The following is a 288,358-nucleotide window of genomic DNA, read 5'->3' as shown; positions in this document are numbered from 1 at the left end:
GTTGAGAGAATGCCAAGAGTGTGCAAAGCTGTCATCAAGGCAAAGGGTGGCTACTTTGTAGAATCTCAAATATAAAATAACACTTTTTTTGGTTACTACATGATTCCATATGTGTTATTTCATAGTTTTGATGTCTTCACTATTATTCTACAATGTAGAAAATAGATTTTATTTTTAAATACAAAAAAAACTTGAATGAGTAGGTGTGTCCAAACATTTGACTGGTACTGTGTATTTACCAATATAATTATATAAATACATATCAAACAGGAATATATATTCAATTAAATTAATAAAGCATTGTAATCGATGCCTTTATAAAGCATTATCGATGCCTTTATAAAGCATTATTGATGCCTTTATAAAGCATTATCGATGCCTTTATAAAGCATTATCGATGCCTTTATAAAGCATTATCGATGCCTTTATAAAGCATTATCGATGCCTTTATAAAGCATTATCGATGCCTTTATCTATCCTTGCAGGGGATTAGACATATGAACAGTAGTCACCAGATGGCCAAGCCTCAAAACCAAAAACATTATTAGACATCAACACGTGTCATTTTTTATACATTTAAAACATGTATTGGTTTTCCTGTATCTGTACATGAGTCCTTAAAACACAGTCCATTATACAAAATAAGTCATTCCCAAGTGAGGTATACCAAGGAGATTAACCCCAACATTCATAAGCTTGGTCACCACGAGGGCACATTTTGTCACGATATCCACAGATTTTTTTTATTTATAGACAGGACAGGGGTTTACAGGTTTTTGTTCCAGCTCTTCACTAACACCTAATTCAACTAATTGTGGTGTAAATTGAAGACGGACACACAGTGTCATCTCCAGGGTCAGAAATCACGTCTGTATTATAGAATGAGCTTTATAAGTTACAATGTCCTGACAAATATCCATGACAATAAAACGGTGTGTGTGTGTCTATTTCTATCTAACATTGATGTTGCACACTCCTGAATAACCTTTTTTTTAACATATACACTACATGACCAAAAGTATAAGGACACCTGCTCGTCGAACATCTCATTGCAAAATCATGGGCATTTATAAGCTATATAAATGTCGATGTGTAATGCTGCATTTCAGATACATTTTTGCATATTTCAATATTGCAGTAATAGGACCTAGGCCTAGCATTTTGCAAGCGAGACAGAAAATTATTTTGATAGCAAGCTTTGATCCAAATGACTCGACTGCCCCCGCATGGAGAGAATGAGAACTGCTCATTTACAGCCACACAAAGCTCATTTGAATTTCCTGATGCATCAAGAATTATCAAGTTCTAACATGTTGGTTGAATACTGGTTGAATACTTATCTAATCAAGATATTCGTGTTTTATTTTTCCTATATATTATTTTCAAATGTTATAATATTTCTTCCTCCTTGACATCACAGAGTATTTTGTGTAAATAATTTTAAAATGTACATTTTAATCCCACTTTATAACACAACAAAATGTGGAAAAAGTCAAGGGGTGTGAATAATTTCTGGAGGCATTATATGTGGGAGAGCAAAGCAAGAGCAAAGACTTAATATATTACGCATTCATACACTTCAACAAAAATGGTGTTAAGTGACTCTAGGCAACTGCTTGGGGATTCCATCCAAAGTCAGAACCTGTCAGTCTTCCACTAATGTTGTTTTTCTATTGACTTGTGTATATATGATGGTCCTGCAGAAACACTGTGGGGAGTGTTTTCCCCATTTTCCCCAATCATGTCATCGATGGCAGCACGTTTCGTACTGTTGAGACTTTCCTAGACAGCCTTGTGTGCCAGAAACCTGACAAAAAAATAGATATGTGGTTAATTAAAATGCATAGAGTATGATCTCTGTAATCCTGGGGCAGGATTGGGGCCCCTTGTTGAATTATGAGACAAAATATTTCATAAAAATGCCATCCATTAGAACAAATAGAAGAGTGGCTCTAAATGAATATAGCAAACTAATTGGCTTTGTGTGAGGTAAAAACAGAAAACGTATATGGTAGTATGTTACAAATAGACAAACATTGACCAATTATAAAATTATGTTTTTGATTATTGTATGGTGTTCTGAGGACTAAAGAGATTAATTCCAGCAAATCCTAAACAAAATCATAAATACACGCAACTTTAGCCCTGAAAAGAGGATATGCGGGGGATATATTGTTAGATTTAGTCATTGGATACACTATATAACAGAAAAGAGGATCTGTGTGGTATGTATTATTAGATTTAGTCATTGGGGACACTTTATAACACAATGTACAACTTGAGATTTTGACTGCTATTCTGGTGTCCTATTGTTACCATAAACATGTGGTCCAAGTTTAGCTATTAGCAACTCATCTAAAAGAAACAACAGCGGAGTCAACATTTCACTTCTCCCTCAGCACTATTTTTCTCTGACTATTTCAATGGGATCATTGTCACATTGTAACCATGCCCAACTGCCAAAGAATTGTGTACTGCTGCACTTTTCTCCTTTCAGATACAAAGAGTGGATAAACAGACGGTGCCCAGGGAGACATTTTTTGGCTCCGGTCTTTAGGTAGGTATCCATAAATCAGCCAAAACATAGACACACACAGTGGTCTAACAGTGAGCACAGAGAGTGAATGGGCACAGGGGTCCTTAACAGTGTAGGGTTGCTGCAGCAGACCAAGTTCTTTCCTTTAATCCATTTTTATGAGAGACTTTTTGCATTCCAGAGACCCAAACAGTCCAAACTGTGTCTCTAGAAGACTGGCCTGCCACTTTGTCTCCAAAGTAATGCTTACACCAGTAAATTAGGTACTTAAAGGGAGATTAGGCATGTTTATTTAATGAATAGACACACTTGATTTATTACTATTTTCATAGATATGGGTGCACACAGGAATCATTGTGCTATTAAGGATCCATGGACAATTTCATCCAAATCTATTAACATGATGGATATGATTGCTTTTGCATGGTATGAGTGGTTTCTGTCAACTTGGGAGGAACATTTTAATGAATAAAAGCACACGGTGAAGTTCATATAGCCCAGGTGTGTGCAAGAGCGGAGAATAATCCGTTTGGATCTTGTAAACATATTTCCTTCTGGATTTTACCTTCATTTTTTACACAATGTTCCAGGGTAATAGGTTGGACAATTAATTTGTGATACCTATCCTGCTTTAGTGTACATTATACTGTCATTAGAAGTTTGTCACATTGCTCTAGTTGTGTTCTTATGTGCAAACCTTCTATTAAGATCATTAGGCTGAGGAAATTAGAATAGTTATTTATGTTGGTCTGGATTCCTAGACTCTGGAGTGTGGACAAGGTTGCCAAGTATCAACTTTGCTATGCCAGAATAATTCCAGAGAAGTGACTATAAAAAACAGTGTAAAGGCCCTAATCTGAAACTGAAATGCTCCAAAAGTCCAATACCTGTTATCATTTAGTCTTGAGGCTAGATAGTTTATACTACCATTGTAAGCAATGGTGCAACCCATATAGCAACAACAGATATTTCACTCCTTAAAAAGCCACTAAGCACCTAATTTGTGTCACTCTTAGTGTCTTCTAGTTGGCCCCACTCATGTCACCTCATTGATTCCCAATTAGTGGTTAGTGGTTTGTCCAGTCTCCCCCTCCTACCTAAGAATCAACCAATGCACCAGATAGATTCAGTCTAGTGTGCAGAAGCAGCAGCAAATGTACTCCTCTCATGTACACCAATGGTCCGTTTTATCGGTCAAGAATGTGTATAATAGGGGTCTGACATCTGTGAAGACATTCATTGTAAGTATTCTAACCTGTGCATGACGTGTAAGTACTCTACCACATCTGGCCCTGAGATAAAGGGATTTTGAGAGTTTGTTATGGAATTTTGAGGGATACATGGGAAAGGTTGAACCTTAATTTGAGCTAGATGGAAGTTAAATAAACTAACTGACGGGCATATATGAACAATATATGAACAATACATTTACAGTTGAAGTCGGAAGTTTACATTCACTTAGGTTGGAGACATTAAAACTCGTTTTTCAACCACTCCACAAATTTCTTGTTATCAAACTATAGATTTGGCAAGTTGGTTAGGACATCTACTTTGTGAATGAGTAATTTTTCCCAACAATTGTTTACAGACAGATTATTTCACTTATAATTCACTGTATCACAATTCCAGTGGGTCAGAAGTTTACATACACTAAGTTGACTGTGCCTTAAAACAGCTTGAAAACTTCCAGAAAAAAACTTCCAGCTTTTGAAGGTTCTGACAGGCTATTTGAGTCAATTGGAGGTGTACCTGTGGATGTATTTCAAGGCCTACCTTCAAACTCAGTGCCTCTTTGCTTGACATCATGGGGAAATCAACAGAAATCAGCCAAGACCTCAGAAAAAGAATTGTAGACCTCCACAAGTCTGGTTCATCCTCGAGAGCAATTTCCAAATGCCTGAAGGTACCAAGTTCATCTGTACAAACAATAGTACGCAAGGATAAACACCATGGGACCACGCAGCCTTCATACCGCTCAGGAAGGAGACGTCTTCTGTCTCCTAGAGATGAACATACTTTGGCGCGAAAAGTGCAAATCAATCCTAGAACAACAGCAAAGGACCTTGTGAAGATGCTGGAGGAAACAGATACAAAAGTATCTATATCCACAGTAAAACGAGTCCTATATCGACATAACCTGAAGGGTCGCTCAGCAAGGAAGAAGCCACTGCTCCAAAACCACCATAGAAAAACCAGACTACGGTTTTCAACTGCACATGGGGATAAAGATCGTACTTTTGGAGAAATGTCCTCTGTTCTGATGAAACAAAAATAGAACTGTTTGGCCATAATGACCATCGTTATGTTTGGAGAATAAAGGGGGTGGCTTGCAAGCGGAATAACACCATCCTAACCGTGAAGCACGGGGGTGACAGCATCATGTTGTGGGGGTGCTTTGCTGCAGGAGGGACTGGTGCACTTCACAAAGTAGATGGCATCATGAGGTAAGAAAATGATGTGGATATATTGAAGCAACATCTCAAGACATCAGTTAAAGCTTGGTCACAAATGGGTCTTCCAAATGGACAATGACCACAATCATACTTCCAAAGTTGTGGCAAAATGGCTTAAGGATAACAAGGTCAAGGTATTGGAGTGGCCATCACAATGCCCTGACTTCAATCCTATAGGCAATTTGTGGGCAGAACAGAAAAAGTGTGTGCGAGCAAGGAGGCCTACAAACCTGACTCAATTACACAAGATCCCACACAACCAGTGGGGAAATGGCTTCCTAAATATGATCCCCAATCAGAGTCAATGCTAAACAGCTGCCTCTGATTGGGAACCATACCAGGCCAACATAGATTACCCACCCTAGTCACACCCCGACCTAATCAAAATAGAGAATAAAAAGGCTCTCTATGGTCAGGGAAGCTCTGCCCCCCCCCCCCCCCCCCCCCCATAGGTGCGGACTCTGGTCTATATGAGAGGGTCCGGGTGGGCATCTAGCATCGGTGGCGGCTCTGGTGTGGGACGAAGAGCCCACTCATCCGACGGATCCAGCATCGGTGGTGGCTCTGGTGCGGGACTTTGCCTCCGCCCAGACCACGGGTCCGGCCATGAAGCCGGGTAGAATGCGTGCCTGGACTGGGCCTCGGCACAGAGGAGGACCCCGGCCATGGAGCTGGGTTGAACGCCACACCGGGACTGGGCACCGGCACCGAGGAAGGCTCCAGCCTTGGAGTGGGACTGGACGCCGTGCCTGGACTGGACATCGGCGCAGAGGAAGGCTCCTGCCATGGAGCGGGACTGGACGCCATGCCTGGACCAGGCACCGGTGCAGAGGAAGGCTCCGGTCTTGGAGTGGGACTGGACGCCGTGCCTGGACTGGACATTGGCGCAGAGGAAGGCTCCTTCCATGGAGCAGGACTGGACGCCGTTTCTGGACTGGGCACCGGCGCAGAGGAAGGCTCCAGCCTTGGAGCGGGACTGGACGCTGTGCCGGGACTGGACATTGGCGCAGAGGAAGGTTCCTGCCAAGGAGCGGGACTGGACGCTGTGCATGGACTGGGCACCGGCGCAGAGGAAGGCTCCTGCCATGGAGCGGGACACCGTGCCTTGACTGGACATCGGCGCATAGGAAGGCTCCTGCCATGGAGCGGGACTGGAAACCGGACCTGACCTGGACTTCGGTGCAGAGGAAGGCTCTGGCCTTGGAGCTGGACTGGACGCTGGAGCAGAGGAAGGCTCTGGCAATGGAGCTGGACTGGACACCGTACCCAGACTGGGTACCGGCGCAGAGGGAGGCTCCTGCCATGGCGCAGGAGGTTCCGGACCGTGGACCGTCGCAGGAGGTTCCGGGCTGTGAACCGTCGTCGGAAGCTCTGGACTGTGAACTGTCGCCGGAAGCTCTGGCATGGGAACCCTCGCTGGAAGCTCTGGCCTGGGGACCATTGCTGGAAGCTCTGGACTGGTGACACGCACCTCGGGGCGAGTGCGAGGAGCAGGCACAGGACGTACCGAACTGGGAAAGTGCATTGGAGGTCTAGAGCGTGGAGCCGGCACAGGTGGCACCGGACTGGTGACACGCACTTCAGGGCGAGTACGAGGAGCAGGCACAGGACGCACAGGACTGGGGAGGCGCACTGGAGGTGTAGTGGTTGGAGCCGTTACAGGTGGTACCGGACTGGTGACACACACTTCAGGGCAAGTGTGAGGAGCAGGCACAGGACGTACCGGACTGGGAACACGCACTTCAGGGAGAGTGCGAGGAGGAGACACAGGGCACACTGGAGGCCAGATACGTGGAGCCGGCCCAGGTTTCGCCAGACTGATGACACCTTCCTCCAAACGCCTGTGTTGCCGCACACTCCTAGCCAGCTCCATTCTCCGGTATCCCTCCTCACACTGTTCCAACAAATCCCAGGCGGGCTCTGGTACTCTCCTTGGGTCGACCAACCACCTCTCTATCTCCTCCGAGGTGGTCTCTGGCTCTTCCCTCTGCTCAGCCACCAGCTCCATGCCCCCCCCCCCAACATAATCTTGGGGTTTCTGTGGCCATGGTCTGACGACACGCTCCTCCAGAGTTTGCCATTCGGGCACTGGCACTCTCCACGGCTCAACCGGCCACCCCTTGTGCTCACCCCCAAAAACATTTTGGGTCTGTTCTTCTTCAGCGTCGTCGCTGTCCTCCCTTCTCTCCTTGCGTCTGCCGCCAAGGAAGGCGATCCTGTCCTGCCAGGATTTCCTCCCAAGTCAAGGATCCCTTCCCATCCAAGATCTCCTCCCAAGTCCAAGATACCTTCTCCTCCTGGGTGTGACAGATGTGAAATGGCTAGCTAGTTAGCGGTGTTCGCGCTAAATAGCGTTTCAATCGGTGACGTCACTTGCTCTGAGACCTTGAAGTAGTGGTTCCCCTTGCCCTGCAAGGGCCGTGGCTTTTGTGGAGCGATGGGTAACGATGCTTCGAGGGTGACTGTTGTTGATGTGTGCAGAGGGTCCCTGGTTCGCGCCCGGGTATGGGCGAAGGGACAGTCTAAAGTTATATTGTTACATGGGCATGCTGCTTGGTCCTGGTGTGGTGGGATCTTCTGTCACCATCGTAGAAATAACATTCGGACCAAGAGGGAGGTGCAGGAATCAGGAGCAGGAGAGCAAAGAAATCCCAGTGACAAAAGTTTCATGAGCAGTCCCAACACAACTACAACAGGGACTAAAACACGCCCAAAACGAGATTGCCACACACACAGGGAATAAAGCGTAACACATATGGAGGAGAAACCTCTAAAACTCAATAACAAAACAGCACAACTGCAGAGAGAATAGAAACCCCGTGGTGCAGACACGGACCCCTAAATAATGGATCGGCGTGATATGGGATCCACATCTTTTTATACGTGAAACGTACAAAAAACGATAAAAGTGCAAATTACATGTGAAGCTATGGAGTGCTCACAGGCAACTACACATAAACAAGATCCCACAAAAACCAGTGGGGATGTCACAACTTCCACCGAAGGTGGCTCCTCTCCCTGTTCAGGCGGTGCTCTGCGGTCGTCATTGCCGGCCTACTGGCTGCCACCGATCCATTATTTAGGGGTCCGTGTCTGCACCACGGGGTTTCTATTCTCTCTGCAGTTGTGCTGTTTTGTTATTGAGTTTTAGAGGTTTCTCCTCCATATGTGTTACGCTTTATTCCCTGTGTGTGTGGCAATCTCGTTTTGGGCGTGTTTTAGTCCCTGTTGTAGTTGTGTTGGGACTGCTCATGAAACTTTTGTCACTGGGATTTCTTTGCTCTCCTGCTCCTGATTCCTGCACCTCCCTCTGTTAGGAGGCACCATAACAGGGGAAATGGCTGCCTAAATATGATCCCCAATCAGAGACAACGCTAAACAGCTGCCTCTGATTGGGAACCATACCAGGCCAACATATAAATAAAACAACCTAGATTACCCACCCTAGTCACACCCCAACCTAACCAAAATAGAGAATAAAAAGGCTCTCTATGGTCAGGGGGTGACAGCAATGCTACCAAATACTAATTGAGTGTATGTAAACTTCTGATCTACTGGGAATGTGATGAAAGAAATTAAAGCTGAAATAAATCATTCTCTCTACAAATATTCTGACATTTCTTAAATAAAGTGGTGATCCTAACTGACCTAAGACAGGAATTCTTACTAGGATTAAATGTCAGGAATTGTGAAAAACCTGAGTTTAAATGTATTTGGCTGAGGTGTATTTAAACTTCCGACTTCAACTGTATAAGTAGCCCTAACAAATATACATTAAGTTTAATCTGATAAAGCCTAGCCTAGTACACTTTCCTGCACAATACTCAAACTGACACATATATTTTACAACACAACCAGTTATAAAAAAGGAATAAACAGCTTAAAAGCTAAATGTAGCTGTCAGAAGTCCAACAACCAATGTGACCTGAGATACGGGGTTTATTACACTGTGTCTTAATTGTATGTAACTGACCTCGCCAGTCCAATCGAGTGCCAGGACTTTCTCATTAATCCAGACCTGGAATTCTTCAGTGACTCACTTTCTGGCTCTGTTACCACAACAGTGGGGATAGAGAATGCCCTAGCTGGTTCAAAATCAGTCAGGATTTAATATAAGAGGCTACACTTCCTACACTCTCAGTCTAACCTGGTGTAATGGCTGTTCATAACCCGATCTTAATTGGACCAACAGTCTTTGGAGTCAGCAGCTGTGGTAAGAGCGAGAAGGCTAACCCACTTGTGTTATCAATATGTGATGCGCTTTTATTACAGATCACACACCACATACCACTTCCTGCTCCAACTCAGGGCTCGATAGGCTTTTCTCATTAATAAAAGTAATGTCTCTTTGTTTCTCTATCTCTTATTTTTACATCATGAGAAAAATGAAACAAACTGTGTCGTAAGCCAGGTAAATGAACAGGAAAAGTAACAGTGAAAATAAAGATTGACAAGATAGCTCTGGAATTCATTGATAAACATGCTATTTTGTTCCATTAGCGAACTTTCATTCATTTCAACCCCATACAGTGTAAGTTTAGAGGAGATTGTCTCAGATGTTGGCGGGGGGTGACTTTGTAAATCCAAACTCCAGTCATGTCATGTTTATCTTTTGCCTGAAATCCCCAAACTCTGCGTGCACCGTTTCCGTTGCATCCCCTTTTCATCTTTGGTGTAGAGATGGGAAAGGGGTTGAGGGAGGGGGGGTTGAGAGAGAGAGAGAGAGAGAGAGAGAGAGAGAGAGTGGGAGAGACAGCTGTTCCTTGTTTGGTTCAGGAAGCAGGATTTGAAGTATGGCTTTAGGGTTATTTTGGGATGGATGGGACACAGCATTGAAGACAGGAAATACAGCTGAAGCAAAGGGAGCTGGGGGGGGGGGGGGGCACAGTCCTTGTGGGGGAGGGGGTCAGTGTAAGAAACAGGGGGGGTAGGATATTGTCGTTTATTGACAGACTTTTTAAAAGTTAACTTCCTGAATGTCCCTCACTCCTCATCAGTCCACTCCCACTCCCCCTACTCTCCTGGGGGCTTGGCATTGACAAGATGTGACAAGGGGAATCTAGGGCCTATCGAGCAGTGGGAGTCCCAGACAGACAATAGGGCTGTCACTTACCTTTTCCCCTCTTCCGCTGAAAGGGAGGCCCCGAACAATGGCTCCCCCTCAGCTGGAGGTCGCAGTGTCTCCGGCTTTTTGGGAACTCTCCCAGCCAACAAGAGGCATTCATCGCTATAGAAACCCTACCTTGACCCCTCATCACTCTCCTTTCTCTTTCACTGCATTCTAGAGAGGTATATGCATGTTCCCCCTTTCTCTCTATCTCCCTCTCTTTCTTTGATGACAATAAAAAGCTGTTATATTCTTGCCATGTTTAGGCTTTCATTCCTTTAAAGTTCAACTCCTACCACAAACAGTGAAGCAAACCAACTTGTGGTGGACCGAACTTGTATTCTCTGTAAGTGGCTAAGGGTACACTTTGTGTCAATCAAATGGTTTTAAGGACATTTCTACATGGAGGCCTGTAACAACATCCCAGCTTTACATGGGCCCTGCTGGGGAGAGGGGGATGGGAGGACTGGCATTGAATATTGGATGAAGTATGGAGGGAAGGAAACGAGTGAGGACAGAATGATAGTGTGTGGGCTGTATTGAAGGAGGGAAGGGTAGTATTTGCAGACAATCCATATCAATGAATCAATCTCTGTATATGTTCAATGTAGTTGAACAAGAAAAGTATCATCTGAAGGTTGGTCCTGCAGAAACAAGTAGTGTCCTGTTCATCTGTAATTCCACCAGGGGGCACTACTTTTCACATAATCACAAATTGAGGTGGATAATATAAAATGCAGCCTAAAGTGAATGTCCATTGTAAATTTAATACACCCAAAAATGGAGGTAAACAAGGTCTAAACACAGTCATAGAGATGCAATCAACACAAACTTTGTGTACAGTACAATTTTCTTAATTCCAGTAAAGCATTAACATAACAAACTAGAATGTAGGGAAACAGGTACTGCATCATGAGTAGGAATGATCATCCCATTCCCAGAGATACTCTGACTGCCACTTTCAATGCTTTTCCCTCTCTGACGTGGATTTGCCTTACTATTCTTCATCTGAAATTGCTGTCCAATGACAACTTCTACAAATGGCCTAAGTGAAAACCGGGGTATTTCTTACAACCTATATGGTCTTCTCCTCTGACAATAACACAGTAATAAGCATATTAAATAGATTGATAATAGCCTACCATACACCTTCTCTATTATCAATAATTTCAATTGCTATAACAAATGGAAACAAAAACATATAGTATATTGTTTTGCAAGAAAGTCTACTTTAAGAACTCGATTCAGTGCTGCAACACACGTTCTGAACAAATGCCGCCTATCAAGCTGCAGACCTTACATGCCTTCAATTTACGTAGTCTAGGCTATATTAGAACGTTTTGCAATGCCTGAAGTTTTGTCACTGGGATTGTGGCCCGTCCCTTTGCAGTTGGGAACAGTTTGATAGCACAGAGTGTGAATGCAAGCCATGTAGCTACAGCCAATGAGCTGGGACCGGATACGAGATATCCTCTGAAACAGCAACTGCTTTGTCCCCCCTCACTTCCATATGACGCCATTTACAGCATAAACCCGACCTCTTCTCCGGAAAGAGGGGAAAAAAACAAGACGAGAAAACTTGAAAGCACCTCAGTGTGCAAGGCAGCCAAACGTTCAACAATTACAGCGAGTATTTTTTAGAACTGTCCAGCCTACCTCGGAGTGCAACAAACTCGAAAGCCGTTGGCTATTTGTGTACACTCAACGGATTCAAAAGTATCGCGTGCGCATTTTGTTCACTTTTCTAATTCACAAAAAAAGTGGAGAGCCAGCAAGCCCCTAGTGATTGATTCGTTTTTGGCACTATTTCGCCTCGGGTTCTCTCGCAGTGGAATGTATGGCTATGTTTTTGATCTCTTAAAATTGGAATCTGGAAATATTGTTTGTGGCTACTTTATCATTGCATTGGGTTGTGTGGATGGGATTCCAGATTAATCTAAACAGGAATAAACTTTTCGAATTTGGAATTTAATACAACAAACGGGGCTGAAGTGGTGCGAACACGGTGAGTTCGTGAAAATAAGTATGTGCTATTTCAACAACAATGGTCGTTACAATGTTTAAAAGTTATAACATAAGAGTAGCCTTACCAATTCAGTTTTATGCATGCTCTCGGACTCGGGAGTTCCAACTGCCGACTCGCATTGACTTTCCCCATCCTTTCTCCAACCTTCCCCGTGCAATCCCAGCATTTTCTCATCTGAATAGGCCAACATACAGCTTCTTGCTCTAAAATGTAGGGTTTAAGTTGTTCCCCTTCTGAATAACGGTCTAGACATCACCCTCTTATTAAAACAATTGATAGCCTGTCTGTAGATCATGCATTTTGACTAGATAATATTAGTATATACAAATCTGTGAACGGTAGCCTACACATAAACACATATTTAGCGCAGTTGAAAAGTGTTTTTTAAATTTTTATATTCCGAACAAAAATAGAGGGCTATTTTACATTATAGAAGAAAGGTGGAATGATAAAAGTCAATATTTGAATGTTTGGTGGGGCTATTGGCGTTTATGTTAGGCTATTTCATAATAGGACATTTGGGTTTTTACTTTTCCGTCTCGCCTGTCCATTTGTCTATGTAAAAGCCCATCTCAAATGTCATGGTCTTTGGGCTCATCCGCTGCCCTACACACGCACACTCAAAAAAGAGTGTCATGCACACCATGATATATTAGGCTAATAATTGCCTCCAGAGTGAATTAACAAATATTTAGAAATGTTCAATTATGAGTTCTTCGAAACTAGCAATCAGTTGTTTTTCACTCATTTGGAAATGGTGGCAACAAGTCTAAAGTCTCTACCTTCTAGTTATGGGACATATAAGGATGCAAGTTTTGATACACAGTATGCGCATGAAGACATGTTTGAGTGCCTCAACTTTTGTTGAAGTTGTAGACTAGCCCTTTCTCAGCATTGCCTCGTGTTCTCTTCCTTGCATTGCTCTTTATTTTCCCTGTACATATCTCATGTAATAGGAAATAGTTGGTATGTACCTAAGTCCTCCAATCAGAAGGGCCCAGCATGCCTACTGTCCATTTCCCAACGTACAGAAACATGATCAATCCACTGACTGTTTCATTATGTCAAATCTTTGTTTTAAATTCTCCTATCAGATGAAATGGTAAACAAATAGTGAAATGCTGCCTTAGAGGTACTGTTAGGTATATATTATGTTGTTGTTACTTCTCACATCCTTTTAACACCAAACAGAAAGTGCCTACGGTTAGGGGATATGATTGGAATTGGGCATAGGCCTACACTTTTACATTGGAACAGTAACTCCTAATGTGAGGTGTTGATTTATATGTCAAGCAAAACAACTCCAGTTGGTAGCTAGCCAACCCATGTTGCCAAACCCTTATCAGTTATGATTTACATAGGGTTGTTTCTACTCAAATGTCACCTGGTCGTCTCATGTATATATTTGCCTGTCTTTCTCTCCAGGACTTCAGATGTGTTCAATGCCAGCCGGAGGGGTCCTTCTTCAGAGCCAAGATGGAGACCAGTACTCAAAATGGCAGTGGTGGCGGAGGGTCGGCCGGCTTGCTGCGTGCTCTGCGTGACAGCGGGAGGCTACACCGGCCTCACCATGCCCAGGAAGGTCAGCCCGATCCTGGGGTAAACCCCAGCCAGCAGGCCCCTGTACTCTCGCTGGACCAGATCAGGATCACCGGGAGCAGTAATGAGTACACAGAGGGACCAACGGTGGGACCCATTGTGGTCCCTAGGCCCCCTGGCTCCTTGCCCACCCAGCAGAAGAATGACCTGGTGGTGCCACTGGACCTGGGGACCAATGAGCAACTGGAGCCCCAGTACTCCAGGCCCAACCAGAGGAACTTACTTCCCCAGCATCCCCAGCCCACACACTCCACAGTCCCCCCTAGGGATGCCCTATCTCTTTCTTCTAGCACAGAGGGCTCCAGAAACAGCCCGAGAACCAGTACAGGCAGCACGTCTTCCGTGCAGAGGCTCCTGGGTAGCCCGGCGGTTAGCGAACGGATAATCAGGACCCAGCCCAAACGGGTGGAGCTTAAACAGGAGGAATTGAAGCCCCTGGCGAGTACGGTTGGAGGGGCGGTGGTGGTCACGGTGCCCGGTGGTGGTACCCCTGCCGCTAGGGAGGGGCTGCTGGGTAAACATGTCTACCGCTGTGAGGACTGTGGCCGGTGCAAGTGCCAGGAGTGCATGTGCCCGCGCGCCCTGCCCTCCTGCTGGATGTGCGGCCGACGGTGCGTATGCTCGGTGCAGAACGCGGTGGACTATGGGACTTGCGTGTGCTGCGTCAAGGGCCTGTTCTATCACTGCTCCAGTGACGACGAGGATACATGCGCCGACAAGCCCTTCTCCTGCAGCCAGTCGCACTGCTGCGTGCGCTGGTCGGCCATGGGCCTCCTTTCCCTGTTCCTACCCTGTCTCCTGTGCTACCTCCCAGCTAAAGGGTGTCTTGCCGCGTGCCAGAGCTGCTACGACCGCGTCAAGCGACCGGGGTGCCGGTGTAAGAACACTAACGTTGTCCACTGTAAGAGCGTTGACTGTAAGCCAACGTAAAGGGAAAGTACCTTGGGTGTTGTGGAGAATCGATGGGGGTTGACAACTTTGGGCAACTGAAACGATCACCTCATCATGTTTTGGCCCAGTAGTCAGAAGTTGATTGGGAGATTGGCTAAGCTGAGCTGTTTGACGTGGTTTGTGTCGTTTGTTTTCAGCTATGGTTGTTAATACAGGCTGCTTGATCACCAAGTGCCCTGATTTTGTATTGTTTTAATCGAAGTCCAGAATGTTAGCTCTTTTGACATGTATTAATACAACTGATATGCTATGGACAGACTCTCCTGACTAACTTGTTTGTGAATAGTAATCGCAAAAGTATGTAAATTAGCAAATGACCTCCTCAGAGATGTTTTATTTTTGTATATATAATATTTCAACTGTGCAAAGCATTCTGCCAAACCAGAGGCACCTTGATGATAGATCCATATATATTATATAATACAATGTTTAATGGTGTATATTCATGGGAATGTATATCAATCATTTTTGATGTTTGCCTTACAAGAGAAGGACATTTACACATCTTATCCCTTCAACTCCACATGTAAATTGTACAGTGACCCTATAAGAAAATCTTTATTTTCTCATTTCAACATTGTTTTAAGTGGAAAGAATATTTATTTGAAGTTTTATTGTTTTATAAAGAAAATATTTATTTTGAGAAGCATCTTAAAAAAAACATCAGCCTGTTCAAGTACTCTGATGTTGTTGCAAGTGAGGGTGACTAGGGTGTCAAATTGGATGCATATGTTCGCTATGAAATAGAAAAATATATTAACGTTTGAAATTAAACCCTGCTGTTTTTGTCAGTTTTTGTGTGTGCATGCCCAAAATCTTCAAGTTCTCCTCGGGGTAATGTTTTACGATATCAGATTGGGACACTATCTTTTGTTGTCTTGGAATTGTCTCGGCGGGGACTGGTATTCCAATGGACACTTTGCCAGCTTGACCTTATGGCTTCACTGCCCAGAACCAATCCTTTGGGAACTACGTAATAACCCAAAATGCTACACTGTCGGAGTCAGAGAAACTGACACTTTACATTTCAACTTTTCCGATCTAGATCGATTAAAAAGCAGAATAATAAGGCAATATGGATTTGAATCAGAACTTATTTATGTATCTTCATGTAGGAGAGGAGAATGTTGACTAAACACAAGATCCCCCACTGCAGCCCTTGTTAAGTTCAGTAGAATGTTTGAGAGAAGTCTGATAGCACATGCTTCTTCTGAGATACAGTGCCTTGCGAAAGTATTCGCCCCCCTTGAACTTTGCGACCTTTTGCCACATTTCAGGCTTCAAACATAAAGATATAAAACTGTATTTTTTTGTGAAGAATCAACAACAAGTGGGACACAATCATGAAGTGGAACGACATTTATTGGATATTTCAAACTTTTTTAACAAATCAAAAACTGAAAAATTGGGCGTGCTAAATTATTCAGCCCCCTTAAGTTAATACTTTGTAGCGCCACCTTTTGCTGCGATTACAGCTGTAAGTCGCTTGGGGTATGTCTCTATCAGTTTTGCACATCGAGAGACTGAAATGTTTTCCCATTCCTCCTTGCAAAACAGCTTGAGCTCAGTGAGGTTGGATGGAGAGCATTTGTGAACAGCAGTTTTCAGTTCTTTCCACAGATTCTCGATTGGATTCAGGTCTGGACTTTGACTTGGCCATTCTAACACCTGGATATGTTTATTTTTGAACCATTCCATTGTAGATTTTGCTTTATGTTTTGGATCATTGTCTTGTTGGAAGACAAATCTCCGTCCCAGTCTCAGGTCTTTTGCAGACTCCATCAGGTTTTCTTCCAGAATGGTCCTGTATTTGGCTCCATCCATCTTCCCATCAATTTTAACCATCTTCCCTGTCCCTGCTGAAGAAAAGCAGGCCCAAACCATGATGCTGCCACCACCATGTTTGACAGTGGGGATGGTGTGTTCAGGGTGATGAGCTGTGTTGCTTTTACGCCAAACATAACGTTTTGCATTGTTGCCAAAAAGTTCAATTTTGGTTTCATCTGACCAGAGCACCTTCTTCCACATGTTTGGTGTGTCTCCCAGGTGGCTTGTGGCAAACTTTAAACAACACTTTTTATGGATATCTTTAAGAAATGGCTTTCTTCTTGCCACTCTTCCATAAAGGCCAGATTTGTGCAATATACGACTGATTGTTGTCATATGGACAGAGTCTCCCACCTCAGCTGTAGATCTCTGCAGTTCATCCAGAGTGATCATGGGCCTCTTGGCTGCATCTCTGATCAGTCTTCTCCTTGTATGAGCTGAAAGTTTAGAGGGACGGCCAGGTCTTGGTAGATTTGCAGTGGTCTGATACTCCTTCCATTTCAATATTATCGCTTGCACAGTGCTCCTTGGGATGTTTAAAGCTTGGGAAATCTTTTTGTATCCAAATCTGGCTTTAAACTTCTTCACAACAGTATCTCGGACCTGCCTGGTGTGTTCCTTGTTCTTCATGATGCTCTCTGCGCTTTTAACGGACCTCTGAGACTATCACAGTGCAGGTGCATTTATACGGAGACTTGATTACACACAGGTGGATTGTATTTATCATCATTAGTCATTTAGGTCAACATTGGATCATTCAGAGATCCTCACTGAACTTATGGAGAGAGTTTGCTGCACTGAAAGTAAAGGGGCTGAATAATTATGCACGCCCAATTTTTCAGTTTTTGATTTGTTAAAAAAGTTTGAAATATCCAATAAATGTCGATCCACTTCATGATTGTGTCCCACTTGTTGTTGATTCTTCACAAAAAAATACAGTTTTATATCTTTATGTTTGAAGCCTGAAATGTGGCAAAAGGTCGCAAAATTCAAGGGGGCCGAATACTTTCGCAAGGCACTGTATATTGCTGGGGGGGGGTAGAGCAGAGCAGTAACTCACTAACCCATCCGTGTTTCCTGTGTGCCAGATGGTAGGGAGGAACATACAACCACATGGTCTTATCCCCTTAGCCCCACATGTTCCACAGCTTCAAACTCAAAACTTCAAGCCAGTGACCAAGAATGAGGATTTCTCACTTAGTCTTACTCTTTACCAAGTTACGTCCCTAGCTATGTTTCCATGAACATTTCCAGTGATTTTTTTGTTGTTATTGTTGTTGTCGATATTTACAGTTTGCAAAGAAAATACATGTGACAATTGCATGCTGTGGTGCGTTTCCATTGAGCTATCTTGAACTAGCTGGGCTTAATGACACCTAAAACACACTTTTTCGCCAAAAACCTACAGTGTCAAATAAAGTGGTTGAACTGTTTCCATTTTCCATTTAGGTAAATTGCGCATTAGTCCTAATAAATTGGCAACAGTCTGTATCCTATGCCCTGCCACCTATTGGTTTCATATCTCAGGTAGCCTGCGAAAGCCTTGATGGAATGAAATAATTGACTAATATTTGCCATATAATTGGATGGTGAAACTTGCATCCAGCCAACCGGCAAAGCAATGAATGCGTTCTTGAAAGTCAGAACAATCCTTGTCCTGCAAAGAAACATGATTTTTTTTTATCGTTGAAAACATTTATTTAGCAAAAGCAGTAAGCATTTAGAATTAAATGTGGAGTGGAGCATTATAGTTACATGATAACATCACGTGCCCCGCATACCTTCAAAATGATTATGTATTCTAAAAACACAGTTTCCATCATTTGTCTCAATAAAGAATACTTATGTAAATGTTATATTTCATTTTTTCTTGTGTTTTTTTTTGCAAACATTTCTAAAAACTTTTTGCGCTGTCATTGTAGGGTATTGTGTGTAGCTTGATGAGGGACAAACAAAATGTGGGAAAAGTCTGAATAATTTCCGAATGCACTGTAACTTTAGTAACTGCAATAGCTTTAACCAAGAGAGATCTAGCTTAACATAACATTTTCAGTTCTTAGTCAAACTACAAACAGCTACACTGCTCATGATTCCAATTTCCTATTTTGAACAGCCAGACTAGACTGGACCATTTCCCCAAACTGATGAGCGCTATGAAATAAGGAAAGAGCCATACTGTACGAGTTCACTTCCAAGGGAAACATCTGGCTTTCGTTGGATCATTTAGCTGGGGCTGTGAACTGTTGCTCTGCATTGGGAGGACCATCGATTGTAGCTGTGGGAACACATGATTTGGTTGTCCTCTCCTTCACACACTTCATGGTAACATCGTATCAGAAGTGCTCCCTCGGTCTAAAGCTGACGGGTATAACACTTCATTACTTGTTATAACCAGGTACAAGCCTTTGTCTGGGTTCATTCATGCTTATGATAAGTCTTACAATGTGAGTACCTTAAATGTACCACTAATATGTGATTGACGTGTTCCTCGTGAACAAGCAGCAGATGGCCTTACCCATACAGGAAAAAAAGGAACAAAGATAATATTTTCTCTGTTGTATTACCAATGGTTTTGCCAGGAATTCCTCTGGTATGGAGTGTTCCTCTGGTATGGAGTGTTCCTCTGGTTCGGAGTGTTCCTCTAGGCTAGCTGTTTAAAACATAAGCCCTGCCACCGGTTGAAGACAGCGCAGACATGTTTGGAACACGGTATGCATGACGAACGTTGATTGACAAGCCCAGTCTGACCTGCACGCACTTGTTTGTTATTCGTCTCGGAGCTTGAATGACAGTTCGTCTCACCTCCCGCATTCATATAATTATCCCCTTTCCCCCGTTTAATCAACAGCGGGGGAAAAAACTCCCACTGGAGTACATGGGGTTTTTAATGTCACCGTTTTGCAAGGCTTCCCCTTGCCGTTATTGTCTTAATGGTGAATAGAGGGAAAAGGCGGTTGGGGGTGGTTGGGAGGAAGGCCCGCAAAGGGTTAAAGACATCACTTTAAATGACAAAGGGCTAACAGTTTACCCCGCATTCAGCCTCATGTATTCATCCTATTTTCTATGGCCTCTACTATTTTGGCTCTCTAAGCCCCTTTCAACTACCTGCCCCTACTTGGTATTCTCGGAGCAACATTTTTGGGGGTTTCACTCAGTGTGTGTGTGTGTGTGTGTGTGTGTGTGTGTGTGTGTGTGTGTGTGTGTGTGTGTGTGTGTGTGTGTGTGTGTGTGTGTGTGTGTGTGTGTGTGTGTGTGTGTGTGTGTGTGTGTGTGTGTGTGTGTGTGTGTGTGTGTGTGTGTGCGTGCGTGCGTGTGTGTCCGAACGCGCACAAGCGTTTCTGGTTGCAGACAAGGGACACCAGTCGTCAACATGTTATGGGTTCACCAGCAACAAAAGCAGGGACGGGAGGGGAGCTGAAAACTGACACCCTTTTGAAAAGGCGCCATTCTGGGTGCATGAGGAGTTCGTGATGGCGTGGAATGTGGAACTTGCATATTGGAGGTGATGAGAAGTGGGTCAGATGAAGAAGAGTTGGGTTAACCTGAATACAGGATCAAACATCCTGGATGTTTCCCTTTCACTGTTACATGACTCTATTAAATATAGCAGACCACATTTTGTCAGCGAAGGACAATGATTAGAAGATGGGAACTGATATCCCCCAATTTCACAGGGTCCCCTTAGACTCTCAGGAACTTTCATTTACCGTGTGTGTTGTGTCATCACCAGTGGTCTCAACCGAATAGCCATGATGTCACGTTCTAATGATAAAAACCTGACAAACTACATTTTATCCCCAGGAAACCTAAATTTACCACACTACCGCTCCACTCCTACCACTTCCTCCTAAACATGCACCGAAAAACACAGATTGGTTTATCACTCATCCAAAAAAAGAAAGAGAGAGAGAGATATATAGAGAGAGAGGGTTCATGTGCGTGTCCCTCATTGCAGCCAGGGACTTGGCAGAGGCAGCGATTGGAGTGGGCCCCAGAATGGCTCTTTGTTGGTTGTAGCCAGGCCCCCGCGCTCCGGCGTTGCTGTGAAGCGGAGTGCTATTGAATCTGCTCACCAAGGCAGAACACTCAACAGGAAGGAAGGAAGGATGCAGACATTCTTTATACCCCCATTGTCTGACCACTGGGCTTAAGCAATCAAACAGCTATGTGGGGAAAGAGCACAGAGAGAGAGAGGGTAAGGAGAGAGACAGAGAGAGTAGGGAGACACACACTCACGCACACACACAAAGGAGAGAGAGAGAATTCACCATTTAGGCAGGCTACTGTGGGAGTTAGGGAAGGGGTAGGTATCTGAGCCCTGTCTGTGTTCATATATACTTTCTACCAGTCCTCACTTCAACTGTCCACTTCACATAAACATCCTGTATTTTGAAGAGAGGATTATATTCCAGAATTTAAATATGAACCATGTTAAGTGGTAGAGAGGGAATGAGACATTTTCAGAGTCGTCACGGAGGAGCTGTGGTTGAATGCGGCAAATTTAGCGAAACACTTCACTAGCCCCATCTGTAAGTCTTTACCGTGGCACCAGCAAGCTCTTTTCAATCGTATCTCAAGCTATTACCATGCTCCGTTCCTGTCTGAACAATCTTTCAGGTCTACCCAAAGGCCCTACAGACAGGGTTTCAGAGTGAGGATGGGATAAAATCCCATAATTGCAGAGACTCTCTCTCTTCCTCTCACACAAGCAAGTAGAACATGTCAAAAGCTCTCTATAATGTTGGCGAATTGGCACAGATTGCAGTATCACACTAATGTAACTGATATGAATACATTTTCCTCCAAGAACTACACTACAAGATAATAACCTGATTGTGAAATGATTTACTTTAGAAGATGTTGCAGTGCAGGAAATGCATTTACAGTATATTCAGCAGTGCAGGCCAACTACTATTCAAATCATCCAAACATCAAAATCAAAAAGTGCTTTTACTCTGTGTCTCTGACTTGCAGTTGTTCGCATGCCCTTCCTGGAATAGATGAAAGCATGTCAATATGTGACAATGAGCGCACACAATCTCTCAGAGACCTAGACAGGATACAGCCCTCAGACCTCAAACTGGTGTATAAACCTGAGTATCAGAACGCCAACACCACGACTCGTGGATTTCACAGAAGCAGAGTTCTTGTTTCCAGAAGTGCAGGCAAATGTTTGTGGGTGACAGAGGCTCAGTGTTTCGGTTTCTAGTACCTACCTGACTTCTGTTTCCATTTCTATTAAGTATATGTGTCTGCTTGTGGAACATCTAAAATGAACTTTCAAGTGTTTGTATGTAAATGTCTAATCACTGCAGGCTGCAGGCAATATAATAAAAATATACACTGTATAAGTTTTCACATTTATATAATTCACTGTCAGTCTGAAATGTAAAGGATTTCCCTTCAAAAACATAATTTTACACACTACTGTTGTTAATTGATATCATAGCGCGTAACCAATACAATTATAGCACAGTTATATAGCTATAGGATATCAGTTATCCCCATTAGAATGAACTGCGGCCAGCTCAAGGGGAATTTAGGGGCAGGCGTGCTGTGAAATCAAAGAAGGGGGCTCTTTAAACTTACGTAACTGGCGTCACCACGCATTATGTCTTGGTTACACCTCCAAATGAACAATCTGCCTTGAGGCGAATGATTCTGGTAGAGAGGAGGGCAGAGGGAGAAAAAAGGGAGGGGGAGCAGAGCCCTGCCTGCCTGGGTTAATAGATTAGTAGAGAGCTGAAGGGAAGTGCTCGTTAGCCGGAGCGAGTACTAATGAGTATGGAACAGGAGCAGACAGACAGACGGAGACTGTGTGAATCTGTGATGTGTGTGTGCGTGTTTGTGTGTGTGTATGGGGGGGGGGTGTACAGTTGAAGTCGGAAGTTTACATTCACTTAGGTTGGAGTCATTAAAACTAGTTTTTCAACCACTTCACAAATTTCTTGTTAACAACCTATAGTTTTGGCAAGTTGGTTAGGACATCTACTTTGTGCATGACACAAGTAATTTTTCCAACAATTGTTTACAGACAGATTATTTCACTTATAATTCACTGTATCACAATTCCAATGGGTCAGAAGTTTACATACACTAAGTTGACTGTGCCTTTAATCAGCTTGGAAAATTCCAGAAAATGATGTCATGGCCATAGAAGCTTCTGATATGTTAATTGACATCATTTGAGTCAATTGGAGGTGTGCCTGTGGATGTATTTCAAGACCTACTTTCAAACTCAGTGCCTCTTTGATTGACATCATTGGAAAATCAAAAGAAATAAGCCAAGACCTCAGAAAAAGAATTGTAGACCTCCACAAGTCTGGCTCATCCTTGGCAGCAATTTCCAAATGCTTGAAGGTACCACATTCATCTGTACAAACAATAGTACGCAAGTATAAACACCATGGGACAACACAGACGTCATACCGTTCAGGAAGGAGACACGTACTTTGGTGCGAAAAGTGCAAATCAATCCCAGAACAACAGCAAAGGACCTTGTGAAGATTCTGGAGGAAACAGGCACAAAAGTATCAATATCCATAGTAAAACGAGTCCTATATCGACATAACCTGAAAGGCCGCTCAGCAAGGAAGAAGCCACTGCTCCAAAACCGCCACAAAAAAAGCCAGACGACGGTTTGCAACTGCACATGGGGACAAAGACTGTACTTTTAGGAGAAATGTCCTCTGGTCTCATGAAACAAAAATAGAACTGTTTGGCCATAATGACAATTGTTATGTTTGGAGGAAAAAGGGGGTGGCTTGCAAGCTGAAGAACACCATCCCAACCATGAAGCAGGGGGTGGCAGCATCATGTTGTGGGAGTGCTTTGCTGCAGGAGGGACTGATGCACTTCACAAAATAGATGGCATCATGAGGTATGAAAATTATGTGGATATATTGAAGCAACATCTCAAGACATTAGTCAGGAAGATAAAGCTTGGTCGCAAATGGGTTCCAAATGAACAATGGCCCCAAGCATACTTCAAAAGTTGTGGCAAAATGGCTTCAGGACAACAAAGTCAAGGTATTGGAGTGGCCATCACAAAGCTCTGACCTCAATCCCATAGAAAATATGTGGGCAGAACTGAAAAAGTGTGTGCGAGCAAGGAGGCCTACAAACCTGACTCAGTTACACCAGCTCTGTCAGGAGGGGGCCAAAATTCACCCAACTTATTGTGGGAAGCTTGTGGAAGGCTACCAGAAACGTTTGACCCAAGTTAAACAATTTATTGGCAATGCTACCAAATTCTAATTGAGTGTATGTAAACTTCTGATCCCCTGGGAATGTGATGAAAGAAATAAAAGCTGAAATAAATCATTCTCTCTACTATTATTCTGACATTTCACATTCTTAAAATAAAATTGTGATCCTAACTGACCTAAAACAGGGAATATTTACGCAGATTAAATGTCAGGAATTGTGAAAAACTGAGTTTAAATGTATTTGTTTAAGATGTATGTAAACTTACGACCTCAACTGTATGCCTTGGGACTGACTGGGATTCTAATGGTATAGGAATGGGAACCCCTTGATCAATATATCCAAGGCATCCTAAAACTAAGTAACTAGCTAACCAAGAAGCTAACTAAGAAAGTGGTTAGGTGGATGTTGAAAAACCTATCAAGTTAATGGTTTGCAGCAGGATTTCAGAGGGCAAATTAATGTGTCTGTATGTTAATGTCTCTGTATGTGATTTAAAGAACTAGACACACAGTAGATCTATGCTGAACAAAAATATAAGCGCAGCAGGCAATCATTTCAAAAATGTTACTGAGTTACAGTTCATATAACGAAATCAGTCAATTGATATTCATTCTTTAGTCCCTAATCGATGGATTTCACATGGTTGGGAATACAGATATGCATCTGTTGGTCACAGATACCTTCCAAAATTGGCCATGGATCAGAGAACCAGTCAGCATTTGGTATGACCACATTTTGTCTCATGCAGCGCGACATATCTCCTTTTGCATAGAGTTGATCAGGCTGTTGATTGTCGCCTGTGGAATGTTGTCTCACTCCTCTTCAATGGCTGTGTGTAGTTGCTAGATATGGGTGGGAACCCAAACACACTTTCTTAAACTTTGATCCAGAGCATCTCAAACATGCTCAATGGGTGACATGTCTGGTGATTATGCAGGCCATGTAAGAACTTGGACATTTTCAGCTTGCGACAAGGGGCCATGCATTATCATGCTGAAACATGAGGTGATGACGGCGGGTGAATGGCACGCAATGGGCTACAGGTTCTCGTCACGGAAGGTCTGTGCATTCAAATTGCCATTGAGGAATTGCAATTGTGTTCATTGTCCGTAGTTTTGCCTACCCATACCATAACCCCACCGCCACCATGGGGCACTCTGTTGACATCAGCAAACCGCTCGCCCACATGACGCCATTCACGCTATCTGCCCGGTGAGCATTTGAAGGTAAGGATTTGCCCACTGAAGATGGTTATGATGCGGAACTGCAGTCTGGTCAAGACCCTGGTGGGAACGATGAGCTTGCAGATGAGCTTCCCTGAAATTCTTTGGTTGTGCAAACCCAGTTTGCAAACCCAAAGTCAGTTAAAGTCAGTTAAAATCCTTTCATCTCCAAGGTGGCATAGCAGTTCAGACGTCTTTTGTCCTCGTCTTGTCGTGTCCTGTATATATATATATTTACAACTTTTTCACATACATTTTATTTTTATTTTCCATCAACTCATCTTCAAAACACTCTCCTGCAACCCGCCTCACCAATGTATATTTATAAAAAAGTATTATTTACCTCAGATCTGTAATCCTCCAAGAAGCTAGCCAGAAACTCCAGGAGGCTGGCCTGAAACTAGCCAGTAGCTAATCCAGAAGCTAGTTCAGAAGCTAGTTGGCTCCTTTACTGGCAAGTCGTTGGTGTTCAGCTAACCACAGGTTTGTGGTCATCGGCTATCCTTTGGCTCGAAAGTCTATCGCCAGTTCTGTACGGCGCAGCGCGGCTCGGAGCGGAGCATACCGGACCAATTTTTCTCTCCATGTCCCTGGATTTCGACTGCTCTCTGGACATTCATGCCCGGATCTCACAGCTAGCTAGCTGCTATCCGTGTGACTATCGGCCTTCGTCGATTCCGGAGAAAACATCAATTGTTCCGGAGCTAGCAAGCTCCGTCAATCACTCCTGAGTTCCATCAATCGCACCTGGGCTGCAGTCGCCTATCCGGACCCGTTTTGCTGCCTTCGCGGAGCCCCACCGGGCCTTCACAACTGGACTGCCGACGTTATCTACCCGAAGGAGTTATTCGGCTGGCTCCTCCGTCGCGACGTTACCTGAACGCCCATCTGCGGCCTGCTAACCGTTAGCTGTCTTACCGGCTGCTATCTGAATAGACAATCGGACAATTTTTTTTATTATTTTTTTATTATTTTTTATTATTATTATTATGTTTTCTTCTTGGGCCTCTATAACTATATCTATTGTTTTTATTTTTGTTGTTGTGTGATTTGGATTGATCCCCTCTACCACACGGAACCCCACTAATCTACTGACGGAGCGCAGGAGGTGGCTAACAACAGACCTCCATCCTATGCTAGCTTGCTACCGATGCCCTGGCTAGCTGTCTAAATCACCAACCAACCTCTCCACTCACCGGACCCTTTTGATCACTCGACTAAGCATGCCTCTCCTTAATGTCAATATGTCTTGTCCATTTCTGTTCTGGTTAGTGTTTATTGGCTTATTTCACTGTAGAGCCTCTAGTCCTGCTCACTATACCTTATCCAACCTATTAGTTCCACCACCCACACATGCAATGACATCTCCTGGTTTCAACGATGTTTCTAGAGACAATATCTCTCTCTTCATCACTCAATACCTAGGTTTACCTCCACTGTATTCACATCCTACCATACATTTGTCTGTACATTATACCTTGATGCTATTTTATCGCCCCCAGAAACCTCCTTTTACTCTATGTTCCAGACGTTCTAGACGACCAATTCTCATAGCTTTTAGCCGTACCCTTATTCTACTCCTCCTATGTTCCTCTGGCGATGTAGAGGTGAATCCAGGCCCTGCAGTGCCTAGCTCCACTCCTATTCCCCAGGCGCTCTCTTTTGACGACTTCTGTAACCGTAATAGCCTTGGTTTCATGCATGTTAACATTAGAAGCCTCCTCCCTAAGTTTGTTCTATTCACTGCTTTAGCACACTCTGCCAACCCGGATGTTCTAGCTGTGTCTGAATCCTGGCTTAGGAAGACCACCAAAAACTCAGACATTTTAATTCCAAACTACAACATTTTCAGACAAGATAGAACTGCCAAAGGGGGCGGTGTTGCAATCTACTGCAAAGATAGCCTGCAGAGTTCTGTCCTACTATCCAGGTCTGTACCCAAACAATTTGAACTTCTACTTTTAAAAATCCACCTCTCTAAAAACAAGTCTCTCACCGTTGCCGCCTGCTATAGACCACCCTCTGCCCCCAGCTGTGCTCCGGACACCATATGTGAACTGATTGCCCCCCATCTATCTTCATAGTTCGTGCTGCTAGGCGACCTAAACTGGAACATGCTTAACACCCCAGCCATCCTACAATCTAAACTTGATGCCCTCAATCTCACACAAATAATCAATGAACCTACCAGGTACCTCCCCAAAACCTTAAACACGGGCACCCTCATAGATATCATCCTAACCAACTTCCCCTCTAAATACACCTCTGCTGTCTTCAACCAAGATCTCAGCGATCACTGCCTCATTGCCTGCATCCGTAATGGGTCAGCGGTCAAACGACCTCCACTCATCACTGTAAAACGCTCCCTGAAACACTTCTGCGAGCAGGCCTTTCTAATCGACCTGGCCGGGGTATCCTGGAAGGACATTGATCTCATCCCGTCAGTAGAGGATGCCTGGATATTTTTAAAAAATGCCTTCCTAAACATCTTAAATAAACATGCCCCATTTAAGAAATTTAGAACCAGGAACAGATATAGCCCTTGGTTCTCCCCAGACCTGACTGCCCTTAACCAACACAAAAACATCCTATGGCGTTCTGCATTAGCATCGAACAGCCCCCGTGATATGCAGCTGTTCAGGGAAGCTAGAAATCATTATACACAGGCAGTTAGAAAAGCCAAGGCTAGCTTTTTCAAGCAGAAATTTGCTTCCTGCAACACTAACTCAAAAAAGTTCTGGGACACTGTAAAGTCCATGGAGAATAAGAACACCTCCTCCCAGCTGCCCACTGCACTGAAGATAGGAAACACTGTCACCACTGATAAATCCACCATAATTGAGAATTTCAATAAGCATTTTTCTACGGCTGGCCATGCTTTCCACCTGGCTACTCCTACCCCGGACAACAGCACTGCACCCCCAACAGCAACTCGCCCAAGCCTTCCCCATTTCTCCTTCTCCCAAATCCATTCAGCTGATGTTCTGAAAGAGCTGCAAAATCTGGACCCCTACAAATCAGCCGGGCTAGACAATCTGGACCCTTTCTTTCTAAAATTATCTGCCGAAATTGTTGCCACCCCTATTACTAGCCTGTTCAACCTCTCTTTCGTGTCGTCTGAGATTCCCAAAGATTGGAAAGCAGCTGCGGTCATCCCCCTCTTCAAAGGGGGGGACACTCTTGACCCAAACTGCTACAGACCTATATCTATCCTACCGTGCCTTTCTAAGGTCTTCGAAAGCCAAGTCAACAAACAGATTACCGACCATTTCGAATCTCACCATACCTTCTCTGCTATGCAATCCGGTTTCAGAGCTGGTCATGGGTGCACCTCAGCCACGCTCAAGGTCCTAAACGATATCTTAACCGCCATCGATAAGAAACATTACTGTGCAGCCGTATTCATTGATCTGGCCAAGGCTTTCGACTCTGTCAATCACCATATCCTCATCGGCAGACTCGACAGCCTTGGTTTCTCAAATGATTGCCTCGCCTGGTTCACCAACTACTTCTCTGATAGAGTTCAGTGTGTCAAATCGGAGGGTCTGCTGTCCGGACCTCTGGCAGTCTCTATGGGGGTGCCACAGGGTTCAATTCTTGGACCGACTCTCTTCTCTGTATACATCAATGAGGTCGCTCTTGCTGCTGGTGAGTCCCTGATCCACCTCTACGCAGACGACACCATTCTGTATACTTCCGGCCCTTCTTTGGACACTGTGTTAACAACCCTCCAGGCAAGCTTCAATGCCATACAACTCTCCTTCCGTGGCCTCCAATTGCTCTTAAATACAAGTAAAACTAAATGCATGCTCTTCAACCGATCGCTACCTGCACCTACCCGCCTGTCCAACATCACTACTCTGGACGGCTCTGACTTAGAATACGTGGACAACTACAAATACTTAGGTGTCTGGTTAGACTGTAAACTCTCCTTCCAGACCCATATCAAACATCTCCAATCCAAAGTTAAATCTAGAATTGGCTTCCTATTTCGCAACAAAGCATCCTTCACTCATGCTGCCAAACATACCCTTGTAAAACTGACCATCCTACCAATCCTCGACTTTGGCGATGTCATTTACAAAATAGCCTCCAATACCCTACTCAACAAATTGGATGCAGTCTATCACAGTGCAATCCGTTTTATCACCAAAGCCCCATATACTACCCACCATTGCGACCTGTATGCTCTCGTTGGCTGGCCCTCGCTTCATACTCGTCGCCAAACCCACTGGCTCCATGTCATCTACAAGACCCTGCTAAATAAATGGCCTACCCCGGCCAAACCCTAAACTGGACGACACTGGCCCAATTGTACGCCGCACTATGGGACTCGCAATCACGGCTGGTTGTGATACAGCCTGGGATCAAACCAGGATCTGTAGTGACGCCTCTAGCACTGAGATGAAGTGCCTTAGACTGCTGCACCACTCGGGAGCCCACCCATTCCCTTTACCAACCATGCATTTCAAGAAATAGAGTTAAGAAAATGTTTACTAAATAAACTAAAGTACAATTTTTTTTTTAAAGTAACACAGTAAAATGACATCAATAACTACGGTTATATATAGGGAGTACCGGTAAGTCAATGTGAGGGGGTACAGGTTAGTCGCGGTAATTTGTACAAGTAGGTAGTGGTAAAGTGACTGTGCATAGATAATAAACAGTGAGTAGCAGCAGTGTAAAAACTATGTAAATAGTCCAGGTGGCCATTTGATTAATTGTTCAGCAGTCTTATAACTTGGGGTAGAAGCTGTTAAGGAGCCTTTTGCACCTAGACTTGGTGCTCCAGTACCGCTTGCCGTGCGATAGCGGAGAGAACAATCTATGACTTGGGTGACAGGAGTCGTTGACAATGTTTTGGGCCTTCCTCCAACTGTTTAATCAGCTTCTTGATATGCTACACCTTTCAGGTGGATGGATTATCTTGATAAAGGAGAAATGCTCACTAACAGGGATATAAACAAATTGGTGCACAAACTTTGAGAGAATAGGATTTTTGTGCATATGGAACATTTCTGGGATCTTTTATTTCAGCTCATGATGCATTTGGATTTTTGTTCAGTATACAGTATATCCCCTTTAATGGATTGTCATAATGTTGTCAAATGTGCACTAATTATTTTATTTTTTAAACTCTAAATATACCTTCAATGACACTGACAAACTAAGACAAACAGCATGTCAGAAGTCACAAGTCATCCCCTTCACCTTCATCCTTCATACTTCATCCTTCATTCTTCATCCTTCCAACTCTCCAAATACACACAGCACATGAAGCACGCACTCTGATGAAACAGATGGACGATCAGACACAACACAATCACTTTAGCGTCTCAATCAGAAAGAACACAGCTAACGTGTGGTGTATTTCGTTCATGTTCCGTGTGGCTGAGTCTATGTTAAGCAAAATCTGTGAGAGCCCTAGGTGAAAACGGGAGGGGTGAGTCAATCATTTACAGTTGTGTGTGCGTGTGTGTGTGTGTGTGTTCAAAAACACAGGCTCAGGGGGAGAGATTACATAAAGCAGTGTGGGGCTTGCTGGCCCGCCGTCCTGATTGACACGTTGTGTAATAAAAGGCTGACTGTAGCCTTTCAACCCCTCTCTGTCCCAGTTCACAGACAATGGGCGGCTGGAGAGGCAAGACTAATAACAGTCATTTAACATAAATACGCGGCAGGAAGCGAGGCGCTGTGCCGGCAAATCATTAGCCAGTGCACATTTGATGGCGACATCGAGGCGCTGGATGTGCTTTACAGCTTTAGGGGCAATTGTTATCGTGAAAGCAACAATGATCCTCCCGGCCTTGTTAGGGGAGAATATGAATTCTAAATCAATATATAAAGGACCTACTGCGGTAGGGGCTTAAATGCCAGACTGGGATTGGTGTGGGTTGGTTTGGTGTGTGTTGTGTACATGTGGTGGAATGAGGATAAACTGAACGTTGTTTTGAAGTAATGAAGTCTCTACTGCTACAAGTACTCATTAAATTTGATCTCTGTACCCAGACAAGACTTCTACGAACATGAATTAAAATGATGTAAATGACAAGGCCTTTTAGTAAGGGTGAAGTGTCGTGCCCAATCAAACTATTTTGATTTGAGGCTGTTAAAAAAATGAACAGCTGCATATCAAACACTTGGTGAATTTGACTGCCTTCCGCCTATGAGGCTAGGCGCCAACTTTGTTCTCAAAAGTTAACCAAACCACTTCATCTCAAGGGAGGGATATTGAATTGAACCCTGCTGCTACTTCCCTTTAAAACACACATAAAAGCCCACTCTAATTACAAAGCATAGATCTTCCCTACTACAATACTTGTGCTCATAAACAATGGTTGGACTTGGGAAGATCCAGCCAACATTCAGAAAGTATTCAGACCCCTTGACATTTTCCGCATTTTGTTACATTACAGCCTAATTCTAAAATGGATTAAATTAAATCTACACACAATACCCCATAATGATACAGCAAAAACAGGTTTTCAGATGTTTTTGCTGATTTATTACAAATAAAACAAAAAAATATCACATTAACGTAAGTATTCAGATCCTTTACTTTGTAGAAGCATCTTTGGCAGTGATTACAGCCTTGAGTCTTCTTGGGTATGACGCTACAAGCTTAGCAGACCTGTATTTAGGGAGTTTATCCAATTCTTCTCTGCAGATCCTCTCAAGCTCTGTCAGGTTGCATGGGGAGCATCGCTGCACAGCTATTTTCAGGTGTCTCCAGAGATGTTCGATCGGGTTCAAGTCCGGGCTCTGGCTGGGCCACTCAAAGACTTGTCCCGAAGCCACTCCTGTGTTGTCTTGGCTGTATGCTTAGGGTCGTTGTCCTGTTGGAAAGTGAACCTTCGCCCCAGTCTGAGGTCCTGAGCGCTCTGAAGCAAGCTTTCATCAAGGATGTCTCTGTACTTTGCTCAGTTCATCTGAGCAGTTCATCCCTCGATCCTGACTTGTCTCCTGGTCCGTGCCGCTGAAAAACATCCCCACAGATTGATGCTACCACCACCATGCTTCACCGTAGGGATGGTCCCAGGTTTCCTCCAGATGTGATGCTTGGCATTCAGGCCAAAGAGTTCAATCTTGGTTTCATCAGAACAGAGAATCTTGTTTTTCATGGTCTGAGAGTCCTTTAAGTGCCTTTTGGGCCTTTTACTGAGGAGTGGCTTCCATCTGGCCACTCTACCATAAAGGCCTGATTGGTGGTGCTGCAGAGATGGTTGTCCTTCTGGAAGGTTCTCCTGTCGTGGTGGTTCCAATCTTCTTCCATTCAAGAATGATGGAGGCCACTGTGTTCTTGGGGACCTTCAAAACTGCAGACATTTTTTAATACCCTTCCCCAGATCTGTGCCTTCGACAACCATATTTTCTCGGGGCTCTACGGACAGTTCATTTGACCTAATGGCTTGGTTTTTGCTCTGACATGCACTGTCAACTGTGGGACTTTATATAGACAGGTGTGTGCCTTTCCAAATAATGTCCAATCAATTGAATTTACCACAGATGGACTCCAATCAAGTTGTAGAAATAGCTCAATGATGATCAATGGAAACAGGACACACCTGAGCTCATTTTTGAGTATCATAGCAAAGGGTCTGAATAGTTGTCTGAATGCTTATGTAAATAAATTATTTATGTTTTTTATTTGTAATAATGTGCCAAAATCTTGACAAACCTGTTTTGACTTTGTCATTATGGGGTATTGTGTTTAGAATGATGAGGAAAACCTTTATTTATTCCATTTTAGACTAAGGCTGTGACGTAACAAAATGCTGAAAAAGTACTTGAATACTTTCCAAATGCACTGTATAAATTTGACATTTGCTAATGGTCTTGATGCAGATTTTTGTGCACAGTGATATTTGCATGGGGTCAAAACATGAAAACAATTGGAATTCAGAAAGGTGCAGTACTATCATTGTATTAGCTCTCTATCAGTGTATCTTGTCCCAGGAACTAAAGTTGTGGGATTCTTTTTTAATCCATGTGTTTTTGTTCTTGTTTCCAAGGGGAACAAACAGACAGAGGCATGACAGCTAATTAAAAGCTATGCAGATAGTGTTACAGTTCTGAAAACTAATTTGGGGTGTTTGTGATCATGCTAATGATTTGGGCTTTGGGTGTTTGTGATCATGCTAATGATTTGGGCTTGTGTTTCCTCGTCGAAAGAAAAGGGGGGGGGGGATCATTCACCTCAATGGTGTCATAAACCTCACGCTTCAATGGATCCATTCAGACCCGGCTTACATATTCAAAATCCAGCAGTGAGATACGTGAGGGAATTTGCAAGCCAAACACCCAGTGATGTAACTGGCACAAGCCCTTTCCATGATGTAGCCTAAGCAGCAACCACCCAGAAAGGTGGCAACAGATATTTAGTGGAGATAGTGGAGAGATATCAATTGCTAGTAATGCTTAATTTGCTGTTTTATGATTTTGTTATACTCTTGTGAATTCTATGGTTTTTACTAGATTACTTGTAGCATTTCATGTCATATGTCTGTAATTTTGTAATGACTTGGTGCTGCCTATCTTGGCCAGGAGATTTCAAATCTCAATGAGCCCTTCCTGGTTAAATAAAGGTTAAATAAATACATAAAATAAGTAAGCCTAAGAAAGAGCTGAAGTTACACAGGAGGAAACTGAAAGGTGCGTCTGCTGACCATTCAAACAGATATCTCATTGATTCTCGCACTGCTGTTAGAAACCCCGACTAACCCCTTCTGCGAAGTCTTCTGAAAATCCATAATGTACTTGCGACTGACGGGATTCAAACTTGGGTCTTCTACATGCCAGAGGAGCACATCCTATGTGTGTCTGACCCTGTAGCCCTTGGCTCAGGTAGGTAATGCAACTCTTCCCTGAACTACCTCCAGTACGTTATGCTATAAAATGTACAACCAAAACCACACGATGTCCAAGATACAGTCCCCCGTGCTGTGTCTGTTTACCAGCCGGGCCCATGATGCAAATGGACAAGAACCCACACGAGCACACCAAAAGACGGTGACATCTTGAGTGGTTTCCCGTTATGTTATTTTATCAAACCAGCAATTTCCGAAAGGATTTGTGGCTGACTCTTGTGATTCCCCCAGTCACAGCAGAGGTCTGCCCTCAAGCTGGCCCGTATGGGGTTGAATTCAAGCTGGTCCCAATATCTCTGGAGCACATGAAAATATCCATCTTTCGATGTATTTTTAGTGCTGCTGGTTAGCCAGGACAGAAAAGAAGTTCCACTTACATTATGTTGCTATGAGTGTTATTCTCTGTGGCAGATTGTGATATGTTTTAGCTTGACAAACTGGCCATGTATACGGCATCCATTTTAGGACATCAATGCGGCCTACTATAGTCGATGGGCAGATGAGTTTTAATAGTACCTATATTCAGTGTTAGCATAGCATGTGGCTAGGGTAAGTTCATGTAGAGTTTGTTGTTGTTGCAGGGGTTCATTTCCTTGAATAAATTGTATTCTTTCCCCTCATCCCCTCTCAGTAATATGGTGTTTTTTGTTGGTGTGATGTGCTTGGTGAGACATAAAACTGAAACAGCTGTGCCGCACATTCTCCTCAGATGGACGCATGGAGCTAACCAAGGGAGAAACCTGATGTGTGAACAGATGTGATGAAACCATGTGCAATTCTATCTCATTAGAAACAGCTTGCTCTTAGATAACAGGCTCTGCCTTATTCATGTTCGTCAGCAAAGATGTTCTGGCTGAAATTTGATCAAGCAATATTGATGTTTATAAGAATTGGCTGTTGTTACATTTAATATTGATACTGTATTGAAGAATTGGTAGAAAACTCCAATGAACTTAGACAGAATGCCTATTATTTCCTTGCGTATGTTGAAACAATGTGAGTATCTGAAGCATTAAGTTATGAATCCATAAATGATCATGGCGGTAAAAAAACATAAATGTCCTCTCACTGTTTTCCTTGATACCTTCCTGATAGCATGAAAGCCCCTTGAGTTTCAGCCATGTTAGAACAGCCACCCGGCCCAGGAGTCTCTCCTGACTGTGGAAATTGATCTCTTGAGCCTGTCACCCAACTATGAGGTGCTGCAAGGCATGGTGTCAGGTTTCTGTGGCGCAGGTGCAACGCTCCGACAACCCGCTGACAGCAGCCAAGGTGAGGTTTGCTCACACACGGCCCCGAAGAAAGAGATTTGTCAATGGCAAGGAGAGATTTTCAGCGTGCCTGAGATTCCTCCCAACTCAAAATAAGCCGTGACAAGAGAGCAGGGAGAAAGGAAGCCCTCTTTCTGCCAAAGGTAGCGTCTGTGGAACAAACACAGGTGCAATATTTCACTTGAACAAAGGGCTTATTGTGAGGAAAGACTATCGGAGAGGTGGATTGTTGCTGTTTATTTTTCCACAAAAAAAGACAGCCGTGAGGACAAACCCCCATCTAGAAATGTAACATCATCATTGTATTAATGGGGTGTGCACTGTACCGATCTTTGTCGAATAAGCCGCACACTGAAAATGTAATTCCAATGAGAGGGCCAAGGAATGAAACTGCTGGAGAGGAGCCAAGCCAAACAGAATTCCTTCAGCTTGGAATTTCTTCTTGATTAATACAGAACACACAGTCAGGCACTAGGGTTGATTATGTGTAAGTATTCCCATTTACAACCAAATTAAGATACCATTCAAAATGTGCAGGTAGGCCTGTCTCCTTGATTGCACATAGATTGCGCATAGATTCCAACAGAGTGGTGCAGCTATAGGTTGGAATAACATACTGGGGAGACACCTTGTATAGATTCTGTATACTTAAAGCATGTATAAAGCTGGACTAATGTTACAATAGTGGTTTGTATGTGAAAGGGACATTTCAAAACCTCAGGATAATAGAATATTTAATCATAGACGTATCTAATACTTCAGAACATGCATTGCAATCATACGCCATGGAATTCAATAGCTTCTCATAGCTTCACTGACTTACATATCCACTTACAGAACGTATTGTTTACCTTGAGTTTCTCTCCACCTAATCCATGCTGACACGTACTCTCTCACTAGAAGTTATACATAACATAGAGGAGGCCTGGAGCTACTGCTGCTGCTGAAATGGCACTGTAAGCCCAAGGAGGAAGTTCCTGTGGTGAGACGGCCCCGTGCGCCTAGGCTGGAAAACCTCTCAACAACTTCCTGTGGTCATCTGGGCTCTATGACCCAGAAGAAAGGGTTCCTTAGACACCTCCCCACCACCCCCACCAGAAGCCCTGATCCTCTCTGTCCACCCGCAAGCGAGCCCGCCGTCATGTGATTCGGTAGATGGGGAGGAAAAGGGAAAAAGGGCCTCATAAATAACGTCTCGCGCCCTCCGAGTGAATCAGTAGCCCGGGCCTTGGCTGTGACATCCAGGCAGAGCCACGATGAATAGGGGCTTAAGAGAAAATGACTGAGAGAGGCGGGAGGAAAGAGAGGGAGGGAAGGAGGGAGGAGAAAAAAATCTCACAGGTACTCTTGTGCTTAATTACTTCATATAGGATAAATATTTATTCAGCGACTTGGGTGGAGAGACAAAAAATGAGAACCTGTTCTAGGGGAAAGTGATTATGCCATTTCAGGTGTGTTTTAGGCCATATTGGGTAGTCTCATGTTTTGGGGAAATAGTTTCCAGTGAACACTTCTGTCTACCATTGCAGATTGTAGTTTATAACAGATTGATATGGTAGAATACAAACAACACCTAAGCTTACCTTGATGGCATTTGTAACAAAACATGAATCTAAAATGCACATTAGTGAAATCAACTTAAGTTAATTTACAAATGGTACCATCTTACTACAAGGTCTCATCGATTCTAGTCTGTTCCAGTTTTAGTCTGCTGTTTAGTGTGCAGGCATTTCAAATCAGGGAACCCTTGCAGTCATATGAAAACTGTAACCAATTACGTACCGACACCATTCACATTCGTGTGGAAACCTAGGTCCCACTCCCTGCGGTTTTAACACTTCCCTTTCCTGTTGAGGCCAGTGATGTTTTCACAGAAAGTCATTATAGGTGTCTGCTCTGTAAGAAACTTCAGGTGAACGTCTCATTGTAATGCAGAAAGGAGCCCCAGGAAGCCATGTTTTTTCCCATGTCACACATCCATGTACATGTTGATATAGATTACTAGCTGGTTGCACAACTATATTTATCCAAATACATTGGCTGGTGGAGCTGTAGTCCCCATAGAATTGCAGTGAATGTGGTACTTAAAGTCCTGAACCCCACTGTGTAGCCTAGACAAAAACCAACAGATTGTTGAGTAACCATTGGCCATATAGTCCCAAGCCGGAGAAACAAAAACATAGTGTACAGTAGGTCCAAAATGAAGACCTTGTGTTTTTCTTACCCACCATGCATTCTCTCATGTTCCAAAATGGCAGACTCAAAATAGGGACACACCAGATTCTAGAACAATCTAGACAGTGAGACTATACTAACAATGACATGGATTGTTAATGTGCTATGGAGAGAGAGAGAGAGAGAGAGAGAGAGAGAGAGAGAGAGAGAGAGAGAGAGAGAGAGAGAGAGAGAGAGAGAAGCCTGGGTGCTGCCAAGCTGTATGCCTGCCAAGTGTTGGTCCGATGGGCTGGTGTTGGGCGGCGCTAGTCACGGTGGGGGTTGGGGTGACAGTTACAACACAGAGACTGACATTAGAGGCCAGTGCATTGGCCCGCCATGTGCTCAATACAATCCCAGTTAGATCTTCACTTAAATTGGCTCAAGTGGGCATTGAAGACGTTCCATGGCATCTTTTGGCCCATGACAACTGCCAACTGATAATTACTTCTAAGCCAATTATGAGCAAGAGAAAACTACAATGGACCTTTTTCTTAGGGCTATAAGACCATAAATTATGTACGTACCTAGCTGAGCTATTATGGTAAAGGCTACACCAGGGGTAGGCAACTAGATTCAGCCACGGGACGATATTTGTCAGAGCGGATGGTAACAACGCAAATTGACCACAACTAATCCCAAAAAAGAGATTGTATTTTCCCAAAAATAACAATCGTTTCATACCGTCATCACATTGAGACACGATCACGTCTCTTTTTTTATTCGTGGGAATACTTGGGAACAGATTTCCTGAATGTTGAATTTTTTTGCTGTATTCCTTGTGATTTGACACAATTATTGTTTTATTGTATTCTTTACTAAACAAAAAACACTTGCCGGGACGATTTGGTACTCCTGTTGACGACCCCTGGTCTACGCTCTCAACAAACTACAGTACCTGAAGCTACGTGCAATACCCTCAAGCAACCTCTGTAACCATTTATGGATGGTGTTAGCAAAGCTTATTCTATAGTCCATCAGATAATGTTACACTGTGAAATACAGGACTATCAGATTGACCTTTACTTTGGCTAATCGAAGCCTCTGCTCCCAGAATAGGAAGTCACTTATTAAGAATCAACTCCACTGGTGCCAAGCTAAGCTTTTTGGTGCCACTTCTCCAATTCAAAAGGTCCTAGCCGTGTTTCTTGGAAAGGGTGCAAAGGAGAGGGGCGATACTCTTACATGCCTGGAATATTAGTTAGTTCTCTATTCACTTAAGGGGTGGGCATGGGCAAGATAAAAACTGCCGGCGAATAGGCTTGATGGTGATCACATTAATGCACTAGGGTTTGGGGTATGGAGGAGAGAGCAAATGATTGAAAGTGCTTCAAGAAAGTTTGCCGTTGCTATCGACAAAGCAGCCTCTGTTCTTCTTCTGCAACCCCCACCCCTTCTCTCCCCCCAAACCCCCAACCATGACCCCTTTCCCATTTCATGGTCCCCCCACCTTTTCTTGCTCTCTTTTTACTCTCTCTCTCTCTCTCTCTCTCTCTCTCTCTCTCTCTCTCTCTCTCTCTCTCACTCACACTACCACCCTCTCCTTCTCTCTCTCTTTCGGATGCAAGGAGCAGGAAGAGGGAACCCAGCCAAGCTCTGTCCGAGCAGAGGGGATCCTAACTGGGGCCCGGGGCCAGGGGCACTGTTTGGGATATGGAGGACGGGGGGGGGGGGGAATTAAGCATGGATGAGTCGGAAGAGGCACAGGGAGGGAGGAGAGGATGGAAGGCAGAAAAAAAGTGAGTTGAGTTGGACGGGGAAAAGGAAGGATATTAGAGGAGGATGAGAGATAAAGATATAGAAGAGTTGGATGTGGCAGAGAAGAGGATGGGGAGAAGAAGGAGAGGAGGGGAAGGGGGATTGCAGGTCAGGGTATGGAGTTGGAATACATTAAGTTCTGCCGAGGTACAGAATGGCACATTGTTAACACTGACAGACAGTCAGAACAATCCAGGCTTTGTGTCCCATGCTGGCATCTCTCTCCCTCTCTCTCTTTCTCTCTCTCTATCTGTGTGTGTGTGTGTATGAGTGTGTATGTGGGAGCAGGCATGTGTGTTTGCATATTCGATTTGGGGTTTTAGGTCTAAAAGGAAAGTAGCATAATAAATAATAACAGCTAATGTCTCAATACTTACCTTGTTCTAACGTTTTGCATGAACGTCGTCAACACCACAGTTACTGAACTAGAACATCTTTGTGTGCCTGGTGTTTGCATAATGCAAATTCAAATTTCCAGCGATTTTATCACCCTGTCCCCAATGATTCCCTTGTCATAGCAGATTTCATCTGAAACAATGTCTGTCAATGCCTAAGGCAAATGTATAGTCAGTTACTGAACTAGCCATTGTGTTAATGAGTCCAGGTAGCCAACGTAGCCCACTTCTGATCAATGGTACAATGGTGCAGAACTGGGTTCAAATACTATTTGAAATCTTTTGAGAGTTTGCTCTTGCCTGCCTGGAGGGAAAGATGGGCTTAGGTATCCAACTATGAGACTATTATATTGGTCCATTAAGCGAGGCAAGCACAATCAAGCACAGATAAAGTGTATGAAGTTATTTCAAATAGTTTTTGAGCACAGCTCTGGATTGGAGCCTATTCCCTGCAGCAAACGATACGCCCCTGATCTAGTTAAACTCACTCCACATGTCAGCATTGTGAAACTATATTTCTGGTAGTGTAAATCAAACCAGATACTCTCTGGTTGATCTGCCAATACACATTGGGGATGCTGTTTGGTTTGAGAGAGTACTATCAAAATAGCAGCAACAACTGGACTGAAACAAGTGTGTAATGTTATTATTTGGGGGAAAATGTAGGCTAAGTTTTCGAAGCAATCTTGAGAGAAACGTAGGGCTCCCATGTTGCATTTCTTGTTTGTGACATTGTGATTGTATCCTATATACAGTGTGTATATGGGTCAAAAGCAGATTGTTTGATGAAAGGAATGTTTGGAATGAAGCGAATATCGTACACAAACTTGTGCATTACGTCCTCTGTTTCTTATCAAACATGGCACTTTGTTTTGTTGGCAACACTATTGGCCAAAAGGTCATGATAACTGGCATAACTATTGTCGGAGGTGCCAAGTTGTATTTTCCAACACTTTTCATCCCTATGTTGCGTGAAGATGTTTTGAAGGGTCAACCCCTTTCAGTATTTGCCCTTTTGTTTCCTGGCACGATCGGCCTTTTTGCCATTTGGCTGCGATTCTCAGTGTAGATTTGACTTGTAAACCCAGATTACAGGCCTGTAATTCATACTCAATTCCCTGGGGAGTATTTCTCCTTGTTTGCATATCCCTTGGGCTGTATGAAATGGATTTATTATCATAAATAGGTGCCAAACTTCAGATGTTTGTGTGTCGTAATGTGTTTTGGTGTTGAAATGACAGATAGGAACCTGATGATGAACACCTTTCTTAATAGTATTCGGAAGGTATAATAAAATAAGTGCTTCTGTAGTTATGGTAAAATAGATTGTGCTTTTCTTTTACCTGCTCTTATCATGTACCCAGGTACACAAGAGGTCAACGTTTCAGTGAAGGGCCAACCAGGAGATCCTGTCCGTCTCCGCTTCCTGTTTAATGTCCTTACCCCCTTGGTCTTTTGTGAGCCTGACAACATGGCCCCACACCATTGTTGTTCTGTTTTCATTTTCATAAACACGTAAAAGATTAAATGGGTCTCTTTCACACTGGGTTGGATAAATATTACATTCAGAAAGTATTCATTCCCTTGACTTATTCCACATTTTGTTGTGTTACAGACAGAATTCAAAATGGATAAAACATATATACTTTCTTCTCACCCTTATACACACAATACCCCATAATTACAAAGTGAAAACATTTTTGCAAATGCATTGAAAATGAAATACCTAATGAATATCTAATGTACATATATATTCACACCCCTAAGTCAATACATGTTAGAATCACCTTTGTCAGCGATTACAGCTGTGATTCCGTCTGGATAAATCTCTAGGAGCTTTCCACAGCTGGATTGTACAATATTTGCACATTTCTTTTCAAAGTTATTCAAACTCTGTCAAATTGGTTGTTGATCATTGCTAGACAACCATTTTCAGGTCTAGCCATAGATTTTCAAGTAGATATAAGTCAAAACCGTAAGTCGACCACTCAGGAACATTTACAGTCTTCTTGGTAAGCAACTCCACAGTGTAGATGTGTTTTCGGTTAATGTCCTGCTGAAAGGTGAATTAATCTCCCAGTGTCTGGAGGAAAGTAGACTGAACCACTTTTTCCCTGTAGGATTTTGCCTGTGCTTAGCTCCATTCCATAGATTTTTTTTATCCTGAAAAACTCCCCAGTCCTTAACGATTACAAGCATACCCATAACATGATGCAGCCACCACTATGCTTGAAAATATGGAGAGTGGTACTCAGTAATAGGTTGTATTGGAATATGTGTACCACAATTTTTTTTTAAAGATACGTGATCGTGTCTCAATGTGATGAAGGTATGACGTTTTTGTTATTTTTGAAATACAATCTCTTTTTGGGATTAGTTGTGGTCAATTTGCATTGTTACCATCCATTCTGACAAATATCATCCTGTGGCTGAATCTAGTTGCCTACCCCTGGTGTAGCCTTTACCATAATAGCTCAGCTAGGTACGTACATATATTATGTTCTTAGCCCTAAGAAAAAGGGTATTACTTTAGTGCCTTGTTGCAAAAAAGGATGCTTGTTTTGGAATATTTTCATTCTGTACAGGATTCCTTCTTTTCACTCTGTCATTTAGGTTAGTATTGTGGAGTAACTACAATGTTGTTGATCCATCCTCAGTTTCCTACTATCACAGCCATTCAACTCTGTAACTGATTTAAAGTCACCGTTGGCCTCATGCTGAAATCCCTGAGCGGTTTCCTTCCTCTCCGCCGGCAAATGAGTTAGGAAGGACACCTGTATCTTTGTAGTGACTGAGTGTGTCGATACACCATCTGAAGTGTAATTAATAAGTTCACCATGGTCAAAGGGATATTCCATGTCTGTTTTTTTACCCATCTACCAATAGGTGCACTTCTTTACGGGGTATTGGAAAACCTCCCTGGTCTTTGTGGTTGAATTTGTATTTGACATTTACAGCTCGACTGAGGATTACAATGACAGATAATTGTATGTGTGGGATACAGAGTTGAGAGAGTCATTCAAAACTCATGCTGAACACTATTATTGCACACATAGTGAGTCCATGCAACTTACTGTATCATGTGACTTGTTAAGCACATTTCTTAACACACTTGTTAAGCAACTTATTTAGGCTTACCATAACAAAGGGGTTGAATATTTATTGACTGAAGACATTTCAGCTTTTCATTTGTAACAATTTATAAACCATTTGAAAAACAAATTGTAGGCCAGTGACACATCTGAATTGAATCCATTTCAAATTCAGGCTGTAACACAACAAAATGTGCAAAAAAGTCAAGGGGTGTGAATATTTCCTGAAGTCACTGTATCCCTTGGTGTGTGTGTGTGTTTGTGTGAGTGTGTGTGCGTGTGTGCGTACATGCATGCATGTGTGTTTGTGTCTTGACGAGCGCTTGCATGCACTTGCATCCGTGCGTACATATGTGTGTGCGAGGGTGATTTCCTGATGCAACCAGATCTCCGACTGGGCTGTTTTAAGTGTCAGCAAAGCTCTGACGTCTACCCTGCTGTTCACAGGCCCTCATATTGAGACACAGTAGATGAGGAGAAATAGAGTGATGGGGCAGGGATGGACCCATGGAGGATAAGGGAGGATGGGGTAAAGAGGGGTCAGTATTAAATAATGGAGTCGCAGTGGTGCTGAAAGCAAGAAGGCCTTTTGGTGCCAGGTGAGAATACTTTTCAGAATTCATGATGGATTGAACTGATACTGATTCAGCTGATTTCTGTCAAGTGTATAACTTTGGGGGTATTTGGTATTTAATTACGGTTCCCAGTAGCTGTTGCCATAGCAGGGGTCCAAATAAAACATAAACTAATACAGAACATTAATAGACAAGAACAGCTCAAGGACAAAACGACATACATTTATATACAGTACCAGTCAAAAGTTTGGACACACCTACTCATTCAAGGGTTTTGCTGAATTTTTTACTATTTTCTAGATGGTAAAATAATAGTGAAGGCATCAAAACTATGAAATAACACTTTTTATTTATATTTCTTTTTTACATGTAACCTTTATTTAAGTAGGCAAGTCAGTTAAAAACTATTTCTTATTTACTATGACGGCCTACCACGGCCAAACCCAGACGACGCTGGGCCAATTGTCTGCCACCCTATGGAACTCACAATCACGGTCGGATGTGATACAGTCTTGATTGGAACCAGGAGATGCATTGCCTTAGACCGCCTTGTGCCACGCGGGAGCCCATAAGGAATCATGTAGTAACCAAAAAAGTGTTAAACGAATCAAAATATATTTTATATTTGAGATTATTCAAAGTAGCCACCCTTTGCCTTGATGACAGTTTTGCACACTCTTGGCATTCTCTCAACCAGCTTCATGAGGTAGTCACCTGGAATGCATTTCAATAAACATGCATTGTGAAAAGTTAATTTGTGGAATTTCTTTCCTTCTTCATGCATTTGAGCCAATCAGTTGTGTTGTGACCAGGTAGGGGTGGAATACAGAAGATAGCCCTATTTGGTAAAAGACCAAGTCCATATTATGGCAAGAACAGATCAAATAAGCAAAGAGAAATGACAATCACTAATTTAAGACATGAAGGTCAGTCAATCCAGAAAGTGCAGTCACAAAATCCATCAAGCGCTATGATGGAACTGGCTATCATGAGGACCGCCACAGGAAAGGAAGATCCAGAGCTACACCTGCTGCAGAAGATAAGTTCACTAGAGTTTCCAGCCTCAGAAATTTCAGCCCTAATAAATGCTTCACAGAGTTCAAGTAACAGACACATCTCAACATCTACTGTTCAGAGGAGACTGCATGAATCAGGCCTTCATGGTCGAATTTCTGAAAAGAAACGTTAGAACGTGGAAATCTGTCTTTTGGTCTGATGAGTCCAAATGTGAGATTTTTGGTTTCAACCGCTGTGTCTTTGTGAGAAGCAGAGTAGGTGAACGGATGATCTCTGCATGTGTGGTTCCCACTGTGAAGAATGGAGGAGGAGGTGTGATGGTGTGGGGGTGCTTTGCTAGTGACACTGTCAGTCATTTATTTAAAATTCAAGTCACACTTAACTAGCATGGCTACCACAGCATCCCATCTGGTTTGCATTTAGTGGGACTATCATTTGTTTTTCAGGGGATAGTGACCCAACACACCTCCAGGCTGTGTAAGGGCTATTTGACCAAGAAGAAGAGTGATGGAGTGCTGCATCAGATGACTTGGCCTCCACAATTACCCAACCTCAACCCAATTGGATTGGAATGAGTTGGACCACAGAGTGAAGGAACAGCAGCCAAGAAGTGCTCAGCATATGCGGGAACTCCTTCAACACTGATGGAAAAGCATTCCAGGGGAAGCTGGTTGAGAGAATGTCAAGCGTGTGCAAAGCTGTTATCAAGGCAAAGGGTGGCTATTTGAAGAATCTCAAATATAAAATATATTTTATTTTGTTTAACACTTCTTTGGATACTATATGATTCCATATGTGTTATTCATAGTTTTGATGTCTTCACTATTATTCTACAATGTAGAAATGAGTAAAAAATAAAGAAAAACCCTGGAATGAGTAGGTGTGTCCAAACTTTTGACTGGTTCTGTATATCAGTGCATACACAGTGCATACACAATATCTGGGTCAAATACAGGAGAGGCGATGAGCGGTGAGGTGTTGCTTTATCTGTTTATTTAAACCAAGTTTGCTGTTCAATTGAGAAATCTTTGATATGAGTTCCATGCAATCATGGGTCTATATAACACTGTATGTTTTCTTGAATTTTGGTGACTGTGAAAAGACCCCTGGTGGAATAAGTGTGTGTGTCAGTGCTGTGTGTAAGTTGACTATGCAAATATTTGACATTTTGACAAAGACATTTTCAACACGTTGTTTCTTATAAAAAGAAAAAGTGATGCAGTCAGTCTCTCCTCTACATTTAGCCAAGAGAGGTTACCTTGCATAGTATATTAGCCCTCTAATTACAGTGCAAGACGTGCCGCTCTTTTCTGGGCCAGCTTCAGTTTTTCTAGGTCCTTCTTTGCAGCACCTGGCCATATGACTGGACAATAATCAAGATAAGATAAAACTAGAGCCCCTCAGGACTTCATGAAGTGTGATGTCGAAAAAGCTGAGCATCTTTTTATCACAGACAACAGACCTCTCCCCATCTTCACAACCACTGAATCAATATATTTTGACCGTTACTTTACCATTCAAGATAACACCAAGTAATTGAGTCTTCTTAAACTTGCTCAACAGCTACATTATTCATTAGATTCATTATCAGATTCAGAGGTCTAAACTTCAGGAATGATTTGTACCAAATGTAATGCTCTTAGTTTTAGAGATGTTCAGGACTGGTTTATTACTAGCAACACATTCTAAAACTGAGTGCAACTCTCTGTTAAGTGTTGTAGTGATTTCAATAGCTGTGGTTGCTGATGCATATAAGATTGAATCATCAGCATACATAAACACACAGGCTTTGTTTAATGCCAGTGGCATGTCATTGGCAAAAATAGAAAAGAGAGGCCCAAGAGAGCTGCCCTGTGGTACACCATAGTTAACATTAGAAAAGCTTAATTTAAAGTGTTGTAATATAACATGTTGAGTTCCCCTCTCTATAAGCATCCTGAAAGTCTTTTGTTAATTTGTTTACAGAGAAATAGCACTGTATCTGGTCAAACACATGTTTTACAAACATTTGCATAGAATCTGCAGCATGCGGAATGGTCGGCTGTTAGAACCAGTAAAAGGTGCTTGGGGTAGCGGAAGGACTTTGGCTTCTCTCCATTGTCTGAGGACAATTTCTTTGAAAGATATGACAAATAGGAGTGGCAATACAGTCCGCTACCATCCTCAGTAGCTTTCCATCTGTTAATACCAGGTAGTTTCTCATTACTGATGGACAACAATATTTTTTCCCACCTCACCCACTTAACAAAATTCTAAATTACAATGTTTTCTCTTCATTATTAGGTATTTTATGCAGGAATATGATGGCTTACAGTTTGTTGTTGGCATTTCATGCCTAAGTTTTCCTACTTTGCCAATGAAATAGTCATTAAAGTAATTGGCAACATCAAAACGTTTTGTGACAAATGAGCCATCTGATTCAATGAAAGAGTTTAATGAATCTTTCTGCATATAATTTCCATCCTGCGGGGGGATGGGTGAACATTTTATGTACCGTTTTTAGTGTAAAATGTGTCTGTGATTAAAAAAAGCTATGGCTTCAAAAACATCCTGTTACTTAACATTTGATGCGATTGAAATACTTTGAAACAAACAAAAAACGTGTCTTTCCTAAAGCTGCCTGTGGTCTGGACACCATCCTAGTGCGGCTGAACCTTAGTGGAGAGACTGGAGCGAGATAAGCAGGTGGTTCTTATCTCCAAGACCCTGTACCGTGGGGACACTCACTGCATTGTGCTCCTGCTGGCTTGCCAATTAACCAACATCTGCTGGGAGGACAGGAGACATACTCATCCACGGGGGTGTATATGGCTGGGGCCTCATAGCCAGGAGTTCAGGCCATCAATATATAGGGTTACTGAAAACATCCTGACATTCCTGAATGGTTACAATACGATTTCAGACGACTGCCATTCGGTTTATCTACGGCTCAGTCCCAATACCCTCCCTTAGCCCTACCACTTAGGCCTACCCCTCTCCTCCACCAATTCAACTTTGAGTGAGGCGTAGTGCCTTTACAGACCTCTAAGTTGGCCCTTCAAATGAAGTTAATCGAAATGCAGACTTCCTATCGAGTGGTTCCCAAAACTCCCATCTTCAGAACAGATGGCTGACAAAAATACTAGGATGGAAGCAAATCTAAGTAATTATAACTTCACAATTAGTCATTCAAAACAATTCAGTGAAGAAGAATATTTTTGTTTATGTATAGACAAAATATTATGCATATAAACTTGCTATTTAACAAGCTATCTGACTAGCTAACATTAGCCAGCTAACTATATATTTTGCCTGCTATATGGGCGTTTGACATTTGTATGAGTTGTAATTTGTGTTGTTTAATATTTGAGGGACTCCTGAGCAAACCAGGCTGTCATCTTGTGAAACCCAGTGGATATAAAGAATCTAGCAAAAGCATTTACTACAAATTTAATAAAAATGTATTAAGCTTGCCTTGCTGTTCATTAAAAAAAATTCAATCACTTGTTATTGTTGTTTTTGTAGTAATGTTAACGTAATGCAGCAGAAGCAACTTAGCTAACTATTTTCTTGATTATCATGCAGTGGAGGATAAAAAGAGCTGTATGCCTATACAGTGGCGTGCAAAAGTATTCACCTCCCTTGGCATTTTTCCTATTTTGTTGACTTAAAACCTGGAATTAAAATTGATTTTTGGGGGGTTTGAATCATTTGATTTAAACAACATGCCTACCACTTTGAAGATGCAAAAATGTTTTTCTTGTAGAACAGACAAGAAATAAGACAAAAACAGAAAACTTGAGTGTGCATAACTATTCATCCCCCAAAGTCAATACTTTGTAGATGCACCTTTTGCAGCAATTACAGCTGCAAGTATCTTGGGGCATGTCACTATAAGCTTGGCACATCTAGCCACTGGGATTTTTTCACATTCTTCAAGGCAAATCTGCTCCAGCTCCTTCAAGTTGGATGGGTTCCGCTGGTGTACATCAATCTTTAAGTCATACCACAGATTCTCAATTGGATTGAGGTCTGGGCTTTGACAAGGCCATTCCAAGACATTTAAATATTTCCCCTTAAACCACTTGAGTGTTGCATTAGGAGTATGCTTAGGGTCATTGTCCTGCTGGAAGGTGAACCTCCATCCCAGTCTCAAATCTCTGGAAGACTGAAACAGGTTTCCCTCGAGAATTTGATTCTGCCTCCACCATGCTTCTCTGTGGGGATGGTGTACTTGGGGTGAGGAAAGGTGTTGGGTTTGCACCAAACATACCGTTTTCCTTAATGGACAAAAAGCTCAATTTTTGTCTCATCTGACCAGAGTACCTTCTTCCATATGTTTGGGGAGTCTCCCACAAGTCTTTTGGCAAACAGCAAATGTGTTTGCTTATTTTTTTCCTTTAAGCAATGTATTTTTTTCAGGCCACTCTTCCGTAAAGCCCAGCTCTGTGGAGTGTACAGCTTAAAGTGGTCCTATGGACAGATACTTCAATAAGCAAAAAAATAATAATTTAAACAAGTAATTTTTTTCATTTCACTTGACCAATTTGGACTATTTTGTGTATGTCCATTACCTGAAATCCAAATAAAAATCCATTTAAATTATAGGTTGTAATGCAACAAAATAGGAAAAACGCCAAGAGGGGTGAATACTTTTACAAGGCACTGTAGCTATGAAGCATATCTGTGTACGGGCCCTAAAATATTTGGTTTAAATATTAGCTCAGCACAGTGCCTTTCATGGCTTGCACTGGTTAATCATCAATCCCTAGGAAATTGCAGAAAAACACTGTTACCTGTCAAGCTGCTATTATGGAATGAAGGTCCTGCTTCAGCACTATCCCACATTGAACCACAGCCAGGTGATGGGTGCATTCCGGGACATTGTTGTTTTGCTGTCCTTTCATTTGTTGCATTAGAAATATAAGGAAAGCTTTTTCTGTCGCCATTACAGGCATTGTGCTGGCGGCAGAATTGCGTGGTAAGCTATCCTTGGGTGGCTTCTACTGTGCGCGTGTGATGTAGTGATGTCTCATTCTCTAGGGTTATGCATTTCAACCCTACCACTAGTTGGGACGCTCTAAAACAAGGGGAAGGGGGAGAGCTAAGGGGAGGTATTGGGATTTAGCCTAAAAACAGACGGCACCTATGCATCACAGTGACGTGCCGTGCTTCCTTTCAACAGTTTGATAAGTGGAAAATGAGGGGTGGAAATGAACCTTAAGTTGGTTTATGGAGCTTTGGCCGCACATAATCGCTGGCCCCAATCATTACCGCAATTAATCTCTGAGAAAACTTGTCAAATTATTAATAGGGCCCTTAAGTGATGCAACTCAAAGCCTGCTGTTGTTCGGACACGGAGAGAACATGGGGGAGAATGTGTTTGCTGAGAAAACATGGAGGGGTTGCTCGCTAAACACGAAAGAGTTAAAGCAGGTTTCACTCTCACTCCCCTCTCCCACTTTCTCTCTCTCTGCTTCTCTCCTTCCTCCCTCCGTCTCACTCTTCCCCACTCCCTCTCTCTGGCCCCAGGCTGTGGGTGAAAGGCGGTGATTGAGGCCTTTCATGCCAGGCTAACACTGCAGTCCACTGTGTGGCCCAGATGGAACATTGAGGCCAAAGTGGCCGCACCATGGTAGATGATTGGCCAGTGCCATTTAAAACAGGCAGCATACTCCAAACATCACCTGACACCAGCTGGACTTGTGTCTTTTCCACCTATATTGACCACTTTAGTTTCAGCACGTTATAGTTTGTTGAATTTGAGCATGGTACTGTTTAATCCCAATGGAGGATTACAATAGCAATGCCCTGGTGCAAGGCCAACTTTGCTTTCATTAAGAGTTGTTGGTTAAGATTAGGTTGCAGGAGTTAGGAAGAACTGATCCTCAGTTACAAAAACAAAAACAACTGCAAAAACTGTGTTCCATTTCAACCTCGGTGAAAGGAACATTTATATCCCTCAGCCTGTAACCCACCTATCATCAATTTATAGACTTTTTTTTTTAACAAGATTCCTTTTAAAAGGCAGGTTTAGCACTCAGTCGTAAGTTGTGTTGAGGTGTGAGTCAACACAAGCGGTACCATAAATGGCTTCCCTGTGTATCTGTGAAATATGGGAGCCCATAAAATAGCGGAAGTCCTCCACTGTATTAGCTAAGTGCAAAATAGCATTTATTATGTAGAGGACAAATTGTCTTGCATGGTGTGCTTCAAGAGAAATGTGTCAAGATAGGCAGGCGAAGATGAAACATCACTATATTGCCAAATAGGAAATATTATCAAATGCAGAGAATGTGCCAGAGCTCTCAAATGGGTAAAACTTGCATAGCTCTATAACTATGCAATGTGCTCTTTGAAAGGGTAGTCTATAGGACTTAGAGAAAACAAAGGGGAAGATGGTTCAGTAATCTAAAATAGAACAGGTTATAGGGGCTTACTTATCCAATCAAGGCACTCTTTAATGAGATATCGAATGCACGGTAGATCAACATCAGTTTGTATAAATGTGTTTGAAAAGAAAGATATTCTCTCTATGTACCTACAATACATCAAACTCTACAGTAGGAAGCCTTGCCATTTGGGGTGTGGCTAAAAAGGGTTCTGGTCTGTAAGTGGGGCAATACTACTCAACAGGTTGGCCAGGTGGCACCCTCCAAAGAATGTCAATATTTGCAGATGCTGAGATGATATCTCGCTCTGCTGCTGGATGGATGACTCAGAAGACAGGAGGTAAATGACGTGGAAGACAAACAAGAGAAAAGGAACAGTTATATTGGGGTTCCGGAATTGGAAACATATCTTTGGTTGTTTCGCGAACTCATCCTCAAGATGACCCAATGCGACTTACTGAAACAAGCTCGCCGTCGAAAGTACAGGAAACTGGCACTGTTTTTCTTGTGCGCAACAGCTGTGCGTAACGCTGTGTACTCTAGGGCCGGCACGAGCAGAACTGTCTGTATCGTATGTCTCTCGCACATCCTAATACAAATATTGTGTGGCAGTTGCCACGGCGACAGCTCAGCAACAGCTGGTTTGATTCACTTCATGTAGAACCTGTTCCTGATGGAGCTCTGCCAGAACAACTCTTCTATGTGGGGCTAGAAGTGACACATAATATCTGTGTATTTGTATCTGTTTAACATGTGTTGTATGTTTTATTCTGCAAAAAACCTATTGTACGTTTTATTATTAGAGGTTTCAGTTCATAATACAGGAATAGGTGCATATTTTCACATTATACTGTAGGCTATTAACCTCTAAAAGTGATTGATTTGACTCCATTGACAAATCTTCAGAAACAAATGATTTGATGCAGATTAAAATGATTCCCATTTCAAGACAAATCTGTTGGGACTAAGTCTATGTCTGACCTCAATGTATTTATTTGTTCCACATTCCCTTGATGCAAACCTACACACACACCACCAAAACAGGATGCATCCCTTGATCACATCAAAAGGAGGTCATGTAAAACACACTACTTTCTACTCCAGGTTCCCTATCGCGCTGGAGGAGTTCATGTTACGGTTATGGGAAGGAATCTAGGAGGAGCAGAGCCAAGCACAACTGCTCATCGTCAGAGCAGATTAACCTTGTCAAAGTGGAGAGCGCTTGGGAAGTGAGCGCGAGCAACTCCCTGCCAGCTCCAACACCACTCCCCACAACAGATCTGAGGCCTGGCTTCTCCTCCATGAGTCTTTATATTGGCTGTGGTTATAATCTGCCATTAACGACTGGTCTAGGATCAGTCCTCCAATACCACAGTGAAACCCGTAAACATCATGAGGTTAGCAAATAAAACAACCCTAGATTAGCTGTTATGGGCAGTGTTTTGAATCAGCTTTAACTAACTCTTACCCGAACCTCAGCCATAATGTGCTTATCCTTTAATTCAGCATCCTACTTCTCCTCTCATCTGAAATTCTTCTCATCCAAATAGAAGTTGTTGAATATTTAGACCCGTTCTGTCTAACCCTGCACCTAAAACTGTACTATGACACCTCAGGGCTATTGATAGTTTGGCATGCAGTGTCAGAAAGGCTGGCTTTGAACTGGTTTCTGCAGCCAGGTGTAGAATTCCTCTTTAGGTATAGAGATGGCCATGTGGTCAGGCTGTGGTGGTTTTTTCCAAAGCCCACAGATGTGTGAAATGACCTCAAGAGTTCCTCTGTAGGTTTGGACCTGGCTGGATTGCTATACACACACACACACGTACGGAAGCACACAGACATCAGTAAGTCCTTTGGAATTGATTGCAATTGGAAACATGCTTGATAACGGCCACCAAAAGTGCAATTCTTTATGAGCATCACTTGATTTCAGTTCATTCAGTGAGAAGGAATATTTCCTGATCTCGTGCTGATTAGCTAAATGTGTACACAGTGAAATGCAACAACCCAATTTTAAGTAATCAGTATGCATGAGAATTCTAGCATGCCTGTATGACGATAACAAAGAACCATAGCCCACCTTGACTGAAGACAGGCATGCATGCATTTAGGAAATCCTTCCAAACCCTCCACACAGCGCAGAAAGAGCCCAAGGCTCTACTATTTGTGGTTACTTTACTCTGATGTAAAGAGACAAGAGTGTACCTGCCAAACCAACAGGTGAGCCAAGCCACTCTTCCCTCCACACGGCATGTTCCATGCCCACTTGAAAGCTGTAGCAGCCTTGTGCTGCTAAGATTACATATCCCGCCGTTTCTTGTGAACATGCTCGTTGTGTATGCTAATACGTGTACACTATCACAGAGACACACACACACAAATCCTCATGTATGCAGGCACAACCATAGAAATCAGCAACATCGCATACACTCACTAGTACACATTATGCATCCACGCACACCGATCATTTTCACCAAGACACACACCGACTTCCAAAGTCATCAGGAAGCACACACAGCAACCCTATTACCGTCTACTATTTAGTTTCAACTCCGTCCCCTCTCGTTCTCTCCTGTGCCCTGGAGGGAGGTGTCATCTTTGAGTCAACTGATTCTAAGAGCTCAGCTTGATCACCCCTTCAGAGTGAGGAGAGTCTGTTGACTTAAAGCCCCGGTAGCGTCCACATCCACAACGGGCCGGGAAGCGGGCAGCAGGGCAGGCACATGCTTAGGTTGGCCATAACTAGCTAGAGGCTAACGAGACCTCAGATATGCTGTCGACAGCGATTGTCAGCACTGTTCCCTCTGGGTCGGTGCGTGTGACTGAGTTTACTTTGTGCCCTGGTCTCCATTCCAAATCGCTCTAGTTAAAGGGTGGATGGAGGAGGTGGGCGAGTATTGAGGTTGTGAGAAGTAGAGCCTAAGCTATCCCGGCCTGATAAAGGGGAGAGACAAAAAAAGTACCCCATAAAAAATAAAAAAAAGAGAACATTTGCCAACCGGAAGGGAGTTCTGTAAATGGGTCACTCATTAACAGTTTATAAAGAGGCTGGATTGGGGACAGCCAAAAGAAAGAACAAATAAAACCCACATGCATTCAGTAGAAGCAGGCCTCTGTACGGCAAACAATGAGCTTTTCAGGAAGAAGTTTATACTTTGTCATTTCGATAAAACATATTTGGTTGCACAAATGCCAAAGAGTGAGGTAAATGTGCGCCATCTAACGAAACCAACAACCAAACTATAAACTGAGGGTTTAGAGAGAATCAGTGTCATGGGCTGTCTCTCAATTCCTCTCAAAAGACCCATGGAGGAAGAGGTTGGAGGGCGGGACCTTGTATCCGGTCATCCAATGCGCTTTGAGAACAATTGAGGAAACAGGAACGGAGGAAGCAAGGACTTAACAGCTAGTAGCGTTTTCAGACACAGCCCTAAATAAGAGAGGCTATTCAACATCCTCCAGTGCTCACAATAGCACGATTAGGCCTACTCGACATCAAATGAATTCTAACATGAGGCAGTCAAAGGGTGCATTTGGAACTTTATTGGCATTTTGAAAGACTTCAGGTTAAAGGGTTAACAAGCACGCATCATCATCTCTGGAGTACCAGAGCATGTTCCAATAATCATTTGTCAAAACTCGTTTGGCTGTTTCACAAACATACAAATATAATATTAATAACGTTGCTTTAGCTGAATACTGTTATAACCAACTCGGCCAGACTAATCATGCATTAAGTTTTTGTTGTTGTTGATATTGCTGATGAGGCTTCTGTGTAACAGAAACAAAATGAGAAAGGCATCATTCGAGCATTAAAGAAAACGCGACAAGTTTAAAAATGTCACAATCCAGGCTAATTGCAATAATCAACTCAAATGAAAATGTAATTCTTTAAAATAAAATAAAAAGTGCAAAAAGGCAGATATCCTTTTTTGGGATAAACACAAATTCCAGTTCAAAATGGATTGACAAAGAGATCAGGCTACGCACTACGACAAGTAAGCAATGCACAACTGAAGAGGTTCTTGAAAAGTGCAAATATAATAAATTGGCATAAGCTGTGATACAGTTCAATCCTTTCACGATAAAAGTCATGAGTTTCATTCAAATAACATGTTTATACCAAAGACAATTAAATATGGGGATTAATATCATGGAATAAAATACAAATTGATACTCCAATGGAACTCTAAAAGTTCTTTAAAAAAATAATAAGACTAACCGTTTCATCATCATCCTCATTAGCAGACATCCAGTTCAGGAAAGGACACAATTACATGAGACCTCTTGGCTGTATACAGTCCTCTTTCATGTTCAGGTGTGTACTTTTCAATAAACATCCACAACATGTAGACCCAGCTACTACACTGGACTATTCTACCCCATGTTGAGGTGTATTCAATGTACAAGACTTGGGATATTAAGCAGGATGGGACCATAACAGGAGTTAGATCAGGAAGGCAATTGAAATCTAGAGAGCCAAACAAAGCCAATGGAAATATAAAATAAAAACACAGGGTATATTTGCTGGGTTAATCTGTACTGTACGGACTTTCTGAAAGAGATGAGTCAGCTGTTTTTGCTTTTAATGAAAGACGGCGACTTTCGCAGCGATAATGACGCACTGGTTCTTTTCTTCCTCGCGTCTTTTCACGGTTATATATTTTTTTTGTCCTGGTCATTCGAGAAGAGGGTCGCAAATCCTCAGGGAATTTCACATTAAGGAGGAATGTTTGGTGCAACAACCTGGAGCAGAGGAAGTGGGGGGGGGGGGAAATATGAAAAAGTTACCGTTGTAGAATTCGCAGACTACGGGTAGCGGATGTTACAACGTCGCCATTTAGATAAAGACAAATTGGTAACAACAATATATAGTGTTATTTCATAAACAATAACTTAATTTTTCCTTTATATGAATGTCAAGGTCTCTAGGATACTATCTACTATACATGTTAGTATGCGGTGACTGTGTCCTAAGGTCTTCATATACCTCAGTACAGGAAGAAGAAGCGTGTTCTGTGCGAGGCAGCCATGCTTTCAGACATGTTGCGCACTTTCAGGTAGTTCACGAACCCTCTGAAGAAAAGCAGGAGACCTGAGGAAGGGATTCGAAATCATTAGTAAAAAAATAAAAACACTTCACCAATATTCATCCAAGGTCAAGGAATTAACTTTATTGTGGGCAGATTAGTAGTACATCATTTCAGCCACCAGATGGCATTGGTGTATAGCATCCTAAGTGGATACATTAGTACAGCTTAATTCCTCAGCAATTGGCCAGTTGAAGAATGCAGCATTTGCTATAGAGATCTGTAAACTTACCGAGGACCAGGAAAATCCACCAGAGCCAGTACTGCCCATTGAAGTATCCAGTAAAGTAGTCCGAGAACTGTGGGAAAGTGGAATGTACAGGAAACGGACATTCAACATTTCCTACCACAGGACAATACTTTTGAATGACAGTTCCTGTAAACACATACAGATGATCAGAATGACGATGGGAGAAATATTTCCTTGAGCTAGGATTAGACTTCCTCAAGCCTCAATTCCTCAAATGTTGGGTGTCCTAATTGAGACCATGGGCCGGTTTCAAGGACAAAAAAAAAAAAAAACTATTCCCGGATACCAGGCCTTTGATTTGGCACTGCTCGGATAAAGGCCTAAACTACTGTATAGCCTAGTATTGCACAACATCCAGTGGCAGGAGCTGTGTGCACCAGAGCAATGATGAAAGCCCGGGGTTAATAACTACATCCACCAGTGTGTTGCTTCTTCATGTGGAAATTCTACAGGGCTTTGATTGATGCCCGGAGCACAGAGAGCACACTGGGCTCCTGCTCTTAAGGGTGTCCTCCTCACATCTAGGGCTAACAAGCCTTAGCAAGCATCTGCTTCCTGCTGCACAAGCCATGACTGGGATATGCAGTGATGTACTGGACATAATTGAAATTCATTTTGTAACATTCAATTCATTATAACATGCTAGTCAAGTGAAGCATTTCACTTTTTTGTTAAAAAAAATACATACAAAAATAAACATTTGAGTAATTTAGCAGATTCCCCTAAACAGAGCGACTTACAAGAGCAATTAGGGTTAAGTGCCTTGCTCAAGGGCACATTGGCAGATTTTTTCCCTAGTCGGCTCGGGGATTCAAATCAGCAACCTTTTGGTTACTGGCCCAATGCTCTTAACTGCTAGGCTACCTATTAAGCAGGATAATGCTAGCCAGTTAATTTACAGTAAACCATTTCTAACATTGACGTTTGAAGTAGACGCTCTTTGTATGGGCTGCTTTTAAAGTAAAGACCTGTATATCCTGTCCCTTAATAGAAAATCAACTCTGTAAGTTATTTTAGATGCATTGATTAGGCCCCTTTACGCCAATACTGCACTTACCCTGACGATGAGAATCCACTTGATGAGAGAGAGGCCAAAGCCGCAGATGGCCCCGTATCGGCCAGCGATGGTGTTGGTCAGGCAGAATGACAGGCAGAACCCAATCCAATTGAACAGGAAGGCCACTGTTTGGAGACAGAAGAAAGCATGCAGTTACAAGCACAGACCGACAGACAAACAGACACCACTCTCAAGGTTGACTGACATTTGTTGAGGGAGTCACTGTTCAGTATATTACAAATTGGATGTCCTTCTATACATACTAAAATACATTCTGAGGCCATATGAATGCAGCCAGAGAATAGCTAAGCTGACTTACTTTGACCTTTCCCACCTCCATTCCTACTGGAGGAAGAGATCATGTTGTCTTCAATGAGTCTGACTGTTGCCACCTTGTGGTGAATCCATAGAAAACACCTTAAACTGCTTACTGACATTTTCATCCAAAGCAAACTTTTGTTATGTTCCCCTGCTCAGACTGAAATGGGCCAGTCCACTCAGTGAAAGAGGCTATTTGGCTTGTCAACTCACTGAAGAATGGGGGGGGTTACGTGCACAAACAGATCCACTCACTGAAAAAGGCCAGCATGAATATGCCGTCGTTCCCCACCCTCAGCTGGTCGACGTCGCTGAAGTCATCCCTTGGAGGGAAGTCATCCTCCTGTTTAAGCAAAAGAGGACAGGAAAACAACTCATCCACCTCTTCTGCAGGAACGTAGCAATAGCTCGGTCATCCCAATGAATAAGGAGATGAGCAGTATAGTACTGTTGCGTGTCGACATTTCCTTCTCTTTTGGCGTTGAGAAAGCAGAAACACAGTTCAATGGGTATTTGTACTAAACCTACATAAAATAGAGCTAACATACTGTAAATACCGTTGTAGCTATGTTGTGGTCCGGAAATATGTTGTTATGCTGTGTAGTTAACAACAGCAGCATTGAAGATCCTTACAGCATTCCAGCTGAATAATCCTGTTTTCATGGGTAAACATCCCATACTTAAACACGTACATGTGCGAGTGTGTGTGTGTGTGTGTGTCCTACCCCTGGTATCACCTCCACAGCAGAGAGTACCATTGCTGCCGCTTTGGCTTTCTCTGCCTCATCGTAGGTGGGAAGAGAGGTGGCCACGCTGTATGGGGGCGGCACGGGGAAATCACTTGGGTAACAACTGCTCTCTACTGGGGGACCACAGGGAAGAGACATGGCCAATTAACACAGTTCACAAGGTGAAGATGAAGTTCGGAAATCAATTCAATCAAATAAGGAAATCACATCGGCTTAATTCCAGGAGCCGTGTGAACTATCGGCCTATACTTAGGGCAACTGGCAGGTTCCAGCATGTTTGAAAGAGCTACAGACGCTGCGAGAGAATGAGATGGAGAAAAGGGCAGAAGCAAAGACATGAGCTAAACTGAAGAGTAGGGATGGGGGGGATAAATGGGGATGGGGATTAAAAAAATTCTAACAGACAGTATATGGAGTCTTTGGTTCTGTACCAGGCATGGAAGAGGTGTCTCCCAGGGCGATGCTGGCATACGGGGGAGGTGGGGCCTCTGCATCCCCCTCCAGGGCTACTGGGACTGGGCAGGCCTGGGAGGACGAGCTGGCCTGGGCCGAGGTGCACGGCTGCTGGGCGCTGGTGGAGGGCTCACAGGAGTCGTCTTCATCATTCTCAAACTGAGAGAGAAGGGGGGGCAGGGAGTATAGAGAAGGAGTTAAGTGTCACTTCAATAAAACCCATGTCACAAGTTCACAACACAGACTGTCAAAGGTGAGGAAGGAGAGGGAAGCCCTGTAAACTGAGACGCTTGGAGAGATGTGGTCATGGCCCAACACTGAAAGATCATCTGGTGTTTTGTAATAAACTAAGTAGGCAACATTTGATTCCAGTGCTAAGAGTGCTGAAGACATCCAAAACAACATGTGATCTAGGCAAATTTCCAGCATAGCATCCAGTTGGAAGAAGACAACATGGTCATGGGAAACAGAAGGGTGAAAGTAAGATTCTAGAGAAGACAACACAGCCTTATATTTGGCCAATGACAAATGATGTAGTCTGCATAGCCTAGGCCTTGAACAGTGTGGCAGCAGTGCCAAATGTGGCTTTAGTCTTGCAGCTCACTTGAGGCTGTGGCTTTTGCGCAGGTCAACAGACCAGAGTTTAACTTGTGGCTTAGCTGTAGATGAAGTTTGGCATCATGTCCAGCAGTGCTCTACACACTGCGGGGTCAATGTGCAAAGCCAGGAGAATGAGTGAGTGCGAAGCTATCCGGTGTCAAGGACACCAGTTATGCAAGAGCTGTAAGAACTGCATAATTGGCCGGGGGTGATTTAGTTATTTCACCATCAGCAAACCAAAGCCTAAACAAGAACTCCTGAGGTCATCTCAGTATAATACAACAATAAAAAACAAGTCCAAATAGATAGGTTAGGCCTACATGTTTAATAAAGACCTGTTCAGAATGAGTGTACACAAATAACAAGGATGGCTGGGGAGAGTACATCGTAAAAACAGCCTGTATGATGCATCTAAATACAGGTTGCCCTCAAAACTGAAAACCTGACAGAAAGATGACACATTGGAGGCAAAACCACAGTTGCCTAGCGACTGAGGAAAGTGCAGAGGCAGGATCAAAATAGCATGGCTGTGGCTGAAATAGTTCTGCACATCAAGAAGCAAAAAAGGAAAGGCATACCGTGGTATGTCTGATGTCAACAAGCATTCCAGCATAGTGCAGCAGTGGACATTTGGACTTTTAAGGCCAGTAGGCTACATTATTCAATGGCTTACAACTGCCTAATTAACTTATCCCATATCAAAATCAGTCAGTCTATGGAAGTAATTATTGCTAACCAAAATACACATGGCACGATAACGACTATGAAAGTTGAAGTTTCCTGCTTTAGAGAGTGAGGGGCCGATACAGGACTAAACCAGAAGTGACCCTAGTATTGTATACACAGCATTCACATTGACAACTAGACAGCCAAGCAATAGCCAACCTCCAGCAGCATAGCTAAAGCTGGTGCTAGAGGCCAAGTGCCGAACATGACAGCGCGTCACACAGCACGACCCAAACAAGTATTTACACACATGTAAGAGTCATTTCTCACGCGGCACAAAAAGTGGATTTCTGAATATTTCCTTGTTACCGCCAAATAAAATGGTAGGTTGAACAATGTTCCCCTATCCATTACCCATTCAACGCTAGAACACTCCAATGTTTTTTAAATTTTTTGAAATAATATATACACACTGAACAAAAAGATAAAACGCAACAATTTCACTAATTTGACTGAGTTACAGTTCATATGAGGAAATCAGTCATTTGAAAGAAATTCAATAGGCCCTAATCTATGGATTTAACATGACTAGGAGCTCAGATATGCTATCCTGTCACAGATACCTTTAATAAAACTTGACCTCGCAATGGGCCTCAGGATCCGGTCCCGGTATTTATGACCTTTTAAATGGCCACCGATAAAATAAAATAGTGTTTATTGTCTGTAGCTTCTGCCTGCCCATACCAGGACCCCACCGCTACCATGGGGCTCTCTGTTCACAACGTTGACATTAGCAAACCGCTCACCCACACAACACCATACATGATCTGCGGTTGTGAGGCCGGTTGGACGCACTGACAAATTCGCTAAAACGACATTGGTGGCGGCTTTTGGTAGAGAAATGAACATTCAATACTCTGGTGGACATTCCTGCAGTCAGCATGCCAATTGAACAAAACTTCAGACATTGTGGCATTATGTTGTGACACAAAACTGCATATTTTAGAGTGGCCTTTTATTGTCCCAAAGCACAAGGTTGCACCTGTGCAATGTCCATGCTGTGTAATCGGCTTCTTGATATCCCACACCTGTCAGGTGGATGGATAATCTTGGCAAAGGAGAAATGCTCACTAACAGGGATGTAAGAAATGTGTGCATATGGAACATTTCTGGGGTCTTTTATTTCAGCTCATGAAACCAACACTTTACATGTTGTGATATCTATATATATATATATATATATATATATATATATATATATATACACACACACACACTTTTTTTTGTAATTTCTATATCCTTTATATTTATTTTTAGTAATAAAAAATACAAATGGGGGGAGGTGCTGAAATTTTTTCTGTGTCAACTTACTTAAATGACTAAGACCAGAAATAATCTATGTAGATAACATAATGGAGCTATATATTTTTTAATAAGATAATCTTTGAAAACTAACAAATCACCTAAATAAAAACTAGAAAGGGGAAAGAAAAATAAAACAAATGACATGGCATGTTATGTTTGAGTCGCACAGACAGTACATGAACACAGAATAAGCTATGGCAAAAATTTGTAGAATTGTATAAAATTGGTAAAATGTATAGAAATGCAGGAAATAAGCTTTAAAACTATAAAATGTTATATCCACCCCGTGGTAAATTGTGTAGAATTGCTAGAGATTATATTTAAAAGAGCAACAGTATGGCGCAAGAAGAGGGTCTCTAAATGTTATGCCCCCCCACCCCAACAACTTTGTCAATGCTGCTGAAATAAATCCTAACGGAAACGCTGAATCCTGCATGGAAGATATACCATACAGGGATCTGTCTAGAGCTAATAACTACCTAGAAAACTGGATTGAACAATAACCTAACATTTGAGGACGGGATAGCTAACCGCCTTGTACTTGTGACCATTATTGTACAACTAGGAATAGCATCTTTGCGCGGGGAGGGTATATTTTTCTCATGGAAAGCCAATTACTTGAGCACTACAGATATTTTGTTTGTGGGTCCATGGGCCACATACTCTATATTTATTTGACCTTTATTTATGATGGGATCATGTATTAGGCACGTGTTACAGGCCTACGGTGTGGCTTTTTTGGGGGGGCTAAACATACTTGAGCAAGGTAGATTTGGTAGTTACCACAAATGGCTGTATATAATTGAACTCTAGCCTGTGTTAGCTTACCTGGCTCTGGCTGACATACAGCTAAATAACGTTCGCTAGCTAGCGGAGTTAGTTATCCGTTCAGAAAACCAATACAAGCAGAGTTAACTAAGAGCTAAAGTGCTGTCATTTGCTAACACTGAACTCAAATTGAATTGGAACTTGCTAGCTTAGCAACGTTTAAGTTAGCTTAGCTATTGTACTGTTGATCTGCTGCTGAATAATGCGGAAGTGGCAGGCACGAGGAACATCAGTTTGATTACAAGCCATCAACTTAAACATTTCTAAGTCTAGTTTGACACAAAGTAATGTTGTAAATAGTTTATATTAGTTGGAGTTCCCAAACAGATGACAATGTCGATTGTTTTGTCTCACCACTTGGTATCGGCTCGCTGCCTGGTCCATCTTGACTTTAGACTCCGCTGGCGGAGCTGGCCAGCAAGCGAAGTCGACAATCTTGTATTTAGCTATTTCGTCACTTAATGTAACTTTTTAATGGACCGCATTCAGGTGAAGTATATTAAATTTACACGTACAAAAAAAACGTAAATTTACGCTTCAACTGAAGCAAAACTCATTTTCATAGGAAACGTCGAGTGAGTGGAAACACATAGGGCTCTTTGACTTGTGACGCAATGCCTCCGAATTCCAAATCTACTCCTACCCACTATACTTCCCTCATCCCTGAAGAGCTGAAAGATATTGGATGAATATAAACAATAGTGAAATATAAGATATCGTCTTGTTCTTAAAACCTATCAAATCTCATTAATGTAACGTTTGACAAGACAGTGTATAGGCTAGGAAATAGGTGCTAGTGGTCGAATTGGAATTGGGTTTTCTACTCTACCGGGGACTATAACATATTTGACCACTAGGTGGTCCAATTGTTATTCAGAGAAAGGCGAAGAAGGACGATCAGAAGCCTGCAGTACACACACTGTTCGCTATAATCCCACCGTAGATGTCGGAAAGATAGTTCATTCCCCATTTTGGGTTGTGGGACTCTGCATTTGGACATGTAGGCCTACTTGGCAGTACTCTTGGTTTATAGTCTATCAGGACTCATTGGATGGGCTGCTGTAACTGGAAACCAGGGTTCCCCAAATGGCGGCCCGCAGACCAAATTTGGACTGCGGCTGGTTTTATTTGGCACCCCAAGTATTCTGAGCCACACTTTTAAAATTATTTTTATATTTACAATTTTCATTGCTAGACAAAATACTAAAAGCACCAGGAAATCATCTTCAATTAATTGTTCCAAGGTATTCCTACATGGCCCATTGACCATCCAGTTAAAAAATTGACCTGAGGCTGAATCTAGTTGATGATCCCTGCTGTAAGCACTGGTAAGGAGAGACCTTGTTAGAAAACATTGGGGGATATTAGGAATGTATGAGGCCCTGATTTCATAGAGAATACATTAGGCCCCTTTGGCTCCTACCACCATGGAGTGAGAGTTCCAAAACAAGCCCAGTGGACCCAATCAAATTCTAATTTCCTTCTATTTTTTTTTCCTGCAAGTGCTTGTTCGTGAAATGTGTGTTTGGCCATTAAATGAGAAAGGGAGAGAGAGAAGGAGGGAGAGCTTTCATTTGCACGGCTGTTTCTGTCTATAATTCGACTAAGACAGAATAAAAATGATATACAATGCAGGCTCTGCAAGACATGGTCTATCTAGGCTCATGGGTACTACAAACACAATGGGAGAAACTGAGCAGGAGATTATAGCTATTCAATCAGACAAATAGAGAAGAGAACATTTACAAACAACACAACAAATATAAGAGCAACATTTCCAGTTTCTGTTAAATTTAGATCTGTTGGATAGTTGTCACATATCAAAAGTAAATCAATTGCTTCATGACCGCAACAAGTGTGTACATTTGAGAGGAATTGATTCTTACTTTTACGTGCAGTATTCATGCATGACCACAGGGAGTCGCCATAATCATACCAATTAGTAAAGGTGTCCTTGTCTGAAAATGTATGTAAAACATTGACTACATGCAACAGGGGTGACCAACCCTGTCCTATACAACTATAGAGTGAGCAGGTTTTTATTCCAGGCCAATTTTGTCTCACCTGATTATAAGACAACTGTGTGCATATAAATCATCTAGGGAAAGAGGGGATAGGGGGTCAGAAGACCCATGGGATTTTATAGGCACCTGAGACCATCTGAGGAGGGCACTCACACAAACATGCTGAGGCACAGACGCAAACATGCAACAGCTGAATACCTTCACTGATGAACATCTCTAGGATGCATTCATAGCTGCCCTTTTATGTAAGAAGTACAACATGGTTGTACAACACGTTTCATAACCCGCCATTACAACAGAGTGCTCTGCCCAGAGGCCCTATGACCTGTGGGTCACAGGCAGGTTGTCAGCAGAGCTGGGTCTGCTTGTCTAGACGGCTCCAAGTTCCACCCACATGCGTTGCTTTTACAGTTTTATAGATATACCACTCTCACCCCTGAGGCTACTGAATTCTGACTGCCTTACAACAGAGACCAGTGATGTCTGACCAAGTTTAATGCCCATGGCAGCCATTTAGCCTTGGCTAACAAGCTGACTCAGCTGCTTACATCATGCTGATCAGTACAAATGGTGTTGTTAAACAGCTTTCCCCACTTAAAACAATTCAGGTGAGCCTTACTGAAACCAGACCAGAGTTCAAATACTATTTTAATTTCTTTTAATTTTTTTAATTTCACCTTTATTTAACCAGGTAGGCTAGTTGAGAACAAGTTCTCATTTGCAACTGCGACCTGGCCAAGATAAAGCATAGCATTGTGAACAGACAACACAGAGTTACACATGGAGTAAACCATTAACAAGTCAATAACACAGTAGAAAAAAAAGGGGGAGTCTATATACAATGTGTGCAAAAGGCATGAGGAGGTAGGCGAGTGATTACAATTTTGCAGATTAACACTGGAGTGATAAATGATCAGATGGTCATGTACAGGTAGAGATAATGGTGTGCAAAAGAGCAGAAAAGTAAATAAATAAAAACAGTATGGGGATGAGGTAGGTGAAAATGGGTGGGCTATTTACCAATAGACTATGTACAGCTGCAGCGATCGGTTAGCTGCTCAGATAGCTGATGTTTGAAGTTGGTGAGGGAGATAAAAGTCTCCAACTTCAGCGATTTTTGCAATTCGTTCCAGTCACAGGCAGCAGAGTACTGGAACGAAAGGCGGCCAAATGAGGTGTTGGCTTTAGGAATGATCAGTGAGATACACCTGCTGGAGCGCGTGCTACGGATGGGTGTTGCCATCGTGACCAGTGAACTGAGATAAGGCGGAGCTTTACCTAGCATGGACTTGTAGATGACCTGGAGCCAGTGGGTCTGGCGACGAATATGTAGCGTAAATCATTTCAAATATTTTATCTGGGCTTGATTGAGTTTCCTCCGTGTAATGGAACCAATAGAATGTAAGCAATCTGGCAATCTGGCAATCCAGATAGACTAAACAAGGATTTGAAAGACTCAAAATAGGATTTGAACCCAGGTCTGCTTTGAACACTGCAAGGACGTCATACTGCTGAGCAAAACCTTGATATACTTCATGTATTTGGTGTACTGGAACCAAAAGTGTAGAGTGTCATGATGCTATGTGAAATGATGTATGCAACTTTCAAGAAGATTTGTTTCATGTATCCTTGTAGGCATAGACAAGACACACAGAATACCAGGTATTCTTCTTCATCTCAGTGGGAGTCCTACTTGAACAAAATTATTTCACAAATATACAAAACGCTATTGTACCTATGATGTGGACATTTTACTGGGTATCCCATGACGTTCACATTTTTCACTTGTTTTAATGTGTTCAGCTGAGCCAGTGATCTAATTACTGTTTGTTTTCTCCAGGCTATTATTGTTTTCATGTGTATCCATTACAAACTGGGTTCTTCAATCAGGTTTTTTTTTTCTTTTTAGCTGAGAAGGTGGGACAGTGAGGGATGCACCCCCCCCCCCCCCAATGAATCATGATAACCCATGCAGATAGATACACTAAACTAGGCTGTATTGACTAATGCTTTACCTGCAGTTCTCTTCATAAAATGAACATTACACAGCCCATGGCAATAACTTCTTCAGATACCCTTCACGTTGAGAGCCCGCATTCTACATTTGTACTTGAAACGAGAGCCGCATCACACCCACAGAGCTAAACGCAAGAGTTGGATCCAAACCGTCGGAGCACTCCAGAGGCATCCAACGCTCTCAAGGTACTTACATAGCCTACCTCAAAATGGTTTTCCATCCGAGTTCGGCCGGTAATGCTTCAGGCAAAAGAGATGGCAAGCCCTCGCTAAGCAGCTCTCCTGTAAGGGCATGAAGAGTCTGTATATAAACAGAAAGCGGTGAAATGAAATGTGTCTGTATGGTACTTTACACGTTGCACTGAATACTAACAACTAGCTGTATCTTTTTCAATTAGGTGGTTTATCAAAGCTAGAATCCTCGTGAGCTAAGTTCAACTGTCGTACCCCATCCGAACACAAAATATAAGCTTGTTTTACTCCACTGTAAATGGAACCAAATACCATATAGCTTCAAAACATGGTTGAAACTATCATTGTGATATCATGGATGGTCAGTCCTTGCATCCATAGCTCTCTCTTTGAATTTGAGACTGGTTTGATTTCTTGGGCTCTGTCCCTCAGCTTTCTACCAAAAACACAGGCTGGGTGGCCACTTGATAATTGTTTCAATTAAGGATTTCAGCTTTAACACTGTTGGAAATTTGAGTAAAGAGACACAAATGGAATCCCAAGAAACATTGGCTTTTGGCAGGTGGGTGTCTGTGATTGGAATTTCACCAACCTCAACAGGGAAAGGAGTGGACAGAATCAAGATAACTTAAATATGGAGATTTTAGGTTCTGGACTCTCCCAGGTAGCTGTCGGGCAGACTCATGCCCGGTTGAAGGTTCACAGAGCTGGGATGGATATCTCTACTCACAGCTGTTCAAAACTGGACCTACCTCATAGTGAACCAAATGAAAGCCTGAATGTCCACCCAGGGAAATCTAGCCTTTTCTGTAAAGTGTGTATAATCTAATGACTGTCAGATCGCATTAAAGCACATTCCTGGATTCCCTTAAAGACACAGAACATATTGATAGTGCAGTACAGAAGTGAGAATTCTGACAAAAGTTGATTTGGAGAATGCATGTTATTGGCCTAAGCATGTTACAACTGTATCTGTTGTGCTGTTGCAGCGAGGATAAAGGGGATTAGCTTTGTTATTGACTTATGTCAAGTCTTCCTTTTTACTCACAATTGATTTCTTTTTTTGGCGAACACATCAAATAGAGTGAATCATGACTACATAGGGCATATTGAAATAAGCCTTACATCAATCCCTTTCGCTTTATAATAAAGAATTACATCCTGGAACTTGTATTAGCTAAGTAGCTCAGACATCTTTGCTAAGAGCCTTCCTTCAGTTCCTATTATCCAACATCAGCAGGTTTAAAGAATGGGGGGATGAGCTTTGCCATTTGAAGAGGAGAAGACATTATAGACATTATAGGGGTATTGGGGATGAAGGTGTAGTGATATGTTTCTGGGTTTTGTAGGGCTCTAGTATTTTTTTCTGTGTGTGTTTGTGCGCCAAGTGCATGCGTGCAGTCGCGTATGTGTGTGTGTATGGTGTGTGTACACGTGTGTGTGTTGCACCCTGTGCAGGTATCAAGAGAGGATGGCTTCAAGTCATTTCACAGGGCGTCTGTTAAGAACTCTGTTTCGGTGCCCAGGAATACCATTAGCCATGTATGTAACAAAAAAACCTCGCACATGGCTGCAGTTACCTGGCAACATGACAAGGTAACTGGACTTTAGAAAACCCAACAAAAGATGAGTTGATTTATTTTTTCTGTCCAGCGGCTTGTACCTTGAGTGCATCCCAATTGGCACCCTATTGCCCTAAATAGCGCACCTATCGGTCCTGTTCAAAAGTAGTGCACTAGACAGGGAATAAGGTGCCATTTGAGATGTAATCCATGACAACGACACCCTGTCTTGATTCTTGCAAGGTTGAAAGCGTTTTACTCTGAATAATAAAAGCCTCCAAATAAATATAATTACTGTGAGAGGAGAAGAGAGGAGATTGCTTAGAAAATGAATGGTGGGAACTCTGGCTGCATTACTGTACACACAAATATGTCAGCAGTTGTCTAGAGGCAGTGTACCAACCAATGAAACTCTTTTAAAAGCTTCCTAGGTCATCATGTCATGTTTTTCAACTGCAGGTTTCATCCATCTGTTATTGCTATGAATTAAATATGTAATTATCACACAGCTGAATCTACTGAAATGTCCAAACATACACATAATGTCGCCTAGTAGATTATTTGTAATACTGTATTTAGCTAGATATAGTTAGAGAACATTTCATAATTACTGAGTATGGTTCTCTTTTAATTAAGCTCCTGATGGAATTAATATGGTGGACAGTTAGAAAGGAGGTAGGCAGGCAGGCACACACTACACATGTACCTTGAGTGTACAGCAGAGGGAGTGAGACTCCAGTTTGTTTACTGTTTCAGAGAATTGCATACAGTGGACAGGATGTACCAGCCTGGTCTCATAGACAAGACGTAACATAGTAAAACTAAATCTGGGACTCTCAACAATGTATGTTACATGACATGTTACATTTCATATGGTTACGTAAGACAGATGGTTACGTAAGACAGAAATGAAATTGAGGTGGTTAGTCAGGGTGGATGGCTGGGCGTATAACTTGGACTTATAACAAACCAAAGGTTGTGAGTTTGAATCTCATCACAGACAACTTTAGCTAATTACCAACTTTTCAGCTACTTAGTACTTTTTAGCTACTTTGCAACTATTTAGCATGTTAGCTAACCCTAACCCTAACCCTTTAACCTAATTTCTAAACATAAACATAACCCTAACCTTAACCCTAACTTCTAACCCCCAGCCTAGCTAATGTTAGCCAGCTAGCTAACATTAGTCAACCGGCTAAAATTCGTAACATGTTTTGCAAATATGTAACACATTGTACATTTTGAAAATTCAAAACATATAACACAAATTGTAATACGTAACATATCATACTAAATGGTCATGGACATCCACAAATTAATAAATACCATATGAAACGTAACATATCATACTAAATGCCGCATTGCGGATTTACGTACAGAATAATACAAAATGCTCTGAGACCAGGTTGGATATACAGAATGTCTTGCAAGAGCATCAAAATAACTCCTCTTTATTTGTCCGGCCTTGGAAAGCTAGAATACCTTTCAGAATGAATTGGTTTACTTGACTGCCAGTACATTGTGTTCAAGCTTTTGGCTGTGTGTCTTGGTTACCATTACATACATTTGGTAGTCAATACACGTTGTGTCCATATTAAGACAGTGTCAGTGTCTCATTGGGCCTATTCACTTCAGCTGAAACAAAGCTCTCTCCTGGTGGGTACAGAGATCAACTCAAAGACCCGATGATACCAAGATAGAGCTATTCTCACTCCCCTACACTGTCTGTCACAGCGACTACAGCCTCAGAGACACCCATAAATAAACCCACAATGGCTGATAGATGAGGCCAAGGTGCTATCAGGAAAGGGCTAACATTAAATCATCTTAAGGCATGTGCTGCAAGAAATGTCTTCCCCCCAATCCCTCTCCTCCACCCCTCTTCTCCCCTGAGCCCAGCTGCTACTCACTCTGTTCCCTGTCTTCTAATGAGTCTACAGGATAGATATTGCTTCTGTCACGGGGAAAACAAATGGAAGCCCGCTACAGTGTTCACTCTGAGCGCTGCTCGGTTCAAACATGCTGATCCAGGCGAAGTCACCAATCAATCCGCCGTAAAGCTGTTTAAAGACTCACAGGAGAATGGAGAAACGGGATGAATGTACAGAATGAACGATTTTGGATGGAGCTGGTGGAGAAATATGTATGCTTTCATTGAGGAAAGGCCTGGTGATTCAAGGTTAATGTTGAGCGGAATCTCTAAGAAATCTGTACTGCAAACTGTACTGGATACTGAAAATGCATGTATCACTTGCCTAAGAAATGACAGAGTAAGCTGGCATGGATCACTGTTTTCTTGTCTACAACTTTAAAGAATTGTCAGTTTTCCGTTGTGTCAAGCTCCTCCGTTCACTCTTGATTGGCAGCAACTAAATTACAAACCTCTCCTTTGATTTCTGTCCGTGACCAAGCCAGATGTCTCTTTTAGCATGTATCCATTAAAAAAGCCACCAAAGACTTCAACAGTGTGACTTTTACAAGTATCATACAGTAGTCCCTGTCCTAAAATTCCCTCTCGCAAGTAACGCCTTACCCTGAGTGAAAAAGGTTTTAAAGAGATTTTCCCGGGTACTTTAGATGACTTTTTAGCCAGTAGTTCTGAAAGTAGCACCCAGGAGCCAAACGTGGTCCCAGAAAATTGCGTACTACACCACATATTTGCAGACATGTGCACCACGTCATTGCTCTCTCTCTCTCTCTCTCTCTCTCTCTCTCTCTCTCTTTCTCTCTCTCTCTCTCTCTCTCTCTCTCTCTCTCTCTCTCTCTCTCTCTCTCTCTCTCTCTCTCTCTCTCTCTCTTCCTCTCTCTCTCTCTCTCTGCTGTGTGTGCATGATATGCATCTTGCTAGCTGTCACTCACATGGCGAGGGGCTTAAGCTCAATTGTTGAACACATTACGAGGGGGCTGACCCACGTGGGGGAGAAATGTAGGGCAGCACAGCTTTCAGAAATACAGTGGCTTTCAAACTAGGGATTTGGTGGTAAGACAATAATTCTGCTCATAGATTATGCATGTATGAACTACACATTGACACATCCAGCCCAAAACGGGAGATAAAAAAAATACTTAGTAGTCTCTAAAGTTCAGGAGCATGTCTTTAATCCTATATCCTTACTGGACAGCACAATGGATTCATCATTAACATGAGTTGAGAGAAGGCAGTATATCAAGGATAGTGACAGTTATATGGCAATCTTGGTTGAGACAAATGCAGAGACAGGAGGTAAAGCAGAAACCACAGTAATTTAAAGTTGCAATATTGAACTTTTTGGGTAACCTGACCAAATTCACATAGAAATGTGAATCCGTCATAGATCTGTCATTCTCATTGAAAGAAAGTCTAAGAAGCACTATATGTGCGCTATTTCTATGCTCCCTGTTCTGTTTTTGTGTCTTTTACATTCAGTTTTGTACACCAGCTTCCATCAGCTGAAAATACAATATTTTTGGTTATGGAAAATAAAAACATGAAAACATATACTTACTTCTCAAACGGAAATTAGGGGAACTATTAGAATTTTTTCAACCAGGAAATGGTGGAGCAATTTCTGCATAGCGCAGCTTTAACTAATAAAACACTGAAGCATCCTCTTCCCATTGAAATTAAGACAGCCAAACCATACTGTATAATTCAGTAAAGGTCCACTCTTTGGCTGTTTTTTTAGTGTGGAATGGATTCTTGAATAAACCAGCATTGTATTGTTAAAGAGTAAGTCATTATTTTGATTATACAGTACATTTAGACCCAGGGACACATCCCTCTACCTTTAATCAGGCAAGTTGTGGCCATGCCTCCCACGTCACCCAGTATCCAAACACACAACCTCCACTATCTTGTCTTCTCCTCTCTTTGCCACAAAAATAAGTTATTGAGTGGGTATCACTTGAAAACATTGGGCAACACTCTCCTTCTCCAAATCCACAGAGCCCCCTCCCTCCCCCATGACAAAGACAATACTATAATGTTGGTACCAAACTTAAATAGTGTATCACTTCTACTAACAATGTTCACTGGTTTCCGTTGCTTTAATATCACATGGGACTACCCTTTTAAGTTAGATCAGTAAGCTATACTCCATTGGGTAGCTTCAGGCTTCGTTACGGCCCCTCTTCAAGATGATCTTATATAAAAGGATGTTATTTTGCAACAGAAGGCGCACCGTTAAGGTAGCATCTTTTGAAGTTTAAAGTCAACCTTATATGTTGTAGTTATATTCCAAGTATACTGATACGATGCATGAACTAGGACATAACTTCTGACATACTAGATAATATACATTATACAGTAAGAGGAAAAATCCAGCAGCTTGTCTGTAAGTCAAAGAGAACCAGACCTGGGTTCAAATGGTTTTGGAAATTATTTCTGATATGGTCTTGATTGAGTTTACCTGGTGTAATGGAACCAGTAGAATAGTTGCAAAAGTGCTGACGTTGCCCATCTGGCACTCCAAGAAGAGCACTGCAAATATTTGAAAAAAAACTGAACCCAGGTCTGAATAGAAGACAACACAGGAAAGATGAGTAAGTAGGCTAATACCCAGCTGAAGTGTGTCATTGAGTTCTTAAAACAGAAAGGCATCATCAAACACACACTGAAGAGAGGGATGTATTCCCCCAGTCACCGAGACAGTCCTTTGATGCAGAACCATCCCTCCTCCCTCTCACTCACTATGCTGTTGATGAATGAGCAGAAAGTGTGTCAGGAGGCCTGGAAAAAAAGATAAAGAGAAGAACATCAGATAGAATTTATTCAGAGGGGTTCTCTGTAGAACTAAATCTCAATTTCAGTGGCTGGAATTATACATTAGCATGAATGTTTTCCTGTGGATTTTGGGACTATGAGCAGGAATTGTGGGGTCAGTAATCTGGAACTATGGACCAAAGTTACCCCGACCATTTTAGATCGCATCCTTCTCCCAATTGTGACAATGATTCCGTCATTACGTAACAATGGGGATTCAGTCATTACCACAACACTGAAAGAGTGGCTTGGCCCATAATGGATTTAGTGCAGGGACCGACAAATTCAGAACGGCATGGTATAATATCTGCATTGGCATCCCACAAACAGAAACACCCCCAAATCAAATGAAATGGGGGAAACAAAGAAGACATACAGGAAGGATTATTTGAAGAAAAGCCTATCACAATAAAGCCAATGAGATGTATTAGGCTCTTCGGGGGACTCAAACACGTACCAAAACATACAACAGCCATATGAATGCACTCTTACCAATTTGGTTTAATTGGTGCAGCATGTTCAATGCCATCTCTTTGAAGTAGAAAAACACATGAGATGTGTCTCTGGTGTATTCTGTTTGTTTGACAATCAGGTGTTAGTGCAAGAGTCGTGCGGATGGTGTGAATGTTAAATGCCTTACACAATTCATTTCTGATCCATCGGGGTCTTGTCTACTATAAACATAAGAGTGTAGGTAGGATTTGGAATGGTGGTCTCTTTTTCAAGGAGAATATGGCGAAGGGCAAACTTTGGGGTAGATTCTGTAGATACAGAAGTAGATATTTTTTCTTCTGCAACGTGGGGTTTACTGACCTTCTAGAGTGCTTTTTGTGACTTTCCCGGACCAAACATTTCAGCCATCTATCACAATATGTCTGTCATCCCTCCTAAGACCCCCTTGTGCCTATAAAAATGTACAAACTGGAAGGTCCCTCGATGAACGGAAACTGTAATGTTGTTATTAGTTGTGACATGTCCTGACAAGAACTAGGACTGCTATTTCAGACACCACAACAAATATTGACCATATGGAGGTCGAAACCAGTGACATACACGAGCCGTCACATACGACATCGGAAAATATAGGAAACCCTAAACTGTAACACCTCACGATAGAACAATTCAGTTCAGAGGCAACCCTGCATCAAATAACTGCACATATGAAGTTTAGACATTCTAATTTGTATTCTAATTCATGGCAAATGTATGTCATCTCAAGTTCAAAGTGTTTTCTGACAACAAAGAATGGGTTTATGTGATAATGCAAGGACTTGCGAACACAGCTTCCTCTCATACTCTCAACGCAAATATGTTCTTACTCCCTTGGTGACAAGCCATGTACTGTCTTGCCAGATGAGGACTTCTCTCAGGCCAACAACATGTTTTTAGCTTTTCAAGCTTTATTGGATGGTGATCCCTGTGGTTCAAACCATCTTTGCTGTTATCTGGTGCCCTGCAAGCTACTGGCTTTTTGCTTTCACAAAGATCTGTGTTTGATGCACTTGGATATTGTCACATTGATTGATGTAGGGCCAGGTAAACTTTGGTGAGAGACTGTGAATTAGATAACAGAATGCAGCATAAGGCAGGTTTTTGTCAATCTAGCAGATCACTGGATTAGAACAGGGTGTTCTGGTCAAGAGGAAAGGCTTTGAATGGTCAGGAAAAGTAAGCTGACTGTACACAAACATAGGAGCATTCTAGGAGGTGTTTCAACGTCTTGCAAGGGATACTGTTACTGAGAACTGCACCATTTCCTCAAGCCCCAAAGACATGTTCGTAATTGAGTTCAGTTCATTTGGCAGGCTTTGGAAACAGCAACCCAGCTGGTAATGGAATTTGGGTTGGCTCTTCTCGCGTTGGTGGGGTTATTTGCAAGGTATTGAGGTGGTATCACAAGGTCAAAGAGAGGTGAAGTCCAAGAAAAATATCTGCAATTAAAACGTTGAAGGCAACTCAGATTGGCAGAAATGATTAGTGTTCTCATGAGTGGCAACACCATTTTATTTTAGCATGGAAGTTGGAGAGAAGAGAAGGGAGGAGAGGAGAGTGTACCGTATGGGGAGAATGTGGAAATTAAACAGAGTAGCCGTATCCCAGACTAAATGTGGGTGACTCAAAGAAAGTATACCTTATTTCAAAAATACCGGAATATCATCCAGGGTTAGATGTGTTGATAATTATTTCATGAAACAAGCTGGGTGGGGAAATTACCATACCACTGTCTGCTCAAAATGCTGAGTCCTGTTATTCTTAGATGAAACTAATAAAGGTATGTTACACAACGTAACTTTGGGATTGAGATCCATGGATCCCATTATGAAGTTTTAAGTAAGGAAGTATACAAATCTATCATCAGCAACCTTATTGAAGATGGGGTTGTCCTGGGGATTGAACTGCCTACCGCAGCAGTTTCCCCTACAATTATTCATATACACTATTGTTTTCTACCTGAGAGAACTGATAGGCTGCGAAGAAATTCATTTCCACCGTCTATATGTAGTCGCCAGATCCTCAAGGTACCTTAGGGTGGATAAATATTGCATACTGTATATGATTAACTCTTGAAACCACTGCATATGAGGTATTATATGCCGATACTATGTAAAGTTGGATCACAACGTAGAGTGCTTGTGATTGGCTGTATTTTGTCGTGGGATTATTGCATTCAAGAATCATAATAGTAATGGATCAAAGGAGATTGATCATTGGTGTAATAAAAGTGGGAAAAGTGGGAATTAGTTCCCAATGGTGCCTATTGGTTAGTCAATGCCTCCGTATCACCATTATTCCACAGCTGCCTCCGACACCTTTCTGACAGCTGTACACTCTAATGCTGGGTTGAGATCCCCTCCAGGAAATACAGAATCAAATCAAATCAAATCAAATCAAATTTATTTATATAGCCCTTCGTACATCAGCTGATATCTCAAAGTGCTGTACAGAAACCCAGCCTAAAACCCCAAACAGCAAGCAATGCAGGTGGAGAAGCAGAACATAGTCCCACTCTAATGCAACCCACACAATCACACCACTTGCCCCATAAGGGTACTGGTAATAATCAGAGTCATAACAGTTATGACTCCATCGTGTTATATTGCCTATATTGTATGAGTGATTTTTATTGGTTACATCTCAATGTCTCCTTAGATGTGCTGTTCTGTTGGCGGCAACCACAATGAGTAGGCTGCACTTTGGCATACAAAACCCTATTGGCTTTACTAGTAACAGTATGGTATGATAAATTCAGGAGGTGAAGTCAAATACTCAATGATTCATTGATGCCGTACTTACTATAACTTTCAAGGGAAAGGGTTGTTTTAAGCAATGGGTTGTAGATTTTGGGGCACTTTCTGACTAGTCTAATCCCCCGGGGCCATGCGGGTTAAGTGTGTTGTTGGTTCTGTGCCGCTGCATAAGGCTTCCCCCCAGGCAGGCTGACCTATAGTGTGGATGGTTCCTTACTCTGACAATTTTACAGTATGTCTGGCAGGTCCAACTTCAGAGTAATGGAATACTTATACTGTAGGTCATGGCCCAGGGCATTTGCTTTAATAAATCATCTTACAGCTACCCCCAACTTTTTTCAATATCCGCCTGAAGACATTCCCAAATCTAACTGCCTGTAGCTCAGGCCCAGGACCAAGGATATGCATATTCTTGGTTTAATTTGAAAGAAAACACTCTGAAGTTTGTGTAAATGTGAATTGAATGTAGGAGAATATAAAAAACCATACGTTTTTTTTCATTTTTATTGTTGTATCATCATCTTTAAAATGAACAAGACAAAACAAACATTCAGATAGGATGATGGGGACAATTTCAGCGAAAAACATAAGAGGGAAACTGTACTTGTGTAAAGTTTCAGAATGATAACTTCCAAAATTAGTGTGCTACATGACATTTATCATGAAGTCACCCAGGTGTCCAACACAAGTAGCCCAAATGTACCCAAGTGGCCAAATTGGTGAAGTTATACATTTTGAATGGAATAACTGTATACAAAATACCAAAATGGTATTCTAACACACCCCCCCAAAACATTGAGAAAAAACATGAAAAATATATACAGTGCCTTGCGAAAGTATTCGGCCCCCTTGAACTTTGCGACCTTTTGCCACATTTCAGGCTTCAAACATAAAGATATAAAACTGTATTTTTTTGTGAAGAATCAACAACAAGTGGGACACAATCATGAAGTGGAACGACATTTATTGGATATTTCAAACTTTTTTAACAAATCAAAAACTGAAAAATTGTGCGTGCAAAATTATTCAGCCCCTTTACTTTCAGTGCAGCAAACTCTCTCCAGAAGTTCAGTGAGGATCTCTGAATGATCCAATGTTGACCTAAATGACTAATGATGATAAATACAATCCACCTGTGTGTAATCAAGTCTCCGTATAAATGCACCTGCACTGTGATATTCTCAGAGGTCCGTTAAAAGCGCAGAGAGCATCATGAAGAACAAGGAACACACCAGGCAGGTCCGAGATACTGTTGTGAAGAAGTTTAAAGCCGGATTTGGATACAAAAAGATTTCCCAAGCTTTAAACATCCCAAGGAGCACTGTGCAAGCGATAATATTGAAATGGAAGGAGTATCAGACCACTGCAAATCTACCAAGACCTGGCCGTCCCTCTAAACTTTCAGCTCATACAAGGAGAAGACTGATCAGAGATGCAGCCAAGAGGCCCCTGATCACTCTGGATGAACTGCAGAGATCTACAGCTGAGGTGGGAGACTCTGTCCATAGGACAACAATCAGTCGTATATTGCACAAATCTGGCCTTTATGGAAGAGTGGCAAGAAGAAAGAAATTTCTTAAAGATATCCATAAAAAGTGTTGTTTAAAGTTTGCCACAAGCCACCTGGGAGACACACCAAACATCTGGAAGAAGGTGCTCTGGTCAGATGAAACCAAAATTTTACTTTTTGGCAACAATGCAAAATGTTATGTTTGGTGTAAAAGCAACACAGCTCATCACCCTGAACACACCATCCCCACTGTCAAACATGGTGGTGGCAGCATCATGGTTTGGGCCTGCTTTTCTTCAGCAGGGACAGGGAAGATGGTTAAAATTGATGGGAAGATGGATGGAGCCAAATACAGGACCATTCTGGAAGAAAACCTGATGGAGTCTGCAAAAGACCTGAGACTGGGACGGAGATTTGTCTTCCAACAAGACAATGATCCAAAACATAAAGCAAAATCTACAATGGAATGGTTCAAAAATAAACATATCCAGGTGTTAGAATGGCCAAGTCAAAGTCCAGACCTGAATCCAATCGAGAATCTGTGGAAAGAACTGAAAACTGCTGTTCACAAATGCTCTCCATCCAACCTCACTGAGCTCGAGCTGTTTTGCAAGGAGGAATGGGGAAAGAATTCAGTCTCTCGATGTGCAAAACTGATAGAGACATACCCCAAGCGACTTACAGCTGTAATCGCAGCAAAAGGTGGCGCTACAAAGTATTAACTTAAGGGGGCTGAATAATTTTGCACGCCCAATTTTTCAGTTTTTGATTTGTTAAAGAAGTTTGAAATATCCAATAAATGTCGTTCCACTTCATGATTGTGTCCCACTTTTTGTTGATTCTTCACAAAAAATACAGTTTTATATCTTTATGTTTGAAGCCTGAAATGTGGCAAAAGGTCGCAAAGTTCAAGGGGGCCGAATACTTTCGCAAGGCACTGTATATACATTTACAAAATAACACTTTCAATATTTGGAAGACCCTCAGTCCTCTACACAATATTGTGCTGCTGATGCCAGGTGCCATAGCAGTCTCTTTCTTCTGTAAAGCAGAGGGTCACCAAGCATGTGGTGCAGGTGATGGGGGACTTCATTTTGCAAAGAACACAGCGACGCCTCCATGCTGTGCCCTTTTGGCCCTGAAGCACATCCATGCCTGCAGAAATACATTTGGGCAGATTAACACCACTTGTGGCAGGAGCTGGATGAACCAGCTTCAGTGGGGGATGGACACCTTGGCACTGGGGGCTCCCATTCGGAGTCAGTGTCACTGTGACAGAAAATGTTCAGTTAGAATAGTTTCACATATGAGCCCTGTATCAACAGTTATAATAAAGATATATATATAGAGTACAGGGAACATAAGGTTGAATATATTATTATAGACCTGCTAGATCTACTGTCTCTATTATATTATGACAGACCAGCTAGATCTACTGTCTTTATTATATTACATCAGACCAGCTGTATCTACTGTCTCCATTTCACTTTGGCCATTGTTGTGGCCCTGCCCTCCCCTCAACAGCCTCAAATAGGCTATTTCATTTCACAAATAATATTTGATATTATTAATTTCAAGTCCGAAACGTCCGAAACAATGTCCTCTCCGTTCAAAAGATATTCCTCCATTTTGAATCGTCCTCCAACAATCTGTCTCACTTTCCCGATCAATTTCTTCTAAAATTGTGAGTACATCTGTATATCTAGACTTAGATTTAGCTTTCCCTGACTTTGTCGCCATACTGATTGATATATAAACAGCTGAAGATGCGCTTTACCAAAACAACGATGTGCGTAACATGCGTGGCTCCTTCCGGTATCAAATCAAATCAAATCAAATCTAATGTATTTATATAGCCCTTCGTACATCAGCTGATATCTGTGCTGTACAGAAACCCAGCCTAAAACCCCAAACAGCAAGCAATGCAGGTGTAGAAGCACGGTGGCTAGAAAAAACTCCCTAGAAAGGCCAAAACCTAGGAAGAAACCTGGAGAGGAACCAGGCTATGTGGGGTGGCCAGTCCTCTTCTGGCTGTGCCGGGTGGAGATTATAACAGAACATGGCCAAGATGTTCAAATGTTCATAAATGACCAGCATGGTCGTATAATAATAAGGCAGAACAGTTGAAACTGGAGCAGCAGCACGGCCAGGTGGACTGTGGACAGCAAGGAGTCATCATGTCAGGTAGTCCTGAGGCATGGTCCTAGGGCTCAGGTCCTCCGAGAGAGAGAAAGAAAGAGAGAAGGAGAGAATTAGAGAACGCACACTTAGATTCACACAGGACACCGAATAGGACAGGAGAAGTACTCCAGATATAACAAACTGACCCTAGCCCCCCGACACAAACTACTGCAGCATAAATACTGGAGGCTGAGACAGGAGGGGTCAGGAGACACTGTGGCCCCATCCGAGGACACCCCCGGACAGGGCCAAACAGGAAGGATATAACCCCACCCACTTTGCCAAAGCACAGCCCCCACACCACTAGAGGGATATCTTCAACCACCAACTTACCATCATGAGACAAGGCTGAGTATAGCCCACAAAGATCTCCGCCATGGCACAACCCAAGGGGGGACGCCAACCCAGACAGGATGACCACATCAGTGAATCAACCCACTCAGGTGACGCACCCCTTCCAGGGACGGCATGAGAGAGCCCCAGTAAGCCAGTGACTCAGCCCCTGTAATAGGGTTAGAGGCAGAGAATCCCAGTGGAAAGAGGGGAACCGGCCAGGCAGAGACAGCAAGGGTGGTTCATTGCTCCAGAGCCTTTCCATTCACCTTCCCACTCCTGGGCCAGACTACACTCAATCATATGACCCACTGAAGAGATAAGTCTTCAGTAAAGACTTAAAGGTTGAGACCGAGTTTGCGTCTCTGACATGGGTAGGCAGACCGTTCCATAAAAATGGAGCTCTATAGGAGAAAGCCCTGCCTCCAGCTGTTTGCTTAGAAATTCTAGGGACAATTAGGAGGTGCCTTGTGACCGTAGCGTACGTGTAGGTATGTACGGCAGGACCAAATCAGAGAGATAGGTAGGAGCAAGCCCATGTAATGCTTTGTAGGTTAGCAGTAAAACCTTGAAATCAGCCCTTGCTTTGACAGGAAGCCAGTGTAGAGAGGCTAGCACTGGAGTAATATGATCACAAGTTTATTTAGTGCTTTATCTGGGTAGCCGGAAAGTAGAGCATTGCAGTAGTCTAACCTAGAAGTGACAAAAGCATGGATTAATATTTCTGCATCATTTTTGGACAGAAAGTTTCTGATTTTTGCAATGTTACGTAGATGGAAAAAAGCTGTCCTTGAAATGGTCTTGATATGTTCTTCAAAAGAGAGATCAGGGTCCAGAGTAACGCCGAGGTCCTTCACAGTTTTATTTGAGACGACTGTACAACCATTAAGATTAATTGTCAGATTCAACAGAAGATCTCTTTGTTTCTTGGGACCTAGAACAAGCATCTCTGTTTTGTCCGAGTTTAAAAGTAGAAAGTTTGCAGCCATCCACTTCCTTATGTCTGAAACACATGCTTCTAGCAGGGCAATTTTGGGGCTTCACCATGTTTCATTGAAATGTACAGCTGTGTGTCATCCACATAGCAGTGAAAGTTAACATTATGTTTTCGAATAACATCCCCAAGAGGTCAAATATATAGTGAAAACAATAGTGGTCCTAAAACGGAACCTTGAGGAACACCGAAATTTACAGTTGATTTGTCAGAGGACAAAACATTCACAGAGACAAACTGATATCTTTCCGACAGATAAGATCTAAACCAGGCCAGAACTTGTCCGTGTAGACCAATTTGGGTTTCCAATCTCTCCAAAAGAATGTGGTGATCGATGGTATCAAAAGCAGCACTAAGGTCTAGGAGCACGAGGACAGATGCAGAGCCTCGGTCCGATGCCATTCTTCACAAGTGCCGTCTCAGTGCTATGATGGGGTCTAAAACCAGACTGAAGCATTTCGTATACATTGTTTGTCTTCAGGAAGGCAGTAAGTTGCTGTGCAACAGCCTTTTCAAAAAATTTTGAGAGGAATGGAAGATTCGATATAGGCAGATAGTTTTTTATATTTTCTGGGTCAAGGTTTTTTGCTTTTTCAAGAGAGGCTTTATTACTGCCACTTTTAGTGAGTTTGGTACACATCCGGTGGATAGAGAGCCGTTTATTATGTTCAACATAGGAGGGCCAAGCACAGGAAGCAGCTGAAGATGCGCTTTACCAAAAAAATGAATCTTCAATGGCGAATGAACCTCTTTACGACGGAGTTTACTACATGGGTTGGTCTTCCAACACATAAACATTACATATTGCCATTTACCTCAGCTCATTGGCTATCTACCCAGCTAGATTTCAAGACGATCAGTGGTCATTGGGTTAAAATACAGTCAATCAATGAAACAGCGGTCATATCATTGGTGTACAATGATGTCATTACTTGTTGTCTTCAAATCGGTTTCTTTCAGTCAATATGTCCCGCGAAATGACCCATCAGGTTTGTTTGTGTTACAAACCAATTGATTGCAATGAAACCAAACCAAACATGACTGGAAAAGTCACGTTTAGTGTGTCTATTTACATTGAATGTGTCGTCGAAAATGGAATGAGACGGAATTCACAACACAAGCGGTGCTTCGTGTTAGGCTATAAAAATGTATTTTATCAAACAAAAGACCATTCATTGTGTAACAATGAGCATTGGGATTGCAAACAGAGGAAGATCGTCAAAGGTAAACAATTTATTTTATTGCACCTTGTGATTTTGTTACACCTGTGCTGGTTGAAATAGTTGTTTTTTATGGGGCTCTATCCTCAGATAATCGCATCGTATTCTTTCGCAGGAAATCCTTTTTTAAATCTGACAACGCAGTTGGATTAGCAAGATTCTAGGCTTTCGAAACATGAGACACTTGTATTTTCATTAATGTTTAATATGACTATTTATGTAGCGATCAACGTATGTTGTCGAATGTCATCCCGCTAACGGGTTCGGTGCGCAAAGGTTAATCAAGCTAGATGGCTGGATGGTGGAGAGGCAGAGTGTGAAGCATTTTTTGGACATGTACTACAGTATGAATACCCAATTTGTAGGAGGCACAGACCTACAGTCCATGATTGCCGTCGAAGATCATAATTGTACATAGCAAATTAAACTGGGACAGTGTTAAATGTAACACTTTCAGTGTACACATGAATCCCACTAATCCAGTGTTAAATTAACCCTTTTGAGTATTCAAAAAGCAACACTTCCTTGAGAGTTAATATGTACACTGTGAGATTTAAAATGCAATTCTATTCAGTGTACATGGCTATGAACAAATATTCTGTGTATTTAAAGTCACCGAAGGCACATCAGAACATCCAACATCCAACACACACAAATTAATTGATAAATACGGTTTTAATCACAATCCAGGAATACTGGTAATCATTTGTTTATCTTCACCGGACATATAAATCATAAACTATTGGGCTTTTTCTAGATTCAATCATTCAACAGAAATGCATTAGGAACAAGAAATGTTGTCTCTGACGTCTGTCCATTGTTCATCCTGTTGCTATAGCGTATAACAGGTGTGCTACAGAAATCATTGATTTGAATGGATGCAAAACCAGATATTACTGTCATACAATTGATATTATTTCATGAATAGAGCAACATTATAACCTAAATAAATAAGGGAGAAAAACAAACACATATCTATACCTAAATACATTTATGGCAGAACAGAACATGTTGACATTCCATAATGGGCCAGACAACATTAGAAGCCAGCAACGATGAGTGCACTTAATGCATGAAACAGTGTCAGATTGAATGTGCCAATGTGACTGACCGGGATTCAAACCCAGGTCTCTTGCATGCCACAAGACTGTGTTAGCCCTCTGAGCTAAAGACTAGGCATTAGCTCTGAAGGGCAAACTCAAGTCTTTGCATCTCGGGAAAGATTACTCATCTTACACCAAGACCAAGATATTTTATTCATCTTACACCAAGACCAAGATATTTTATTAATCTTGCACCAAGACCAAGAGAAATGACTCATCTTACACCAAGACCAAGAGATATTATCTATCTTACGCCAAGAACAAGGGATATTAGTTATCTTACACCAAGACCCAGCCAACACTGCCTCATCTACACAGTAGAAAAGGGACGGGAAACCACAGGGTCTGTAACTGTTTAAAGGCCAGCGTGTGTAACCACACACTCTGCCATTATATCATTCAAACCCAAAACACACAACAAGCTTAATGATCAAGTAGCAAAGTGTATTTACATACCAGAGATACATGTCACTACTATAAGCAATTGGCTGCAAGTTGGTAATGGTAAAATACATGGGTGCACAATTTATTCTTTATGCGTATATAAATGTGTTATATATTTGAAGACTGTCGTTTTGAATCCCAGCCATTGAACCCAGGATATGATTGGTTGCTCTGTAACCAACCAGAGACTTTATCACAATCTCTTGAACTGTACTTGTAACCTGAGACACAGGTCTAAGATGATAGGGTTAAGGTTCTTTTTTTTTATTTTATCGCCACTACTCATGCGATATAACATGCATAGAGAAACAAGAGACAGTGCCATCTAGGCATGTTCTCTCGCCCAGAGCAGCATGATATGGACAATGGCAATGTTTCACCAAATGTTAGCTACTTCCATGCCGTTGGTTACATTTCCTCATGGGATGTGTTCGATGTTTGGTTACAATCTAATGACTATGGCTCGTTGTCCTTGCCCTGTAGAACAGAATTCATGCATCAGTTGTATACTGAGAGACTAATACATCATATGTGCTTCTTTGATAGCTGCGCAGAATAGATTATAGAAATATAGAAATGGATGACGATGATATGCCGCTATCAGTGGTGGCAATGACCTTGATTTACAATGCGTTTTGTTGTATTATTTATGTTGTCGGTGCATTTGATAGATAGTCTCTCATGGCATTCATTGCTTATTAAAAAAAAATATGATCAACCCCATATGTTAATTCAATAGATGTTCAAGCATTTAAAGAGGACGGAAATGTCATCGGTATTTCACATTGTCTTATAAAACAGACAACTAATTAGACAACTCCAAATAAAAATGTGCACACTTACATCACATCTGTTATATACATTATATTTACAGTTGGAGGTCATTTCAGCAGTAAAGATCAGTCAAATGGTCAAAACCAAACAAACCCTCAACCCTGCCACTTCCGTGGAATGTTGTGAACAGAGGGAATCTATGGTCTACAATGCTAGCGCGCAAGAGAGGGAGTTAACATACTGTAGTTATAGTCAACGTTACACCTTACAAAAATATCTGAATATTTCACAAAGACATGTTATACAGTGTATAGCGCAAGGCCATTGGCAGGAGAGTTCAACAGCTACAGTATCAAAGGTGGAGCTGATTTAAAGGAATGCAGTCAATTTACTGAGTGAAATCCTGTCATGCATTCACAATATCAGGTAGAAAAGATGTGAACCATGACAGATTCATTGAGTGCAGTTATGGGTATGTTTAGATTACCAATCAATATTCCAATTTCAAGACTGCTTGACAGGATTTTGAAAACTTAATGGACGCCAATCAGCAAAATCCAGAACCTGAGATATTATAACCCTCAACCTTAGACATTAATTTGCACCTGTGTTAAAATATTATAGTTCAGTATGTAATAATAATAATAATAATAGTAATAATAATAATAATAATGATGATAATAATAATAATAGCAATACTACTACTACTATTACTACTACTACTAATAATAATAATAATACACTGTACATAGACATACAGAAACAGGACCACTTCACTGTAAAATATGCAAATACTGTATGTGCACTTGAAAATGATATCTGACCAAGACAAAAAATATATACATGATAAAGATGGCAAGCATCACAAAACATGAGTATATATTTTTTGCATTGATCCGCATTCATAACAAATAATATGTAAATAATGATAAAGTATACACCACAATTCATTGTGTATATGCATAATACATTACATAACATTTGTATTTTATTTGGGTTTGTTAAAAAAAAAATGTTATGGTTACCTTTTCTTTCTTGCAGATTGCACAAATTGAAATGGGTATAAAGAACATTATCAAACTGCAGAGAGGGCAAAAAGACTGGGAAGTATACAGTCCCAGTCCTACAGTATGGGTATTTATCTACATAGTTCTGTACAAAATTTGAAGAATTATCAATCCCACCGCAATCCACAATTTGAGTACGACTGCAAATATAAAACCTTGAACAAAGGGGTCAAAGCAGTTTGTCTGTGTTACATAGAGGCAGTCCTTTGTTTTTCCATAGCAAAACATTTCCTATCACGTAAAAAAAAAGACAAAATGATGACGAAGGAGAACAAAAAAAAATGACAACACCATCTAACCCTAAAATCAGTCAATCAGTTGACATAATACATCCAGTAGATCAGATTAAAGAGGGAGAAAACGGAGGGGAAGATAATCCGCGACCACCTGTCGATGGCGTTTACGTCCGTCAGGTCAGGGATTTTGATTTTGAGCTGCGACGAGCGCCGCCGCAGTTTGTGCCTCTTGAGCTGGGCGTGCCTGTCGAGGCTGTGGCGAGGACCCGAGGCCCGGCTCGCCTTCCTGCACTGGACGCCGGTACCTGTGCTGGTGTTGTCAAATCCCATGACGGAGGAGTTCCTGCTGTCCGCCAGGCTGGTGGTGACCTCATTTCCTGCCACCTCGTTGTGTATCTCCAGGGTGGTCAGCAGGATATTACCGTGGGACTCCGCCTGGAGATAGAAGTAGATGATTGATGTATGATCTGGAGCTATAACAACATGATGGTCCTGCTCTGGACAGGTTCAAGGGTGAGATGAGAACCGGAACTATGTTCATTATAGACCCATTTAGACCTGTGGTTCTCAATCCTGGTCCTGGGGACCCAAAGGGGTACACATTTTTGTTTTTGCCCTAGCACTACACACCTGATTCAAATCATCAAAGCCTTTTGATGAGTTGATCATTTGAATCAGGTGTGTAATGCTAGGGCAAAACAAATCATGTGCACCCCTTTGGGTCCCCAGGACCAGGATTGAGAACCACTGATTTAGGCCAATGACATACATTGGAGAATCAAGATATGAGACTATGTAGGAATGAGGTCACTTTGAATGGACAACACAGCACAATATCTGTTTTCTAGCAACACTACGGAACATAGGGCTTGCAGGTTGCATTGGACATGCAAATGTCAAACCAGAAGTTGAAAAAAGGACAATGGCAACTTGGGTAACAAGTGACACGTACAGACTCATTAAATTCTCATGCGGACATGAAGAAAAAAAAAATGTAATGTCAGTCAATTGTGACAAACAAGTCAGACAGATAGTGAAAAAAATATGTGTCCGCTGGTCAAGACTCACCGACTGTGAGACACGGAGCGTTTTTGCTCTATTAGGCTGCTTAGTCAGCTTAAGAGATGACGTTTTACCTCCTTCCTGAGGAGACTAACCACAAGAAACACAACACCATATTTATAGAGTTTCTGATCTGCCATCGTAAGAGTGTGCGGACTGCAAAGATAACGCCCGACAACTTCTCAACCTGAAACCCAAGAAATTTGGAAGAACTTTGAAGAAGTTAGAGCGTCTCGACAGAGATCTTCATGACGACTTACCCGATTGGTGTCATATTTGGCCGCCCTCTCGTTGTTGGCCCTCTCGGCTTTCTCTGCCAGCTTCTTCTGCATCTGTGGCCCACGGCCGAAGAAGATGTAGTTGACGAAGGCGTACTCCAGCAGGGCCAGGAAGACCATGACGAAACAGCCCATCAGGTACATGTCAATGGCCTTGACGTAGGGGATCTTGGGGAGCGTCTCTCTCAGATGGGTGTTGATGGTGGTCATGGTGAGCACAGTGGTGATCCCTGGATTACAATTGACAGTTTAAGGCAGGGTTCCCCAACTGGCCCCCAGTTGGCCACAAGTTTTTTAAATTTTCATTGTTGGACATAAAGACTGTGACGGAGGATTGGGATTTCAAATCATGGGATTTGAAAAAAGTCAGGAAATCAGCTCCAAGTCATTTTAATTAAATAAATCTGTTCCCAAGTATCCCCATGCTTAATGGAGAGACACATGATCATATACAAATTTAAGCAAGGTTTGAAATAATTATGTTTTAGTCAAACATTATGTCTGTTTCAGATTCTTGTGGTCAATTTGCAGTCTACTAATTATTTGTAATTATGTTCCAACCAAACCACTTCCCAGAACAGAGGGGAATATTATTTGATAGAATTTTAGCCTCAGATTGCCTCATTGTAGCCTGGTGCTCCAGTCTGTTTGTGCTTTTGCCAATTAACTCCTCCAAAACATGCATGGCGTGACAATGGTAGAAGAGTTGGCTACAGTATATAACGGATGGGACTTGGTCGTCTTGTTGTGCTCTGAGCCAAAATCAGAGATAATAACCTCCCCGAATAGAAATTCAAAAGTTAGTCCTCTACTAGCCCCTCGGACACCACCAACCTCAAATAACTCGTTGAATAATTGTGTACATTCAGCCTCCAGCTGTGAGTGACATTTTAACCGTGGAAGGAGTTGAATTGAATGTCTCATGTTAAATATACTACACATTCTGTCCTAAAGAAAGGCCTCTAAATGGAAACAATGGATTCTTTGCACATGCTTTATCTGTTGTCCGTGCAGAAACACATATGTAGGAAAACTGACCTCAAATAAAATAGTAACATGTATTTTCTTTGACAAGAAATATAAACCATGTGTATCAGTAGCTAGTACTGTCATAAAGCCACACTGGAGGTAGTTAGAGTGTAGGATCAATCTGGCCCTTTCCTTGATTTATTGGAACATTAAAGGAGACAGTTAAGTATTACCGGTTTGCTGTGACAGTGTGTGTGTGTGTGTTTCTCTCTCCCTGAGGAACAGCAGCATTCTCCCCTTTTGCTTTTACTCATTGCAACGATCTCTGTGGTTTTGCTGAACGGCAGCCATGTTCTTTATCGGTGTTCCCTCTGTGGTTCTATTACTCTCTGTCCTTCACTGCACCCACCGACCTGACAATTTAATCACAGGGCCATGTGCCCGTGGGCCTCCCTTCTTTTTCATCAGGAGACCGGACTCTCTGGGGATAAATATATTTTTATGGAGCCTCTCTCTCTCTCTCTCTCTCTCTCTCTCTCTCTCCTTTCAAAGGAAAAATGTCAGGCATTGTGCATTTAAATAGTACTTCCCAAAAGGTGTGTAGGTATTATGCATTTAAATAGTACCTCCCAAAAGGTGTGTAGGTATTATGCATTTAAATAGTACCTCCCAAAAGGTGTGTAGGTATTATGCATTTAAATAGTACTTCCCAAAAGGTGTGTAGGTATTATGCATTTAAATAGTACCTCCCAAAAGGTGTGTAGGTATTATGCATTTAAATAGTCTGGCCCAGGAGTGCTGTCTCTGCCTGGCCGGTTCCCCTCTTTCCACTGGGATTCTCTGCCTCTAACCCTATTACAGGGGCTGAGTCACTGGCTTACTGGGGCTCTTTCATACCGTCCCTGGGAGGGGTGCGTCACTTGAGTGGGTTGAGTCAGTTTCAACTGTTCTGCCTTATTATTATTGGACCATTATGAACATTTGAACATCTTGGCCATGTTCTGTTATAATCTCTACCCGGCACAGCCAGAAGAGGACTGGCCACCCCACATAGCCTGGTTCCTCTCTAGATTTCTTCCTAGGTTTTGGCCTTTCTAGGGAGTTTTTCCTAGCCACCGTACTTCTACTTCTGCATTGCTTGCTGTTTGGGGTTTTAGGCTGGGTTTCTGTACAGCACTTTGAGATATCAGCTGATGTACGAAGGGCTATATAAATAAATTTGAATTGAAATAGTACCTCCCAAAAATGAGAAAGTGGTAAGTACTCCACATCTGCTAACATACTGGTCTGCTACTGAACAATGAACTATTTGGGTTAGTCTACTGGTAATTACTGTGGTATAGAGCCTATACTGTGCTATAGAGCCTACAGTATGTGATCCTGTGTGGCTCAGTTGGTAGAGCATAGCGCTTGCACCGTCAGCGTTGTGGGTTAAATTCCCAAGGCCACCCATATGTAAAATGTATGCACGCATGACTGTAAGTCAATTTGGTGCTAAGGACTGACCATACATGATACCAAAATGATAGTTGCAGCCATGTTGTTCGGCTATACAGTGTATGTTTACCATTCCATTGTTTACAAACTATGGCATAAAACAAGCTAATACATTGGTTTCTGATGGGATATGACAGTTAAAACTAAGCTCATGAGGCATTTATAAGAATCAATGGGTATATATACATGTATATATATATATATATATATATCACTCATTTAAAAGTTCAAAAATGGATCCACCAATCCTAGACTGCTCCTTTAATGTCTATCTAATTGTATGTTTCAGACAGCCTCCCTACTCTATTTCTGCTGCATAATCATCAGGAAGGAGCCACTAAAGTATCGTGCAAATGACTTCAGATCCTGTAGCACTCTGCTTGCTAACGGCATTATCGATACATTATCCCTATCGTCTGTTCTCTGAAATTGGGGGGTTACGAGGTTATCAAGAAATGAGATTTGGTCCTCACTTGAGTGTCTCTAAGGTGTCAGAAGATACTCTAGTCTAAAAGTGAAGAAGTATGATCGCAGAGCCTTAGCAACTCTAGAGGACATTTAACCAAAGGAATACAGTACTTTAAACAGCACCAGTACATGGAACAGCTCTGGTACTTTGAACAAACTTCCGGAGTGTTACATCGCTGAACACTGCATGTACAGGTCCAGGTTATTGTACCCTGCTTTCCCTGCACCTTGCATCCTGTACACCACTGAACGCATGCAGAAGGTGAGCTACACTGAACACACTGTAGGTCCTGTGTGGCTCAGCTGGTACAGCACGATGTTTGCAACGCTCAGGGTTGTGGGTTCAATTCAATGAAAATGTATGCACTCATTACTTTTAAATTGCTCAGGATAAGAGAGGCTGCTAAAATGTACATACTGAACGGGGAGTTTTATTTCTTTTGCTCAGAGTTATTGATTAAAGGTACTCCACGAGAGAGTGAAGAAAATGTGCTGGAACAAGATTAGGGCCAAGTGGGTCGTCTGGATTTGGAATTCACTGTAACACGGCTCCCTAATCAATTTGACCTTCAAACAATTCAATTGTTTTCCCACTGCATTGATATCTTGATTGCTGCTCTTACCGGCATGCAGCCGCCACAAAGCACCCTTCTGGGTGGCAAAGGAAATCCCATAATGATATATCACTGAGGGAGTTCATGTTTTTCTCTGGTGGACTCCTTATTAGCAAGCCACCGGATATTGCAGGTCTTTGCAAAGACCTCCCAATTCTCTGCTTTATGTTCATGAGAGAGTGCAGGGGAATCTGTCCATTCAGTAATACAGAGTAGACCATCAAAATAGAATTAAGAGTATAATTATCTCATGGACTAGACTGTATGTGTGGCCCTACAAAAGGGTTCCAAAAGCGTTCTTCGGTTGTCCCCTTTTTGGTTCCAGGTAGAACCATTTTGGGTTCCATGTAGAACCATCTGTGGAAAGGGTTCTACATGGAATGCAAAAGGGTTCTATCTGGAACCAAAAAGGGTTATTCAAAGGGTTAACCTGTGGGGACAGCCGAATAACCCTTTCTTAGTTCTAGGTAGCCCCTTTTTTTCTAAGACTGTATAACTAGTGGGATGTTGGGATCAGTCACAATAATAGGGAAACAGTATTCAGATACTTGTTAATATTGTACAATGTGTAACATATGGTGCTTGTACACCTACCTAATGCCACTCTTGCAGCCGAGGCATCGTAATTGATCCAGAAGGAGACCCAGGACAAGATGGTGATCAGGATGGAGGGCATGTAGGTCTGCAGGATAAAGTAGCCAATGTTCCTCTTTAGCTTGAAGCTCAAAGACAGTCGTGGGTAGGCACCTATGAAAACAGGATGTTGAGAGGTTGAACAGAATGAACGACTTCTTGGTTCGAGGAGCATTATGGAACACCTCGTGTTTTTGTTTTTGTTTCTATGGCAATGGCAGCATGGGTTGGATTTATCACCATGGAAACAAGCATCCTTGAACCATACTTCACAACAATTTGACACACGTTGGCGATGAATGCGAGGCAAATAATAAAATATTTCAATACTAACTGTGATGAAAGAAAATGTTGCACTTTCAAACGACATATATTATTTTATAATTTATGCATGTATAAAAGTCTTGGAGATTGATATGTTAGGCATTTGGTAATGTATGTATTTCTTCTCTGACCTGGCTCATGAAAAACACACTTTATGATTCATCACATATCTGTCGTCATAAATGACCATTTGAGTTGAATGTATAGTGCACATTCCTCTCTGTATAGCATTAAACCAGTGATGCATGACGCTGGTCCTCAAGGGTCGTAGCGTCTGCTGGTTTTCGTCCATGTCTTGCCTTGTTAATCAGAGATGAATTAACATCTGGGTATCCAGATGTGTGGACTCCTCAGCCAATCAATGACACTTATTGATCCATTAAGAGCCAAGGACAAACGAGTACCAGAAGCAATGCAGAACTCAAGGGTGTCAGTTGTACACCTCTAAGCGAAGGAAGTCCTTCCACTGCTACTACAACAAGTTGACCTAAAAAAATATCCTCCAGACCGCACATTACCGTGGCTATTTATGTAAGCATGGGATTTAAATCACGCTAACATAGACCATAAAACTCCCATTGATTTGCACACAAACCAATCAAAACTCTCGGATCAGAAACTATCTGGATCCATGGATTGCTGTCCATGTACTGTATACGTGAGACGAGGCACATTCGTGGGGGTGCCACAGGGTTAAATTTTTGGACCGACTCTCTTCTCTGTATACATCAATGATGTCACTCTTGCTGCTGGTGAGTCTCTGATCCACCTCTACGCAGACGAAACCATTCTGTATACTTCTGGCCCTTCTTTGGACATTGTGTTAACAACCCTCCAGGCAAGCTTCAATGCCATACAACTCTCCTTCCGTGGCCTCCAATTGCTCTTAAAATACAAGTAAAACTAAATGCATGCTCTTCAACCGATCGCTGCCTGCACCTGCCCGCCTGTCCAACATCACTACTCTGGACAGCTCTGACTTAGAATACGTGGACAACTACAAATACCTAGGTGTCTGGTTAGACTGTAAACTCTCCTTCCAGACCCACATCAAACATCTCCAATCCAAAGTTAAATCTAGAATTGGCTTCCTATTTCGCAACAAATCCTCGACCAATCCTCGACTTCGGCGATGTCATTTACAAAATAGCCTCCAATACCCTACTCAACAAATTGGATGCAGTCTATCACAGTGCCATCCGTTTTGTCACCAAAGCCCCATATACCACCCACCATTGCGACCTGTACGCTCTCGTTGGCTGGCCCTCGCTTCATACTCGTCGCCAAACCCACTGGCTCCATGTCATCTACAAGACCCTGCTAGGTAAAGTCCCCCCTTATCTCAGCTCGCTGGTCACCATAGCATCACCCACCTGTAGCACGCGCTCCAGCAGGTATATCTCTCTGGTCACCCCCAAAACCAATTCTTTCTTTGGCCGCCTCTCCTTCCAGTTCTCTGCTGCCAATGACTGGAACGAACTACAAAAATCTCTGAAACTGGAAACACTTATCTCCCTCACTAGCTTTAAGCACCAGCTGTCAGAGCAGCTCACAGATTACTGCACCTGTACATAGCCCACCTATAATTTAGCCCAAACAACTACCTCTTTCCCTACTGTATTTATTTTATTTTATTTATTTTGCTCCTTTGCACCCCATTATTTTTATTTCTACTTTGCACATTCTTCCACTGCAAATCTACCATTCCAGTGTTTTACTTGCTATATTGTATTTACTTTGCCACCATGGCCTTTTTTCCCCTTTACCTCCCTTATCTCACCTCATTTGCTCACATCGTATATAGACTTGTTTCTACTGTATTATTGACTGTATGTTTGTTTTACTCCATGTGTAACTCTGTGTCGTTGGATGTGTTGAACTGCTTTGCTTTATCTTGGCCAGGTCGCAATTGTAAATGAGAACTTGTTCTCAACTTGCGTACCTGGTTAAATAAAGGTGAAATAAAATAAATAAATAAAATATTGTCATGGAAGGGAATTGTCCCTTTAAGAATGGTAACATTATGCGAGAGATAGTGGGAGGCGAAAGTAGGTGTTGAAAGAAGATTGGTGATACAGAGGATGTAGGTGTGCAACTAAGCGCTCCCACTCGCTGTGTCTGGACGTTTGTCAGCGAGTGGGAGAGTACACCATATGTTATGAGGAGGAGGAAGAGGGGGATGAGGAGGAGGAGGAGAGGAGAGGACGGAATAGAGGAGGATGTTGATGGTGAAATGGCCACGACGTGAAAACTCTCATAATGTAAGGGTGCGATGTCCAACAACGTTCTGACAACGTTCACCAGTTCAACAGAGATCCCCTTTATCCACTGCTAAAGAGAGAGGGGGAAAAAGCCTGTGGAAACAACTCATCTGAAACAACCAATCTGAGTTGACCTTTGCATTTCATTTATTTACATTTTCGCACTTTCTCTATTCACACTCACGCACCCTGACACTCCAACACACAAACACTCAATTCATAATTTGCTCACACATTTACAATGACTCTACACACCCACACACCCACTCACATACACGCTGAAACTACTCCTGTTTATAATATATGCCTTACCCCTATACATATCTACCTCTACTACTCCAGTATCACTGCACATTGTAAATATGGTACAGGAACTGACTGACCCTGTATAAAATATGCTTACTTACTTTCTTGTGTTTTTCTTATTTTTTATTTCCTGTGTTGGGTTCAAGATAGGCATTTCACAAATAGGAATGATGATGGTGTCTAGGAATCGTTGACAGACATGTTCTCCACTTGGTTCTGGAGCTGTACATGACATTACACCTTGAAACTTTAAATCATTATGGCGGTGTTTCCTTGTGAGCTTGGAGGGGAATAATTGATGCTCTGGGCCTTATTTTCCACATGAATTTCTGATGCCCTGTTTCCCAGGCTGCTTCTCCATGGCTTCTCTCTTTTAAAGAGCTGAAGAAAACAGCTGGATAATTGCCATCCTACCATCCTTCACTGCTCCTGTGTGAGTCTGTGTGAGTGAAGCAAGCAACAGCAGCACATGGAGGAAAGTTGGTCTTTAGCCAGGCTCGGGGAGGGAGACAGGCCTTTGAAGTATGATGCAGGGGTCCTCAGAGGAGCCAGGGAGAGGGGAGACAGAGGACCAGACTGAGGAGCCAGGGAGAGGGGAGACAGGGGGCCACACTGAGGAGCCAGGGAGAAGGGAGACAGGGGGCCACACTGAGGAGCCAGGGAGAAGGGAGACAGGGGGCCACACTGTGGAGCCAGGGAGAGGGGAAAGAGTATAGAGGGGGCCAGACTGGACACTAAACTTTAATGGCTGTCAGGGACTCAAATAAAAGGTAGGGATGGTGAGGAGTTCTCGCATACAAGCAAGTGCATATACATACAAACTCTCACAACCTGACATGCATGTGCCCGCATACACGAACATGCACGCACCCACGCACCAAATGATGTCAAGGATACCGATAACATTGAATCCGAACTGGAAGATAGAGCCACTAGAGAACTGAAGTAGCAGTGAAGTTTCATAGTGGAGCACTGGTTGGGTAAAAAGCCAATGGAAAATAACAGGGTAAGGATGTGTATTTTCTGAGCATGTGATTAAATGTTTTTTTTAAAAGGGCTTTACCTGTGGAAAAGACAACGTTTCTGGACACCAGCTTGTAGTCCACTATGGAGAACTGTGGCAGCTCAATGCGTGTCACCCCCGTCACTGCATTGTCTCCTCCCTTCCAGTAGAACTCAATGTCATCTGTCGTGTATCCATCTGAACCACAGAAAGAAATACAGGGTTAAAATGAATCTACTTGAGTTGGATACCATGTGAAGAAACTAAGTCACAGATCATTAAATCTCCACTCACTCAATTGAACTGCTAAAAAGGCCCAGTGCCATCAAAGACATGATTTTCCTGTGTTTTATATACACTGAGTATACAAAATAATAAGAACACCTGCTCTTTCCATGACATAGACTGACCTGGCGAATCCAGGAGAAAGCTATGATCCATTGTTGAAGTTACTTGTTAAATCCACTTCAATCAGTGTAGACAAAAGGGGAGGAGACAGGTTAAAGAAGGATTTTTAAACCTTGAGACAAATGAGTCATGGATTGTGTATATGTGCCATTCAGAGGTTGAATGGGCAAGACAAAAAATGTAAGTGCCTTTGAACGGGGTATGCAAGTAGGTGCCAGGCTCACCTTTTTGTGTCAAGAACTGTAACGCTGCTGGGTTTTTCACGCTCGACAGTTTCCAATGTGTATCAAGAATGGTCCACCACCCTAAGGACATCCAGCCAACTTGACACAACTGTAAATATGGGCCAGTGTGGATGCACCTTGTAGAGTCCTTGCCCCGACGATTGAGGCTGTTATGATGGGGGGGGGGGTGCAACTCAATATTGGGAACATATTGCTTGTATACTCAGTGTTTATTTCCACACTCAAAGGTTGCAGAAATACTGTGAAATTGTGAAAATTATGATAATAGCCTTTTAGTGTAGGAGCTATTTGAAAAGACCGCCTGAAATTTCAGCCTGTTTTGGTGGGATGGAGTTTTGTCCTGCCTGGTGACAATCACCACGTGGAAAATTAGTATCATAGACAAATAAGAAAGAGAGTTCCAAACATCTCTGCCAATAACAGTTATCCCTCTATTTCTGAAACTATCTGCCACCATTGTCGCAACCCCTATTACCAGCCTGTTCAACCTCTCTTTCATATCGTCTGAGATCCCCAAGGATTGGAAAGCTGCCGCAGTCATCCCCCTCTTCAAAGGGGGAGACACCCTGGACCCAAACTGTTACAGACCTATATCCATCCTGCCCTGCCTATCTAAGGTCTTCGAAAGCCAAGTCAACAAACAGGTCACTGACCATCTCGAATCCCACCGCACCTTCTCCGCTGTGCAATCTGGTTTCCGAGCCGGTCATGGGTGCACGTCAGCCACACTCAAGGTACTCAACGATATCATAACCGCCATCGATAAAAGACACTACTGTGCAGCCGTCTTCATCGACCTTGCCAAGGCTTTCGACTCTGTCAATCACCATATTCTTATCGGCAGACTCAGGAGCCTCGGTTTTTCGGATGACTGCCTTGCCTGGTTCACCAATTACTTTGCAGACAGAGTTCAGTGCGTCAAATCGGAGGGCATGCTGTCTGGTCCTCTGGCAGTCTCTATGGGGGTGCCACAGGGTTCAATTCTCGGGCCGACTCTTTTCTTTGTGTATATCAATGATGTTGCTCTTGCTGCGGGCGATTCCCTGATCCACCTCTACGCAGACGACACCATTCTATATACCTTCGGCCCGTCTTTGGACACTGTGCTATCTAACCTCCAAACAAGCTTCAATGCCATACAACACTCCTTCCGTGGCCTCCAACTGCTCTTAAACGCTAGTAAAACCAAATGCATGCTTTTCAACCGGTCGCTGCCTGCACCCGCATGCCCGACTAGCATCACCACCCTGGATGGTTCCGACCTAGAATATGTGGACGTCTATAAGTACCTAGGTGTCTGGCTAGACTGCAATCTCTCCTTCCAGACTCATATCAAACATCTCCAATCGAAAATCAAATCAAGAGTCGGCTTTCTATTCCGCAACAAAGCCTCCTTCACTCACGCCGCCAAGCTTACCCTAGTAAAACTGACTATCCTACCGATCCTCGACTTCGGCGATGTCATCTACAAAATGGCTTCCAACACTCTACTCAGCAAACTGGATGCAGTCTATCACAGTGCCATCCGTTTCGTCACTAAAGCACCTTATACCACCCACCACTGCGACTTGTATGCTCTAGTCGGCTGGCCCTCGCTACATATTCGTCGCCAGACCCACTGGCTCCAGGTCATCTACAAGTCCATACTAGGTAAAGCTCCGCCTTATCTCAGCTCACTGGTCACGATGGCAACACCCATCCGTAGCACGCGCTCCAGCAGGTGTATCTCACTGATCATCCCTAAAGCCAACACCTCATTTGGCCGCCTTTCGTTCCAGTACTCTGCTGCCTGTGACTGGAACGAATTGCAAAAATCGCTGAAGTTGGAGACTTTTATCTCCCTCACCAACTTCAAACATCAGCTATCTGAGCAGCTAACCGATCGCTGCAGCTGTACATAGTCTATTGGTAAATAGCCCACCCTTTCTCACCTACCTCATCCCCATACTGTTTTTATTTATTTACTTTTCTGCTCTTTTGCACACCAATATCTCTACCTGTACATGACCATCTGATCATTCATCACTCCAGTGTTAATCTGCAAAATTGTAATTATTTGCCTACCTCCTCATGCCTTTTGCACACATTGTATATAGACTCCCCCTTTGGTTTCTACTGTGTTATTGACTTGTTAATTGTTTACTCCATGTGTAACTCTTTGTTGTCTGCTCACACTGCTATGCTTTATCTTGGCCAGGTCGCAGTTGCAAATGAGAACTTGTTCTCAACTAGCCTACCTGGTTAAATAAAAGGTGAAAATAAAAAATTTAAAAAATCCGTTTTCCCCTCCCCACTCCGACCACGCCCAGGGAGTAAATTTTTGTTTCTTGTTTCAAATGTTTATTGAAAATAATCCAGTAAGGTGATTGTTACCCAGAAATTATTTGAAATTGAGATAAAAACGGCTGCATTGGACCTTTAACACATCACAGTAATCTCCATTGTGATTAGATATCTTATACTAAACTCAGCAAAACAAGAAACGTCCTCTCACTGTCAACTGCTTTTATTGTCAGCAAACTTAACATGTGTAAATATTTGTATGAACATAAGATTCAACAACTGAGACATAAACTGAACAAGTTCCACAGACATGTGACAAACAGAAATGGAATAATGTGTCTCTGGACAAAGGGGGGGGGGGGTCAAAATCAAAAGTAACAGTCTGTATCTGGTGTGGCCACCAGCTGCAGTAAGTACTGCAGTGCATCTCCTCCTCATGGACTGCACCAGATTTGCCAGTTCTTACTGTGAGATGTTACCTCACTCTTCCACCAAGGCACTTGAAAGTTCCCGGACATTTCTGGCCCTAGCTCTCACCCTCCAATCCAACAGGTCCCAGACATGCTCAATGGGATTGAGATCAGGGCTCTTCGCTGGCCATGGCAGAACACTGACATTCCTGTCTTACAGAAAATCAAGCACAGAATGAGCAGTATGACTGGTGGCATTGTCATGCTGGAGGGTTATGTCAGGATGAGCCTGCAGGAAAGGTACCACATGAGGGAGGAGGATGTCTTCCCTGTAACGCACAGCGTTGAGATTGCCTGCAATGACAACAAGCTCAGTCCGATGATGCTGTGACACATCTCCCCAGACACTGACGGACCCTCCACCTCCAAATCGATCCTGCTCCTGAGTACAGGCCACGGTGTAACGCTCATTCCTTCGACGATAAACGCGAATCCGACCATCGCCCCTGGTGAGACAAAACCCGCGACTCGTCAGTGAAGAGCACTTTTGCCAGTCCTGTCTGGTCCAGTGACGGTGGGTTTGTGCCCATAGGCGACGTTGTTGCCGATGATGTCTGGTGAGGACCTGCCTTACAACAGGACTACAAGCCCTCAGTCCAGCCTCTCTCAGCCTATTGCGAACAGTCTGAGCACTGATAGAGGGATTGTGCCTTCCTGGTGTAACTAGGGGCACTTGTTGTTGCCATCCTGTACCTGTCCCGCAGGTGTGATGTTCGGAATGATCCTGTGCAGGTGTTGTTACATGTGGTCTGCCACTGTGAGGACAATCAGCTGTCCATCCTGTCTCCCTGTAGTGCTGTCTTAGGCATCTCACAGAACAGACATTGCAATTTATTGCCCTGGCCCCATCTGCAGTCCTCATGCCTCCGTGCAACATGCCTAAGTCACGTTCACGCAGATGAGCAAGGACCCTGGGCATCTTTCTTTTGGTGTTTTTCAGAGTCAGTAGAAAGGCCTCTTCAGTGTCCTAAGTTTTCATAACTGTTTCCTATCGTCTGTAAGCTTTTAGTGTCTTAACGACCGTTCCACGGGTGCATGTTCATTAACTGTTTATGGTTCATTGAACAAGCATGGGAAACAGTGTTTAAACCCTTCACAATGAAGATCTGTGAAGTTATTTGAATTTTTACAAATTATCTTTGAAAGACAGGGTCCTGAAAAAGGGCTGATTCTTTTTTTGCTGAGTTTATAAATAGTATTTATACTGAAATAGTCAAATGTTATTGTCACGACTTCCGCCGAAGTTGGTCTCTCTCCTTGTTCGGGCGGCGTTCGGCGGTCGAAGTCACCGACCTTCTAGCCATCGCTGATCCTCTTTTCATTTTCCTTTGGTTTTGTCTTGTCTTCCATCACACCTGGTTCCAATCCCATCAATTACATGTTGTGTATTTAACCCTCTGTTCCCCCTCATGTCCTTGTGGGTGATTGTTTATTGTAAGTGTTTGTGCTCGTCTGTCCTGGTGTGCGTTGGGTTATGGACCAATTATTTGATTGTTCTGTTTTCCGGTGGGTTTTTTGTTATTAAACTGCGTGCGCCGTTTGGAAACACAGTTTTTTTTTTCTTCTCTGCCGCCAGTACACACCCCTTACAGTTATACTGAAATCTTACACTGGATTTATTTTTTATACTGAAATATTGAAATACTGAAATGTAATACTGAAATTGTCATTTCAGAGGTTGATGGTATTGGGGTCACTCACAGCTCTCGATCTCCAGAGTGCAGTTCTGCTCGTCCAGAGGGTACCTCCTCAGGTCCATCATACAGGCTGCCGTCGTTGTGATCCTGAGGTCAACACACACACACACACACACACACACACACACACACACACACACACACACACAAGGGCGAAGAGGATCACATTAACTTAAGCTTTACCGGAGCCCACACACACATTCTCCATCCATACTGTCTGCTGTGGATCCACCTTAACTTCTCATCTGTGCATAAAACCATATCATTTCGGTATAATGTTATTCACCATGACGTTATGATCTCCTGAACAACCACAGTCAAGTCCACAGAGAGAAAGGATATCTCTCTGTTCCCACTTGTAAGCAAGAAGAGCTGAAACTGAATACAGTATAGACTATAATTGTTGAAGAGAAACTACAACTGTGCCTCGATCTTTACTCATAGTGTTTCAGTTGGTATTAGGTTCAGCCCGGTAGACCAGATTACCTTAAGATATGATGACATTCAGACCCAGAACTCATCATTCCTGTACACTCACGTCTCGGTTACTTTAGTGGACAGGTAATGTAACATCGGAACATTCCACATAGTAATGTCTGGAGATCCTACTCTGGCATTCCATTCCATACATTATCACTTACAGTTGGACCGTGGGTTTCAGGGTGAGTGATTGATTGAGTTGGGATAATAACAAGTGGACTGGTCCCGTATGGCTCAGTTGGTAGAGCAGGGCGTTGCAGCGCCAGGATAATAGGTTCGTTCCCCGGGCCACCCATACGGAAAATGTACGCACGCATGACTGTAAGTCGCGTTGGATAAAGGCGTCTGCTAAATGGTATAGATATGAACACTAGGGACTTTGTCCTTTTGGTCAGGTCATGAGGTTGAATATTTTCGGTACAACAGCGATTGATCTTCCTCACGTGCCCTCGGCTTAAAGAAGTCAGAATCGAACCATGTTTGCACAAGTTGCTGAATTCCTGGACTCCGTTAGTGAAGCTGTGACCATTAAGACAGTTTAAGCTCCACAATCTAAAGCAATACGTCATATATGTCTTTATGGATAAGAATGCCAGGTCACATAGCTATACTGTCATCTCAGAAATGCATTACATCCAGACGAGTGTGTTCGTCAGAAGCTATTAGCTATTAGACAAGATGGATGATTCCACCTGCGCAGCTGCAACCGTGCACACGCACAAACACACACACACACACACACACACACGAAGTACAACCACGCACGTGCGCACACACACAAACACACACACTTATCCACACAAGCACACGCACCCACCCACACACCCACACACAGCTAATAACACAACTCTATATGAGCTGTACACAGGGTCAAGCTCATACACCCACATACACACGTGTTCTTTAGAGGGGGTACATGAAACAGATTTACAGTTAAAAGAACAGAATCAACGCATTGTATTAAATCCAATTGATATAAAACAACTACCTATAATTCAAAACTAGCCCACTGCGAGTGATTAAAATGCAAAAATCATTGAATTTCCATGCTGGATGGCTCAATTTGGAAGAAAACCATGCATTATACATATTCATTTTCCTGATGAACAAGTCAGGACTTGTCAAACAACAAAGACCAATGGTTATGGATATTGAAACAGGCAATCAGAACAAAGCAACAGCTGAGCTTGCGTCATCATCAATAAATGTTCTTTTTTTCTTCATGTTTTCTTCTCACCATATATTTGGAAAATACATATTTCAACAAAGTATGACAATGTACACGCTACTGCACCAATATGTCAAGGGAAAGGCTAAACTGAGCCTATGGGAAGGGATTATATTTACTCGCCAAAAACATAGCAGCTGGTGGCCTAGAGGTGGTCCAGTGGTCTAAGCCACTGCCTCCGGAACACAAAGATCACTACAGCATGGTAAAAAATCTGGTCCACTGCTATTTTTGGACTCTCTCCGCTATTATTCCTCTCTGACTATGCTATCCAATAAACAGACATAAAAGAGAGGAGTGGGAATGCCCCACTTCTTCAAAAACACATAAAAAAAACTAGCAGCTCATACATACCATACAGCATTTATTACTATAAAATAATCAAATAAAAGATTGTGATATCCCTTCAAATGAATCAGTCTTGGATGCATTCATCTAGAACCCATTGATTCCACTGCTTTGGAACCCACCTCAGGCCGTAGAGCACTGTTCCATCTGGGTGGAGGCGGATCATGCGGTTCTTGACCGTCACACCGTGGACGAAGGACTTCTTGTCATTCAGGAAGTAGGTGTCAGGGACCCAGAGTGAATCTGCCACCCGGTTATCCAGGGTGAGGTTCAGTGGGATCCCTAAGTACGCCAGCCTCTTGTCCCTCCAGTACTGCTGGAAGTACATGGTTAAAGTGTAGTCCTGGAAGGAGATGAACATATGGTGATGTTAGTATACTGTAGTATATTCACTTCTTTATTTTTGATTGACATACAGTGCCTGTGTGTGTGTGTGTGTGTGTGTGTGTGTGTGTGTGTGTGTGTGTGTGTGTGTGTGTGTGTGTGTGTGTGTGTGTGTGTGTGTGTGTGTGTGTGTGTGTGTGTGTGTGTGTGTGTGCGCGTTTCTTGAGGCTGCACCCCATAGTTCTGAGAATGATTGTGGATAGGCCTATTTTGGGAGGAGAGATGAGGAGTTTACAGTCACAAGCTGTCAGAATGGTGACGGGTTAGGTTGCAACGTGGTGGCACACAGTACTCTACTCTGACCCATCCCCATGCCAACCAAACTGGTGTTCCAAATGTTCTCTCCACCCACTCCACTCCGCCTCAATTACCGACCCTCTGTGTCAAAATGGCCGCCGCAGTAGAAGGCTTCCCACCAGGCAGCAGGAGGTGTGGCATGGCTGTGTGTGGCATGGCTGTGTGTGGCATGGCCGTGTGATTCAGCCACAGTTCTAATGGTGATTACACAACAGCCATACTGTAGGCAGGGCCAGGCTGTACCAGGAGTCTGTCCAAGTGGCTCCGCCACACACTCCAAAATACCCGACAGCAATGTGTTTCTCTCTCTACGCCAGCAGCACTGTTATGAGTGGAGCCAACCACATGGTCTCTGACTAAAGCCAATTACATTGTGTGGTATTGGGTCCAATATTTCAGTGCACAGCCTACTCAGTCCTTGCATCTCGCTATGGAGGGGAGCCAGGCAGGACGTCATGCCAATTGAAACTGAGGGGGCACGTACTCCCTCCATCTGATCAGTTTTTAGGATAAAGAGATACAAAATGTACACTAAGTGTATGACTCTCTACACCTCCAACAAGCTATTCAATGATGTCCCCGGAGATTATTTCAGGTATTTCAAGATGCGAGTGTTCCAGGGGTGAGAATTGTAAACCAGTCAGGGATGTAGTTTTAGATAAGTCTTTACATGAAAGAGCATGAATGATTTAAATAACCACAACCACTGTAGCCGGGTCCTGCATTCAAAGCCGCAGCTGCCTTGGAATTCTTATAAATCTTGCACGGGGACAATCACAGAGCATTTCAAATAAAGGAGTAGTTGCTCACCTTGAATCAGACAGTTTATTACACTGATGCTGTCATGCTACAGTGGCAATTGTGGTGATCTCCTTCAGTTCCGTTCAAAGTATCAACCTGGAAGGACTGAGGGGATGACACTGGATATGTCCCAAATGGCACCCTATTCCTCACATAGTGGGCCCTGGTCAAAAGTAGTGCACTGTATAGGGAATAGGGTGCCATGTGGGACACATGTCCTGGTGGGAGGTGAACCTGCTCTTGTTTGGTGGCGTCGTTTATTCAGCCTACAGTATGTGATGATCCCCTGCATACTGACCGACGCAGTAGCCTACTATTCTCATTTGTCATTGCATCTGCTCCCTGTCTCCTCATTATCAAACTAGCTTATCATGATCATGCTTTCACACTAAACCACTCTTTATGGAACCGGCACCATCCCACCAACAACGTCCGTAATTCTACGGTCACACGCCTTGACGTAAATCTGTGTACTTTTAGTGCATTTACAAATGGGCTCCTTTTGACATCGTGCATCCGTAGAAAGATGAATGTGTGCGTAGACCCCAAGGTCATTAGCCAATACAATACCAACTGATATTGTGAGAAGCTATGTGAGGCTTATTTGCATGCGGTCCCCACATGCCGTCATGTACTGTAGGCACAAACACAACCTCTGTACGGTCCTTAGCTATATATTATCATACAGATTGACGCAAATCAAAGGAGATATTTATAGTGCAGTGGAAATAGTCAGCTGGCAGTTTGTGATGGTCTGATCGCAAACATTCTCTATGTTAACTACAGTATGTCGCTCATAGCTCATCTGAGGTCTCTTAGCTAAAACACCTCTGGATAGTGTGAGAAATAATAGCCACCTTGATAACCATAGTAACCATCAATGACAGCATACTAAGGCAAACAGCGATAACCTACACGAACAGTGATCCTCATAATTGCAAGTGCAGTTATAAAAACAAATCAATGCAGCTAATTCGGGTTATACATGATCATCAATTATCAACCAAAACTCAGTAAAGAATAATTTGACGCAATCGGTCATTTTCAAAGCAAATTCCACAGCCCCCCCCCCCCCAAGATTTCTTCTTGGAAGCCCATTTTCCACTGCGGGAAATCACCCTCTCTCCCCACTTCTGTGGTGAACCTCAACAGCATGTTAAAAATAGCATGCATGGCCTCTGTTCTACTCTATGGGCCTTTAGTAGTAGGAGCTGATTACCCCAGAAATGATCTTACATACGCTATGAGAGGGGAGACCCAGAGCCGTATATGGAGATGTAATGGACACTAATGGCTTCTAAACACACAGAGCTTTGGCCGCGATAACAATGGATCTCTCTGTATGTGCATTAGTGGGGTTTGATAGATAAATCAGGATTAAAATGGTGATAAAAGGCTTGATACAGGATTTACAAGTGATTCACAAGGGGCAGAAGGCGACCTAGAAGTACACAGAAGACTGAAGGGATAAATAACTGCCTGTGTACACAGACACAAGCAACATGATATGATGCTGGGCCAAAGCATTGCACAGGAAATGTGGGCACTTATCTTCAGCTTTTGCCATGCCCAAAAGAAAGCACTCGCGCACACACACACACACACACACACACACGCTCTAGACTTTGTAGAGGGATCATGCTACTGCAGAGAGCTGGCTTCATGGATCGATAGAATCATGTCCGATAGCAATCATAAATGATAAAGTGGGGGTCAGCGTTGAAGCATAACCCCATTACTCCTCTTTTAACTCTCCTACAGCACTCTGGGAAATACGGCCTTAACTTCAGGAGACCAATTGCCTCACACCCCCAGCAGACCTGCCAATATTCATAGGGGTTATAATGGTGCACTTTGACATCTGGTTACACATAGTCCCTGATGGAACGTTAAAATGAACCTATATGTAAATTCCAGGGTCAGTATGGTCTATGGGCTGTAAATAGGGCAGGATTTCTTCAGATAGACACAGTGAAAAGTTATGACAGGAACAGTTGGAAAAAATCTCCACCTCATATGCCAGATTTTCTGCACCCACACACCCACACACACTCTACAGAGGGACTTGTACTGACGGCTGGTTACTCGGGCTATCTCAGAGTGAATTCAAATCGTTATCTATTTCTGCAGTCCCTTGTGGGTTCGTATCTCCTCCATACAACACAAAATAAGTGTGTCATACAACAACAACTTGACTGAAGCTACCCTACAACATTTCTTCTCTTTCTTCCCCAGTTGCCTATGATTCAACTAACCCGAAATGGACAGTAATTTAAGTAAAAGTCTATTGTTCAATAAACTGCGGATATATAACAAAGGAAGTGCACAGTGGCCATTCAGATCGTTCATCAATTTTCTTTGGTCAATACTGTTTTTCAAGTTATAACATCACCTGGGTGCAGTCATCACACAGTCATATAGTTAGTGCTAGTAATTACCCTAGTTCCCATGGTAACTGATGGCTACGGCTATGACAGTCTCTCCCCTGCCTCCTCCATGCAGTGTTAAGAGTAGAGAGAAAATATCCCTTCGGAAGACAAACTGCAAATGTAGCCATCACTGAGGTTCTCACAGAGAGAGAGAGAGAACAGCTTATTAACCCAAGATCACTGACTATACACAAAAGCAGTATTGACCTACACATGTAGGCCCAGCCAGTGTTTTAGAGCTAATTCTGCCATTTCAAAGATATAGAGTCCCCACGGGACTACATATTATCTTCAAAGAGATTCTTCTATCAAAGGGAAAAGAGTATCATCTCATTTACACATTTCCTACAGGCTACTTCCATTGTCGCGGCTCAAAAGTGCCTCCTGTTCCAAGGTAAACAACTGTCCCTGGTTTCAGGAAGTTCAAAGCACATTAATGGTTTACTTGGTCGGGTTACAGTGCTTACTAGAACGACCGGAATCACTACAAGACCAGGGCCCGTATGTGTCGAGTATCACAAAAGGAGGAGTGCTGATCTAGGTTTGGGTCCTCCGTGTCAACGTAACCTCATTTGTTATGATCTAAAGGGCAAAACAGATCCTCGATCAGCGTCCTGAGATGCATGAACATTCTCCAGGGTGACTATTACATCATCCAAAACTTGTTGTCTTAATTGAACATCATCCAGAACATTCATTATGTAATCAGTGAATTCATTAGTTCATATTTTTCTTCTATTTGTCTCTCTGTATTTTCCTTTTTGCGTCTTGTTCTTGAGAATGTCACGTGTATGAAAAACCCGAGGCATGGACTGTTCTCTGTGCTCCTGTGCTAAATTTAAATTGATTAGAGGTATTACTCCATTACACTGCAGTCCATTGATTATTTATTGCCATTACCATTTGTATGCATCTATTTATCCTGCTACCAGTCACTATTACACTATTACATTGTCAGAGGAAAAACCAAGCCATGAGGTTGAAGGAATTGTCCTTAAAGCTCAGAGACAGGATTGTGTTTAGGCACAGATCTGGGGAAGGGTACCCCAAAATTTCTGCAGCATTGAAGGTCCCCAAGAACATGGTGGCCTCAATCATTCTTAAATGGAAGAAGTTTGGAACCACCAAGACTCTTCCTAGAGCTGGCCACCCGGCCGAACTGAGCAATCGCGGGAGAAGGGCCTTTGTCAGGGAGATGACCAACACACCGATGGTCACTCTGACAGAGCTCTAGAGTTCCTCTGTGGAGATGCGAGAACCTTCCAGAAGGACAACCATCTCTGCATTCCATCAATCAAGCCTTTATGATAGAGTGGCCAGACTGAAGCCACTCCTCAGTAAAAGGGACATGACAGCAAGCTTGGATTTTTCCAAAAGGTACCTAAAGACTCTCAGAGCATGAGAAACACGATTCTCTGGTCTGATGAAACCAAGATGGAACTCTTTGGCCTGAATGCCAAGCGTCACGTCTGGAGGAAACCTGGAACCATCCCTACAGTGAAGCATGGTGGTGGCAGCATTATGCTGTGGGGATGTTTTTCAGCGGCAGGTAGTGGGAGACTAGTGAGGATCGAGGCAAAGATGAACGGAGCAAAGTACAGAGAGATCCTTGATGAAAACCTGCTCCAGAGCGCTCAGGACCTCAGACTGGAGCAAAGGTTCAACTTCCAACAGGACAATCCTAAGCACACAACCAAGACAATGCAGGAGTGACGTTGGGACAAGTCTCTGAATGTCCTTGAGTGGCTCAGCCAGAGCCTGGACTTGAACACGATCGAACATGTCTGGAGAGACCTGAAAACAGCTGTGCAGCAACGCTCCCCATTGAACCTTACAGAGCTTGAGATGATCTGCAGAGAAGAATGGAAGAAACTCCCCATTTTTCCCAAATACAGGTGTGCCAAGCTTGTAGCGTCATACCCAAAAAGATTTGATGCTGTAATCGCTGCCAAAGGTGCTTCAACAAAGTACTGAGTAAAGGGTCTGAATATTTATGTAAATGTGACTTTACATTTTTTTTTAAATCTCTATATATAAATGAGCAAAAAATCTAAAAACCTGTTTTTGCGTTGTCCTTCTGGGGTATTGTGTCTAGATTGATGAGGGGGGGGGGGGGAAACAATTTAATACATTGTAGAATAAGGCTGTAACATAGCAAAATTTGGAAAAAGTCAAGGGGTCTGAATACTTACATGTATATCCTAATACACTTTTTATGTATAAACCCACCTCAACCACTCCAGTACCTCTGCACATTGAATAAAGTACTGGATCTGACCTGTATATACAGTACTTGCATTCTATTATTTATTTCACTCACATCGTAGTTATTTTTTAAATATTTTTTTGTTATCTATATTATTATTATTATTAACACTGCATTCTCAAAATAACAATTTCACTATACTGTTTCACACTTGTTGTATCCTGTGCACATGGCGACATTAACGTTGAAACTTGAAATGTGTTGGCGCTGTCCTAAAGTGGCTTCTCACCTGAAGTGCCTGTCCCAGGTAGGGGAGCAGCCCAGAGATCATTATTTCTGCTAGAGACGCGAACAGCTGCTGTGCACATGCTGCGCCACTTTCCAGTATACACACTGCACAGGCACAGTTGTAAGAAGTTGAGCCCAGGCATGTGTATTCACAGACAAGCCACAGATGCATGGGGTGGTAAAGGTGTGTGCGGGGTGGGGGGTGTAAAGGTATGTGTGTGTGTGTGTGTGTGTGTGTGTGTGTGTGTGTGTGTGTGTGTGTGTGTGTGTGTGTGTGTGTGTGTGTGTGTGTGTGTGTGTGTGTGTGTGTGTGTGTGTGTGTGTGTGTGTGTGTGTGTGTGTGTGTGTGTGTGTGTGTGTGTTCATGAGAGAGAGAGAGAGAGAGAGAGAGAGAGAGAGAGAGAGAGAGAGAGATAGCGAGCGAGAGTAAGAGAGAGATAGCGAGCGAAAGAGAGAGAGAGAGATACAGAGAGAGAGAAAGAGAGCTTGAGAGAGTAAGAGAGAGAGATAGCGAGAGAAAGAGAAAGAGAGTGAGAACTTGAGAGACAAAGAGAGAGAGAGAGAGAGTGAGGGAGAGGTTTCAAAGACCTCTCTGATGAGAACAAACTACCGGTCCTGTAGGGGGAGGACACAGAGAGCTGTGTGTTGGCAGCTCACTACATTGCTGCCTGCCATAAGATGAGGTACATTGTCTGTCAGACCAACCATCCCTGCTCATGTCCTCTATGCCATTGTTATTGTTATTGGTTATTTTGACCCTTGATTATCGTTGTTACTGTTGTCCCGTTGACAATAGATTATTACTTTTTTAATTATGTTAATATTGTAAATCTCCAAAGTAAGCTTTGGCAATATGTACATTGTTACGTCAGGTCAATAAAGCAAATTTAATTGAATTGAGAGAGAGAGAGCGAGATAGAGAGGGAGAGAATGCCCATGTCTAAGCTTCTAATACTCCTCTTTGAAGTGCTGGAGTTGCTGAACATACTGTACCTTTCACTTTACTTTTCACTTTTCAATAACTCTAATTGTAGGACATTATTGCATGATGTTGAATGAAAGTTTACGCATTACGTGAATCCCAGGAGAAACATATTCAAGTACTATATGAAAGTGAGCAAAGCAAAAAGCACAATTGTGTGAGTCCCAATGTTTACAGTAATCGGGAGGTGAGTTCACTCACCATGTTGACTTCGGATACCATGTCTATGCTCGCCACATCTATACTCATGCCAACTGCAACAGGGGCCCCTGTAATGCAAATGCAATGGTATCATTTACAATGACAGTGAATTCAAAAAAATGGCTGCAATATGAGCCCAAGATGTGCGAATCTGCATAGTAAACATGGTCACGCTGCAACATGGTTGCCCCACTTTTGAAAACGTACCTCCAAAGTCTGGTCGAAGACGAATATCATATCCCTTTAGTAGTTTGTCCACCGTCTCTTTCACAAACGACATGTTCCCTGGTTCATTCACGCTGAAACAACAACAAAAGGATAGCGTTTACTACAAAATTGCACGTTCGTTTTTTCCGTCACACTTTTACTAGAGAAATCACTCACCTTTGTGCGCAGCACACGACAGCTACAATCACTGGTGCTGAAAGAACACTAAATAATTTTCCACTCAGAAAAGCCCACATTCCTTACTGTTTTGGTGAAAAATGTGCAACGCAAAAACGGTACAACGTGTTTACAAATCAGAATATTCCATTGGCAAGTTCTCGTGGAGGAAGTCGTTGGCTTTTCAGACCGTTCAGATCTGTTCGGTTTGACATCACTCGTATTTTGGATTTCTCTCCTCTCTCTCTATGCAACGGGGAGACATGAAGGAACTATACTCCTAACTGAAATGTATATTGGCAACTGGCAAAGACTCCACCGGTGGAGGCGGTAAAGGTACTTTCTTGGATTGGAGCCAACCCCTCTCACTCCAGATATTCATCTAATTGACCGTAAACCTGAATATGTTCTAATCCCAACAAGATTTCACATAATGGGCCAAATAGATGTAGGCCTAGACTGAATTTCTATAGCTGATGCAACGTGTCATAAGAGGTCTATCTCCCTTCCTCCAAGTACTATTCAATAATCAAAATCGACCACTCGAGCCCGTGGGGACTGTCAGTCTACATGACTGACGTACTTACCTGGTATCATAGATTGCAAACAACTTCTTGTTTCCATCGACTGCATTCCTGAGAGGGAAAAACAAGAGGAAATATGACTCAGTAGAACACTTTCATTTTCACCTGCACAGTAACACATGGTGACTATGATTTATATATACGCTGATAACTCACACCTAGCAACATACAACGCAGTGTAAAGTCTGTGATTTAGTCAATTTAGTTTTAGGCGTCGCTATAGCAGCTTTGCAGTGGGTAATTTGTTTTTGGACCATGATATGTTCTTATAATAGCCCACACTTGGCATACTCTCTTTCCCAAACACTGGAAGTGCTTTATATGATAAGCATTGCACTTTAGAAATAAGTATTTTAACAGGCTCAAGTTTGTTTCAGCACCGTGGACAGCACCCGATGGAATTAATGTAGGGTCAGAACGCGCTATGGGAAACGGAGCTGTACGTGGGGCTGAAACACCTTAGCACCACTTTATATAACTCACATATACCTGGCAATTTACAAGACAGTGCGACATGTGTCTACTTGGTGCAAATAATTCACGTATTATAGATCTGTCAAACTGAACTGTCAACTATTGATTGTAGTGTAAAAAGGTGTAGAAATTGAATACCGTGCTACAGGAGAGTGAAATATGATTAGTCAGTATAATGTTCTGTCAAAAAATATGGAGTTAGAGTACCCTCTTATGGCAATTGGTATAACGACTTTGTTTGATGTTGGCTAACTGTAAAAAAAAACGTGTTTTTTTCAGTAAGATTGTGTAATCACACCTTTTGATAGACATTGATTTATTTACATATTTGAGTGCGGTCATTCTCGATTTCCTCTGATCATTACCGTAATAATTCTCATTGATGGATCTTAGGCTGGTGAGTCATCATGGCATAATAGGTCGGGGTCGAAATCAAAGGCTGTACTCTGGAGGCAGCGGTACCATGTGCATTAGAACTATAATAAGCGGTACTTCTCTTTTCAACAAAGCTGACGCATTTCCCACTGAATGAGAGAAAAAGCTCGGTAAATAGAGGGGACCAAAATATGGACATGTAGGTGAATAGGTATACTATTTTATTGGGTCCTTGGGATATAGGCTTATTTTTTTTCTCTTCTGGATGGATCAACCCACTGCCCCTCATTGATTAAATTGATTTCGACTAGACAGCTAATTAGCTTGCGGGAGAGAATGGCGTTTTATTAACTAGCCACAGCAATATCCATAGGCTAGAGTAGCCTACAGTGGCAAGTAAGATAACAGGGGAAAGTTAAGTGACGCTTGGAGTTCCTGGAGGATCGTTTTCACTGTCGCACCTATGATAACGCACCGGTTAGCAAATCGTTGCAGTGTGTGCATGTGAGCAGCAACTGGAGGTGAGTGTGTTTTCTGACTAAGATGAGGCGCCGGGCCGCTAGTCCGCTCTGAGTGGACAAATACCTTGAGACTAAGGGTATGTAACACGAAAAACGTTGTTGTTACAACCGAAGATGAGGGCTCGGCATTAAAACCTCTCATCTCCAAAAGGCGCGAAGGAGGTGGCGGAACAAGACGCAAACATCTGCTTGATATGAGTAGGAAGTCAGTCAAGCAAATCAGGAGAGAACAATACACGATCGAGACTGCCTGCGGTGGCAACTATAAACGGAGTATATCTATATCCCTCTGAAGGAGCAGCAGCATACCCTTGACTTTCATTGCTGCGGGTTTTGTATCGCTTTTCTAACCTGGATTTAAATCAAGATGCTGGCTCTCTCTACAGGTAATTGATTTTCAACCCTCTTTTATGCATGAGGATGGCATCAGAAGCACCCCCACTCTCCTTCCCTCTTTTGTTAGGGGGGTATGAGTGGGGGGTCTGGGGAAAGGGAACAGTGAGGGTACATCATTAGCCTACATTGAAAACCTATTTCACTGCCTGCGAATTCATACGCAGTGAGGATCACCAATACAATGCAACTGCGAACACGAACAGTTGCCGCAAAGTGGGGAGATGTTATAATACTGCTGCAACAAGGTGTTTAGCATTGGGCAAAATGAATGCACACAAGGACGTGGGCCAGGAATGTAGAAAGACATGATTGGTATATTCACAGTTTCAAACAGTTATTGTATCAAGGTTAGCCTACTGATTACTCTTGTAGGTCCATTATAGGGCTGCTAGTTGAAAGTGTGCGTGGTCAGGTGTGCGTATTGGGGGAGGGTGGGGTACAGTACAACACCAAAGTACTTATCATTATGGTACTATAGTAATACTAGTACTGTAGTAATAATACTCTGGTAGGAGTATAGTGTAGAAGATGAAGGAGAAGTAGGAGTGGGAGTATGATGACAATACATATTACTGAAAGTACTGATTGTGGATTATATGTTGTTATTCCAGACAAAGAGGACAAAATGCCCAGCTTTTCTACAATGAAACACGTGTGGATCTCTGTCTTGCTGGTGTGTATTACATGTCACGTGGGGTAAGTGAAGCATTTACCATCCAATCTGACTATACACTGCATTACATCCTCATTTGAACAGTAGATATACTGTACATGTCCAACGATGATGTGCTTTATTGACATCGACACTAGCCTTGTCAAGCAGTCTCCATGTTACAGTATGTGGAACTAACCAGCCTGATTGATGTTCTGTCTTTCCCAGTCGTGGTCAGACCACAGCAGAGGCATTGAAAGAGGCAGAGGCTAATGACAACATCACCATCTTCACGCGGATACTGGACGGACTGCTGGACGGCTACGACAACAGACTCAGACCAGGACTTGGAGGTAACGTATACCGACTTACAGACCACTCTGATCCAAACTCGCATCACTAGAGGTTACAGTACAAAGCAATACAACACAATACAGTATTATATCCGTATTCATTTTCTTGGGGCAAATGTCATTCACTAATACTCTTATTTGACGTTGTATTTCCTCAGAGTACACTCAAGCCAGGTGCAGCAGAACCATTGTAGCATGTTGATGCAGGAGATTTATAGAACCGAAATACAGTGTGAAATGTGGATGTTTCTGTTTCAACTTACAGTTTGTCTTTGTTTGAATTTATACTGAATGTATTTAGGTTCTTTTGCAACTTGAAGGGATTGGATGGGGGAAAGAGAAATACTAAGAGAGTGTGCCTGCGTGTGCACTGATTTAATGCAATTATATTACTGTAGCCTAAATGCTATGCAGGTTATGCCGCAGCAAATTAACCTGTCACAAGAAAAAAACTTACCAGCTGATGAGACGATAAATGCATAGTGCGCTCCATACTGACTGCGCTGTGTGACCCCAAGTGGGACCAACTATATGTTTTGGAAACACCCCCTTACTTGCAGGGAGAGGGCTCTGGGGCGTTTTCGTTTTGGTTGGGGGCACCCTGGAGGCCACCACCCTCTTCCCCAGAAAGCATATGAACACATCATAAGCCATGGCAAAATGATTAGCAAATTAGCTTTAAAACTGCAACGTTTTCTCTGTCTCATGGCAAAATGTTTAGAATAGCATGAGATAAGCTATTAAACTTGATCAGACCTTGCGGGGGGGAAGGGGGGGGGGGGGGGGGCTCACAAATCTGCAGTATGCCAATGCTTAGCCTCATACATAATTTGTGATCCAGAATAGCATTTTCCCCCTCTATAAAATCACACTCGATAGACTTCTTGGATTCAGTGAGAAAAATAAAGAGACTGTTCTAATATACAGAATTGCATTGACTGGAATACATTCCAACAGCAAAGCAATCACAGTAATAGATCAATCCTAAGTGAGAAGGAACTGCACTGCCAACACGCCATATATCACACAGCCCCCCTCATGACCACCACCTCCATCTGAAAAAAGTAACCTTGAGATCCAGACCTCTATTCAGACGAGAGAGAGAGGGAGTCAAAGAGTGTTCACCGGAAGATAGAAATATCCTGCACCTCCGATTTGGTCTTACAGTGATTTTTAAAATCCTTTTTCCCCCCTTTCTAAATCTTTTTTTTATAATGTCGCTAATGTAACATGGATACATCCAACATGGATTTGCCAACTGGGGTTGGAGAACAGAGCTACACTCACTTCCTCAGAATGATTTCTGTCATTGAAGGCTGTAAAGATTTCAAATGGAAATCTCGATGATGATTACTCATAAATTGAATTTGTCCCTGTCCCTTGTCTCTTCATGTTCACGGTCATATTCCAAATCCCATTCTATCCACAGAAAAGGTCACGGAGATCAAAACCAATATATTTGTCACAAGCTTTGGCCCAGTTTCAGATACTGAAATGGTGAGTCAATTTACAGCCCATTTCATTATGCACCATTTCAATGACGTCCATTAACGTAATTCTTTGCGATCGGAGTAACACCACACCCTCTTGTAAATGTTAAAATACACAGCAATTATCCTAGGCGCATATAGTGACATGTATTCATATTTTTTTTGTTAAGAAATAAATCAATATATTATAAAGATATACATCATGGGCCAGATTCCAGGATGCAGATTAAGCACAGTCCTGGACTGAAACGTTATTTCAATGGAGAATCTCCTTTTAGTATTTATTTTTGTTGTCCAGGACTAGTTTTACAGTTTAATATTTTAATTTGACCAGTTTATCACAGCAGGAAAATAATCCTGCAGCAACAGGAAATGTGAATTATTACATGGATTACAATTAATGGACATTTTTGTGGGCGTTGATACACTTTTTGTTAGGGAAAATCAAGTCTGACATTTTTAAGGTGAAAATTGCTAACTTTAAACCTTTTTATCCTCATAGTTTATACAGATTGTCATTTCAAGATTTGTTTTGCAAAAAGTATTATTATATTATTGATCGATTGACTATGACTTTGTGTAACACACTTCAGTTGTGTACAATCAGTCATCGACACGGAACTCCAACGTGTAGCACCAGTCATGGAGATTTATTCTGATAGGAACAGCACAAAATTGCACGTCATGCAATGCACGGCTCACCATCCAACTCTGCACTCACGCACGCTGGTTTGGTGCTTGTTCACTGGGACGATTCTAACTGGAACATCCCCCCTCGTAAGCAAGCTACGCAAACCAGCCAATAAGATGCCATGTTGAGTAGGTGAAGGCAAGACAAAACTCAAACCAAAAACCCATTGGCTTAACAATAAAGTGGCAAGGGGAATCACCAATATAACCCTGTTACACTTGCAAATCACCCATTCTGTAGAACCTATGAGAATAGAAAGGTTCAGAACTTTTGTGAAAAAGCACAGTTAAAAATATATGGCAAATAGAAATCAAACTGGATGGTCTTCAGAAATAGACAGGAGGGGTTGAGGGTAGTGGAAGGATAGGAGTAAAAACAAAACAAAAAATTGTAAAATATATTGTGTCTGTAAAATATACAGTGCCTTCAGAAAGTATTCAGACCCCTTGACTTTTTCCACATTTTGTTACGTTACAGCCTTATTCTAAAATGTATTAAATTATTTTCCCCCCTCATCAATCTACACACAACAACACAATACAACGACAAAGCAAAAACAGGTTTTCCACATTTTTTTACGAATTTATAATAATAAAAAACTACTGAAATGTCACTTTTACATCGGGTTCAAGTCCGGACTCTGGCTGGGCCACTCAAGGACATTCAGAGACTTGTCCCGAAGCCATTCCTGCATTGTCCTGGCTGTGTGCTTAGGGTCGTTGTCCTGTTGAAAGGTGAACCTTCAACCCAGTTTGAAGTCCTAAGCACTCTGGAGCAGTTTTTCATCAAGGATCTCTCTGTACTTTGCTCTGTTCATCTTTGCCTCGATCCTGACTAATCTCCCAGTCCCTGCTGCTGAAAAACATCCCCACAGCATGATGCTGCCATGGTTCAAGGTTTCCTCCAGATGTGATACTTGGCATTCAGGCCAAAGAGTTCAATCTTGGTTTCATCAGACCAGAGAATCTCGTTTCTCATGGTCTGAGAGTCTTTAGGTACCTTTTGGCAAACTCCAAGTGTGCCGTCATGTGTCCTCTTCCACAAAGGTGGAGTGCTTTAAAGATGGTTGTCCTTCTGGAAGGTTCTCCTTTCTCCACAGAGGAACTCTAGACCTTTGTCAGAGTGACCATCGTGTTCTTGGTCACCTCCCTCGACCTATTGCTCAGTTTGGCCGGGCGGCCAACTCTAGAAAGAGTCTTGGTGGTTCCAAACTTCTTCCATTTAAGAATGATGGAGAGCACTGTGTTCTTGGGGACATTTAATGCTGCATCATTTTTTTGGAACCCTTCCCCAGATCTGTGCCTCGACACAATCCTGTCTCGGATCTCTACGGACAATTCCTTCAACCTCATGGCTTGGTTTTTGCTCTGACATGCATTGTCAACTGTGGGACTTTATATAGGCAGTTGTGTGCCTTTCCAAATCATGTCCAATCAATTGAATTTACCACAGGTGGACCCCAATCAAGTTGTAGAAACATCTCAAGGGTGATCAATGGAAACAGGATGCACCTGAGCTCAATTTTGAGTCTCATAGCAAAGGGTCTGAATACTTATGTAAATACGTTTTTTAAATTTATATTTGTTTTTGCAAAAATGTCAAAAAAACTGTTTTTGCTTTGTCATTATGGGGTATTGTGATTAGATTGGGAAGGATAATTATTTTTTAATCCATTTTAGAAAAAGTTTTTAACGTAAAAAGCCAATACTTTCCGAAGGCAGCATGTATAAGCTGGAAGTAGAAGCTTAATTAAGTGTTGTTGTTCATTAGTTTACTCCAATTAGGGGAGGGGTGGTAGGGTTCATCAAAAATACTAGATCTAATCATATAAAATAATACAAAATTAAATACTTTAAAACCTTTTCAAACCTCAGGTACCCTACACATTGCATTTCCTCCTGCACAGGAACATTCTCTGAGTCAGAGGGATCAAATTAAAATAGCAGATCTGCATGTGTCCACGGGCTTTGACTCGGAGTGTTATCACCATGTATCAACACCATGCCTCTCTCCACTTTAGGAGTACACCATCGATGTGTTTTTCCGACAAAGCTGGAAAGACGAGCGCCTGTGTTTCAAAGGACCCATGGAGATGCTGCCTCTGAACAACCTCCTGGCCAGTAACATCTGGACCCCAGACACATTCTTCCTCAATGGGAAAAAGTCTATCGCCCACAACATGACCACGCCTAACAAGCTACTGAGACTGAAGGATGACGGAACGCTGCTCTACACTATGAGGTACCAACCACGGGCCTGTTCAGTACTATTTCAGATAGAAATGTATCACATATGAACAGATAGGAAGTGCCTGTAATGTAGTGTGGGGAATTGTGTCAGGTCTATTCAAATCAAATCACATTTTATTGGTGACATACACATGGTTAGCAGATGTTGATGCGAGTGTAACGAAATGCTTGTGCTTCTAGTTACCGACAATGCAGTAATATCTAACAAGTAATCGAACAAATTCACAACGACTACCTTATACACACACATGTAAAGGGATGAATAAGACAATGTACATATAAATACATGGATGAGCGATGGCCGTGCGGCATAGGGAAGATGCAGTAGATGGTATAGAATGCAGTATATACATATGAGATGAGTAATGTAGGATATGTATGCATTATTAAAGTGGCGTTATTTAAAGTGATTAGTGATACCTTTATTAAATCCATTTATTAAAGTGGACAGAGATTTGAGTCTGTATGTTAGCAGCAGCCACTCGATGTTAGGGATGGCTGTTTAACAGTCTGATGGCCTTGAGATGTTTTTCAGTCTCTCGGTCCCAGCTTTGTTGCACTTGTACTGACCTCGCCTTCTGAATGATAGTAGGGTGAACAGGCAGTGGCTCGGATGGTGGTTGTCCTTGATGATCTTTTTGGCCTTCCTGTGACATCGGGTACTGTAGGTGTCCAGGAGGGCAGGTAGTTTGCCCCGGGTGATGCGTTGTGCAGACCACACTACCCTCTGGAGAGCCTTACGTTTGTGGGCGGAGCAGTTGCCGTACCTCGTGGTGATACAGCCTGACAGGATGCTCTCGATTGTGCATCTGTAAAAGTTTGTGAGTGTTTTAGGTGACAAGCCACATTTCTTCAGCCTCCTGAGGTTGAAGAGACACTGTTGCACCTTCTTCACCACGCTGTCTGTGTGGGTGGACCATTTCAGTTTGTCCGTGATGTGTACGCAGAGGAACTTAAAACTTTCCACCTCCTCCACTATTGTCCCGTCAAAGTGGAGATGCTGTTTCCTGAAGTCCACAATCATCTCCTTTGTTTTGTTGACGTTGAGTGAGAAGTTATTTTCCTGACACCACACTCCGAGGGCCCTCACCTCCTCCCTGTAGGCCGTCTCATCATTGCTTACCACTGTAGTTAAGTCTGCAAACTTGATGATTGAGTTGGAGGCGTGCATGGCCACGCAGTCATGGGTGAACAGGGAGTACACGAGAGGGCTGAGAACGCACCCTTGTGGGGCCCCAGTGTTGAGTATCAGCCCACACCACCTGGGGGTGGCCCGTCAGAAAGTATAGAAACCAGTTGCACAGGGCGGGGTCGAGACCCAGGGTCTCAAGCTTAATGACAAGTTTGGAGGGTACTATGGTGTTAAATGCTGAGCTGTAGTCAATGAACAGCATTCTTACATAGGTATTTCTCTTGTGCAGATGGGATAGGGCAGTGTGCAGTGTGATGGCGATTGTGTCATCTGTGGACATATTGGGGCGGTAAGCAAATTGGAGTGGGTCTAGGGTATCAGGTAGGGTAGAGGTGATATGATCTTTGACTAGTCTCTCAAAGCCGTTCATGATGACAGAATTGAGTGCTACGGGGCTATAGTCATTTAGTTCAGTTACCTTAGCTTTTTTGTGAACAGGAACAACGGTGGCCATCTTGAAGTATGTGGGCACAGGAGACTGGGATAGGGATTGATTGAATATGTCCGTAAACACACCAGCCAGCTGGCCTGCACATGCTCTGAGGATGCGGCTAGGGATGCCGTCTAGGCCGGCAGCCTTGCGAAGGTTAACACGTTTAAATGTTTTACTCACATTGGCCACAGGAGCCCACAGGCTTTGGTAGCGGGCCGTGTCAGTGGCACTGTATTGTCCTCAAAGCGAGCAAAGAAGTTGTTTAGTTTGTCTGGGAGCAAGACATCGATGTCTGCGACGGCGCTGGTTTTCTTTTTGTAATCCGTGATTGACTGTAGACCCTGCCACATACGTCTCGTGTTTGAGCCGTTGAATTGTGACTGTACTTTATCTCTGTACTGATGCTTTGCTTGTTTGATTGCCTTGCGGAGGGAATAGCTACACTCTTTGTATTCGGTCATGTTTCTAGTCGCCTTGCCATGATTAAAAGCGGTGGTTCGCGCTTTCAGTTTTGCGCGAATGCTGCCATCAATCTACGGTTTCTGGTTAGGGAGGTTTTAATAGTCACAGTGGGTACAACATCACCGATGCACTTCCTAATAAACTTGCTCAGCGAGTCAGAGTATAGGTCAATGCTGTTGTCTGAGGCTACCCGGAACATATCCCAGTCCACGTGATCGAAGCAGTCTTGAAGCACTCGTGCGTCAAACTAAGTAACATAATAATACAAATATCCCCTTTAAGCTAGGTATATGTTTCTTTGAATGGGCTGCGTTTTTCAGACCATGTGACATCCCGAAAAATCGTTCTTCTCACGGAAAACCTCTGTAGCGTCTGAACGATTTGGGCTACAAACTAATATGACCCCGCTATGGAAAGGAGATATTCTCACAAATACGATGGTGTTCTCCGTTTTGGATTTACGATCTCCGCCAAGTGTTACTCGTCTGAAGGTAACTGGTAAAAAAATAAATGAATGGAATAATGGAGTTAGTTTTGTGCCAACAAAAAAAGGCGGTTAAACGTGTGTTCAAAAAACAAAAGTATTTCCTTACTGTTTCTTATATCTCTTAGATAAAGTGTGTCAAAATCTTATTCCCCCTTTTATTTTTGACTGTCTGTTTGGCCATTTATGATTGTGTTATTCAATGTGTTTCTATAGGCTATAGTAGTAAAGACCAAATTCAAATTTTGGGGGGGAATACCTACAGGGGTCCTAAAATTCCAAATCAAATAGCTAAATGATCCATGGTATGACCATCTTAAAACAATTCCATATGTTAGCTGAACCTCCCCCACCCCACCCAAAGGCATAGACTTATAGAGGATCATTTCTGAGCTTTGTGTCTGAAAAGCTAATGTTACGCTCACTGAAATACACCCAGCCACGATTCACAAATGGCCCTGAACTGGTTTGGTTATTGTTGTTGTCTGTGTGTAGGAGGTAACAAAAGCCTCTGCACAGCTGTTCTACTCAGCCCAGCTCTTGGTAACGTAGGCTCAGACAACTTTCTGTTCTTTTGTTCTTTGTGATGCTGTATTTTGTATGTTATCGGACACTGACCAATATGTGGCAGGTTAGATTAAATATTCACCATTGAATTCATAATAGACAGGAACAGAAAGTGATGACAACCAATAGCAATCATACGAATAGATCAGGACTTCCTGGTATCATTTTAGGAGGTATCAGTTAGTCCAGATCAATACCACCCACTAAAATCATCTTAATGCCAGATATATAGATGCAAGAGGAATAGATTAACCATATTAACCCCTTATGGCCATGTGACCGGGCACTATTTGGCACGATCAGGCATCGCCGTCGCTGGAATCAAAGTCTGATGAGTGAAAGAAGAAGAAGAAGAAGCAGATACCAGGCCCATCATTTTAAAAAAGGTAATAGATTTCCCAACGACTCAGGACATGAAACATCAGGACGTTTCTGCTTTTAATCGCTCCGGTTTTTACTACTGTCTCCTAATGTATTTCCATTACCAGGAAAGAGATTAACGCGCTACCTAGATTTATTGCATGGTCCAGCCTTTCAGAATCCACCGACATCAGGGGAGGGCTCCTTCTCTCCAGTGGAGATAATGACTAAATGTGATTGCATTCTCACCCCCCCGATTCCTGAAACATTAGCCCGAGAGCAACATACTTTTCAGAAACCTTCAGAAGAGGTTGAAGCAAGTGAGCATCATGCAGTATTCTTATATCCAGAGCAAACTGTGTCCTCTGATGCAGGAAATATGCATATTAAGAAACTAGTGCAGTCTTTTTGCCATGTTCATTCCTTTGAGGTGCACTGGTGACATCAACACGTAACAAGTAAATGTTATAATGTTAATCACACAAGAAATGCAGGTGCATAATTGTAAATGCAAAAAAAATGAGTAATGGGGATGATTTAGAATAGATGGCACCGGTTACATGTCATTTGAGGGGGCATTTGTAGCCCTAATTTTGAAAGGGAAAAAGGCAGCTCTCTATGCATGGACCTACATTAGGATATAGCTAATCAAACCTGTATACCAATATGCTTTCCTTGTGAGACAGAAAATCCGGTTCTTCAATTTCCAGTCCTGCAGTTTCTCTTGTAACCACATGATGGCAGCCTTCCCTGTTCACAATACAGACCAATGAGAATTAGAGTTATTCTTCCTATGATCCAATAAGATCTTAAAACATGTCAGCTGTCTTTGACGCAACATAAGCAAAGTAATAACATTGAATAAGGATGCAGTGAAGTGAACACAACCGGAGTCCATATGGTCCTCAAGGACGAGAGGTGTCCTCATTTCATTGTTATATCAACGTGTTTACATGTGTCACTATATGTGGTTACTTTGTGGACATGTTCTCTGTGAATACACTCTTGACGGACAGTACATGGGGGATTTGAAGTGAATGACAGCTGGGAATTCACAAATAATACAACCACCACAAGATGGCAGTATATTCAAATGTAATGCCATGTGATTGGCTCAGGGTGAATTCTTGGTGATTCTGTCTAGAAATACTACAAGGGAAAAAAACAGCCTGTGATGTAATCGTACAGGCATTGTGCTATCTATGCAACTAACATTAGCACTGGAGATGAAGATGTTGATGATGACTGCAGATTTGAAATTTGAAATAACAGGATTATTATATAGCTGTAGGGGATTTGGGTTTATTGTCTTGATCTTTTGTGTCTCTCTCTAGGTTAACCATATCGGCAGAGTGTCCCATGCAGTTGGAGGACTTCCCAATGGATGCTCATGCTTGCCCTTTGAAGTTTGGAAGCTGTGAGTAAAATTCCATGTGTTGATATTTAGTGTATTACTCTTTGCCACACGAATAATACAACGGCACAGATCCCATACGTATAAACATTACTAGGCCCAGACTTCTTATGATCTGAGTATGAGTCAAAGACAGCACTATTTATCAAACCTCCAACTCAGTAAACTACCAAATCAATTCCTCTAAAGAGACAATTGAGCTTGCACAGTATTCTGTAGGATGGTACCTATGGAACAAGGAAAGAACACAGAATCCAGCCACAACGACGGCGCTGCAATAAGGAATGACCTGAATCCTGAAACCGGAGGAGCTAAACCTGGTTCAGTTAAACTAGGTGGAGGGCCAAAAGGTCTATATCCTTTAATCAAATTGCTTGTCCTTAATTACCTTTCGTAACCTGGTCCTTAATTACCTTTGCTAACTTGGCACGTGGTCTGTGGCCTCAGCACCTGGGCTATCCTACTGTACCACCTCGCCAGGGCTCCCAGGGTTGTATTATCATTTACCAATTAGACCTAAAAGCAGACTATGGTCAGGCAGGGCCATCCCATAGACTTTTTGGGGGCCCTCTGCGAGATTTGGTTGGGGGGCCCCCATGCCTCGCTGGCAAGACATTTTGGTGGCCCCCCTCTTGACGGCAGAGAGAAAAAGTTAGAGTTAAAGTACAATTCCACACATTTTGCCATGGGGCATCGAATTTCTTTTGCAATTTTAAAGCACATTTTCTGCAATTCTACACATTTTGCTGTGGGGCAGAGAGAACATTTAGCAATTGTATAACTAATTATATGCAGTTCTACACATTTTGCTATGGGGCGGAGAGAAAATTTAGCAATTGTATAACTAATTATATGCAATTCTACACATTTTGCCATGGGGCAGAGAGAAAAAGTTGCCGTTTTAAAGATAATTTACAGAAATTTGACACATTTTGCAATGACTTATGCCATGGTAATTTAATATTTGAGTGAGAGTGACTAACAAAATCAATGGCCCTTCGTGCCTGGTTGGTAATTCATCCATGATTACTACATTTACATTTTAGTCATTTAGCAGACGCTCTTATCCAGAGTGACTTTTAGCCGCAATTATGGTTCCTTGCTCAAGGGCACATTGACAGATTTTTCTCCACGTCGGCTCAGGGATTCAAACCACAACTGTCCGGTCACTGGTCCAACACTCTTAACCACTAGACCACCTGCCGCCACTACAACAAGTTTAAATAGCTGGCTAGACTTATATACCTTTTCTTTAAATGCTGACATGGGCTAATTGAGAGACTGGCAGTGACTGGCATAACAAGAAGGGAAAAAATGCTTACGTACAACCAAGTTTCGAAATGTCGCCCCATGTATTCTGCTATTCTAACGGGTGTTGCCTACCTGCCGGGTTTAAGTGCTGGCCTGAAATAGCTCAGCTGTACTTTGACCTTTTAGAAGCGGACAGCGCAGATAGATAGTCCCGGGGAAGCTAATAGGAATGCCCTGAGCAGGGTCACGCCATGCCACACTATAGTAAACCCTGGGCTTTGTCACACCATAGGACGTATATAGCCAGATTAACTAGCTGATTGAACTGCCCCTACAGGTGTAGGATCTTAAGTTGATCACTCTTTTGTTGCTGAGATATTTTTCTGCTCAGCAGGAAATGGAAACTTGTAGTGTATTTGAGTTTTAAAAAGCCTTCTAAAGTTTAGAATTTCACTTTGAAATTACAGACTAGGTTTGTCCTAACAAAAAAAGGCCAGACACTCGGAAAACATTTGCATTTGAGTCATTTACATACAGAGCATACCGATACAGCTACTACAGTATAGCCAGTTGTCTGAGCACTGTGACCACAGGCTCTATTTCTCATTCCATCACCCACACATCCCACTTCACCACCAGATAAAACTGCTTTCCTGTGCAGCCGGGCTCACAGGGGATATGAAGGATGATGGAAAGTGCATCTTGCCTTTACTCTCTTGGCCTACAGTTGACCTTTTTTTTCAAGCAGCACAGAAAAACTAAGTCTTATCAAATGATGTCCATGATAAGTAGGATGGATGTGGTAGGGTGTGGGGAGGAGGGAGTGTGTGTATGTTTGTACAGATGTAGGATGGTAATTTGATCACCCTGTTGCAGGAGAACTGTTGCAGGACATTTAAAAGATGTAGTCTATTTGAGAGTTAAAAATGCTTATGAAGTTTGTCAATTCCAATTTGACATTTTTTGACTTTGTTTGCCCTAATGAACAATGTATCAACCTCCACAAAAAATAATCCACTTAATAATTTATATTTCCTGTTACTGCAGGATTATTTTCCTGCTATAGCAAACTGGAACAAATTAAGATCCTACATTTGTATAGGTCTGTGGAGTAGCATGGAAAATGTCTGACCTGACCATGCTGCTGCTGCTAAGACGAAATCCGGGGTCAATGCAACGTCATATTTGAGACGTGGGATCTCCTTCTTATGCTTTTTTGACTTACTACTGTATATTGTATTGATAGCAGACACTCTTTTTAAGATGAACTCATAACTAGTGTACTGTACTACAAGGAACAATAAAATATTGAAATCACCAGCAAATAAACATCACAGGTCAAAAATGTGCCCTTTTGACACTATTCCACATCTAAATTCATAAAATGGTTAATTTGATGTTAAAACTATATCGTGATGCAGAAATAATCTACAAGAGTGCTGTAATAAACAGTCATTGAAGTCTGTGGAATGATGACACTCACGACTCTCTCAGTCTTCAACCGATTAGAGCTGTGGTGAACTGAAGTGCTTTTAGGAGCTGGTTTCTCTATTGTCGTCCATGCATTACTAACACAAGGTTATCTGTATGGAGTGGAGAGATGGAGATTACAGAGGGCCGGATGCGTCCCAAATGGCACCCTATTCCCTATTTTCTGGAATAGGGAATAGGGTGCCATTTGGGACCTGGTTTAAAATGGGTTGTATACTACAGGCAAGGCTCAATCAGTGCATTGCTGTATACCCGGTGTAGCTCTTTTCTATTCCCATGGTCAAGTAGGGGTTTTAGACGCTGTAAAACCATCCTATTGCTATTATGTACTAGCACACTCTCCTCACAGGTACAGTAGATGGCTCAGGTTTTCAGATTAAGATGTATTGGTGCGTGGACAGTATGTAAACAAAGATGATATCAAATCTGTCCATCGTTTCATTTGTTCATTTGTTTATTCATTTGTTTATTCATTTGTTTACTCATTCATTCATCCTTTCATTCATTCATTCATTCATTCACTCATTCATCTATCACAACTCCTAATGTTCATGTTATGTAATAGATGGGTGTGTACCGTGCAATCTTAAAGTCAGGAAGAGGTTGCCGTAAAGTTGGCATATGTGACAGGCCCCGTCTGCCAAATCCTTTAGCTCTACTACTAAATCATGGTATTCCCCGCATCATTATCCTTAAGGCTTCTAAACCCACCCAACTTTACATTTTGGCCCTGGCTTTCGGCTAAAGCCATCCAAGAAGTCTGACTGTAAATAGCAATCCACTAGGCATGGCCAGTAGTACCAGTACTACAGCAAAGTGCTATGACATGCTATTGAGCTCGGTTGCTTAGTTACTGCACTTTACATTGATCCATCACTTTCTTTTTCTTTGTTCTTCCCACCCAACACACACGCACACACACACACACACACACACACACACACACACACACACACACACACACACACACACACACACACACACACACACACACACACACACACACACACACACACACACACACACACACACACACACAGTCCTTACATGACAAATGCCTTTAATTTTCCTCCTACAGCTATGGAGAAACGGTTGTTTAGTCCCTAGAAACATTCACAGTGGACCTCATTTTGATTATTTTCTTTAATCCAGAAAGACACTTTGTCATCCGGGGGATTAAAGTACAGTTATTCTTTTCATCCATAATTAGAAAAATAAAATAAACTATATATATATATTTTTTTACATGGAACATGGAAATGAAGTAGAAATGAAGTAGACTGGTACAGTGTATAGCCTTGAAGTACATGACTCGCCCTCACATTTTCTTTCTCTCCCTCCATGTTCTCTCTCTCTCTGTTTCCTTTTCTTTCTTCCAGGCTCCTGGGGCTCATCCCTTTCTTAACCTGGTTCTCTAGGCCTTTGTGTTTTTCTATTTTATATACAGACCATCTACAAAAGCTGAGGAATCTATAGAGATATTAATTTGATCAACCTGTTGCAGGAGGTTGACGTTTGTAATTTCCTACTTTGAAATTAATCTTAGATGGGATTTTAACTTACGAAAAATGTCAGTCAATTACAATCCAATTAACAATTCAAATGTCCTGTTGCTGTAGGATTATTTTCCTGCTATAGTAAATGAAGATCCTATATGTGTACCTCCACTCATTCCCCATGGTCCTGACTGGCCCATTAGTCCACACGATCCACCTTCCTCTGCATCTCCCTGCATGCTTAAAAAGACCTTGATAGCAGACAGGAAAGGTGCTGTTTCTGAGGTTTCTCGCCGAATGTTGGCCCTCTATTCTTAGGACAGGTGTGGTTTCACGTCAATATCCAACACTGTTTCTACAGTGACAGTGTTCAAGAGAGGAACAGCTTGCTAGTTGTTTCAGTTTAAATGAGGTTAACACCTCTGATAAAGCGTAAATCCTTCATCTGCACTTGATTGAATTCTTTTGTTGGACTGCAGGTACTGTCCTAGCCAGCGCTTTCCTGAATCCCGACAGTAGGTTACTGACTACCCTAAAGGTTGCAATTATACTTTACGTACAATATAAACGCAACAATTTCAAAGATTTTACTGAGTTACAGTTCAAATCATGAAATCAGTCAATTGCAATAACTTCATTAGGCCCTAATCTGTGCATTACCATGCAGAAACATGAGCTGATGGCAGCGGATGAATGGCATGACAATTGGCCTCAGGATCTCTTCACTCGATCTCTGTGCATTCAAATTGCCATCAATATAATGCAATTGTGTTCATTGTCCTTAGCTTATGCCTGCCCATACCATAACCCTATTCCCACCTTGAGGCACTTTGTTCCCAGCAAATTGCTCACTCACATGACACCATACACAGAGTCTGCGTTTGTGAGGCCGATTGAACGTACTTCCAAATTCCCAAAACGACGTTGGAGGCGGCTTATGGTAGAGAAATTAACATTCAATTATATGCCATCAGCTCTGGTGGACATTCCTGCAGTCAGCATGCCAAATGCACACTCCCTCAAAACATGAGACATATGCGGCTGTCACACTGATCTGTTTCACCTGTCTTGTGCTTGTCTCCACCCCCCCACCAGGTGTCTCCAATTTGTTCCCATTATCCCCTGTGTATTTATACCGGTGGTTCTGTTTGTCTGTTGCCAGTTCGTCTTGTCAAGCCTACCAGCGGGTTTTTCTAGTCCCTGTTTTCTAGTCCTCCCGGTACCAACCTTTTCTGCCTGCCCTGACCCTGAGTCCACCTGCCATACCATTCTGCCTGCCCTAATCTCGAGCCTGCCTGCCATCCTGTACCCATCTGACTCTGACCTAGTTTACGAACTTCTGGCTGTCCTCGTCCTGCCTCTTGCCTGCCCCTTGTCAATTAATAAATATCAGAGACTTGAATCATCTGCCTCCTGCGTCTGCATTTGGGTCTCGTCCTGTGTCGTTATAGAATGAACTGTTCATGACTGACTCAGCAGACTCGGACTAGCTCCTCAACACTGTCTCCCTGCATGGAGCCACCATTGGGAGAAATTAGGAGGAACTCCAGAACCTTATGGAAGTACATACTTTGGCAGAATGCCATAACCAGGGTTTCAAATCATTACTGGAGCAATTCCGTGGACTATCTATCAGGCATCATGCCGCAACGGAGACCTCCCAGACGCTCAGTAATCCCCCTACCAGTGGTGATTTTCTCCAGCCTACCCCGGCGATGGGCGCCTACAGGATCACAGGAGGGAGAGGAGGTCTGTTCTCGGCCACACTCGCTCGTCCATGACTGCTTTCTCGCCTTCCGAAGAACCCCGGAAGTCCCCGACGCCTGCATTCCCGAGAGGATCCGAAGTCACCTGAGCCCCCTCGGGAAACATCGGGGACGGGCGACTCGTTTACTCCAGAGCCTATGCAACTGGGCAGTGCTAGATTGTCGCCTAAGGAACAATTCAGTAGGCTGAGCTCCAACTGTTGCCCTTATTGTGGTTCTACAGGGCATTACATATCCACCTGTCCAGTAAAAGACCAGGCTCATCCGTAGGTACGCTGGTGAGTATGCTGGTGGGCCATACTGTGAGTCTTCTAACTCCTATTACTTGTACACCTTTCCATGTTATCCTGCTGTGGAGTGATTGGTCTAAATCTCTCCGGGTGATCATTAACTCTGGGACTGACGAGAACTTCATGGACGCTACTCTAGTATCTGAGCTGGGTATATCCATACAAATCCTCTCCATTCCCATGGACGTCAGAGCACTGGACGGACGCTCCATTGGCAGGGTCACTCACAGTACGGTTCCCACTAACATGCGAGTGTCGGGCAATCACAGTGAGTCCATACAGCTTCTACATATTGAATCTCCCCATGTTCCTATCGTTTTGGGATTTTCACGGCTCCAAAGGCGCAACCCCCTGATTGACTGGACCACTGGTTCTATCCTGGGTTGGAGCCTGTTTTGCAACTCACATTGCCTTAAAGTGGTGCAGCCTGCCCCAGGACGTCCTCCTGCGGGCTCTGGAAAAGCATTGGATATCTCTGCCGTTCCTGCGGAGTACCAGGACCTCCTGGAGGTTTTCAGCAAGGCTCGCACCAACTCCTTTCCTTCGCATCGCCCCTATGATTGCGCCATTGACTTTCTCCCGGGCACCACACCGCCTCGTGGGTGGCTGTATTCCCTCTCTTGCCCTGAGACCAAGGCCATGGAGGAGTACACTAAGGACTCTCTGCCTGCTGGGAGCATTTGACCTTCTGCCTCCCCTGCTGGCACAGGTTTCTTCTTTGTGGAAAAGAAGGACAAGACCCTCCGCCCATGTATCAACTACCAGGGCCTCAATGATATCACTTTGAAGAATCGTTACCCTCTACAACTCATCTCCTCGGCTTTCAAACCTCTCCAGGGGGCAACCTTCTTTTCTAAGTTGGACCTTCGGAACGGCTACCACCTAGTTCGGAAAAGGGAAGGAGACGAGTGGAAGACCGCTTTCAACCCAGCTAACGGACACTATGAGTACCTGGTCATGCCGTTTGGACTCACCAACGCCCCTGCCGTTTTCCAGGCCCTGGTCAACTATGTGCTCTGTGACGTGCTGAATCGGTTTGTGTTTATCTACCTCAATGACATGCTTGTTTGTTCCCGTTCTGCTCAAAAGCATGTCCGACAAGTCCTCCAGCGCCTCTTGAGTTGTTTGTGAAAAATGAGAAGTGTGAATTCCATTCGCCCCACTATCTCTTTTCTGGGATACGTCATCGCTGAAGGGAACATTCAGATGGATCCTGACAAGGTGAGAGTGGTGGTGGATTGGCCCCAACACACATTTAGAGTGCAGCTGCAACGTTTTCTGGGATTCACTCATTTCTGGGATTTCCCATCTCTAAAATCCTTAATCCCACTGTTCTGTTGCTTCTCTTCGTATACATCCCACGGTTCATGTGTCTAAGATTTGTCTCACAGCCCTTTGTCTCCTGTTTCCAGGCCCCACTCTCCCTCCCCGTCTCCGTCTCATCGATGGCCATCCGGCATACATGGTGAGACGCCTGGTGAGTGTTCGACCTCGGGGCAGGAGTTTCCAGTACCTGGTTGACTGGGAGGGTTATGACCTGGAGGAGAGGTGCTGGGTCCCTACTAAGGACATCCTGGACCCGGCCCTCATCGCTGACTTTCACAGCCGGCATCCCGGTCAACCAGGTATGCGCCCAGGTAGGACGCCAGGTGGCGCCCCTAGAGGGGGTTACTGTCACATCCTGATCGGATTCACCTGTCTTGTGCTTGTCCCCACCCCCCATCAGGTGTCTCCAATTTGTTCCCATTATCCCCTGTGTATTTATACCGGTGGTTCTGTCTGTTGCCAGTTCGTCTTGTCTCGTTCCTGTTCCTGTTTTCTAGTCCTCCCGGTTCCGACCTTTTCTGCCTGCCCCGACCCTGAGCCTGCCTGCCTGCCATACCATTCTGCCTGCCCTGACCTCGAGCCTGCCTGCCATACCATTCTGCCTGCACTGACCTCGAGCCTGCCTGCCATCCAGTACCCACCTGACTCTGACCTGGTTTACGAACTTCTGCCTGTCCTCGAACCTGCCTCTTGCCTGCCCCTTGTCTATTAATAAATATCAGCAACTCGAACCAACTTCCTTCTTTGTCTGCATTTGGGTCTTGTCCTGTGTCGTTATAGTGGCATTTATTTTCCCCAGCTCAAAGTGCACTTGTGTAATGATCATGCTGTTTAATCGGCTTCTGAAATGCCACACCTGTCAGGTGGATGAATTATCTTGGCAAAGGAGAAATGCTCACTAACTGGGATCTAAACAAATTTGTGAGAAAAAAAATGAGAGAAATAAGCTTGTGTGTTTGGAAAATTTCTGGGATCTTTCATTTCAGCACATGAAATATGGGACCTAAACTTGACATGTTGCATTTATTTTTTTGTTTAGTGTAGAATGTACATGGTAAATGTCTGATGATTGGAAATTTGATAGTAACAATGCTTTTGTTAATTCATTTAAAAAAGAAAATTAGATACGTTTGTACTTAAAATGATAACTCTCTGTCATGAGTAGTGTAAAAAAAATGGGTTTCTGGCTGTAACAGATCGCCAAACTCTTCATCTTCATATTTTGGTTTATAGTTCATATTCGACATGCACCTACCTGATTACAATAAACTATAGCTGACCTGACATGAACTTTGTATTACTGATCGATCCAGACTGTTCTATAGATACAGCCTATTAAGAGATCCTCAATGTTGGCAGGCCGTTGTGTTCTCTCTTGAGTCAGTGTTTCAGGAGAGGAGCCAATGCAACTCCTTGTGGATGTCATGAGTCTTTAGGGCTTAGCCCCAGCTTTAGAGTGAGCTCCACACTGGACCCTCCTGTAATCCTCTAGGTAAGAGGGATGATGTCCTAAAGGTGGAAAATCAACACAGAGAGCTGACAAGAGAAATCATTCCCTTTTAGATTAATTGGGAAATAATTTGATTACAGATCACCAATTTGAGCGAAAAAACTAGTAGGCTACAATCTGAAGCTGGTGTTGGTGTGTTTGTGTGTGTCTGCCTGCCTGTCTGTCTGTCTGCCTACCCGTCTGCCCATTTGTCCATCTGTCTGCGTATGCATCCTTGTCTTTCTGTATGTCACGATGCCTGATGACCCTCTGCTGTGGCAGAGGCGTAATTTGGACCAGACCTTGGGGGTCAGCGTTAGCCGCCACCCTCAGCTCCAATCAGCCACTGTGGGTGGCTATGTGATTAACAAGCTGTGTTGCTTTGCAAACATGTGCTCAACCACAGCTCAATCTAAGCCTGAAGCCCCCAGAGGGGCAAAGCTGGCAGAGTCCCTTACTCTGGTCTATACTGTACAGCTCCTGGGGTATTGTCCTACTATGGTAAAGGAAAGGGATTGGGTATAGCCATGTTGTCTCTTAAGCTCTGTTCTTAGAGAGAAAACCATTCACCACATAATCCACAAACGCAATGGGTGCCAAGCTGTACTTAACACAGCAGGATTAGAAGCAACTTTTTGGCACTGAGACTTTGCATTTGTTCAATAAATCAACTAGGACACCAAACCACGATGTAGTTTCACTTAGAGTAGGATATGAGGAACCTTGTGTCCTGTTCATAAGTAACAAACTGTTCTGTTCCTTTTCCATCATGCATTTCATTCGTACACGACGTCGGCCTCCGATATGTGTTGCCAGAAGAACGTTTAGTCCTAGTAATAGCTTCATCCTAGTTTCGCTTGACTCAACATCTGAGCTTCAACTATGACTTTGGTCTGAGACTGGCTAGTTCCTGATATGTGCCCTGGCCTGTATAATATCTCATTAGCGCCCTCACGGTGTCCCGTTTCTCTCTTTCAGATGCCTATCCAGTCTCTGAGGTGGTGTACCTCTGGCAAACCGGTGCTGCCAAGTCTGTAGTGGTGGCAGAAGACGGATCCCGTCTCAACCAGTACCACCTGATCGGCCAGACCGCAGGCTCTGAGGACATCTACACCAGTCGAGGTGAGGTATATTCAACAAAAAAAAACTTTCCCAGCTCTTCCAATATCCACACTAGCATACCCTAGAATTAAGCAATGTATTACGGTATGCATTCTAATTGGTATGCACATATGGATGTTGGAATGGAATGTAGCCTGAGACATTTTGATTTTGAATTGTACCCTTTAGGTATCAAATAATACATATAGAAAATGTTTGATAAAATATTGTATTTTGGCCTTTACTACGATAGCCCATAGAAACGCATTGAATAGCGCATTCATAAATGACTAAAAAGACACTTCAAAACCTTCATTTTTGCACTGTCTGTCCTATATCTAGGAGACATAAGAAAGCTCAGGAAATACTTGTGTTTTTATGGACACATATTTAACCCCTCATTTTTGTTGGCACAAAACTACCTCCATACTTCCATTCATTGTATGGGTTACCTTCAGACGAGTCCTGTGACACTCGTTGGGGTAGTAGGGCAAAACAGAGAGTCTCATCTTTCCATAGAGGGGTCATCTTAGTTGGTAGGCCAAACCCTTCGGACGCTACAGACGTTTCCGCGAGAAGACCGGACAAAGAGAGGTTCTCTCATGGTCTGACAAACACCGATGTAGCACGGCCACCTTCCACCGCAGGTGCGGAACGCTGTCATAGGTGCGGAACGCTGTCATAGGCGGACGTGGATTAAGACACAGGCCATGCAAATATCTCCATCTTAAACTGACCGATTTTCATGGGGATTCTGTTATTATGTTACTTAGATTGAAGCACGGGTGGGTCAGTAGACTCTTGAATAATTACGTTGGGGAAATGAATATTTTGGGTGAAGGTATCCTATCCCTTTGAAATGTCATTTTTAGTCTGACTTCTCCAAACTCCACTGTACTTCGCTGTAGGCTAGCGGGGGGGAAGGAAATATTTTTGGAGAAGGAGAAAGAGGAGAAAGGGAAGGAGCCAGCTGTCACTTAGGCTACACATGGACTCACTTATTCCTGTCCTGAGCTCCCTGGGAGTCACGGGTTAATCCCGTGTTGACTGTCCCATCAGGCTTTTGCATAAGAGGACGACATCACAGCGCCCGCAGGGATTGGACATCCCAGGCTCCCGGGCAAAGACACGTGGGACTGAAAGGCTTTAATTCCCTTTATGTAAAGCAGAACTGTAGTACACTTCGGCTGCTGTCTGCAGAATGGCTGTTAAAAGTGTGGATTTCCCTGGTGTTGTGCGTAGAATGGCAGAAGCCATCCAGCACCGTGTGAGTCATCATCACAGCCGTTTAACTCCTTGGCCATGAAAGGAAAGGAGAGGCAGGACAGTCCCTCCATGGCAATCTCCCTTGATCATGGATAAGAACTAAAACCCTCCCTGCCTGTTAAGTAGGCGGCGGGATCCTATAAGCTTCTCTGCAGGGCCACTGATAAGTGTAAACTATAGTCCATTTGTGGACTGACCCCGAACTTCAGTAGGCCCGCGAGCTAAAAGTGTGTTTCTGTGGATCTCCTTTCCTCCACCTGCTCCTCTCTGCTTGCCAGCAAGTGACAAATGGGAGCTGCGGAGGTCAGGCGGTGGCTGTGGGCCGTCTGTCTGGCCCAAGGCCAAGTCAGTAGAGTTCACTGTCCCCGATGGGAATCCAGTGGGTCAGTTCTGTTGCGGTTCTTGAATTAGCATGTGCCTAAACTTAGCTACAATCCCTCTATGTCTAAATCAAGACGAGATTAGCAACAGCTCGGTTTAGGGACATGACATCCTATACCCCCTCACAGTACATTTACAGCAAACCACACTGAAAATAAATACCGTACACCCCTAAAATGATATAGAACACTGTTTGGTAAAAGAGGGAAATATAGTTTGTCCTGCAAAATGGAGTCCCTTAGTTGGGTTTAGAACAGTGTGCTTTTATGCAATGTCTTCTTTGGACATATCCCAAAACCCAGCCTATTCCAGTTCTCTTTGTTTCTATTTGCACATTTACATGTAAATGACATTTACTTTTGTATTTCAAGAACTTTCTGGGACCACCGTTGCCTTAGTACTCACCAGTTGACCAACATGGCTGCGTTATTGTCTGCAATGAATGGAAGTTCCCCATAAACACTCCAAAATCCTTGCAGTAAAATCCACCAAAGGTACATGTTCATTCCTCTATGAGTCTCATCGGGCTCCATGCATCAACAGCAAACAGTCCGGATGGAGGATCGGATCCCCGGTCGGTCGGTCGGTCGGTCGCTCGGGGCGGAGAGAGGCTGGGAGTCATGGGTGTCTCCCCGGTGGGCCGAGAAGACGCCGGCTAGCTGGGGCTTCTGGGGCTGGAGACATGATGGTCCCTGCGTTGGCCCTACGTCCGTTTGGCTCACAGAATCACAAACTTCCCATGGGGCACCAGGTCAGCCCCCCTCCATCACACCCCTGGGAGAATTGTTATTAACTCGGAGCTTAGGTCTGTAGATATCTGTCCGTCGGTCGCTGGAGATTTGGTAGCGTCGCGTCCTTGTCGAGTGCGCGAGGCCAGAGCACAGCAGAGCAGAGCCGAGCTGAGTGAGTGGGCAGGACTGAGCTAGCGTTTTCCCTGATGGCAGGATGCAGATTGTGACAGGGGATTAGTGAGATACAAAAATCCGATTTTGCCTGGAGAACGCAGCAGTCATCAGTGGATTTTCTATAGTTTATCAGGCGCCGGCTGTGGGAAGCTAGAAAGGATTTTTTTAAAGCTTCAAATGCAATCTTCAGTTGGTTAACAGGATATGTTTGTTTTTTCCCTCTCCACTTTTTTACCACAACACATTTACCTCACACAGCAACTGTCACATTAGTGAGTGTAACATACATATTTTAGCGAAGCCATTTTATATCATATTTTATTCATCTGATTAATTGTTTTCTTAGATAATTATATTTGTTGGCGATTGTTGCCATGGGCCATGTGTCATTGTCATGTGTTTTTTTTATATAACTTTTAAAAAAATATATATTTATATTTATTTTACAAAAATGCATATTATTATAAAGTTCGATAAAATTATGAAATATATAATACAATTAGACAAAAATGCAGGATGACTTTGCGATCCACTCTCTCTTTCCACTGTATATCTCTATCATTGTTGCCACTGCAATTATTAATTTATCTTTGTCCCACTGTCCTCTAAAACCAACAGGACAGTACACAGTCATGATGTGTCACTTCTACCTGAAGAGGAAGATTGGTTACTTTGTCATTCAGACCTACATGCCCTGCTTCATGACCGTGATCCTGTCCCAGGTGTCCTTCTGGCTCAACCGTGAATCTGTACCAGCCAGGACCGTCTTTGGTTAGTATAACCGCACCACAACCACTTGAATCAACTCTAACTAAAAGTGTACTTTCAACTCAAAAATGGACAGTATGTGTTGCCCCGTCACCCAACACATACAATTATCACAATTTTCATGAATGAATGTTAGATTTTTCTAATTTAAACCTTTAGTTAGCCAGATAAGTCATTGAGAACACAATGTCTTTCACAATAACGACCTGGTTAAACGACAATTATCTATATCATCCATGATCATGCCAATTTGAAATATATTTTCGGGCAATTATAGACATCACAGGTGATGACCACCTTTTCTCTTGTCCCTAAAAAAAAAAACTGAATGTCTACAGTAGGGTTCCCCAACTGGCAGGGTGATTTGGCCCCCCAAGTTCTGAGCAAAAATAAATAAATCCTTTTATTTATTCTTGTTTTATTTATTGTTGGACATAGAAGACTGTAAAAACACCAGCAAATCAGCTCTAAGTTAATTTAATTTTGAAAATCTATTCCAAAATATTCCCACCCATAATAGAGAGATACACTACATGACCAAAATTAGTATGTGGACACCTGTTCATTGAACATCTCATTCCAAAATCATGGGCATTAATATGGAGTTGGTCACAATTTTTCTGCTATAACAGCCTCCACTTTTCTGGGAACATTGCTATAGGGACTTGATTCCATTCAGCCACCTGAGCATTATTGAGGCCGGGCACTAATGTTGGCCGATTAGGCCTGGCTCGCAGTCGGCGTTCCAATCCATCTCAAAGGTGTTCGATGGGGATGAGGTCAGGGCACTGTGTAGGCCACTCAATTCCTTCCACACCAATCTCGACAAATAATTTCTGTATGGACCTCGCTTTATGCACAGGGGCATTGAAACAGGACTGTTGCCACAAAGTTGGAAGCACAGAAACGTCTATAATGTCATTGTATGCTGTAGCGTTAAGATTTCCCTTCACCGTAACTAAGGGGCTTAGCCCGAACCATGGAAAACAGCCCTAGACCATTATTCTTCCTCCACCAAACTTTACAGTTGGCACTATGCATTCGGGCAGATAGCGTTCTCCTGGCATCCGCCAAACCTAGATTTGTCTGTCGGATTGCCAGATGTTGAAGCGTGATTCATCACTCCAGAGAACGTGTTTCCACTGCTCCAGAGTTGGCGTTAAGCTTTACACCAGTCCAACTGACGCTTTGCATTGCGCATGGTGATCTGAGGCTTGTGTGCGGCTGCTCGGCCATGGAAACCCATGTCATGAAGCTCCCGATGAACAGTTCTTGTGCTGACGTTGTTTTGAGAAGCAGTTTGGAACTCGGTAGTGAGTGTTGCAACCTAGGACACGCTACGTGCTTTGGTGGTCCCATTCTGTGAGCTTGTGCGGCCTACTGTACCACTTCGCGGCTGAGCTGTTGTATGATGGTGCCACATTGAAAGTCACTGAGCTCTTCAGTAAGGCCATTCTATTGCCAATGTTTGTCTATGGAGATTGCATGGGTTTGCGCAAGATTTTATACTCCTGTCAGCAATGGGTGTGGCTGAAATAGCCAAATCTACTCATTTGAAGGGGTGTCCACATACTGTTGTATATAGTGTATACTGTATGTTATCGAATACAAATGTAAGCAAGGTTTGAAATGATTGTTTTAATGAAGTATTATACTTGTTTGGTCTTCTTGCGATCAATTTGCAGTCTACAAATGATTTGTAATTATGTTCCGGCCCCCTGACCTTCCGCTCAATAACAAATCGGGCCACGGCTGAATCTAGTTGATGATCCCAAAATGTCTACAGCTACCACACGTCACTACAGATTATGTTAACGACTCTATTCCCATATACTAAAAAATATATTACAACCTGTTGCTCACTCATCATACAGGGGTAGTGTTCATTAGGCAGAGAATGGAATAAAATGGACTAAAACAGGGAGGGAATACCTGGCCTTGTCCAAGTAGAAACTCTTATTTTATTTTTTCTGTTGCAAAACGTTTGAAACCCTTTTCCACCGTGTGCCCTAATGAACACCACGTATCTGTTTTTCAAACAGGTGTCACTACAGTGCTGACTATGACTACTCTCAGTATCAGCGCTCGCAACTCGCTGCCTAAGGTGGCCTACGCCACAGCCATGGATTGGTTCATCGCTGTGTGCTATGCGTTCGTCTTCTCCGCACTTATTGAGTTTGCCACCGTCAACTATTTCACTAAGAGGAGCTGGGCGTGGGATGGCAAAAAGGCCATGGAGGCTCAGCACCCAAAGGTGAGTCCAGGTATCCCACTCTCCATTGAGAAAACTGTCTATGAAACACTATTGAAAAGTGATAGAGAGCTATGGTCGTGTTTTTGGGATGACGTAATGGAAACATTGATGCTGTACATGCATAATAATTACTGACAGAAATCGTAAAGTTAAAATAAAATCCGTTTAGCCCCGGTTTGTGTGGGTCGACATGTAACACAGACTATTTGTATCCATCCAACACAAATAGTACCGTATTAAATATTAAATGATACATTTGAAATGTTTTATCTCAACAGAAAAGGGACCCTATGGTGCTTTCTAAGAAGCCCAACAACGTCTGTACAGCAGGAGTGAACTACACCCCCAACATCACTAAGGATATCTCTATCTCCACCATCTCCAACAGCACCTCCATACAACTAAGATCGTCTGAAACAGAAGTCCTGGACCCCAAGAAAACCTACAACAGCGTGAGCAAAATCGACAAAATGTCCCGGATAGTTTTCCCTGTCCTATTTGGAACCTTTAACCTAGTGTACTGGGCTACCTACCTCAACAGAGAACCGGTCATCAAAGGAGTCAACATATTGGCTCCAACATAGTGTCTTTGTCAAACACACCACCCTACCTTCAACCGTATTGGCCTACAAGCTGCTAAAGAAAATGCTACTGTCTCACAAAGGATGGGAGATGTCATGGGTTCTGTCTTTCTCATTACTGTCATTTGCATGAAGCTTTTTGGAGAGATACTCTACCCATGTTTGCCTTGATATTCCCTCTTTATACCTACTGTACATTGCTTTAATTCAACAATGACATTTTGAAAGTGAAACCCGACAAGGACATTTTGAAATGCTGCAGTGTGGACATTTGCCCTGGCCTCAAATGAATTGAAAACTGTCATGGCATTTATGTTGTTGTTTATAACCCGGTCATCTTGAAGAATGAGAGACTGAGAAACACATGCTGTGTTAGTAATATGAAGTAAGATATTGGAGGCTAGGATGGTAAGGAAAGTGGCGAGTAATTATTTTCAGTGTCATTTCCAGCCAATTTGTAAGGTTTGTATAATACTGCGGACAAATCTCTCTTATCTCTATTGGATACATATGTTGTTATACTTTTGTCATTTTTGCCCATCTCACATGTACTGTTTGTACAATTTAAAATGTTACTATTTCTTACCTCTATCTATATAATGTACAGATTCATAATTTTTTTGACAAACGTGGGTCTAGCTGTGGAGACAGGCCAAATAAGCTAGCTTATACAACGCTGTGATGTAATTGATGATACAGTCTAATCAACCTAGGTGAAAGTGCACAGTGGGAAAATTCTAAGCATTACCATGTTCTAAAATGGTTGGTTGATAAGGTCGGACTTTTTCAATTGCAATTGCAATTCCCCAAGCTAGAGGGAGTGGATGCCTACTTAGAAGTTTTGAGCTGCCCTTTGTCGTGAAGGTTGAACTCGTATACTGTAACAGGATCCGTTTTCAGGGTCGTGTTCCTTAGCAATCAAATGGGTGAAAAAAAAGGACTGAAACATGGATGAACTTCCTGGATTTGTTCAATAAGAAACACTTATTTCATTTACCGTTTCAAAACATTTTGGCACAGTTTGCCCTACTGAACACAGCCCTTCTACACTGCTGTCCTATCCTCATTGTGCCATGACCAGATTGGCCCCAGTCCCTGAAGTCTGCTCGGGTTGAATTAGCCTGGGATAATGAGCTTGTACCTGTTAAACACTCTATCTGATATGTCCCCTGGAGAGAGGACGAACCACATGGGACTGACCACCCACCCTCACCCCAGGCCCAGAGCGCTTTGTTCAGGGTACGGAAAGGAGAGCATGTGGGTAGGGCTCCGGGGCATGGTGCCTCTGTGGTAACACCTACTTTCTTGTTACAGACTCAAGAGATCGAGATGTTTTTTTTTTTTTTTTAAGAGAAAGAAGAATAATGGATGAAACACAAAATAATAAATTTGTGCTTCAAGGCCACCGTACTGGAGAGAGAGAGAAAATGAATCCCCACTTCAGTAAAAGATGGAGATACAGCCTATATGAAACAAGCTGTTCCTGAGAATCACATAAACTCGTCGACACAGCGTGTACAGAGAGAAAATAGATGGATAATTATGGATATGATGATGGATAATATTAGTGACGGATGGATAATTTAAATGTCACTGACGTTACAGTTCTCATTAAAGTATCATGTTGTAGATAACGCAATAACTGAACATGCATTGTTATTAATTATTTTATATTCAAATCTCCTAGGCAACAAAGACATCCTTCATGTATATAGAGACAGTGGCTAAAATACCTCTTTATTTGTATGTCTCTATGTGACATCTTGTGTTAAAGGAATAATCCACAAAAAAACTTGTATGTAATCTTTTTCATTAGTCCACTATTGACACAGTCCCAAAATTGTTTTGCATGCTTTCAAGATAAAGGACTTTCACAAAATAAATTGCCACTTGCCACATCATTAAATTCTGTCATTCCATTGCAAATCAAACCTATTTAATTTAATGTCAGATATAGTATATTAATTAGTTATGTGTACTATTCTCCTTGTACTGGTGTCAATGTGTACATACTTTGAGGCTGCAGCAAACATTTTTTTTAAGCACTTGACAATGAAGCATCCCTCTGAAAAGAAATCCACCAATCAGATTTAAAGTACATCTTAATGGAACAAATGGAACATGACCCCATGGAGGTGTCATGTATGAGCTATCCCGTGTCACTTATAGCAACTAGCAAAGGATAGGAGAGGAGGGGACTGCGCTGATGACTCGACGGATTATATAAATACTGGCCCATGAGGTTCTGTTGTGTAGGGAGAGAGAGGACTGATTCCATCCCATCAGTCACTGTGGCAGCCACATCTGCCATACATCTGTTTGTCAAGGATTTAGTTCCGCTTAAGTTGCTTTTCCATTCAGGAGCCCTGTGTGCTTCCCTACAATTTAAGCCCTAACTGATGACAAATGGTGGTGCTCCTATGCAATGGACAGCTGCAGTGCGTGTTAGCAGGCAGGGAGAAATGTACAATTGCAATGCTACGCTGAGACAAAGACACATGATAGCTCATCGCTATGAGGTTGTAGCTTAGCATAGTGCATACACTACCACCCATGTGTGTGTGTCTGATGCATCAATGGATTATGTGACTAAAAAGTGTCAATAAATGTATGTACATTATTTGATTAAATGAGTACACTGAAATCACTTTTTACCCTATTATTATATTCTGTTTTCAGGGGGGAGAAATTATCAAACAGAGTGGATGGTTTTCAGTCACAGTAGCCTATATCCTCTGTGTATGCATGTTGCATGTAGATAGGCTATACAGTAGCCTATATCCTCTGTGTATGCATGTTGCATGTCGATAGGCTATACAGTAGCCTATATCCTCTGTGTATGCATGTTGCATGTCGATAGGCTATACAGTAGCCTATATCCTCTGTGTATGCATGTTGCATGTCGATAGGCTATACAGTAGCCTATATCCTCTGTGTATGCATGTTGCATGTCGATAGGCTATACAGTGGCCTATATCAGGCAACTTGTATTACACAGTAAAGCCACATAATCCATCGATTTGAATCAAACCTGGGAGAAAGCAGGGTTTTGGATGAATACATCCTAATTCAGATGTATTTATATGTCATGAACATCTTTCAAAATTCATGAGCTTGACATAATGGAAGAGATGGATGCTTGCTTTACCTTTATTTAACTAGGCAAGTCAGATAAGAACAAAACCTTATTTTCAATGATAGCCTAGAAACTGTGAGTTAACTGCCTTGTTCAGGGGCAGAACGACAGATTTTTACCTTGTCAGCTCGGGGATTCGATCTTGGAGCCTTATCGGTTACTAGTCTAATGCGCTAACCACTAGGCTACCTGCTGCCCCATTTCCAATTGGTGTGGGATTATAATGTGAATCCAGGGAACAATAAACCTCTCTCTCCCACTTCTGTGGCTGCGTTCCTGCTCCACACTGGTTCCTGCTCCACACAGGAAGATGCTATTTCCTACTAGGGCAGATTATATTTTGGGACTGAGACATCAAAAGGTAAATCTTCTGTACAGTATTATTCCACTGGCATACAGACCAGCCTGGTCTCATAGACTAGATTTAAGATAGTAATTGTAAATCCTGGACTCTCAAATTAGTACGATATGTTGTGTTTGGTATAAAACAGATGGTTACTTAAGGCAAAACCAAAAGTATGATGGTTGGTCGGGGGGGTTGAGTATGTGTATAACGAGAATGTCTAAGCAACCCAAAGGTTGTGAGTTTGAATCTCATTACGGACAATTTTAGCTGATTAGCAACTTTTCAACTACTTACTACTTTTGATCTACTTTGCAGCTATTTAGCACATTAGCCGACTAGCTACCTAGCAAGAATTCATAACATATTGTACGTTTTACAAATCTGTAAATATTGTACATTTGTAAATTCGTAACATAAAATAAGAATTGTAGTTTGTAACATAACATACGAAATGGGTGGTGAACATTCACTAATTAATACATACCATACAAAACGTAAAATATCATACTAAAAATAGTATATGAGATTTATGTACAGAATATTGTGAAATGCTCTGAGACCAGGTTAACATAGTAGCCCTAAATTGCAGTACCGCCGCCAGCCGCAGGGAGGTGGTCTGGCTTCTCAGTGCAAACTTCCTCACGTTTTGTTGATTATCTTTACAGGTTTAATCGAAAGCAGGCTACTAAAACGAACGCAACCAACACGAATGTGGCCAATAGCATTATGTGTCAGGGTTTTGCCTGCGATAGTTAATCTGTACATGTTTCGTGTATCCCAAAAACAGGGAGAGCACGACTTTGGTTGGGAAAGCAATGTAGGGAACCAGCCTTTTCTCAGAAAGGTAGCAACTTTGAGAGGATATGGTGCCATTTTCCAGTGGCTTTCTGCTTGAAATGTATCAAGTGATTATTTATCTTAAAGTTAAAGCGTGTTATAGCAATATGTGATCTAAGGAGCTACAATTTGTAATGAGAAACATTTGAAAGTGAATAGGCTAGTCAAAGTTAAGATGTTGCTTGCATACTTTAAATGTTTTTTAAGGCTTTTTACGAGTCTCGTTCTGTAGGTAGACGCCCTACTGTATCGTGTGAACGATAACGTCATCATGTCGGTGCATAAACTGGTTACTGTAATTGAATGGAACGGAAGGAGGTGGGGTGCTGCTGTTTAAGACGTTGATCATTGACGTTGCAAAGAAGGACCGGAGCGGCTCAAACAATCTCGGCGACTTCCGAACGCGGATGAATTCAACCTAATCCATGGTCGATCATCAGGAGATTTGATGGATTTCCTATAGGAAACTATACTCGGGGTGCATAGTTCCAGTTTATATATACCGCTCCTTCTCCTCACCGCTCTAACAACGCAGAAGTCTCCACCGTCTTCATCATAAGTCATTTTCATGAACAATGACAACCAAGTTGCTGGTGTCTTTCTTACTTCTGTCAGTCCAACGGGTGCGGTAAGTCTCGTGACTGTTATGATAATAGGTGTTGTTTTTACATAGTCGAAATGTGAATTGTAGTCAAATGAATGAAATCAATTAGAGCCTATTATGTGCTGTGTATGTCACGCGCGTCTTTGATACGCAACAACACCGACGCGCTTGCAGAGTATTAATTGAACTTCAGAATCATTGTTTGGCCAAATAGCTATTTATACTTACCATTTGCATTATTAATTGTCGAACGTGTTTGCATATGAATAGTCTATTCTATCAACAACAACAAAAAATAGGTAGTTAAATTCTGTAGGTAGCCTAGTTTAATTACTGTATGTAAAACCGGGAACGTCCGTAATAATTGGTTTTGTGTTGAGATGTGTTTGAATTTGGATTATATTTTTTTCTGTTAAATAAATTACTTCTTGTACGATTTCAGTTTAAAGTTTGGTTTCGTCTGCACTTGTTATGCACTGAATTCAAAAACCTAGGCCTGTAAGACTAAAAGACTGATCGACTTTTAATGCATGAATTATAATCTAATGTCTGTGATATTGAGATTATTTTACAATTAATAAAACAAACTTCTTTTTTATATGATATTTAGTTCCGACCCAGACCCAAGGGACTACGATGGGGACTATGAGGACACTACTGTCAGTCAGATGCTGGCTCCCAAAAACCACCAGGCAGAGGCCACGCTCATATTAAATAACTTACTTAAGGACTACGACAAGACACTACGCCCTGATATTGGAGGTGAGTTACATTTCTGTATTTTTACTGCGGATATTACAAAAACTTTCAATGGAGTGTCTAAATTGCTTTGGTGGTACGCGCACCTTCAATGGCTACGTCGGAAGCGCGCTGTCCATGGTGTTGAACTGGCCTCCTCAGGCGCGGTGCTCGCTCACTGGTGGTTTTGTGCGTGTTTGTTCCACCAACGCGCTCAGACCTTCACCTTATCAACCAAGCAGGAGGAGGAAATCATTCCAGATAAACAGATACACATTTGGGCAGCCTATTTGTTTACCGTCCATGGTAACAATGAGTCGGGCACTGTATTGTATAGTAGGCTTAGGTTAGTTTCCGTGACACAACCATCTCCCCATCTGTCCCTTGTTGATTACAAATGGAATCTAGATGAAAGGAAGTTGTCAGAAACTCAATGCTGGTCATAAAATATTAACATTTGCACTTGACACAACCATCTCATGCAGCCAAAGACAGATTCAGGATATTTGTGTTAATTATCTCGGTAGCGAACTGAGTTCTTCCCACAAGGCTGTCTTCATACAGTAGACACATACTGTTTATTTTAGCTCCCTGAGTCTGACAACTAAATGATAGAACTATACTGAACTATACTGTACCAAAATATAAACGCAACAATTTAATTGATTTTACTGAGTTACAGTTCATATGAGGAAATCAGTCAATTTAATGAAATTAATTAGGCCCTAATCTATGGATTTCACATCACTGGGAAGACAGATATGCATCTGTTGGTCAGACAATGGGCCTCACAATGGGCCTCAGGATCTCGTCACGGTATGTTTGTGCATTCAAATTGCCATCGCTAAAATACAATTATGTTCCCTTACGCCTGCCCATACCATAACCCCACCGCCACCATGGGGCCCTCTGTTCACAACGTTGACATCAGCAAACTGCTCGCCCACACGCCATACACACGGTCTGCAGTTATGAGCCTGGTTGGACTTACTGTCAAATTCTCTAAAATGATGTAGGAGACAGTTTATGGTAGAGAAATGAACATTCAATTCTCTGGCAACAGCTCTGGAGGACATTCCTGCAGTAAACATGCCAATTGCATGCTACCTCAACTGCACATTTTAGAGTGGCCTTTTAATGTCCCCAGCACAAGGTGCACCTGTGTAATGATCATGCTTTTTAATTAGCTTCTTGATATGCCACACCTGTCAGGTGGATGGATTATCTTGGCAAAGGAGAAATGCTCACTAACAGGGATGTAAACACATTTGTGTACGACATTTTTGAGAAATAAGCTTGATATTCACTGTATTAGGTTGCACATCAAAACGTATTGAATCATACCTGATTGGATGCATTAAATGATGTGTTGGATGAAGCAACATATTACTTGATTACCTCAGCAGTCTATTTATAACACTTCTTAATAAATCACTATGAATGACTTCATTAGATGATTGCTCATGATTTGGGTCCGACCAAATCATGGGCTGGTGCCACCAACTGTAAAAGGTAGTGGCACCAGTTACACTGTGGCATAATGCTAGTAATTAGTAATTGATACTTAGGGTATTTGTTGATTCAGGGGAACACACATGACAGGCTCTAATTTGCAATATATCCTAAGTCATTAGCTTGGATTTCATAACGTATAAAGCTTAAAGGAATAATCCGCTTAAAATGATATTTTGGTATTTATTTTATTAGTCCACTGTTGATACAGTCCCATAATGTTTTGCATGTCAGCAATCTCGTTTTTCAAGATATAGAACTTTCAAAAAGCAAATTGTAATTTTCCACCATCATCATCATGATGTTGTGGCAAGTGGCAATTTGCTTTGAGTTGGTAGTACGCTCAGTGATGTAGGCTTGTGTGGATAAAATACCAGGACCACATTTTTGTCCCACCCCGCCCTTTTTGCATGTAGGGGTTTTACAGTCATGTCTAAAGGTCAGATGTAATGTATTACAAATAGGGTCAAATGTACTCTTTATTCTAATTGTATTATGTATTATTGTCTCTTATTCATGTGGCCATGTAAACCACATATTTACTGTAGACATATGCTCCTTTTGAATGCTGTACAATGCCATAATATTCATTGTATATTCATAAACATGTATGAATATATTACATGCCTGTTATACAAGCCATATACTACAATGCTTTGCGCCTTGGGACATTGTATTGCCTGAGTTCCGAGCTCCAACATCACCTCACAGATTATGGATATTGATGCATCTCTCGGTTCAGCTCACATGAGGGAAGTGGCTGCTTTTGTGTCCTTATTATGTCAGCTTCCTTTTGGGTTGTCAGGGGATCCTAGACAAAGTGGGTCAGAATATTATTCCTCAGCATGCCAAGATGATGCGCCACCCAGTTTGGGAATCACACCACGGTACATCAGCATCAAACTCAGGAAGTACCAGTACCTCACGTGGCACTCCTCCGGTGCAGGCACGGGCACAGTGGAGGATTCAGAGGGATTCATTCACGGAGAACAGAGTTGAACCTTGGCTGCTTCTCTAGATATCTATGTGGCTAGGCTGGATGTGTTGGGCTATGTTTGATGACTGTCAGGGCATGTCCACTTGAAAGATGTAAGTCACGGGTTTATTTCCAGGTTAAAGGGTGTGAGAGTGTGAGTAACACTTGATGTTGCTAATTGTCTGAGTGGCATGGACCACCCACTGCCAGCTGTTGGAGCACATGGGAAAGTGTCACGTTCGTCAGACATGTACCTACACCAGTCTGTGTTTGTATGTGTGTGTGAACTAGTTTTCCTATTTGTCCGGACCAGAATGTCCTGAAAAGACAGGAACTCAAGAACAATTCTGAAAAGTCATGACATTTTGCATGTCCTGAAAATATATATGTTATAATGCTATTTTAGGTTTAAGGGTTAGGTTTAGGGTTTAGGGTTTGGGGTTAAGGTTAGGTTTAGGTTTAGAGTTAGGATTATGATTTTTAATGGGAATACATATTTACTTCCCAAAAAGTTCTGACAAGTAACTAAAACACGGCTTTATAAGTGTGTGTGTGCGTGTGTGTTTGAGCATGGCATGTGAAGGTGTGTGTGAGTGTGTTTGCATAGAGTGGGTGGGTGGGTAAGAGGAGATCCTCACTCCAGTCTATCTTTTTGAAGTGTGAATTAACAACCCCGGCATTAGTCAGGCTGCTGTTGGAAATGATTGAAGAGGGACTTTGATTTCTGACAAAAACGCAGGTGCATCACTGTTAAATATAAATTGCCCTCAGACACGAATGGATTTAGAATGAATACAGCTGCTCTTCTCTGAACATCCCTGTTCCTGGCGGCCGATTTGTTCAACGGAAATGCTTATCCCCTCCCAAAAGATGCATTTTAAACATTAGTTCTACATTTTCATCCATGACAATAACTCTGGAGGGGGTAGCATTGCTGTAGTCCAGCACAATGCAAAGCTTGACCCTACGTTGAGTTTCAACCATTCCCGAAATCACACCATCCAGATTCACAATGAAGGCAATCCAAGGTCGACACTCATTTTTCCTTCTGAACTTTGGATGGCACTTATTCAGGGAGATGAACCTTGCTCACCCAGACACACTGCAAGACTGGCTGTACAGCACACCTACTACCCATTTCCACTGGGTCAGATGTGACTGCACAGCCTCCACATTTGCCCTCAGCAAATGTCTTTAGACAGTCTCTTTCAGAATGGAGATTCCAGCGCCAAAGCTGCGTTGGCTGGATCACAATCCAATGGAATCGGTTTTAGATATTTCGGGCAAGGTTGGCCGCAGAAAGTGGTGCAGCTTTACCTGGATTGTATGGACGGTATTGCCATTGATTTTCTTGTGCTGTTTGCAGGGCTATCTGGCGTTAATATCCTTGACGATAGCTACGTATTCTTCCAGAGCCGTTATCCCCTGTTTTAAGTGATGTCATCAGAGACACAGCACCCAGTTTTCTATCTAAATGATTTTTGAACCGAGGGTCACAGAATTGGTCTGGACATTTCATCCACTCGGGTTTAGTAGATGGACAACGGTCAGATAGTGGTAAACTTGTAAAATCTTAAAGGCTTCGCTTGACTGCACTGGATAGTCCTCTCGCAAAATCCAGTTTTCTATTGAATTGATTTCAGAACAGGGGCCCACAAAATTGGTCTAGTCATTGGATCTACTTCAGGTGTAGTATATGGATAATGGTCGTAGATTAGTAGACTTTTTGAATACTATAGCCTTAGCTACATTGGGAAAACTCAGTCCTCTCAAGCTTCTCCAGAGTGACACATTGACGCACCCTTCCAGCAGACAGGGAATGCCTGATACTCCTTTCTCTATTTTAAGCCCCCTGAAATGTCATTAGATTAGATCACCCACCAGAGAGGAGAGCCGAGATTCCCAGACAGACTCAATTAAATGGAACCCACATCTGATCAGGGGAGCACTCATCTCTGACTCCTCATTTAGTTCCACCACGGCCATCCCCACTTCCTGAATCTAGCAGGTGCCCAGAGAATCATGCAATACTTTGATTGGCTTGATACGGGCACTGCTGAGGTGCAAGGGTGTGAGTGGAGGTTATCCTTATGGATGTTCAACTTCTTAAGAGTGTCTTCCACCCTCCCATTGTTAAGGATTACTAGGGTGTTTAAGGGGGGAATACAAATGATTATTTCCACAGTTGAAATGCAAAGGGCTTTGGAACCAGCTCAGTGTAATCCCCAGACTTTGTCAGAATCGACTGTGAAATATACAGTATAATACAAATGGAAGCCGTCTGACGATTTTAATACACGACTAATCTTTATTTGGATTTTTTTTAATGAAAGAGGGGATGTAATATGGAACTGAATATGCTTCAGGGTGGGTGGGTGGTGGTGTGTGTGTGTGTGTTTACTTTTTACATTCGTCACCTGCCCTTTTAGAATGTGTAAGACGAAACATCTTTAATACAGTACTTTCAAAGTGCTTGACATTTCCCGGATTGACCTGCCTTCATGTCTTCAAGTAATGATGGACTGTCGTTTGTCTTTGCTTATTTGAGCTGTTCTTGACTTTGTCTTTTGCCAAATAGGGCTGTCTTCTGCATACCTCCCTACCGTGTCACAACACAACTGATTGGCTCAAATGCATTAAGAAGGAAATAAATTCCACAAATTAACTTTTAACAAGGCACACCTGTTAATTGAAATGCATTCCAGGTGACTACCTCATGAAGCTGGTTGAGAGAATGCCAAGCGTGTTCAAAGCTGTCATTAAGGCAAAGGGTGGCTACTTTGAAGAATATAAAATCTATTTAGATTTTTGGCTACTACATGAATTCCATATGTGTTATTTCATAGTTTTGATGTTTTCACTATTATTTTACAATGTAGAAAATAGTAAAAAATGAAGAAAACCCTTGAATGAGTAGCTGTATCCAAACTTTTGACTGGTACTGTATATCAACCAACTTCTGGACCGTACAAGATTGATGCTATAAATTACCCACAGACACATCGAGGAAACTCCTCACTGGTCATATCAAGCAACTGAGCATCCATCTTGGATTCCCCTCCATCAGAAATGAACAGAGATCACTTGACCTAATGTCACCTGTTTCCCCATCAGGTAAAGTTCAGCCAACTCTTCCGGCTCTACAGTGATCAGGTTAGCAGGAGCCACAATGTTTCAGGCAGGACCTGAAACAGAACCAGACATCCTAATGAAGATAGGATCGCCAGAGGTGCACAATACATGTTCAAAGCCTCTCTCATATAATGAGCTCTAGCCGTATGCCCCCTCCTATTCTGCTGAACTTAATACTGTTAGTGTGGGCCTCACAGGTCTCAACTCCAGTAAAGCAGGGCCTGGTGGATTGATAGGCTATTAACCCATTCCCTGTGCTATCGTTAAAGGGACACTCAGCAATTTAGCCGGGGCATTCACAAACATTGGAACCCAGCAACAGATTAATTTGCTGTTGTTTTGTTCCGAAGCAGCCCCATATCCTCATGCCATTTGGTGAGTAATTGGTGAGATTAGATCATGGTGTCCCCGGTCTATCTATGTCTACTTTTCAAGAAAATGGCCTAATAAGTCTTGTTAGGGACCCTAACAAGACATGGGGAAGCAGATGAAAATCAATTCAATGGTTAGAGGCAACAGGAAATTATGTAGACTTGGGTCCCTAATTCAATCAATTGCAGATAAAGGAGAAAACACATTGCAGGTTCACTCAAAATGTTTGTCAGAGGCTGCGTTTTGACAGACAGCCAAAACAGACCAATCAGATCAGCTCTGAAAAAGAACTGATGTAAAAAGATCTGATGTGATTAGCCAAAATACCAATTAGTGGAAAAACAATGAGAATCGACCTGTCTGTGTAAATGCAGCCAGAGTGTTAATTGTGACAAAACCAACACACCACATATCAGGTCTTAGAGATCCTATATGGATTCTATGTGTATTTCTCTGCAAATTAACTACAAAAACTACACCTGCCCTTACTGTGTTTACATTATGTATATACACATATCATTTATTTTCCACTATGTATGATTGATTGGGTCTCATTAACATTTCAAATGTACTTTTTGAAATTGTACAGCAATACTGTCACCAATACATGCTTTGTGGTTGTCAACTACAGCTCTCTCTGGCTGGTCTCTCTTTTGATAAGGACAAGTAGAGGATATTAGTTTCAGGTTGCAGCGGAGGCCAGGGACACAGCCACCTGAAATGTCTCACTTCCTATTTTAATATAGTCTGTCCCCAAACTCCCAGAACACACTAGGTCCTGTCTGTCTACCACCTCGCTTTTAATGACCTCTGTCTGTCTGGCAGAGTGAAGTAGAAGACAGTTAGACAGAGTGCAGTAAGGCTTGATTCAACCCCGCCGCATCCCATGTGGCACCCTGTTCCCTTTGTAGTGCACTACTTTTAACCAGAGCCCTATTTAAGGAATAGGGTGTCATTTGGGATGCAGCCACTGTTAACACGACTCCTAAGACGGATGACAGATATCACCCGGCGCCCATTGAACTCGTCTGAAGATGTTTGTGTTTGGATTGTTGTTGTGAAAGATGAAATTAGCTTGTCACGATTCTGGCTGACAGGAGGTAGAGGGGAAGAGTGCGACTGGAGGCTGACGAGAGTGGCTTTACTGAGGGTATTGTGCTCATTTACTGGGCTAGAGACGCAGACCCTGGACATCTGCTTTGCTAGCACACGTGACCACCCTCCCAAATGATCTCACCAGTCGGCACCACCGAACAGTTAATGATTCAGCAGCGCAAGTGGCGACACTTCAGGCTGAGGAGTACGTTTCACCCATCCCCATGTGCTACAAAGACACTGGAGAGCCTGTCACATAGCTTCTTACCATCTCAAAATAGGAGTGCCTGACCTAGGATCAGGATCCCACTGTCCATGTAATCATATTCAATGTAATCTAATAGTCAAAACTGATCCTCAATCAGCACTCCTACCCTGAAACATGCCAGCTCAGAAAAGATCAGACCAGACAACAGCGACGCAAAAGGCAACAGAAAACATTTTAACACAATGTAAGGGAATAAACTAGGAGAATTGAGCGGTCGTGGTGAATGAGACCGGCGGGGCTGACGAGGGCAAGTGTGTTTCTCATCACATTGACAGGTTAACTGTGTGTAAAAGATGCTCCTCCAATTAAACCCTCATGGGGGCATTCTACTCTGCAGATGGGGAGTTGTAATCATGCTTGCTTGATAAGGAAGGGGAGGCAGGGAGGGCGAAGTGTGTGCGTGCGTGTGTGTGTGTGTGTGTGTGTGTGTAGGGGGGGGGGGGGGGGGCCTTGGTGCAAATAAATCTCTGATAACAGTAACAGTAAGTGGACAAACTCAAGTCAAAGCAGCGTAGAACAAACATGTGGAAACTCTACAGAGGATTTGTGTGGGCAGTGCATTCACCTTCTCATATGTCATGATTATATTGAATTTGACAGTAAAACTACTGTACTACAACTTTGAATAACATTCCAATAGCACCATTTTTCTTCAATTAAAGCAGGGTTTCCCAAACTCGGTCCTGGGGCCCCTCCTGGGGACACATTTGGTTTCTTTCCCCCCTAGCACTACACAATTGATTCAAAGCTTGATGATGAATTGGTTGTTGTTGGGGTGGCAGGGTAGCCTAGTGGTTAGAGCATTGGACTAGTAACCGGAAGGTTGCGAGTTCAAACCCCCGAGCTGACAAGGTACAAATCTGTCGTTCTGCCCCTGAACAGGCAGTTAACCCACTGTTCCTAGGCCGTCATTGAAAATAAGAATGTGTTCTTAACTGACTTGCCTAGTTAAATAAAGGTCAAATGTAAAAAAAAAAAAAATGTTGTTTGAATCAGCTGTGTAGTGCTAGGGGGAAAAAACTAAATGTGCACCCAGGGGTGCCCAGGCCCGAATTTGGGTAACCCTGAATGAAAGTACTTTACCAATGACATCAAAACGTTGCTGCCATAAATGTACATTGTGTTATTTGATGATAGTGGCTAAAGTGGAACTTAATAATGTCCTATCAAATCAAATTGTATTTGTCACATGCGCTGAATACAACAGGTATAGTAGACCTTACAGTGAAATGTTTACGTACATGCACCTTAACCAACAATGCAGTTAAGAAGAAATAAGTGCTAAGAAAGTATTTACTAAATAAACTGAAGTAAACAATAATCAAATAACAATACATATTTTTTTTTAAAGACAAGATGTACTCTGCTATTTTCTTGCATCTGAATTCTACAAAACTGTCAAATATCTATTCGTCCATTACACCCTGTTGCAATTAAATACGTCTTTGTGCGGATCTTTCTGTCATAGTCTGATGTGAGTGTACTGCACCACCTCAACAGTTAATTGCCGGAGTTGCCAAAGCCTATGAAAGAGGCTAATGTGCAATGACAGAGGTGCACTTAGCCACACAAGCGTGAACTGCTAATTACAGCAACGCCTTGTAAGATTAGTTACAGAGAACAGGCTTTAAATTGTGAAATGTAGGGTTGGAATCGTGTATGGCATGTTATCCAATAGATTTGAGCCGTGTGGAAAACAGTTTCCTACATCTCCAGTGAAAGGTGACTGCCTGGAATGAAACTGGTGAACCGGTGAACCACTTCATGTATAGGCATCACTTAAAGTGATAGTTCACCCCCAAAATCAATATGTGTCAGGTGTTTTCCTCCCTCAGACACGGTTGAAAGTCAACCAGAGTCAACAACAGATATGTAGGCATGTCCTTTTAAACAGTTTTGACATGGCACCCCCATGTATGGCAGTGTTACTATACTTGGTTGTGGTTAAAATGTGCTTTTAGCTTTTACAGTGATTTTTCTTTCTGTCTTTTACAGTTAAACCAACGCTTATCGACGTTGACATATACGTCAATAGCATCGGACCTGTATCATCAATAGACATGGTAAGTGAATCTCTCTCTCTCTCTCTCTCTCTCTCTCTCTCTCTCTCTCTCTCTCTCTCTCTCTCTCTCTCTCTCTCATCATGAACATAATTTGATTACTTTGTTTTTCTGTGTTGCTTGAATGAAGGTCAACTGTGGGCCAAGAGAGTTAAGGCAAGATACGTTCCATCATCTTTCATATCCCCAGTGAGCTGGGCTGCACAGACAGGAAAGCAGTTGTATCTGGTGGTGAAGTGGGATGTGTGGGTGTTGGAATGAGAAATAGAGCCTGTGGTCACAGTGCTCAGACAACTTGTTATACCGTAGTCACTGTATCGGTATGTAAAATGGCTCAAATGTACATGACTAAACTTTAAATGTTTTCTCAGAGTTGGGCCTTGCATTGTAATACTTAGTAGTGAGAGCATAATGAATATTGAATACATTTGATGGTGTAATACAACTCTGGCTTCCACTGGAGTAAGAACAACCCTTAGTGTGTTATTCATGATATACATCGGGGTGCTTAAGCCTTGTTGCTTATTTACTTAATCAATCTTATATGTGATATCCCTATGTTTTGTAATCAACTTCATGCTGGTCTTGGGTAGTATAGTGTGCTGTCACCTACTAGTGTGTCACCCGACCATCACATAACTGAATGGTGTTCACCCCACCTTGGATTTTTACCTGATTTATTTCAGGTACACCGTGATTGGTGAGTCACACAGATCTCCACCACGATGTAAACTTTTGCCAGACTACGATAGCCTATAGGAGCACCCAACGCCCTCCCTTAGCCCCGCCCCTGTGACTGTTTGTCCTGGCAACATTACAAAAGCCAGGAAGAAAAGAAAAACAACCGATTTCTTCAGCTCGGCTTGGCTGCAAACCCCCCCCCCGTCACACGTCAGTGCACCGCGAGCGTCACCCTGTGAACTGTGACCTCCCGTGCCTCGAATGTCCATTTAACGCATTTAGATCATCAGAACTCTGTTTCTGGAAGACAAAGCAGCAGGTCAAGTTGATGGGTTGTATGGAACAGGGCATCCATATTGATCAGCTACGATAATTGTCACTTGTTCATATACAGTAGGGTTAGTAGTCAATGGACTCACCTAGGTATGATGTTCTATGGACATAGTTAGGGATCTAAGAGAATGATAATATACATGTTATCATTTGGAACTTTGTGTGATACCCAATAATAGAGTTGAAGTCGGAAGTTTACATACACTTAGGTTGGAGTCATTAAAACTCGTTTTTCAACCACTCCACAAATTTCTTGCTAACAAACTATAGTTTTGGCAAGTCGGTTAGGACATCTACTTTGTGCATGACACAAGTAATTGTTCCAACAATTGTTTACAGACAGATTATTTCACTGTATCAAAATTCCAGTGGGTCAGAAGTTTACATACACTAAGTTGACTGTGCCTTTAAACACCTTGGAAAATTCCAGAAAATGATGGCTTTAGAAGCTTCTGATAGGCTAATTGACATCATTTGAGTCAATTGGAGATGCACCTGTGGATGTATTTCAAGGCCTACCTTCAAACTCAGTGCCTCTTTGCTTGACATCATAGGAAAATCAAATGAAATCAGCCAAGACCTCAGAAAAATAATTGTAGACCTCCACAAGTCTGGCTCATCCTTGGGAGCAATTTCCAAGCGCCTGAAGGTACCATGTTCATCTGTACAAACAATAGTACGGAAGTATAAACACCATGGGACCACGCAGCCGTCATACCGCTCAGTCTCCTAGAGATGAACGTACTTTGGTGCGAAATGTGCAAATCAATCCCAGAACAACAGCAAAGGACCTTGTGAAGATGCTGGAGGAAACAGGTACAAAAGTATCTATATCCACAGTAAAACGAGTCCTATATCGACATAACCTGAAAGGCCGCTCAGCAAGGAAGAAGCCACTGCTCCAAAGCCGCCATAAAAAAGCCAGACTACGGTTTGCAACTGCACATGGGGACAAAGATTGTACTTTTTGGAGAAATGTCCTCTGGTCTGATGAAACAAAATAGAACTGTTTGGCCTAGAGGTCGGAATGGCTGATTTCAAGTTTTCATAACAATTGGAAATCGGTATTTTTGGACACCGATTTTGCAGATTTTTTAAATGTATTTTCTTTCCTTTTTACACCTTTATTTAATCTTTATTTAACAAGTCAGTTAAGAACACAATCTTATTTTCAATGACAACCTAGGAACGGTGGGTTAACTGCCTTGTTCAGGTGCAGAACAACAGATTTTTACCTTGTCAGCTCTGGGATTCAATCTTGCAACTTTACGGATAACTACTCCAACACTCTAAAAATCAAAACACAGAAGTATATATTTTTAAACCTGCATATTTAGCTAAAAGAAATCCAGGTTAGCATGCAATATTAACCAGGTGAAATTGTGTCACTTCTCTTGCGTTCAATACACGCAGAGTCAGGGTATATGCAACAGTTTGGGCAGCCTGACTCATTGCGAACTAATTTGCCAGAATTTTACGTAATTATGACAGGTTGTACAATGTCACAAGAATATTTAGACTTAGGGATGCCACCTGTTAGATTAAATACCTAACGGTTCCGTATTTCACTGAAATAATAAACGTTTTGTTTTCAAAATGATCGTTTCCGAATTCGACCATATTAATGACCAAAGGCTCTTATTTCTGTGTGTTATTATTTTATAATTAAGTCTATAATTTGATATTTGATAGAGCAGTCAGACTGAGCGATGATAGTCAGCAGCAGGCTCGTAAGCATTCATTCAAACAGCGCTTTCATGCGTTTTGCCAGCAGCTCTTCACAAGCACAGTGCTGTTTATGACTTCAAGCCTATCAACTCCCGAGATTAGGCTGGTGTAACCGATGTGAAATGGCTAGCTAGTTAGCGGGGTGCGCACTAATAGCGTATCAAACGTCACTCGCTCTGAGTCTTGGAGTAGTTGTTCCCCTTGCTCTGCAAGGGCCACGGCTTTTGTGGAGCGATGGTAACGCTGCTTTGAGTGTGGCTGTTGTCGATGTGTTCCTGGTTCAAGCCCAGGCAGGGGCGAGGAGAGGGACGGAAGCTATACTGTTACACTGGCAATACTAAAGTGCCTATAAGAACATCCAATAGTCAAAGGTATATGAAATACAAATGGTATAGAGAGAAATAGTCCAATAAATACTATATTAACTACAACCTCTTACCTTGGAATATTGAAGTCTCATGTTAAAAGGAACCACCAATACTTATACTTATACTTTCTTCTCCAACACTGTGTTTTTGCATTATTTAAACCAAATTGAACATGTTTCATTATTTATTTGAGGCTAAATGGATTTTTATTGATGTATTATATTAAGTTAAAATAAGTGTTCATTCAGTATTGTTGTAATTGTCATTATTACAAATAAATGTTTAAAAATCGTCCGATTAATCGGTATGAGCTTTTTTTGGTCCTCCAATCATCAGTATCGGTATCGGCGTTTAAAAATCATAATCGGTCGACCTCTAGTTTGGCCATAATGACTATCGTTATGTTTGGAGGAAAAAGGGGGGGGCTTGTAAGCCAAGGACAATATCCCAACCGTGAAGCACGGGGGTGGCAGCATCATGTTGTGGGGGTGCTTTGCTGCAGGAGGGACTGGTGCACTTCACAAAATAGATGGCATCATGAGTTAAGAAAATTATGTGGATATATGGAAGCAACATCTCAAGACATCAGTCAGGAAGTAAAAGCTTGGTTGCAAATGGGTCTTCCAAATGGACAATGACCCCAAGCATACTTCCAAAGTTGTGGCAAAATGGCTTAAGGACAACAAAGTCAAGGTATTGGAGTGGCCATCACAAAGCCCTGACCTCAATCCCATAGAACATTTGTGGGCAGAACTGAAAAAGCATGTGGGAGCGTTTGACCCAAGTTAAACAATTTAAAGGCAATGCTACCAAATACTAATTGAGTGTATGCAAACTTCTGACCCTCTGGGAATGAGATGAAAGAAATAAAAGCCTAAATAAATCATTCTCTCTACTATTATTCTGACATTTCCCATTCTTAAAATAAAGTGGTGATCCTAACTGACGTAAAACAGATTTTTTTCCTGGGATTAAATGTCAGAAATTGTGGAAAAACTGAGTTTAAATGTATTTGGCTAAGGTGTATGTAACCTTCTGACCTTTGACTTCTGACAGCTGTATGTGTTGGGTTTATATAGTCAATGAAGGCTACTCACTCAGATGTGATATTCTATGTTCCTGGCATGTATTCTATTGTATTGGTTTCTGTTTAAGCCATATATACAGTATAAGCCTAGTATGTAGTCACCCAGACCTGATGTTCCATTGGCATTGTTAGTGATCTAAAGAGAAGGAGAGTCTTTTTTTGCCATCGGGGAATGGTTAGGGTTTATTTACACCGACGGGACTGAGTCCTCGGATGAGTCAACGTCACTGAAGAAGATATGAATCTAGGACAGAGTGCGATGGGAGCATGTCTGATTACGTACCATTAACTCAGAGCGCAGTGGTCATAGTTGCTGGTGCTATGCAGAAAAGAAAGCACGTCGAATCAGTTGACCAAAAGAGGACACTATGCCACAGTAATCTCGGCCTACAGTCCATCAGTCCATGTGGTGCCATTGAAAAATGATGGATATATGATGTTATTTGGTGCATTTTCGCTGTGTGAAAACAGATTGTGTTAATATGAGGAATCAATATTCTTCCACAGGGCATGGTTATTTGTTATGTTCCACAGGATTAGTGCCAATAAAGACAGAAATAAGATATTCAGAAGCTGTCTGATTTGTTTTCTCTCCTCAGAATGAAAATAGATTGATTGAGTCTGCCAAAATGTCTAGCCCAGATAACAACGGGTTACATAATGTTAACTAGTGAGGAGCCACCCAACAGAGGGGAAGAGAGATGTTTGACGATGCCATGTTTAAAAATGGAGTGCATCTAAGATGTGACACCAGGTCTCAGGGGAACAACAGTGGATCAGTGGGTAGTGTTTACTCGACCAACAGAGAACACGTTCTATTAAGCAGTCTGTCTCACCTTCAGTTTCTGATAGATCTCTAAAGGATTACATCTGACATCTGTCTCAATATCCATATGGTACCACTTATATTGACATTTTAGTAATTTAGCCGGCGCTCTTATCCAGAGTGATTTACAGTAGCATGAGGGTTAAGTGCCTTGCTCAAGGGCATAGACCGAGTTTTCACCTAATCTGCTTCGGGATTCAAATCAGCGATCTTTCAATGACTGGCCCAATGGTTTTAACAACTAATATTCATAATTTGGTGTGTATTCTATGCAGTGTGCTAGTAGTTACATTAGACTTTGTCTACCCTCCTCCAGATTCCAATAGATCATTAATGGATTATATGGCAACTATAGGATTATATGAAGGCTACAGGCCCAGATCGTATCTCCCCTTTCTAATAATTGGTGTCATCGTACCTCCATCATCATAGAGCAATGAGCATAGGAAATATTTTGCGTGTTGGATTCCATTAGCTTTGGTATCCCATATCCATACACATGCAGCCTGACAGATGTCAACTAGGATTTACAGATACAATTACTGTAACAAAACACAGGAACGCAATGGGTCCCTTGGACTAATCCAATACCATCCCTGTAGTACATAACAGAAAAGAAAAATGTGAGACATTTCCCCCCCAAAAAATTAATTGCTTGTTTTCAACAATTGTTTTCATAGATTCTCCAAGTATCCACACATTCTGAGTTTCTGGATTGTAAGATTTCAGCCACAATGACACCTGTTTTAATGACACTGGTTTCTCGATGTACTCGTTGAATTATTGACACATTTTGTTTGAAGGGACATCTTCACAATTCTCTGCGGAAAGGAAAAGCTATTTTTAGGCTATATCTGGGAGGCTCACTCTGTGTCCAAGGCAACGGGGCTACCCGTAGCAGAAGTCACAGCCAGCCACACACAACATGCAAAAGTTCAAAGCTCTCTACAAGCAAGCTGCCCATTGTTGGCCAACCTTTTTACACTGACCTTTTGGTCCCTTTTCACTGTGAGCCTTTCTATAAAAACATTTTTTTTTTTTAAATGCAACAAAAAAAGAAGAAGTTTGGCTTGACAATGACAGCAATGGAGTAGGCAAGGTCAAACAGATCTGGGACCAGGCTAAATAAACAATGTAGAATAGAAATATGTGTGGAAGCAAGTGTAATGAATCATACACAAGTCTGTGAGTACTTCTAATGGGTTGATATTGTGGATTTGCAGATCGTGGCATTGTACTGTAATGCTGTCAGTCCTTGGAGCATCTTCTTCCCCTCACTTGACCTTTCATAATGTGGCATTTGATATGCTCATTTTAGTGCCTGCTGTTGGACTCTAAATTCACGAGGGGCGCTTAGTGTTTGCCTGGAAGTTGCGCTGTGGGAGTAATTCTTAGCCTTGTAACGACGGACAGAGAGGCCAAGGCACGTTCGTAAGTTACCTCTTTTTAACATGTTGAATTTGAACTCGCGGTTCATCGCGGTAAGAATGTTGCTTTGCCTTTTGTTCTCGTCTTGTAGCATCAGTCATTAAAAAAGCGTGGGTGTGAGCTTTCGTAACGATTTCCATAATAGTTAATGACACAGAACGAGGAAAGAGGATGTGGTTTTTTCCTTCCCTACATTGATAAGCTGTTTGAGCACAGCGTGTCTTTTATAACCAAATATGAATCGCCAGAGTGATGATTTGAACAGTAGTAATCATATCCCATTCATATCCCGCTGTTTATGGCCCTCGTCTGAGGTAGATAATAAGGCTTTTTCTAAAATCTTTACATTTAGTGTAGAGATGGAATAGACTCCAGGGTAGACTTAATTTGGAAAACGTAGTCCCCTACAGGCGTGTTAAGACCTTAATTAGAGACCTAGGCTACTCTTATGCCTGGATTGATTAGCTCTTCCCTAATGTGTGGATTTTAGTACTGGGATCCTAGGGACTTCCAACTCTGACATCACCACTTTGATGTTGACATTTAAAATGGTTAAAGGTAAGAGTTAAAGTTAGTGTAGGGACGTCCCAAGGATTCCGGATAGCACTAACCCTTGTAAAAGAGACTTGGATCTCAGTGCGACTTCGCTGTGTACATAAAGGTTAAATAAATAAAAACATGTATAAAATATACCCTGAATTCCTGTCTGATGACATAGTAGTCTACTGTACACACCCTCATGATGTAAGGAAGCAAGGTCTATCAATAGGAATCAAGTCATTATCGTGTGTTAACTGTTTTTTTCAAGACTATGAAATGTCATTGCAGTCTTAAGGTTGCAATGAATTTACTGAAGTGAAACTAATTGCGATGCTTCCGAGGGAAATATCTATTCATATTTATACAGTTTATTGACCTTCATCTTACATTTTAAAGGGTATTACAGGACTACACAGAGGCTGTTAGAGGGGGAGAGAGCAGAATAAATGCATACTTGGTTTTTTTTTTTAGATTTCCTTAGAGATTAATCACTGATTTCATGTCACATTCATCTTCATAACTTAGCTAGTGAGAAACTCATGGGTGAAATAACATAGTTAAAATGTTAGCTCAGCATTATTAATTCAAATCTAGTCATCAGTAGGTAAATGATCTATCTTATCTGTGATACTAGTTTGTCTGATCAAGCCCGTTTCACTTCATTTCTCATACATTAATGTATGCCTTCTAACAGATGCTGTTATCCAAAGCAACTTGCAAGTCATGCGTGCATATATTTTTCTTAGGGTTGCCCCAGCGGGAATCAAACCTATAAACCTGTGCTATGCTCTACCAACTGAGCCGAACAGGACCTTATATATTACAGTGGCTATTGCCTGGGAGCCTTGAAGGAATAGACTCTTTAGACTGACGTGTTGTGTGATTGACTGTTCTTTTACTCCTTAAGGTCATGGTAACAGCTACAGTCGTGCTGCTCCCATCACACTCTAATTAGTGCTGTATTAAAGTCAGGTCCCATGTGCCTGTAAAAGTTTCCAAAAGGTCACCCGTCAGAATCAGGATGCGGTTTCTGGGGGACGTCAACATAAGGGATTAGGAAAAGAGAAATGCTTCTATTTTTTAGCACTTTTAAATGTTAAGGCAATTCATAATTTATGCTTGTCTTATCATATAAGCATTTATGGTATGTTTTGTCTAAGAGAACAAAGGTCTTGTATCGTCCTGTCTCTATGTTCGGGAAGACCATCAACACAGCCGATCTGCAGCTTCTCTCAATAAAAAAAAAAATGAACATCTTAAAGTTAAATATATAGCATGACTGTGGATTGTAGATGATTTTTTCCCCCCCAGAGTTGGGACCAAAATGTATCATAAAAGATGTAATAATATATGAAATATGTATAATATATGTAGGTTAAAGGTCAGTTTCTTCTGTTTTGTTACAGGAATACGAAATTGACATCATTTTTGCACAGACGTGGATCGACAGCCGTCTGCAATACAACAGCACTATGAAGATCCTGACTCTCAACAGCAACATGGTGGGAATGATCTGGGTCCCTGACACCATCTTCAGAAACTCCAAGAACGCAGACTCTCATTGGATTACGATGCCCAATCAGCTTCTGCGTATTTGGAACGATGGGAAGATATTATACACGCTGAGGTAAAATAAGTGGCTTTTCTTTATCAGATATCACAGACATTGTTGTTTTGAACAGCCAACTATCGTCCCATCTTTGTTCTGAATTTACAGCTTAGAAAACATTGGGTTTTCCCTTTCAAGGAAAGAAAAATAGACAATATAAATGAAAATAGTGTCATTACTGCCCATCTTTGTACTGAAGATCACATCTAGAATATTCAAATTTCCTCAGAACTCAGGTAGAGTTCAACACAGTGTAAGAAGGTGGCACAAACACACTGACATCTGTGCCACATACTGATGCTACACCAATAACCCAAAATAAAAATCTGTCTACTCTACGATAAGAATGACATTGTTTTGTATCTTTCATCACTGCTCTGCTAAGTGGGTTAGCACACTTGGTACATTTGCTTTGCACACTCTAGTACACTGTCTTCGGGAGATCATGCTTTTTAGGGCGTAAATGTCATCCTTTCAGTCCTTTTTTGCTAAGTTTTCAACCGTGGATTCACCTCTGCTGAGAAAAAGAGAGACATCACCTGCTGTTTGCATAACTGACTGAGGTATTCCCTTGGCAACAGGCAAAGCACAGGACAAAGGAAAGAATGTGTGGGCAGGTTAATTATTGTCAGGACTGACCTGGCTGGCTCCCCAAGGCGGAATCAAACAAGATCCGACATTATCAGCCATTCTCAGTGAGCTTTATCGGTTAGTGTATTATCTTTGAGCATTATTGTTTGGCATTATACAGTATATGGGCATTATCACTGAACATTATTGTTGAGCATTATCACTGAGCATTGTTAGTTAACATCATATAATGCCCATAATGTCTATACACACACCATCATATACATATATATTTATATTCCAGACTCCGACATTGCTCATTCTAACATTTCTCTATTTCTTAATTCCTTTCTTTCTATTTCTTTCTATTTCTTTAGATGTGTTTATTGTTTTGAATTGTTAGGTTTTACTGCACTGTTGGAGTTAGGAACATAAGCATTTTGCTTCACCCACAACATCTGCCAAATATGTGTACGTGACCAATAAAATGTGATTTGATTTATCGGTGATGCCTATTGTTGAGCATTATAATTGAGCATTGTCAGTGAGCAACATCAGTTTGCATTATCAATGAGCATTTTCAGTAAGCATTCAATTAGCATTATTCATCAGCGTTATCATTGAGCAGATCTATAAATCTTCTCGAGTGGCATCCTGGTCTGATTAAAACAATGGAGTGAATCTAAGCTCCCATTAATTCCTCTTCACTGTGACCTTCAGTCAAGCCAACGTAAACAAGAGTGACATTTTATCAGGGAGACAGAGGAAGAGGAGGAGGAGAAGAAGAGAAAGAAAAGAGGAGACGAATAGGGCGAAATTCAGTCCGATGACCTACATAACTTTGGGACGAGAGCATTTCTAAATCCGTTCATTTTTCTTAACTAGTCTGTCGGAGTTTGTTACTCAAGGAAAATACCAATTTGCAGGGCTCACCAGACTCGCCGGCGACCAGCCGGCCGGCCGACCCTCAATCTCCAGCTCCCTGGCACTGGCAGTCATGTCAGGATAATAGGTGGCCCATTAGGTCTCTCACAGGCATGCAACAAGGTGCCAGTTTGTTAACCCCGCAATCGCTCATTCTTTTCACACCAACAGAAAAATGGAAACAGCATTATGGCTCTCTGTCTCTGTCTCGCAGCATGTGCAGTATGTGAGAACAACACTAAGAGCCAGCCTTCCCTTATTTCACACCCTATGCTGTCTTCATCAATAAATTACACGTTCACATCACCAGTGGTGTATGTGTTTAGCGCAGTGGTGGTGGTGGTGGTTGTTGTTGTTGTTATAGCACTGCTCTCTCAGAGCAGAGGTGAACTATATGTGAGAAACGATGGCAATGCTCACTCACGGCCTCTCTCTGACTCGTGCTGTAGGTTGACCATCAATGCAGAGTGCCAGCTGCAGCTCCACAACTTCCCTATGGATGAGCACTCCTGTCCCCTGGTCTTCTCTAGCTGTGAGTATTGTACAGCCAGGCAATCATGTCACCCATTCCTATGTCATATATTTTGTATAAACATATAAAAAAATATTTAAAAAATGGGGGAATCATATATTTAGTATATGAACAATACATCAGGACACATCATATTTCATGTAGATGTATGAAAAATACATGAGAAGAAGTAATATATTTCATGTAGATTGAATAATTGACGCCGCCACATACAATTGAAGAAGATAATCCAGGGTAACACAATAAAGCTTGAAAGATGACTTCTGTTGCGATCCTTTTGAAGAGGGAAGGGGGGTGTGCGGGTGCAACAAGGTTAGGCAGCAATGGTAGTGGCAACATACAATGACGGACAAAATTGTTGTTTCATACATTGAGCAAATTAGTACAGTTTCCTACTAAACATCTTCGGACAGGTATATCTCCCTCGTCTCACATACTCCTAATATACAGAACAATCAATGTCTTATATATGCACAAGACAATCACAGTATGATACACAATAGACACCAAAAGCCAGACCATAATATCCCGGGCATTTTCTTCTCACCCACGTACTGTAGTCTTACTTACTCACTTTTATATAAACGATGGAGGTACCTGAAATGAACGCCATTGGTCACTACAAGGTCCAGTGTACTAGATCCAAAGGATACCGTGTGTATTCTGTCACAGTATGAGGTCGATGCACATATAACTGTTTTGAGTTGGAGGCTTGTTGGGCAGATTCTCTGAAAGGTGTATATATATAGGTGTGTAGCCTGAAAGAGAAGGATTGTCTGCAGCTTTTCATGAGAATGCATGAGTCACCAATGTGAAAGCTTGATGCAAAGCTACTCTGTACCTCTATACCGTTCTTTAAAGCCACATTGAAAACCAGGCTTTCTGGGCAATCCATTAACAACACGATAACAGCACGTCACCTGCAATAAAATGGGACAAAATTCAGTTCAGGCAGAATGGCAAGTGAACATAGAGCATTATTGTTAAGTGAAATAGAACACTGCATTTCTACCCTTATTAAGGATTGGTGGGAACAGGATGTGAAAGCCATGCATGCTGGACCTAATGGATTTCCAGCTGTTTCCCAGATAAAGACCTTGATCCTACTTCTATTCAGTCTACAATAAATCCCCCCCCCCCCCCGTGTACGTATGCCCCCCTCCATTTCCCCACCCTTCCAATGCAACACAATTGCTTCTCCTTCTACAGCCTATGTACTCTATGTACAACCATACAGTAAGTCATCCTCAAAAATGTCACCTTCAGAAAATAGTCCTTTCATATTATTATGGTTTGAATGTTTTTAGTTGTTGGAAGTAAACATCTTGGTCTGATTGCCCAGACACAGATTGAGCGTAGTCCTGGTTTAAAAAGCAATAGAGAATAGGCTTAATCTCTGTCCTGGAAACAGGGGGTCTGAAGAGTTAACTTAAGCAAAACGGGAAAACTCAATCCAGTCCTCCACACCACCCACCCACTGGCTTGACAGAGCCAACAGACACATCCTCGCTGTTTGATATTTTCACTTACCCCAGGGAAAAGAACATTGGACATGTGGCGTGCTGTGTTCCCATGGCGATAATGACTGCAGGTAGCCTAGCGGTTAGAGCGTTGGGCCAGCAATCGAAAGTTGCTGGTTTGAATACCCGTGCCGACAAAGTGAACGATCTACCAATGTGTCCTTGAGCAAAGCACATCATTTGTTCTAAGGGCACTGTACTGCTATGGCTGACCCTGTAAAACAACACATTTCTCTCATAGGAGTTTGGTGGCATCTTAATTGGGGAGGACAGGCTCGTGGTAATGGCTGGAGCCGGAATGAGTGGAATGGTATCAAAACACATGGTTTCTATGTATTTGATGCCATTCCATTCATGCTGTTCCAGCCATTATTATGAGCAGTCCTCCCCTCAGTAGCCTCCACTGATTTCACTGCACCTTTTATTAGTTAATCACTGTGGGCTTTCTCACCTTTTCAGGTCTTTAAACGGATAGTTATGCAATTACATATTTGTTTCCTTACCCTGTAAGCAGCCTAGAAATGACAGCAATCCATGCTTTGGTTTACCTTTCCTGGCACTGTTTCCAAATGTTCATGTTTTAACATTTGTGGCACAAATCCCATTCAAGTTACGGGACCGATTATTACACATTTTTGTACATCGTCCAAATCATCCCAAAGTATCTTAAATGTATTGTGAAGCTCAACAAAGTCACTTATAGATGATTTGAACATGAGTCGCGGAAAATGCTAATATCGGTCCCATGACTTGAAAGGGATTTGCGCCACAAATGCTAAAACGTTAGCATTTGGAAACAGTGCCAGGGAAACTAAACCAAAGCATGGATTGATATCATACCTTGTCCATAGCATGGCTCATACCTTGTCCCATATACTGCTTACAGGGTAAGGAAACCAATGTAATTTTGTAATTTGGGAGGAAGCGCATCGTGCCTCAATCTAACGTGAAAAAGAGAATTCCAGATAAGAGATGAGTCATTGCTGTCCATTGAAGTGTTTATATACGACCAAACCTAGAGCACAGTGGATATAGGCTGCTATACAAGGATTCATAGACATATGGCCCTTTTAGATTCTCTTTGCTTTGACCCAAGCTATTATCTGTGCAGAGGAGGAGAGAGGAGTTTGGCTGGGCTGTCTACCATGGCTCGTTTCTATGTAACCTACAGTACAGAGTGGGATATGTCAATAACTGACATTTACCAGTGAAGAGTCAGTCCTACCTACAGTCCTACTGACTGTACTCCTACCATCTTAATGGAGATGGGAGAGTATGTGGTTTCAGTTGTGTATTGGGTATAGTTCATGTGGGCACGTTAAGGAGTCGCCTAGACGCTCCCATATATGGCGTGCCCGCCCCATAGGTGTAAAAGTTCAGTCACCTGCCAACATGGCGTTCATGTTTATTGCCTGCACCATGGAGTAAATAGCCTAAACTTGCCTTTCCGCCTCCTTGTTATTGGATTGTACTTTCACTATGCCACGGACATACTGAACACGAGGATCCGAACTAGAATGTTTGAAGAGGATTCAAGAGTAAACATAAAATGGGCTCCCGAGTGGTGCAGCGGTCTAAGGCACTGCATGTCAGTGCTAGAGGCGTCACTACAGACTCTGGTTTGATTCCAGGCTGTATCACAACCGGCCGTGATTGGGAGTCTCATAGGGGGGTGCACAATTGGCCCAGCGTCGTCCGGGTTAGAGTTTGGCCGGGGTAGGCCGTCATTGTAAATAAGAATTTGTTTTTAACTGACTTGCCTAGCTGAATAAAGGATAAATCAAATTGGATTTTCCTTTTCTGACGTGATTTTTATGGGAAGATGAAGGAGTTTGTTGAGGAAAAGCATAGCTCTTGGGAGGAGTGTGTTGAAAATAACTAAAATAATTGCACTGTGCTGCTCTGTGTGTGCGGAGCAGTGACGTATTCTACACTGAACAAAAATGCATCATATATACAAAAGTATATATTTGAGCCACACCCGTTGCTGACAGGTGCAAAAAAAAAAAAATAGCACGCAGCCATGCAATCTCCATAGACAAACATTGGCAATAGAATGGCTTTACTGAAGAGCTCAGTGACTTTCAACATGGCAATGTCAGTTCGTCAAATGTCTGCCCTGCTAGAGCTGCCCCGGTCAACTGTAAGAGCTGTTATTGTGAAGTGGAAACGTCTAGGAGCAAAAGCGGCTCAACCGCAATGAGTAGGCCACACAAGCTCACAGAACGGGACCGGCGAGTGCTGAAGCACGTAGTGTATAAAAATCTTCAGTTGCAACACTCACTACTGAGTTCCAAACTGCCTCTGGAAGCAACCTCAGCACCAGAACTGTTTGTCAGGAGCTTCATGAAATGGGTTTCCATGTCCGAGCAGCTGCACACAAGCCCAAGATCAACATGCACAATGACAAGCGACGGCTGGAGTGGTTTAAAGCTCGCCGCTATTGGGCTCTGGAGTGATAAATCACGCTTCACCACCTGGCATTCTGACAGATGAATCTGGGTTTGGTAGATGCCAAGAGAACAGTTTGGGGAAGGCCCTTTCCTGTTTCAGCATGACAATTCCCCATGCACAAAGTGAGGTCCATACAGAAATGGTTTGTCGAAATCGTTGTGGAAGAACTTGACTGGCCTGCACAGAGCCCTGTCCTCAACCCCATCGAACACCTTTGGGACGAATTCAAATGCCGACTGCGATCCAGGCCTAATCGCCCAACATCAGTGTTCGACTTCACTAATGCTCTTGTGGCTGAATTGAAGCAATCAATTCCCTTCAGCAATATTACAACATCTAGTGGAAAGCCTTTCCAGAAGAGTGGAGGCTGTTATAGCAGCAAATGGGGGACCAACTCTATATTAATGCCCATGATTTTGGAATGAGAGGTTTGATGAGCAGGTATCCACATACTTTTGGTCATGTACTGTATAAACTCAGCATTGGTTTCATGTTTCATGAGCTGAAATAAAAGATCTCAGAAATGTTCCATATGCACAAACAGCTCATTTCTCCCAAACAAATGTTCACACATTTCTTTATATCCCTGTTAGTGAGCATTTCCTCTTTGCCAAGCCAATCCATCCACCTGACATTTGTGGCATATCAAGAATCTGATTAAACAACATTATTACTAAGGTGCACCTTGTACTGGAGACAATAAAAGGCCACTCTAAAATGTGCAGTTTTGTCACACAACACAATGCCACAGATGTCTCATGTTTTGAGGGAGTGTGAAATTGGCATGCTGACTGCAGGAATGTCCACCAGAGCTGTTGCCAGAGAATGTAATGTTAATTTCTCTACCATAAGCCACCTCCAACATTGTTTTGGTAGTATGTCCAACCGGCCTCACAACCGCAGATCACGTGTAACCACGTTGTTGTGTGAGCGAGCAGTTTTCTGTCAACGTTGTGAACAGAGGCAGTGGGGTTATAGTATGGGAAGGACAACAAACTGAACTGCATTTTATCGATGGCAATTTGAATGCACAAAGGTACTGTGAAGAGATCCTGAGGCCCATTGCCATGCCATTCATCCACCACCATCACCTCTTGTTTCAGCATGAAGATGCACGGCCCCATGTTGCAATGATATGTACAAAATTCCTGGAAGCTGAACATGTCCCAGTTCTTCCATGGCCTGCATACTCTTCTGACATTTCACTCATTGAGCATGTTTGGGATGCTCTGGATTGAACTGTACAACAGAGTGTTCCAGTTCCTGCCAATATCCAGCAACTTCGCACAGACATTGAAGAGGTGTGGGACACCATTCCACAGGACACAATCAACAGCCTGATCAGTTCTATGCGAAGGCGATGTGTTGCGCTGCATGAGGCTAGTGGTGGTCACACCAGATACTGACTGGTTTTCTGACCCACGCCCCCTACAAGCATCTTTATCTGTATTCCCAGTCATGTGAAATCCATGATTAGGGCCTAATGTTATTCCCTTATGTTATTCCCTTATATGAACTGTGACTCAGTAAAATCTTTGAAATTGTTGCATGTTGCGTTTATATTTTTGTTTAGTGTACATTAGGTTCTCTACTTGCTCCGGCCCTGCCCACTGCTAAGAGTTATGAAAACATAGTGGCATGTTTGAAGTGGCCTTTCAGCCCAGATCCGTCAGATATTGTGCAGAGATTCTATTTTCATAATTGTAAACAAAATGCAATTCAGAATATCTCCAGTTTCATTGCTGGTCTGCGCAGGCTTTCGGTGCACCATAATTGGGAGCTTTATCTTGGCCAGGTCGCAATTGTAAATGAGAACTTGTTCTCAACTTGCCTACCTGGTTAAATAAAGGTGAAATAAAAATAAATACATTTTGGAGATCAGCTGGAGCCGATGCTGCTTAACAGAATTGTTAGATGAGTCTATTGGCTGAACCCAATCTGATATTTAGAGTGGCCGAGGGAAAAGCCTTGGCAGCTGAGACTGCTGCAAATCATGCCTGCCTGCTTCACCATGAAAGACCAGGGGCCTCATTTATGAACGTTTATAAACGTAGGTGCAAAAGAAGGTGTACGCCACTTTCTAAGCAAACGTTGAGATTTTTTTTTTTTTACTTGACGGGAGAATGTGCGGTCCTCCACGGACATTTTGACCCATACGTGCGCACATAACCTGGAGAAACTGCGACCCCGATGGCAGAAATTGATACCATTGTGTAAAATAAATCAAAATATTACATCTCATGTATTATATATGAAGAGTTCCCTGGAGTGCACACAAAAAAAACATGATTTAGGATAATAAATACAAACGGAGATATCTGTTTTTGCAAAAGAACCCATCAAATATGTTGTACAGTTTAATCGGGAATCATATTTCATTGGATCTGTAATTATTAAACAATAGTTGCATGTTGTGACATTTATTTTCATAAATAAATGTGCACAGTTTGTGCACAGTTTCATATTTCATATATGTTCGTTGCGCAGAACTGTCAATGTGATTTTGGCCCAGACATTGTCAGTTACAACCAGGGTAATTACCAACACCTGAAGGTGTTACGCAATTGGGTATCTTTGACAATCAAATGGGTGGGTATAAAAAAGGCATGCAATTACAATGCGTAATGACGCACAATGGCTGCTGTTGGAAGATGTGGCGAATGGAAGAATTCGGAGAGAGCCAATTTTCAGAGACCAGCCAGATTTACTGGCCAATAATGAGGAGTGGCTTATGAGCCGGTTCCGATTACCAAGAGCTTTTCTCTTGGAGTTCTGTGTTGTAGTGGGCCCAGCATGACAGAGAAGCACCCGCAGAAACCTAGTTGTGCCTGTCCCACTTCAAATCCTTGGCAACCTCGGTTAATAGCATCGTTGGTGTCCCTTTGCGTTTGCAGGACTGCATCTGTGAGGACACGGCCGCCCGGGGGTTGTGACTCACGAGGTGCGGTGGAGACGCCAGGGGGTGGGCGCACTTGTGTAAACACAACGACAATCCATTTGGTTTACTCTTTTCAAACGACGGAATACTAATTACATACCTGGGTCATCCCGTGCGTCTTGCATACCCGTGTCCACCTCCGTCACTACTCCACTCTGGAGGGACTCCCCTATAATACTGGCAATCGCTCATCAAGGGGCTTGAGCTCTGGTGGCACAAACACTTTGTCTGTGTAAGGCTATGCGCCTTTTTGGCTTCCACTTTAATGTTGGATAACGTCTTATTTCTGAGAGAGTCTGAAGTTCTGAGCCAGCGGCATTCACAGCGTCCACCACATGCTGACACTGAAGCCCCGGGGCAGCAGGGTAGCCTAGTGGTTAGAGTGTTGGAGGTTCAAATTCCCGAGCTGACAAGGTACAAATCTGTCGTTCTGCCCCTGAACAGGCAGTTAACCCACTGTTCCTAGGCCGTCATTGAAAATAAGAATTTGCTCTTAACTGACTTGCCTAGTTAAATAAAGGAAAAATAAATACAAATTGTAATTCCCACACTTTTCCACCAAACAATGTATTTTTTCTTGCTTCAACCTCCCCTACAAGATCTTCCGTTTCACACTGGGTGAAATGTCCTTTTTTTTTTTTTACCTTTCTGTCGGGATTTGTTGTCATGCAGTCAGTATGGATGAATATTAATTAGGGGTGTTTCCCTATCTATGGGCAACTATGGGCGTTAAAAGGGTAGGACAAGACGTGTGCTCACGTAGGGCAAATTTCGAGTTGATTGTGATTTATAAAGAGAAACTGGCGTGGGAAGTGCGTGCACACTGTGTTATAAATCACAATATTTTTGTGCGTAAGCACTTTCTGTATGTCGTCCGTACGCCACCTTTTGACGTGAATCCTCCTCACAGTTTTATAAATGAGGCCCCTGGTCCTCCAACTGTGCCTGACATTCATCTCGCTGAACGTAGTAGTAGGCCGGTGCGCACGGAGGGAGGGAGGGAGGGAGGGAGGGAGGGAGGGAGGGAGGGAGGGAGGGAGGGAGGGAGGGAGGGGGGGGGGAGTCAGTCTAGAGTCCAGAGAGGACTTCAGAGCCCATTTCAGATGTGGAGGTGCCCATAATTCCAACAGCTGTAGGTTTAGTGTTGCAACCTGTCACTACTGTAAATGGAGCAGACATGTACTGTAGCTTGACTTTGTTTGACAAAGGTCCCAGTCCCAGGCCTCAGGCAGCTCAGTCATGCCACTAGGACCACACAACAGACACACTTGGTAAACTGTCACCCAGAACCTGAGAAGTATGTTGTCTCTAGTATCCATGGGAGGCCACAGCCTGAGAGGGAGAAGTCTATTTTTGCTGCACCCAGTGTTGAGTTCCAGAGGTTCCACATTGACAAGGATGTCATGCGACCAACCCAGGATAAGGTAAAGGCCATAAAGGCCTTCTTCCCAGAACAAGTCTGAGCTCCAGTCGTTTCTGAGGATTCTCAACTTTTACAACTACTTCCGGCTTGATAAAGCTACAACCCTGGCATCGCCTACTGGACCCGGCCACTCCCTGGAGTGGGAACGACACTCATGAAGAAGTCTATAGAGAGGCTAAGCAGCTGCTGCAAGCAGATGGGCTGCTAGCCCACTGATGATAGAAAACCCCTGTTACTGGTCTGTGAGGCGTCTCCATATGGGCTCGGTGCCTTGTTTAGTCATGTGGAATCTGATGGTCGGGAGGCACCTGTGTGCTACGCATCTAGGACCCGAACTGTCACTGAACAGTACTCTGCATAGCCGGATAAGTAGGCCCTGGCGAACATTTCTGCTGTCAAGAAGTTCCATCAGTTTTTGTGAGGTCGCCATTTTGTGGTCTACACCAACCACAAGCCCTTGCTGGGCGTGCTTCATCATATGAAGCCCATGCCCCAAAAATATTTTCACTTGCATGGTCAGATGGAGCCTGATACTGGGATCCCATAGTTATGAGCTCAGCTATCATCCAGGGAAGCAGTTGGCTAATGCAGATTCCCTGAGTTGCCTGCCACTCACAACCTCTTTGTCCAGGCACCACCACACTGGGAAGTGATGATGATGGAGATGGTGCCTGATGCCCTTCTCTATGCTTCTAGGATAGCCGCACCAAGGACCCTGTCCTGTCCTGTCCCGAGTTATTCGCTGGGTGCTGCATGGATGGGCCTCTGAAGCTCCTGGCAGAGAGTTTGGGCTTTAATGGTATCGTCAGAACGAGCTGTCGGTTCACAATAATTGTGTGTTGTGGGGCAGTCGGGTTGTGGTACCTGGCCTGGCGAGGGAGGGGGTCCTTTCCATGCTGCATGAATTGCATCCTGGAATAGTGAGGATGGCCTGGGATGGACATGGACATTTAGGCTGTGGTGCGCAGCTGTGTCACCTGTCGGGAGTCACACCATGCTCATCCAAGGCTGCCTTGCACCCATGGGAGGGGACAACAAATAAATAGTGTCTTCATATAGACTTTTCTGGGCTATTCAAAGGAAAGACTTCTCATTATGGTAGATTCCCATTCAAAGTGCATGGAAGTAGCCATGGTTATCTTGATGCCCTCTGGTGCTGTAATAAGCACCCTCCATTTGCTGTTTGCCTGTCATGGGTAGTGTGACGTCCTGGTGTCAGATAATGGAGCTGCCTTCACTTCTGCGGAGTTTAACGAGTTCGCTGGGCAGAACTGAATCAGACATGTCAACACAGCCCCATAACATCCGCCATCCAATGGCCAAGCTGAACACATGGAACAGGGAGGCTCTGTCTATGATCTCGGTGGGTGACTGGCAGACCTGACTGTCAAGAGTCCTGCAGTCTCAACATGTTATGACGGCCTCTACTGGGAAGAGTCCAGCCGAGCTGTTAACGAACAAGCGGTTGACAACAAGTGTACCGCTGCCGTGTGGATCAGCTGCAGGGCCACGAAGCTGCAGCCCCCTTTGCTGCCCCCTCTATCATTGGCCTGGTTGCCCTGGACACCACGCCTTTAGGAGGAAGTGCCAACTCCAGAGCCAAACCCTGATACCCAACTTGCAGCTGAGCCCTAGCCTAAACTTACCTTTCTGCCTCCTCGTTATTGTATTGTATTGTACATAATAGTTTCTAAGATATTGACACACACTCAGGACACTCCACATCATCTCACCAGCTTTCCTTTGTTGTAGCTTTTGCTAGTGTGAATAACATTGTCGCTTTGTGTGTGTGTGTGTGTGTGAGAGACACACCTCATAATAACATGTTAATGGGATACAGTTCACCTGCTTGAAATCATCAGAGCACAATGAGGTGGTTCATTTCCGTTGCACGGCTTTCAAATTAGATTTCACAGGCACACACACACTTCTGTGAAAAGTGAAGGTCAACTCCAGCATCAACACAATGCTCTCTCACAGTAACTCAAAGTATCCTATTACACTCTGTTGTGCTCCTTTTCATCTGCTCTTACAGCACTTTACTATGGCCATGTTTTTTACTTTTTTAACTGTCTAATGGTGCTCTACTCTATACTGTGTGTCCGTGTGTTTATGTGTGTGTGCGTGTGCTGTTCCCATATTTAGGTATATTTAACAGTATGCAGTTAGGGGGTTTTATAATACATACATAGGAATTTGTCCAGTAAGACCCATCAAACAATAAAACATGTATTGGTCAGATTGAAGCATAAATCTTATTTTATTAGAATGAAATGCTACCATAGGGTCACAGGGTCACTGTGTGTTTACTTGACTTACAGATGGTTACCCCAAGGATGAAATGATTTACAGATGGAAAAGGAACTCCATCGAAACCTCAGACCAGAAGTACTGGCGCCTCTACCAGTTTGACTTCATGGGCCTGCGGAATACCACAGACGTCCTAAAAACAACAGCAGGTACAGCAAATTAGTTACCGTACATTTAATACCCAAACAGCTGACCTTTCTGTTTTTCACAATCAATAAAATAAATCCTCCTCACAGCCCTTCGTTGGCTCCTGTGTTCTCCATCCAATTTTTCTCTGAATTATTAGATACTGACTCATGAAAATTCCAAGGAAAAAAGGACAAAGTGTTATTTTTAGCTGTTTTTTAATCAAATGGTCTACATTTACTGTAAATTATCTGTCATATTCTCCTGTCTATTAGCAGGGGGAGACAGCAGGCATTACCAGCTGGTGTCTTGAGGTCTAGTGCCACCACTCTGGCTTAAGTCAATTGCTTTGCCAGTTTTGCAAGATATTGCCAGAGAGCAAAGACAATGCCTTCTCTTGGAAGATAGTCAAGATATGTAGTATTATTGTACCATGGAAATGACAAAGACAGCATTTGGCAGGGCAGAAAACAGGTTGAAATTGCAATTAGGAGTAGTACTCTGGTAGTAGACTAAGAACTAGTCATTTGGTAGTGGATTTAGGAGTAGTACTGTGGTAGTAGACTTAGGAGTAGTACTTTGGTAGTAGACTTAGGGGTAGTACTTTGGTAGTAGACTTAGGGGTAGTACTTTGGTAGTAGACTTAGGGGTAGTACTGTGGTAGTAGACTTAAGAGTAGTGCTCAGGGAGTAGACTTAGGGGTAGTGCTCAGGGAGTAGACTTAGGGGTAGTACTATGGTAGTAGACTTAGGGGTAGTACTGTGGTAGTAGACTTAGGGGTAGTACTGTGATAGTAGACTTAAGAGTAGTGCTCAGGGAATAGACTTAGGGGTAGTGCTCAGGGAGTAGACTTAGGGGTAGTACTGTGGTAGTAAACTTAGGGGTAGTACTGTGGTAGTAAACTTAGGGGTAGTACTGTGGTAGTAGACTTAGGGGTAGTACTGTGGTAGTAGACTTAAGAGTAGTGCTCAGGGAGTAGACTTAGGGGTAGTACTGTGGTAGTAGACTTAAGAGTAGTGCTCAGGGAGTAGACGTTGTCTTTATCATTCACTGTGTAATGAAAAAGGGCACAATGAAAGTGCATTTACCTGTCTTCATAATTCATTGTGACATTTAACATATTGTTTCTCTGTAGATTGCATGAAGCTCATCAGTAGTCCCCTCTGGTATAAAGGCAAACATATTTTTACACAAACCATCTGGATTAAAGATTCAAAATATTTAATTATTCACTTAAATGATTTTCAGAGTCCTAGGATGTGGTTTGGTTTTAATACTGAATTCTACATCTATTTATTTACTACAATCATTCCTTGCGACAAAGGTTGTGTTTTACAAACAGGTATCTAATTATACTCATGAGTGGTGCTTGCTGGAATTACTTTCTAATACATTTGTAATGCATTCATGACAGCATTGACGACTCATGTAGCAGCGTTTCAAGGGGCTGATGAATTGATCTCATGTATGAATCCTCAAGCTGTAATTAACCCACATTGACCCTATTCTCAAATTTCATAGGTGACATTGTTCATGCTGTACTTTATTCGTCTTGAAAACTCACGTGATCCAATAAATGATGTGTTCTACGTATGGTGCACTGTGATACAAGTCCACGTTCTGAGTGGAGAACTCATGTGAAAGCCAGAGTTCTTCCACAGATCTTCCTTCAGTTCTGTTCAAGGAAATTAGACGTTTCTCATCTTGTTTTCCCTTTTTCTTGACTCCCAGCTTGCATCATGCTGCATGATGATTAGCTAGCTTGCTCCTGCAGCTAAAAATAGCATGTCATTAATTTACATCTCAACAAACTCTGAAAACAAAGCGCTAAATGTCTTCTTCTTGTTTCTCATCCAGCATGAAATGAATAGGTATTGTGCTGTAGCGTGGTAATGAGGACAGCGAGTGGACAGTTCCCATGCCACCGTGCCATCGGGGACTTCTGGTTCTACCGCTGTTATATCTGCCTCCTTTTTTTCTTTTGTTACAGCATCCTCTCTTCAAAACCCACCAAAGTAGACTCCCTGAAGCATTGTGTATGGTGCCTTGTTCTGTGGTTCCCCCTGATGCTAGCTCTCATGATTATCTATCTCTCTCTGTCTTTCTCTCCCCCCCCTCTCCCCACGCTGGCTTGTTCTTGTTCCACCTGACACTCTGATTGTCCCTCAATCTCTTCTCTTTCTCCCTCCCTCCCCCTCCCTCTCTTCCTCCTTACCTCGCTCCCTCCCCCTCCTCGCCCCTCACTCCATATACATCCCCCCTCTTTATCCCCCCCCCCTCTCCCAGGTGATTATGTGGTCATGACAGTGTACTTTGACCTGAGCAGGAGAATGGGTTATTTCACCATCCAGACCTACATCCCCTGTATCCTCACCGTGGTGCTCTCCTGGGTCTCCTTCTGGATCAATAGCGATGCCGCCCCCGCCAGAACAGCACTAGGTACCTGATCTGAAGAATACCATTTGACAGGATACACACTGATATTATAATAAGTAGATGAAAAAACCCAAGGGTTCAATCAAACCTGTTCCACCAGTGTTTATGTAGTGTACTGTATGTGTTCAGCAATGACTACCTCTGCATGTGTTATTCTGAAAGGAAAAAAATACATCTGAGTCTAGCTGGTTTGTTGAAAAGATGGTTACCAACTCTTGGTACCACAATGGAAGATTGCATAAAAAAATCTATATTTTATTGTTTAGACTAGAGAACATTCTGCATGTGTTTATGCAATGTTATGTTCTGCTTTCAAGATTCTTGTACCGACTTATTTTGTTTATGCGACGTGCTTGTAATTTATCAAGGCTTAACAAATGACCTTTTTGTTTACGTTTGCAATTCATTCATGATTTTTTTCCCCCCGATGCATGCTTTCCATTAGTGCATGTACATTCGTCTGGATTATGTTGTTGAAGGTGATTGGGAGTTTGAGTTGAACTTTGCGGTAAGTACGCTTCAATTCCTCCAGGCAGCTCTTGTAGCGGACCTTGATCAGGTCATTTTTTTTGTCTTCAAGATCAAATATAATCACATTTAGTCCAAATTACAGTATTCACATTATACTTGGCTTTTAACTAAGTGACAACACAAGCACATTTGCAGTGGTGGTTAAACAAGTCAAAGCCTAAAGTGTATTAACGAGTCCGTTTCATCACCAAACCATCCTTGAACCACCACAATCACATCGAATAGTCTCGCTCGACCCTCTTGCCACCTGTTACGGCACAGTACAAAGATAAGCCCGGAAACATGTTTGTCTTTCCCCTAGCTAACAGGCAAGGATGCTGTCTGTAGGAGTAAAAATAAATATCCCATTCTCGTTGATAAAATAAATGATTTAGTATCTATTCTGGGGCATGAAAGCGCAGCGATAATTTTTCCGGGCCTCCCCGCTGATCAATCAGCGGGTTGAAAAGAAAGAGGAGTGATAAGGAAAATGGGCTCTGACTGCAAAGAGCAGGAGATATGTCAGAGTGGCTGGTGGTGGTGGTAGGGGGCTAAGGAGGAGGCAGGTGCTGACATGCAGGTGTCCCCTGAGGGTGTAGTGTGGTTGGGGGGGGGCAGTGACGGGGTGTAGTGGGTGCCATTCCCAAATAGCCAGGTTCACAAGGGCCACCACAGATGGTAATGACGATCAGGCTATACCTGACAGGGAGTAAGGGACAGGGGATGCTCAGTTCAGTGACTCATATAGTGTGACCCTTCCCACTTTTTTTGTCACTTTCTTTCCTTCTCTCTCTTTCTCTGTCACGACAGCACTGTAGACTGATATCTTTGTACAATGTTCTTTGTATCTGTATTATTTTCTGTGTTGTATCTGCTCATGTGACATCTATGGGTATTGTTTTTGTTTTTTACAAAGATACCTTTTTCTCATTCATTACATTTTTGCCATTTTATTTGGAGGAACCAGTTGAAGGTGCTCTGACACCTTTGCCTGTTTGAAAGTCAGCAGAGGTCCTTCATAACTAAGTGCCAAAGTATGTATAGAAGGTAAGGGAAATAGGTGAAGGTAATCACCGTGGCCAGTAGAGTCTGAAGGAAGGAAGGGGGGATTGAGTATGAAATATCAGCTCAAAATAGATGGGCCTTCTGGTCTCCATGGTAACTGCTTGAAAACAGCACAACATTCAGTCATCAAATGAGAGGTTCCTGGTGATGTGCATAAAAGATCGAGAGAGAGAGAATGTGTGTGTGTACGTGCATGCGTGTGTGTGTGTGTGTGTGCGTGTGTGTGCGCATATGAGTGTGTGCGCATATGGGTGTGTGTGCGGGTCACACCCAGCATTTTATATCAAAGGCTCTATACATGCAAATTCTCAGCTGGTACATTCAGCTCATTTTTCAATATACACACTGAGCAAAAATATAAATGCAAAATGTAAAGTCTTGGTCATGTTTCATGAGCTGAAATAAAAGATCCCAGGAATGTTCCATAGGTAGGCACAAAAAGCCTATTTCTCTCAAATTTGGTGCACAAATGGGTTTACATCCCTGTTAGTGAGCATTTCTCCTTTGCCAAGATAATCCATCCACCTGACAAGTATGGCATATCAAGAAACTGATTACAAAGCATGGTCATTACACAGGTGCACCTTGTGCTGGGGAGAACAAAAAGCCACTTTTAAATGTGCACTTATGTCTCAAGTTGAGGGAGAATGCAATTAGGATGCTGACTGCAGGCATGTCCACCAGAGCTTTTGCCAGATAATTTAATGTTAATTTCTCTACCATAATCTGCCTCAAACGTCATTTTAGAGAATTTTGCAATACATCCAACCGGCCTCACAACCGCAGACCATGTGTAACCACGCTAGTCTAGCACCTCCACACCCGACTTCTTCACCTACGGGATCCTCTGAGGGGTGGTGCTGAGGAGTATTTCTCTCTGTAATAAAACCCTTCTGTGGGGAAAAGCTCATTCTGATTGGCTGTGCCTGTCTCCCCAGTGGGTGGGCCTGGCTGCCAAGTGTGTGGGCCTACGCTCTCCCAGGCCCACCTATGAAATCCATAGATTAGGGCCTAATTAATTCATTTAAATTGACTGATTTCCTCATATGATCTGTAACTCAGTAAAATCTTTGAAATTGTTGCATGTTGCGTTCATATTTTTGTTCAGTATATTTAAGCGCTGACAATGTATTAATGTAAACGTCCATTTATTTCTAAAGTTAAAACTACATAGAGACACAAACTACCCTCGTTAATTGATAAAAATATCTTAAAAACACATTTGCAAAATATATTCAGACTATTGCCAGAGAGAACTATTGCCACCGTTTTGCCAAGACCGATATCAAACAGTTAGTACCGGGTAGCAGGTAGCATTCCGTTTTGGAGGTTAAGAGTGTTGGCCCAGTAACCGAAAGGTTTGCTGGTTTGATTCCCTGAGCCGACTAGGTGAAAAATCTGTGTAATGACGCTGACTTTGTCCTTTCAGGTATCACCACTGTGTTGACAATGACCACCCTTAGTACAGTGGCCAGGACGTCCCTACCCAGAGTCTCCTATGTGACGGCCATGGATCTCTTCGTCACTGTGTGCTTCTTGTTTGTCTTTGCGGCCATGATGGAGTACGCCATCCAAAACTACTACGCCTACAGGGATCAGAAGCCCCGCTACAAGACAAACAAGACGCAGAGACTGGTGAGCTTTCCTCCATACAATGTAATGGTGTACCTTTCCTCCGTACAATGTACCTTTCCTCCGTACAATGTAATGGTGTACCTTTCCTCCGTACAATGTAATGGTGTACCTTTCCTCCGTACAATGTAATGGTGTACCTTTCCTCCGTACAATGTAATGGTGTATCTTTCCTCCGTACAATGTAATGGTGTACCTTTCCTCCGTACAATGTAATGGTGTACCTTTCCTCCGTACAATGTAATGGTGTACCTTTCCTCCGTACAATGTAATGGTGTACCTTTCCTCCGTACAATGTAATGGTGTACCTTTCCTCCGTACAATGTAATGGTGTACCTTTTCTCAATGCAGTGTAATGCTGTTATAGACATGGACCGAGGTTGTTTGTGTTGTCACAGTCAATAGTTCTAGCCATGGTAGCGATTATGGTCTCAGTGGGTGGAGGTCTAGTCCATCCTTCATATCTCCATCCTCTTGCATCAGTCACACTGTGCATGGGCTGTGATAGTATTACAGTCAGTGGCTCTGACCTGCATGGTAGCAAATCGGGAGGTTGCCCCCCGGTGAGGGTTGAGGTCTGGTCCATCCACCATCCTTCATATATCCATCCACTTGCACTGCCGACCGGTCACACAGTGTACTTGGTAAATGCCGTGTCATAGCGTGTCATGTCATCATGTCATGTCGTGTAACGCTGTCGAGCCAATGAGTGAGTCCCAGCTTCGGTAGAGCACTAAGCCGAGGGGTTCTATCTCATTGCCTGCCTGGGCTATGACAGCGTCCTGCTGGGTGTGGGAGGACACGGCCCGCTGCGGAGCTTTAATGCATGACAGCACAGCTCCACTCAAAACGTATCAGATCTCTTTCTCTCTTCATCTCTTTCTCTCTGTCTCTTTTCATCTTTCCATCTGTCTTTCTCCCTTGTTTGCCCACATGTATTTCTTGCCTCCTGTCTGGCTTTAGTTGTCCCCCTGCCCCCTCCCTGTTGCCTCACTCTCTCCCTCTCAGTATCTAATTATGAGGCCTTCCTTCCTCTCTCCCCTCATCACATTTCTTGCCCCCCCCCACCCTCACTCTCTCACCCTCTCTTTCTCTCCCTTTATCGCTTACGCATCTAAGGAGATGGCCTTCCTCTGTCCCCTCCCACAGACCTACTCGATGCTAGACACGGGGCCCAGGTCCCCCACGACTGTGGTTCCATTGAACAACAACTACTCATACTGGCAGGACTATGAGGACATGTACGAGTGTCTGGACGGGAAGGACTGCCAGAGCTTCTTCTGCTGTTACGAGGAGTGCAAGGGGGGAGGGTGGAGGAAAGGACGCATCCATGTCGACATTAAGGAGCTGGACGCTTACTCGAGAGTCTTCTTCCCTACGTCGTTTCTCCTGTTCAACATCGTCTACTGGGTCTCTTATCTCTACCTTTAGCAGTTTCAGTTGGATTTGATAGAATTCGATTGGACAAATATGGAAAGACTCAAATGGGAAGAGGAGATGGCACAAGACATAAGATGTCACTCAGTGGCAGCTTTGTGCACGTTGACACTTGATTGGTTGGTGGGTTAGTGTAGCCAGCCAATAGACAGCTGTGAGACACTAACGCCAGGATGCTAGCCAGATAAGAGATAATGAAGCATCCACAGTGCCTTCTTCAGGAAGGGGCCATCACCTATACAGAGGTGCAATAAGGGGACTAGAAGCTTTGATGTTTTTTCTACATAGGTTATCCCACATACGCCATTTCAACGCATGCTATACTGTTCATTAAAAACAATGAAAAGCTAGGGGGGACTGCACTATGAAATTATTATATTGTTGCTTTGTATTAATTAGTCAGTTGCATAGTCATTGCAAGCCATTTGACATATATAGAACCTCAATAGGATTCATTTTAGTCACCAACAGGGTCTTAAATATTAGGTCATTGATAACATTGATTTGGTTTAGATTAATATACATTTATATCATAAACATTTTAATGTTTTCTACCAAGGGTGATGTACAACAACAACATGCATAGTATACCTTACAACAACACTATAACATAATAATTTAAAGATGAAAATAGTTATTTTGTAAAATAATGTATCTAATAAACTTTTATTTTGTAACATATAGAGTTTTCCAGACTATTTGATAATTAAATCAATTGTCTGAGGTTTCAAACTATAGTGGTATGGAGATAGATGATGTTGTTGAATTAATTTACAGAATCTGGACATACATTTATCTCCATACAGCAGGCCGACAACACATCATAGGCTAAGGGCCAGGGTAGCATTTGGGTCAGTACAGTACTGTATATATTGTGCTCGTATTCAGTACAGTACTAATAAAAAATGTATGGTTTCTCTCCAACAACACTACTGCTATTTTCTTGAGCAAGAACATGTGTAATTCATGTTATATCATACAGTAGCTGTTGTACCAAAACAGACAACAACATCATAAATAATTGTAAAAGGTGTGTTTATGGAGTTAAAAATAGTTTGATTTACTGTACTGTAAGTAACACTGTTGTTTCTGCGGTGGTTTGACTTAGAAGTATGGTAGAACCCTGTATTCTATGTTTTAAGAGAACGTGTATGTGAGAGATGTTTTCATGCTATTTTCATAGTTGAATGTAGATCATACTTTTAGACCAACAACAAATAGTGGTTTTCAACTCTGTATAACAATACAAATATTGCACTTCATAAGTGTCTTAGTTTGATATAATGTATTTACAATAAATCAAACACTATTTTCTAAGTCTGATGGAACGCACCCTTTTGTTACAGCAGATCTGAGAGAACCACTGTCTAGGTACAGCTATGCTTTTTAGAGAATCCAGTCTGTGGTATTGCTTAAATTAATAAAACTATCTTTGCTTAAGGTCTGGAGTGTGTGTGTGAGTGTGTGTGTGTGCGCATGTGTGTATGTAGGTCATTTGGATCATTAGCAAACTGTGATCTTTCTTACACACTTTAGAGTTATTTAAGATGGAAATATATTTCAACGTGTAGGAATGGTTTTGTCTCTGACGTGGTTTTGATAGCCCACTTCAAACCTCACACTGTGCATCCTGTTGTTTCGAAGTAAGGAGGCAAGTCAATGAAAATTCATTATGTACAATAATCACTTATTAGGAAGTAGGCTAAGGAAATCCAAAACAGACCCTTTTATTCCCACAGAAGGAAATTAACTCTACACACGATTCATGTCTATTGCAGAGTAGATCATTATACAATTAGCATCCCCATATAGAAATAACCGGAAGTTATTGTTCAGGGCCTGCATTCACAAAATGTCAGAGTAACAGTGTAGATCACATGAGATCATATACACAAGGGACACCCACTCTGAGATACTTTTTGAATGCGGTCCTGGAGCTCACCACAGAATATTGATACCCCTGGTATGTGGATACCCCTGGTACGTGGATACCCCTGGTACGTGGATACCCCTGGTATGTTGATACCCATGGTATGTTGATACCCCTGGGTGACATCTGCAAAAGTGCATCACTGTTAGACTGACTGTATATTTGCTGACCTAGATTGAGACAACACTGAGTATGATACAAAGAGAAGGAAATCAGTGGAACGCTATCAAAAAGTGGATGCAGTGCTGAGAGGGAACTCAATCAAAAATAGTAGCCTAGAATAGAGAGATCCCATTCAACTGAACGGGGGGGGGGGGGGGGTAAATATGCTCACATACAGTACTTAACAAATTAACTTAGTCATGCATACAATTTTCTGAGAGATAGGGCACCTGGACAGGAAATCCCAGGGGTGTTTGTGTGAGAAGGGATATGAGATGATGGGGGTTGTTTGTGTGAGTAGGGATATGAGATGATGGGGGTTGTTTGTGTGAGTAGGGATATGAGATGATGGGGGTTGTTTGGGTGAGTAGAGATATGAGATGATGGGGGTTGTTTGTGTGAGAAGGGATATGAGATGATGGGGGTTGTTTGGGTGAGTAGGGATATGAGATGATGGGGGTTGTTTGGGTGAGTAGGGATATGAGATGTTGGGGGTAGTTTGGGTGAGTAGGGATATGAGATGTTGGGGGTTGTTTGGGTGAGTAGGGATATGAGATGTTGGGGGTTGTTTGGGTGAGTAGGGATATGAGATGATGGGGGTTGTTTGTGTTAGTAGGGATATGAGATGATGGGGGTTGTTTGGGTGAGTAGGGATATGAGATGTTGGGGGTAGTTTGGGTGAGTAGGGATATGAGATGTTGGGGGTTGTTTGGGTGAGTAGGGATATGAGATGATGGGGGTTGTTTGGGTGAGTAGGGATATGAGATGATGGGGGTTGTTTGTGTTAGTAGGGATATGAGATGTTGGGCGTTGTTTGTGTTAGTAGGGATATGAGATGATGGGGGTTGTTTGTGTTAGTAGGGATATGAGATGATGGGGGTTGTTTGTGTTAGTAGGGATATGAGATGATGGGGGTTGTTTGTGTTAGTAGGGATATGAGATGATGGGGGTTGTTTGTGTTAGTAGGGATATGAGATGATGGGGGTTGTTTGTGTTAGTAGGGATATGAGATGATGGGGGTTGTTTGTGTTAGTAGGGATATGAGATGATGGGGGTTGTTTGTGTTAGTAGGGATATGAGATGATGGGGGTTGTTTGGGTGAGTAGGGATATGAGATGTTGGGGGTTGTTTGGGTGAGTAGGGATATGAGATGATGGGGGTTGTTTGTGTTAGTAGGGATATGAGATGTTGGGCGTTGTTTGTGTTAGTAGGGATATGAGATGATGGGGGTTGTTTGTGTTAGTAGGGATATGAGATGATGGGGGTTGTTTGTGTTAGTAGGGATATGAGATGATGGGGGTTGTTTGTGTTAGTAGGGATATGAGATGATGGGGGTTGTTTGTGTTAGTAGGGATATGAGATGATGGGGGTTGTTTGTGTTAGTAGGGATATGAGATGATGGGGGTTGTTTGTGTTAGTAGGGATATGAGATGATGGGGGTTGTTTGTGTTAGTAGGGATATGAGATGATGGGGGTTGTTTGTGTTAGTAGGGATATGAGATGATGGGGGTTGTTTGTGTTAGTAGGGATATGAGATGATGGGGGTTGTTTGGGTGAGTAGGGATATGAGATGTTGGGGGTAGTTTGGGTGAGTAGGGATATGAGATGTTGGGGGTAGTTTGGGTGAGTAGGGATATGAGATGTTGGGGGTAGTTTGGGTGAGTAGGGATATGAGATGATGGGGGTTGTTTGTGTTAGTAGGGATATGAGATGATGGGGGTTGTTTGTGTTAGTAGGGATATGAGATGATGGGGGTTGTTTGTGTTAGTAGGGATATGAGATGATGGGGGTTGTTTGTGTTAGTAGGGATATGAGATGATGGGGGTTGTTTGGGTGAGTAGGGATATGAGATGTTGGGGGTAGTTTGGGTGAGTAGGGATATGAGATGTTGGGGGTAGTTTGGGTGAGTAGGGATATGAGATGATGGGGGTTGTTTGTGTTAGTAGGGATATGAGATGATGGGGGTTGTTTGTGTTAGTAGGGATATGAGATGATGGGGGTTGTTTGTGTTAGTAGGGATATGAGATGATGGGGGTTGTTTGTGTTAGTAGGGATATGAGATGATGGGGGTTGTTTGTGTTAGTAGGGATATGAGATGATGGGGGTTGTTTGTGTTAGTAGGGATATGAGATGATGGGGGTTGTTTGTGTTAGTAGGGATATGAGATGATGGGGGTTGTTTGTGTTAGTAGGGATATGAGATGATGGGGGTTGTTTGGGTGTTAAAGGTCCAGTACAGTTAAAAATGTGATTTTCTAATGTTTTATATATATTTCCACGCTATGGGATTGGAATAATACTGGGAAATTATTAAAAGTACGAGAATTCCCTTTTAGTGTTAAAGCTGTTTGAAACGACTCCCTGAAATGTAAGCCTGTTTTAGTGGGATGGAGTTTTGGCCTTCAATGGTGACATCACTATGCGGTAAATTAGACCAATAAGAAAGAGAGTTTGAAACATCTCTGCCCATAACAGCTAATTTCAGTTTCTCCTCCACACTCAGACAGTCCTAGCAAAATTTCCCTTTGATAAGAAGCTATTTTTCTTTCTTTTTGACCATTTTAATTGAAAGAATCACAGTAAGGTATTTAATTGTCACCCAGAAATGATTTGATATTAAGATAAAAATGGCTGCGTTGGACATTTAAAGCTGGATCTGGAGACTGGGGACGTCCTCCTCCACTTAGGGAGATTCTCCTGGAACAGCAGGCTCTCACAGATGCTACTGCTGACGTACTTTATGACATACAGCTATATACACTACCATTCAAAAGTTTGGGGTCACTTAGAAATGTCCTTGTTTTTGAAAGAAAATAACTTTTTTTTTTGTCCATTAAAATAACATCAAATTGATCAGAAATACAGTGTAGACATGTAATGTAATAAATGACTAATAGCTGATTTTTTATGGAATATCTACATAGGCATTATCAGCAACCATCCCTCCTGTGTTCCAATGGCACGTTGTGTTAGAGTTCCTCTGCCCAGTGTCTGTGTTCTTTTGCCCTTCTTAATCTTTTCCAGTCTGAGATATGGCTTTTTCTTTGCAACTTTGCCTAGAAGGCCAGCATCCCAGAGTCACCTCTTCATTGTTGACATTGAGACTGGTGTTTGCGGGTACTATTTAATGAAGCTGCCAGTTGAGGACTTGTGAGGCATCTGTTTCTCAAACTAGACACTTTGATGTACTTGTCCTCTTGCTCAGTTGTGCACCGGGGCCTCCCACTCCTCTTTCTATTCTGGTTAGAACCAGTCTGTTCTTTGAAGGGAGTACATCATTTTCATAAGTATTCAGACACTTTGCTATATAGACTCGAAATTGAGCTCAGGTGCATCCTGTTTCCATTGATAATCCTTGAGATGTTTCTACAACTTGAATCCACCTGTGGAGTCCACCTGTGGTAATTTCGATTGGACATGATTTGAAAAAAACACACACCTATCTATATAAGGTCCCAAAATTGACAGTGCATGTCAGAGCAAAAACAAACCCATGGGGTAGAAGGAATTGTCTGAGACAGGATTGTGTTGAAGCACAGATCTGGGGAAGGGTACCAAGAAATGTCTGAAGCATTGAAGGTCCCCAAGAACATAGTGGCCTCCATCATTCTTAAATTAAAGAAATTTGGAACCCCCAAACTTCCTAGAGCTGGCCGCCTACCCAAACTGAGCAATCGGGGGAGAAGGGCCTTGGTTAGGGAGGTGAACAAGAGCGCAATGGTCACTCTGACAGTGTTCTGGAGTTCCTCTGTGAAGATGGGAGAACCTTCCAGAAGGACAACCATCTCTGCAGCACTCCACCAATCAGGCAATTATGGTAGAGTGGCCAGACGGAAGCCACTGCTCAGTAAAAGGCACAGCCCACTTGGAGTTTGGCACCTAAAGACTCTCAGACAATGAGAAACAAGATTCTCTGGTCTGTTGAAACCAAGATTGAACTCTTTGGCCTGAATGTCAAGCGTTACGTCTGGAGGAAACCTGGCACCATCCCTACGGTGAAGCATGGTGGTACCAGCATCATGCTGTACCACCAGGATCGAGGGAAAGATGAACGGAGCAAAGTACAGACAGATCCTTGAGGAAAACCTGCTCCAGAGCGCTCAGGACCTCAGACTAGGTCAAAGGTCCACCTTCCAACAGGACAATGACCTAAGCACACAGCTAAGACAACGCAGGAGTGGCTTCAGGACAAGTCTCTGAATTTCCTTAAGTGGCCCAGCCAGAGCCCAGACTTGAACCCAATCGAACATCTCTGGAGAGACCTGAAAATAGCTGTGCAGAAACGTTCCCTATCCAACCTGACAGAGCTTGAAAGGATCTGCAGAGAAGAATGCGTGAAACTACCCAAATACAGGTGTGCCAAGCCTGTAGCGTCATAACCAAGAGGACTTGAGGCTGTAATCGCTGCCAATTGAGCTTCAACAAAGTACTGAGTAAAGGATCTGAATACTTATGTAAATGTGATATTTCAGTTTATTTTCTATAAATATTCAAACATTTCTAAAAACCTGTTTTTGTTTTGTCATCATGGGCTTTTGTGAGTAGATTGATGAGGAACAAAACGATTTAATCAATTTCAGAATAAGGTTGTAATGCAACAAAATGTTGAAAGGGCTCTGAACACTTTCCGAATGCACTGTACATATGAATCATTGTTTATACATTATTGCATACAGATTTTGTTCCAGTCCATTGCGACTTTAATAAATTCAGTAGAAACTACCCGTATGGATCACAAACATGTATTGTTCCCAAACACTGAATCATAACCAATGGAAAGCAAGAAAAACATGAATAATTTACATCCTGGAACACCAGAAACAGGGCTGAGGGCACACTCACTAAAAAAAGAAAACATTGGTCTATCGTGTTTTGCTCATATAACTGATTTGTAATTACAATTAGCAGTAAATTAAGGGCACACAAAAGACTGTGCATATGCCTGGCTGCTCTCCCAAAAGGATTACGAGAATCCATGACCATGTTAGACGGGACAAAGTGGCCCTTAGTCATACCTAATTACACCAGAAGTGAATTTGTCCAAATACCTATGACTTCTTCACATGGGGGCGACTAGATACATTAAGTCAGTGGTAGCCAACCCTGTTCCTGGAGTACCGCAGGTACTGCAGGATTTCGTTCCAACTCGGCACCACACCTGACCAACTGAGATAATTGATCAGTTCAATGACTGCCTATATTCAACACACCTTGTATTCCAGGTCAGTTAAGTCAAAAACAAAAAAGGGCCTGTGACACTCCAGTATCCAGGAATGCCTACCCCGGCATTAAGTGCTTTTCATGAAACATATATGTATGAAAATAAAAGGGGACATTCTGTACTGTTGCCTCATATGAAACATTTGAGCTCAAATCCAAAATGCTGGAGTATAGAGCCAATCCCAACTTGTACTGTGTCGCCTACAGCAGGGGATCCCAAACTTTTTCACTCCAGCATTGGGGAACATCCCGAGCCGCCCCCTGCACGCGTGTGCAGGGGCCACGTCTATTTCTATGGCCACAAGCACTGTTCATGAAACAAACTGTTCACATCCCTCTTGTTGGTGGAGAGAATGTTGCAGGTTTAATGCTTATTTCCTGCAATTCTACACATTTTGTCACAGGGTGCAAAGAACATTTTGCACTTTTAATGCACATTTTCTTGCAATTCTATACATTTTGACATGTCTGATGTGTATTCATGTGATATTTGAGTGACAAAAAAATGTCAACAATATATGTGGGCAAAAAAAAACAAGAAAAAAAACATCAGCTGACATGGGCTGGTTGATCTGGACAATTCTGACAAGTTATAAATAAGGTATGCAATGTCTAACATGACAAGAGGAACTGATGATGCACTACCCAATTTCCTAATTGCACCTTGTGCATTCTACTTGTACAACTTTCAAGATTAAGTTTCACTGTGAGTGTGTTATTGAGTGGCCCTTTGCCTGTTGGGGAAAAAGAAGAGGCTGGGTATAATCCAACTTTGACATAATGAAAACATAAAGGTGTAATACATAACAGCCCCAAAACAGAAATAAACTGAGCGAATGGCTGTAATTTCACACACTGTACCAATTCCACACTTTAAGTTATATGTCTTGCAGCTCAAAAAAAAACGTGAATTCAAGCAACAAGTGTAATGCCAAGGCTGTCTACAACATAACATTAAGCTGCTAAAATGAGATGCTGCACACCTGTCAGTCCACTACAATCTGCCCCATAACTCTGCTACTGTAGCTCTTTGCTAGCGAAGGCATATCTATAATAATGCCCTGCCAGTCAGGCCATTTTGCGTCCACAAGTTGAGTAGAAGCACAGTGAGAACAACAAGCTGAAACAAACCCAGACTTGGAATCCTCTCTCCTTTGTCCTCTCAAGGGACACAAGTGTAAACGTGGCGCCGTTCTCACCTCCAATCAAATAGTTTTCCTCCTCACTTGTCGGAGTTGCTGCCTTTTGCAAATTGCTCTCCTGTTTGGCCACCTAATGTCTACTTGTGTACATGTCACAAAAAAAAACGTGCAGGCTGAGACTCGTCATTTGTCAAAGTGTCATTGACTTTGTGTGTTCGTCAACCTCCCACAGGCTCTCATTGGCCTTTCTGGCTTCTCTCAAATGTGTCTTCTTCGTGATGAACATTGTGACCAATTGTTTCTTGACAAATGTGAAATCAGAAAAATGTGAGAAGAACATGACAAAAAAAATGTAACTTGCTCCAATGTGAGTATCTGTCAATAAAGGCAATATTGTGGGTAGCACTTCAATTTACATGACTGTTTTCAGCGTTATCTGCCTGATATCTACTACAAAAGTATGTGGTATCAATGCTCACATCAACCCACAGTATTTCCATAAACATAAACTGTGCATCAGTGCAAACATTCAGATGTCCCTCTCTCAACACCAAACTAGTGAGAACCACGCCAAACAGAGTATGTTGATATCTCTAAGGACAGTAGGTGCCCACAATGATTATCATCTCTAAATTGTATATGCCAATAATGGGGAGAGTGTTGATGAAGAATGAACCATTAGTCCTGCATCTGTTATCACCCTGTTAGTTTTCTGGAATCTGTTCGGAGACCCGAGGCTATATCATCGCATGGACCAGCTGTTTCCTCAAAGGCCTTCCCTGGAATTGGAGATTCTAAGTGTGTGTGTGTGTGTGTTCGGTTTTTACTATCCTTGTGGGGACCAGAAGTCTTCACAAGAATAGTAAAACAAGGAGAAGTTGGAACATTTCGCCAGTCCCAACAAGGAAAAAGGCTATTTTAGGCTTAGGGGTTAGGTGTAGGATTTAGAGTTATTGGTTTGGAGTTAAGGTTAGTGTTAGGGGAAAAAAAAATTGGAACGGGAATTAATTGCTTGATAATAAAACAAATGTGTGTGTGTTGTGTGCATACGGGTTCCTAGAGAGGACAGGGGAAGAAGAACAGGCGACACCTATAAAACCAGACAAAATAGCTAAACCACAAAAAGGTGAGACTTGCACTGAAACATGCACAACAACAAAAAATCCTGCTAGGGAGAAATGCAGGTTTGAACTATTATATTATATTATCTTCATTAACAGTCTGTGTGTAAAATAAAAAGTGGTCAATGTGAACCTAACTCACAGCTACAAAATAAATTAAGAAAGCAATCCAATGTTAAATGTTGCCTAGACTTTACTGCAAATGACACTCAAGTCTTGAGAAAAAGCAATACACTAATATTGTCACACACTGATCTGTTTCACCTGTCTTTGTGCTGGTCTCCACTCCCTCTATGTGTCGCCCATCTTCCCAATTATCCCCTGTGTATTTATACCTGTGTTCTCTGTTTGTCTGTTGCCAGTTTGTTTTGTTTGTGAGACCTACCAGCGTTTGTTCCCCTGCTCCTGTCTGTTTCTTGCTCCTGTTTCCCAGTCCTTCCCCGTTTTGACCCTTCTGCCTGCCTTGACCCTGAGCCTTCCTGTCGTTCTATACCTTGCCCCACCTCACTGGATTACTGACCCCTGCCTGCCTTTGACCTGTCGTTTGCCTGCCCCTGTATTAGAAATAAACGTTTGTTTCTTCGACACTGTCTGCATCTGGGTCATACCTGAAACGTGATAAATATTGCAGTTAGCCATGACAGCCTTTGTAATAGAATGCTTGTGACGACACACATCTAAATATTGCACATGGGGGGAAAAAAAACATCTTAAAGTAGAAATAGAATGAAACAAACAGGCATTCTATTTTTGCTCTATTTTAGTGGATTGATCAAGTGCACAAGGCTAGATGTGTGCAAAAATAATAATCCCCGCTCACTCACACACAAGTGTTACTGTCAAGTTCAACACAACCAATGCAATATCTTTGGGCTACACTGCACATTATTACATTGTACACTTTCTGCCTGTGGACATCTGTTCTACAATGTGCCAGCAGAGCATGATACTCTTTGTTGGCATAATTGATCTCTTTCAGGCAGAGAGTACACCTAGCATACCTCTTTTTATCCACTGTATTGAAAAAGTGAGAAAGAGGGAACGTGTGTGGTGTTCCTTTCACCTCTATAGTGGCATCCAGCTTAAGCCAGGCCCAGCCCATCTGATGTTGTAATGTTAGCTAGCTAACGTTAGCAGTCTGACTTCATTAGCCAGCTAATTTTCACATCATAAACTCAATTAGTTGATCAGTTAAGATGGCTAATGTTGCTCAACATTTATCTGGCTAGCTAATTAATGAAGAATTCGATCCACCTAGCAAGATACTTAACAATGCTAACAATACTTGTTCCACCACACTTTCTCCCTCACCTCAAACTTTCCAAATGCCAGTTGTTTACCAGAGCGCGCACTGATGCTGTAAGTAGCAAATTGGTTGTCTCTTCTGTCTTCAGTCGCGTGCAGCATTCTGTTGTTATGTGAACAATTGGCTGAACTTGATACAGCCAGGATTTCTCCAAACACGCATCACTTTTTGCTTACAGCCAGTAGTGATCCAAAGCCCCCCCACAAAAAAAATCGCCTAGTTTGGATTCAAAACAGCGAATTTTGCCAAAAGATGACTAGTTTGCATCCCTGTAAACACACATAGCTTATGTATCATAACTAAACACCTACAGCTTATGTATCATACTGTATGTGTGTCACATCATATCACGTGTCTTTGAACCACAGGTTTATAATATGGTCACGTCTCTCAGTTTGCAAATGAGATATCTAAAATGGGTAAGTCAATAGACACACTGTGCTAGCATTACCCCAGAACACAGTCATACTCAAAATAAAATGAATGCATTCATGGATTGTTGCTTCTCACGCTTGATCTCACTTAGAAGTGAGATCACTTCGGGCCTCCCGAGTGGCACAGAGGTCTAAGGCACTCCATTGCATTACTAGAGGTGTCACTACAGATCTGGGTTTGATCCCGGGTCTGTGTGGCTGGCTTCGGGGTTAAGCAGGTGTGTGTTAAGAAGCTCGGTTAGGCGAGTCATGTTTCGGAGGATGCATGACTAGACCTTTGTCTCCCGAGCCCGTTGGGTAGTCGTAGCGATGAGACAAGATCGGAAGTACTCTACTGTATTCTTACTCAAAAGACTGTTACAGCGTATCTGGTAGGTAGAATAAGACATTTCTGTGTGACTCTGAATGCATACTGCTTTTACTCTGCTTTTCTCTGTGCTTCAAAGGCACTTCATGAGGCAGAGACCCCCGTCAAGACTATCTTTAACTCAATCAGCCATGTATTTGTTCCTTTAACTCTTTTTCTAGTGGCACTGCTGATGCTACCAAAGCTGTGAAACCACAAGAGATCTGCCTCTGACGCCTGCATGAAAACAACAGCCGCAGGTGGCGGGGCTCAAAGGAGAATCAGCAGCGAAAATAGATATTTAGCTATACACATAAAGGACCAACTTGTTTGCTTGTCACTGCCCTGTAAAAGTCTTTGTCTCATGGCAATCATCAACATTTTTCAAATCAAGCTGCCTTGAGTGTCACCTGTGTAAAATCTAATTCGACAAAAGACAAGCTTGGCTGGCTCTACAGTATGTTGAATGGATCGGATTGATTTTCAGCTGCAAGCAATTTATATCAGTGATGCAGTAGTCACTAAACCTCGAGGCCGAGTCGAGTCCCAGGTCCCCAGTGTTCGAGTCCAAGTCCTTTATACTCGAGTCACGAGTCGAGTCCCAAGTTCCCAGTGTTCGAGTCCAAGTCCGAGTCCTTTATACTCAAGTCACGAGTCGAGTACCAAGTCACCAGTTTTCACTACAACACTGATTTATACTGTAGTTTACAGCGCCAGAATTATGTTAAAAAAAAGATACACAGGAGATGTTCACTGCATAAATTAGAGTGCAGTTATTTTTTTACAAAATATCTGTTTCATAGCCTGGTCCCAGATCTGTGTGTGCCAACTCCTTCTCATTGTCATGCCAAACATTTGTTAAGCAATTGTCATAGGAGTACAATACAAAACAAATCAGGGACCAGGCTATTTGTTCCCCACTTTATGGTACAAATACCGACTTTGCACCTTCCGCAATATCCCTCCAGTGTAGAAATGTGACATGCCCTTTAGATATACCTGCGTAAACGTTCGGTTGGTGAGATTCCAGAGCGACACTATAATAAGACTAAAATATGATGGGAACCCGTACCAGTCGCCGACAGCAAGGCAAGATGGTGCGGTCACACAAAGGGTCGATTGCTGCGGATTCCAGGCCTAAAGTGGGATGGATTTCAGATGCCTTAAACCTCAGTCTGTAGCCCGAGGGTATTGATGGCATGTGGACCAAACCATGCACAGACAGAAGTAATTTGTTGTTTTGCCCGCCTATACAATAAAGTGAGCTTCTGTTGAGTTTCCTGCTACCTGGTATTGTGATTTGCGGTGGCAATTTTCCGATAGCATGGCCTTGGGTTACAGTGGCATATTGATTGGTTTGAGAGAAGATAAATGCATACAGCCCCGCATCTCTTCGCAGTAGAGCTCCTTTACGGTGTCCATTTTAGGATACCCTCTGCCTCACTCGGCTTGAGGCTGAGGGTGTCTTAAAATGGACACCATACTAAATATCTCAGGAAAAGAGTCAAACGGTAAAGCAACAGCAAAATTGCAAATTCATTGCATTTTACTGAGCGATGCTCTATAACACTGATGGGGATTCCAATTTATGCACTGACTGACAGCTGCATCTTCCTCTGTGATTGGGACGAGTAAATCAAGAGATGAAGAGAAAAACTGGCAGTTTTGAAAATATGTGTGGAATTAACTTGGTAGATTGGATAGGAGAACAGTTTCTAGACAGTTCTTTGTATTGTAGCTTGAAGGACCATCTGAAGGTCCAGACTTGGAGGGCTGTCTAGGGAGATCAGAACTATGAGTGATGGATCGATTATAAAGAAAAGTCACATAATGCTCTTATGGTCACTATACTTTTGACACCCTCAATTCTCAAAGACATCCCCATTTCCAGTATAATACTCTCTACTTCACTCCTACAGATAAAACTCTTGAATTATATTGCTGAGTGATATCTGGAACGGAAATATGACCTCCTGTTCATAAACTCCATAATAATTCAAGGCAGGGTGGTGGAGGCAGCGGTGAGAAAGTCGTAAAGCAGAGACTCTGGGACGTTTCAGTTACAGACAAACAGCATAAATCAGCGGATGGGAAATGACATTGAAATAAAAGGATGACACGGGGGGAAATTGCTCTAAATGTTTACACTCTCCCTGTAAATGCATACAGCATTCAATCAACATTGACCAGGACAGGACACTCAAAATATATCAGTTTTTCTCTCCAATGGCCTATTTACACTATGAGTCCATAAGGTAAAGAATCGAAGTGGGCACATAGGAAGATGGTCAAGCTTGCTTAGTGGATAGATACCAGATTTTTGCCATTTGAAAAGTCAATAATATGCTTTTCCATTTATTTCTGTTTGTCTCCAACTCCTTAAAACTGTTTTGATGACAAGAATATTGCATAAGGAAAATGATCCCTGATATATCCCCAAAACCTTGATAGATTTCATTTGGAACACTGAGATATGCCGTTATAACCTATGACACCAGTTGGTAGCAGACTCCAGGCATTAAAGGGGAAGGATATATGATGAGCTTCCTGTTCGGCTGACAATAATGAATATTAATGACAAATGAAAAATGCATTAGTCTGGGAGATGTTGGGTCTGCTATGTAATGTTTTTCCATGGGAGCTGAGAGGAGCCAAAGATGCCCTGTGGTGGTGGGGCAGAGAATAGAACATAAACCAAGAGGTGTCTTGTCTCCATCACTGTGTGGCTAGTCTGCTAGCAGGACAGGGTTTTAGATAATAATGTAAAAACACAACACTATCAGAATATTTCAGGATTATTCATTTTTTCTCCCTTTATCATTTTACCAGTGTGTCCCACTGAGATAAAAAAAAACGGGGGGATTGTTTTAAGGACAAAAAGTGAATGTTTGAGACTAAACTGCTTTGAAACTGTAATGACGTGCGCTGAGAGTCGGGAAGCAAGTTCAGGGAGTGAGTGTTTTAATAAATAAATGAAACCTAATACAAAACAAGAAACACGAGCAACGCACAGACAGGAAACAGAAACAATGACGCCTGGGGAAGGAACAAAAGGGAGTCCCTTTTTCAGGACGCTGTCTTGCTAAGATAATTCGTAAAAATCCAAATAACTTCATAGATCTTCATTGTAAAGGGTTTAATTACTGTTTCACATGCATGTTCAATGAACCATAAACAATTAATGAACATGAACCTGTAGAACAGTCATTAAGACACTAACAGCTTACAGACGGAAGGCAATTAAGGTCACAGTTCTGAAAATTTAGGACACTAAAGAGGCCTTTCTACTGACTCTGAAAAACACCAAAAGAAAGATGCCCAGGGTTCCTGCTCATCTGTGTGAACGTGCCTTAATTGCAATGTCAGTACTGTGAGATGCCTAAGACAGCACTACAGGGAGACAGGACGGACAGCTGATCGTCCTCACAGTGGCAGACCCCGTGTAACAACACCTACACAGGATTGGTACACCCAAACATCACACATGCGGGACAGGTACAGGATGGCAACAACAACTGCCCGAGTTACACCCGGAATGCACAATCCCTCCATCCGTGCTCAGACTGTCCGCAGAGAGGCTAGACTGAGGGCTTGAAGGCCTGTTGTAAGGCAGGTCCTCACCAAACATCACCGGTAGCAACGTCGCCTATGGGCACAAACCCACCATTGCTGGACCAGACAGGACTGGGAAAAAGTGCTCTTCACTGACGAGTCACAGTTTTGTCTCACTAGGGATGATGGTCGGATTCGCGTTTATCGTCGAAAGAATGAGCGTTACACTGAGGCCTGTATTCTGGAGCGGGATCGATTTGGAGGTGGAGAGTCTGCCATGTTCTGGGGCGGTGTGTCACAGCATCGTCGGACTGAGCTTGTTGTCATTGCATACAATCTCAACGCTGTGCGTTACATGGAAGTCATCCTCCTCCCTCATGTGGTACCCTTCCTGCAGACTTATCATGACATGACCCTCCAGCATGACAATGCCACCAGCCATACTGCTCGTTCTGTGTGTGATTTCCTGCAAGACAGGAATGTCAGTGTTCTACCATAGCCAGCGAAGAGCCCGGATCTCAATCCCATTGAGCACGTCTGAGACCTGTTGGATCGGAGAGTGAGAGCTAGGGCCATTCCCCCGAGAAATGTCCGGGAACTTGGAGGTGCCTTGATGGAAGAGTGGGGTGACATCTCACAGCAAGAACTGGCTAATCTTGTGTAGTCCATGAGGAGGAGACACACTGCAGTACTTAATGCAGCTGGTGCCCATACCAGATACTGACTGTCACTTTTGATGTTGACCCCCCTTTGTTCAGGGACACATTATTCCATTTCTGTAAGTCACATGTCTGTGGAACTTGTTTAGTTTATGCCTCAGTTGTTGAATCTTGTTATGTTCATATAAATATTTACACGTTAAGTTTGCTGAAAATAAACGCATTTGACAGTGAGAGGACGCTTTTTTTTTGCTGAGTTTATATAGGGCAGGTAATCAAGGAAGTGATGGAGTCCAGGTGAGTGATGACGCGCGAGTGGTAACAGGTGTGCGCCATAACGAGCAGCGTGGTGACCAAGAGGCCGGAGAGGGAGCACAACGTGACAGAAACGATCAGCAGTGTGGTGCTGCGGATTTGAATCACCAGTTAACCATCCACATAGCTTACATAGAGGTATTGTTCACCTATAGCAGTAATTCATGCATGCTTGTGTGAAGTGGTTATTTAGCAGAGAGCATAGATCATTAGTGGTCTTTGAAAACGGAAAAACTCAGGGACTTAAAAGTGCCAATTAGCGGAATCCGATTATTAAATTGATACACCACTGACTAAGTGACTTATTTGTCATGTAAACAAGGCCACAGCCAATGCAATGTACTTTCTTCAAACCAAGTGTTTGATCTAAAATGCCACCAGCTATGCTTCGGAAGGTGACGATTGAATCATCCAACACCCGTGGCGAGTGGAGCGAAGACTAGCCAATCGCCAAGCGGCACTGACAATTACAGACACCACCTGCGGATTTGGAGAGAGGGGGGGGGGGCGGCACGGAGAACAGAAGGCTACAGAGACTGGTAGAACTCCCCTTAGAAACAAACAGGGAAAATAAAGCCCACTAAACTCAATTGACTTTGAATTAACTCGTATGATCGACTGAGCCCCTACAGTGAAGTGTTTGATTGAGAACTGGGTGTGTTCTTTTTCATGAATACCAAATCAAGGACAAAAATATTCCCTCCTTAGTTTATAATTGGTTTGAATATGTGCATCATACTTGATGTGGGAAAATTGAATCCAAACTGATTGAATCAAATTCAACTCTCAGTTGGGTACTGTATGTGTTGTGATTAGCATTCAGAGTGGTTTGCCACAGGTACTGTAGGCTACCTGAGGAGTTTCTATTGTCAGATATGCACTGTGTACAAAACATTAGCAACACCTTCCTAATATTGAGTTGCACCTCTTTTTGCCTTTAGAACAGCCTCATTTCGTTAGCGGCGTGGACTCCACAAGGTGTCAAAAGTCAAAAGTGACACTCAAACCGGTGAGCCTGGCATCTACTACCGTACCCCGTTCAAAGGCACTTAAATCTTTTGTCTTGCCCATTCTCCCTCTGAATGGCACACATACACAATCCATGACTCATTTGTCTCAAGGTTTAAAAATCCTTCCTTAACCTGTCTCCTCCCCTTTGTGTACACAAGCATTTCGTTACACCCGCAGTAACATCTGTATTTTTTTTTTACCTTTATTTGCCTAGGCAAGTCAATTAAGAACAAATTCTTATTTTCAATGAAGGCCTAGGAACAGTGGGATAACTGCCTTGTTCAGGAGCAGAGGAGCAGCTCGGGGATTTGAACTTGCAACCTTTTGGTTTCTAGTCCAACGCTCTAACCACTAGGCTATGCTGCCGCCCCTGTGACTAATACATTTGATTTGATTTACACTGATTTAAGTGGATTTCACAAGTGACATCAATAAGGGATCATAGCTTTCACCTGGATTCAACTAGTCAGTCTATGTCATGGAAAGAGCAAGTGTTCCTAATGTTTTGTACACTCAGTGTTGAACACACAGACTACCTCATTCAGGGTTGGATCCAATTCCATTTAAGTTTGGTCAATTCAGGAAGTAAACTGAAATTCTAATCTCAAAATTGAAACTTTCCTAATTGAAAATCACTTCCTCGTTTATAAAGAATTTACCCCCATCCCTGACCTCAACGCCAAATGACCGTCGTCAGGGAGTTGACTATTAAGATGTGAAGCAAAATAGAAGGTTAAAACGTGTAGAGAGAGAGAGAGAGACATTTCAGATGAGGAACTACTGTATTGCATACACAATGGCAAGAAAAAATGATTCACTGTGCCAAACTTCACAGTAGTCCCTCGTGAACTACATGCTCAGCGGTCTGAATAAGTGATGATCCTCTTGAAAGGTTTGGTGCTCCAAGGGCAGGCTGTTCCCTCTGCCTTAGCAGTAACTTTCCTGCAGTTCTGTCCCAACAAGGAAACTTCATGTGCAGGACTCTCACTCCAAGACCCCATAGTTCTTTCCCACTGGAGGCACATGCAGGGAAATCTCCCGTGAAGACACAAGCAGCGTACAAGCCTGTTACTGTAACCTCCTTTTCACCCACTCTAATCCAGAACTATCTCTGTGTGTGTGCAGACTGCAGAATTGTATCAGATTACTACCGTTGTAGTTATCACACACTAAACCAGTTCCTAATGCCTGTCTGTGTGTGTCTCTCTCTCTCTCTGTGTGTGTGTGTGTGTGTGTCTCTCTCTCTCTGTGTGTGTGTGTGTGTGTGTGTGTGTGTGTGTGTGTGTGTGTGTGTGTGTGTGTGTGTGTGTGTGTGTGTGTGTGTGTGTGTGGAAAAGCATTGTGCTGAGCTTTAATGGGAGGCAGGAATAGCTGAGAGGGCTTCCTGTGTTTTCCTACCAACATTTCACACAAGGTTCATATGTTCCATTAGGGTTCATATGTTCCATTAGGTATAAAAAAAAAATACGAGAAAATATTGAAATAGTAAATGGTGAAAAATAAATCATAAGGTTTTGAAGTGCATGTCCTATATCTAGACAGATATCTCTATCTTAACTTGAACGATTTTGATAGGGATTTTAAAAATTATGTTACTTCAATTGACGCAAGGGTGTGTCAAGAGACTCTAGGGGGTTAAAAAAACATTTAATTAATTTTACTAGGCCTACCCCAGCCGAACACGGACGACACTGGGCCAATTGTGCGCCGCCCTATGGGACTCCCAAACACGGCCGGATGTGATACAGCCTGGAATCTAACCAGGGACTGTAATGACGCCTCTTGCACTGAGATGCAGTGCCTTAGACCGCTGCGCCACAATAAATGGATTTCCAACTAATTTGATGTGTACATTTCTATCAGGAAAAGTTCACTACTTCCACTAACAGGAGCAATAGAACAAATAGTTAAGTATGAGCTCTAATCAGAAGTCTCCACTTTTTCTTCTCCTTTGATTGGATGGATAATATGCAATCACAAATCAGTCACAAAGGTTTGAAATTCTGTAACAAAATCACCTTGGGCCACATATGTATCCTGGTAGTTGGGGTAAGTGGAAAGTGGTTTCATGATTTACACAAAATACATACACAATAGTAGAGACACTGATGCAAAGGGATCATATTTACATATGATACATACCTATAAAGAAAGCACCAATAATACTGTTCCCGCTATTATCCTAATGACGACTCTTTACAGCTAAATATCTCGAAGTAGAGGCTGGAAATTTGCCATTGTGATAACAAGTGGGTGTGTGGTGCACAACTCTACATTTCTATCTTTGGGAAATGGAAGAAAGCGTAGAAATAATTAAGGGGTGAGAAGCTTGTGTTAATTGCCTGCTTTGTGGGTGACACAGCTGTGTTGCCGAAAAGCTTGGTGTGTTTGGCAGCCAACCAGGTCTGTGTCGTGTTCATTAGTGCACACCGTAGCAAAATGTTTTGCAATGGGAAACAAAAATATGTTTTTCTTATTGGACGAGTTCAGGTAGTCCCAACCCTGTTTCTTTTCTTTTTTTTCTTCTCCTTTGGTGCCTTATGAATACGACCATGGTTTTCCGTCCCCAGGAAACCTTATCGCTCATTCCTGTACGGCAGATAAATGAGCAAATCTCTTTTTCACTGACACAAGGACACCGGGATATACACACACAGTTCGGTAGGGATATACACACACGGTTCAGTAGGGATATACACACACGGTTCAGTAGGGATATACACACACGGTTCGGTAGGGATATACACACACGGTTCGGTAGGAATATACACACGGTTCAGTAGGGATATACACACGGTTCGGTAGGGATATACACACACGGTTCAGTAGGGATATACACACACGGTTCGGTAGGGATATACACACACGGTTTAGTAGGGATATACACACGGTTCGGTAGGGATACACACACGGTTCGGTAGGGATATACACACACGGTTCGGTAGGGATATACACACGGTTCGGTAGGGATATACACACACGGTTCGGTAGGGATATACACACGGTTCAGTAGGGATATACACACGGTTCGGTAGGGATGTACACACGGTTCGGTAGGGATATACACACGGATCGGTAGGGATATACACACACGGTTCGCTAGGGATATACACACACGGTTCGGTAGGGATATACACATACGGTTCGGTAGGGATATACACACACGGTTCAGTAGGGATATACACACAGTTCGGTAGGGATATACACACACGGTTCGGTAGGGATATACACACACGGTTCGGTAGGGATATACACACGGTTCAGTAGGGATATACACACACGGTTCGGTAGGGTTATACACACGCGGTTCAGTAGGGATATACACACACGGTTCGGTAGGGATATACACACACGATTCGGTAGGGATATACACACACGGTTCGGTAGGGATATACACACGGTTCGGTAGGGATATACACACAGTTCGGTAGGGATATACACACACGGTTCGGTAGGGATATACACACAGTTCGGTAGGGATATACACACGGTTCGGTAGGGATATACACACACGGTTCGGTAGGGATATACACATACGGTTCGGTAGGGATATACACACACGGTTCAGTAGGGATATACACACAGTTCGGTAGGGATATACACACACGGTTCAGTAGGGATATACACACACGGTTCAGTAGGGATATACACACACGGTTCGGTAGGGATATACACACACGGTTCGGTAGGAATATACACACGGTTCAGTAGGGATATACACACGGTTCGGTAGGGATATACACACACGGTTCAGTAGGGATATACACACACGGTTCGGTAGGGATATACACACACGGTTTAGTAGGGATATACACACGGTTCGGTAGGGATACACACACGGTTCGGTAGGGATATACACACGGTTCGGTAGGGATATACACACACGGTTCGGTAGGGATATACACATGGTTCGGTAGGGACACACACGGTTCGGTAGGGATATACACACACGGTTCAGTAGGGATATACACACGGTTTGGTAGGGATATACACACGGTTCGGTAGGGATGTACACACGGTTCGGTAGGGATATACACACACGGTTCGGTAGGGATATACACACACGGTTCGGTAGGGATATACACACGGTTCAGTAGGGATATACACACACGGTTCAGTAGGGATATACACACGGTTCAGTAGGGATATACACACGGTTCAGTAGGGATATACACACGGTTCAGTAGGGATATACACACACAGTTCGGTAGGGATATACAGTGCCTTGCGAAAGTATTCGGCCCCCTTGAACTTTGCGACCTTTCGCCACATTTCAGGCTTCAAACATAAAGATATAAAACTGTATTTTTTTGTGAAGAATCAACAACAAGTGGGACACAATCATGAAGTGGAACGACATTTATTGGATATTTCAAACTTTTTCAACAAATCAAAAACTGAAAAATTGGGCGTGCAAAATGATTCAGCCCCTTTACTTTCAGTGCAGCAAACTCTCTCCAGAAGTTCAGTGAGGATCTCTGAATGATCCAATGTTGACCTAAATGACTAATGATGATAAATACAATCCACCTGTGTGTAATCAAGTCTCCGTATAAATGCACCTGCACTGTGATAGTCTCAGAGGTCCGTTAAAAGTGCAGAGAGCATCATGAAGAACAAGGAACACACCAGGCAGGTCCGAGATACTGTTGTGAAGAGGTTTAAAGCCGGATTTGGATACAAAAAGATTTCCCAAGCTTTAAACATCCCAAGGAGCACTGTGCAAGCGATAATATTGAAATGGAAGGAGTATCAGACCACTGCAAAGCTACCAAGACCTGGCCGTCCCTCTAAACTTTCAGCTCATACAAGGAGAAGACTGATCAGAGATGCAGCCAAGAGGCCCATGATCACTCTGGATGAACTGCAGAGATCTACAGCTGAGGTGGGAGACTCTGTCCATAGGACAACAATCAGTCGTATATTGCACAAATCTGGCCTTTATGGAAGAGTGGCAAGAAGAAAGCCATTTCTTAAAGATATCCATAAAAAGTGTCGTTTAAAGTTTGCCACAAGCCACCTGGGAGACACACCAAACATGTGGAAGAAGGTGCTCTGGTCAGATGAAACCAAAATTGAACTTTTTGGCAACAATGCAAAACGTTATGTTTGGCGTAAAAGCAACACAGCTCATCACCCTGAACACACCATCCCCACTGTCAAAACATGGTGGTGGCAGCATCATGGTTTGGGCCTGCTTTTCTTCAGCAGGGACAGGGACGATGGTTAAAATTGATGGGAAGATGGATGGAGCCAAATACAGGACCATTCTGGAAGAAAACCTGATGGAGTCTGCAAAAGACCTGAGACTGGGATGGAGATTTGTCTTCCAACAAGACAATGATCCAAAACATAAAGCAAAATCTACAATGGAATGGTTCAAAAATAAACATATCCAGGTGTTAGAATGGCCAAGTCAAAGTCCAGACCTGAATCCAATCGAGAATCTGTGGAAAGAACTGAAAACTGCTGTTCACAAATGCTCTCCATCCAACCTCACTGAGCTCGAGCTGTTTTGCAAGGAGGAATGGGAAAAAATGTCAGTCTCTCGATGTGCAAAACATAGAGACATACCCCAAGCGACTTACAGCTGTAATCGCAGCAAAAGGTGGCGCTACAAAGTATTAACTTAAGGGGGCTGAATAATTTTGCACACCCAATTCTTCAGTTTTTGATTTGTTAAAAAAGTTTGAAATATCCAATAAATGTCCATCCACTTCATGATTGTGTCCCACTTGTTGTTGATTCTTCACAAAAAAATACAGTTTTATATCTTTATGTTTGAAGCCTGAAATGTGGCAAAAGGTCGCAAAGTTCAAGGGGGCCGAATACTTTTGCAAGGCACTGTATACACACGGTTCGGTAGGGATATACACACGGTTCGGTAGGGATATACACACACGGTTCAGTAGGGATATACACACGGTTCGGGAGGGATATACACACACGGTTCGGTAGGGATATACACACACGGTTCGGTAGGGATTTACACACGGTTCGGTAGGGATATACACACACGGTTCGGTAGGTATATACACACAGTTCGGTAGGGATGTACACACGGTTTGGTATTATGGAGGCATTTCAATTCTTCTGTTGTGAAGGAATGCGTCCGGTGAGAATTGCAGGCTTTGCCACCACAGTGCTGTTAAAATGTGAATAGGTAATACACAGACAGAGTTGAAGGCTGAAAAGAGGACAGTATGCGGCGGCTGTGGAAACATATTAAAGGACATGGGTGGCTATTCTTCCTTCTAGGAAGCAGTACACTCCTGTTGGAGCTAGTTCAACCCCTACTGTAACAAACCTGATTCTACTGATCGCCTGCTCCTCAGCACATTGACTAGCTGAATCAGGTGTATTATAGTAAAGATGGGGAAAAAACCTGCACAATCAGCTCTCCAGGAGAAGACTTGGTCGTCCCTGTTATAGGATGACCTCTTTGGGTGAAATAAATACAGTAAGTATTTGAGGGGAGAGGGGTTGAAGTTATTGAGTGAATACATTACTGCTATTATCCCTGCAACAGGGATGTACACAGGCTTTTCACTCACTAATGATCCATTTGCTGCTCAGGGTTAAGTGAGAGAGAGGAGCTTAACACAAGGCTCATTATAGGGTGTTTCTTCTCACGCATGGTTTATATTTAACCAATAAGGTACGAGGGGGTCTGGTAAATGGCTAAGGGCTGTTCTTAAGTGCGACGCAACGCGGAGTGCCTGGTTACAGCCCTTAGCCGTGCTATATTGGCCATATACCACAAACCCCAGTGGTTCCGTATTACTATTATGAACAGGTTACTAACGTAATTAGAGCAGTAACAATAAATGTTTTGTCAAACCTGTGGTATACGGTCTGATATCTCAGCCAATCAGCATTCAGAGTTTGAACCACCCAGTTGATTAAAAAATATATATAATCTTACCCATAAGGTAAGATATATACATAATCAATGATCACTTAATGATCCCTTAATCTCTCCAGTTTCGTCAAACAGTCTAAACAACCTGGTTATCCATGCCGTGACTGCTTGAAGCCCTTAAGTCAGCGTTTCCCAAACTCGGCCCCGGGGGCCCCCCTGGGTGCACGTTCTGATTTTAGCCCTAGCGCTTCACAGCTGATTTAAATAATGAACTCATCATCAAGCTTTGATTATTTTAATCAGATGTGTAGTGCTACGGTAAAAAACCTAAATGTGCACCACTTGGAGTCCCCAGGATCGAGTTTGGGAAACACTGCCTTAACTGTAGCTGTGTCATTTATGTTTTTAACTAAATGTGTTGCACCCCCACCGATGTGTTGTCAATATGTATTTTTCTATTTCCGTTTATGAGTTGATTTTTTAAATGTTTTTTAATTTATTGTCTGCTTGGTCTGTAACGTTGTCACTTGTCTGCTTGGTCTGTAACGTTGTCACTTGTCTGCTTGGTCTGTAACGTTGTCACTTGTCTGCTTGCAGCACAGTTCATTCCTCCATCTTGGCAAGGTCGTTATTCTAAAAGATAATGTATTCTCAATGACTGACTGTTTGTTGCAATTGTACGGACGGTTCATCCCGTCCTGCATATAGCTAGTGGTTCAGTAACATAAATACCCAATGAGAGTGCACGTACTGTATGTTGATGGAGTAGGCTAAATACAAGTCACAATGTTGAATGTTGTCACGGTTGCTCAGTTTCGGCTGTGATTGCATCACAACCACACAGGCTTGTGTTTGATCCATCCGCCAAAATCTCCATGCCCCTGTGGCAGCTAACCGCCACCCCCATCTACTGTACCTTCACCACACCCTTCCTAAAACTGAGGTAACACATTGCTCCTCTGACAAACTAGCTTAGCACAAACAATTTAACAAAAAAATGAATATCTGTCTCTACCAAAAAGGAGGAATAGAAATGAGGAATACACTTACGAGAATATGTTACCTCTCCCTGAAACAGACACGACTAAAACACAACAACTCTCCCTGCTCAATTCCCTAAATATAGGGCTTTGATTTTGAAAGGTTTGCCTGGCTTACGTCTGAGAGGGGATGCAGGTTGTCAGACCACCACAATGGCTTCCCCTCCACCACAACAACAAACACCACTCCCTCCCCATATACCTGACAGCTAACCCTGAGCAAATATCAATATAACCCGGGTATGTTCTCCTGTCAATGTGAGGATAAATCACAGTTGACCGCATAGTGCATAAAGGCAATGCAAGAACCATTAATGTAGAGTTTTTTTTAGGCTCAGGTCACAGAGAAGCGTCGGAAAAATCTATAATTCCTCTGATCGGTAGTTTACCTAAATTTAGTCCACTCAACTGTAGTAGAAGTGAGCCATAGAGATGGCTAGAGGGTACACTTGCCACAAAAGACTGTGATGGTGTGATGGTATAGGCAACACCATGGAGGGCTTTCACCATTTTCAAAGTGTTAACTGGGTGGGATTTGCTATGGTTTCTGAGTGATCGGGCAATGATCAACGCATAGTATTCTTCCTCAAATGCGTTTGTCTATACTTTGTAAGAATTGAATCCAGGTCAGTGGGAGGGATCAGCCAATGAAGTAATCTCCTGTTAAAACATTCCAGCGTGACTTGATGTCAGAATATTGCCAACGATGGCTTTATGCTGGTTTGAAACACAAAATAAGACAACTGACTACTTATAATGGAGATAGCCATCCATGCTGCTGCCCATGCTGTCACAGAGCGATCAATGGCAAAGATAAGACGTGCACCATCAATCAATCAACCAATCAAATGTATTTATAAAGCCCTTTTTACATCAGCAGATGTCACAAAATGCTAAACAAAAATTGAGCCTAAAACTCCAAACAGCAAGCAATGCAGATGTAGAAGCACCATCAGTCCATCTCTATGATGTGAGCAGTTTAAAAAAAAACATATATAGGCAGAGGCCTGGTTTAAATCAGCAAGGGCAACCTGCAGGTCTACAGGTCAAGGTTTGTTGGCCAATCTTACAGTGGCAAGGATTTATAGAACACATCGCTATTTTAGTCCCCTGTCAGTCATACCATCTATCAAATTATAATATGAAGATCGGTGTGTACATTATGGAACAATGTTATTCTAAGCCCTTACATACGGCATCATACTGTACTACTGTCTTTACCCCATTAGCAAGACATGTATCAATAATGTGAGGAATATGTCAAATGTAATATCTGCTGTAGCAGGTCATTCTCTGTTTATTGCATGTGGCAGCAGTGGCTGTGTCCACAATGTATGTACCGTATGGTCAACCAAGTGGGGATGGGTTGAGGGAATCACTTCTGGACACACCCACATATGCACAAACACATGCACAGCTACACACACAGGGCCATATATTTCTAGTGTATATATGGCTCTACACACACACACACACACACACACACACACACACACACACACACACACACACACACACACACACACTTATTTACTGTGCGCAAAATGCTACGGGTGATACTCTTTTCCTACTCCCGGTCGGTTCTGCTCTATCGCTCCAGTCCAACGATGATCCTGAGAGGATTCTCCAACAGCTGTGCTGTTGTCACTGATATTTGGGCAGATTATGTCCAGGGGGCGTGTACACACACTAGCGTGCACGGTGGGAGTGCACGTCAGCACTTCTGATTAATAACCAACCAAGATGGTGGGTAAAACCCTTCTCTTGATAAGATTGTTTGGGAAAAACGTGACTCGATTCATGTTGTCCACGGCACTCGAGCCGTGCAACACAGGGCTGCCAAGATGGGCATAGGGTAAGGACTTGTTGAGGTAGGAAATCAGAAATCACTACACGCCACACGTGAACTGCGCAGTAGCCAACCATTGATAGATAAGCAGTAGCTTCATGCAATGGAACTAGCAGGTCATCGTTTAAACCAATTCCCTCAACCCATCAAATCTCTAAGTAGTGATTTAATGGAATGCAGGCTACATACAGTACACAGTATTACTAACACAGTATAATATCCTGATTTAAATCGTATGAACATCCATCCATCCATCCATCCATGCACACTTCGCCATATGCATGTATTGCAAGTACATTCCAGTCAAGGTATGAGGCGAGTGGACATGTCTGACATTAAGTAAATGATACGTAGCACTAAGCACAAATGTCCCATTGGAGCATTATCATCTCTGTCCTCCATGTGGGTGGGTTTGTGGGTAGCCTAGGCAAACAGGGCAGGCCTTAGGAGAACACTGTAATCTGTAGCCAAGATTAAGCAGGTCCTATGTGCTTAATCCCTGAGCAGAGCACACTCTGATGAAACCCCAGCAGGCTAAATCAGGGCCAAATAATCCCACATCCCAATGAACGCATGTTTTAATTGAAAGGATTCTTTAGCTCCTGCTACTACTAAACTACAGTATCAGCGGCTTGAGGCTGATAGATAAAAAAAAGAATATGAGCATAACATTAGAAAAGGCTATAGAGTACCACAGTATGAGTCATAATACCCATATAACCTAGAGGTCAAACAGGGAAATGATTCCAATCATTTTTACACCATTCATTTTTCCCATTGGGGATTTTAGAAACACTTAAAATAAGGGCTGTGTTTTGTGTAGGCTTACCCTGGCTTGATGTTTTTATAACCGTGTAAATCTCTCTAGGGCAAGGTGACTTTTAGCAATATATTTGACTGTATTTACTCCCCCCCAAAAATAAATGCTAATTAGCTGTGTGTCTATCATTAAAAACTACAAATCCCATGATGGTCTGGATGAGACTTCCCAATCAACGCTAAAGTAAGAATCTCTGGATTAATTATCTAATGTTAGCTAAATGTAGTAATGAATAAATAGGCTACATTTCTTTAAATAGACAATTCTGTGAACTGTCTTGTGCAAGTTTTAAATTGACACAATACCTGTTAGCAAAGGTATCAGCTATGCAGGAGCTTGCAGGGATTCATAATATATTGATAAAAGTCACCTTGTCCAAGAGAGATTTACATGATTTTCAAAACGTCACGCGAGAGTAAGCATACACAAAACACAGCCCTTTATTTTAAAGTGTTTCTAAAATCCCCTATGTGAAAAATGAACGATGGAAAAAACGATTGCAAACATTTCCCTGTTTGACCGCTAGGTTTTATGACACCTCCACTTTGGGACTTTAAAATGATTCGTTTGGTGCTGCAATGCAACAGCGGGAACCAGCACTAATATAAATGCTACAGTTTTAAGAATGGCGTAATCTAAGAAAGGGAAAATTGTATGTAAATCCCAACTATCATCAGGATAGGCATACTTTAGGGTTGTTTTTATTACAGAATGTTCTTTGTCTTCAGTTCCCTTGTGAAAAGCAATGATTGGACACATCTGTGATTCTTATTGTTTCAATTTAACCCTAATGAATGAATGTGTCATCCAACTAATACATCAACAGCTGTCCTATTCTGATCTTTCTCCAAAATAATGAAGTGTTCCCGCCAGCTAGCAGACAAAGCACCTGACCACTGTGCTTTGTGTGGGGTACAAGGCCTGGCTGTCTCATACAAGGCACCATCAGTTTAGTTGGTGATTCTCAATTGAGGGCTTTGGCGCCACTAGGTGGCCAGATACCGTAGTCCTTGTGCATCTCTGAAGTTGCATGTCATGGTTGTATTCAATTGGGCACACCATAGTTAAACATTTTGCAACTGTGTGTTCTTATTGGATAAGTTCAGCTAGTAGCTCCACACTGAACACACCACAGCTGTGAATGTTGGTTCCCCTTTTAAAATGATATATATTCTGCCTGTGCAGATGGATGGAGTGATTTGAGCGAGACAGAAGCATGCAGTGCCCCCATCTGCCAACCCAAGTTCAGCGTCTGGCTTGGGTCACTCTGTGCCACACCACCAGAGGAATCATCTGTTCTCTGTTCTCATTTGACGTGATTAAAAAGAAAGATCGGAAATGACCTCAACCCCAGCCGGGACCCCATGCCTCCCAAGCCTTTCAAATCAGTGTAAACAAAGTCCTAAAATAAAGAGCTATTTTTGTGTACTTCCTCTTAGGATAGGGGTGGCATAGGCACTAGTTTGAGGCTGTCAACACAACGACCACCAGTACAAAATCTACACAAAACCTGTGTGACTGCCAGATTGATTAAATATATTGCATCCGCCACTGTTCCACTCTTATAGCCAGTTCATTTTAAATAGAGTCCCGTCATATTTACGTAGTACAGTCAAACAGTTGAGGGATTTAACAGAAAACACAACTGTGTTGATGTACGCACTACTCCTCTTTAAACTGAGGTACTCAAAAGGAGAAGTACAACTCATTGATATTCACGATCTGTGATGCGTAAGAGTATGAGCTGTGTAGAATATGTGGTTTAGAGATCATAGACAACAGCAGCCTACGGTCCTCAGGAGAGTGAAGGATTGTTGTATTTTATTGTTCATGCTTTTAGGCACAGGTCCAAATACGCTGTCACTAAAAAAATGAGATATCAAATGATAAAGGGTTTAAAACGTAAAGTTGAGGGATTAAATCAAACTAATCTCCTGACATTTTTTTTGGGGGGGGGGTAGTGAATATCCTGAATTGTTCAACTAGCCAACTGATGTCAATTCAATTTTATAATACACGGTTTTTTGTTTTGTTTTTACAAAAAAAGAGAGTTGATCATGTTGCACATATGGTCTATTGTATAAAAGACAAAGGGGAATAACTTAGAACAACCATAACATTTAGACATACAGTGCATTCGGAAAATATTCAGACCCCTTCCCTTTATCACATTTTGTTACATTACATCCTTATTCTAAAATTGATTCTATTGTTTTTTCCCCTCATCAAGCTACACACAATACCCCATCATGACAAAGAAAAAACAGTTCAAAGAAAAAAAAGAAAGCTAATTTAAAAAAATGTTTTACATAAGTATTCAGACCCTTTCCTCAGTACTTTGTTGAAGCACATTTGGCAGTGATTACAGCATTGAATCTTCTTGGATATGATGCTACAAACTTGGCACACTTGTATTTGGGGAGTTTCACACACTCTTCTCTGCAGATCCTCTCAAGCTCTGTCAGGTTGGATGGGGAGCGTTGCTGCACAGCTATTTTCAGGTCTCTCCAGAGATGTTTGATCAGGTTCAAGTCTGGGCTCTGGCTGGGCCACTCAAGGACATTCAGAGACTTGTCCAGAAGCCTCTCCTGCGTTGTTTTGGCTATATGCTTAGGGTCATTGTCCTGTTGGGAAGGTGAACTGTCACCCAGTCTGGGGTCCTGAGCGCTCTGGAGCAGGTTTTCATCAAGGATCTCTCTGTACTTTGCTCCGTTTATCATTATCTCGATCCTGACTCGATCCCAGTCCCTGAAGCTGAAAAACATCTCCAAAGCATGATGCTGCCACCACCATGCTTCACCGTAGGGATACTGCCAGGTTTCCTCCAGATGTGACTCTTGGCATTCAGGCCAAAGAGTTCAACATTAGTTTCATCAGACCAGAGAATCTTGTTTCTCATGGTCTGAGTCTTTACAGTAGGTGCCTTTTGGCAAACTCCAAGTGGGCTGTCATGTGTCTTTTTACTGAGGAGTGGCTTCCCATCTTACCTCTCTACCATAAAGGCCTGATTGGTGGAATGCTGCAGAGATGGTTGTCCTTCTGGAAGGTTCTCCCATCTCCACAGAGGAACTCTAGAGCTCTGTCAGAGTGACCATCGGTTTCTTGGTCACCTCCCTGACCAAGGCCCTTCTCCCCCGATTGCTCAGTTTGGCCGGGTGGCCAGCTCTAGGAAGAGTCTTGGTGGTTCCAAACTTCTTCCATTTAAGAATGATGGAGGCCACTGTGTTCTTGGGAACCTTCAATGCTGCAGAAATGTGGTACCCTTCCCCAGATCTGTGCCTCGACACAATCCTGTGGGACCTTACATAGACAGGTGTGTGCCTTTCCAAATCATGTCCAATCAATTGAATTTACCATAGGTGGACTCCCAATCGAGTTGTAGAAACATCTCAAGGATGATCACTGGAAACAAGATGCACCTGAGCTCAACTTCAAGTCTCATAGCAAAGAGTCTGAATACTTATGCAAATAAGGTATTTTTTTGAATTTTATTTGAATACATTTGCAAAAATATCTAAAAACCTATTTTCGCATTGTCATTATGGGGTATTGTGTGTAGATTGATTTTTGTTTTTTCTTATCCATTTTAGAAGAAGGCTGTAACATAACAAAATGTGTCAAAAGTCAAGGGGACTGAATACTTTCCGAAGGCAATGTAGAAACTGACTGTAGAGACAGTCTGTAATTATTTTCTGGCACAAGTAACAGAGAAACGAGAGTTATTTGCCTCTCCAACAGAGATTTAAAAAAAACACAAGAAAGAATTATGAGACTCAAGGGAAAGAAAATGTCTTAATTGTGTCCATTCCTGGAATTAAATCACTTTTCACACAGAAAATAGATTAGATTGAGATTAAGGTGACGGTAAATGAATCCTCTCCAATACAGTAGAGGACACAATTGATATGTTGACATGTCGTAAATGCTGTAATGGACAAAGATAGTGTGATGTAAGTGAGTAGATCATCACCATTTTGCTCATATTAATCATCATTATCATTGTCATCCTCGTCACGGTGCTCCTGTTTGGCTCAGTTAGTAGAGCATGTCTCTTGCCACGTAAGAATTGTGGGTTCAATACCTGCTGCCATACAAAAATGTATGCATGTACTGCTATGAATTGCTTAGGATGAAAGTGTCTGTGAAAGGGCATATATTGTTAAGATATATATGATATATCATGTTGTTGATTTTAGTGGGAGGTGAGACATCATGGAAAATACAGTCTAGTTCATTGTCCACAGATGGATCATTAAAAATGATAAGTGATATTGGCCCTCCTCCAGAATTAAATTATGATATTGGCCCTCCCCCAGAGTTAAATTATATGATATTGGCCCTCCTCCAGAGTTAAATGATATGATATTGGCCCTCCTCCAGAGTTAAATGATATGACATTGGCCCTCCTCCAGAGTTAAATGATATGACATTGGCCCTCCTCCAGAGTTAAATTATATGATATTGGCCCCCCTCCAGTTAAATGATATGATATTGGCCCTCCTCCAGAGTTAAATGATATGATATTGGCCCTCCTCCAGAGTTAAATGATATGATATTGGCCCTCCTCCAGAGTTAAATGATATGATATTGGCCCCCCTCCAGTTAAATGAAATGATATTGGCCCTCCTCCAGAGTTAAATGATATGACATTGGCCCTCCTCCAGAGTTAAATGATATGACATTGGCCCTCCTCCAGAGTTAAATGATATGACATTGGCCCTCCTCCAGAGTTAAATTATATGATATTGGCCCTCCTCCAGAGTTAAATGATATGATATTGGCCCCCCTCCAGTTAAATGATATGATATTGGCCCTCCTCCAGAGTTAAATGATATGATATTGGCCCTCCTCCAGAGTTAAATGATATGATATTGGCCCTCCTCCAGAGTTAAATGATATGATATTGGCCCCCCTCCAGTTAAATGAAATGATATTGGCCCTCTTCCAGAGTTAAATGATATGACATTGGCCCTCCTCCAGAGTTAAATAATATGACATTGGCCCTCCTCCAGAGTTAAATGATATGACATTGGCCCTCGTCCAGAGTTAAATTATATGATATTGGCCCTCCTCCAGAGTTAAATGATATGACATTGGCCCTCCTCCAGAGTTAAATTATATGATATTGGCCCTCCTCCAGAGTTAAATGATATGACATTGGCCCTCCTTCAGAGTTAAATGATATGACATTGGCCCTCCTCCAGAGTTAAATGATATGACATTGGCCCTCCTCCAGAGTTAAATGATATGATATTGGCCCTCCTCCAGAGTTAAATTATATGACATTGGCCCTCCTCCAGAGTTAAATGAGTGAGGGACTTTGAGGCTCATAAAAGCCTAAACGTTTTTAACTGCACTGCAACAAGAAGTGAAAATAGATGAGTGGTGCTGACAACAGCACTGCTAGTCATAACATGCCGTATACCGTAATTTTGCCATTCCTGACAATTGAATGACTGATTCTATCATCAACATTAACGAGATTAGAGGACTTTACCATTTGGAGGAAAGCGGGAGTGCAACAAAGTGTGTGAACATTACTGTGACAATAGTAAGCCTGCATTCTAATCAGTTTGTTTGGGTTGCATAATGTGTAGGCCTACAACATAGTAGACCTAATGTCACATTAACAGTGTTAATAGTCATATTTGGCAGGATAGCTACAGTACAGTATATGGCTTTTTCTTGCCAGTAAGAAAATTAGATTTTTCAGATGTATGCACTGCATGTTAGCTGAAGGTAAAGTATGCCTGGGCCTGTATTCATAACGCCTCTCAGAGTGCTGATCTAGGATCAGTTTTGCCTTTTAGATCATAATGGATAATATCACATGGACAGGGGAGGAACCAAGGTCGTCACTCAGAGCTGAGGATCGTCCTCCTGGTGAGCCGCTACTCTGGGAAGAGTTCAACAGGAAACACCATCCTAGGCCGAGAGGAGTTCCCCATCGGAGCCCAAACCGAGGAGTGTTTGAGGCGAGAAGTGGAAGTATTTGGGAGAAGGGTCACTGTGATGGACATCCCCGCCTGGACGGGGCGCTATTTCCCCCTGGACTCCCTGGAGAGCGCTAAGCAGAGGTTGGCATACAACGTGTCCATGTGTCCTCCAGGGGACCACACATTTCCCTGCTAGTCATGGACATGTTCAGGGGGAAGGAGCGGACGGTGGAAGAGCAGCTGGAGTTTCCCATCGAAAGTATCTGGCGATACCCCATCGTGCTGTTCACTGGGGGTGACGCTCTGAGGGAGGAGGACTCGAGGATAGAGCAGCTCTTGGAGAGAGAAGCCAGCTGGAAGCAGCTGGTGGAGAAACGCAATAACAGGTACCATGTGTTTAACAATGTGAGCGGGGACGATGATGTCAAACAGGTCAGAAGGCTGCTGGAGAGGATAGAGGTGATGTCGGGAAACAATGGCAGATGCTTTGAAATCAATGACAGTCTGGGAAAATGTTGAACACGAGCAGGGAGATTGAAAAAAGGGCAGATGATAGACTGAAGTCGGCCCAAAGAGGGACATAGACACTCAGAGCTCTTCTTCACTCTGGTGAAAAACGGTCATTTCAACCAAACACACAGTACAGTACATATTTGTAACAAACTACTGTATTTCGGTTAGATTTGGATGAGATCTTGTGTCTCTCTGTCTCACTCATAGAAGCAACCCACAGACTGACAGAGCTAAGGATTTTGCTCCTAGGGGGAAAATATGATGGGAAAAGCTCTGCGGTAGCGAGGTTGACACTCTGGGCTGGGGCTGGCGCTCCGTGCAGGACAAGTCTGAGCGGGTGAAGTGGGAGGTGGTACGCAGCGTTCATCTGTGTCCTCCGGAGACTCACGCCCTCCTCCTCGTGGTCTCGGGTGACATGACCTTCACAGAGAGCGACAGGCAAGCTTTGGAGCAACATCTGGAGCTACTGGTCCTAGGGGTGTGAACCCTCACCCTGGTACTGTTCACCATGGGGGACTGCTTCAGAAAGGTCACCCCTGAGGAGCACATCGAGAGCTGGAGTGCCCTCCGGTGGCTGGTGGAGAAAAGTGGGAACAGGTACCACGTCATGGAGAATGAAAACCCAGTGAATAGCCAACAGGTGGTTGAGCAGCTGGAGAAGATTGAGATGGTTGTAGGGTACGAAAGTGAGCTCCTTCTCACAATGTACCAGCAGGTGGAAGAAAGCAACCTGGAGGCGAAAACTGTTATGTGAGGACAACCTAAAGACAATGGCGAGCATGAGGATGTCTATCAAAGAGAGGGAGGAGAAAATAAAATAGATGGAGGACATCTACAAGAACGAGATAGACACGTTTCAACCGCTCTAGAGAAAGACAAAGTCATCAAGGAGACGGAAACTTGTTTTAAGGCGGACAACAGTGGTGTATCCGTCAATGCATAGACAAATGCACAATAGCTGAAAAACTCTGTCAGCCAATAACTATTGTTTTGGCAATGCAGGTAAATATATAGATCCTTAACTAAAAACAGCCTGCAAATGGGGTGGGGGGGGATTGTTTTAAGATGGTCACACCATGGATCATTTAGCTATTTGGCCTTTACTAGTATAGCCCATAGAAACACATTGAATAACACAAATGGCATTAATGGCAAAAAAGACAGTCAGAAAAAACATCATAAGGAATAAGGTTTTGAAGTGTTTGTCCTACAAATGGAGCTGGCTGAGGCTTAAACTGGTGATCGTCGATGGGTATAGGGATATTGTTATCCATGTCGGTTCCAGCGATGTTAGGACGAAACAGTCAGAGGTCACCAAGCGCAACATAACTTCCGCATGTAACTTAGCTAGAAAGATGTGCTGGCGTCGAGTAATTGTCTCTGGCCCCCTCCCAGTTAAGGGGGAGTGATGAGCTCTACAGCAGACTCGTACATCTCAATCGCTGGTTGAAAACTGATTTCTGCCCTCCCAAAAGATAGAATTTGTAGATAACTGGCCCTCTTTCTGGGACTCACCCACAAACAGGGCCAAGCCTGGCCTGCTGAGGAGTGACGGACTCCATCCTAGCTGGAGGGGTGCTCTCATCTTATCTACGAACATAGACAGGGCTCTAACTCCACTAGATCTAAATATATTATTTTGGAGAGATTGGAAACCCTATTGGTGTATGCAGACAGGTTCTTGCCTGGTTTAGATCTTATCTTTCGGAAAGATATCAGTTTATCTATCGATCACTACATTCTTTTGGAGAGATTGGGAACCCTAAATGGTCTACACAGAAAAGTTCTTGCCTGGTTTGATCTCATCTGTCGGAAAGATATCAGTTTGTCTCTGTGGATGGTTTTTCCTCAGACAAATTAATGGTAAGTTTCGGTGTCCCTCAAGGTTCCGTTTTAGGACCACTAAATGTTCCTAAAATATGCATGTGTGTTTTGTGTGTGTGAGTGTATATATGTAGTATGTGAGTGTTTGTGTTTGTGTTTGTGTTTGTGTTTGTGTGTGTGTGTGTGTGTGTGTGTGTGTGTGTGTGTGTGTGTGTGTGTGTGTGTGTGTGTGTGTGTGTGTGTGTGTGTGTGTGTGTGTGTTGGAGTGTCGGTGTGTTATGTGTGAGTGTGTGGGTAGAGTACATTGAGTGTTCATAGAGCCTGAGCAAGAATGTCAGTGCAAAAACAAGGTGGGCAATGCAAATACTCCGGTGCTCAGCCCTCAGTTTTCTGTAGTCCATGCTCAGCTCCTTTGTCTTGCTGACGTTGAGGGAGAGGTTGTCCTTGCACCACACTGCCAGGTCTCTGACCTCCTCCCTGTAAGCTGTCTCCTCATCGTCAGTGATCAGGTCTACCACGGTCCGCCGTGTCATCGGCTAACTTAATGATGGTGTTTGAGTCGAACGTGGGCACGCAGACATGGGTGAACAGGGAGTAGAGGAGACTAAGCAGGCGCCCCTGTGTTGAGGTTCAGCATGGCAGATGTGTTGTCAGAATGTCCAGGGTCCAGTTGCAGAGGGAGGTGTTTAGTCCCAGGGTCCTCATCTTAGTGATGAGCTTGGAGGACACTATGGTGTTGAACACTGAGCTGTAGTCAATGAACAGCATTCTCACGTAGGTGTTCCTTTTGTCCAGGTGTGAAAGAGCAGTGTGGAGTGCAATAGAGATTGCTTTAACTGTGGATCTGTGACATACAGGTGTAAATTTGGAATCTTTCCTTTATCTATTTTTTATTTGCCAGAAAGGCATGTCATTATTTAAATAAAACAAGAAGCCGAACTTTAAAGTACATAATGACTGTTTTAAATGAAAATGTCCTTGGCTGAATTGGTCAGCGTAAATGCAAGACAATGGGCACAGCATCAGTGGTGTGGCAACTGTACAATAGCACATAGCAGCTCCAGTAATGATGTATTTTACAGTAAAATATATTATAGGAAATATATCAGTCAATGTATGTTGGTACTGTAATCTGCTATTTCCTGCATCAACCTTAGTGCCTCGTAACAAATATAGCACTATTTATTCTCTGGTGTAGAGGGTGAATTAGCCTTGCCCACAATATTCAGGTGGTTGAGTCGCGCCGTCACCTTGGCACCAAGTCTATTGGTCTGAGACTTCAGAAACATCTCCAGCTGCTGCTCTCTTGATTCCCTGTAGAAGTTATGAGTCAAAAGTTAAAGACATATTAATAATCATACCTGTTGTTCTTGGTTTTGAAATCTTCAATTAAAAAAAAAAGAGATATGTCTTAGATTAGAAAGAGAAAGAATCACAAAGTGTGTGTGTGTGTGTGTATATGTGTGTGTGTGTGTATGTGTGTGTGTGTGTGTGTGTGTGTATGTGTGTGTGTGTGTGTGTGTGTGTGTGTGTGTGTGTGTGTGTGTGTGTGTGTGTGTGTGTGTGTGTGTGTGTGTGTGTGTGAGATAGTAGTTGATGCTAACACCAGATGCTGTGTGGGAGGGAAAGGAACAGTGTTGTGTTCACCTGGAGGTGTTTACTGTACTGACAGGCATCCTCTGGGGAGTTTTACAGGGACTCGGGGAACTAGTGGAGGAGAAGCAAAATGAGCTGTTGTTATCTCCACTTTAATCTAACCTTTATCTAACATCCTCTTTTACAATCCCAACCTGGCCACAAGGGGGCAGTAGTACAGCAGCATCATTATAATTCTGTATCTCTTGACTAATTTTGCATCATGCTGATGTAACGTCATTATTTTAGCCAAATTAGAAGAGATCATTTGATTATAACATGATTTTTGACAAATCCAATGACTAACAATTAGCATGCCACACCGTCAGTAGATGTACAGAGATAACGACAAACCAAACATGAAGGAAGAAACAGAAAATGGTGTGCATGACATAAATGCTAATTGAAGTTATTGATTGATGACAATTGGCAAGGACTCAAGGGAAGACACACTGATTGAGTTGTAGGCTAAATTAAATGCCAGTATTCCTCATAGGGATTAGAGGTTAATTTAGTGGAAACACAGATGCATGATGTGTGTGTGTGTGCGTGCGTGCGTGCGTGTGTGTGTGCATGCGCACGCATTAATTTAGTGGAAACACAGATGCATGATGTGTGTGTGTGCGTGCGTGCGTGCGTGTGTGCGTGCGAACAGTATACCTCCTGTCATCTTTAGAGCTGTCGTCTTTCAGCTGTCTGGGAGTGGATGGTACATTCTCTGGCAGGGGAAACTCTGCTCGGATCATCTCGGGCGTGAGAGATACTCCCGTGCTTTCAGACCTGGTAAAACACATCAGTCACACAAACCTCTGAAATGGATTCCTGTTACTTTCAGTCTGCCTGCCTGTCAGTGTGTGTTAGTGCTTACGGTCCATCCAGTAGCTCCTCTGTCATATCTTCTGGAAGGCCATTCAGAGCTGTGGGCGCCATGGTGGGCAGAATGTCACTGTTGAAGGGGTTAGACCTGGTGGAACACACGGTTAGGTGATAGAGACTCGGAGGTCATTAAAGGACTGGTACATTAACTGACTCAATGACTCAACTCTATTATATCAACTGTATTTATAAAAAGGTAGCACAATTTCAGCCCATGTTGTACAGCTGAGTATAAAAATACAGGCTTACATCCTGTTGATGTTTGCAATATCTTCGCGTCAGATGACTAGGCAGCCCTATGGTTTGTTGTAGAGGCCTACTTTAACTGATAGGCAACATTTCACTTGGACTTGTTTGGACACTACTTCAACAAAGCAGAGGATATTAGCGCTGGCTCTTAGTAACCCTGGTGTTGGAATGGATTCCAGAAAGGAGTCTGCACCATGGCCATAGATCTTAGACAAGGGAACAGAGTGCCGGTCCCCCCCTCACCCTGTAAATATGAAGTAAATCACTGTGTTTCCATTCATAAGTCTGTCTGTGAGACTTGCACTGGTCTGGGCCTGTAGCTAACGTGCTACAGCTTAGCCTTAGCCATTCAAATGATCTGGAGGCAGAGAAGAAGCACGCAAGTAGATCCTTGGAAGAAGTTGACACGCACAAACACACTGAGCCAGCTGGTGGAAGTTTGTGGATGACAGTGTACTTCCTAAGGAGCAAAAGGGTTTTCCACGTTCGTCAAGTCAAAATGCTCTGAGGAAGGGTAGGAGGTTTTTTAAGTGCAACTTACTGGTTGCGTGCGGTGCCTTCATTGAAGCTCTATGCAATCAATGGAAAATCTGCATATAATAGCAAAACAATCCTAACTAACTATCTCCCACAGGAGACGGCTGAGGGGAGAACGGCTCATTATAATGGCTGGAATGGAGAAAATGGAATGGCATCAAATGCCTGGAAACCACGTGTTTGATGTATTTGATACCATTCCACTCATTCTATTCCTGTAATTCCCACGAGCCCATCCTCCCCAATTAAGGTGTCACCAACCTCCTGTGCTATCTACCTACCCATAGCATCCCAGTACCATGAAACCTCGGCTGTAAGCTGGTCAAACAAGATGATCAAACAAGATAAGTGTTCAGTTGTGTTCAGTTGTGTGTGAAGAACAACAGTCTATACGTTGCACTGTTTGCTCAAGAACACATAGTATAGATGAGTTAGTACATCATGATCCGTTAAGACACTGTCACTTTAGCGGTCGCTTTACGCAGCTGTATGTGTGGTGTGAGCCCTGTAAAGCTGTGCTACTGGATCCTTACATGCGCGGGGCCCAGCTACTGGTGAGTGTGGGACTGTTGGACAGAGAGGCCAGGTCAACACGCCTCGGATCACATCCTGCAATTTGATCAGGATAAAGAATTGTGTAATTGTTGTAAAAACGACTTTGGCTTAAGTCTTACCACAAATGTGAGAGACCTACTGTTCGGTCTAAAAATTTCTTCTGAGTGCTGGGGGTGTGCATTCCAAACACAGAGGGCTTTAGGATGGTGTACCGGGGCAATGGACACAGGTGGAACTCCAGATCACACTCTAGGTAGAGGGGGTCTGCTTTGAAGGCATGGAGACCGGGGGGCTGGGTTCTACAGAGCAGAACAAAGTCCAACATGGAACACGAACAGTATAAATGATCAATGCAAAATGATTCACAATTATCGATATTCTCAGGCCCGATGAAGGATTCCACTATTGGCAAGAGGAACAGATGTTGTGGGCATCATCGGGACACAGATTCCAACAAAACATTTCCAACACTATGCATGATAGTAACACCAATCATTACGACTACATCTACTGCATACAGCCTTATAATGGACAACCTGGAGATATTTACTAGAGATATGACATAGACGTGGTCCATACTGTAGATATGCATGATGAACACATTTATTTATACAGCAGTGGAGGCTGGTGGGAGGAGCTATAGGAGGACGGGGTTGTTGTAATGGCTGGAATGAAATAGAATAATTGGAACAGAGTCAAATGTGGTTTCCATATGTTTGATGTGTTTCATACCGTTCCATTTATTCAATTCCAGCCATTACAATGGGCCCGTCCTCCTATAGCGCCTCCCACCAGCCTCCAGTGATATACTGTAAATAAATAAATACATGTGTTCTATCATATTCTGTGTTATTCCCTTACAAAGATTCAGAGGGGGTGTGCGTAGGGAGGCTTCAGCAGGGTGGTGGGGGCCGTGAAGCTCAGACTGGGACACTCATCCTCCTCGCCCTCTGGCTCGGCCACTGCACATCCCGAGGGAGAACGGATCACCCTGGGAAACAGTTCATCCTGAAAGAGAGGGACACAACCACGTAAGCAACCAGTGCATTAGGAGACTGAAACAGGAGAGACGACCTGAACTTGTTCAATACCAAACACACATTTTTGTTTTCCGTTATAAAATGTTTTTCTACAGTGTTCCCTAACGAATATGACCCAGCAGAGAAAAAAAAATACAAGACTGATAAATCTTTTTTTAACAGCCATGCTGGCAAGATTAGAGATCTTGCCAGCATTAGAGACACTATAAAAATCATATCAATGAGATGGGGCCAATCTATTAGAAACTCTAGTTCTGCAATTGCAAAAATCCTACTTGACGTTGTCCTAAAGTAAGATCAGATCTGACAGTTGTAGAATGTTCCTGTAATAAGTATTGCTGTGGTAAAGAGTTTGCTATGGAGAGCTGCCTGCAAATGAGTAAGTGTTTGTATGATGGGAGCTAAGTGGGGACCATGAGCTCTGGAGAAGGGTGATTAATGGTTGTCTTGTCACGGTCTTGTCAACCATGGGAAACTATAGGAACATTAAATAATGGTTTAATTACATAAACAACGAGGTTATTGCTGTATCAGTTTGAGCAAATACACACACGCTATTGGATGTCAGAGGAGCAGAGCAGATCCTAGTCTCTGACAGTGACACCATTAAGTAATCAATCAAACCATTCAGAGTTCTCAGGGTTATTGCTGATTCACATCATTGTTTATGTTATATCACGTGTACATCGTCTCATAAAAGGCTTAAAGGATTGACTGTGATGTATTTCCTTTGTATAAATGGATCTGTGTATTGCACACCACCTACGTAAGTCTCCCACAGTGTTGGTGGTGAGTCTCTTGGCTCACCTGTGTCCCAGTGCATAGCGTCCTGGGCTGGGATGGGGGGGGATGTAGCTAGCGGCAGCCTCAAAGGCCGAAACAGGCTGGTACCCCATTAACTTGTAGTGCTGGGGAACCTTGAAAAACAACACACGTAATGTGACACAAGTGAGCACGTTACTGTACAATTTCTAAGCAAAATCCCTGTCACCATCAGCAGGTACGTTTACATGAGTGACTGAAAGGCAAACATAGCTCGTTGTTAGTGCTACAATGTACAAGCAACATCAACGATTCTTTATTCAGGCAAAGAACTCTCATGTAAACGTACCTTCAGTTTGATGAACGGAGTGTGTCATTTGACCAGGGCCTCAATGGGCCTAACATGGACGGCACCCCATGCATTGGGAGCCTGGGCATAAAGTACAAGGCCAACACGACGTTATGGTCATTTTCACTAAATCATTTTAATGAATACAAGCTACTGGGCAAATCAAATCAGTGTCCCTTCTTTTCAAGTAGTCCACGCAAGAACAAGATGGCTTTTGATCAAAGTGCACTGCATTTACCAGTTGATCAGAATGTGAAAGGAATCACGTTGTCTGGTGAGATCTTCAGGGGATGAAGGGGCTCCTCCTCAACTGAAAACAGAAAAATGCATGCATCTTGCTTGCTTCCAACATCAAAATGACTTGGGGGTTCACATCATTTGAAAATATATTTTTTTAAATTTTGGCACAACAAATGCGTGTGCTGCATCGTTCAGGTATGTATTTTGATCATATACCTGTGTCAAATAGAGAACACGTTTTCCCTGTGGGGTCTCAACAGTGCAATACCTCTTACTCCTGTGGACAGGCGCTTCAAGCTTTGAGTCAGCTGCCTCAACGAGACCAGTCTGTTGTTCACACGACATTGAATCACCACCTGAAACACATGGTGCACTCAGAGGTTGTGTTGTTTCGAAAGGTTATGCATGTTTGTGAGTAAACCCTCTTCCTGCTGTATGACATCTGTTACGGTACATGTTTCTTGCTCAAATAGAGAATGATATAAATACAAAACCCAAAAATGTTTTCAAGTGTGCATTGGGATACATTTGATATTAAAGAGAACCAGGACTTGGACATTGTCAGCTTTCCAACTGCCTATGAGATATTGTAAAACATACTGGTTTTACAGTTTGTCATTTGGTTGAATGTAGGCTACATCATTAAATATAGCTTACCTTAGGAATTCCCATCCCAGACATACGACAGGGACTACTACACAATTTTATGACATGTCTTAAGATCGTTATCATAGAGAGTATACACACCGCCTCACAGGGTTTTGGCTTGTGGTTTGTGAGTGAAACCGTTGTGTTGAGTGGGATGGGATGAGGCACTCGATGCCTATAGGGCCTAATTTAAGGCCAATGGAGTGAAAGAGAGAGGGCTAAGTACTGTTCCTTGCGGGCTGCCTGCTGGAAGAGCCTCAGAGCTCTCTGCCTGATCTCCAGATGACTGCTGGAGTACATGCGAAAGGAAGGCGTGCCCACCGGTGCCTGGAAGGTACAAACAGAACAGACGTTTTGATTGTGAAAAAGAAAATGGATGAAAGCAGCTCTCATACTCAAGGGGGAAAAGGCAATATGCATTCCATTTGAAGCCATTTTAGAGGCAAACGAGTCAGTTTTGACTTCAACATGGTGCCTGGCCTGTGTTACGCAGGACCCGTCTGGTAGAGAGCTTAGGTTGGCCTCGAGCAAAGTCCCTCTCCTTCCTCACCTCTCCTTTTCTAACCTGGAATTAAGACAGGCGTTCGTCATGTTCAGAATACGAGCAAGTGTGACTAACAGGGATCAATCCCGGGAGAATGCATTAGCCCACTAAGCCAAAGCCTAGGCGTTTGCTAGGGGAGCCATTGCAACTCTTCAAGTCTCAGGTAAGGTTACTGATCATCACACTAGCATGGTCACTAAACTACCTCTGTTACACAAACGTATGAAACAGATGAGGACAAGGCATAGGGAAGAGGTGTAAAGGCTGTTTGGGTTCCTGGCCTGAGCTCCAGATTCCAGAGAAGACACATGAAAGGAGTTTATCCAATCACCAAGTGGAGTGATTGGCCTCTCTAAAAACAATGGTGGCCTGTAAAGAACAGAGTAAATACAGCCAATAAACAGAGAGAGGGGAGAGGAAGTGCTGTTAAGTGTCCTGGGAGAGATCTGTCATCTGTTCCCCTTTAGAAGAAACAGCAATAGCAGTAGCTCTCCCTGACATTACGGCGTCATGTTGTATATCTAATTTAAAGTCACTACGGTTGGCTTTATACATTTACTGGCCGTTCTCAATAAAACTCAAATACAGTTGCACAGCCTGACTTCAAACCAAATCAAATCAAATTATATTTGTCACATGCTCTGAATACAACAGTGAAATGCTTACTTACAAGCACTTAACCAGCAATGCAGTTCTAAGAAAAATAACTTAATACACTACACACACAAAAGTACGTGGACACCCCTTCAAATGAGTGGATTTGTCTATTTCAGCCCCACCCGTTGCTGACAGTTGTACAAAATTGAGCACACAGACATGCAATCTCCATAGAGAAACATTGGCAGTAGAATGGCCTTCCTGAAGACCTGAGTGACTTTCGACATGGCACCATCATAGGAGGCCACCTTTCCAACAAGTCAGTTCGTCAAATTTCTGTCCTGCTAGAGCTGCCCCAGTCAACTGTTAGTTCTGTTTTTGTGAAGTGGAAACGTCAAGGAGCAACAACGACTCAGCCATGAAGTGGTAGACCACACAGAACGGGACTGCAGGGTGCTGAAGCGCGTAGCGTGGTAAACACTCACTACCGAGTTCCAAACTGCCTGGAAGCAATGTCACCACAATAACTGTTCTTTGGGAGCTTCATGTACTGGGTTTCCATGGTCGAGCAGCCGCACACAAGCCGAAGATCAACATGCGCAATGCAAAGAGCCAGCTGGAGTGGTGTAAAGCTCTCCGCCATTGGACTCTGTTTGGTGGAGGAGGAGTAATGGTCTGGGGCTGTTTTTCATGGTTTTTCATGGCTAGGCCCCTTAGTTCCAGTGAAGGGAAATGTTAACGCTACAACATACAATGACATTCTAGATGATTCTGTGCTTCAAACTTTGTGGGAACAGTTTGGGGAAGGCCCTTTCCTGATTCAGCATGACAATGCCCGCACATAAAGTGAGGTCCATACAGAAATGGTTTGTTGAGATCGGTGTGGAAGAACTTGACTGGTCTGCACAGAGCCCTAACATCAACGCCATCCAACACCTTTGACTTGAATTGGAATGCCGACTGCAAGCCAGGCCTAATCGCACAACATCAGTGCCCGACCTCACTAATGCTCTTGCGGCTGAATGGAAGCAGGTCCCTGCAGCAATATTCCAACATCTAGTGGAAAGCCTTCCAAAAAGAGTGGAGGTTGTTAAAGCAGCACAGGGGGGACCAACTCCACATTAATGCCATGATTTTGGAATGAGATGTTCGACGAGCAGATGTCCACATACTTTTGGTCATGTTGTGTATATAAGTCATAGTTACCCATAGGGTATGCAAACCGGAGAAGAACTGGTTGCCCAGATTGCTGCACAAGTGATGAGAAAACAAAGCCAGAGCAGAGGAAAACATGAAACATGTTGGATATACAACATACAGCAACAGTGTTTTATGATTATTATGACTATCATGATAAATTACAAATCTAACCATATATTCACATGGTTAAAAAATCTCTCCTACAAAACCTGTATTTTGGTCTGTGTCGAGACAGGGTCCTTCCCAAGGTGAACTTGCCTTTATCAAAAAAAAATCCTTCAACATTTATCTACAGTACAGTTTGAGTGACATGTGACATTTAGTACATAATCATAGATATGGTCATCTACAGTGCCTTCGGAAAGTATTCAGACCCCTTTACTTTTTCCACATTGTTATGTAACAGACTTATTCTAAAATGTACTTTTCCTCATCAATCTACACACCGTACCCCGTAAATTTGATTTCCATTGATAATTTTTGTGTGATTTTGTTGTCAGCACATTCAACTATGTAAAGAAAAAAGTATTTAATAAGAATTCATTCAGATCTAGGATGAATTATTTTAGTGTTCCCTTTATTTTTTTGAGCAGTGTATATACACCAAGTTGAAGTTTACATACACCTTAGCCAAATACATTTAAACAAATTTTTTCACAATTCCTGACATTTAATCCCAGGAAAAATTCCTGTTTTAGGTCAGTTAGGATCACCACTCCAATACCTTGACTATGTTGTCCTTAAGCCATTTTGCCACAACTTTGGAAGTATGCTTGGGGTCATTGTCCATTTGGAAGACCCATTTGCGACCAAGCATTAACTTCCTGACTGATGTCTTGAGATGTTGCTTCAATATATCCACAATTTTCCTCCCTCATGATGCCATCCATTTTGTGAAGTGCACCAGTCCCTCCTGCAGCAAAGCACCCCCACAACATGATGCTGCCACCCCCGTGCTTCACGGTTGGGATGGTGTTCTTCAGCTTAAAAGCCTCCCCCTTTTTCCTCCAAACATAACGATGGTCATTATGACCAAACAGTTCTATTTTGTTTCATCAGACCAGAGGACATTTCTCCAAAACGTACAATCTTTGTCCCATGTGCAGTTGCAAACCGTAGTCTGGTTCTTTTATGGCAGTTTTGGACTAGTGGCTTCTTCCTTGCTGAGCGGCCTTTCAGGTTATGTTGACATAGGACTCATTTTACTGTGGATATAGTTACTTTTGTTCCTGTTTCCTCCAGCATCTTCACACGGTCCTTTGCTGTTGTTCTGGGATTGATTTGCACTTTTCGCACCAAAGTACGTTAATCTCTAGGAGACAGAAAGCGTCTCCTTCCTGAGCGGTATGACGGCTGCGTGGTCCCGTGGTGTTTATACTTACGTACTATTGTTTGTACAGATGAATGTGGTACCTTCAGACATTTGGAAATTGCTCCCAAGGATGGACCAGACTTGTGGCGGTCTACAATATTTTTTCTGAGATCTTGGCTGATTTCTTTTGATTTTCCCATGATGTCAAGCAAAGAGGCACTGAGTTTGAAGGTAGGCCTTGAAATACATCCACAGGTACACCTCTAATTGACTCAAATGATGTCAATTAGCCTATCAGAAGCTTCTAAAGCCAATTTTCCAAGCTGTTTAAAGGCACAGTCAGCTTAGTGTATGTAAACTTCTGAGCCACTGGAATTGTGATACAGTGAATTATAAGGGAAATAATCTGTCTGCAAACAATTGTTGGAAAAATTACTTGTGTCATGCACAAAGTAAATGTCAAACAAACTATAGTTTGTTAACAAGAAATGTGTGGTATGGTTGAAAAACGAGTTTTAATGACTCCAACCTAAGTGTATGTAAACTTCCGACTTCAACTGTATATCTGTAACTTAGTAACAGCAAATACAGTCTGCAGCAGACCCAAATGGCAATGAATTAAGCATTCCAGACTTTGAATCATCTGAGTTAGCTTTCAGTCATACTAGCAAACAAGTCATCCGTCAAACCCGGTTTCTCCCCTCTTTACATTAAGTGAATAGTGAATGACACTCCTTCATCTCTTAGAGAAAATCTCATGTATGTTGATTACTGGTGTGAAAGTTGATTACGGGTGTAAAACTTGTCCAGGTACCTTCCCTCAGGTCTTAAGAGCTCAATTTATCAGTCCGTTGTATCAGTATCTTGACCACTCCAGCAGGGGAGGACACATCAACTGCAGTCTTCAGGCTCAGCTTCGCATCACTCTCTCTTCTCTCCCTTACAGTCTATTGAAATCATACAATACCAATCACTCACCAGATATGTTCCTATTCGTATGATTACCTCAGTATCTACGTCATTGTATAGTCTGCTAAATGAACTGGAGTGAGTTTCTGGAAAGCCCCGTCGCTAACATTGTCCTTTATGTCTAGGATGACTCTTATCTCTGTGCAGCTGGGTTTTCAAGATAAATAAGGTGTGATGTCAGCTAGAAGGCTTTCTGGAAACGCACCCCTGGTACAGCAGGAGTTAAATGGTTGCAGTACCTTTGACTTTTCAGGTGTCCGAATTGACCTCTGCTTGGTTTTGGTCAGAGGCTGTCTCAAGGAGACAGGTGGAGGCCCTTGACTGTCAACAAACAAAACGTATTTTGCGTGTCCCATGTCTTTCTCCTGTTGACTGGGTCAGAAACAACACCAATAAATGTATGTAGCACATTTCCTGCAGTCAAATTACCAAATTACCCTCTAATGGCTTCATCTGTGGAATGTTACTCATATATTTTTTTGTAATTTCAGAATTAATAAACTTTTTTTTATTTTTTAAATGCTGAAAAGCCGATGTTTCTATGTCAAACGGTTTTGTAATATTGGGATGCAAACTGAAAATGTAATACATTTTAACACTATATCTGACATGGTACAGGTGTCTTCTTTTTTTAAGCCCATAACCATGTATGTGAGGTGTAAACTTATGTTTCACAGTAAATGTGTTTAAGAATACCAAGAAACACTCTGTGTGACCCTGATTTAGCCCACTGCAGTAAAATGTCAATAATAGTTTGTTTCCATCACTCTAGGCCAAGAGCCCAAACCTAATGCTAACGGAGTAGAGAGAGGGCTAAGTACTGTACCTTGGGGACTGCCTGCTGGAAGACCTCCAGAGCTCAACATAGCTATAGTTGACTAACAACTTACCAGGCTTTATCTGCCATTAATAACGTAATTGTGTACTTAGCTAATAATTTGACTTTGATACTGTCATTGGGGCTGTTGGCATTGTATGAGTAGATATATCCTATCAATATTTGCTAAACAAAATAAACAATCATCTTCAAAATGGTATCAGTGTAGATGAAGGGGAGGAGACAGGTTAAAGAAGGATTTTGAAGCCTTGAGACAATTTAGACATGAATTATATATGTGTGCCATTCGGAGGATGAATGGGCAAGACAAAAGATGTAAGTGCCTTTGTATGGTAGTAGGTGCCAGGCGCACGGGTTTGAGGGTGTTAAGAACTACAATGTTACTGGATTTTTCTAGCTTGACAGTTTCCCGTGTGTATCAAGAATAGTCCACCACCCAAAGGGCATCCAGTCAGCTTCAAATCAAATCAAATTGACACAACTGTGGGAAGTATTGGACTCAACGTGGGCCAGCATCCCTGTGGAACGCTTTTGACACCTTGTAGTCCATGTCCCGATGAATTGAGGCTGTTCTGAGGGTAAAAGAGGGTGCAACTCAATCCGCCAATTCTTCAATTAATTAATTAATATCTTATCTTCACATCTTTTATTGCGAGTCCAGGGAGAAGTAAACATGGGAATATTTGATCCGAAGCACACACATTGAATGGATTGGATACCGATGCATTTTGATATGACTGCACTTCCCTTGCTTGATAAATCATTAACTCCTCTTAGTCATAACACAGGGGAGTAAAACTTGTTCACTGTCAGTGATGGAGTGCACCCATTTTCTCATGGGAACTGAATCAAAAATTATGTTTTATATACAGACTAGAAACAAGAATAACCTGTTTATCATTAGAAGTGACTGTGCGTGGTTTTGAGTCTGTAGCCCAGGACTAAACAAAGAAGTTAGCCATGAACAGAAATCAATGAAACAAAAGGATCTCATCATAACTAGAATCGTGCAGAAGAACCATATATGTGCATTTTCAAGAAATGTAGATAAACATGATACATCATTATAAAAAAATTGGGGGGGGGGGGGGGTTTATTCAAGTATCTATCAACTATAAAATCCCTAATGTGTTATATACACACTTAGAAACAGAGAAACATTTGATTATATGAAAATGGAACAGTATGCACTTGTATGGTTCTTCTCTGCAAGAGTTCATTTTTATCTCTCTAAATGTTTGTACAATTTCTATTTTCAAAGTTTGCAGACAGAGAGTTTCAGAACAGTACATGTGCTGCACTTATGTGCATAGCACTCGCTCTAGGAAATGTGCGTAAGCATTGTTTACACAAGGATATTGTAACCACTTAACAATCACATATTTTCCATTCTTATCAGTGAAGAAATATATTTGGCTCAGTGCATCAATTGATGGAACTCACAATGACAGAAAATAATAAGCAATAACGTGACACAAACCAAGAAAACAGGAACTTTGCTGACCATATATCAAATATGTACATAATTGTAACTGTGACCTGGTAAAAAATTGCATAATTCAATATAGTGTTTGATGAACTAACCTTTAACATTTCAAAATGGTTCTGGCATACGTAAGTGTCAGGTGGGGCGAGGAGGACCCGCTGAGGCTGCAGACATAGGGTTTGGAGTTGAACTGGGAGATGACCACCTGTAGAGTGACCTGGGACGTGTCATACTGGAACGGTCTGAATGTGACGGTCACCTCCACCTTCCCATTGGCTGGAATCACTCCTAGAATCACAAACAAACGATTATACCAGTCTTGACAAACTCAGAATTTTGACCAATAATGCATTTTTGAAAGGAAAACATTGCGTAGGCCTACCTAAACTCAACACTTCGAACCCCTCAAACCACGGAAAACCTAAAGATAGGCTTTCAGATCTCTCTACCTAGTCTGAGTACTAGGCTATTTGCGTAACCCAGGAAATCCAGCATCACTCATTGTCTGGAAAGCATCACCATCAATGCCAGGGACAAAACAGCACAGTTCCCCCTGTTCTAGATGCACCGAGTCCCTGACTGCTTTATGTCAATGTGGCTGTTGCAGACCATGAGCATCTTTCCACAGTAATTCAGACACAAGACATGATGGTGGTGTTGAGGAATCACAGGTCAGGGCTAGGTAATGAGCTAATAATATTACGTGAGTTCATAGAGGTTAGTCTGGCTGACAGCAACAACAACAAAAAAAGGATTATGTGGTTCAAAGTTTAAACTAATCACCTCAATTAACTAACACCAAAACATAGTCGGAACCTTTTTGTGAACCAGAAATGATCCTACCGTCAAATACTTCAAAATAAATTGATACACATCTGGCAATGAGACTCGTGGACTTAATACATTAATCACAGAATATATACCAACTGTAGATAGAATAATACAGGTGTTATCCTCACTGACTTTGTGACTGAGCTGTTAAGATGTTGTTGCTATCTCGTTCTAACATAATGGTGTTATTACCACTTTATTCAGTGGCCTAATGTAAAGTGCTACCAAGTCTGTTGATTGGAGTTACCTGACAGGGGCTGGACAGAGTAGGCCTTGTGTGGCTAGATGATGTACACCTGGAACTCAAAGTCAATGGGACAGCTGCAGCTCAGAGGGATCACATGGTTGACACCGGAAGGTCAAAGACGAGTCAAAGGTCAAAGATAACAAGCATAGATATCGCACAGCCCCAGAAAGGGCAACAGCCTACGTGTTCATTGAGACCTACAATGTAAAGCTAAATCAAATTCAGTCAGCCACTCAGTTCAAAAGACAATCATTTTCATCAAGAGATAAAAAATACCCTCCGAAAAAAAATCTGTAAAATGTAAACAATTATTATATCTCTAGGGCTCTACAAATGTTTATATTCTGATATTTGTGAAGTATTCTCTTTCCAAGCATATTGTTTTAACTGAATATTGCTGAATATGCAAGACAAATACTACTGACCCTAGCATATACCCCAGCATACGGCTTAGAGAACTACGATTAGCTATCTACCTGTGCAAATGGACTCTAATATATTGACTGCTCACCGCATCATTAGTGTCAACAGAGATTATTAAAAACAAATGTTTATGATCCGTTACATGACCATAATAACACACTGAGTTTATTCCACAAACAGGCCTTTGTTGCCACTCATCATGTTTATCTGGCAGGCTAATTCAGAAACTGGTGCACTTAGCAAACACTTAGCAGACTAGGCTGTAGCTGTTGCCTATCCCTTACGGAAAAAACACATGAATTTCACATGTAAACACATGTGAAGTGTTCCAAAAACACATGTTTTCATATGTGATCTTATGTGAAGTTAATGTGATAAAATGTGACAACATTTAAAGCAACATGTGAGAACATGAAACTACACGTGGAAATGTGATCATATGTGAAGTGTTCTAAAAACACATGATTTCACAAAGTATGTGTTTTTTTTCTGTAAGGGATATGAGTGGCCATGCAACTCATGTACAATCCTCTTAACAAGTTTCATTGATGGGTTTAAAGACTATTCAAAAGGCAAAGATGCACAGAGAGGCACAAGTGTCCACTTCACCTCACCTTTGGCCCAGTGGGACAGTTGGTATGGTGATGTGTGTTGGGATGTGCAAGTCATCGATGATGGGGTAGGCATGGGCTGGAACCTGTAAATTATCTTCCCCCTGGAGAGAGATTGAGAGAAAATAACAATGCTCCCTGATGCATTCCTTTAGTGGAGTTCTAAGCAAGACGAAACCTTCTAGCAGTACCCTGGTCCCAGATCAGTTTGCAATGGAGTGACAATGACCTTAGTTGGCAAGACAGCACAAACAGATCTGGGACCAAGCTTACCTTGCAGCAACTATGGAGGGAAACATTGACAACAAACAACATCTACTGCATAAACACAGCAAATTCCTATTTGCTATTTGCTCATACGAATCAAAGATTATAGACGGAATGCATAACATGACATCAAATAGTAATAAACAAATACCTGTTTTAAATATTTTGTTTTGAAATGCTTTGTTTGGGTGGGGATAATGTGAATGTTGATCACTTCAGATGATATGTTGATAAGCTTCTGAGGAAGATTAAAACAAAGATGAATTAGATGATGCCTTGTATAAGAATGTACTGGTAGATGAAGTCCATATAACTGCACAATTGTATCTAAAAAGTCAGAGCTTTGTCTTTTGTTCTCTTGGAACAGTCAACACATTGCTGAAGCTCATTGCTGAAGCTCACCAAGCTCCTCTGATAGTCCTTCCCCAGTTTGAACCCACTGAAGTGAAGTGCTGGGGGTTCTGCTTGGATTGCACTGTTGCTCTTGAGTTTGGTATAGGTTTCTGGAAGGTATAAGTATAATATAAATGAGATATATGTATTCACCATCTGCTTAGTCCCATGTGGCTCAATTGGTAGAGCATGGTGCTTGCAATGCCAGGGTTGTGGGTTTTATTCCCATGGGGGACCAGTACAAAAAAAAGTATGAAAATGTATGCACTCACTACTGCAAGTCGCTCCGGATAAGAACATCTGCTAAATGACTCAAATGGAAATATAAGAAACAAAATGCCTGAGGAGCCACACACTGTATAATGTAGGCTATGGGAACTCAGATAGCAGCATGAGCATGCTAGCCCAAGCACTCTACTACAATAAACATATTCTTCTTGACTGAATATAGCCTGAGACGTATCAAATCGTTCAAGTGTAAGGGTCCTACGGGACTCTAGTAGGTGATGAGGGACATCAGAGGGACTTCTTTTTCTGTCCTCCACCAGTTGGCACAGGGGCAGAGGGTGTCTTCTTCCTTTGACTGTCTGTGAATGTCTCCGATGCAGTGTGTGCCACTTCCATCACTTCTCCATTAAAAACAGGGCTTAAGAAGATCGCAAACAATATCACAAATCACATCACATCAGATATGTAAATGCTTGCCTTTCAAAGATGCAATGTTGTCCATATGATAATGAGAAGAACCAAATGACACAAAGCTAGCAAGCCAACGTTGTGCATGTGCAGCTACAGTGGTTGACACTGGAAAGTAAGCAAACTAGCTAGGGACGGGTTAGCAAGAGAGAGTGGAAGCTAGCACAACATAGAGGAGCAGCTAGCAAAGAGGAACAGCTAGCTACTATAACGTTAGATTGTTATCAAACTACTTGACACCCGTGCGTCTTTCTGGATATATTAGTCTGTAAACAGTTTTTGTAGGTTTGATTTGGTAGCTCATAAACAACACAAGTTTTTATTCGTTGCATCATGTCGGTGCTTTTCAAGGTTAAAAACGGCCCGTACCTGTTGTTTCACCTACAAAACATCCACCAAACACTCTCGTCGCCATAGTAATGATTCCGTGGGACGTGGTTAGTACTAGCAAAGAGTTTCTAAACCCAGAGGCGCACCATCGCCAGACTTCTGGGAACGCTTGCAAAACAGACCCAGCATATAAAACCGGGTTTGGGGGTTTGAGAAGTGAATGAGAGAAGCGAACAATTATTTTTTTGTGGTTAATTTATCTAAAGGCACAACCTAGATTCGAGCCAATGTATTAAGCAGTTGAACATGGTATTACTACAACCTCGTGAAAGTGAAAACAACGTTATTTCGAAGGAGTGCCTTTGATATGATGGCACGCACATGCGCAGTACAGCGTGAGACGACCGTTAGACCCGATTACGTATTTCTGCGCATGAATTTAGCGTGCCAACATCACCATGACTTCGCCTACAAGCGTTTTCGGGGATTTCTGTTGGAGAAGCAGTTTCTGCCTATCTTCATACTGTATTGTCTTTGGTAATAGTCTATTATAAAAAGGTAAGGTGTAATAACCGCACAAACAAAACACTTGCAGTTGGTTTGGACAAAGACAGTGGATGCTGATTGATGACTTGCTGCTTTGAATAGGACGATTATTTCAGACTTTTAGTAAACAGTTTCTTCAAGACTATAATTAAGTTACTTTTTTTGGGGGTAAATGATGATTGTGACTGACAAAATGCACATTGGAATTATTGGAATCCTACTGGGCATGTACTTGAAGGTAAGAATGCACACGCGTGTTTGAAAAAGCTGGGCATGTTTGGCAAAGGTACATACATATACACTCCGTGTAAGAAACATTAGGAACACCTTCATAATACTGAGTTGCAGCACCTTTTGCCCTCAGAACAGCCTCAGTTCGTCGGGACATGGACTATAAGGTGTCAAAAGCGTTCCTTAGGGATGCTGGCCCATGTTGAATCCAATGCTTCCCACAATTGTGTCAAGTTAGCTGGATGTCTGTTGGACCACTCTTAATACACACGGGAAACGGTTGAGCGTGGAAAACCCCAGCAGTGTTGCAGTTCTTGACACACTTCAACTACTACCATACCCTGTTCAAAGGCACTTAAATATTTTGTCTTGCCCATTCACATTTGAATTGACACATATCACAATCCATGTCTCAAGGCTTCACAATCCTTCTTTAACCTGTCTCCTCATCTTTATCTATACTGAGTTGAAGTGGATTTATCAGGTGACATCAATAATAGATCATAGCTTATACCTGGGCAGTCTACTAGGTCAAGGAAAGGGAATCTAGGTTGAAGGTTTAGATTTCGAGAAAATTAGAAACTAAGGAGTACTTATTTTTATGTTTTGTGTACTCAGTGCCTTCAGAAAGTATTCACATTTAACCTTTTCCAAATTGTGTTGTTACAAAGTGGCATCATTTAAAAAATGTTTTTGTCAAATCTACACAATACTTTAATATAAAAGCGGGGGAAAAAACAAAAATGTAAAAATATTTGTATTTTTATATATTAGGAAGGTGTTCCTAGTGTTTGGTATACTCAGTGTATATTATTTTCACATTTAGTGGAGACTACAGCAGTGAGTCTTATCTGGGTATGTCTCTCTAAGAGTTTTCCACAGCAGGATTGTGAAACATTTGCACATTATTCTTTTCAGAATTCTTCAAACTCTGTCAAATAGGTTGTTGATCATTCCTAGACAACCATTTTCAGATCTTGCCATAGGTTTTAAAGCAGATTTAAATCAAAAACTGTTACTTGGCAACTCAGGAACACTCCAGTGTAGATGTGGCCTTATGTTTTCTGTCATTGTCCTGCTGAAAGGTGAATTAATCTCCCAGTGTCTGGTGGAAAGCAGACATAACCATGTTTTCTTCTAGGATTTTGCCTGTGCCCATTCCAATGATTACAAGCATACCCATAACATGATGCAGCCACCACTATGCTTGAAAATATGGAGTGGTACTCTCCCCGTGTTGTGTTGAATTCCCCCAAACATAACACTTTGTATTCAGGGCAAAAAGTACATTGTTTGCAAAATTCTTTGCAGTATTACTTTAGTGCCTTGTTTGCAAACAGGATGCATGTTTTGGAATATTTTTGTTCTTTACAGGCTTCCCTTTTTTCACTCTGTCAATTAAGTTAGTATTGTGGAGTAACTACAATGTTGTTCCATCCTCAGTTTTCTCCTATCACAGCCATCAAACTCTAACTGTTTTAAAGTCATCCTTGGCCTCATGGTGAAATCCCTGAGTGGTTTCCTTCCTCTCCAGCAACTGAGTTAGGAAGGACGCCTGTATATTTGTAGTCACTGGGTGTATTGATACGCCATCCAAAGTGTAACTAATAACTTCGCCATGCTCAAAATGATATTCAATATCTGCTTTCTAACATTTTTACACTTTTTTGCGAGGCATTGGAAAACCTCCATGGTCTTTGTGGTTGAATCTGTGTTTGAAATTGACTGCTCGACTGGGGGACCTTACAGATAATTGTATGTGTGGGGTACAGAGATGAGGTAGTCATAAAAAAATAAAAAATAAACATGCAACTTATTATGCGGCCTGTTAACAGATGTTTACTCCTGAACTCATTTAGGCTAGCCATAACAAAGGGGTTGAATACTTATTGACTCAAGACATTTCAGCTTTTTATTCATTTGTAAACGTTAAAAAACAAAACATAATTCCTCTTAATTGCAGTGACCAGAAAAACTCAATTTAATCCATTCTAAATACAGTCTAACAACAAAATGTGGAAAAAAGTCAAGGGGTGTGAATACCTTCTGAAGGCACTGTAGGCTATGGGGAGATGCACACATTCTTTTTCTTTTCAACTCTGAAAGGTTCAAGCAGACTGTGAGCCGTACATCATTCTTATTAGAGAGGAGGAGAGGTGCCTTCATGAGTTGCAACTGCATAATGTGTCCAAAACTCCCCAACCAGGTGAGATGAGACCGTTTGTAATTCTTCCCCCTTAGAAATTCATACCCAGCATGGTTTGTCATGTTTTCCTACGCTAAACAAATATAGGTTAACATGTTCCTTCTCTATTCCATAATAGTCAATGTTTTTAGAATTTGTTTATTTAATGGCATTATATGATATGCATACCACATAAGAGTAAAATCATTTCCAGTCCCACAGGTATCAAAATCTGAAACAGCACCACAAATCAGCGCATCACTGGGAACCAGGCCAGTTTGACTGTGGACTAGGTTTCCCTCTAGTGGCAGTATAGAGTAGGTTACATCTCAACATACAGCATTATGGTTGTAGTTACTTACCCATTTTGAGTTCAACATTACTGTCATGTTGGTGAGAACAGTTCATCAGATTATCAGAGCTGTTTGTCTTGCTCCTCTTGTTAATACTGGACTATGAGCGGCAGGTAGCCTAAGAGCATTGGGCCAGTAACCCGAAAAGTTTCCTGGTTCGAATCCCCGAGCCGACTAGGTGAAAAATCTGTTGATCTGCCCTTGAGCAAGGCACTTCAATTGCTCTTGTAAATCACTGTGGATAAGAGAGTGTAAATGACTAAAATGTAAATTATTCACAACGACCAAACAAGGACTGCCGTTGTACTGTTTGCCTTATAATTTATGACAACAAACAATCAAACACATGTATAGATAGCCCCCCCCCACCATTAAAAACAAATATTTACACACTTTGATTATAATTTGAGAGATACAAGAATACAGTACCTGATTTGTTTTTCTTATTCAGACTGCAAGGGTATGTGGGACCACTTGAATTGCTGGTCTCCTGCTTTTGTAGGGGAAACTGCATCACAGAACTGTCCCAATTTCTTCAAATCAGAAGGTGAGAAACCCCCATCCCATTCCTGGCTGTTACGATGTGTGTCTTAGACCCCCACCCCACCCCTGGCTGTTATTTGTTAGACCCCCACCCCCACCCCTGGCTGTTATTTGTTAGACCCCCACCCCACTCGTCTGTTATGATGTGTTAGACCCCCACCCTACCCCTGTCTGTTATGTGTTAGACCTCCACCCCTGTCTGTTATGTGTTAGACCCCCACCCCACCCCTGGTTGTTATGTGTGTTAGACCCCCACCCCTGTCTGTTATGATGTGTTAGACCCCCACCCCACCCCTGGTTGTTATGTGTGTTAGACCCCCACCCCACCCCTGGTTGTTATGTGTGTTAGACCCCCACCCCACCCCTGTCTGTTATGATGTGTTAGACCCCCACCCCACCCCTGTCTGTTATGATGTGTTAGACCCCCATCCCACCCCTGGTTGTTATGTGTGTTAGACCCCCACCCCACCCCTGTCTGTTATGATGTGTTAGAACCCCACCCCACCCCTGTCTGTTATGTGTGTTAGACCCCCACCCCACCCCTGTCTGTTATGATGTGTTAGACCCCCACCCCACCCCTGTCTGTTATGTGTGTTAGACCCCCACCCCACCCCTGTCTGTTATGATGTGTTAGACCCCCACCCCACCCCTGTCTGTTATGATGTGTTAGACCCCCACCCCACCCCTGTCTGTTATGATGTGTTAGACCCCCACCCCACCCCTGTCTGTTATGTGTGTTAGACCCCCACCCCACCCCTGTCTGTTATGATGTGTTAGACCCCCACCCCACCCCTGTCTGTTATGTGTGTTAGACCCCCACCCCACCCCTGTCTGTTATGATGTGTTAGACCCCCACCCCACCCCTGTCTGTTATGTGTGTTAGACCCCCACCCCACCCCTGTCTGTTATGATGTGTTAGACCCCCACCCCTGTCTGTTATGATGTGTTAGACCCCCACCCCACCCCTGGCTGTTATGATGTGTTAGACCCCCACCCCTCCCCTGGTTGTTATGTGTGTTAGACCCCCACCCCACCCCAGGCTGTTATGATGTGTTAGACCCCCACCCCACCCCTGGTTGTTATGTGTGTTAGACCCCCACCCCACCCCAGGCTGTTATGTGTGTTAGACCCCCACCCCACCCCAGGCTGTTATGATGTGTTAGACCCCCACCCCACCCCTGGTTGTTATGTGTGTTAGACCCCCACCCCACCCCTGGTTGTTATGTGTGTTAGACCCCCACCCCACCCCTGTCTGTTATGATGTGTTCGACCCCCACCCCTGGCTGATATGATGTGTTAGACCCCCACCCCTGTCTGTTATGATGTGTTAGACCCCCACCCCTGTCTGTTATGATGTGTTAGACCCCCACCCCACCCCTGGTTGTTATGTGTGTTAGACCCCCCACCCCACCCCTGGCTGTTATGATGTGTTAGACCCCCACCCCTGTCTGTTATGATGTGTTAGACCCCCACCCCACCCCTGGCTGTTATGATGTGTTAGACCCCCACCCCTGTCTGTTATGATGTGTTAGACCCCCACCCCACCCCTGGCTGTTATGTGTGTTAGACCCCCACCCCACCCCAGGCTGTTATGATGTGTTAGACCCCCACCCCACCCCTGTCTGTTATGATGTGTTAGACCCCCACCCCACCCCAGGCTGTTATGAGTGTGTTAGTTAGTTAATGATCCACCACCAAGATCATTTGTTTCCATTCAATACAAAAATGTTTGTCTTTCTACCATAAACTGTCGATTGATGCTCATACAGGCGATCGACTAAAAGGACAGAGGAGTGGTATAGAGTTCATAAAAGGTCTGCTTGTGGAAACAGCGGCATCGTGAAGTGATTTATGACAACCTTACATAACACAAATGACGCCTGCAATAACTATTGCCTGCACTAAACTACCTGAGATACTGAAACTGCGTAATACCTGAGATACTGAAACTATGTAGGTCTTAGAAAATCTTAGGTCTGTTCTATGGTCAAGGTTTTTTACTCTGATGCTGACTATTTTCACGGCCATTATTAATTTATTTGAACAGTACAGCAAGTAAGTATTGATGAGGCTGTATGATTTTCCAGGTAAAGTGGACCGGAACTGCACAGACACGGGCTGGACGGACCCATTCCCTCCTTACGTGCATGCATGTTTCAACGAAACCTTCCACTTACTTGGAGAGGTGGGTACATGTGTACTTTTCGTATGTGCTACATTACTGGTTTTGTCTTTGATTCAGGACAATTACTTCAAAACAAGGGAAAGCCATATCAGTGTTGAGCATTGATTTAAAAATACATGGACAATTTATGTAAAACAATTCTTACCCCAGGCCTCTTTTTCCTCCTAGTCACATGACTCCCACATGTACTTCCCCTATGTGAAGACCATGTACACTGCAGGCTACGCTCTCTCTCTAATCTCTCTCACCATCGCCATCACCATCCTCTGTCTCTTTAGGTGAGAAACAGAGAATCAAGTCTAAGAACTGTTATGATTAAAAAATATGATAATCCATTTGGGTACTCAATAAACTACACTGTAATCAACATGCGTATCTTAATATTGGGTCTCAGTGGGGGATTAAACATATTACAAAAGCATGTTGGTCAAGGAGGACATTTCAAACTGCTTTTACACTCTTCCTGTTGTCTAGGAAACTGCACTGCACCAGAAACTACATCCACATCCAACTCTTCGTTTCCTTCATCCTGCGTGCTACCTTCATCTTCATCAAAGACTCTGTGCTCTTCACCGATGAAGACTTCTACCACTGTGACGACTACCCAGTACGTATCTACTGTACTTTGTAGTGACTGTCAATGCATGTGTGAATGGATGAACACATTGATAGAGAAATTTGTAATTTAGTGTGTGAATAGCTCACTTTTGTAACTATTGAAAAAATGTGTTTTGATAAAAGTTGTTAATCTTTCAACATGATATGGACATACTAAAACAACCCTCCTATATACACACAAAAGTATGTGGACAACCCTTCAAATGAGTGGATTTGGCTATTTCAGCCACACCCAATGCTTACAGGTGTATAAAATCGAGCACACAGCCATGGAATCTCCATAGAGAAACATTGGCAGTAGAATGGCCTTCCTGAAGAGGCCTGTGACTTTCAACGAGTCATAGGATGCCACCTTTCCAACAAGTCAGTTCGTCAAATTTCCGCCCTGCTAGAGCTGCCCCGGTCAACTGTAAAAATTGTCTGTTGAGTTCCAAACTGCCTCTGGAAGCAGCGTCAGCACAACAACTGTTCGTCGGGAGCTTCATGAAATGGGTTTCAATGACAGAGCAGGCGACTGCTCGGCCATTGACATGCGCAATGCCAAGCGTCAACCGGAGTGGTGTAAAGACCCCCGCCATTAGGCTCTGGAGCAGTGGAAATGTGTTCTCTGGAATGATAAATCACACTTCACCATCTGGCAGTCTGACAGATGAATCTGGGTTTGGCGGATGCCAGGAGAACGCTACCAACCCCAAAGCATAGTGCAAACTGTAAAGTTTGATAGAGGAGGAATAATGGTCTGGGGCTGTTTTTCATGGTTCGGGCTACGCCCATTAGTTCCAGTGAAGGGAATCTTAACTCTACAGCATACAATGGCATTATAGACGATTCTGTACTTCCAACTTTGTGGCAACAGTTTGGGGAAGGCCCTTTCCTGTTTCAGCTTGACAATGCCCCCATGCACAAGCGAGGGCCATACAGAAATGGTTTGTCGAGATCGGTGTGGAAGAACTTGACTGCCCTGCACAGATCTCTGACCTCAACCCCATCGAACACCTTTGGGATGAATTGGAACGCTGACTGCGAGCCTGGCCTAATCGCCCAACCTCACTAATGCTCTTGTGGCTGAATGGAGGCAAGTCCCCGTAGCAATGTTCCAATATTTAGTGGAAAGCCTTCCCAGAAGAGGGGAGGATGTTATAACAGCAATGGGGGTGGGGAGGGGGGGTGCAACTCCATATTAATGCCCATGATTTTGGAATGAGATGTTTGACTAGCAGGTGTCCACATATTTTTGTTCATGTAGTGTATATGTCTTTTCTCATCATATCCTGTAGGCGGTGTGTAAGTTAGTGGTGATGTTCTCCAACTACTGCATCATGGCTAACTACAGCTGGCTGCTGGTGGAGGGACACTACCTCCACACCCTGGTCAGCCTCTCCTTCTTCTCCAAGAAGAAACACCTTTGGTGGTACATCATCCTGGGCTGGGGTACGGACACCTGTCCACTCTACATTACAACAACACTACTGATACCATGTCATTGTCATCTAGCAATGTCATGTCATTTTGATCAGTTAAGAGACAGACTTGATAGTGAACTACTAACTGAAATGAGAGGGATTGGATTTAACTAAACCATTTTTGTTTTGTTTTTCTACATAGGTTTGCCAATGATTGTCATTGTATCCTGGGGCTTGGCAAAATACTTCTATGAGGATGAAGGGTAAGATACAGATTAATGGGATGTCATAGACTATTTTAAACAGATGACAATTGCATCATCATAGTTCACATACATGAATATGTTTCCCTTTCTCTTCAAGCTGCTGGGAGACAAGGGTACATGACTGGGTTTGGTGGATTCTCCGATTACCAGTCCTACTCTTCATAATCGTAAGTGCATCAATCGCTGTTGATAAATAATGATTAGGCCAATGCATTGTTCAAGATTGTTCAAGACAGAATACCAGGGCGCGTTCTCAGAGCATGCGCAGACCAGCTGGCAAGTGTCTTCACAGACATTTTCATCCTCTCCTTGTCCCAGATTATAATCCTAACATGTTTCAAACTGACCACCATTGTACCTGTTCCCAGGAACTCCAAGGTAAACTGCCTAAATGACTGTCCCCTTGTAGCACATCACACCTGTAATTATGAAGTGCGTTGGAAGGCTGGTCATGTCACACATCAACACCATCATCCCAAACAACCTGGAACCACTCCAATTAGCATACTGCCCCAACAAATCCACAGATGATGCTCTCAATTACATTTCACACTGCCCTTTCCCACCTGGACAAGAGAGGAAATAACTATGTGAGATTGCTGTTCATAAACTACAGCTCGGCGTTCAACACCATATTCCCCTCCAAGCTCAGGACCCTTGGATTGAACCCCTGCAACTGGATCGTGGACTTCCTGACAGGCCGGCCCCAGATGGAGAGGGTAGGCATGCTGACCCTCAACACGGGGGCCCTACAGGGGTGTGTGCTTAGTCCCCTTCTGTACTCCCTGTTCACCCACAACTCCAACACCATCAAGTTTGCTGATGGCAACAGTGGTAGGCCTGATTACCGATGGTGATGAGACAGCCTACAAGGAGGAGGTAAGAGACTTAGCAGTGTGGTGCCAGAACAACAGCCTCTCCCACAATGTCAGTAAGACCAAGGAGCTGAGCGTGGACTGCAGGAGAGAGGAGAGAGCATATCCCAATCCACAATGACTGAGCTGTAGTGGAGCAGGTTGAGTGTTTCAAGTTCCTTGGTGTCCACATCATTAAGAATTTAACATGGTGTAAACACACATCCACACAGTCGTGAAGAGGGCACAACAATGTCTCTTACGCCTTGGGCCGAAAAGATTTAGTATGGGCCCTCGGATCGTCAAAAAGTTCTGGGCTCAACCCCCTTCAGCACCTGCACCCGGGGGCGCCCTGTGCCGCCCACGGCAAGATGCCGCCCTGGGCATCTGCCCATGTCGTCCGTACCTAAATCCGCTACTGATTTGTATTAGTCTATAAATAAATCTCTTTGCCAAAATTCATCATCTCTCCCATGTCTTATTCGACTAGTGTTTTTAAAGTGTAAGGATAATAATTCAGCCATAGTTGAAATGTTTATTGCTTGCCAACATTTTATTCCCTCTGTTTAATATAACACACATACATTCATTATTCATTTCGGTTCCTGTATGTTTAATATAACACACATACATTCATTATTAATTTCGGTTGCCTATCCTGACGTGAAGTTTGTTCTATAGAAAGTATTTGACTCTTATGTGTGCCACAGAAAGTATTTGTCTCTCGCCACAAAATTAAGGAAATTAGGAGGGGGGGGGGGGGGGGTCTGTCACGGGGGAGATTTTCGTCACAACACCGGCCCCAGGATCTCCATATCAGGCAGTGTCAGGGGAAGGCCCGAAAAATTCCTAAAGACACCCACCAAAGTTTGCTGTTCACTCTACTACAGTCCAGCAAGTGGTACTGGAGCATCATCTCTCCGACAGGCTCCGAGACAGCTTCTACCCCAAGCCATAAGACTGCTAAATAGCCATAGATAGTCTGGGTAACCATTTAATTAATTATGTGCATTGACCCTTTCTTTTTTACTTTTTTATTTTCTGTATTGTAAAATAATAGTGAAGACATCAAAACTATGAAAACACATGTACTAACCTTTTTTTTTTACAAATCAAATATATTTTAGATTCTTTAAAGTAGCCACCCTTTGCCTTCATGACAGCTTTGCACACTTTTGGCATTCTCTCAACCAGCTTCACCTGGAATGCTTTTCCAACAGTCTAGAATGAGTTCCCACATATGCTGAGCACTTGTCGTCTGCTTTTTCTTTACTCTGTCGTCCAACTCATCCCAAACCATCTCAATTGGGTTGAGGTTGGGTGATTATGGAGGCCAGGTCATCTGATGCAGCACTCCATCACTCTCCTTGGTCAAATAGCCCTTACACAGCTTGGAGGTGTGTTGTTTTATTGTCCTGTTGAAAAACAAATGACAGTCCCACTAAGCGCAAACCAGATGAGGCATATCGCTGCAGAATGCTGTGGTAGCCATGCTGGTTAAGTGTGACTTGAATTCTAAATAAATCACTGACAGTGTCACCAGCAAAGCACCATCACACCACCTCCTCCATGCTTCACGGTGGGATCCACACATGCAGAGATCATCTGTTTACCTACTCTGCGTCTCACAAAGACACGGCAGTTGGAAACAAAAACCTCAAATTTGGACTCATCAGACCAAAGGACAGATTTCCACCTGTCTGATGTCCATTCCTCGTGTTTCTTGACCCAAGCAAGTCTCTTCTTATTGGTGTCCTTTAGTAATGGTTTCTTTGCAGCAATTCAACCATGAATGCCTGATTCATGCAGTCTCCTCTGAACAGTTGATGTTGAGATGTATCTGTTACTTTAACTCTGTGAAGCCTTTATTTGGGCTGCAATCTGAGGTGAAGCTAACTCTAACAAACGTATCCTTTCCAGTGGTTGTCCTCATGAGAGCCAGTTTCATCATAGAGCTTGATGGTTTTCATGACTGCACTTGAAGAAACTTTCAAAGTTTTAGAAATCTTCCAATTGACTGACCTTAAAGATGTCATTTCTCTTTGCTTATTTGAGCTGTTCTTGACATAATATGGTCTTTTACCAAATAGTGCTATCTTCTGTATGCCACCCATAACTTTTCACAACACAACTGATTGGCTCAAACACATTAAGTAAAGAAATTCCACAAATTAACTTTCAACAAGGCACACCTGTTAATTGAAATGCATTCAAGGTGACTACCTCATGAAGCTGGTTGAGAGAATGCCAAGAGTATGCAAAGCTGTAATCAAGACAAAGGGTGTCTACTTCGAAGAACCTCAAATATAAAATAGATTTTGATTTGTTTAACACCATTTTGTTTTCTACATGATTCCATATGTGTTATTTCATAGTTTTGATGTCTTCACTATTATTCTACAATGTAGAAAATAGTACAAATAAAGAAAAACCCTTGAAAGAGTAGGTGTGTCCAAACTTTTGACTGGTACTATATACATACATACATACACACACCAAGTGTACAAAATATTAGGAACACTTTCCTAATATTGAGTTGAACCCCCCCTTTTTTGCCATCAGAACAGCTTCAATTCATCGGGGCATGGACTACAAGGTGTCAAAAGCATTCCACAGGGATGCTGGGCCACGTTGACTCCAATGCTTCCCACAGTTGTGTCAAGTTGGCTGTCCTTTGAGTGGTGGAGCGTTCTTGATACACAAAGGAAACTGTTGAGCATGAAAAACCCTGCAGCTTGCATTTCTTGACACATTCAAACTACTACCACTCCCCATTCAAAGGCACCTACATCTTTTGTCTTGCCCATTCACCCACTGAATGGCACACATACTCAATCCATTGTCTCCTCCCCTTCATCTACACTGATTGGAGTGGATTTAACAAGTGACATGAATAGGGGATCATAGCTTTCACCTGGTCGGTCTGTCATGGAAAGAGCAGGAGTTCTTAATGTTTTATACACAAGAAAACACACTCCTATGCTGCTACTCTGTGCATTATTAGACTTTTATTATTATGTATTCTGATGCCTAATCACTTTACCCTGCCTTCATGTACATATCTACCTCAAATACTGTGCCTCATACCCCTGCACATTGATCTGGTACTCCCTGCTACAGTGCATTCGGAAATTATTCAGACACCTTGACCTTTTCCACATTACATCCTTATTCTAAAATAAGGTCAAAGGAATTGTCCGTAGAGCTCAGAGACAGGGTTGTGTCGAGGCACAGATCTGGGGAAAGGTACAAACAAGTTTCTGCGGCATTGAAGGTCCTCAAGAACACAATGGCCTCCATCATTCTGAAATGGAAGAAGTTTGGAACCACCAAGACTTCCTAGAGCTGGCCACCCAGCCAGACTGAGCAATCGGAGGAGAAGGGACTGGGAGACTAGTCAGGATCGAGGGAAAGATGAATGAAGCAAAGTACAGAGAGATCCTTGATGAAAACCTGCTCCAGAGCGCTCAGGACTTCAGACATTGGCGAAGGTTCACCTTCTAACAGGGCAACAACCTTAATCACACAGCCAAGACAACGCAGGAATATCTGCAGAGAAGAATGGGAGAAACTCCCCAAATATAGGCGTGCCAAGCTTGTAGCGTCATACCCTAGAAGACTCGAGGCTGTAATCACTGCCAAAGGTGCTTCAACAAAGTTCTGAGTAAAGGGTCCGAATACTTATGTAAATGTGATCAGTAATTTTTTTTATACATTTGTAAACATTTTTAAAACCTGTTTTTGCTTTGTCATTAAAGGGTGTAGATTGATGGGGGGGGGGGGGGGGGGGGGGGGGAAGAGAGAATCTATTGAATACATTCTAGTAAGGCTGTATCGTTAAAAAAAAATCCAGGGTCCTGAATACTTTCCAAATGCACTGTAGTTCATTCTTGTATTTATTAATTTTTTACTGCATTGTTGGAAGAGGCTCATAAGCAAGCATTTTCACTGTTAGTCTCCACCCATTGTATCTGGTGTATGTGACATTCAATTAGTTTTTTATATAACTGATCATGTAAATATTAGTTTTACTCTGTATGGTATTCATTTGTTGCCATTTCATTGCAGATTAATTTGGTATTTTTTCTGAGTATCATAAGAATTCTGGTGGGGAAACTGCGGATGCCAGACATGCATGGAAATGAATTCAGCCAATACAAGTGAGTTGTCAACATGACCATACTGTACTAACGCCAAAGGATTTCAAAGGTGTTTATTCTGTAGGCTAAAATAATAACTTAATTGCTTACGAGTGTTATAGTACCTGTGCCAACTTTCTGTAAGCGTTGCCCAGTCAAACCTGAAAGATCAGCACAACGGCAAACTAATGGAATCTCTCAAAACATGTGTACAGTATTGATTCGTGTCTTTTTGTGTATTGAAAAATTGAATATTTTCCTTGGATATTTTCAGGAGACTTACCAAATCGACTTTTCTTTTGGTGACCCTCTTTGGTTTGTACTACATCCTCTTTGCCTTCTTACCCATCAAAGTCAGTGGTTTAACTTACAAAATATGGACCTTTGTTGAGCTGGCTCTTGCATCAACACAGGTAATTTTGACATTTATATATATTTTTTTTACTTTGTGGGAATATTATTTGATGTCTAAATTCCCCTTTCTTCCTTTTCAGGGCTTTGGAGTTGCTGTTCTTTACTGTTTTCTAAATGGGGAGGTAGGTTTTTGTCCCATTTCTCAAAACTATTATGTAAGTTGAAATAAGTGGTATAAATGTGCTATTGCTAATATTATGCAGCAGCCCTGATTAACTAGTGTCGATGATACACTATCCCCATCCCCTCCAAACACAGGTACAGTACGAGGTACAGAGGAGATGGCGCAGGTGGAGGCTGAAGCAGCATCTACACGGGGAACCCAGACAGCATGGTTCCATGAGCCAAAGCGTCTCTCCCCTTACCCAGGTCTCCTTGCTTCCCTGTTCTGGACCGGCCAGCCTGGCATGACCTTTGACTCCCCCCCCCCCCCCCCCAAATCACTGGTGATCTCCTAGACATACCGGTTAAAAAACACTTACACTCTCAAGACATCAAATTAACTTAAGTTCTGGAACTTTCTTGAACTTGAGGAATGGTCCACAGAATGAATCACTTGGCCACTCTTGAAGACTTGGATGTGGCATGGGAAACAGCACTGTACTGTGATTTTGTGCCATTCCCTCAAGCTCAAGCAACATTTCTAGGACTATGGACAGTGGACTTGGCCTGAAGATCTAAGACATTTGGGTTCAGTGGAAATCATAAGAAATGGGAACATGTTCAAAAAGCAGAAGTAGGACTCAGATCTTCAACATCAACATGTGAAAGAGAAATCCTGGAAAGAGGTCTGGTTATGACCAGCCTTTTGTCCAGAGAATTTATCAACATGATTGAAAATTCTCACTTTTTATTATACTTTGAAGACAGATCTTTTAAGAAACATAATTTACTGTTCCTTTGCACCAATGTACTGTATAAAAAAATAAAGACATTTTCTGAAATAAATACCAAGATCAAGGGCTGCACTTTTTCAACAGGATAACAACAAATTGCTGGTGAGTGGTCTAAAACTGTGATCTTGGTTGTCTCAACACTTTACCCATGTCAATGTCAGATTTGATCCTTCTTGTTCATTGTAACTTATTATAAATTGGATGGTTCGAGTCCTGAATGCTGATTGACTGACAGACATGGTATATCAGACCTTATACCACGGGTATGTCAAAACATTTATTTTTACTGTTCTACATTACAGTTTATAATAGCAATACGGGACCTCTGGGATTTGTGGCATATGGCCAATATACCACGGCTAAGGGCTGTTCTTAGGCACAACGCAAAGTGGAGGCCATATACCACACCCCCTCAGGCCTTATTGCTTAATTATAAAATGGTTCTTCTACGAATAATGTGCACTAATGTCCTTAAGATAACCTCTACATTGGGTACTTTGCTTTCATTTCTTCCACAAAGGCAATATATTCTTTTATGGCATCTTCTTTGGACTTTCCTATTGGATTGAAAATAGAAACAGGACACATTGAAGATTTGTGTTACATTCAAAACAGAGAGAGTGGAAAAGCAGAATAATACATTGTCCAAAATACTTACCTTCCTGTGCTTTCCAACCATCCCATTTAGATTTTCCTTGGAAGTCAAATATTCCCGGACGCTCTGTGGACACAACGGATACATCTTAAAGTTACTCTTACAACAAAAGATATCGCTTTAACTGGGAGGTATTGGCAGTCTGAAAGCCCATCGGACAAGTCGAGAGTCTTTTTTGGTTACCTGAAGATTATGATCCCTTGATTGTTAATGTAAAAAATAAGCTTCACTGAATAAAAATGTAAAAAGCAACAATTTCTATGAATTTACTGACTTACAGTTCATGTAATTGAAAATAAATTCATTAGGCCCTAATCTATGGATTTCACTGGGAATACAGATATGCATCTTTTGGTTACAGATCTCTTTAAAAAATTAAAAAATTAAAATAAAAGTAGGGGCGTGGATCAGAAAACCTGTCAGTATCTGGTGTGACCACCATTTGCCTCAAGCAGCCCGACATCTTCCCATAGAGTTGATCAGGCAGTTAATTGTGGAATGTTGTCCGACTTGCCTTCAATGGCTGTACGAAGTTGCTGTATTATGGCGGGAACTGGAACACGCTGTCGTACACGACCATCCAGAGCATCCCAAACATGTTCAACAGGTGACGTGTCTGGTGAGTATGCAGGACATGGAAGAACTGGGACATTTTCAGCTTCCAGGAATTGTATGCAGATCCTTGTGACATGGGGCCGTGCATTATTATGATGAAACATGAGGTGATGACAGCGGACAAACAGCACGACAATGGGGCTCGTCACGGTATATCTGCATTCAAATTGCCATCGATAAAATACAATTGTGTTCGTTGTCCGTAGCTTATGCCTGCCCATACCATACCCCCGCCGCCACAATGGGGCACTCTATTCACAATGTTGACATCAGCAAATCGCTCACCCACATGCTGTCTGCCATCTGCCCAGTACAGTTGAAACCAGGATTCATACTTGAAGAGCACACTTCTCCAGTCTCCCTCGAAGGTGAGCATTTGCCTACTGAAGTCGGTTACGACATCAAACTACAGTCGGGTCAAGACCCTGGTGAGGATGACTGGCACACAGATGAGCTTCCCTGAGATGGTTTCTAACAGTTTGTGCAGAATTCTTTGGTTGTGCAAACCCAGTTTCATCAGCTGTCCGGGTGGCTTGTCTCAGACCATCCTGCTTGTGAAGAAGCAAGATGTGGAGGTCCTGGGCTGGCGTGATTACACGCGGTATGCAGTTGTTAGGCCAGTTGGACGTACTGACAAATTCTCTAAAATGACGTTGGAGACGGCTTATGATAGAGAAATGAAGAACCAATTCTCTGGCAACAACTCTGGTGTACATTCCCGCAGTCATCATGCCAATTGCACATTCAGTAAAAACTTGAGGGACAAAACTGCACATTTTAGAGTGGTCTTCTGTCCCCAGCACAAGGTGAACCTATGTAATGATCATGCTGTTTAATCAGCTTCTTGATCTGCCACACCTATCAGGTGGATGGCTTATCTTGGCAAAGGAGAAATGCTCACTAACAGGGATGTAAACAAATGTGTGCCCAACATTTGGGAGAAATACGCTTTTTTTTGCATATGGAACATTTCCGGGATCTTTTAGTTCAGCTCATGAAACCAACACTTTACATGTTGCATATATTTTTTTTTTCTCAGTATATTTACATGCAGAAGTGCCATATATTGCTAACCTTCCACATACACGGGAGGAATCTGAAAAATAAGGTTGTTATCAGTAAATACATTCTCAGAGCAGGCTCAACTTGCCCGACTGCCATACAATGTCCGTCTTTCACAAAGATCAGTTTCAGGCTTACTGGAATCCTTTGCAATTTGGTTGTTTTCACTTCTTAAATCACCTGCCCAATGGGGCAACCTTCACCATCCTCAACTGGTGCAACTGTTCAGGTCACTTGCTGCAGGAAATAGGGCAACCCTTCATGTCAATCCCTGAATGGTTTACTCACAGTCAGAAAAGGAAGCTAAACAATTGATAAGTCAATACATTTCGTAACTCTTGAGAAATGCACATCCGAGACAAAATGATAAGCCTTGTAATAAGACACTATAAAAGCACTGCTGCAGGGAGAACATCCCATAAATATTCTGTAATTGTCAATTAGGGGCAGTTTAAGGGAGAGTTAATGAAACCAACCATGGAAGTACTATATGTTGTAGCAAACTTCGGGGGTAGCCCCAACTGAGATTTGAACCTGTGAATGTCAAGCCAACACATGACACACGTACAGTTAAGGTGTTGGCTTGACAGTCGCTGGATCCGGGTTCGAGTCCTGGTCGGGGCTACTCCCCGAATTCACTTCAATATACTTTCATGGTTGGTTTCAATGACTCTCCCCTTAATTTACATTTTTTTTTGCTACAACTTCCGAGTCCGTTGGAGAGGAGAACAAATAGTATTCCCTGCCAAATAATAGACTTTGTGCGATTAAGATTCACAGAGCTACGCCTCCTCTGGCTTAAGCGATCACCACGCCAACCAGACATAGATTGATTAAGTGGAGACAGCTTGTGTCAATTGCAGAACATTTCCTTCCTGCAGCAGCACTAGTGGACAATGCTGGAAATATCAGTAAAAGCATGGTGCCTCAAAGTGCTCCAAAACTCCTGGCCACACTTAAGACATTGTAAGTACAGTATATTCGGAAAGTATTCAGACCCCTTGACATTTTGTTACATTACAGACGTATTCTTAAATGGATTCAATTGTTGCTTTTCCTCAACAATCTACACACAATACCCCATAATGACAAAGCAAAATCAGGTTTAGAAATTATTTCAAATGTAAACGTATATATGACATTTACATAGGTACTCAGACCCTTTACTCAGTACTTTGTTGAAGCACCTTTGGCATTGATTACAGCTTCAAATCTTCTTGGTTATGACGCTACAAGATAGCACACCTGTACTTGGGGAGTTTCTGCCATTCTTCTCTGCAGATCCTCTCAAGCTCTGTCAGGTTGGATGGGGAGCGTTGCTGCACAGCTATTTTCAGGTCTCTCCAGAGATGTTAGGTTCAAGTCCGGGCTTGGATGGGCCACTCAAGGACATTCAGACACTTTTCCGAAACCACTCCTGCGTTGTCTTGGCTGTGTGCTTAGGGTCATTGTCCTGTTGGAAGGTGAACCTTCACCCCAGTCTGAGGTCCTGAGCACTCTGGTGAAAGGATCTCTCTGTACTTTGCTCCGCTTATCTTTCCCTCGATCGTGACTAGTCTCCCAGTCCTTAACGCTGAAAAACATCCCCACAATATAATGCTGCCACCACCATACTTCACCGTAGAAATGCTGCCAGGTTTCCTCTGGATGTGATGCTTGGAATTCAGGCAAAGGAGTTCAATCTTGGTTTCATCATAACAGAGAATCTTGTTTCTAACGGTCAGAGTCCTTTAGGTGCCTTTTGGCAAACTCCAATTGGGATGTCATGTGCCTTTTAATGAGAAGTGGCTTCCGTCTGGCCACTCTACCATAAAGGCCTGATTGGTGGAGTACTGCAGAGATGGTTGTCCTTCTGGAAGGTTCTCCAATCTCCACAGAGGAACTCTGGAGCTCATCCAGAGTGACCATCGAGTTCTTGGTCACCTCCCTGACTAAGGCCCTTCTCCTCCGATTTCTGGTGGTTCCAAACTCCTTCCATTTAAGAATATAGGCAACTGTGTTCTGGACCTTCAATGCTGCATAGTTTTTTTGGTACCTTTCTCCAGACCTGGCCTTCGTCACCATCCTGTCTCGGAGCGCTACGGACAATTCCTTCAACCTCATGCCTTGGTTTTTGCTCTGACATGCAAGGTCAACAGTGGGACATTATATAGACAGTTGTGTGCCTTTCCAAATCATGTCCAATCAATTGAATTTACCACAGGTGGACCCCAATCCGGTTGTAGAAAAATCTCAAGGATGATCAATGGAACTAGGATACACTGGAGCTCAATTTCAAGTCTCATAGCAATCAAATGTATTTATAAAGTCCTTTTTTCATCAGCAGATGTCACAAAGTGCTATACAGAAACCTAGCCTAAAACCCCAAACAGCAAGAAATGCAAAAGCACGGTGGAAAGGAAAAACTCCATAAAAAGAAGGAACCTAGGAAGAAACCTAGGCTCTGAGGGGGGGCCAGTCCTCTTCTGGCTGTGCCGGGTGGAGATTATAAGAGTACATGGCCATTTAAGGCTAAATGTTCATAGATGACCAGCAGGGTCAAATAATAATCACATTGCTTGTAGGTCAGTACCTCAGGAGTAAATGTCAGTTGGCTTTTCATTGTCGAGCATTCAGAGGTCGAGACAGGAGCTGCGGTAGAGCGAGTGAGTCGAAAACAGCAGTTCCGGGACAAGGTAGCACGTCCGGTGAACAGGTCAGAGTTCCATAGCCGCAGGCAGAACAGTTGAAACTTGAGCAGCAGCACGACCAGGTGGACTGGGGACAGTCAGGAGTCATCAGGCCAGGTAGTCCTGAGGTATGATCCTAGGGCTCAGGTCCTCCGGGAGGGGAGAGAGGGTGAGAGAGAGATTTAGAGGGAGCATATTTAAATTCACACAGCACACCAGATAAGACAGGATAATTACACCAGATATAACAGACTGACCCTAGCCCCCCGGCACAGACTATTCCAGCATAGATAATGGAGACAGGGGTGGGTCGGGGGACACTGGACCCCCGCACGGCGATACCCCCGGACAGGGTCAACCAGGCAGGATATAACCCCACTCTCTTTGCTAAAGCAGAGCCCCCACACCACTAGAGGGATATCAACAAACCACCAACTTACTACCCTGAGACAAGGCTGAGTATAGCCCACGAAGATCTCCTCCACCGCACAAGCCCGAGGGGGTGCAAAACCGGACCAGAAGATCACATCTGTGACTCAACCCACTCAAGTAACGCACCCCTCCTAGGGACAGCATGGAATAGCAATAGGGTCAGAGGCAGAGAATCCCAGTGGAGAAGTGGGAGCCGGCCAGGCAGAGACAGCAAGGACAGTTTGCCGATCCAGTTCCTTGCCGTTCACCTTCGCACCCCTGAGCCAGACCACACTCAATCATAGGACCTACTGAAGAGATGAGTCTTCAGTAAGGACTTAAAGGTCGAGACCGAGAATGCCTCTCACATGGATAAGCAGATCATTCCATAAAATTGGAGCTCTATAGGAGAAAGCCCTGCCTCCAGCTGTTTGCTTAGAAATTCTAGGGACAATAAGGAGACCTGTGTCTTGTGACCGTAGCGTACGTATGCATGTATGGCAAGACCAAATCGGAGAGATAGGTAGGAGCAAGCCCATGTAATGCTTTGTAGGTTAGCAGTAAAACCTTGAAATCAGCCCTAGCCTTAACAGGAAGCCAATGTAGAGAGGCTAACACTGGAGTAATATGATCACATTCTTTTTTTCTAAACAGGATTCGAGCAGCCGTGTTTAGCACTAACTGAAGTTCATTTAGTGCTTTATCCAGGTAGACGGAGAGTAGAGTATTGCAGAAGTCTGATCTAGAATTGACAAAAGCATAGATTAGCTTTACTGCATCGGTTTGACAAAAAGTTAGATTTTTGCAATGTTACGAAGATAGAAAAAAAGCTGTCCTTGAAATATTATTGATATGTTCGTCAAAAGAGAGATCCAGAGTAATGCCGAGGTCCTTCACAGTTTTATTTGTGACGACTGTACAACCTTCAAGAATAATTGTCAGATCCAACAGCAGATCTGTTTCTTGGGACCTAGAACTAACTATTTAAAAGTAAAAAATATTCCGCCCTCCACTTCCTTATGTCTGAAACAGGCTTCCAGGGTAGGCAATTTTGGTGATTCACCATGTTTCATCAAAATGGACAGCTGTGTGTCATCCGCATAGCAGTGAAAGTTGGCATTGTGTTTCTGAAAGACATAACCAAGAGGTAGAATATATAGTGAAAACAATAGTGATCCTAAAATTTTACCTTGAGGAACCCTGAAACTTACAATTGATTTGCCAGAGGACAAACCATCCACAGAGACAAAATGATATCTATCCGACAGATAAGATCCAAACCAGGCAAGAACTTGTCCGTGTAGACCAATTAGAGTTTCTAATCTCTCCAAAAGAATCTGGTGATCAATGGTGTCAAAAGCAGCACTAAAGTCTAGGAGCACGAGAAGAGATGCAGAGCTTTGGTCTGATGCCATTAAAAAAAGGTAATTTACCAACTTCACGAGTGCAGTCTCAGTGCTATGACTCGCCAGTTTTAGCCTTAGCCAGCACCATCTTCATATTAACCTTTACTTCGGTAGCCCTGCCCCCTGGTAAACAGTGTATGATCGCTGGATGATTCTTTTTATGTCTAATATTGCAGGTAATGTGGTTGGCCAATGACTAAGGTTTTCAATTTGTCAGCTAATGGTGGGGGGCATCGGCGGCTCAGACCCCGTAACGGGTGGAGAGATGTGAGAAGGCTCAGCCTCAGACTCGTTGCTTAATGGGGACAAGCGGTTGAAAGTTTGAGCGACACCGGTTGAGCATGCCGACAGCATTTCTTTCCAGAAGCCTTGAGAAAATTGTCTGGATGCGGGGACTGTGCAGGGGATTTATACTACCATCTGTAGTTACCTGGAGGCACAGATGCTGTTCATCCTTTCCTACACTTAAATTGCCCTTGCCTAACGATTGCATCTGAAGCTGGGCTTGCAAGACTGCTATCCTGACCATAAGGCGATAGTTCTCCTGTATATTAGGAGTACAGAGACTGCAATTAGATGGCAATGTTAATTTAACTACTTTGCTTTTTCGGCTGGTGGAGGTCCTGTAGAACCATGTCCAGATAAAGCGTCCGGGGTGAAAAAGTTGAGCGAGGATAAAAACGAAGAAATTGGTAAATGTATTAAAAGTAAAAACCGAACATTTTGGCAGATAGCAAAGTAGCAACAAACAGCACGGAGACAAGTCCGGAAGATGAGGGCGGAACGATTGAGTCGGGTTTGTCCCCACAGAGGATGAAAGGGTCCAAATACTTATGTAAATAACATATAAAAAAATATAAAAAAAAGAGTTATACATTTGCAACAATTAAAAAAAAAATTTTTCCCTTTGTCGTCATTATGGGGTAGTGTGTGTAGATAGATTTTATTTTAATGATTTCACCTTTATTTAACCAGGTAGGCTAGTTGAGAACAAGTTCTCATTTGGAACTGCGACCTGGCCAAGATAAAGCAAAGCAGTTCGACACATACAACACAAAGTACACATGGAATAAACAAACATACAATCAATAATACAGTAGAAAAATCTATATACAGCATGTGCAAATGAGGTAGGATAAGAGAGGTAAGGCAATAAATAGGTCATGGTGGCAAAGTAATTACAATATAGCAATTAAACACTGGAATGGTAGGATGTGCAAGTTGAGATACTGGGGTGCAAAGGAGCAAGATAAATAAATAAATACAGTATGGAGATGAGGTAGATTGGATGGGCTATTTATATGTACAGGTGCAGTGATCTGTGAGCTGCTCTGACAGCTGGTGCTTAAAGGGAGGTAAGAGTCTCCAGCTTCAGAGATTTTTGCAGTTCGTTCCAGTCATTGGCAGCAGAGAACTGGAAGGAGAGGTGGCCAATGGAAGAATTGGCTTTGGGGGTGACCAGTGATATATACCTGCTGGAGCGCGTGCTACGGGTGGGTGCTGCTATGGTGACCAGTGAGCTGAGATAAGGCGGGGCTTTACCTAGCAGAGACTTGTAGATGACCTGGAGCCAGTGGGTTTGGCAACGAGTATGAAGCAAGGGCCAGCCAACGAGAGCATACAGGTCGCAGTGGTGGGTAGTATATGGGGCTTTGGTGACAAAACAGATGGCACTGTGATAGACTGCATTCATTTTGTTGAGTAGAGTGTTGGAGGCTATTTTGTAAATGACAGCGCCGAAGTCGGTGTCTAACCAGACACCTAGGTATTTGTAGTTGTCCACATATTCTTAGTCAGAACCGTCCAGAGTAGTGATGCTGGACGGGCGGGCAGGTGCGGGCAGCGATCGGTTGAAGAGCATGCATTTAGTTTTACTTGCATTTAAGAGCAGTTGGAGGCCACGGAAAAACAGTTGTATGGCATTAGAGCTCATCTGGAGGTTAGTTAACACAGTGTCCAACGAAGGGCCAGAGGTACACAGAATGGTGTCGTCTGCATAGAGGTGGATCAAAGAATCACCAGCAGCAAGAGTGACATCATTGATGTATACAGAGAGGAGAGTCGGCCCGGGAATTGAACCCTGTGTCACCCCCATAGAGACTGCCAGAGGTCCGGACAACAGGCCCTCCGATTTGACAAACTGAACTCTTATCGGAGAAGTAGTTGGCGAACCAAGCGAGGCAATCATTTGAGAAACCAAGGCTGTTGAGTCTGCCAATAAGAATGTTGTGATTGACAGAGTCGAAAGCCTTAGCTAGGTCGATGAATATGGGAAATGTTTTATTTTATCCGTTTTAGAATAAGGCTAATGTAACAAAATGTGGAAAAAGTCAAGGGGTCTGAATACTTTCTGAATGCACTATATGCAATTATATCTTGATGCTTAAAGTGGTACAAGAAAGATTAGGCAATAATCAGGGATTTGGCTTCGAGGTGCAGCCTGTAGAACAGGTTGAACAGAATGACTCACCCGTGTTGACGTTGCCAAGTGTTGCCTGCTTGTACAAACCATATACTACTGCTAGTTCAGCGTAGCTAGGTTGTACCGTCAGCCTCCTCACCTCATCGGCAGCCTTTTCAAATTCAGCCTTGAGAAAAATAAAACATGTTTTGTATTGCCATCTTTGTGGGGACCAAATAATTGATTCTCATTCAAAATCCTATTTTCCCTAAATCTAACCATAACCCTAAAACCAACCCCTATACCTAACATAGCATTTTTGTTTATTGTGGGGACCGACAAAATGTCACCACTTGTTCAAATTTTCCTTGTACAATCCTTGTGAGGACTTCTGGTACCCAGAAGGATAGTTCCAAAATATATACAAAAATCCATATATACAGACAATATGTATAAATAACTTAGCTTATGCCAAAGAAAATAGTTGTACACCACGTTGTGCCATGTGTTAAAATTATTTGTAACCGATTGAAAATAGGATGAATACCTTGACACACAAAAAACATCTCACTATGACAAAGTCAATCCTGTGACACACAGTGAAAATGTTTATCTACACTAAGCTACATGCAGTAGCTTCATAACAGGTAAACTGCAACAACAAAAAATTGTTTAATGAAATGCACAGTAGATTCAGCTTTTAACACCTGGAAGGTATTAGTAACAATTTGACTTATGACTTTGGGTTAGATACTGCACAAATAAAATATAAAACTACATTTCTGCTTACCATAGACATGTTGTTCCCCAGAAAAAGACCCAGCTACTCCTTGCATGTGGAAATGAACACTTCCGCGATTCTGTCTTACCTTTCACCTTTGAGTGGGTGGTGACATATCAAATTCCATAGGAAATGCTGAAGGAATGGGGAGATGACAAATGCAATAGCCTATAGCTACCACAAGAGGCCAGCATGTGTCCACAGTCGATCTCCAGGTCAGTAAGGATAGTGAGTGGCAAGTAAATACATTCATGAACTTCTGCATAACAAATGGGTAAATTGTGGAAAATAGTGTGTTTATTCTGCCAATAAGCACTATAAGAATATACATGTCTTTGATTTCCTTTTGTGGATAAACCTATGGAACTTATTGCATTTAACAGAAGAAATGTAACAGTCAGAATATAAAATAGCTCTTACAATTTCACATGTACCAGAGTCCCCATGACAGCCGGTTAGTTTGATTGTTCAATAAAATTAGTACATTTTATACAATGTCATCATATTTCAATTATACTTATAACAGTGTAACTTCAACACAAAAACAAAACATGAGCTATCCTCGATTGGGTTTGGTGCCAGCAACAATTTGGGACTCGATAGTAAATTTTTGCAATCTTCGACAATATATTTTCACAATCTTTGGTACACATTTGATCTTTGAAAGACTCTGACCAGGTAAAGTATAAACATTATAGTGCATTCATTGACACATCAAAACAATGCAACAATAGCCTAAGGCAAAAAAATATAAAGGTCCCAAAAAAAAATTTAACACATCGCCGATGCAGTAAGAAGTGATTACACAGCAGAAGCAGGCATGACACCACCGAACAACTGATGACATTGCTGTGAGGTGCAACATTTTAGCTCTGACTGACCACAGCAGGCAAATCAGACAGCTGAGCCAGATTCAGCCACGAGCAGGGCAGACAGAGCTGAGGCATCTAACAGCACTACAACTACAGTGTTGGATGCCTAGGCTTCCCTCACGTTGAAGTGTATGCCTGAGACAGTACAAGGTTGTTGTTTTTTTACCTGATAGCATTGGATGCCCAGTATCTGACTGGCTAAGACACTAGTAGAAAGACAATGACAATGTCTGGTTTCCAGTTTAGTTAAAGGGAGTAGTGGCAGCGAATTAAACGCAGCACTATAATAGTCATCTCCAAAATGCATCACTGTACATGTGTCGGAGGCTTAGTGAGCAATAGAACCATGGTATATTTTTCAAGAGAAATTAACTAAGTTAGATGGTAGTGTTAGAGATGACATGTCTAACAAACAAGAAGCATGTTCACGAGTATAACAAAGGCCAATGAAATCCCTAAATTGCTTTGATGCATAAGGCTACTGTTGGTGAGATTACATCCCTTAATATGACACAGTCAGTACTTCTCTCCCATCTCCACTTGCCTGCCTCTGTGTGTGTGTGTGTGTGTGTGTGTGTCTTCCATGCTCCCTTCATTCAATCATGCATGTAAGACTAAACCAAGCATCTCTCAAACATTACTGATGTCCTCCTGTGATGGCCCATTACGCTCGTCCTCAGGCAGTGTGAACCGGATGGCTCGGCTTTTCTCCCAACCCCTCCTGATACGACTCAGCCGGAGAGCCACGCATGGCAGGGACAGAGCCAGCCTCCCCAGCAGCACAGCCAGCGGCAGGGCCAGCACCAGCAGGAAGGTGGGAGGGAGGTAGAAGCGATACTGCTCCGGGTCCAAGCCCCGGTCCCAGCCGTAGGTCAGCGTGTGGAGGGTGGCCATCAACAGGGCCATGTAGCCCAGTCTGGACTGGAGGGGAGAAAGAGAGAGGACCATGATAATTAATAACTTTGAGTTGAACTGAATCTGGGTGATAGCCGGCTTCAGATGTACTCACAACAAATTAATTTGGTTTGAAATCCAGCATTTTCATTCAATACAATGTCAGGTCATGAGATCTATGGCCAATTTCAAATCAAATCAAACTTTGTCACATGCGCCGAATACAAATGGGGGGGGGGGGGATCAATGTAATAGTCTGGTGGCCATTTGATTAATTGTTCAGCAGTCTTATGGCTTGGGGGTTAAGCTGTTAAGGAGCCTTTTGGTCCTAGACCTGGCACTCCGGTATCGCTTGAAAATGTCAGTTTAGACACTTTTAGCCCTGCGGCTTCGTGAATGTTGACCTGTTTAAAGGTCTTGCTCACATCGGCTACCGAGAGCGTTATCACACAGTCATCCAGAACAGCTTGTGCTCTCGTGCATGCTTCAGTGTTGCTTGCCTCGAAGCGAGCATAAAAGGCATTTAGCTCGTCTGGAAGGCTCGCGTCACTGGGCAGCTCGCTTCTGGGTTTCCCTTTGTAGTCCCTAATAGTTTTCAATCCCTGCCACATCCGACGAGTGTCAGAGCCGGTGTAGCAGGATTCAATCTTAATCCTGTATTGATGCTTTGCTTGTTTGATGGTTCGTCTGAGGGCATAGCGGGATTTCTTATAGGCGTCCGGATTAGTGTCACACTCCTTGAAAGCGGCAGCTCTAACCTTTAACTCGATGCAGAATTTGCCTGTAATCCATGGCTTCTGGTTGGGATATGTACATACGGTCACTGTGGGGATGATGTCTTCGATGCACTTATTGATGAAGCCGATGACTGAGGCGGTATACTCCTCAATGTCATTGGATGAATCCCGGAACATATTCCAGTCTGTGCTAGCAAAACAGTCCTGTAGCGTAGCATCCGCGTAATCTGAACACTTCCGTATTGAGCGAGTCACTGGTACTTCCTGCTTTAGTTTTTGCTTGTAAGCAGGAATCAGGAGGATAGAATTATGGTCAGATTTGCCAAATGGAGGGCGGGGGAGAGCTTTGTATGCATCTCGGTCTGTGGAGTAAAGGTGGTCTAGAGTTATTTTCTTCTGGTTAAGTTTGCCTGCATTAAAAGTCCCCGGCCACTAGGAGAGCCACTTCTGGGTGAATATTATATTTTATATTAAACGTTAAAATACACTTACAAACTCTTGAAATTATTATAATCCCCCCCCCCCAATACATTGCCAATCAAACCCCTTTATGAAAGACTAAATGCAAATGAAGTTGGCCTACCCAGATGTACTGAACACCTGGGAGATGATTGTTGACCTTTGAACCTTCTACATAACCTTTTAGTAACTCAACATCTTAGTGAGGTGAAAGGAAGTGGTGATTTGAGTGGTATATTATATGTGCAGTATATTAGCTCATCATGGAAGCACGAGTGTAGTAAAGAGGCCCAAGGGAACAGTATGACCTACAAGCTCAACATTTGTCCTTAATGAGCCCCTGTAGTCAGCGTGTGTGTGTGTGTGTGTGTGTGTCTGTGTCCGTGTGTGTTCCCTCTAATTATTAGCACAGTACAGGGCACTACAGAGAGCAGCTGAATTATAATTACCCATGACAGGTGGGAAGGTTCAGTCGTGACTCACCCATTTCATCATCATCCCTAAATATACACAGAAAAAAATATAAACGCAGCATGTAAAGTGTTGGTCCTGAGCTGAAATAAAAATTTCCAGAAAATGTCCATACACAAAAAAAAAAGTGTATTTCTCTCAAATGTTGTGCACAAATTTGTTTACATTCTGTTTAGTGAGCATTTCTCCTTTGCCAAGATAATCCATCCCCCTGACTGGTGTGGCATATCAAGAAGCTGATTAAACAGCTTGATCATTACACAGGTTCACCTTGTGCTAGGGACAATAAAAGGCCACTTTAAAATGAGCAGTTTTGTCACACAGCACAATGCCGCAGATGTCTCAAGTTGAGGGAGCGTGCAATTGGCATGCTGACTGAAGGAATGTCCACCAGAGCTGTTGCCAGATAATTGAATCTTCATTTCTATACCATAAACTGCCTCCTTAGTCGTCTTAAAGAATTTGGCAGTACGTCCAACCGGCCTCACAACCGCAGACCACGTGTAACCACACCAGCCCAGAACCTCCACACCAGTCTTCTATACCTGCGGGATCGTCTGAGGGGGGTGCATCTGCCTGTAATAAAGCCCTTTTGTGGAGAAAAACTCATTCTGACTCCCCAGTGGGTGGGCCTGGCTGCTAAGTGGGTGGGTCTACGCCCTCTAAGGCCCACCCATGGTTGCACTGCTGCCCAGTCATGTGAAATCCATAGATTAGGGCCTAATTTATTTATTTCAATTTGACTGATTTCCTTATGAGAACTAACTCAGTAAAATCTTTGAAATTGTTGCATGTTGCATTTATATTTTTGTACAGTATACATGTGTATTACTTAAAATACTTAATGCATCTAATTTTACCAATAATTATACAAGGCTCTGTTAAGAGTCCCAGCCTAACTCACTTAAAGCGATGGCCGTCTGTCGTCAGCACTACGAATCAGCTGGACTGAACTCACTACACTGTCTGGCTGGCTGCAAGCTTAAGGGACTGCAGGACTATAATCTTGATGGAGAATAATGCTCAAATGTTTTACTGCGGCATCGGGCTGTAGGCAGACAGGCCATTCTGACAGGCCAAGCAGAACCCAGGCCTTTTATCACACGAACTAGCAGCATGTGACTAATCTGGCGCCGACTGGATCAGCTTAGCATACATATGAAGGGAAAGTTCAAATCCCTGGAAAATGGAACCATAACAGTAAAGTTCCCCCTTTATGAATTCCGCGGCATGCGAGGAGAAGAGTTGACACACACAGCTCAGAGGTTGTCTTTCTACAGTAGGCTACAATGTTAAATTTGTTTTGCCAGTCTTTGACTGCTTCATTGAACTACTGCTCATGTACACAGAAAAGGTGTCTGTGCAAATGCGCTGACCTGTACGAAGCTGAACTCCCTCCAGTTGAGCGAATTTCCCACAGTGGGCAGTGAGGAGATAGCCAGCAGAGAGAGAAGGCCCAGGGCCAGGATGCCTATAGACAGATACAGCTCCATCCTCCACACCTCCTCCTCTACCCACGAGTCTTCCTGGCCTACCTTCACCTGCACAGTAAACACACATTGTTGCTTACTGCGATGTCAAGTGGTTACACTATGAATAATCCATTACAAATGTTTTACCATATTGAAAACGTTCTAAATGCTGATGTAATGTAATGTTTTTAATGCTTTAGAACTATACATATATAATAGCAATACTAATTCATTAATAGTATGTAGGCTAAACTATTTCTAAATAGTTTACTGATGCTTTTCTCACCTGTTTGAAGGCAGCGTTGAGCAGCTTGTAGCGAGCAGACCTGCGCATGGGCAAACACAGGCTGTAGACGGCGTGCAGCGCTGCGCAGAGGAAGGCACAGAGGCCCAACTGCTTCCGCTGCTGCAGCCAGCGATCCAACCAGTTGGGGAAACGCCTGTACTTGGTGCCCCACGACAGCTGCAGGAAGGCAGCCACAAGGCCGGGCAGGTAGACCAGAGCCAGGGTCACCAAGGCCACCGAGGGGAGTGTCACGTTTACCATTTCCACCGGAATTTTGTAGAATGTGCTCTTCCCTGCCGTGGCATACGGTTGGACGACGTCACGAAGAAAGTTGTAGGCGTAGAAGAAGAAGAAGAGGCCGAGGGTGGAGAGACATGGGACGCGCCACGAGGGGAAGAGGTACAGGGGGGTGTTCTCTATCTCCTGGGCAGAGGAGAGGCGGCCCATGTCAACAGGGATGAAGCCCAGACTGCGGCAGATCTGGAGTACAGCGCTCTTGGCCTTACTACTGTCACTGCAAATCAGCACCTGGATAGTAAAGAGGCGAGAGTCACAGAAGAGTGTCAGGGAAGGGAATCTTCACCAAGGAGAACCCAACTGAAGAGACACAATACTCTACCAATAGCCTACATCACACCTGTGATAATATGGTTGCAACATGAGAATGTGAAACATGTAACATTACATAAACTGTGGACATTGTCCGGTTTAGAGCAAAAGACTATAAAACAGTACATCCAAATGTAATTCAGAGTAGTAATGTCTGTCTGTCTTCTCTGGCACTGTTGTGTGTGCAGAGGACTTAGGCTTTACCTGTCTGCTGCCGTCCCTTGGCCCCGTCTGCAGGCTCCAGGCCGAGATCACATTGAAGGCCTTCACCACACTGCTCTCTGGGAAGATATTGGCCAGCTGCTCCGCGTAGGACTGCTTATCCCTGTTGATCTTAGTACCATTACTAACATCTACCAGAGTCTTCCCCACTAGCGGCTCCTTCAGCCCAGCCAGGGTGGAGTAGTGCTCGGGGAAGAGGGCCACGAACACCAGGTCAGCCTGGGTGGCAGCCTGGTGCTGGGTGGTCACCTCAGCCTCCTCGGGAAAGAGGGAGGCACAGCGCTTGGGATTACGGCTACCCACTACCACCCGGTACCCAGAGGCTACCAGCCTTGTGGCTAAAGAGCGGGAAAAGTCACCTGTGCCCAGGATGCCAACCAAGGGGGTACCTGGATCAGAAATTGAGGTTTTGAGGTGTCTGGGGCTGGCACCACCAAGTATAAGAGGCTTCTTCATCTCCTCCTGGGGCATCCTGTCCTGAGCTGAAAAGAAAATGAAAGGTCGCTAACATTGTTAAATGTCTATCAATAGACAATTGTATCTGTGCAGCATTCAATGTAAAGATGACTTTGTTATTGACACTAATTAACACTGATGTAACGTTGATTCAACTGGCAAACTAGCTAACGTAAACTCACCCCATTCCGTACAAATGTGCGCAACCGCAACATTCAAACGAGGCTACAAAGGAAACTAATGGGACTGTAGCGATTTTGTTGACTTCAAAATCGGGGGTGTGAACTACGTTTCTATTCAAGCGTTGATCGACATGGTAATGGCTCTATAGTATTGGAGAAAAGTTTTTAAAAAACGGACCCTCCGTTACATCGTGTCATGTCGTAACGTACAGCACGCATAAAGAAACTAGTTCTGTATTACAATCCCTCTCCACCAGGTGTAGCACTTCTCTCATTGTTTAAAAACAAGAAATGGACAGTGACGGGGGTAAGGGGGAAACCTAGTCATTTTTTGCATTTTTGCATGCGATCATCATTCTCAAAGCCGCTGTTTACTTCTAAGATCACCTTACCACTGCCCTAAAAACCAGATTCAAATTCGACACAAACCTTCAAATAGGTATGTAATGACACATTATAAACTCTTTGTAGTGTTTTATTTACATTTTATAGTCGATAAGGTGATGAATTGGACAGTCGAGTGAAAAAAAAAGCGATTTTCCCACACAACATCTCTCCTTCTCACTATCACGCATTAATTTCGCTTCCCCACCCGCCATTTTTAAAAAGACCCTACGGGCTCATCCCGCTTGAATTATGCATAAACGGGCAGCATTTAGGTCATGTAATTGATTCTGTTGGAAAGGGGAGAAATTGTGCTTTACAGTGGTATTGACATTACAGTTGATCTGGAAGTATTATGTTTTGGGGGGAGCTAAAATAAGGGCAATTGTACGGACCAAGGCGATGTACGAGTTTACGTGAATTTACGTTAGCTAATGCAACCTGCTTTATAACTGCTATAACCAACTAGCTAGCGAACTTGTTACTACTACTACTACTAGGCCAGCGAAGTTACTAGCTATACATCCTTTATTTGTGCACACCTCAATACTTAGACATTGAGGTATTGAAGCCAGGGCTGCGCATATTGATATTCTAGCTAGCAAACGTTACTCCTACTCAAAGGAGAGCGAACGCTAGCTAGCTAACAGTTAGCTAGCTAACAGAACAGTTAGCTAGCTAACTGTGCAGGCTAACGTTACCTACCTGTTATTGCTTGGTTGAAAGCAATGCTTGCCAGCTAACTTTTTGCTCCAAAATAAAGAACACGGAACTACCAACTCTTTTCGGCCAACTTCTAAAAATGTCCTATTTATACTTTAACTAGCTAGCTACAGCAAAACAGTGGCCACAAATTATTGTTGAATTCGTGTTTTTTGGCTCACCTTTCTCGACGTCTGTGTATTTATGTCTTGCGCTCATAACTTTGTGACTCAGAAATCCGTCCCCGCCCCAACTGCCCCCTCTGTGTGAAGAAGATAAGTTCTTCCCCAAACTGACATGAGAGTTGGCCTACAATAGGCTAGGACTGGCCATTCAGTTAACAGTAGCAACAGTGTACGTAATTCCTATCAAGAAGACAGCAGTCAACCCATAATTAACATGGTTCGAAAAGCTCTGACTCGTATGTAAAATTGATTGCAGTGTCTGTGGGTATTTAGGATTTTTATTTCAAGATGTTCTCTGTGGTGCATTCATTTTGCATTGGATGTTTGACTTGCTGTATCACACGTTTATTTTCCATGGGGATCTTAAATGCTGCTGTTTTAAAAGTCAGCCCAGGGATTTACTGTAAATTAAAAACATAGGCCCACTAAAAGTAAAAGGGAGATTTGACTGCAGGTCAGAGGCTGTCAACACTTTTCTGCCTTTGCCAACTGTAGAAGGTTAAATGTATCCTTCAGGCTTACATGGTTTCGTCTGTCTCTCTCTCTACTCACATAACCTACATTTGTCCATTTTCTATCCATTTGTAAATGATGGATTTTGATGATAATTGATTAACATATTTGACCTATGACTATGACCTATGATGGACATATTGTAATCTAATTTTGGAAAGTCATGTGGCATTGATTGCGCAGTATGTTTTGACGTGAGTAGGCTACATCCAAATGTTATGTGACTCCATTTCCATGCCTCTCCTATGTCAGACATCGCCATATATTGCTGCAGCATTTAAGGCCACTTTAAACTCTGACTTTACACTCCGAGATCCGTTATGGCATCAGTGTTTGTGGTTAACTTTCATCTCAGCCGACAGCTCTATCTGGGCTCATGTTGGATGCCAGGCATGTCCGAACCATTTCCCCGCCTGCCTTGCTCCCAAGCCCTGGCTGCTCTGCAGCATTACTGTAACCTTCCCGGCTCCATCGGTCAAGAGGAGTGCGTAAAGCTGGGATTTTAGTGGAAAGCCTCAGCCTTGATCACAGAATCACACAAATATATGACCATCGGCATCCTTTAACTCGTCCGTGACTGATTTGGAGTATAATATCACACTACTCCCTCTTGTAATCTATAAATCACAGAGCATTTAATGTGGTTTATTGGAAATAAATGACACAGGACCAACGTTTTTTCATGAAGATTGTATACATATTTCATATACATGAACCTGTGTTTCAATCTATTTTAACATGTAATATTTCCCTTTGTGCCACCAACTGTAAGAATGCATTTGCCTACCAGCAGCAGAGAACCATTGCCACATTCAGTTTACTTACAGTGAGGGGTTAAGTTATTTCTCTTCTACAACATGTTTTAAGTGTATAATGTAAAGACTTGATTTGTAACAGAACAAGGGACTACTCACTCTGTGACCTTTAGGGTCAAAGGTCAACAGAGATCCAGCCAAGTCTAAAAACCTTTGTCCACGTCATTCACTGGCACCACTGCCCAAATCTTTCTCCCAGACTGAGGACATGTTGTCATTATGAGCTGGGCAGTTGGCGCTAATGCAGCCCAGCAGACCTTGACTCTGTGAGTCAGTCTCACTGCATCAGATAACGTAGACTGGGCTGGAGAACTGGGTCAGGCTAGAGTTGGAGCCTGGGAGCAGACATGTATAGCCAGCAGTAGCAACTCATGGTCAGCGTATTGACAATGGAACACGTTGGTGCTTCAAAATTTGGACACATACACAGACAGCGGCGCAGACCAACGTAAAACTCTGTGTTTACCTGGGATTTTGCTGATGATATTTCAATCGGCATTGCTCACATGATTTCAAACAAAATTATTGCATTGTACCATATGTCAGTCTGCATGTTCCTAACTAAGGTTGGATATACTGTACTGGGCTATGTGACATTTGATTGAGTCCTCTACCGCCATTGGCCTCTGAAAAAATATCATCCTCCTAACGAGATGTGTGATTAGGGAAATTGTACCCTATGAATCTACCACAGGGCAGCGGTCGGTTCATTGCAATGACCTCCATAGCATGGATAGTGGTGCGCCCTTGCCTCCCTCTTTCCATGGGTGTATTGTTCAAATCCCTGGTAGTTCACATCAGCAGCCATGTGAGTAATGAGGCAGTAAGCATTTATCTTTTGTTGATGGAAACAAATGTGTTTATACTGAACTGGGTGGAGCACCGAGAGAATTCGGTTTAATTTGTGCTATATGAAACAGGTCCAACTTAATATAAAATTGATCCTCAAATTCGTTTTTCTTCTAGGTCTACACAATCAGATAAAAGCTCATAGATTTAACTTGTATACTTTTGTGAGTGGTGTATTTCTTTGATTGGTTGAAATGTAATGTATGCTATATATAGAAAAGAGGGGAGTTTTGAAATCCATTATAAACATTGTGGATCGTATAAGAACCAGTGTAGCGGAGTTTCCTTTTCCTTTTCGAAAACACCAGCCTGCCTTTACTTTGGCCACTAAGAAACGTAGTTATGCAGTTACACAGATGTGTGTAAACCATGTCCTGTTGGCCCTTCTCTTTGAGGAACTGTTTAATCTTGACTTGAAATGACTAATACAAACCTACATACTTCGATGACCACTAATCTCTTTGTGTATGTTTTCAGTGACCTGTTACTATATCATTTTGGATTATCGAGATATTCACACAGCTAAAGTGATAACATGAGATTGAATCTGTTTTGGAGATACCCAGGCCTGTTGATGATGAAATTATAGCTCAAATCCACCCACATCAGAAAAACTGTTTTCTGCCCCTCCCAAAAGATAGAATTTGTAGATAATTGGCCCTCTTTCTGGGACCAAGCTTGGCCTGTTGAGGAGTGTCGGACTCCATCCAAGCTGGAGGGGTGCTCTCATCTTATCTACGAACATAGACAGGGCTCTAACTCCACTAGCACCACAATGAAATAGGGTGCAGGCCAGCCTGCCAGCTTAGTGGAGTCTGCCATTAGCACAGTCAGTGTAGTCAGCTCAGCTATCCCCATTGAGACCGTGTCTGTGCCTCGACTTAGGTTGGGCAAAACTAAACATGGCGGTGTTCGCCTTAGCAATCTCACTGGAATAAAGACCTCCTCCATTTCTGCCATTATTGAAAGAGATTGTGATGCCTCACATCTCAAAATAGGGCAAATTAATGTTAGATACCTCACTTCCAAGGCAGTTACGGTCAATGAACTGATCACCGATCATAATTGTCATTGGCCTGACTGAAACATGGCTTAAGCCTGACGAATTTACTGTGTTAAATGAGGCCTCACCTCCTGGTTACACTAGTGACCATATCCCCCGCACATCCCGCAAAGGCGGAGGTGTTGCTAACATTTATGATAGCAAATTTCAATTTACCCCCCCCCCCAAATTTTTTTTATATGTTTTCGTCTTTTGAGCTTCTAGTCATGAAATCTATGCAGCCTACTCAATCACTTTTTAAAGCTACTGTTTACTACAGGTCTCCTGGGCCGTATTCAGCATTCCTGACAGAGTTCCCTGAATTCCTATCGGACCTTGTAGACATGGAAGATAATATTCAAATTTTTGGTGACTTTAATATTTACATGGAAAAGTCCACAGACCCACTCCAAAAGTTTTTCGGAGCCATCATCGACTCAGTGGGTTTTATCCAACATGTCTCCGGACCTACTCACTGCCACGTCATACTATGGACCTAGTTTTGTCCTGTGGAATAAATGTTATGAATCTAAATGTTTTTTCTCATAATCCTGGACTAATCGGACCACCATTGTATTGCGTTTGCAATCGCAACAAATAATCTGCTCAGACCCAAACCAAGGATCATCAAAAGTCGTGCTATAAATTCTCAGACATCCCAAAGATTCCTAGATGCCCTTCCAGACTCCCTCCGCCTACCCAAGGACGTCAAAGGTCAAAAATCAGTTAACCACCTAACTGAGGAACTCAATTTAACCTTGCGCAATACCCTAGATGCAGTCGCACCCCTATAAACAAAACATTTGTCATAAGAAACTAGCTCCCTGGTATACAGAAAATACCCTGAATTCTGAAGCAAGCTTCCAGAAAATTGGAACGGAAATGGCGCAACACCAAACTGGAAGTCTTCCGAATAGGTTGGAAAGACAGTACCGTGCAGTATCGAAGAGCCCTCACCGCTGCTCGATCATCCTATTTTTCCAACTTAATTGAGGAAAATAAGAACAATCCAAAATGTATTTATGATACTGTCGCAAAGCTAACTAAAAAGCACCATTCCCCAAGAGAGGATGGCTTTCACTTCAGCAGTGATAAATTCATGAACTTCTTTGAGGAAATCATCATGATCATTAGAAAGCAAATTACGGACTCCTCTTAAATCTGCGTATTCCTCCAAAGCTCAGTTGTCCTGAGTCTGCACAACTCTGCCAGGACCTAGGATCAAGGGAGACACTCGAGTGTTTTAGGACTATATCTCTTGACACAATGATGAAAATAATAATGGCCTCTAAACCTTCCAGCTGCATACTGGACCCTATTCCAACTAAACTACTGAAAGAGTTATTTCCTGTGCTTGGCCCTCCTATGTTGAACATAATAAACAGCTCTCTATCCACCGGATGTGTACCAAACTCACTAAAAGTGGCAGTAATAAAGCGTCTCTTGAAAAACCCAAACCTTGACCCAGAAAATATAAAGAACTATCGGCCTATACCGAATCTCCCATTCCTCTAAAAAAAAAAAATGAAAAAGCTGTTGCGCAGCAACTCACTGGCTTCCTGAAAACAAACAATGTGTACTGATCTCTCTTTTAACGAACATATCAAGACTGTTTCAAGGACAGCTTTTTTCCATCTACATAACATTGCAAAAATCCGAAAATACTGTCCAAAAATGATGCGGAAAAATTTATCCATGCTTTTGTCACTTCTAGGTTAGACTACTGCAATGCTCTAGTTTCCGGCTACCTGGATAAAGCACTAAATAAACTTCAGTTAGTGCTAAACACGGCTGCTAGAATCTTCACTAGAACCAAAAAAATGTGATCATATTACTCCAGTGCTAGCCTCTCTACACTGGCTTCCTGTTAAGGCAAGGGCTGATTTCAAAGTTTTACTGCTAACCTACAAAGCATTACATGGGCTTGCTCATACCCATCTTTCCGATTTGGTCCTGCCATACATACCTACCCGTACGCTGCGGTCACAAGATGCAGGCCTCCTTACTGTCACTAGAATGTCTAAACAAACAGCTGGAGGTAGGGCTTTCTCCTATAGAGCTCCATTTTTATGGAATGGTCTGCCTACCCATATGAGAGACGCAGACTTGGTCTCAACCTTTAAGTCTTTATTGAAGACTCATCTCTTCAGTAGGTCCTATGATTGAGTGTAGTCTGGCCCAGGAGTGTGAAGGTGAACGGAAAGGCTCTGGAGCAACGAACTGCCCTTGCTGTCTCTGCCTGGCCGGTTCCCCTTTCTCCACTGGGATTCTCTGCCTCTAACTCTATTACAGGGGCTGAGTCACTGGCTTACTGGTGCTCTTCCATGCCGTCCCTGGGAGGGGTGCGTCACTTGAGTGGGTTGAGTCATTGACGTGATCTTCCTGTCTGGGTTGGCGCCCCCCCTTGGGTTGTGCCATGGCGGAGATCTTTGTGGGGTATACTCAGCGTTGTCTCAGGATGGTAAGTTGGTGGTTGAAGATATCCCTCTAGTGGTGTGGGGGCTGTGCTTTGGCAAAGTGGGTGGGGTTATATTCTGCCTGTTTGGCCCTGTCCGGGGGTATCGTCGGATGGGGCCACAGTGTCTCCCAACCAGTCCTGTCTCAGCCTCCAGTATTTATGCTGCAGTAGTTTGTGTCGGGGATCTAGGGCCAGTCTGTTATATCTGGAGTATTTCTCCTGTCTTATCCTGTGTCCTGTGTGAATTTAAGTATGCTCTCTCTTTTTCTCGCTCTCTGAGGACCTGAGCCCTAGGACCATGCCTCAGGACTACCTGGCATGATGACTACTTGCTGTCCATAGTGCTGCTGCTCCAGTTTCAACTGTTCTGCCTGCGGATATGGAATAGTGAGCTGTTCACCGGACGTGCAACCTGTCCCAGACCTGCTGTTTTCAACTCTCTAGAGACAGCAGGAGATGTAGAGATACTCTGATGGATCGGCTACTGAAAAGCCAACTGACATTTACGCCTGAGGTGCTGACCTGTTGCACCCTCGACATCCATTTTGACCCTGCTGGTCACCTATGAACATTTGAACATCTCCACCCGGCACAGCCGGAAGAGGACTGGCCACCCCCCATAGCCTGGTTCCTCTCTAGGTTTCTTCCCAGGTTCTGGCTTTTCTAGGGAGTTTTTCCTAGCCAATATGCTTCTATACCTGCATTGCTTGCTGTTTGGGGTTATAGGCTGGGTTTCTGTACAGCACTTTGAGATATCAGCTGATGTAAGAAGGGCTTTATAAATACATTTGATTTGTGATATGTCTTGATCTGACAGTGTGCCAGCAGCAGCTCATGTCCTCCACGTGTTAGTTTATCAACAATGGGACTCTGATAGTGTTGGGTTAAATCACCCTTTTCGTGTCTGAGAGAGAGATATTTTTTTCCCTTGCAATGGTGGAAAAAGCAGCACATCAAAAGCAGGATTATCAACTATGTCCATCACCTTATTTGTGTGGGTTTATTCCTCTTAGAAAAACCTACCAATGTCACAGCAATACAAACTGTCACGATCGTCGTCAAGGAAATGACCGGACCAAGGTGCAGCGTGGTAATTTTTTTCATTTTAAATGTTGCCAAAAAAAAACAATAAACAGAACGAACAAGAAGCTCTGTAAGGCTATACATAACAAAGACAACAACCCACAAATAAGAAAAGGAAAAAGGCTGCCTAAGTATGATTCCCAATCAGAGACAACGATAGACAGCTGTCCCTGATTGAGAATCATACCCGGCCAAAAACAACAAACCAGAAAGCATAGACTTTCCCACCCGAGTCACACCCTGACCAAACAGACATAGAGAATAAAAGGATCTCTATGGTCAGGGTGTGACACAAACATCTAAACTGGCTACTGTTTCACACATCATTTTGGTATCCAACGGACTGATCGTGTGGGATTTCTAGGTTAGAATCCACTGTAGTTCAAATGAATAAATAACAGGCATAAGCAAACTTGTTCTCATTGGATTGTATTATGTAATATAAAACCAATCGGGGTATGCTTGAGTTTATTTATTTAAAAAATATATGCTATGCTCCACTGCGTCCTTTTTTTCCGGCAAAATAGCTTATGGGAGAAAGAAAAAAAGTTTGACATCCCTTACCACAAACATACTTTACTGTTGAAAAGGTGGACTTACAGTATATCAACCACTGGAATTACATTTACTGAAATAGATTCATTTGGATTGTTGTGTCAAAAAGGTGAGCTGGATTAAGTCATGTAGCACCTTAAAGGGCTTAAAAGGTCCAGCGGAAGAGTCAACCCATGTAGAAGGGAGTCCTAGGGTGATCCCCAGCAGAGTCCCATCCACCATCATCTGAACACAATTCAAGAGAGCCTTAATCAATTGTTACACCAAATGTAAACCATGTGCTACCAATTAGGATTTAGAATAGTCAATGGTGGACATTATTTTGTTCACCAGCCCAATCAGGCTTGTTACGAGAGTAGAGAGGATATTTACTGTTCAAAAGGGCACTTACCTTCTGGCACGCGCATCGGTGAGAGAGGTCTGAGCATGTGAACCAGGGAAGCGTCTGATATTCCAGACCCAGCTTTGGTAGTGGTACATGGATAACCTGGGTATGTGCCCATTGGAGCACCTGTTACTAATGGAAATCAGTGTTATATAAGGTAAATGACTAGCTGAAATCTCGCGCTCTCTCTCTGTGAAATGTGAGCTAGCTAAAGCACAATCACCTGCTCTCATTGAATATGGGTTAACTCCATTTTGGGCCGTTTGGCAATCCTGTGGTGGAGGTGAATTGAGGAAATTCTGTGCCCACTGACATCCCTGTGGTGGAGGGAAAAAATCCAATTGGCAGGGAGGAAGTAGAGTAGTTCTGGCCTTTGGAACTGAAGTGACTTTTTGTATTTTTTTATGTCGCTGTGTCAGACCTTTCAGCAGTTCATTTTTCTGCGGTGGTGGGACAAACTGGGAAAGGACATAAACATGAGAATTGCTGATTGCAGTTAAAATAGGACTTTGATTTACATATAAAAAAAGGGACAGTTTGGAGTGAGTAGCCTACCTCAAATCCATGAAGAGTCTCAGCTACCACTGGACAAATGGGCAGCTCCAACATGGCGTGCTTCACTGGTGGAGAAATGGGCAGTTCAACCACGATGGGCTCCACTGGAGGTGGAGGGAAGAAATGTGATAGGGCGGGAGGAGGCTGAGTTGTTCTGGCCTGTGGAACTGAAGTTTCCATGTCTTTCTGTCTTTTTCTGTGTCGCTGTGTCAGACCCTTCAGAGGCTTATTTTTCCGCGGTGGTGGGAAAAACTGGGATAGGACATAAACAAATCAAATTGTATTCGTTATATACACTGAATACAACAAGTGTAGACCTTACCGTGAAATGCTTACTCACAAGCCCTTAACCAACAATGAAGTTAAGAAATTAATAGTTAAGAAAAGATTGACTAAATAAGTCAAATAAAAAAGCCTACATAAATGTGTGAATTTCTAGGACCATGGATTTACATATTAAAAGAGATAGTTTGGAGTGAGTAGCCTACCTCAAATCTCTGAAGCGACTCAGCTTCCACTGGAGCGATAGGCAGCTCAAACATGACGTGCTTCACCGGTGGAGAGATGGAACGCTCAACCACGATGGGCTCCACTGGTGGAGAGATGGGCAGATCAACCATGATGGGCTTCACTGCTGGAGAGATGGGCAGCTCAAACATGACGTGCTTCACCGGTGGAGAGATGGGACGCTCGACCACGATGGGCTTCACTGGTGGAGAGATGGGACGCTCGACCACGATGGGCTTCACTGGTGGAGAGATGGGAAGCTCCACCACGATGGGTTTCACTGGTGGAACGATGGGCTATATATAGTGGTTTAGAAACTTAAAGTTAGTCCAGAAACAACACAAATAAATTATCATGTAATTGACACATGGCCTAAAACATACCCGTTTGCTTACTTATGAAAATGCAAACCATAATAATCATCCCTCCCTCATCATCCATCTTAACTCATGCGGTCTCATCCAATGAAGAAACGTACCTGTGCCCTACTCTGTGTGCACAACAGGGTAACACAACACCACATGACGAACTTAGATTGGTACTCCTGACACTTCTGCCATGCAATCTCAATCATCTCCTTAAGAGTCCCAACACTACAGGAGAGGAAACACACCAGGTTGTTTAGAATGGGTGGAAGGAGGCTTCACACCGTGAATACAAAACGGTCTTTAGATTTTAGACCTGAACTCAATCTAGGTACTCTGGGTAATCGAGGTCATCTGAAACTCCATTACATTGGTCCAAAATCTCAATGTAAAGGCAGTGTAATCATAGCACTCCAAATCCCAACATTAATGTACTGGACGACAGTGTAGCTGTGCAGATGTCGTTGCTGTGTTAATGAACAAAGTACTTACTTTGCAAGAAGCCCAGAGGATGCTGTGAGGACTCCTGGCTGCTCCTGTGGGCTCTGCTGAGGGAGATCGGAGGAAGTAGGGAGGGGGAGGGGGAGATAGGCAGGAGCATCGACAATCTGAGAAGAACCAGCCTCTATTCCCCAGTTGGCCCATTGATCAGGTTGATGCTGGTGGTTCACAGGTGGAGAGATGGGAAGCTCCACCACGATGGACTTCACTGGTGGAACGATGGGAAGCTCAAACGTGATGTGCTTCACTGGTGGACAGATGGGCCGATAAACAACGATGGGCTTCACTGGTGGAAAGACAGGAAGCTCAACCACGATGGGCTCCACTGGTGGAGAGATGGGCAGATCAACCATGATGGGCTTCACTGCTGGAGAGATGGGCAGCTCAACCATGATGGGCTTCACTGGTGGAACGATGGGAAGCTCAAACGTGATGTGCTTCACTGGTGGACAGATGGGCCGATAAACAACCATGGGCTTCACTGGTGGAAAGACAGGAAGCTCAACCACGATGGGCTCCACTGGTGGAGAGATGGGCAGATCAACCATGATGGGCTTCACTGCTGGAGAGATGGGCAGCTCAACCATGATTGGCTTCACTGGTGGAGAGATGGACAGCTCAACCATGATGGGCTTCACTGGGGGAGAGTCGGGCAGCTCAGCTACAATAGGCTCCACTGGAGGTGGAGTGAAGAAATCCTCAGCCCTTTGGCATCTCTTTGGTGGAGGGAAATAATCCAATAGGGCGGGAGGAGGCTGAGTAGTTCTGCCCTGTGGAACTGAAATTTCCTTGTCTTTCTGTCTTTTTCTATGTTGCTGTGTCAGGCCCTTCAGTGGCTTATTTGTCCACGGTGGTAGAGCAAATTGGGAAAGGACATTAACAAATCCAATCAAATTGCATTTGTCACATGCACTGAATACAACAAGTGTAGACCTTACCGTGAAATGCTTACTCAAAATGAAGTAAGAAAAGATTTACTAAAATAGGACCATGATTTACAAATTGAAAGGGACAGTTTGTAGTGAGTAGCCTACCTCAAATCTCTGAAGCGACTCAGCTTCCACTGGAGGGATAAGCTGCTCGACCACAATGGTTTTCAGTGGTGGAGAGATGGGAAGTTCAACCACGACAGGATTCACTGGTGGAGAGATGGGCAGCTCAACCACGACAGGCTTCACTGGTGGAGAGATGGGCAGCTCAACCACAATGGGCTCCACTGCTGGAGAGATGGGCAGCTCAACCACAATGGGCTCCACTGCTGGAGAGATGGGCAGCTCAACCATGATGGGCTTCACTGGTGGAGAGTTGGGCAGCTCAGCTACAATAGGCTCCACTGATGGAGAGATAGGCAGATCAACCACGATGGGCTTCACTGCTGGTGAGATGGGCAGCTCAACCATGATGGGCTTCACTGGTGGAGAGTTGGGCAGCTCAGCTACAATAGGCTCCACTGGTGGAGAGATGGGCAGATCAACCACGATGGGCTTCACTGGTGGAGAGATGGGCAGCTCCACCATGATGGGCTTCACTGCTGGAGAGATGGGCAGATCAACCACGATGGGCTTCACTGGTGGAGAGATGGGCAGCTCCACCATGATGGGCTTCACTGGTGGAGAGTCGGGCAGCTCAGCTACAATAGACTCCACTGGAGGTGGAGTGAAGAAATCCTCAGCCCTTTGGCATCTCTTTGGTGGAGGGAAATAATCCGATAGGGCGGGAGGAGGCTGAGTAGTTCTGTCCTGTGAAACTGAAGTTTCCATGTCTTTCTGTCTTTTTCTACGTCGCTGTGTCAGACCCTTCAGTTGCATATTTTTCCACGGTGGTGGAGCGAAGTGGGAAAGGACATCAAGAAATCAATTTTGCATTTGTCACATGCCCCGAACACAACAAGTGTAGACCTTACCGTAAAATGCTTACTCACAATGAAGTTAAGAAAATATTTACTAAATGAGCTAAAGTAAAAACAAAAAGACCATATTCAGAGGGGTTGGGTAAAATGAGGAAGACACATTTCAGTTGAATGCATTCACATGTACAACTGACTAGGTATACAACTTTCCCTTTCCATATAAACGTGAGAATTGCTGATTGCAGTTAAAATAGGACCATGATTTGCAAATTGAAAGGGATAGTTTGGAGTGAGTAGCCTACCTCAAATCTCTGAAGCGACTCAGCTTCCACTGGAGCGATAAGCAGCTCAACCACAATGGGCTTCACTAGTGGAGAGATGGGCAGCTCAACCACGATGGGTTTCACTGGTGGAGAGATCGGCAGCTCCAATACAGTGAGCTTTACTGGTGGAGAGATTGGCAGCTCAACCATGATGGGTTTCACTGGTGGAGAGATGGGACACTCGACCACGATGGGCTTCATTGGTGGAGAGATGGGCAGCTCAACCACAATGGGCTTCACTGGCGGAGAGATTGGCAGCTCAACCATGATGGGTTTCACTGGTGGAGAGATGGGACGCTCGACCACGATGGGCTTCACAGAAGGAACGATGGGCTATATATAGTGGTTTAGAAACTTAAAGTTAGTCCAGAAACAACACAAATAAATTACCATGTAATTGACACATGGCCTAAAACATACCTGTTTGCTTACTTGTGAAAATGCAATCCATAACAATCATCCCCTCTCGCATCATCCATCCTAACTCATGCTGTCTCATCCAATGAAGAAACGTACCTGTGCCCTACTCTGTGTGCACAACAGGGTAACACAATACCACATGACGAACTTAGATTGGTACTCCTGACACTTCTGCCATGCAATCTCAATCATCTCCTTAAGAGTCCCAACACTACAGGAGAGGAAACACACCAGTTTGTTTAGAATGGGTGGAAGGAGGCTTCACACCGTGGCTATGAAACTGTCTTTCAATTTCAGATCTGAACTCAATCTAGGTACTCTGGGTAATCGGAAACTCCATTTCATTGATCCAATATCTCAATCAACTTAACTGTAAAGGCAGTGTAATCATAGCACTCCAAATCCCAACATGAATGTATCTGGTGGACAGCGTATCTGTCCAGATGTCGTTGCTGTGTTAATGAACAAAGTACTTACTTTGCAAGAAGCCCAAAGGATGCTGTGAGGACTCCAGGCTGCTCCTGTGGGCTCTGCTGAGGGAGATCGGAGGATGTAGGGAGGGGGAGATGGGCAGGACCATCGACAATCTGAGAAGAACCAGCCTCCATTTCCCAGTTGGCCCCTTGACCAGGTTGATGCTGGTGGTTGTAATAGTCCTTCCCGTTCTCATACTTGTACGCATACTCATACTTGTACTCGTTGTTGTTTAGGGTCCACCTCTCTGTAAAAAAAGAATGAGAGCAGAAGCTTTATCCTCTCATATCCATAAAGGAAGGTTAATAAAATGATACAACCAAGACCCAACTGAGGTGTGAAATACTTACCCCATTGGCCATGTTTTTCATTCCAGTGGAAATATTCATAATCGTCGCCCTTGTAAAACCCGTCCGCATCAGCCTTAACAATATAATCAACACGGAGACAGTCAAACGAGAACAACTTTAATGAGAGTAAAACCTGTTACTGAAGCAAAATAGCTGGAAGGTACAGTTTAAATTGAATCCCTTTTAATGTTATCAGAATGTATTTGGGGAAATCAAATCAAATTGTATTTGTCACATACACATTGTTAGCAGATGTTAATGAGAGTGTAGCGAAATGCTTGTGCTTCTGGTTCCGTGTCACGCCTTGGTCATTGTGTTTTGTGTTTTCGTTATATATTTGGTCAGGCCAGGGTGTGACAGGGGTTTATGTTATTGTATTTCGTATTGGGGTTTGTAGTATTTGGGATCGCGGCTGATTAGGGGTGTTGTATAGGCTTGGCTGCCTGAGGCGGTTCTCAATCAGCAGTCAGGTGATTCTCGTTGCCTCTGATTGGGAACCGTATTTAGGTAGTCTGAGTTTCGCTTTGTCTTTCGTGGGTGATTGTTCCTGTCTCTGTGTAGTGTTCACCAGATAGGCTGTATTAGGTTTCACGTTCCGTTTGTTGTTTTTTGTATTTATTTAGTTATTTCATGTATCGTCACCTTTTCCTTCATTAAAGAACATGAGTAACCACCACGCTGCATTTCGGTCCGACTCTCTTTTGACAAACGAAGAACGCCGTTACATTCCGACAATGCAGTAATAACCAACGAGTAATCTAACCTAACAATTCCAAAACTACTACCTTATACACACAAGTGTAAAGGGATAAAGAATATGTACATAAAGATATATGAATGAGTGATGGTACAGAACGGCATAGGCAAGATGCAGTAGATGGTATCGAGTACAGTCTATACATATGAGATGAGTAATGTAGGGTATATAAACAAAGTGGCATAGTTTAAAGTGGCTAGTGATACATGTATTACATAAAGATGCAGTGGATGATATAGAGTACAGTATATACATATACATATGAGATGAATAATGTAAACAAAGTGGCATAGTTTAAAGTGGCTAGTGATACATGTGGCTAGTGATACATGTATTACATAAAGAGTCCTTAATTTAAACAATAACAAACTGGAGATGCCGCCTCTGTTTTGGGGAGAAAAAAAAAGAGGAATGGGCCTGGAGAAATGTAACCACTCAAATTCAGACGGAGCTGGCCATCCATGATATCCAAATGAGTTTTAACCATGTTTTAAGGTTATACAGTGTTGTTTTCATTACATTTACATTGCTTACACACAGTGGAGTAAAACAAGCTTATATGTTGTGTTCTGATGGGGTACGTATGACAATTGAATTAAGATCATGAGGCATGTACAAGTTATATTCTATAAGAATCAAATGGGTATATATCATTAATTAATAAATAACTAAGGGTTATAACTTTAAGGAACCAACCAGCTAATGTTGGGAATATCTTGAAAAACTCCTGATGTCAATGTTCGGTTACAACCAAACAGGGATCAAACTGGAACATTTCCAGGTCTATGTCCCTGGAATGTTATGACTGCAACATCATTGTACTGATATTCCATGGACCGACAGGAAACGTTTTGAATGTTGCCAGAACTTTAGTGCCCTGAATGCTGATTGGCTGACAGCCGTGGTATATCAGACCAAATACCGCATATATGACAAAACATGTATTTTTACTGCTCTAATTACATTGGTAACCAGTTTATAATATCAATAAGGCACCTCAGGGGTTTGTGGTATATGGCCAATATACCACTGCTAAGGGCTGTATCCAGGCACTCCATGTTGCATCATGTTAAGAGCAGCCTTTAGCCGTGGTATATTGGCAATATACCACACCCCCTCAGGGCTTATTGCTTATGTAACCCACTGGGCACAGACATCATTTCAACATCTAGTTTTGATTTAATTTGGGTTAAGTTGTCAACTAAGGTGAACGCAACAGCAAAAATCACTGGGTACTTGCTAACTCTGGTCTATGGTGATAGTGTGGAGGAACGCACATTCCGCCCTGGCCCAGAGCTAATAGGCTACTTGCTACCGCCCTGCTCCAGAGTGAAGTGTTTGATTACTCACATTATATGGATCCATAGTTGCTGGATCCATGTTTAGTCAATCTTCAACACAGACGCACTGCACCATCCAACATCTCCGGTACAATTTCCGGTAAGGTCTCCAACATTCGGAACAACAGACCTTAATGTTTTCAGAGAGTGATCCAAGTAGTCGTCTCCAGAAACAAGTCGATTTAAACTAGCATTGATTGCTCGGGGTTATTTATAGGCTAGATAACGTCACAATACTCATCGTCAGATTGGAACTCAGAGATTCTGTAACTCATTATGTAAATGTGGTAACACAACTTTGAGTCATAATGCAAGTAATCACACTGCACGCGACCACTTTTGACATGGGACGGGTTGGTAATTTGAGTCAAATATTTGGCCACTTCCTTGTGTTTGTTTAAAGTTGAAAATCGAGTAGCCTAGCCTAGGCCTAGCCAACAAGACAAAAAAGGGTTAAAGGGAACACTCACAGCAACACATTAAATGACTATTCTGTTCTATTTAAGTATATGGGAACACCCATGGGGAACATACATAGGACATATTTAGTCGGTTTGCATTACCAGTGTCTATTGGTAGCCGATAATGACGGACTCAATAACAAGGGATGACCTGGAATAAATGTTAGCTTAGCTGTTAGCTGATTGTTTAGCTGCTGAGACAGGGTGTGAGATGTTAAACCCCAGCTCTGAAACAGAAGGATTACCAGATTTGTTTCAGACATGAAACCGTCACTTTCTTAGTGATTGAAGACAGAATACAAGAATGTGTGAATGTAAATGTAGGTTGACATGGATGGTGTGGGGTATGCCATTTGTTACAAAGAGGAGGTGACGAACTAATATTTCATGAAACAAATATTAGATAGGCCTACAGTAAAATTACTCAATTGTTAAATTCATTTTAATGCGCATTGATACCATAGGCTAAATGTTTTGATTCGTGTTGATTTTCAGCGTTCTAATGATTGGGAGTGGTGCTGAAAGGACAGCTCCTGCCCCATACATAGAGCTTTTCGTTTCGCAAAAAAATTATAATGGCTATTCTGTTCTATTTAATTATATGGGGACATGTTCTGTACAACCACATGGTTTGCATGTAACAAAATATAAATGGCGGGATCAAAGTGTTTAATGCTTTCTAATTCCATATCTTCCTTGCTGTAATATTAGGATTTGTAATTCATACATAAAGATTGCCCGATTATTGTTTCGATCTTAATCCAAATTGCAAAAGGCTTTACTCCGCATGTGTTACGTCAGCGACCCCCGTAGGACTGGAATAGAATAGGAGCGCTCCAAATTCGTGTTTAGAACCAGCGAGCGCCCATCCATGCCAATATTCGTACCCTTCGTCTGTCTGCTCTGGCACGAATGCCTAAGGCTTATGGACAAAACAAAATAGAATAGTTGCCTTGAGGAAGAAAATATATTTGGTGTCCGTTTTTTTCACTTCTAATTACCCACGCAAACCTTCCACTATTACTCCTCCAAGCTCAGCTGACTTTCTATCGCTTGCTTCTCGGATAGTGCAGAGGAAGCGACTTGTGGCCGCTGTGGTTGGCATCGTCATGGTGTTGGCCCTTATCATAGTAATACCGCTGCTTGTGCAAAGTACCAAGACTTCGGCTCGCTATGAGATGATGGGCACCTGTCGAATGATCTGTGATCCATACAGTTCGAAACCCGCCAGCGCCACGGCCATGGAGCTTATGCAGGACCTGAATGCCATCCCGCCGCCAATGGCGCATGGCTCCAAAGGTGAATTAGGGCGACCTGGGAAAGCGGGACCAAGGGGTCCACCGGGAGAACCAGGACCCCCTGGCCCAAGAGGACCACCGGGAGACAGGGGTGATTCCGGGAAAGCTGGTTACCCCGCGGTGGTTACCCCGCGGTCCGAAACGGACACGGACGAGGTTAACATGGCACTCGGTGAAACAAAGGTTGCGTTCTATGTCGGGTTGAAGAACCCACACGAAGGATATGAGGTGCTTAAATTCGACGATGTTGTCACAAACTTGGGAAATCAATACGACCCAACCAATGGCAAGTTCACTTGCCAAGTGTCCGGAATGTATTTTTTCACATACCATGTGTTAATGCGAGGAGGCGACGGGACAAGCATGTGGGCAGACTTGTGCAAAAACGGACAGGTAAACATTATTTCATTCAATTAGCATATACGAACATATTGTATTCTCATTCACGAATTTATTTGAAAACAATTCATGTCTATAAAATATTATAAATGCATGCAAAAACCCAAAGGGTATGGAGAAAAACGAATACTTTACGCACTAATTTTACGCACTCACTTTATATAATGTAGCTAGTGAACTTTTCGGCTTTATATTAAGACATGTACGTCCCTTCGCATTTTCTTAGCAATGGTAAACTCAGTTAAATCGGGTAGGTTATACATTAGATTACCACAGTAAAGAAAGGCTCGAACATTTATCTGATTAAGCCTTTGTTCCCCCTTCTGTGATGTCCAAAGTGACATAATATCATCTATTCTACAAAGTGGTAGTGGAGGAATTTGTCTGACAATAAGAGACGAAATCAAATAACCAGAAAATGTCAAACTAATGAGGATTATGCTTATTTTGTGTGTCCCTTCCACTACACAGGTTCGGGCAAGTGCTATTGCACAGGACGCAGACCAGAACTACGATTATGCAGGTAACAGCGTGGTTCTACACCTGGATTCCGGAGATGAGATTTATGTCAAACTGGACGGTGGCAAAGCACACGGAGGCAACAACAACAAGTACAGCACCTTCTCTGGATTCATTTTGTATCCAGATTAAATAGCCTGACAAGTTTGAGGCTACCCATGACTCTTCCTCCGAATGAGGTCCAAACAGAACTTCATCTTTAATTTCGCTCTCTCATTTCCTTTGAAGAGCAAGGTGCTTGTAATGGTCTTCTAACCACCAATAATATATAGGATAAATAGGCTATATAGCAGTTGAGGTTGTTTGATTGAATGTGGTAAACATGACTTTATGCAGTAGTTTGTTTTACTCAATAGGAACCCCTTATGTTGAGAAATAGCCTATATGTAGCTACGGTCAAATGCACAGAGATAGAATCATATAACCCATGTGATCGGTACATTCAGAGTCCAGAGTTGTGTTTTATATTACATCTCTAGGCCAATAATGCATTATATTTTGTCCTCATGTACCAATAAATATTATTTTACAGTATGTCTCATTGAATGTTTTTTCAAATATTACATGACAGAGCGAGTTACAATAAGTAGGGACTGCATACATTTTCGTACTGGTTCCCCGCGGAAAACCAACCCACAACTCTGGCATTACATGCACCATGCTCTACCAACTGAACAACACGGGGACCACAGCATGGCTGAGTCTTATGGAGCAACGCTGCAGGTTAGAGTGACAACCTGCCATCCAATACTAGCACTAGTGAAGGTGCTCCTCACATATACATTCTATCAGAGTCAAGACTGAAATGTGTGATTTTCCTTCACACATTTCATGTTTTCTTTACGGCTTCACTTCAAAAGAAGTGCACAGCCTTAGGGTTAGTTTATGTTGAGGGTCCTTATTTGCTCAATCTCCACAAGGTTAGTGGCTATTTGACAAAGAAGGCAGTGGTGTAAAGTATTTAAGTAAAAATACTTTAAAGTACTACTTAAGTAGTTTTTGGGAGTATCTGTACTTTACTATTTATATTTTGGGCAACTTTGACTTTTACTTCACTACATTCCTGAAGAAAATAAAGTACTTTTTTACTCTCCATTTTCCATGACATCCAAAAGTACTCGTTGCATTTTGAATGCTTAACAGGATAGGAAAATTGTCCAATTCGCACACATCAAGAGAACACCCCTGGTCATCCCTATTGCCTCTGATCTGGCGGACTTACTAAACACAAATGCATCTTTTGTAAATTACGTTTGTGTTGGGGTGTGCCCCTGGCTATCCGTACATTAGTAAAAACAAGAAAATGATGCCGTCTGTTTTGCTTAATATAAGTAATTTGAAATGATTGATACTTTTACTTTTGATACTTAAGTATATTTAGAACCAAATACTTTTAGACTTTTACTGAAGTGGTATTTTACTGGGTGACTTCCACTTTTACTTGAGTAACTTTAAGGTGTCTATACTTTTACTCAAGTATGACAATCGGGTACTTTTTCCACCACTGAAAGACGGTGATAATAATCTGTCCTTTCTACTACCTGAGGCCGCAGGTGTGTTTAGATTTCGTTTGTAGTTTAGGGTTGGGTTTAGGAATGTGGTTTAAGGTTGGGGTAAAGTTCAGGGT

General features: G+C 42.8%; 9 protein-coding genes across 21 annotated transcripts; 5 read left to right on the top strand and 4 right to left on the bottom strand.

The window, feature by feature from the left end:
- The first annotated feature begins 11,585 nt into the window (after positions 1 to 11,585).
- LOC109878164 (protein sprouty homolog 2-like) lies at positions 11,586 to 15,446 on the top strand. 2 transcript variants are annotated; one of them, XM_031792479.1, is made up of 2 exons: positions 11,586 to 12,119; positions 13,548 to 15,446. In XM_031792479.1, the coding sequence occupies exon 2, from the start codon at positions 13,599 to 13,601 to the stop codon at positions 14,649 to 14,651; it is 1,053 nt and encodes a 350-aa protein (XP_031648339.1). In that variant the 5' UTR covers positions 11,586 to 12,119; positions 13,548 to 13,598; the 3' UTR covers positions 14,652 to 15,446. The 2 variants fall into 2 exon arrangements, with proteins under 2 accessions (XP_031648339.1, XP_031648338.1); XM_031792478.1 differs by having other exon boundaries at positions 11,587 to 12,101.
- Positions 15,447 to 54,014: 38,568 nt separating this feature from the next.
- Positions 54,015 to 62,527, bottom strand: LOC109878174 (NEDD4 family-interacting protein 2-like). 2 transcript variants are annotated; one of them, XM_020470398.2, is made up of 8 exons: positions 62,222 to 62,527; positions 58,387 to 58,567; positions 57,932 to 58,068; positions 57,462 to 57,549; positions 56,889 to 57,013; positions 55,814 to 55,880; positions 55,482 to 55,586; positions 54,015 to 55,237 (listed from the first exon to the last, which is right to left on the bottom strand). In XM_020470398.2, exons 1-7 carry the CDS (start codon positions 62,249 to 62,251, stop codon positions 55,483 to 55,485), a joined length of 732 nt encoding a protein of 243 aa, XP_020325987.1. In that variant the 5' UTR covers positions 62,252 to 62,527; the 3' UTR covers positions 54,015 to 55,237; position 55,482. The 2 variants fall into 2 exon arrangements, with proteins under 2 accessions (XP_020325987.1, XP_020325988.1); XM_020470399.2 differs by having other exon boundaries at positions 57,932 to 58,065; positions 62,222 to 62,501.
- A 20,017-nt stretch (positions 62,528 to 82,544) lies between these two features.
- LOC109878180 (gamma-aminobutyric acid receptor subunit beta-3-like) lies at positions 82,545 to 135,527 on the bottom strand. 5 transcript variants are annotated; one of them, XM_031792473.1, is made up of 12 exons: positions 135,018 to 135,527; positions 122,004 to 122,091; positions 110,646 to 110,693; positions 109,882 to 109,973; positions 109,675 to 109,742; positions 102,209 to 102,429; positions 100,035 to 100,117; positions 94,988 to 95,125; positions 90,995 to 91,147; positions 86,835 to 87,082; positions 86,581 to 86,664; positions 82,545 to 85,947 (listed from the first exon to the last, which is right to left on the bottom strand). In XM_031792473.1, the coding sequence occupies exons 1-12, from the start codon at positions 135,067 to 135,069 to the stop codon at positions 85,591 to 85,593; spliced, it is 1,632 nt and encodes a 543-aa protein (XP_031648333.1). In that variant the 5' UTR covers positions 135,070 to 135,527; the 3' UTR covers positions 82,545 to 85,590. The 5 variants fall into 5 exon arrangements, with proteins under 5 accessions (XP_031648333.1, XP_031648334.1, XP_031648336.1 ...); XM_031792474.1 differs by lacking the exon at positions 86,581 to 86,664 and having other exon boundaries at positions 82,909 to 85,947; positions 135,018 to 135,526; XM_031792476.1 differs by lacking the exons at positions 86,581 to 86,664; positions 122,004 to 122,091 and having other exon boundaries at positions 82,909 to 85,947; positions 135,018 to 135,521.
- On the top strand, positions 111,504 to 141,021 carry LOC109878179 (gamma-aminobutyric acid receptor subunit alpha-5-like). Its single transcript, XM_031792477.1, has 10 exons — positions 111,504 to 112,398; positions 113,020 to 113,104; positions 113,289 to 113,413; positions 114,843 to 114,910; positions 117,615 to 117,835; positions 122,676 to 122,758; positions 132,843 to 132,986; positions 136,136 to 136,288; positions 138,328 to 138,539; positions 138,818 to 141,021. Exons 1-10 carry the CDS (start codon positions 112,380 to 112,382, stop codon positions 139,121 to 139,123), a joined length of 1,416 nt encoding a protein of 471 aa, XP_031648337.1. The 5' UTR covers positions 111,504 to 112,379; the 3' UTR covers positions 139,124 to 141,021.
- Positions 141,022 to 143,271: 2,250 nt separating this feature from the next.
- LOC109878195 (gamma-aminobutyric acid receptor subunit gamma-3-like) lies at positions 143,272 to 184,117 on the top strand. 3 transcript variants are annotated; one of them, XM_031792471.1, is made up of 9 exons: positions 143,272 to 144,067; positions 144,654 to 144,805; positions 154,132 to 154,199; positions 162,594 to 162,814; positions 164,740 to 164,822; positions 175,479 to 175,616; positions 177,880 to 178,032; positions 181,034 to 181,239; positions 182,386 to 184,117. In XM_031792471.1, the coding sequence occupies exons 1-9, from the start codon at positions 144,015 to 144,017 to the stop codon at positions 182,665 to 182,667; spliced, it is 1,356 nt and encodes a 451-aa protein (XP_031648331.1). In that variant the 5' UTR covers positions 143,272 to 144,014; the 3' UTR covers positions 182,668 to 184,117. The 3 variants fall into 3 exon arrangements, with proteins under 3 accessions (XP_031648331.1, XP_031648330.1, XP_031648332.1); XM_031792470.1 differs by having other exon boundaries at positions 143,289 to 144,067; positions 182,356 to 184,117; XM_031792472.1 differs by lacking the exons at positions 143,272 to 144,067; positions 144,654 to 144,805; positions 154,132 to 154,199 and adding an exon at positions 160,549 to 160,650 and having other exon boundaries at positions 182,356 to 184,117.
- Positions 184,118 to 236,897: 52,780 nt separating this feature from the next.
- On the top strand, positions 236,898 to 251,060 carry LOC109878165 (secretin receptor-like). 2 transcript variants are annotated; one of them, XM_031792469.1, is made up of 13 exons: positions 236,898 to 237,133; positions 239,233 to 239,332; positions 240,116 to 240,211; positions 242,295 to 242,392; positions 242,561 to 242,670; positions 242,867 to 242,999; positions 244,288 to 244,441; positions 244,616 to 244,676; positions 244,777 to 244,846; positions 249,602 to 249,693; positions 249,947 to 250,085; positions 250,167 to 250,208; positions 250,345 to 251,060. In XM_031792469.1, exons 1-13 carry the CDS (start codon positions 237,068 to 237,070, stop codon positions 250,495 to 250,497), a joined length of 1,314 nt encoding a protein of 437 aa, XP_031648329.1. In that variant the 5' UTR covers positions 236,898 to 237,067; the 3' UTR covers positions 250,498 to 251,060. The 2 variants fall into 2 exon arrangements, with proteins under 2 accessions (XP_031648329.1, XP_031648328.1); XM_031792468.1 differs by having other exon boundaries at positions 236,920 to 237,133; positions 249,947 to 250,208.
- On the bottom strand, positions 250,837 to 261,123 carry LOC109878163 (acyl-CoA-binding protein-like). Its single transcript, XM_020470383.2, has 4 exons — positions 260,992 to 261,123; positions 260,271 to 260,388; positions 251,641 to 251,703; positions 250,837 to 251,539 (listed from the first exon to the last, which is right to left on the bottom strand). The coding sequence occupies exons 1-4, from the start codon at positions 260,998 to 261,000 to the stop codon at positions 251,466 to 251,468; spliced, it is 264 nt and encodes an 87-aa protein (XP_020325972.1). The 5' UTR covers positions 261,001 to 261,123; the 3' UTR covers positions 250,837 to 251,465.
- A 134-nt stretch (positions 261,124 to 261,257) lies between these two features.
- On the bottom strand, positions 261,258 to 269,167 carry LOC109878161 (metalloreductase STEAP3). 4 transcript variants are annotated; one of them, XM_020470381.2, is made up of 6 exons: positions 268,911 to 269,043; positions 266,987 to 267,486; positions 266,174 to 266,701; positions 265,792 to 265,956; positions 264,394 to 264,444; positions 261,258 to 262,775 (listed from the first exon to the last, which is right to left on the bottom strand). In XM_020470381.2, exons 1-5 carry the CDS (start codon positions 268,945 to 268,947, stop codon positions 264,439 to 264,441), a joined length of 1,236 nt encoding a protein of 411 aa, XP_020325970.1. In that variant the 5' UTR covers positions 268,948 to 269,043; the 3' UTR covers positions 261,258 to 262,775; positions 264,394 to 264,438. The 4 variants fall into 4 exon arrangements, with proteins under 4 accessions (XP_020325970.1, XP_020325971.1, XP_020325968.1 ...); XM_020470382.2 differs by having other exon boundaries at positions 264,428 to 264,444; XM_020470379.2 differs by lacking the exon at positions 264,394 to 264,444 and having other exon boundaries at positions 268,911 to 269,167.
- Positions 269,168 to 285,356: 16,189 nt separating this feature from the next.
- On the top strand, positions 285,357 to 287,262 carry LOC109878157 (complement C1q-like protein 2). Its single transcript, XM_020470375.2, has 2 exons — positions 285,357 to 286,206; positions 286,684 to 287,262. The coding sequence occupies exons 1-2, from the start codon at positions 285,625 to 285,627 to the stop codon at positions 286,861 to 286,863; spliced, it is 762 nt and encodes a 253-aa protein (XP_020325964.1). The 5' UTR covers positions 285,357 to 285,624; the 3' UTR covers positions 286,864 to 287,262.
- Positions 287,263 to 288,358: the final 1,096 nt, after the last annotated feature.

Source organism: Oncorhynchus kisutch, linkage group LG16 (assembly GCF_002021735.2).
Source record: "Oncorhynchus kisutch isolate 150728-3 linkage group LG16, Okis_V2, whole genome shotgun sequence".
Classification (NCBI taxonomy): Eukaryota; Metazoa; Chordata; class Actinopteri; order Salmoniformes; family Salmonidae; genus Oncorhynchus; species Oncorhynchus kisutch.
Note: the sequence above shows the minus strand (reverse complement) of the source record. Positions and strands in the feature narration are given on the sequence as shown.

Excerpts from the sequence above, each read along its gene's own strand:
- LOC109878164 (XM_031792479.1), top strand. The coding sequence starts at position 13,599 with ATGGAGACCAGTACTCAAAATGGCAGTGGTGGCGGAGGGTCGGCCGGC.
- LOC109878174 (XM_020470398.2), bottom strand. The coding sequence starts at position 62,251 with ATGGACCAGGCAGCGAGCCGATACCAAGTG. Across the intron at positions 57,550-57,931 it reads CTGTGGAGGTGATACCAGGG|GAGGATGACTTCCCTCCAAG; the intron begins GTAGGACACACA and ends TTGCTTAAACAG. Across the intron at positions 55,587-55,813 it reads GTGGATTTTCCTGGTCCTCG|GTCTCCTGCTTTTCTTCAGA; the intron begins GTAAGTTTACAG and ends TCCCTTCCTCAG.
- LOC109878179 (XM_031792477.1), top strand. Across the intron at positions 114,911-117,614 it reads CAGTTTCAGATACTGAAATG|GAGTACACCATCGATGTGTT; the intron begins GTGAGTCAATTT and ends TCTCCACTTTAG. Across the intron at positions 122,759-132,842 it reads CCCTTTGAAGTTTGGAAGCT|ATGCCTATCCAGTCTCTGAG; the intron begins GTGAGTAAAATT and ends TCTCTCTTTCAG.
- LOC109878180 (XM_031792473.1), bottom strand. The coding sequence starts at position 135,069 with ATGGGGAACTTCCATTCATTGCAGACAATAACGCAGCCATGTTGGTCA. Across the intron at positions 109,743-109,881 it reads TCTTCGACCAGACTTTGGAG|GGGCCCCTGTTGCAGTTGGC; the intron begins GTACGTTTTCAA and ends TTTGCATTACAG. Across the intron at positions 91,148-94,987 it reads AAACGTTGTCTTTTCCACAG|GTGCCTACCCACGACTGTCT; the intron begins GTAAAGCCCTTT and ends CTGTTTTCATAG.
- LOC109878195 (XM_031792470.1), top strand. The coding sequence starts at position 144,015 with ATGACAACCAAGTTGCTGGTGTCTTTCTTACTTCTGTCAGTCCAACGG. Across the intron at positions 144,806-154,131 it reads ACTACGCCCTGATATTGGAG|TTAAACCAACGCTTATCGAC; the intron begins GTGAGTTACATT and ends TGTCTTTTACAG. Across the intron at positions 162,815-164,739 it reads AAGATATTATACACGCTGAG|GTTGACCATCAATGCAGAGT; the intron begins GTAAAATAAGTG and ends CTCGTGCTGTAG.
- LOC109878165 (XM_031792468.1), top strand. The coding sequence starts at position 237,068 with ATGATGATTGTGACTGACAAAATGCACATTGGAATTATTGGAATCCTA. Across the intron at positions 243,000-244,287 it reads ACCACTGTGACGACTACCCA|GCGGTGTGTAAGTTAGTGGT; the intron begins GTACGTATCTAC and ends CATATCCTGTAG. Across the intron at positions 244,442-244,615 it reads GTACATCATCCTGGGCTGGG|GTTTGCCAATGATTGTCATT; the intron begins GTACGGACACCT and ends TTTTCTACATAG.
- LOC109878163 (XM_020470383.2), bottom strand. Across the intron at positions 251,704-260,270 it reads ACTTGGCAACGTCAACACGG|AGCGTCCGGGAATATTTGAC; the intron begins GTGAGTCATTCT and ends TTGTGTCCACAG. Across the intron at positions 251,540-251,640 it reads TGGTTGGAAAGCACAGGAAG|GAAAGTCCAAAGAAGATGCC; the intron begins GTAAGTATTTTG and ends TCAATCCAATAG.
- LOC109878161 (XM_020470379.2), bottom strand. The coding sequence starts at position 268,947 with ATGAGCGCAAGACATAAATACACAGACGTCGAGAAAG. Across the intron at positions 267,487-268,910 it reads ATACACAGACGTCGAGAAAG|CTCAGGACAGGATGCCCCAG; the intron begins GTGAGCCAAAAA and ends TTTTCTTTTCAG. Across the intron at positions 262,776-265,791 it reads GGGAGTTCAGCTTCGTACAG|TCCAGACTGGGCTACATGGC; the intron begins GTCAGCGCATTT and ends TCTCCCCTCCAG.
- LOC109878157 (XM_020470375.2), top strand. The coding sequence starts at position 285,625 with ATGGTGTTGGCCCTTATCATAGTAATACCGCTGCTTGTGCAAAGTACC. Across the intron at positions 286,207-286,683 it reads ACTTGTGCAAAAACGGACAG|GTTCGGGCAAGTGCTATTGC; the intron begins GTAAACATTATT and ends TCCACTACACAG.